Raw genomic sequence first — 236,671 nt, 5'->3', positions numbered from 1 at the left:
GCTGAACCTGGAATCAGTTCGCACACAAAAGAGAATTTAGATCATCAACTGATCTCATCTGATGAGCAGAAATAAATGCCGAGTGACTTGTCATCTCACTCATGATTTACTTATGCTAATTGTCCTTTCAAGTATGCCAGAAAACATTAGCAATGTAATTAAATTACCACTGTTCCAAATGATGAAATATCAAATTCTCCTCTGGGAAATTATTTGTGCTCGGCACAGTAAGTCTGATAGTCAAATGTGAACTTCTCATGTTTATCTCTTTGGGTAGGTCTATGGAAGTTAGTCAGAGGTAATTACTGTGATGTGTCAATTTGCAGCCTTTAGCATGAAAATAAACTAGGGGAGAGGGAAATTTATTTTTTTAGGCTTTTAAAATGTTTGAGCCTTTTCAGATATGTAGGCAGCATGAACAACAACAACCTATCTCGTTCTATTCTAATCATATTTTTAAAGAAGAAGAAATGTGCTGATATATGCCAGGCATGTTGCATACAAAGGCAGTTGTTGTTGTGCCAAGTTGCAGCATAATTGTTCATCCTGAAACTTTAATGAAGACAAAAGTTTGCTTCAGCAGTGTGATCCTGTAATTCTAGTAATGATGGTGAGCAGTCCCTCTGCACATTGTCTTTAAGGATAGACAAAGTTAATCCAAACCAGCAAACCAAGAGTCTCCCCAGGATCAGATAGTGCAGGAAGAGGCTTTCACGGATCGCAGAGAATGCTTGTCTCCTAGGGCTGCTGGAGTTCAATTTTGGATAATACCAAATAATACCAGGCAGTGGTGAGATGATTGCCACAGAAGACTGCTGCAGCAGTTTAAGGTGATGTCCTCCCGGGGCTGGCTGCCGTGCCTGTCCTCCCCAGGGCAGAGCATGCAGACGGGGGTTCTTCAGTCCCCTCCAGTGAGTCAGACAGCTCAGTGGAAGCAACTGTCTGTTTTTTTTGGTTTAAGCTCAGCCAGGTGAGAGCATGCTGAAGCCCACGAGGCGCCTTCCCAAGGCCTGTCCCACGCTGCACGATGGAGGTGGGATGCAGGAATGTTCAGCCGAAAGTTAGCAACTTCGTTACGTGTCGCAGCCATTCCTGCAGTGACTATATGACCGTGGCCTTAGTGATTTAGCAAATGAATTTGGCAGGCAGATTAATGGCAACACAAGTCATTGTGGTTTAATCTTCCTATCCAGAGGAACAGTAGGGTCTTAGAGGAAGCAACCCAGTCTGATTTGGACTATTTGGTATAATTTATAATGATGATGTAGCTGGGAGAAATGAAAGGGGGTGGGGGTCAAAATTGGCTGCTCATTTTATGTGAAAAATCCCTGGAATTAAATGGAAAGACGATTCAAAATCTGTAACATAATAACTGGGTTTGTGTTGAAAGTGCTGCATTCAGTATGTTCTAGCTCGAGTGGGTATTCTCCAATTTTACATAAAAGAACAGGTACTGAAGCAAGATTAACTACACTGAAACAAGCAAGCTGTGACTAGCTCTCATTGAAACAGTTTTCTTTATTTCACTGAAAAGTTTTCTTTAACTTTAGGTAATCACGAAGTGCATTTAGCCTGCTGGAACCATTAGTGGGTATTCCGTTAATAGTGCCTGGAAGAGACTTCACATTTTCAGTGGATTCCCACTGTACTATTTAATTTGCCAAGTGAAGTGTTAGTGGAACCTTCATTGTAGACGCACAGAAATATGTCCAGATGTAGCAAATTGGAGAATTTTTAACAAACTGCCTTTGGTTGCAAAAGTGTCCAAGGTATGCAGAAGTTAAAGGCAGGTAGGTGAAATGTGAAGAGGTACCCTCAGAAATATTGTATGGAATTTATGAACAAAATGTAATGATTCCTTTGTCTGATTATGTTTTTATAACTGTTGCATTCCTACTTTAAGATGTTGCCACATTTAATCTATGAAGTTTTACACGGCTATTTATTAGCCTATTATGCACATACTGTTCATATACATAAAGAACAGAATTTATGGGCTGAGATACTTTGCACTTCTCATTGCTCAGAACGAGAGAGAACATTTTCTGCTTCTTGTAATTTGCACTTTGTGTGTTGAATATATTACTGCCAAAAATTATATTGCAACTAATTGATAAACCAGTGACCATGCGGAGAAGCGTGTGCTGTATGTACAGGACCAACTAAGATAATTAAATTTGCATTACGCTTGTCTGGGTCGAGGTGTTCTGGTTTGTTTAAAACTTTATTTCTGTGCAAGGGAAAAAGCAATTAAACCTCCTGATTGTATGTTTACGTATATCAGTAAAATGAGACATTTTATGGCTTCAAAGATTCTAAATAAAGCTCAGTTACATAAGTAGAGGTGCTTTTTTCTTTTTTTTTTTTTTTAAGTCACTGTTAAAATCTATTGCATGAGATGTTTGTTATTCCAAGTGAGGCTCACGATTGCCCTTTTCGGGGAGCGGGAGTGGCGGTCACTGTAGGAGTGATGGAAGGCTGTGGTGACAGCCAGCCAAGGCTCTGCGCCCAGGTAGCAGGATTACTCCCGAGTGAGACAGTCAGAGGGAATCATCCCATGCACATCTGCCCTCCGTCAGCAAGCTATAGCTGCCCGTCTAGGCGGCTCTAGCCTGGTAAGTAGATTTCAATCAGGGGAACACCAACAAAAGCAGCTCAGTTGAGAAACCAAGCGTCTGGTGCACAGGCAGCAAAACCGGGGGAGAGAAAAAAGGGGATGAAGACGAAGGCACCAAGCGACCGGTATTGTACCAGGGGTAATCAAAGTCAGCACAAAGCTTGCTTGCAGGAGGAGCATCTAGGCCATAGGCATCTCACAACCCTCCAGAGGTGCCACTCACCATGGTTTCAACTTGTATGTACTGATGGGAAGGATTCTCCTGCCACGGTTTGAGGACTCAGCTGTCAGAGATGTTTCTTTTTGAAGGGCCATGTGCTGTTCTCAGTCCCTCCATCAGCTTCGTCACCTGGAGAGACCTGGAATAACCTGCAATTTGCAGTGACACTGTCAAGGATACCCTTGACATCACCCGGAGCCATCTTTGGGCTGTTTGCATTTCTTGGCTAACTCTGCAAAGAAAAGGACCAGTTGCGCCAATGTTTACACTTCTTCCAAAGGCTGGGATTGAGGTGCTGTAAGTCGTTGTGTCGTCCCCGCCATGTGAGCTTGCCAGGGTACAAAGTCTGTCCAGGCATGATCCCCGCTGCCAAGCACTGAGCTTCAGAAGCGCCTGCCGGCTGCAGCCTGAGACGGTGCTCGGGCAGCGACGTGAGCCATGGTGGTGGAGAGTGGGCCGGTGCGGACAGCAGGTCAGCCTGGAGGGATGAGGGGACTCTGTCACATTGCACTGCTGCATCAGGGATCGCTGTAATGCCTCTAAACTCCATGTAATTAATCAAATGGCAATTACCACCCTGGAAGTATGACATATATAGAACCTGTTGAGGTAATACGATTATGCCGAGATGGAGCAGTTAATGTACCTTTGCCTGAAAGAACTGGAATGAATTAATTTAACGTTACACATGTATAAAACATTAGTTTTTACAGTTGTGCTGAGCATTGATATATAATTCCATTATCACCTTTCTCCATGGTTTCACGCTTCTACATCCATAATTTAGCTGTATTTACATTCTGGTTAAACACTGTCATGGTCATTGTTTTTCCTCTTAGCAGCAATGGACATTTTGTTCTCTAACACGCACAATCCTGTGAGAGCTGGACCCTTTAGGATGGCAACAAATCAGAGATCCGTGTTCTGCAGCATCCCAAACGGAAAAGGAACAAGGATCACCTTGCCTTTGCCTCCCGCCTTGTCCAGGCAGGCTCCGAGGTCTCTGCTGCTTTCGCAAGTCTGGTGGGGATGAAGCAGGGTTTATTCCCCACTCCTGCACAAAAAGGAAAATATGCAGTGGCAGCATAAAAACTCTTCATTCCAGATACCACAGCCTCTGCTGTAGGTGCTGTGCCTCTGTAACTGCTCAGTTAAAATTTAAAATCACATCCTAATCAAAGTAATTGTACCAATTAAAACCGCGTTGACATGGGGTTATTCTGCTGTGCTTCCCATCTGGGATGCCCTGGGCAGGATGCAGACCTGCTGAGCTCCGCTTTTCCTTTCCATCACGTCCTAGGAAACAGGTTTTCTCTCCAGAAATGACATGATGCTGCAGACGCTTTTACAAACTCACCCGCAAGCTGCCACAAGGAGGAGGTAAACCAAAACAGAAGAGGTCCTCAAAGGTCTCATTTTTCCTGAAGAAAATGTACCCTCTAAGGTCTCATTTTTCCTGAAGAAAATATACTTTTTGGGAGGGTTACTTGTTTGCATTTCGAATGGGAACAGTCTCTTCTGTCTCATAAAGCCCTTTCTTGGCTTTTTTTTTCTCTTTTAACACTGTGATGTGCAGGCATGACAGGACATCTGTTGAAAATAAACGTAAGTGTTGAAGATGGGTTTCTCCTGGCGCTCCAGGAGCTTGTTTGCTGCAGGTTCTGGTTTATTCGTGTGCAGCAGAAAAGAAGCTGCAAATAAATTCCCCTAAAAAGCAATATGCTATCCTTCCCTCCTTTCCCCTTCCCACCAGGTGAGCTTTTTTACAGACATGTTTCCATTCAAGGAAAAAGAAGACTCTGGACGCTTGTGTGCAATGGTACTCCTAAAATGCAAACTCAGCACAAATCTCACTGCGGGCGGGAGACAGAGTGAGTGTGACGCCACACCTGGGAACTCCCAGGAGAGAACTGTGAGGACCAAGAGCCTGGTGGGCTTGCTGAAAGCTGTGTGCAGACCACGGGGGGCTGAGCTGGGCCCCAGCGGTACCCCCCTGTCCTCCCATCGCAGCTCACGGGGCTAAACCCTGCGCAAGAGCCTGATGCCTCCTTGCACGCCCTGCTGCAGGGTTTGGGGGGCTCATGCATCCCCCAGCAGCAATGCTGCTCAGCAAAGGCCTTCATTAATGCTCACCTTATGAGACGGGGAGGATTTGTGCGCTAGAGATGGTGTTTTGCAGCATGGTCATGCCAAAAATCACTTCTCAACAGGGACATTGTTTGCTCCAAGCTGCATTTGGGCTTGGAGAAGCTCCTGTTACAGGTAACCCCCTTGCTGGCGTTGCCAGCGATCCCTGCCCCAGTTCCTCTGCAGGATTTCTACTTGAGGATATACTGGCCTGATGTCTGCAGCTGCTTGCTGGAAAGCGACTTGTAGCCACTGAAAAGTGCATGTGGGATCGTGCCCATCAGAGACAGGTTTATTTCTTAGCTGCGTATTTTACTGCTCCTGCCAGAGAAGCAGAAATCTGTGTGCAACTCCTGATGCTCACAAAAACCTGTTAACTTGCTGCATTGGGGGGAGCAGATAAAACTGGCCAAATTACTATTATGTGGACAAACATTTTAAAATATTGCTGTTCTTTAAATAGGGGAGTGGGGTAGCACATGGGGACGGTTGCTGTCTGTGTTGGCGTTACCCTGTGCAGGGGAAAGCATGAGCTGTTGCTGGCCGCGTGTTGTTTAATCCCCACCATGCCAGATTTTCCCCTTGCAGATCGCACGTGCTGGGGGTACGTGGTCCCTGGTCTTTGCGTGATGCCTGGATCTCAGCAGCGTGTCGGCGTCTGGTCCTCGATGGCTTGAGCCCACCCTGCCAGAGTTTTGAAATCCACTCTTACCTTGCAGACCCAGTGCTAAGAGCCTTTGCTTCATTTATCATATTTCTCTCATCTTTCTCAAAATGGGACTAGAAGTTCTTGCAGGGAAATATCTGCCCTTGAAAATACAATATTCCCTACAAGCATTTTCAAATATTAAGCAATCACTTAGTACTTTTGTTACCCTTCTTTTCACCCTACCTAGCAGCATATGCGGGAGGCAGCGTGTTCCTGAGCCCCTTGTGCACGGCTGCCATCGGCTGATGGCTGGCACCAGTGCTGGACCAGGGCATGGCACCAGCACTGGACCAGGGCGGGGACCCGGCGCATCCTCACCGAAGGGCTACAGCCAGCAGCTGGGGAAAGCTGCGCAGGCCCCCGCCGCCGCGGCTGCTCCGGCTCCTGGTGTTGCACTCCCGCGGCTTTTTCTGCAGAAATAGCACTAGATGGAGCAATTGACAAAATATTGTATTTCTGCTGCCTTCAGTCCAGGCCTGGTGGCCCTGCCAGAGGGGCTGCCCTGAGGGATGCTCCGAGGATGCTCTGTCCTCTCAGTCCAGACTGGGAAAGACAAACTCCCAAATCTCTGAGCTGGCATTTTCCCCTGCGACTAGGTACATGCTGCAAAAACGAGGAGACATCTAGGTACCGCAATCAGAGATTTCTAGGAAATGAAATCATGGCCCATCTCACCCCTGCTGATAACTGCTCTCCTCCCTGGTGAAAGTGGGGCCAAGTGGCCCCTCCACACCAAGCAGTGGGCACGGGGTGCTGGGGGGCAGCTTGGCCCCACAGACCCCAAAGCGGAGGTGCTGTCAATATGCCCGACACACTGCCCCTGTGGCAGCTCATTCCCCTGCAGCAAATAAATCTGCCTTTGCCGCCGAGATGTTCATCTCTTCTAAGAATACTAAATTCTGTTGATAGCCACTGAGCTGACACCCTCTAAGCTGCTGAAGGGGCAGTTTCTGGATGATAAATCAAGGTGCTGATTTTCTCTGCCACATGCGTGGGCAAGACAGGGGAGGAAAGAGAAAGCAGAATTTATTGTGTTTCATACCCTGTGCTTCGACTTGGACCCAAGAAAACTGCCGGTCATCGGTTTTGCCTCTCCCCTAGCATTAAGCCTCAAGAGGCTTGTCCCACCACCCGGTCGTCACCCCACGTGGGGAGGCAGCAGGCAGGAGCTGCCCACAGATGTCCAAGGAGCTGAGCCAAGGCACGTCCCCACCGCCTGGGAACAGCCTGCTAATTTAATTAACCGTGGAGCTTGTGTTCATCAGTTGCACGGGGCTCTGTGTGCACATCGGGCTTGAGGTGGTCTTCTCTCTCCTTGCATTCTGAACGCAGCCACAGCCCCGTTTTGGAGGCCGATGGAGATTTCTGGCCCTGCTCTCCCGGTGCCCGCATGCCCCCGGGATCCCAGCCCTGCTCCTGCCCTGCCAGAGGTAGCAGGGTCCTGCCTGGAGCCACGGGCTGAGCATACCTGATAGTTACAGCACAAGAAATGAGTTAACCTTTAACAAAAGCAAACTGCAACATTTAAAGTAGCCTGGAGAACGTTTGCAAATTACTGCAATTATTTCATCCCCTTTAGCAAATTACTGCAATTATTTCATCCCCTTTTCTGTGCTATATGGTCTCAAGCCGATGCCGAGGAACCGTCTGCATCCCTGCAGCAGGGACAGAGCCCACTTTGCGGATCCATTTTCCAGCCGGAGGCCTGCCACCCCTCACATGAGACCCGTGATGTTTTTACCACCCCACAGATGCAGGCGCTGAGCACAAGGCAGCCTTTTGTCCAGGCCTGCCAGATCACAGGGACCACACATTTCACTAGGGACCCGGCGTTTTCATTCCTCACATATCTTGCAGCTGATGTCAGGGTGGCATGGGGGTGGCTGCAGGGGCCTTCCTGCTCCGGGGGGGGGCACAGTGGAGCCGTGTCTCCATGTGCACCCCCCCCAGATTTCTGGATATTGCCTTCCAACCCTGGTGCCCCCAGGGAAGCATCGCTCCCATGCCTTGGCAGCTCACAAGCAGCGAGAGGAACAATTTGGGATCATCCGGTTTTTAGCAAGGAGAGGGGAAGCCGCTGGCTGTTTCTTTTGTGTGTTGTATCCGGCACGGGTATTGACACCAAACCATGTGCAGAAGGTGGCTGGCTTGGGGTGAGAGGGTCTCGCATGGCTCTGCCCGGGTCCAGTGCCAGTGAGGTCGGCCGGGGCACAGAGGAGAGCTGGGGGCAAAGCGGGGACAGACCCGGCCCCAGGGGGGCCAGGGGCTCTGCTGCCCCAGGGGTCCATGCCGCAGCACAGCCCCGGCACGGTCGTGCGCTGTGTGGTCGTACAGTTGCTTCAAAACCAGCTGGAGCCTGCCGGCTGTGGAGGAGGTCTCCAGGCATGGGGCATAGAATGAGAATGGTTTGGGTTGGAAGGGACCTTTAAAGGTCATCCAGTCCAACCCCCCCCCGCAATGAGCAGGGACATCTTCAAGTAGATCAGGTTGCTCAGAGCCCCGTCCGACCTGATCTTCAGTGTTTCCAGGTATCCAGGGTCCCCTTCTCCCCAGGATGGACCTTGGGTGGAGCTGGCTGTCGTTCCTCTGGCTCCTCCCCTTTGGCACCACCAGTCCACCTTCCCATCCCCATTCTGCCACCAAAGCACTCCCCAACCAGCATCGTGCTCAGGCAATCCTGGCATCCCTGGGGACACCTGACGGGCTCACATGCATGTGGATTGGGGGACGACGTCTGGGTGGCAGAGAGCTTTCTCTAAAGGTTATCAGCGAACTAGAGGGAAAAACAGAGAATCACTGGAAGTCATCCTGTTTTCAGTGCCAGTATGCATGCTGATGTCTATGCAGAGTGACATGACCATGGAAGTGCTTCAGATTAGGCTGTCAAGTCCCTGCTCCCCTCCTTGCAGCAAAAGAAAGGGACACACTAGAAATGGCCATAAGGAGAGTGGAAAAATCACATTCAGCCGAGTTTCTCGTCATTCTTTCCCTTCATAGCTAATCAGCCCCTAGATGCTGAGCCCATAACAACCATTAGATTAATTTCTTTCCTTGCTGTGACTTAATTGTCTCCATTTGTATTGTACAGCGCTCGCACTGGGGGATGTATTTTTGTTTGCCTATATTTAGTTTGAGCTCTACCATGATATTGAAATACATAAATTAAGGCTGGCTCTTGGGTGCTTTGTGGCACTGAGATGCTGCAGATGATTTTTCTATCGGTTTTGTGCCATCCGGTATTTTCACAGTGTGATACTGGGCGCTGGGAGATGCCAAGGGCAGCATCAAACGGTCCATGGTCCCTCGGGGTCTGTGTGAGCAAAGGAGCTGCTCCGGGGGGTGACCCTGGGGGAGCTGCTCCTCCTGGGGAGACGGTTTGGGGGGAAAAGAGGAAATATGAGGCAAAGAAAAGAAAATAAACATTCTGGGGGTGTACACATTAACCAGCCTGGGCTGCAGGGATGGGAATGTGAAGGAAAGGGGGACGCGGAGGGAGGCAGGGGGAAAGGCAGGAAAGTCCAGGCTTCCTCACTGCAGAGCTGCAGCATGCCCCCCCAAAATAATGTGCCCTGTCCCTGAATTGCACTATGGTGAGCTTGATATCCCAAGGGATCCCACAGGCAGGAGGAGGCAGGCGCTTCCCAAAGCCACCCTGATCCTTAGCAGAAAATCTCCCACATTTATTATGTTGAAGCCAGAAAGTTCCCTTCCCTCTGGGAATCAGCAAGAGTCAGAGTGAAATTCCTCTCTGCAAGCATGGCTCCAGAGCTGGTGGGAAAAAAAACTCAGCAAAAATTGTCACAAAATGGTATTATGGCTCTTTTTGTTTGCAGCTGGGGCCTGGCAGCGATGCAATGAGTGCTCACGCTGGCACTGGGTGCTCAGAACGCAGCACCCAGGAATGCAAACTGGGGCGATTCCCGGAAAATTAAAAAAACCACCCTGCCATGTCTGTGCAGCAAGCTGGGGCCTGGGACCTCCTGGGGGGGTGGGGTAGGGGGTGTCACTGATCTGAAGAAATACCTCAGAAATGACTGATTTAATGATGTGCACAAATGTGCAGTCACCACGGGCTGAGGGCTTTTCTTCCCCACCCCTTTGCTTTTAGGGGTGGGTCTGTCTGTCACAGCATCCCTGCTGCTTCGCGCCAGGAGAGCACTGTGGCCATGGGGACAGGCATGGGAGCAAACACAGCTAAAGGTGTAACTCGAGTTTATTTATACATAAAGGAGGTAACTGAATTTTGAGTTAAAAAAAAGGCAGATAAACGTTTGAGATGATGAATGCTTCTGACTGAAAACATGAAGAAAGGAAAGAAACGGAGCAGACAGCAAATTTCAGCGGAAAACAGAGGGCAGGGTCTGTGCTCCCCTCCCTGCAAGGCAGCAGGAGCGTTACCTGCAGGAGGACGGGGACTTGGCAATGGCTTTGCCGTGTATTGCAAATACAAGGGAAGAGAAAAAGGCAGCTCAAAAGAGACTTCATCATGACATGAATTGACTTACAAGCAACCAAAGTAGTCCAGGATTAACTTTTGCTTAGTAACAAAAGAAGAAAAGTACTTAGCTAACTAGGGAGATTTGGACTTACGGTGGTGTACTACGCACCAGCTCAAACGGTGATAGCGTCCAGGTCCACCAAAGCCTACGGAGATGCAGCACAGCCTCATGAATTGGCACTTCCCGGTACGTAGCAACTTAATGACAGTGTAAAGATGTTTGGAAAAGTAGAGCCTGAGCCCTCCCTCTCTCTTTGTCAGCAGCAGAGGGATTTAAGAAAAAAAAAACCCTGCCCTTTGTACGATTTGAGGTGATGATGCTGGACCGACCCTGCGGGTGCCCTGTGGCCCGAGAGGCCCTGGCACCGGCTGACTCCAGCAGCTAAATCACAGATGGCATGGCTTTACACGGGAGTAGTTTAGACATCTGAACACAAGGGAAAGTGGAGAGCAGACTTTTGCCCAAAAGACATCTGTCAGCAGTCCCTCCACAAAACCCTTGGACAACATTAACACGTCCTGGGATGAGAATCTGTTGTGATCTTCCCGTGCTGGGCTCAGGATAACCTGATCCGCCCTGCCGTGCCTGAGCATCGCATGCGCTGATGCACAGTGCGTGTCAATGGCCTACACTTCCCCATTAGCTCAAACATAATTAGAAAAAATAAGAGCCATATGGTAATTCTGAATACAGGCAAAACAATGTCTGTGTGTTTGGGTCTGGTATACTCAAATATTTTGCTAGAGCATTAATTTTTAATTCTTACATCAGACCCACATAAGCAAACATAAATAGGATTTTATACTTTACATAATCCATCCAGCTTGTGTTTGTTGTTACATATACTGAATAATCACTGCCTGCCACTACATACAGAAGAACTAATAATAAATATTAGGACACAAACTTACAAGTTAAATGAGATACAGTTAAGTAGTCAATTAAAAGGACAACCATAATGTAAGGTTACAAAAGGCTAAGTATTGCTTTTCTAATGTGCTTTTCTCCTTTGTTTCAGTCACTCACCTGCCAAATCTATACCAGGAGGAGTGTATAGGAGAGCTTGGAGTCATTTGTGGCAATGTGCATAGATCAGGGGGGTGTAAGCAGGCTTAATGAGGAGAATTAGACAGGGGGAAGGTATGCAGATAACTGATGGGGTTCATCCCCCTGTATGTATGGAAATCCACGGTACTGGCCCCAGCCACCAAGGCAAGCAGTGGAGCCCTTACAAGAAGGAGCTGTTTGTTCCCCGCTCCCCGTCCCGGTTTCTCCTTCCCACTCGGTCATGCAGAGAGGGACGGGCTCTGCTCAGCGTGGGCTTGCAGGAGCGCTGCGATGTCCTCACGGGCAGCGCGCTGGGCCAGCGACAGGGCCGAATTACCGCCCTGTGGGGAGGGAGGAGGTGAAGACATTACCGCCCAAATCCCTGCACCTTGCCCCGGCCACCCCCGTAATCCACCCATCTCCATCCTCAACCACCTCCACTTCTTGGCCCCATCACTACTAAGAGGCTGTTTGCAATCTGCCCGCTGATGAGTTTTCCTCAGCTCTCCAGCGAGCGGTTGGCCAGGGCAGCTTTGCACACAGCTATTTACCCCCAAAACCTCCTTCCCTGCAGTTCCTCCCTCATTTAAAATGAGTCACCATCCTGCAAACCTCCCCATGGTGGAGGTGCAAACCTCAACCGCATAGAACACATCCCAGCTGTGCCTTCTCCTGGTCCCGGTGCTGTCCCGCAAGTCTTAGACAAAATTGTAGCTTAATCAGAAAATAGTTGCATAACTATAAACACAGCCATGTGGCCCATCACTCATGGGTTCACAGCCTGTGCAGGAGGAGAATTTCCACTGGCCAGCCATGCTGCTCCCAGCCCAGCCCCATCCCACGCATCCCCCCTGGAGGGGCATCCGTTCCTGGGGGAGACTTAATTGCTCCTAATTTCCTGCAGCTGAAGCTCTGCTGATACCACATGTTGAGGATTTCATCTTTTTTTTTAGGTTTACACCAGGTTGGGCTCTTTCCCCCAGTGCTCCTGCCCAGGCTACAGCCACCCCAGCCACCGCACAACAAGCATCAAAACCGGGGGTACTCTCCTAAAAGCGGTCCCCCGATTAGAAAGTGGACTGAAGTTGTACTTCTTCACTTAAAAAACACCACTCAGGGATTGTTGCCTGTAAAGCATGATCCTGTGTGAGCTTTCTCTGCCTGGTGGATGTGAAGTTGTGTATGGGATCGAGCGCGGCGCCAGAGCCTCACCTTGTCCGTCAGTGCGACCTGGCAGCCGGGCTGGGCCAAGAGGAGCCTGACGATGTCGGCGTTGCCTTGCCGGCAGGCCACCATCAGGGCCGTCGTCCCCTCCTCGTCCTGCAGGTTGACATCAGCCTGGCAGGAGAGGAGGGCTCGCACCATGTCGTCCCGCTCGTGGCTGACCCCCAGCATCAGGGCGGTCTGGCCTCCCTGCAACCGCACAGGGAAAGGCTGAACACCCCTTACCCACCGGCCTCCTACAGTCCTGCTCATTCAGACTGTTACAGATAATAATAATAATGAATGTTATTATTGCATATATATCATAAGATTGCATATTATTATTGCATAGTACCTACATCACAATAATTCATATTATTGCATATTGCATATTATTGCATATTACTGCATATTGTTATTAAATAACACTGGGGCTCTTCAGCAGGTGTTGCAAGAAACATCTGCTCACTTGTACCACGGCCACATGGAGGGTCTTTGCAGCAGCATGGCCAAACCACTTGGCTCCTGGCTGCCCCCAAAGGCAGCTGTCCCCTAACCCTCCTGGGCAGTTTAATTTAGGTCCAGACTAACTTTTACAGCTGTTTGGAAGAAGAGCTGGGTGAAGGGCATTGCCATCTCTTAAGACTGAAATTTGTGACTCTCTGGTGAAATGACTGCTCGCCAGCAAACCTGAGGATCCTGTACCCCAGGGTCCACCCTGCACTGCTTCTCCCTGGCGTCATTTCTAATTTTTTAGCTCAGAAAAATTGTTTTGCAAAATTTTCAGCCTTCCTTTTGCCTCTTCATTTTACCCAGCTCTTGTGCGATGCGTCCCATCACAGGGAGCTGTCGGGTGGCCATGCTGTAATTTAGCTGAGGTTGCTTTTGTTAACTTTTGGGAAACAGCAACTCCAACCTGACATCTACTGCTGAGTCTCAGCCTGGCACTGTACGTGCAGCGTAAGGAACTCAAATTATATCTGGCACCCACCCCCACCCCGAGACCTCTACAGGGGCATGATGATGCCACAGCCTGAATTGGCATTGCACAGTGATGGCCGTAAATAGGAGGCTACGAGCTCAGCAGGAGTCACTTTGCAGATGCCTTTGCCAAATAAATAGGCTGGCCGCCCATGGCCATGGTATAATCCCACACGGGGCCACACGCGGTTTTCAAAGAAACAGCAGAACTACCGGGACGCACCTGGGCAGCTTGCAGGTTAACGTCCCCCTCCTTCAGCAGCTTCATCACCACGTCCATGTCCTCACCCGTCTCGGCAGCCGCCAGCGGGGTGAGCATCACCGCCGTGTAGCCAGCGCGGTTCTGCAGGTCCAGGCGACACACGCCTGGCGGGCGATGCACCGGGCAGGGGAAGGATTCAGCCCCGTGATTAATCAGATGGAGAGAGATGAGCAAACGGGAAGTGAAGAGGGAATTATAAAACACGCAGCATCCTATATTCCCAGAAACAGGAGTTTCCACAACTATACAGGATTGAGATTTATCTGTGTTAGATATCTAGTCTTGTGAGCACAGAATTAAAGGATATTTGGTGCTATGCATTGCTACAGTTAATTACAATTGCTGAGGTCAACTCAATTAACTCCGAAGACCATAACTGACCATAACCAAAAAAAAAAAAAAAGAGGGGGATAATTAATGCCTTGGGCACATGCCAGGTGTGGAGCTGTGGCCTGGTTGCTTCAAATCCTGCAGCAAGGAAGGAGCAGAAAGACGACCGCCACCCAACGAGCGGTGTAAATCTGTCCTGGCCCCATTTCACCTCAAATAGCCTCTTTCCAACTCCACCATGAGGAATTAGCCATATCTGATGGGCTGGGGCTCAGATCCAGCCTTGCTGCAGGGACCCGGCCGCCTTGGGCACTCAGCAGCAGGAGGGGACAAACCACCACGGCTCCCTGTGCGTCTGCGGCAACAATCGGGTTATAGACGTGTATGATAATCTGCCATTTCCCTAACATTTAGCAGATTGTCTGGCCCATGAGAAAAGGCCAAAGTGCTTTTATTCTTGCTGAGCGCGCGTGCATTTTTCTCCCGTACAAGCTCAGCTGAGATTTTTCTTTCTTTGCAACATGAGCTGAAAGTTCAATAGTTTAAAATGGAGTTTTTCTGCAGTGCTGTGGGGTTTGTTACACTCTCAGAGGTCTGATCCTCCAGCTCCAAGCCATGATGTGGCATTTGCTGCTACAAGAAGCTGGGGGCACCACCCCATCCCACCTGAACTGGGGCCATAAGAGACAACCCTTGGCCACCGGGACCCTGAGCCCTCTCCAAAGTCATATTGCAAAGCCCTCAAGATGTGTTAGGGCTCTGAGGGCACTAATGACCCTTAATGTCCCTGAGGACCCTCAGCTGGGGCCCCTGCCCACACCCATGGGACCAGGGCCAAACTATGAGGGACGATGCTGGACATTAGATCAACTACGTCTCCTGGGTGGACCTTGGCTCCATGCTTGTATCTTGGATGGACCTTGGCCCTACACTTGTCTCCTGGATGGACTTTGGCCCCGTGCTTGTCTACTGCATGGCTCCCTTGCATGTAGGTTGCAGTCGGTCCCCAGCCCCACCTCTGTCCCATCTCCTTTTGCTCCTGACTGAATTCCCTGGGAGGACCCTGGACCTCATTCACTGTTTGCCACTGTTGATAGATCCCTGTTATCTGGCTCTCACGGCCACAGTCATTCCCTATGGGACCACACCCCATTGGCAAGAGTGACATAAAGTAACTTCCACACCCATGCCCAACAAAAAAGCCACGGCTGAGCAGAGTGGCTGTTGCTACCTGTGTCTAGCAGGAGCTTTGCAATCGGGAAGTTGGAGTGGGAAATGCTGTAGTGAAGAGCCGTGTTGCCATTCCTGTCGGCCAGGTTCACCACCATCGCCAGGAGCTGGGGCTGGATGGCCCCCAGTGCCTTGAGATGTGCTGCGACCGCCTCCGGGCTGGAAGACTTGCGGCTCGACACCCAGAACCACTCCTGGCAGACAGTGCTCATGGCGTGCCGCTGAAAACACCAAGGTCTCACTGTTACTCCTGGGGTAGTCATCCTGCAAACCGGTCGCTGCCCCAGCTCCTCACCCCGTGCCACTTTGTCCTGTGCTCTGGCATCGCCCAGCCGGTATTTAGCTTGTGGATTTGGGATTACTGCTATAACTTAAGGGGGAAAGGAATTTCCTGTGGTAACTTGAATGAGTAAGCAGCGAAAGCCTTCATCATCTTTTTTTTTCCCCCTTTTCCTTTCTTTTTGGCTATTCTAAAACTGACTCAGAGGTCATCTCATTCCCCCTCTCCTCACAAAGCTGTCCATGGCATGGTAGGGCAAAGCCTGCAACACGCCATCAGGATAACCTTATCCACTAAACGTAGCAGAAAGCAGGAACCACATCTTAAATAGGACTGAAAATTATCTGTACCAGATGCTTGTCGCTTGTGGTCCTGATTTCTGAGAAGTGCTTGCTGAGTAGCTGGCAGTTGGCAAGGAAATCTTCAGACGGTTTGCATCTAAAGGGAAAATAATTTTGTAAATCCATCATGAGACAGAACTTGCAGCAGGTATTGAAGCATGCAGTTTAGGTCAGAGTATGTTCAACACTTATTCAAGTGCTTAACTTTATGGACACAAGTTGTCCCATTGATTTGACACAGATTTTAGGTACAAAGTTAAGCACTTAAATAGGTGTTTAAGTCCAGAGTCCCAGATCTGTATGGTCAACTTCATCTGTTACAAGAAGCCTTAAAGTCGGGGGGGAAAAAAAATCTTATTCCTGAATCTGCAAAGAACTTTTACTTGGAAACTTTACTTGAGAGGGGAGAAATGAGACAATTCTAACCAAATATGACTCGCCCCACCTTTTCCACAGTCAAGTGTAGGGCCTGAATCAATCCCCATTGCATTCCGTAATCACTCAAAAAATATTTAGCCCTTTGAAGCCTTTTCCCATGGCTACAGAGGTCAGTGGCTGCGTTTCCACCGAGCAGATGAAGTACTGACCCCAGCCCTGTAGGAATGACTGAATGCAGTGCCGTGCATCCTGTGGCTGCAGAAACGTGATGGAACGCATGATCACTGTCTGGTTTTCTGGTTACCTGTCAGCCTTGTGCTGAGTGCAAGGCGTTGCTTCTGCCAATGGCTCCTGCACGTCATCGTCCTCACGTCTCTCCGGCGAGGAGGTCCCTGACGAAGGCCCCTCGCTTTCACCTCTAGCTTTCGCTTGCGTGGGCTCCAAATCATCAGCTCTTCTCCCTGTCTCACTCTCCGCATCCCCATCCGATGGGCTGTCTTCGCAACTTGTGTCTTCGCTTGAAGTTGTTTCGTAGCTATTTGAGGACACCACATGTTATTCACTCCTTCCCCATCTGCAACCACAGGGCCTGACCAAGACTCATTGAAGACACACACTGACTCCAATGGGCCTTGGATGAAGCCCGGAGTGATACACAAGTTAAAAGGTTAAAGCCACAGCCAAATTTGGGGTTAGTCTTTTGTTTTTGGCTTCTTAAGCCAGCAGGAGCGTGATACAAGCAGTTAATTAGCAGCAGGCAAGGTTACTTCAGGGACTACTCGGTTGGTTTGGAGGAATGTCCATCGCACAAGCCCCAGCGTGGCCACGCAAGGGCTGCGTGCCGCCTCCCTGCTGGGAGCTGCTGGCACGCTGATGGGGAGCCGTGAGAAACACAGACCCTGTGGCAAGGTGGGACAGGCAGCATGTTGGCAACCTGGAGGACCGCTGGACAAAAAACTGTGTTTGCAGCTCCAGCATGGACCCGAGTCCACCATTCGAGCAGCCCTGCTAGAAAGACCTCTCTTCTGGTTGTCCAAAAGTATTAATAACAATAACATCTTCCATGAGACAGAACATTTCACTCTAAGGGATCCCAAAACTTTTCTCAAACTAATCAAAATTCCTCTACTCGCTACAAGTTGTACCCATTTCAGCGACTGTTGGTAGAAGAAGCTCTACGCAACACGAGTGAGTAACACCTGATGAACCCAACAGCAGCAGCCATTGAACTGGAAAGTCAGAGAAGCATATGTCAGCAGAAACCAGCATCCAAACTTGCACACATAGCTGTTTGCACAGTGAAGGGACAGTGAAATGCGTCCCGCCCTCTTCATGCCAGCACACATACTCCTCAGTAGAAGATGTGCCAGTGCTGCTCTTAGAGATGCATCTACAGCACACGTTGTTGTATCTAGTTAGTTCAAAGGCCAAAGAGTGTTAGATATTGGATACACAGGGAACTGGGTGTTGGAGCACAACCTAAAATACAGGTCTCCTACACCCTGATGTAATTCCTTATTTACTGAAATAGTCTTTTCTCAGTCCCTGAACCAACTTCTGTTGGCTGTCACTGGAGCATGGAGGCAGGTTAGTGGCAGCGTGCCCACCCAGGCAATGCTGACCTCCTCCAAAACCCACCAAAGTTAGTGGGAATCTTCCTGTGGACCCAGCTGGGTTTTGGATGAAGCCCCAAAAGATGGGTGTGCAGAAAGTGTCAGTCCCCAGGGTGTCCCTTGCTGTGCTGTAAACGCCAACATCTTTTCTACAGGGTTACTTACAGGTTATCAGTGCTGGATTAAAGAAGGGAGAAAAGAGGCTCCATTTCAAATGGCCTTTTAATCAAGAGGTTTGGAGGGGAAAAGAGGGGAAAAAAAGAATGACTTCTTCAGCGATACAGAGGACGTCACATGTTAAAAGGCAGTTTTATCTTCTGAACGGATGCTTACCCACCATTTACCCCAACAAACTGAAGATTCTTTTTGGTCCCATTGCCTCCTGCATGGAAACCATAACCTTTCTTTTTCATGATAGATTTAAGACTTGTGGTTGGAGAGATTTCTAGCAAAATACAAAATAATAGATTAATTAAGCAGATGTGCCATAATTATCAAGGATTATTCCCAACCTCTAGCAACAAAATACAAATCATAACCGTAAGCATCTTAGTTCATCTTAGGAGATGCTTTTTATGTCTTGCAAAACTACTGATGCACCTGGCCACAATCTGAACCTGCCCTGCCACCTTTAAAATACGGGTCTCAAACATCTCCAAGTGACTCGGAATATAAAGGAAGTGACTGGGCATTATATATGTGTCCTATGAATACAAGTAGGTTTTACTTTTGTAATAATGGGGGTTTTTTTTATTTTTTCAATACTAACGTATTAGAAATCTCCTATACAAATCTTCTATAATGCTACATGGATGAGTCTTTGCATTGGAGTTTGAATAGTTTCACACGTATTGCTTATAAGTAATAGGTCACTTATCTATTCGCAAGCACCCTCTTACAGTGAACAGGCAGCCTTCAGTTTTGCATTCATATCTTCATATAAGCTAAAATTATTTTAGATGAATGGCTGTGAGTGGGGACAGGTCTTTTCCCAGCCTAGTTGCTCAGTTAGCTTGAATTGGTTTTGGTTCTGGTGAACTTCATGCTGATTTGCGCCAGATGAGCATGAGTCCCATATCCTTGCAAATTGAGATGTCCAATCTAATTAAGAAAAATGGTTATTTGATTGAATAGCCACAAATCTGGCCACTTTTGGAAGCTGATCTTGCATATAACTGAGGCACAGCTTTATCAGCTCCTACATGGTTTTCTTTGCTTCTTTTATTTAAGATCACATAGCTTATGATGTAAAGAGATTTGCCTTTCTCATACATGTTTAGGAGGGGCTATTTCTGATCTGACTGATACCAGTTATACCACTGAGCTCCACTGCATCACCCCTGCTCAACACTTGAATAAATGGGAATAGATTTGGCCCGGACATGTTGAAATCTATGCCAATATTATTTACCCAACTGTTGATAGTGTGTATTCGAATTCTTCTTATCTGCGGGCCCTTGCGTAGAGTAAGCAGACAGCAACGAGTTTAAGGAATTAACCAATTGGTTCTGAATGGAGCTGAGCTTGGAGGCCGGCTGTTTAATAGCGCTCGCTAACTCGGGGTAGCCATGCTCCAAACACAGCCACTGCTCCTGCAAAAGCTCCTGGATTTTTTTTACGTATTGGCTGATGGGGTCAACAGCAGGGAGATCCTCGTGGACAGGGGCACCTTCCTCTTCCAGCCCATCTTGAGGTTTATCTTCGCCAAAGCCTGCCTTGTTTTCTCCTGTGTTTGAGCCAATTCTTGTTCCTTGATAGCTTCCTGCAGTCACCTTGTGAGCAGCAAGACTCTGGGTATCGTAGTTATTCCTGTGATTTTGATTGTCATCGCTGAGGTGCTCATCGATCTTCAATTGGGTGAAGCACAGTGCATGAAGGCCAGCCTCGATGTTGGCTTCACCAAAATTTCTGGGTCCCTCTCCACTGACACCAGTGCAAGTATCTGCCAGTCCCTGATCACTCCAAGCACCCCACTCCATCGCCTGCACGTTCATGTTGTCTGCTCTGTGGACACTGCATCCTATGGATTTGGTGGAGACTGGGATATTTACGTTGATGCCTTTATCATGGGCTTTCTTGGCCCCAGTTACCTGCGAGAGGTCGGTGTTCACTGCAGCATCGTAGCACTGCAAAGCCCCACTGCTCTGCCTGGACAGTGGCTTGGCCTCTTTGGTGTTTTCCCGGCACAGCTTCTCTTCCAGCTGAGCTTTGGAGCTGGCCAGTAACTTAATGCTTTTCTCCTTCTCCTTGATCTCATGATCCTGCTGCTCCAGCACTGCTCTGATCTGCTCGAGCTCTTCTTTCTTCTTGCTCAGCTGCTCCTCCAGAGCAGCAATCTGCTGCTTCAGCGCAGCGACCCCGCCGGGCTCTCCTGCATCACCAGGCTGAGGACCACAGCTCTCCTGGTTCTCTCCAGCCCGGACGTCCCCCTCCTCAGCTTTCTTCAGCCCATTTGGAGCAATTGCACTTACGCTTAACTCCCTTTCCCCAGGGTTCGTGTTCTCCTCTGTGAGCTGGAGGGCACCTGGTGAAGTTGGTTCACCCCTGGCCAAGGTGGAACGACTGCTGGCGTCGGCAGCATCACCCTCCTCACCTCCACTCTCCATCACCACCTGCAGCTGCGGTGCCGTGGGATGCTGGCTCTGCCACAGGGGCTGCATCTGCACCAGCCCCGGGCTGCCTCCACCCGGATGCTCCTTCTGCCCCAAGGAGACATCTTGCTCCAAGCTCATCTCCCGGGGGAGATTTAACATGATGCCGTCGGAGCCAGGCGAACGCGGCACGGTGTGAAACGTGCTTTCAGAGCCACTCGCGTCGTGGCAGGGCTGGGGAGGTGGCCAGAGGGGCGAGGGCACCCTCCCATCTGCCGGTGGGGGCTGGCCGGGCAGCAGCGCGGCGGGCATGCTGGAGGCTCGCAGTAGCTGCGGCCGCCCACGGAGCTTGTCCTCCTGCCGCCCCAGCTCCGCCTGCCGCCATGTCTCCGCCAAAAGGGCTTTCCTCCGGTAACTCGGCTCATCGGCCACGGGAAGGGTCAGCTCATTGGGCAGGAGGGGACGGGGGGTCTCCTCCGCCCCCAGGGATGCCTTTCGCTGGGGGAAGGAGCAGGTTGCCGTCCAGCTCTTGCTGGGAGCAGACGTGCACCCACGGGAGCCGTTCTCAGGCAGGCTGAAGTTTCGGGGCAGGGTGCTGAATTTCGGCTGCTTGGCTTTCCGATGGATGTGAACCCTTCTGATGGTGTTTCCTTTCTCGATGTCGTCCACGTACTTCAGGAAGTCCAGGTCCAAGTGAAAGCCATACGGTGTCTCCACGGAGTAGGGGAGGCTGCGGGGCTGCTCCCTCTCCCCACCAGGTTCGGGTGGCTGGCCGTTTGCTGAAACAGCCCAAAAAAAAAGAGATGATTGATTGACTTTTGAAGACAACAAAAAAAATTAACAAAAAATATGTTTACAGCAGGGGAAAAATGTTACTGCCTTTTTTTCGGTTTAGTTTCAGGCAGGTGGGGGCTGCAGTTCGTCATCGTGGTAGCTCGTGGTGAAGCCGCGCAGAGATGCAGCAACACGTGCAAAGGTCCGATCCATTTTTCCGGGAGTGAATCAGGTAATTGTTGCACTGAGGAAGCCGAAAATTTGCTGAAATCACGGCTCTAATTGGCAATTAAGCAAACAGCAGGGTTTGCAGGCAGAGCTACGTGTCTGTGTAAGTATGAAAAGCTGCCTGATGTATAATAAATCCAGCTCAAAAAACAAAGGTGGAACCAATCTGTGACAATTACATTTTTCAAGGCTTTTGGTTTGTTTTTAACTTTTCAGTGGTGTAAGTAGTGCCGTGCAGGCCAAGCAGGAAAATCGTTGCATCGTTTCATCAGCAAGCACCAGGTCACAAATTATGCCTTGAAAATGATGAATACAGCACCGGGCAGAGGCCAGACCCAGACAGCGCCAGCCAGGGCTGCTTTACACAGCCGCATCCATGAGAAACATGTGCCTCCCAAGGTGCCCGGCTGCACGGCACCAAGTACGGCTTTTAATTGAGGAAAATTGCCATGAAATACATGACAGTGTTTGCACACCCAGCCATCGCAGGCAAACGGCACAGCTCCAGCAGCACAGCCCAAGGCTCCTGGTTTAATACAACTTAATACAGTCAAATCCAGCCTGCAAAAATTCACAGCCCCCAAATTTCGGCCTTGAGGGTCTAAATAGTTAAACCTCTGCATTACTGCTCATTTTTCTTTATGCGGCAAGTCCCTGAAATCACCGTGGTTTGGGCTGCTTTGCACCTCTGAGCAAACAAGCCGTGCTCTATGAGGACAAGGAGGAGCAGCTCGGCCAGAAGAAACCAGGTTTCATGGCTGCTCCCCATCTCCATCCTGGTGCAGCAGCTGTGCAGGGACCAGCAGAATTTGGCATGGCTTTTGGTGCCACTCATCACAGAGCATCACCAAGATGCAGCCACCTTTCTGATGGAAAGCAGCACGTGAAAGTCAGAGGAATGATAGAGGGAAAATGTCACACAGGGTAAAATGACACAAGAGCAAAGCCCAGCCGGTGGGAGCAGAGGAGATCTGTCCTGCCTGCAAAGGACAGGAGGACAAATATGCGCTGAACTGAGAGCTGTGACCACGTTTTTGCTGCGGTTTAGGAAGCCTGCATAATACATGAACGATGTATTTTTCACCTCCTGGCCCGAGTGCATTATCTATAGAAAACAGGTTATTTACAGTATTTCTGGTAAGGAAATTACGTCAGGGCTTGGTTGGGGTTTTTTTTCAAGAAACAAATGAGCAAACAAACATCCCGTAGCATCCATACCATCTGTCTTCTCCATGGTGTGGTCTAATCAGGCTGTCAGTTAAACATCCTCTGACAAGCTAGGGCAGATGAGTCAGTCGCTTCACCCTTGAAAGAAAAAGAAATAGATACTTTTAATTTAAAAAAAAGCTCAATCATCTGACCTTAATCTCTCCTTAAAGCCTTACACCTCTTCACAGGCCACACCCCCGCTTTTTTCCCATATTCTGCAGCCCGACTGTGTCTGCTAAGCACTTTCAAGCTGCTTAAATCAATAGCTCCTTTTCCAGTGGCCACAACTCGTGCTTCATAGACACATTGCAGGTAGTTGGTTCTTATAAAACATCCCCTGCATTACAGATGGTTTTGACTGCAAACGAGGAAAGACAGACATTTAGGATGATTTCTACTGGGCTTGAGATAGATGGCACAAGGACTCTTCATTGACTCCTGCAAGCTGGATATATGCAACGTAATATAACATGTCTGAAAACAGCAAGGGATATAAACTATAAACAGAAATGACTGGTTTGGCACTTTTTTTTTAATGCATAACAACCAAAGATTCAAAATTTATGTTAAATCTTGTTCAAATGAAACCCATCATTTCAGAGCGTGTCTGTACTGTTATAAAAAGCCTCCACCAAATTGCACTAAAATACAGGCAAATGGCTTTCATATCAGGGAAGATCTTCAGGCGGAGATCTACCACAGCCTACATCGTGAACTTCACATCCAGCCTGGTCTCTATTGCCCTCCAGCTCTTTCCCATCATGTGGACACAGGTAAGACCCTCCTGGAGTGTGAGAGGCGATTAAGGCTGGGAACAACCAAGAAAAGTCCTGGGTGAAGCTTCTCTCCTCCATGCCTTTTAGAAAGACACAGGGAGGAGGCTGACAAGGGCAAAGGAGGTTGAGGCAGTTGGACATCACTGTAGGAGGCCTCCTGACTTGCATGACAAGGGCAACCTTGCTCAGAGTGAGAAGGTCTGTCTTTTAATTCCTGCTACGGGGGAAAAAGTGGGGGTTTCCTGGAGACTAGGTTGCTTGTTTAGCATTTGCCTTCGAGTATCTAATTTGGTTCCTCGGCAGAGACGGTCCCACAGGACCTGATCCGGCAAGATAACTGGATATGCAGTGCAGATTAGGATATATAGAGTCTAGAGGTGTTGCTGTTATTCCCTTATAGAAGCACTGACACGACATGGTTTAACTACAACAAAGACCAGCAGGAAAACGAAGCCAAATCCTGCTGTATTGTTGTCATAGGAAGGATACTTTGAAAGTTCCAAACCATTTAAAGAAACAATTAGCTCTGTCATTCAAGTAGACATGTTTATTGTCAACGTATAGCCCTGACGGAAAGTTGGGAGGGTCCCAACCCAAGGAGAACATCAAAACTCTCAAAAGCTCCTCCAGGGTTGGTACCTCCTTGATGCTCATGTGGCCAGATGGCAACGCTGATGCCTGCCCAATGCCATTTCAGCTTCTGAAACCCCTTGACCAACGGCCTCCTGACGAGCTCTCCAATTAACTGCACTTCTATAAAAGGCAATTTCTTCTGCCTCCTCCTGCCAACAAACAGCACATGCCAAAATGAATGCTAACCTCTTTCTCACATTTTTTTTTTTAAATTTTCTGATTACAGTCAAGTACGGAGCACTTACAGATCCCAGCTACAGTCTGACCAGCTACACTGCACTCTTCTAGGTCATTTATTTAGAGGGGTGGGGAGAAAAGCCAGTGAATAGGATGCTTTTTAATATCTAGATAATTACATCTAATCGGTTCATTTATGAGCTGAGTCCCAACGCTGCACGCCAAATTGATACTATGACTTTTCTCTTTTGACCGATCTACTCCAAAATCACCTCGTAAAAGGATGCTGAATGTTCCCTGCCAGCTTGCTGATGTTCTCCTGTGTGTCCCCCTGCCTGCCCAGGGCAGCTCAGGCATGGGGTGGGTGGCTTTGAGCCAAAACCATGGCTCCTTGGACCCCACAAGTGCTCTCCGATGCCTGTCCCTAATACAAATGAGACAAAAGAATGAAGTGGTCTGCTGGAAGAAGCATACCCATATGCCCAGGGTCTGGTCCACAGTTCGGGGCAGGGCAGTGCTTTTAGGTGGGTCTCCATCCTGCTAATAACTGTTACGCTGACCCTCTGTTGGGCTTTCTATTTGTTGAGTTTTCCCCTATTGCATAAAATTGAAGAATACTTATTTTCCTCTCTAGGCAGGTGACATCGCCACACGCGCAGCATTGCTGATTTCTACCTTGAATGAAATTACATTACTCTTCTCAAGGCAGGAATAAATATGTACAGAAATGGAAATCGAGAAGGCAGATACATGAGAAGGCAACAGCAGAGTGAAGTAGTTTCATTCCCCGGGGCAGCCCATTTGCAGGGACAATGTACTGTCTTTTTAAATAGCTCTGTCTCAGACACTGGCTCTTTACAGTCACATTTAACCCTTCTTTTACTCTGTCCCACTTGCCAGGCAATATAAGCGCCCGCCTGCTCCCCATCCACCCCAGCCAGCAGAAAGGAGAGCAGCATTACACCCCAGAAGATTTAAAGAACAAATTAACTGATCCACAAAGACAAATATATATGAATTTCATTCTGAGAGCATCTTGCTAGCAATTTTAAATTGGAAACATTTAACCCTGTGCCTATAAATAAGAAGATAATTCATCCCTGCTGAGCAGCACGTTAGCACAGTCTCATTAGCTATAACACAACATTTTTTTGAGCTCTGCCTGTTGTGTTCTCCTGCACTGCAGCAATGGCTTTAGCACTTTTTGGTGAAAGGAAAAACTATTGTTAGAAAAGCATCTTGTTGTGTTACCTTCTCATGCTCCCCCTTACAAACCCATTGGGGAGCAGAAGCGCTTGCCTCCCTCCGAGGCATCTTTTCCCGTGCCGAGAGCCGGCAGTGAAGGGTTCGGAGCAGCAAACATGCCTTTTCCAGTTGTTAAAAAGTTGGTCAGCTGAGCAGTGACCTTGCTCAGAAAGCAAATATATATAAGTTTAAAACAAGCAGCATAAAAGAAGGATTCATTTTCTAATAAAGCAGCCCATCGCTCTCATATGACCTTTCTGAGGACAGTTCAAGCCCGCTGTATAAAATGAGTTACTTTCCATAGCATAGATAACTTTTCCATAAAACACAAAATGCTAAGCGCTGCTTGGGCTGTCACCGGGCTGCCTCCCTTATCAGGAAAGATTATTGAAAAGACAGTCAATTATTAACGATACAGTTCTTATTATACCTGATGCTGCAGGCTGCAGCCAGAGCTCGCCCTCCGCATGCTGCACCCTCCCAGGCTGAACGCATTAGTTATTCTGCTGAGCACCTCTCCCAAGGAAACGCAAGCGGCTGCCGCGATTAAAAGGCGGCATCTTTAGTAGAAGCTGCAGAAGGTCTCAATGTCCGTAATTAATCCTGCCGAAGCCCTGTTCCCACAGGCGGAGCAGGAACAGCCCCTCGGCCCTTTACCCTTCTCCCTGCAGCTCCGGCCCCTCACGTCGCTGCCATCCATCCGGCGCTCCCATCCATCCGGCGCTCCCATCCATCCACTGTCCCCAGGAGATGCTGAACAGGACCGGGTGACGACAAGAACGTGGCTGCGTAACCGTGGCAAAGGCAGAGGATGCCTGACCCACCCTGCTGTGCCGTGCTCCGGCCGCTGTGAGGAGGGACGGGCAGCCCCCAGGCTCCCGTGGGTGCTGGTGGGACACTCCAAATAAAATGCTCCAGCCTTTTGCAGCGGGGTTATCAATGCAAACTTCACACTGCAGACAGGCGAGGCAGGGGGCAGCTCGCAGAGCAGACGTGGTGTGATTTTGGGCAGGGTATTCATGGCATGCGGCTCGGTGATGGGCAGAGCGCCTGTCCCAAGCCCCTGCGCTAGCGTTCCTGTTGGGCATCTTGGATTGCTGCACCCCCAGGCTGGCAACAAGGGAAAAAACCCTCAGCCTCTCCACTGAACTTGCAACAACTTCACACTTGCAAAGGCAGAGGGGTTCAGACTCTGCCCAGCTCCCCTCAGCCGGGCTGTGAACATCTTCCAGGGCTGGGAAAGAAAATCCTGAAAAGCAGAGGCATCCCACCGGGACCTGGAGGCTCTGTCGGGGGCTTTCGCTAGGGACTCACATCACAGAACGGCACCAGCACCTTTCCCATCACTTAACAAGCAGCACACCCAAATTGCTCATGTTAGCAGGAAAAAAACCCATTTCATTACTCCCTGCCTGCAGAACGGAGCTGCTGGCACTCTCGCAGGCTCGCTGCGCTCGTGCAACTGCTAAATGTAACTTTAACAGATTAAGTTTGAAGAAAAGCAGAAAAGTTTTGCCTTTGCAGGAAGCAAAATAGCCTGGACACGTACAGAAACGGCAGCAGTTTGTCCTTGCTAGTGCTCCCCAAGGCACAGATGGGTTAACTTCTTCCCCGAGGAATGAAAAATAATCCCCCCATTTCAGCAGCCGGTTAAATGCCGCCTTTCCCACGCAGCTCCAGCATCCCACACCACGCAGGGCCGTGACTCCACGTTGACAGCTTTCTGCTTTCACAGGCAATTACTGTGCTCGGGGCTCAAAATGAACTTAAGAGCACATTGGCTTATTTTCTGTCAAATTCTTCTGGTTTAGTTACGCTTGTGCATCTTTTCTGAGCGTATTCTGTTGCTTATGGTCTCTAGACAAAGCAGCACGATGGAAAAATACACATATTTCTATATGGCACTAATTTTAAAGTAAGCCTAAAAGAATTGTTTCGTTTTCCCACTGGAAAGACCTAGCAGGAAGCTTTTATTTGGAGCATTTCCTTATTGCCATTATACACATAAGACCTACAGTTTTTCCCAGATGTAATCCCCATGGGCCTGAAGAAAGTCTTCAAGTCTGTGTCACTCTAAATAAGCTTTTAATCAGGAACTATGAACGGATGGAGTCAAAACATGCAAATTAATTAAATATGGGCTGGTGCTTGATGGAGCTACGACTGGCTTCTGATAGCTTCACCCAACGGGGCCGGCGCAGGGTAGGAAATGGGGAAGGGTTTCACCTGGGCACGGCCCGAGCTCCTCCCGCAAGCATGAGGACTGAGGTCATGGCCTAAAATTGCTGCTGCTTTACGTTACACACTGCAGCTGTCAGGGGGGATTTTGCTTTGCGGGCTGCTCCCATGGATGATAGGAAACAGACGGCCACAAAACAGCTCAAAAGCCATCCCGTCGGTCCCTGCCCGTCCCCGCCACAGCCACCGCTGCCGCCTTGGGTGCTCACAGGGCCGATGGGCAACGCGGTGCCTGCCTTCCTCTCCCCAAGCAGAAGCACTGCAGGAGGGCAGGTTTGGGCTTCAGCTGTCACCCCCGGCTCCCCTCCGCCACACAAACCCACAGACGGAGCTCACCCTCGGTAGCCAAAGGGTTACACCCAAACCTGCTCCATCCAGGCGGTCTGCTCGATTGCACAACAACCAGCCCAGCTATTACTGCAAGTAGACATACCAGGAATAAATACAGCCTCTCGGGGAATATTTGTTGTATGGATTTTTCAATTCTGTTTTCACTGCAAAGGAAGAAAAATAACCCCTTTCCAGCCTGCTGGGGACATCCGCATGGGTGGGATCTCTGTTGTGCGGTGGTGGGCTGTGATCGGCTGCCGGCTGGCACAGGCACGGGAAGGAGTTTCCTTCCAAGGAGGAAAAAAGAAGTTTGAAAACTTTATGGGATTAAATAAATAAATAAATGAATGAAAGCGGTTTAAAGTCCCTGTTTGCATTGCAAGAAGTTAGCATGAGGTTTTCCAAAGTGAGAGCAAACAGGGTTTCTGTTGTAAGACAGCTGCATCTCAGGAACCCATCAGCCATCTTCCTTGGGTGCATTCGGCATCGTGCAACCACCGCTGCCGGCAGCCCCATGCCCCACGGCATCCCTTGGAAATGGCAGCTGGGACTGGAGTGGGTGTGAGCACACGCTGGGCTGGGCTGGGCTGGGCTGGGCTGGGCTGCCTGTCGGAGGGCAGAAGACAGCTGAGCAGACCCAAAATTAAAGTGGGGAGACCAGATGATGCCTGAGCCCCAGCAAGCCTGCTGCTATAAACACATCAGCATCCAGAAAGGCGAGCTGGCAAGCTGGATCCGTCCCAGCCCGGCGTGCACCCTGCAGCCACACACGGCTCGGCACTGGGCTTGCTGGGCAGGCTTCCTTCTGTGCTGGGTTACCCGACTGCACGTGCCGAAGTGGAGCAGGACTAGATTTGGGGATGCAAAACCAGTCGCTGTACGGGAAGAGCAGAGGTGGCGGAGGCAGCAGGTAAAACGGTTTGACAAGGAAAGGGACATAAATCTTTAAATCCCTCTGAAAGTGCCATGCCTCATAGTCCATACGTCTGCTTAAAACTCACTCTTCGTCCCAGGGCCAGCAGACAGCTTCGGCATGTGGCTTATGGCAACAGGTACCCTGCGGCACCGGCCCCAGCATTTTATTGCACCCCAGGCTGAAGCTCCCTCGGCTGCTGCCTGCCTGGGGCTTCTCGAGAGGGGAGCTGGGAGCTGGAAGCACTTTGTGAGTGCTTGAAAGGGACGAGCTCCCTCTGCAACCCATCAGTTCGTGGCTGGACCGATGGAGAGGTTCAGGCTGGCCTCCCACCCTCTGCCAGCCATCACCCTCTCTGCAAAATTGTGTACGCAAAGCAGCGGAGGGGGCTGGAGCCAGGGGCTGCTCACATGGAAAATATCCTGGAGGCGTGTGGAGCCTCACTGGTGTGTGAGAGAGCGGCGGCCTCACGAGAAAGCTGAATAATTAACCCAGCACCACTTATAGAGACGACGACTGCTTTCAGCGTAAGTGTGCAACCCTCAGCAGCCAGTGGTACTTAAACAGCCATTTCAGGCATGTTTTCAAGTGGCAGTAATAAAGTTGTGCGGATACTGATTTTTATTAAAGCTGCTTATTGCTGTTTAATAAATGTCGCGAGCTTCCCGCCAGCATTGCCATTAGCGATGGGTCAGGACGAGACCTGGAGGTATCAGATATCCAAACTCTCGCCCTTTTGATGGCTCACCGGGAGGGGAAAACGATCATGTTCATCCCCTCCTCTGATAACCTCTTTTCCAACTGACCTTCAGCTCATTCCAGCCACGGTTTTATAAAAGCTTTGGTCGACTCTCATGATTTTATCCCATGCCTTGAAAACTGTGGCGTTTTCCCTAAAGTCTCCTTTCCCAGAGCCAGGCAATCAGAAAAACCACCTGAAGCCATAAATCGAAAGCGCTCCACAGTCAGAAGGGAGACAAAAATCTGCAGTGCCTCATTCTAATGCTTACTCTGTTTGCCTCAATCCCGCCAGTTTGGGGTGGGGGGAAACCAACGAAGCCCTCCTTTGGCTTCTGGTCTCTCCCAAGCTGCTGTTTTCCATCCCCTTGACCTTGCGACAGCTCAAGCTTTGCTGCCACGATACTGAATAACTGGAACTAGAGAAACCCACCCCGACACACAAACAGGGCTTCCTAAACCCACCAGCCTGAGAAATCTCCAAAAAGTGCATTTGTGGTTGTGAAAGCCGACTGGTGATCCGGTGTCTGTCGTGTCTCACCCCGGTAAAGGTCCCGTCACCAACACAGGTCCTCTCCCACTGAAAGCAGGACTTTCAGGTGTTTTTAGGAAAGCCCTATTCTCTGCATGCCCGTTTTTCTACTTTTCCCTGGGCAACCACTGCAGTCCCCCATGGAGACATGGGGCCATTTTATATAGATTTCTGGCCTGAGCCAACAAGACTCAAATTGATTACACTCATGACAGGTTTAAAAACCGCTTCAAACAGGAGTATTTATTTTTCAGGCCACCTGAAACCACCCTCCACATTGATCGGGACCACAGAGGGGATGGACGCGCCGCCTTCCTCCTCTGCCGGTGATTTCCATGTGGATGCTGGGAGCACTGCAGCCAGCAGCCGCATTTCCCACCCGTGCACCTGGGTTATGGGGAGGGTTTAGGAAATGGGGGCTTTCCTCCAGTTTTTTGCCCAAGCTCAGGCTGCACGTTGCTGGTGTGGTTTTGGCTTTCTCACTTGCGCCAAGACTCACATTCATCCCTGACGGGCAGAGGAACTGGCTGCAATAGAAGATAATCACATTCGGAAGACAGGAGCCACTGCATGCGGGTGGGTTCTTCACCATACTTCACATTTCTCACTCCACCAAATTGTCCACTTTTGCAGTATATTATCGTAATAATGACAATAACTGCTTTTTCATGTGCTATTTAAACCCTGGGATGTGCAGGACTCGAGGCTTCCCGAGGCACAGTGCCGGAAATGTGAATTCCACCGAGGGCTAAAATAAATACGGCTGAAGAAGGAGCTCTCTGCAGCTGGTTCCTCCCCACCGCTCTCCCGAAGCGCTGGCAGCATGCAAATGTACGCGGTCGGGGATTTCTGCCCTGAGCCATGGGCTCCTTCGTGCCTCTGAGCCGCGGTCAGGGCTTTACTGACTGAAATCGGCATCTCGCTGCTCTTGAGCACGGCAAAGTCGTGTAACCCCATCGTACGGGGCACCGAATGGAAAATACAATAACTTACTGTATTTATTTTTTTCTCTAACAAGTGGGGCCACATTCATCCCTGGTGCTACTCTGAAAGCTTCCTTGAAAAGACCCAAGATTCGATGCATAACACTCGGTGATAAAAATGCAACTTTCAGAATATTTGGTGGCTGTAAAATCGCAGGGGGGAAGGACCCGAATCAGCGACAAGCTTGTGAATGAGCTTGTGTTCCTCGAACACCGGACATCTCACAGAATCTCAAAACTCCTGATGCGAAGGATGTTTTGAGACCAAACCTCTCCCTCCCGAAACGCGCCCACGCCGAGGGACGCAGAAGCTGTTTGGCAGGAAGTAACGTCGCACTCCTGCTCGGCGGCAAATAAATATGGGGGGGGTTATTTCGGTTAGCTGAGGATGAAGGGAGACTGTGACACCAAATTCAATGGCTCCCGCGGGAACAGGACAGCCCCAGCACTGCACAGGGGGGATTTCTGCACCTGGGAGACAAACCTTCTCCATAACCCGACTTTCCGGAAAGGAGCCGAACGTGGCCCTGGTTTTCCTATTCACAAGTGGTTTGGAAACTGCACCAATAGACTGATAGTGCCCACAGCAGCAACTGGCTCCCCCCCATCTTCTCTTTCAGTTTCAGGATTATTTTAACAAATCCATTAGCTGATCCCTCCTCAACCACAGACTCCCCGGCCAGGTCGCTGTTCATCAGGCTGGCTGTCATTTTGGCAGATATATTTTATTTTTTAAATATTACAGTTGAAGTGACAAATAATCAGTCATAAACCCAAGGTTATGGGCTCCCTCCTCTCATTTACCGTATTGGGAATCATTTAAGAGATCGGCTTTTTCCCTTAAGTCCATCCCAAATCAAACACAAAACACTGGGAAGACTGCAAAACAGGTATGAAGGCAAATGCTGATTATTTTTTACCCTTCTCTGTGCCCTTTGCTGTGGTAGCTGTCTTCACCCTGCATGTGCAATGTTTTCGGGTGCTCACTGCTTTCATTTGGGTCACGCAGCTAAAATATTTAATTTCTGGTTTAGCTTCTGGACAAAGGAAACCCTTCCCGGCGGTGCTGCATCCCATAGCTGCAAGGAAAATGAGACAACCCTGTACAGCACAGTCCCACTTCCATCTCTGGAAGGTGAACATCATACCCAGAGCATCCAGACCATGACTTCCTCCATCCTGAATTTACTTGGACTTGCAGTTGAGATTGTTGAACCCACTTTCTGCCATCACCTGATGCACCCTCTAGACACATCAGGGATCTTCTCATGGACTATCCAGCCTCTTCTACAGAGATCTCGGGTGACGGTCTATCCCAGTGTGGCAGCTCCCCGTTCACACTCACTCTGATTTCTCTGAGGACGGAGTCAGAGCCCAGCATGTGTTTGCCTCAGGCCTGTGAGAAATCACAAGCCAAAAAGTGGGAGCTGACGAAAGCGCTTGCATGGGGCACGCCTGGTCCCGGCAGAGTTGGGCTGCTCAGAAATGCCCTGGCAGCGGCCACTGCCGAGGAAAGGCGATGCTGCCTGCGAGGGAGAGGCACTGCCCGTCCCTCCGTTCGCTGCCAAACACGCTGCTGGAGAGGCCCCTCTCTCGGCCCCTCCGAGGATGCAGAAACCCGGAGCTCAGCCTGGCCCCGCTCTGCAGACGGAGCAGACCTGCGGCCGAGCCCCACGGGACATGCGGCTCAGGGAGCCTGAGCGTGAACCGCGCTAGAGACAGAAATGAGTTACGGCGCCAAGAGTTTCTGTGTCCGGATGGCTGGAAAGCCGGCGAGGGAACAGGGAGAAGCTGAAGGCAGGCGCCGGCGGCTGTGCTCGGCTGCGGAGGCTGGGCTGGGGCTTGTCCGAACCACATCTTCACGGCTGGGGAGGGTTTTATGGTTGAGCTTTGAGCCTAACGCAACTCCGGCTGCTCTGGGATCCTGGTGACTTCCACCACATTGCCCGGGGCCTGGGGGCCCTTCCCAGCCCTCACACGGTGACATCCGGGGGTGCTGTCAGGGCTCGGAGCCTTCCTGCCCTCTCCCCGCTGCCCAGCCACGCTCCGCGCCCCCGTCCCGCACCCCTGGTGCGCGGGAAACGCTCCCGTCCCGGTGAGCCAGGGCTGCTGAGCACCCTCAGCGCCCCCAGAGCACACTGCGGAGCACCCCCGGAGCACCCGTCAGCGTGCTCCCGGGTATCCCCGGAGCACACTCTGGAGCATCCCGGGGCACTTTTGGAGCATCCCCCTGAGCATCCTCCAGCACAACCCCGGAGCGCCCTTTGAGGCACCCCCACGGCACCCTCCAGCGCACCCCCGGAGCACCCGCAAGCACCTCCGAGCACTTCCGAAGCACCCCCAAGCATCCACTGGCGCACCCCCGAGGATCCCCGCAGCATCCCGCGAGCTGGACCGCCCCTCCGGAGCAACCCCGGAGGCGGAGGCGACGGTCCCCCGGCCCCCCCCGCCGCCCCGGTTGCTGGGACCCGCTGCCCCCGCCGCGGGCCGACCCCTGCCGGGCTCCCCCCGGTGCCCCCGCGGCGCGGCCCTACCTGCGAGCGGCGGGCGCAGCGCGGCGCTGCCGGCGGCCCCGCGGCCTCCTGCGGGCGGTGCCCGGGGCCGCGGCGCGGCGGGGCCGGGGCGGGGCCGGGGCGGGGCCGGGGCGGGGCCGGGGCGGGGCCGGGGCGGGGCCGGGGCGGGGCCCGGCGCCCTCCCCGGGCAGCGGGGCCGGGGCGGGGGCCCGGGGCAGCGGGGATGGGCTGCGGGAGGGTCAGCGGGAGCCAAAAGGAGCGGCTGCCGTGGGAGGCCAGAAATCCACTTTTTTTTTTTTTTTGGTGGTGTTTTTTTTTTATTTTTTTCGTATGACTGCGGTATTGTGCCCGGGTCCTTCTTCTTAATGCTTTATTTATACTTTTCTAGCTCATCCTGTTTGCACAGATGCAGATCAAGAGTGGCGGGAAGGGGAAATCTGCGGGGACGGGCCGTGGCTGCAGAGCTTGTACTGTATTTGCACCAGCTGTTCTCCGGCTCAGCTGTTCAGCGCTGTCCGGTTTACATCGGTCCCTTGTACCTTCGTGTGATCGCATGGAAAGCATAAAGAAAGTGCAATCTGAGTTTTCGGTCTTCAGCCTCCTCGTGTGCCTTGCCCCATGTGATTTACATGCTTGTCACCTACCCAGCTGCAGCAAGTCCCTGTAATAACAGTTCTTTTCTAGGCTCTGGGGACAGGCAGAAGTCAGTAGTTTATTGACTTGCAATAATACCTTCAACTTGAGGTGAAGCTTTTGACTTCGCTTGTCTTGAGACATAGAGGCAAACCCCAGCCCTGCTCCCAGCTGTTCCGGAGCGTGGGAGAGCAGCGGCTCCAGCAATGCTGGGGGCAGCTGCGTGGCCTCCATCTGGGCTATGAACTCAGCATCCACCGGGGACGAAGGAGGCCCGCTGTGCTTCCCCCCTCCTTCGAGAGGAGTCCAAATACCTTTCAACTCTGAGTGGGAAATGCTGTATATCCGAGCAGAGTCTTCAGGCTCCTGCGCTCCCACCGACGCTGCAATTTGCACCTCTTGGTTTTTCATCTCCGGGCTGTGAGCAGAGCAGCGTGGCTGCCAGCGCCCTGCTCCGATGGGTCTGTGGGTGGCTGAGGCGAGGGGGCTCTGACCATGCGAGTGTGGGGGCCTGGAGCAGGCACCCCGAGGCACAGCTCGGTGCAGGGTCGTGCCTAGGCTCAGCATCTGGCATCGGAGGGTACCTGAGGGTTGGGGTCCGGCCACTGCCTGACCGCCAGGCAAGACCCAGAGCCCTCTTTGCAGTGCCCAGGCTCCTGGTAAAACAAAATCTCCCGTTACCCAGCTTGGGAGTGGCTGGGGCTCTGCACAGACAAGGTCGGCGCCCAGCTCGGTCTCCCCTCACTCCCATGTGAGGGGCTCGGGTGCTGAACGAGAGGAAGAAGGTTCCTGATGATTTTAATAGCGCATCAAAGAGTCAAGGGAGAAGCGTGTCTCAGGGGAGCTTTTGAGCTTCGTACCATGAGGACAACCCCTGCCCCTGCTGCTCAGGTTATTTTGGCAGGGCCCAAAAGAGAGGGACCGTGATATTGGAAAGATTTTTTTTCTGGCATCGCTGGCTGTTGGAGGTGGGAGATGACTCCTACGTTACTTTCTTCTCCCGTTCCTGAACAACAAATGTACTTTGATGAGCAGTCGTGGCCTTCGAGACACAGCACCTCTCCTGCTGCTCCTGGGACAGTGCAGCTTAACCAGTACCTGTCCCCTAGGCTCATCCCCAAAGCCATGATGATCCCTGAGTGCTAATGACAACCATGAGGCTTTTGCAACAGAAACTTCGGGCACCTGCAGGAAGCTCTTGTGGTCACAGACATTCAGCTGAACTTATGTTTTGTTCTGTTTTCCCTGGGGTTAGATTAAAGCGCTAAGAAGCGTGCGTGGGGGGGTAAGAAGTAAAGCGGTGGCAGTTCGCAGCACACACTTCTGCAAGCGTGCCCCAGAAAAGCAAGCAGCAACTACCAAAAAACCCACTTTTGAGCAAACAGAATCAAAATCAGTTCCCCTTTTCAGTCACTGAGGTTATACTTGCTCGATAACTTGAAGACAAAGAATCTCTCTTGTATGAAATGTTAGGTGCTCAGAAGCATAACATGTATATGCATAAAACTTCTGTGATCTCTTTTTAATCCAAGAGAATAACAGGGCTTTCAAACATACAGGATAAACGAAGAGCTTTGCTGTGTGTATAAATGAAACATGATAAATTGTTTAAAAGCAGATTAGGTGAATTTGTGGAGGAGAGCTTTGAGGTGGCTATTGCACACAATGGTTGAAGAAGCCTCCAAGATGCGGCTTGCCAGGAGCTGGGAGGGGACGGCAGGAATGCAGCCACGGTGCAGCCACAGCCTCTCCCTCCCCTTCTCCCACCGTGTCCTTCAGCTCCACACTCAGGCAGTGTCAGAGGCTGTATTCTCCACTATGTATTTCGGTCTTGCAAAGTTCAGCTATTCTTAGGCGAGGTTGTGAGTCATTAAGTGCTTTCAGAATGTTTATTTGTCAAGCCACAGGCAGTTAAATTTACTTCTGAAGCCAGACAATCCGCTCGGAGGATTTCTTTCTGCCGCAGAAATTACTAAGTGAAATTCCACGGCAAGAGGTCAGCCCCTGCCGCCTGAAACGCTGCGAGTCGGATCCCACCCAAGGGCTGCCACCGGTTCAGGTTTAAAGTGGTCTCATTTTCAAAGGTCAATATAAAAGGGGAAAAGAACAACAAGAAGAATGTGGTCTTCTACAGTCTTTCACCATCTGATTTAGCTTTTCTTATTTTAAGACAGGGACCAGACCTTCCTAGTTGGCTGTAATCCTTCTGAGGGTGGATGACGGCTTGGATGGTGAAGGGACTCCCTGGGGAAGTAGGTTTCCTTCCGGTGGTGGGATTAATTCCTCCAGGAGACACTGCCCTCACCTGCTCTGCAGGTTTCTCCCTGCAGCTCCAGACAGCAGACAGACAGGAGCGGGGTGAGGCTCCTGCCCCGTGCTGGAAGACAAAATTGATGTAGTGTTCAGAGCCTGTACCAACGGGGCCAGGGGCTGATGTGATCAAGTCCTTTTGGAAATGCAGTACAAAAATCACTGTTGTTCTATATAATGTTACACTTACGCCAACATCCATTTTTGTAGACTCTCTGCAAACAGCTCCCCCTTTGCTGTGCTCACAGGAGCTGCCTTGTAATGTCTATGAATGCTAAAATCCTGCCCCATCTGCCCACACGTGGCTGGCAGGGCTATGGCCTTCCATGGTCACTTTTTGGTCGGTAGCGTGAATGGGGCAAAATGCTTCTGCAACTATCTGGGTGCTACAGGAATACAAATATCAAACTAATGGAGTAGCTCAATTTAGGAATATTTTATGGGCCATGCCATGATGATCATAATACTTAAAAACACCTGAGATGTTTCCCTAACTGTGCACCCCCTTTCACATGCTAAACTAAGCATTTGTGCTTCCCTATGCACCCCAGCCAGCTGGATGCGGGCAGGAAAAAATGTGCAGGGTAGATAGATGTGACCTCTGTGTCCAGGAGGAGAAGATACAGCCTCCAGGAACCAACCTCGTGCTCATCCAAAAGCCACCAGCACCGTGCTGTTCTGGGCTGCGCGCATCCAGTGATCCCCAAATAGGTATGGAAAATGCTTCATTTGCTTACGATACACGGATCGCTCTTGCAATGTTCACATCAAACCATGTGAGCTTGCGTGTCAAATCAATTTGCGACAGTTTTCTTGCCTAAAAGAAATTGCTGTCTCTGCAAGCATAAACAAGAAATGCTATTGCTTATAGTGCAGTTGGCACTGGTGTAGCCATAGCTGGGATTCAGACATCTGTTTACAGACACCAAATCTAGTTAAAGAAAGGGAAATTCTTATTTCAGGTAAACATGTATCTTGTAAAGTACAATTAGCATTCTTCCATGAATCTACATTCATTGCTGTATTTTCTGTTCCTGTTTTCTATCAGTCATCCCAGTCTCTGACTACTGCTTATCTATTAGGTTGTGACTGCATTTCCTATGTTTCTGTGCTAAAAAGAGGGTAGAAGAAATATACTACACAGAACATAGATTTAAGTAGCATGGGGCTTGGGCAGGAACTGTGTCACGACAAAGGGTATGCCTGCAGGGCAACTTGGAGAGAGACAGACTTAACTGGCCCGCACAGAGCTCCATGCCCATGTACCAACAGGTCGCCCAAACAACAGGGTTACTCGGAGAGGATGAGAGCTCTGTTCAGCACTGCTCTGCGACACACACGGGGCATTTATCCCTATGTGCTGTACGTATCGCCAACTGGCTGCTCTTTACGTGTTGTCGTGGTTTAACCCCAGTCGGCAACTAAGCACCACACAGCCGCTCACTCACCCTTCCCCTGCCCCGGTGGGATGGGGAAAAGAATCGGAAAAAAAAAAAGTAAAACCTGTGGGTTGAGATAAAGGCAGTTTAATAGGACAGCAGAGGAAGAGAAAGTAATAATAATGATAAAGGAATATACAAAACAGGTGATGCGTAATGCAATTGTTCACCACCTGCTGACTGACGCCCAGCCAGTCCCTGAGCAGCGATTGCTGCCCCCCCGAACCACTCTGCCCAGTTTATAAGCACACCGAGCATGACGTCATATGGTATGGAATAGCCCTTTGGCCAGTTTGGGTCAGCTGTCCTGACTGTGCCCCCTCCCAGCTTCTTGTGCACCTGGCAGGGCACAGGAAGCTAAAAAGTCCTTGACTAGTATTGTCCTGGTTTCGGCTGGGATAGAGTTAATTTTCTTCCTAGTGGCAGGCTAAGTACTGCTAAGTACTGCTTATGCTAGTCAAGGACTTTTCAGCTTCCCATGCTCTGCCAGGTGCACAAGAAACTGGGAGGGGGCACAGCCAGAATAGCTGATCCAAACTGACCAAAGGGCTATTCCATACCATATGACATCATGCTCAGTATATAAACTGGGGGGGGGGGTTGGCCGGGGAGCAGCGATCGCTGCTCGGGAACTGTCTGGGTATCGGTCGGCAGGTGGTGAGCAATTGCATTGTGCATCACTCACTTTGTATATTATTATTGTTATTATTATATTATTATTATCATTGCTATTTTACTTTATTTCAATTATTAAACTGTTCTTATCTCAACCCAGGAGTGTTTCTCACTCTTACTCCTCCAATTCTCTCCCCCATCCCATCGGGGTAGGGGGAGGGAGTGAGCAGCTGCGTGGTGCTTAGTTGCTGGCTGGGGCTAAACCACGGCGAGTATAAACACTACTTAGCAACGACTAAAACATCAGTGTGTTATCAACATTATTCTCATACTAAATCCAAAACACAGCACTGTACCAGCTACTAGGAAGAAAATTAACTCTATTCTAGCTGAAACCAGGACACGTGTCTCTTAAAGAGCAGCTGTTTTCTTGCCATACTTACTGCAAGCAACCCAAGGTCACAATAAAGACGAGTGCCTTTGTTCAGCACCTCGGCCCTGTGTTCAGGGTGCTGGCTTTTACGACGTGCCAGGAACACAGAATATTTTGATTTTAGAGGAAAGCAATAAAGGACTGAAGGGTGATGAGCTGCAGCTCTGATTTCCGGGCAAAGGAGGCGGTGGCATTTGGCGCGGTGGCATTTGGCACTGCGGCGCAGGCTGGACCTGCTCTGTCCGCACATCCTCACCCAGCCTGGTGGCAGCGCAGGCTGGTCTGTCTGCCTGTGTCCGTGACGGCAGCTGAGCGTGACAGCTACCCAGGGAGTGGGCATGCGTGTGTTCATGACCCTGGGCTTACATGAAGCTCTTCATAGGAGAGGGAACACATACACATGTAACAGAGAGATGCTCAGCTGTTCTCTGCCTTAGCTTTGGTTTTCTGGATTTTTAGTCATACGGAATTTGTCACTCTGGTCCACGCAATGGTCTGACTAATTCACACTGACCCACCATGCTGGGAGTTTCTCTGCTTTAATAGTGGTTTAGTGCCTGACAGCTCGGGGGACAAGTTATCTGTAATACTCCCGATGAGCTGCACCTAGAGAAGACCATTTCCCCAGACTCCTGCGGTTCCATCCTCCAGGCTGAAGGATGAAATGTGACCCCGCGGCTTCGCAGGGCTCCCGCGGACAAAGATGTTACTTGTTATAAAACTGCCAACCCTCTTTAAAAACCAAGCAAGGCATTTAATGGTGCATCTTCCCGGAGCCGTGAACTCAGCACTGACTACAGCCTGCGTGAGGAGGCATTCATTTTCTTTGACACGACCCTCCTGTGACCCACTTACAGCACCTTCTCTTACTAAGGGATGGGGCAGAAAGATGGAACTGATCTATTCCTACACACCTTAACATCATAAACGCTTCAATAAAGTTTTGCTTTTACTGGAGTGATTCATTCACTTCACTCACATTATGATGTCTTTGACAGTAACAAAGCGCTGTGTTTAATTTTAATATATATTAAGTCTCTGGGATGGGCAAGGAACCTGACAGGCATCACTGGATCCCATTCTTCAGCTGAGAATTTCCAGCAGGGAGTTCAGCAGTTTCGGAGGGAACGGCTCAGTGATGGGGACAAGACCCGGCACAGCGCTGCTACGGGGCCAGCATAGACCCGTCCGCACCAAAGGCTTTGCCCAGAGGGCGATGAGACACTTGACCACAACCATGTGCAGGCAGCAGGTTATGGGGCTGGAGAAGGTAGACCTCTTCTTTGGGTGCTCTGGCTCCTGCTGACTGCAACAGCAGCTGGTGGAGGCTGGTCTGTCCTGCCCTGCAGGGACACAAAAGGCTCTGCAGTTCCCTTCTTGATGTGGCTACGCTGGGGGTCATAGAAGCCTTGCCATGTAATTCCTGAAAAACCTTGCAGAAATGGCTCAGCTACGGAGAACCGACTGTGGTTTGAATTTTTTAAAAAACCAAATCCTCACCTGAATCTTGAATCTTTATAACGGTGGTCTCATGTCTCTAAATGTGGACGTACCCATCCAGGTTTGAGAGGAATTACACAATCTGTTCTAGATGTGTCTGTCGATGGAGATGCTACCAGCAGATGGTGCAAGAATGCGCAGGTTGCGTTTCCTCCTGTCTCTGCTTCCAGAAGTGAGTTACAGCTCTGTGAGATGTTATTCCGACCTAAGAACAGAGATGGGGAGAGATTTTATTTTTATTTTAATTGTGGCTTGCAAGACAGCACCTGGCTTCTCATTTGAATTCCAGCCCATAATGCAAAACTGCACTGCCTCTGCTACTGGCGAAGCTGTGGATCCATATGTTATATTAAACTGAGCAGCAGGCTGTGAGTTGTGAAAGAAAATATGCATAAACAGACAAAATATGGGCAAAACACCCTTAATGTTGCAATGAGACCACTTACGCAACGTCACTTTTTTCTGTACTACAGAATTTAGCTTTCAAAGAGATTTGAGGAGAAAGGTTCTGTTTCAGACCTGGTGACAGAACCATCTTGCCTTTGGCAGAATTTCAGCATACAGAACCCCACGTTTATATTGTTATGAACTAATCTGCTTTATGTCTACATTATGGGTGTAATTATTGTTATTGTCTTAGGTATAATAGATGCATGTGTAGCTCTAGAAGTTCATAGATCACAGCCAACTCTGTTTTCTCCTGAGCTACGAGACAGATAAATGAGAGCTAAGGCTGCATACTGCCTGCAGTATCAGGAGCTATACATCTCGATCTCAAAAACGATAAACTCTCCAGCACAGAGGAGCACATCATGGTTTGTGCGTTGACAAGCTTATGGTTTGTGGCTCAGATCGCCAAGCTGACGTTTGCCTTTTGGAAGCTGAAACGAAAAGGAGCTCATTGCAGGCTTCACCAGAGAGTTTACAGAACTGTAGCAATTTCTAATTTATTATTTCCTGCTTTTCCTAAAGTCTGCATCTTTCAGGATGCCTAATCTAAAGCTTTTTAGACAAAAACTGGCCACACAGGTCAAGCTTTTGGGCTAGGTTTCGCATATGAGAGACTGGAGCTGGAGCAACTCCTTGAATCCCTCCTGGGTGCCCTTCTCTGGGTTGTTCCATGAAGTTGCTCTGCAATCCATGTCAGCATGATCTGGTGAAGAAGACCCCACCCCTTATATGAGCCAGTAGCTCTGCTGCTGCCTCACCCCCTCAGTCCAATGTCAAATGGCACAAACTTGTCCTCTCGAGTTGCTAGAAACCAGGCAAAGCCCTGGAGAGGTACCTCTCTCAAAGGGACTGTGTTTCTACAGAGGTCAAGCTGTTCCCATGTGCACCAACATAACAGTATTGAAGTTAAATAATGGGTTATGAAATTATTTGAGATCCTCTGAAAGCAGATGTAGTTCATCAAGTAGGAATCATTTAGGGTTTGTGAAGATCCCAGGCTGTTCGCTGTGGGAAGAGTCAGATCCCCTTTCCAGTGTAGTAAAGTGAGTCGGACCATTTGTTCCTGTGTTTCTGGTTGTGAAAGGGGGCAGAGCTTGCATGAACTGTGGATCACCAAACAATAAGAATCCTAAACATTAATTTCTATTTCTTCTACCTGAAGCCAGTCCTGTCTTGACATTTTGTAGTCAGTATTCTCATTTTTGTGAATGGTTTCTTACCTTTCCTGCCATAGGGCGTTTGAACGAGACTCATATTCCTCAAGAACGAAATAAATTTTGCTAACGTGAACCACTGAGAGCCCAGCATAGGGTACAGACCTTCCCCGGGTAATCCCTGCGACTGAGTTGGGAAGGCTGCTGAAAGAGCACATTGTCTGCATATAGTTTGCACAATGTTCACAAAATTCACAGAATAATTCTGACAATACGGGAACCCTGACATATTTAGAGGCCTATCGCTGATATGGCTGCAGGGTTTGGAAGTTGCTATAATTTATGTAATTCAGCAACAGCTAGAGGTTGTGGAGGTTTTTTCCTGCAGGGGATAATGCTGTGTACTGGAGACTTCCTCCAAGAGTCCCGAAATCCCACCTCTAGGGAATGTGCTCTTTGCAGGCATTTCATATGGTTATTTTTGGCTATATCAGTGGAGATTTCTAGTTTCCCAGTGCAGCTGTTTTTATAATATATGGCTGTGAAGTCTATAGTATTAGACATAATTTAATCTTGCATGTTTGAGTGTCTCAGGACCGTATGCATGCAATTACTGCCTCCTGCACCTGCTCCCTCCTTGGCCTGTATTTGAAACACTCCTTTAACTGTAAGAAGCCGAAGCTTTGGAGTTTTCTAGACAACAGTTCCTTTATTGGGTGTGCTAAGCTGCCATAAATATTTAATTAGGTGTTGCTCTGTTTTTGGAGAGATACAGGAAAAAAAAAATCCCCATTTCCTTACATTTAAATAGAACATTTTCCTGCTGGAAAAATTTCCCTGCATTAACTAGTGACAGGGAGCTGTATTTTAAGAGGGTGCATAAAAATTTGAGAGGGTGAAAGGCTGGTAAAGAGGAGATTTCACTAAGCTAAGGGTTCTCTCTTCCCACCTAGTTCTCTAGGTGGGAAGGGAGGCTGTCGGATGACCAATTTTGAGATGGAACTATGCGGGTGCCTTTTAGACAGCATGGCACCATGTCGGGCTGGCGGGTGCAGCTGCTTCCCAGTGAGGCGAGCTTCTGCTTCTCCTATACTTGCTGTCTGAAAATAAATCATGGCTTCACTGGTAGTTTTTAATGCTGAGTCATGAATCAGCTAACCAAACTGTCCTGGGTATGCCAAGTGGTGGAATCGCCCAGAGAGCTTTGTGTGTTGTAAACCTTTGGATACAATGATTACCTGGACTGTAATTACAGTTGATGCAGGCATGTCTATCTATGTAAGAAAGCAAAGGCAGGGGTGTGATTGTACTGCCACATTTAAAAAAACAATCAGTTGATAGAATTGCAGCTAAGAGTTCACCCCACCCATTAACAAAACAGGTCTCCTAGGAAGGTTTGTTAAAATTAGCTAATTATAAGGCCTCATTTCATGTTCCAAACATTACCTTGTGTCATTTGACTTGAAATCGCCTCCAGGGATGCACAGTAAATACCGAGAATGAATCCTGACTTCTACAGTAGCTCTTACACTTCAAAGGCAGTTCAAGTCTTGCTGCCACCTGTGTTAGAAAATCAGTCTGATTACTTGGTGTGGGCAGCCCATCTCTGCCATGTCCTCGATTTCTTGTCCTGTGGCTTCCCACCCAAACAACCTCATGTCCTTGACTTCACCTCTCTTCATCTTGCTGATCTCTACTCAAGAACCATCTGAAAATTCCCCTGTCCTTTCCAATAAAAAAATATTAGGACAAGATTATACGACCAAATTCTAAACCGCTGTAACTGCATTGACCTCAAAATCAACATTTGATGGCACAGAATTAAAATTAAGTACACTAAAATCAACAGCAACTAATGCTTTAGTGAATATAAAATTCAGTGTAAAAAAATACCATGTTCTGTATATTGCAAACAGTTTTCCATACAGATGACAGAGGGCAAACTTAAAGATCATTCAACCAGAATGTCTCTTCTAATTTATTGTCTTTAGAAGCCAGAGAGAACTAACTTACAAGTAAAGATAAAAAATGATGTATGGTTTGATCAAAATAATGATGATGATGGGGAATTAGGAATTTGTGAGCATGTTAAGGGAGAGAAATTATTTAGAGCAGGATAAGGGTTATACATAATCAGATGAAATTACCAGTAGAAAAAGCAAAACATATCCCAGAAGAAGACCTGACACTGAGATCTACTGGGCTGCACAACAGACTCATCACAGGATAACACAGAAGCCTCTTTGAAGGGGAGCATTTGGAAACAGACCCCGCGCTGTGGAAAAAAGGGCAGGTAATGTTTGTTCCAAACGTCTGCTGACTAAGTATTCTGAGACGTAATTTACTGTCTTATACTTACTTGATATGTTAGTTGTGTGGCAGATACATTTGTTGATTAAAATAATCATTATACCTATTAAAACTGAGTTGACTACTTCATTAACCAAATAAAATGTAATACACAGGACAAAGCCCCATAACTACCACGTGAAAAGCTGTGTATGCTCCCAGTCTCTGCAAAAATACTCTCTGCTAACGTCTCCCTTCCCTCTTTCACTCAGTTACTGCACCTGAAAGTTAAACCACGGGCCTGTAAATGTTCACAAGCCTAACTTTAAACCCAAAGCGGGGCCTTCCAAAGTCACTGATGGTGTTCCTAGGCACAGGTATACCTGAAGCTTACCTAACAGTTGTACATGTAGAAATAGATTCTCAGATTGTAAAATCCTTGGCCATAAATAGTCTTTTATCATGTTTGTTAAAGCAGATTGCAAACCACGCACTTGATGGGGTAGACTTTTATTGAAGTGCAATATCAATAAGTAATAAACAGCCTTAGTCATGCCATTTGACTTGAGATCTGTCAGGATGCGCTGCCATATCAAACACAAGCCCACCTGGAGCAACTGGACTCCTGCCCTTGGAGTTTATTCCAGTCTGTTATTGATTCAAGGTCCAAACACTTAGAGATTTCATCCTCCTCATTACTCTGTTGCTATGATGGTCTTGATTGCCCAGCACCTTCCAGCTCTTGGTGAAGCAACTCCTCAGCTGGCCACTTAAACTGGCAGCATAAAGCAGATTTAATGAAACACATTATTAAGCAACCAAGCAGTTACATGACTTCTGAGCACCACCCACCTGGATAAGATTTCCTTATACATGCCTGTTGTCTCACACAAAAGAACCTCTGTAGTCCTGAGTGTCTCTTAACTACAGTGATCTTAAGGCAATGTTTGCAAAGTGGAGCTGAATGTCATACTGCAGAACTCAGGTCAGGAAATGCAGCCACTTCCAATGGGAGCTCACTACCTCACCAACTTCGGAGCTTTGTAAATCCCACTAGCCAAGTAAACAAATCTTTGGGTCAAAATATACCTTGAGAATCTGAATGCTGGCTGCGGGGGTGATGGGCGTGTCTGTGTGCAGGCATACAAGGATATTTTACCCTGTAAGAGAAAGCAAAATATGTGTAGTAAGCATGTATTATGACTGCCAGGGTATATCTAACTTCTGGACTGCCAGGGTATATATAATTTCTGCCATAATTCACATGTATATTTGGGTATATTGATGTACAGTAATAATTAATTCATGTTGCAATGTAAAAAACATCCAAAAAGATTGCAAATAACTTTTCAAAAGAAAAATTGCTTTAAAAACGCTATTTAGACTAAGTGCCAGGCTTCCGATTTTGTTCTAGCACTAACATATTTTACTCAGCAAATTGCAAAGTTATACATTGCTGTACAAGAAATACGGGAAAAAAGCATACATGAGTCATGAGGGAACTGCCTGCAGGGAGGTTAGTGAAATACCCACAAACATGGATAGGACACTATCAGTGCTAATAACTTTTGAAAAATCGGTGTGGATCTGTGGCAACCAAGCGTGATTTGGTGGCCATCTCGTTCGCTTTAGTATTTCGCAGACAGCACAGTGGCACACTCGGGGAAGGCAGCGGGAGTTTGTCCTCAGGTCCTCCAGCTCTGTACTAAGAGTGCTTAAGTTTGGGGTAACTGCCCAAGGAGAAGGGATGCTAAGGCCTAGGTCTGGGTATGGCTTGGAGTCGGTTATGAAACTAATCCTATAAAATATCTTACTGAATAACTTAGAAAACTTTTACAAAAGTTTTCCAGTGGAGTCACGGGTGTAAATCCAGTAAACGACTGTGTTTTGGCTTAACAGGCTTTTCTTTTAATCTGTTAACATCGGTGCCTAAAAATTGTGACTGCCACATAGAGTTCCCTAGTTCTCAAGATAAAAGATGCATCTTTAAAATAGATTTCTGACATTTGGGGGCAATATTAAATTCTATAGCATCACAGGATATAGACTTAATGTATCTGTATGTTTTGTAAGAAATGTTTACTACAGCAATGCCTCCATTGTGTTTCTCCCATCTCACAGTGTCTGAGTCCTGCCAGAGGAGAGCTGTGAAAAATGTAAGACCTTATATGGAGTAAATGAAGAGCAGTTTTCAGAGCCAGATGAATTTGTGAAATATGGAACCTATTGTATATGTAAAGACAAGACCTTGTGATTCACAGCAAGTGAAGCCACAAACAAATTATTGAGGCCCTTCATCATAAACAGAACGAGTCTGTGTTCCGCAGATGTTTGCTTTGTTGCAAGACTGACACTAGATTTAAAACATTTCATTCTTTTTATTAAAAAAATGAAAGTACACTTCTCTTTAGATTAAATGGAACTGTTCCTGTTCACAGAGAGCATCTACTGATGGAGTCACAGCGGGCAAAAATTGACTTTGCTACATTTCCAGAGGTAACAAGACGTATTTTACAATCTCTCATCAGTTTGATTGTCAAAGATTTTTCTTTAAAACAAAAACATATCATTAGCCTGAGGGAAAAGAAGTCTTAGCTTTTCTGTCAAAAGGGGCCTTTTGTAAACAGTGTGATCAATCTATAGCTGCCACATACATGCCAGGTATTTACTCCCAACCACTGCCAGACTTAAGTCACTTAGATATTGTTTATACATAAAGGTTTCCACAGATCTCCTGGTACAGCTATGCCAGCAAACCTTCTCTGTAGGGGCCAGTTTAAAGAACAGAATGGAGTAACCTGTTTTCCCAAATATTGTCTTTTGTGAGTATACTGATGACCATACCAGGATTTTTTGCAGCCTTGACAACCTCAGTGAAAGCTATGATTTATTGCATTCTTCGTAGCTGTGCTGGTAAAGCTTTTTAGCACATCTCATAGGAGTTACTGAGTGCAAAAAAACCCCCCAAAAGCAGAAAGCTTGTGATACAGCAACGTTATGCATTTAGAGACTGGGGCTGAATCCTGAAGCGTATCATCCCCAGCGCATCTTGATGTAACACCGTGTCGGCTGGGCAAGCTCTGGCCGGCGCCGCAGCCGCCCGCCCGCCCGTGGACTCTGCGCACACCCGGAGGCGGAGGGAAGCCCCGAAGGCCGCAATGGCAGACCTTCTCCCCTTCCCCTCCCAGCCGGGGCGAGCGATGTCCCTGCCGCAGCGGGCTCACGACCGCCGAAACCAAGCGGGCTTTAGAAGGGCAGCCAGAAACACGCTCGCACGCCCCGCCCGCGGGCCGCGGTCGCGAACAGGCGGCGCCGAGACCGGCGAGGGCGGCGGGGCGGGAAGAGGGGCTGCGGCCTGAGGGCTCTGCCTCCGGCCTCGCAGCGCGCGCCAGCCGCGTTTGCCGCTCGCTTTTCGCCGTCAGGCGCCCGGCTGTGGCTGGCCGTGTCGGCCCGGCGATGCCGCCGGCTCGGGGCGGCGCTGGGGAGCGGGCCGACCGGGTGCCGCCGGCGGCGGGGGGGGCGGGGGGCCGAGCCCCCGCCCCGGCCGTTACCTCAGGCCCGCTCGCACCGCGCCGCCATGCGCCGCGCGCCTCTCGCTGCGATTGGCGGAGGCGGGGAGGGGCGGGGCTAGAGCGGGACCAATCCACCGCCGTCGGGGGGGCGTCTCGGCGGAATGGTTCGGCCCAGCCGCCTCCCCTCCCCCCTCGCGAGCCCGAGCCCTTTGGCCGGGCCGTTACGAGCGCCCGCGCGCGCCCAGGCAGGACCCCGCGGGCTGCCTGCCACGCTGCCTGACGGCGGCGGCGCAACAGGCGCGGCGCCGGCGCTGCCGGCGGGCCCGTGGGGAGGTGTCGCTCGGTCGCCACAAGCTGGTGGGAGACGGCCCGCCGGCGGTCACCATGGCCCTTCGGTCCGGGCAGGCGCCGGCGGCGGCTTCCGCTCCGGCGTTTGAGCGGGGCGGCCGCGAGCGCCTGGGCGCGAGGAGGGGTGAGGGCGCGGGTCCTGGCGGCGCGGAAAACGCGCCAAGTTTCCCGTGGTGGGGAGAGCGGCGCCGGGGCGCCCCGTGGTCTCCATGGCAACCGGCGGGCGGCGGCGGCGGCCCGCGCCGTGCCAGCATGTAGCGGTGAGGAGAGGCGGCTCCGCCGCGGCCGCGATCCGCTCCCGCGGGCCCCGGGCCCGCTCCCGGGGGCCGGGCCGGGCCCGCCGCGCCGTCTCCGCCGGCGGGCGAGCGGCCTCCCGGGCGGGCGGGACCCTGAGGGCGGGCGGCGCGGGGCAGTGTCCCGCGGGCCGGGCGGGAGGCGGGAGGCGCGGGCGGTGCCGCCGGGGCGGGGAGGCGGCTGTCAGAGCCCGGGGCGGGGGGCTCCGGGGCCGCGCTCCGCTCCAGCGCCCGGTGCTGCTTCCCGCAGTAAAAGTAAATGGCGACGCGTGTGTGTGTGCGTGTGCGTGTGTGTGTGCGCCAGGTGTGAGCGGCGAGCGCAGCTTCCCGGCCGGGCTGGCCGCCTACCCCGCTCACCTGCCCGCCAGGAAAGATGCCCGGGGTCTTGCCGAGTGACAGCACCGGGCCTGCGAGAGGGAGCCCCTCGAAGAAGAACAGGCTTTCGCTGAAGCTCTTCCAAAAAAAGGAAGCGAAAAGAGCGCTGGATTTTACAGAGTCCCAGGAAAATGAACAAAAGAGTTCAGAATTCAGAGGCTCTGAGATGTATGTAAGAGTTTCGATCTGAATAAGCGTTTCTGGTTGTATTGTGAAAGTAGTCCGGTAGCTGAACAAGAGTTATGTTTGATGTAATGGATAAACAAGGCTGCTCCATCCAGTCATTTCAGTTGTATGTTCTTGCATAAGTATGCGCTTCAACGTGTACTAAATAAAGCCTTAAGCCAAGTTAATCAAACCGAACGAACTATTCGCTACCACGAATTTCTAGAACTATTTACTTTTAAGAAGACACGTTTGCCATACTATGGATGTTCAGCTGGCTGGCATAAAACTTTTTAATAACTTGAAGAAGTTAGTTTATTTGAAGTTAATACAAGTTAGTTATTCTGATGCTGAATTATTTAAGGTGTATTAAAATGTAGGTTTTTGCAAAGTGAGCTTTAATAAAAAATTTAAAGGTTATTTCTGCTGCAAGTAAAAGAATCGATTGCACTGCTTACTGTCGTTCATTAGGGTGTTTCAAGCCTTGAGCAAATCTGTCAGCTTGTTTTGTTGCAGCTAGTGAGGCAATTTAAATCGAAAAATTGCTTAATCATGGTCAATTACAAATGTGTTTAAAATTTGGTTCTGTTGTGTCAGTATGGTGCTTTATCACTGCATATAATGTGTCAGGTTCATTGGTTTGGGTTTTGTGGGGTTTCCCCCTCGCCATTTTTATCCTTTTGGTTTGCGTCCAGAAATGAAGTGATGTGAATCTGGAGCAGGGAATAGTAATAGAAAATATGCGCTAGACACGTTTTTCTTAGCACTGCCTTAGGAATGAACGAAGAACATACAAAAGTATTTTAAAGAAAACTTTTTTGGTTCCTTGAATCGGTCTCCTGATATTTTTTTTGAAAAATACATACTGGAACTAATGGCAGATTTGCCTGCTTCTTGTAAACCTGTCTGGTTTTGTGTAGGTTGCTGTAAAGAAGGGTTATAGTTGAGGAGTCTGTGTTTGAGTGCCCAGAGTAGCCATATGGAGTCTCTCAGAAACACTGACTAATATGTACAGATCAAAATCATGTCATTAATTCTGTAAGCTAGCTCTGAGATGGTGGATGGCCAGGAGAGAGATGTGCATGCATATCAGAAGGTGTAACTTTCAAAAATTGTCTCTTACACGCTGTTTTCTCTATTTAATAGTGATCAGGTTGTTCCTGCAGCACAGCCTCCCTCACTTGTTAGCTGTGAGAAAAAGGACAGCATGTTGCCTTTTGTGGGCTTGAACAATCTGGGTAACACTTGTTACCTTAACAGCGTACTTCAGGTAAGATCGTGTTCAGGGGCCTCAGAAAGCTAATTTTATTTTGGTTAAGCATAAGTGGATGTGATTTGCAGTTTGATATTACATAGAAGGTGTCTGGATGTAGTATGAAGGGAATCTGATTACAGTGGGGGAAAAAAAAAAGATACTACAGGAAATGTGTGCACTGTAAGTTGCCTTGATTGGGTAATTTTTCAGTTTACGTACTCTGGCCACCTCCCTGCTATGAATAATCCTGTATCTTTGCATGCTGTGGAGAAGTCTTGGGAGATGCAAAGCTAGTTTGATCATAAATGTGGGTATGTCCATTCAGTAAATTCTTATTTTACTAATTATTCTCTTGCTTTAAACTGTTGCTTTCAGGTATTATATTTTTGTCCTGGTTTTAAAACTGGAGTAAAGCATTTATATAATATCATTTCAAAGAAGAAAGAATCTTTGAAGGATGAAGGAGAGCAAAAAGCAGAAAAGGTAACGTATCATGTTCCTTTACTTGTCATTTTGCAAGTGAGGCTGCACGCCAGGAGTATAATGAAAATTTAAATGCGATTTCTTCTGTTTGTCAGAAGTTTTGCAGTATTGTTTTCTACAGTGCTATTTCAGGTAAAGATAGATTTGAGTTGTTTTGAACTTGTGTTCAAACTTGAGTGTTCAGAGTGTCTGTAAACTTGTAAGCACGAGTCTTTAACAGAAGAAATTGGAGACTATCTCACCATGTTTCTAACATTAAGATAATTAAGATACAGTACTTTGAGTGGATGGAAATTGGAGTTTGGGCAAAGATGGTTTGTGTTTTTAAAATCATGGATAGCCTGGCTTTACATTTGTTTTCTACTGGCAAAAGAGCAATATATTGTCTGAAACTCACTTGTTGCCCATAGCAGACAAATAATCTGTCAAATGTCTGTTGGAATACTAAGTGAGGGCAGGAGAGAAAAAGTTTAACTTGTTGTTACAGACAAAACTGCAAGTGTTTTTATTCTTTTTATATTGTTATTGCAGGGAAATTGTAAAGAAGATCCACTGGCAAGTTACGAACTAATCTGCAGTTTGCATTCATTGATTCTTTCAGTTGAGCAGCTTCAAGCCAGCTTTCTCTTAAATCCGGAAAAATACACAGATGAACTTGCTACTCAGCCACGAAGGCTATTAAATACCCTTAGGTACAAATTGTCTTGTCTTAAACACATTGTCAGAATTTTCACCTGAAGTTTTGAGGTCATTGTACAGTACAGCATTAGAGACTTACGGGAGGTAGATGGTCTTGAATTTGGGGCATCATTATAGGAAGTTTTGCATGTTTATTGTTACCCCTATGATATCTTAAATTTGAAAGTAAATTTTCATCTTGTAAGAATATAATTTAAATCCAGCAGCGGATTTAAAACAGTACTTAGCCTTAAGTATTCTCATTGACCTGAGAAGGACCACTACCAGGTCACAATTGAATGCGTGTTTAAATGCATAAGGCTGTAGCTACCTTCTCACAGCTGTGTGTGACTGAGAGGACTTCTCTCTAGGCCTGAAGAGGATTGTCCCCTGCTTTTATATCTAAACTCCCTAATTTAAATCTCAAATCATGTTAGCTAGTCAGTAAAGAATAACTAGTCTTCATTGCCTTGCTCATTTACTTTTACTTTTAATAGAGAGCTCAACCCTATGTATGAAGGCTACTTGCAGCATGATGCCCAGGAAGTTCTGCAGTGTATCCTGGGTAACATTCAAGAAACATGTCAGCTACTGAAGAAGGAAGAATTGAACAAACTGCCCATGGAAGAGCCTGCAGCTAAACTGGAGGAAAAACTTAATCGAAATACTGAGAGCAATGGAACTGGCAACCCTGCTGAGGAGGAGGATAATGTACCAAGTAACCATGTTGGAGAGATGGCTGAAGACAAGCTACTCAAAGGAAATGGGAAAAGAAAAAGTGATGCTGAGGGTGGCAATGCAAAGAAAAAATCCAAAGTATCAAAAGAGCAAATTGCAGCAGAAGAAAATCAAAGACAAACCAGGTCAAAGAGGAAAGCAACAGGAGAAAAGCTAGAAAATCAAACCGATGCCATTGCCAAGTGTTCCAGTGAAAATGAGAGTGCAAAGCCAACGCAGAAGAAGTCACGGCTTAGATTAAACTGGTTAAAATCTTCATGCAAACAGCCTAGTATTCTGTCTAAATTTTATAGTCTAGGAAAGTTAACTACAAACTTGGGATCGAAAGACCCAGGGAAAGAATATGATGACTCTGAGCTTGAAGAGTCGTCTGTAAAGTCCGAAAATGGTAACAATATTAAAGAAGAATATCATGAACCAGCATCTCCTGTGGAAAGCAGTAATGAAAAAGGAACTGAAAAAGAACCAAAAAAGGAAGGTTGGTGAACAAATGTATGGGCTTAAAATTAGTATGATATGCATGGGAAGTCAGCCTTCAGACTGTGTAGCCAGTAGAGCTCTCCATAGAGCTCTCCGAATACAAAACTACATTTTCAGGAGTTGAAAAAGATTTTTATGAAAGAGAATTTATTTTTACACGTTTGTGATTTTTTTTTTTTTAAAAAAAAACAAAACTTGACCGGTTTAGCTGAGAGCTCAAGAGGTATTTCTCTAACATTATGTAATCATTGTACAATAGAAAAAAAAGTCTGAATAGTACCAGGTTTATATATTATCACTAATTTTTGTCATCTATAGAAATAGCAAGTGGATTCAAGATGTAAAGGAAGATTAGTCAGGAACAAACACAATCAAACCCCATTGGCTATGAATTTGTGTCTCAAGTCTTTACGTATAATATCCTCTCCTTCCCTCCCTATTCTTCAGTCCTTCCATATTTTCAACCTTCCCAGGAACTAGGAAAGACACCGGATGTATTATATACGCTAATTGTCTGGCAGGTATGGATTTTGTTTGTGTCAATGAAACAAGATACTTCTGAGGGAAGGCCATGATATGAATTCAGTAGTTAGTATGGAACTTACTTTCTGATCCAACCACCAATTTTAATAAAAATCCGAAGGAATGCAGAATCTTTTGAGATCTCCATTTCTTCAGCAGATTTGACTAAAATTTGCCAAGTTCAGAAAGCATTGGAGGAGAGGACTGAGAATAAATAGAGACCAGGCAAAAATACAAGTGTGATCTTCCCCGAGAAGACTAAAAGTCCATACTATGAAGGCAGTGTGTTGATGACAAACACAAATTTTCCAGAATGTGACACCGTTACACTTAACGTATAAAACAAGAACCTAATCTTAAGACAGAAATTAAGGTTTGAGGGCCAAGAGAAAGGGGCTCCCTATTCAGTAACAAATAGATGATATTGTGAAAATTGCATGCGATAAGCAGCTTTGTTTGTTTGTTTGTTTGTTTTTTTTAAATTCCTATCTGGAATCCCTAAAAGGCCATGTCTGTCTGTAACACAGTGATTTTTCCAAGAAGGAGCCAGGTTCTGAAGTGTCTTTTGAATAAAATGCATCTTGGTAAGTGATCTGGCATATATTTTCTCTAGGTACAGAGCTGGCTGTTTTTGAGCTAGTGGAGAAACTGTTCCAGGGCCAGTTAGTACTGAGAACAAGATGCTTGGAGTGCGAGTGCTTTACTGAAAGAAGAGAAGATTTTCAGGACATCAGTGTTCCTGTGCAAGAAGATGAACTTTCTAAAACTGAAGAGAGTTCTGAAAGTAAGTAATTATCGACGAGGTTGTGATACATTTCTGTTTCAGCCAGCCATTGAGGAAGGACAGTACCATATTTATTGAGGAACACTGCTCCTGTTTGTGCTGTTCTGTTATCTCTTGTCCTGATTAACTTTAGACTTTGGAAACACAGCGCTGATAATGTAGACAGGTCCAGACAGTATTAAAATTGTTTCAGGTCTTAACATGTAACACAGACTGGTTACAGTCCTTCACTCATGTACATGTTTTCCTGCTTATAAATAGGTATTTTGTTTGATTTGGGTTACCCTTTCTTCCTAGACAAGAAATTATTCTGCTTTTTCTTCATTTTATAAGAACTATCTGCATTTTTTCTCAAAAATAAAAGAAATGAGAAACCAGCTTGTTTTTTGTTAGTGTAAAAAAAATATTTTTTCAGTATTTTAGACTGTCATTACCTTAATAGCGTTTGGTTTATGTTTGTAAATGTTAGTCCTCTGGTATCTTTCACAACTTTTAGTGATCTATACTTAGTTTTAGCTATTTTCAAAAGCAAGCATGGCAACAATATATTTCGAAATTCTGAATTTTAAAAAGATTTTTTTTTAGTTCTCATGGACTGGAGCAACTTTTACTATTTTTGCCCTCCCTGTTTTGTTGAAGGACTTCAGAATAAAATGTGTGTGGTGGTGTTCATACAAAAACGCTACTGACATCGTAGGCGATCTTGTCATTACCAGTGTGAAGGTGTCAGGGGAGGCAAAATGTAAAAAGTGAAAGGGAACTTCCTGGTTACTTTGGAAGTTTACCTTAATGAGCAAAAACCTGGTCTCAAATACATGCACCCAATTTCCAGACATGGCAACAGCATTGGTATGTGCAATCTGAAGACAAGCTTTGGGAAAACCGTAAATTTTGAGTAATAATGGCCATTAAGTGACATTTTCATCACTTCCTGAAATGATTCAAAGATTTGAATACATATTCTATTTCATACATATTGAGTGTTCTTTATAGTGTTGATAGTAGTTTTTGAACATGTCTTAACTTGACATACTTTGTTTTGTTGTTATTCTGGTGGGATGCCTTGGAAATGTAAATAATAGCATATCTGTGAATGTAATGATTCTCTTTTATAGTTTCTCCAGAGCCAAAAACAGAAATGAAGACTCTTAAATGGGCAATTTCACAGTTTGCGTCAGTGGAAAGGATTGTGGGAGAGGATAAATACTTCTGCGAAAACTGCCATCATTACACAGAAGCAGAACGCAGCCTTTTATTCGATAAAATGCCTGAAGTTATAACAATTCATTTGAAGTGCTTTGCTGCTAGTGGCTTAGAGTGAGTATGCAGATTGACTATATTATGAAACTCTGTGCTGTTGGAAGGGAAAACTTATCAGAAGAGATGAAAATGTTTTGTAACTTTTCCAAAAGCAAAAGCAGATTTCTGTATTGAAATTAATTTCAACCAGTGGGACACAGCCCCTAGTTGCATAAAGGCTTTCTATGATTACAAGTAGTGGCAGAAATTACCTCTAGGAAAATATACTTGAGGAGACTTCTTAAAAAAATTGTGTTATCTGTATTCTTAGAATAGCCTGATATCCTGATGTTTCTTAAAATGTTGTTTACTTTTAGTATCACCTGTGTGAGTTTAGAGGCAGATTTAAGTACTTTAGCAGAACAAGTAATGAGAACAGATCTGAATTTTATGGTCGCAGCTAGTAATCCTTTGGTCTCTAACTGAATGTGAGTACTAAAATTCAGAAAAAAAAAATCAGGAGATAAACATTTTAAAGAGCTAACACACGTTGCAGAAAAATTGATCAATTCCTTTAAAAATACAGTAATATTAATGTCATTGATATTCAACTGCTGAGCAATCAGTTTGATGCATATACGGTAGAAATCCTTATTTTTTGAAAGAGATTATTCTTATGAGAGCGTTTTTACCTTTTTTTTTTTCATACTTAGAAATTTAGGGATTTTCTTTGGGAGGGGAGGAAAAAAAAAAAAAGAAGAAAAACCTGTCCCTACAGTACCATACACAAATGAAACAATGCCATGACACTTTATGCATGGCATTTTGCAGTAAACTATTTCTCCACTGAGATTCAAATAATGACAAATTACAGAAGGCTTCATCAGAAGAAACTTCTTAAAATTATAAAATATTCCCCAGATCCTTTAGAAAATTGTTACACCCTTAATTGCATTTTTGAGAGTGACTATGCAATCTTAGTAACATTTGCAGACTTGGCCTGTATTTTCAACTTCTCCTGTTATTCACTAAAACATAACTTGCTACCTGCATTAACTTTGCTGGATGCAGCAAGAGAGGATAAACTTGTGTTGGTTTCAGCATCCCCCTAGCTGGCATCTGTTCAGAGCGCCAAGCACACTTCTTTGCTGCAGCCTGTGTTTTATAGCCTGATGGCTAGGCGTAGTTCTGAGGCTTAACACTGAGCTGCTTTGTGATGTGCAGTAAGTTATTTAGGCACAAATTAGTTTGGCCTGTTACCCACCCAGTTCCTTGTGCTTTGCATTTCCCTGTTGGTTGGCTTTAGACCTTCAGAGCCACTTTGCCAGCAGGAAGTCTAATGCATGAAGTCTTCCATGGCATTTAGTTTATAATATTTGTGTCACCGATATAATCTAGAAGTTGAAGTGTGTAGGATCTTTGGCACTATACAGGTACAAAATGTAAGTTGACAGATGATTTGTCAGAGGATGCTCTATGAACAAGTGCTGATAACTGTGGTCAGTATAAATCAGATTTGTAAAATAACTATTGTCAAGGATTATGTTAAGATACGTTTACAGGTAGTTTGCTGAGATTATTAAAACTAGAATTCTCACTCTGCCTGTTTTTAGGAGTATCTAGGTTTCTGACAAACTAGAAAGGAAACGTCCTCTGTCTCTGTAATGTCTGCTAACTTCTCTTCATACAAGTCTAGGATCATAACATACAAAATTGTCTTTTCATTGTTCTACAAAATATTTGACTGTCACAAGAAGGCAGAGAAAAAGTTACACATCTTTTAAAAATCGTAGTGCTTATTGTTGATTAGCCCTTGATGCGAGATGGTATCTTGGTAGCGTTATAGGCTATTTAAAAAAAATACAACCTGAGATGTCCACCTGAAAGGAAACCTGAATATTATCCTCAGTTTGCTCCTACATTTGCTACTTTCTTGTTTCTGTGAGGAAGTACTTGCAGCTTGCAGGTTAACCAGCCATCTCCTGAATCACTTACCTCTTCTTCTGTCCTGGCAGTCTTCAGGTCCTTGCTCCAAAATACTCAGACCTATATCTGGGTCACACTGAATCCAATCTCTTGTGGTGTTCCTCATGTGTCCTCTGCATCATGCCATACATTTTCTGCCAAGTGCTAGCAGCCAGAGATTAAGGAAGTAAGAGTGGAAAAATCAGATGTAGAACTGAAGTCAGTGATGAAGCTGAAACTACTTCGGAGACTGTTTCCCAATTTTTGGCTTGGGTGTTTTATCTTGGACAAAACCATGTCATTTCTAAACATCTTGATTTGGAGTAATAAAGCACAGCTGCAAATCAAATGGGGAAGAGCCAAGGCTAGTAAATGAAAGCACTGGCTTACTCCATAGTATCCAGAGTCACTCTTACAGTGATTTTTGAACAATGAGCTTTGATGGAGCTTCTCCCAATTGACTTACGTAAACTTGTAATCTACTCTCTTTATATATGAGATGGCAATGGTTTGCCCTAAAAGTAGTAACGGACTGTTTTGCTGGCCTTAAACTAAGATTTTTAAACTAGGAATCTTCATACAACTTCTCTTCGCTCCCACAAAAATTTAGAAATCTTGTCTGCTTCTCAGTTGTGCTCTACTGAGTTTTCTGATGACTGAGTTTTAAATAAATTAAGAGAAATGAAGCAGAAAGGAATGGTAATGTAAATATTTGCAGTTAGTAGGGATTTGCTTCCTCTTTTCTAGATGCTGGCTCGCAAAGCATTTGGTTTTTGTAAATAAAGCAGCCAGTGTGAAAAATCTACTTGCCTGGGGATGAGTAATTCTCTTTGGCAAGTGTGTGTGTGGGGAAAAAAATGCTAGGCCATGTGTGCTCAGACTGGGAAGCTATTAAGAAATGTGTAACTGGTAACATCTAATCAAGCATTTCCACTATATAAATTTAACAATTGGTGAGAAAATTAGATTTTTGTCTTGTGAAATGGTATCAGGTAAGAGAAGTTATTTTTTTCTTTTTCTTTTTTTTTTCTTTTTTTTTTCTTTTTTTAAAGGCTTACTTTAAGTTTTGTTACAGTCACATTTGCTAATTAGTGACAGCAGTGCTTATGCCACTGGAAATCTTTATTTGGAGTATTCCACATCCTTATGTGTTAAAAGCGTTGCTGTAAAATAGCTTAAGTCTTTAAGGGTCTAAAATAATTTGAGGTATTAATTCAGTACAGTGGGGAAAGTTCCACTAATTTGTGGCCTCAAAAGATGTAGTTGCAGAAATAAAGTTTGTTGTGTATGAACTACTGTGCATCAGTCAGAGGAGGCAGCGTACTTGGCATGCAATTTTTCTGTCTTCAGATTCTTATTAAGAAGAACAAAAAGCTAATAGGAAAAGATTTCCTCTCTTATTTCCTCCTCTCCAAATCTTTCTGATGCTGGATCTCATTCTGAAGAAAGGTAGAGCCTGTTTTTTAATGTTTTATGTTAATATGATTGTCATAGTGTGCTTGAGTGGAACTGGATTTCTGATCTAGAGTATCAGCAAGCAGTTTCTCTGTTTTTTGACTCTCTTCTGAGTATCTCTATTTCTGGCTACTAATAATAGGGATTTTCAGAAGATTTAAGTTTTATTATTTCTGATTATATGCTCTTTTATGTTTCTTTCAGTGTAGTGAAATGTTCATAGTAAGCCTAGGTCTAAAATGATATTTCAATTAATTAGACTTGAGTGACTGAGGACATCTGTGTGTGTGTAAATGTATTTATGTTTATAAGGGTTTATGGCTGTGAACATTAGTGAAATGTTCAGAACCACAGCAGAATCAAAACTAAACCCATTAAAACAAAAGTAATATTCTGTTACTGCAATTATGCTTATACTGTTACGCCGTATCTACAATTTCCTTGGATTAAAGATAGTTATTTTTTCTTATGATAAAATGCAAGTTGATTCATAGTAGTTGCTATAGTTCTTTGGAACCTAAGTTTTACAGCGTTTGTCTATATTCCCCTATATTTTTCCCTACAACACCCTAACAGTTGAGCAAGACTGAATCATCACTGAGATCTATTAGGACATCATAACATATCGTTAAATAAAGGGGTTAATTAAATTGGGCTGATGCAATATGTAAATCATGTAAGATCAGAATCATTCAAGGACGCTAATACACAATAATGTAAAAGTCCCAACACTTATTTTCTTTTCAAGCTCTTTAGAAGATCATTATTATAATGAAGGGACTTAAACTTTTCTTACTGTAAATTTTTGCACTATCAACAAAATGCTAAATATTTATGGACTACTAGCTGCTTTTTCAAAGTAAATCAGCTAGATAATTGTTCAAAACAATGAATAACATAGGACAGTTAACGAAGAATAATCCCTAGTAATAAGAAAGTGTTAGTAATTTATTCATCCTTAGATAACCATTGCATTACCATTGGCAGTGTATTACAGTGCACTAAGATGATCTGAGAAAAATTACTTACCCAGTTTTTCTGAGTGATATTAAAGCTACTTAAGTGAAACAGATTTGTATTCCTTTATTTAGTAAATGACTCTTTCAAAGGTTTTGGGAAAAAAAAAATCCACCCCTGCTTACTTCAACCTTGGATGTTGAAGGGGTTTTTTTGTTTGTTTGTTTTTAATCTGGAAAGCAGGATAGTGTCTGGGAAGAAGTGCAAGTATTTGTGCATAGAAGCACAAGTGATAACTGAACAATTAGGTTAACTCCTTTTATCGTCACTATTTAAACATTAACTTTAGTCGATACTTCAGAAAAAGGGAATCTCTTAAATAGTTAAAATACATAGTTACTAGGCTGTAAGATTTAACATTATACATACTCGTAAAAAAGGTCTTTACTAAACAGGGATGGCTGGGACAGATGCTCATGATAAGCAGTTTGAAAAGTGAGCAGCTTCTTCCATTCAGATCGCCCATGTCTTTTTAACAGAAGGAAATTAATATAGATACAATACGTGGGCCGCTTAAAGCAGTATTTATTGTGAGCTGTTGTCGCAAGAGGTTTTAACTTTGTGTTTCTTCTGAAGGTTTGATTGCTATGGTGGACTATCCAAGATAAACACTCCCTTACTGACGCCTCTCAAACTGTCACTAGAAGAATGGAGCACAAAGCCGACCAATGACACCTATGGATTATTTGCAGTGGTAATGCACAGCGGCATTACAATTAGCAGTGGACACTATACAGCTTCTGTCAAAATTACAGATCTTAATAGCCTAGAGTTAGATAAGGGAAACTTCATCACTGACCAAATGTACGAAATGATTAAACCAGAACCACTGAATGAGGAGGAGGCAAGAACTGTTGCTGAAGACTACGACGATGGTGAAGTCTCTTTTAGAGTCAATGGAAATGCACAGCCGGGTAAAGTTCTGAACAAAAAGAATGTGGAAGCTGTCGGACTTCTTGGGGGGCAGAAGAGCAAGTCTGACTGTGACCTGTACAACAACAAACCAGCTAACCCTGAGAAGTTTCTTAACGTAGTTACTGAAAACAGAAATCCCGAGTCTAGCAGTAGTAACGGAAGCGCAGAGTGCAGCACAGAACGCAGCGAGCAAAATGGTGTTGCTTCCAGTGGACTAGAAAACAAAGCTCTGTATGTACTGCAGAGCCTGAAAGAGTATGAAGGGAAGTGGCTGCTTTTTGATGATTCTGAAGTGAAGGTTACAGAAGAAAAGGACTTTCTGAATTCTCTTTCTCCAACATCATCATCTACATCAACTCCTTACCTACTGTTTTATAAGAAAATTGTAGAGTGATACTGTATTTTGACTGTAAATATTAGGGATTTGCATACACCTATTGGTCTGACTTGCATCAAAACTACCTGGAAGAAACAGCTGTTTGTTTTTGAAGCTACTGGATCATAATATTTCTGGTCTTTTTGTTCGGTGTAAGTGGCTCAACTTGAATTAACAAACCATGACCTAGAACTTAACTCACATAATAACTTTTATGCTGGAGAATAGTGATATTACCTTTTAGAAATACCAATTTGTATAGTTCCTAAATGATGCCTACAGTACACAGTAGTGGTTTTAACACAACTCTAGGTCTCAGACATGCCTATTGTATTATTAGCTTTTTTTTTAAATAAAAGTTATTTGTATTCATATTCTGGAGTAAATGTATATTAACTAGCAAATTTCATCAGAAGTTGTGTATTTTTGTAACTTTGGAAGTAATACTTCATATTTAGTCTTTGGGTAATCAATGTGGTTTATTCTCCTTATCCAGTTCTATACTGCTCAGTGCAACCTGAAGCACAAGAAAAGGGTTTTGTAACCTTGTTTAGTGTATTGGAAGGAACTGAATTTAATAGAAATGTTTGAATGGTCTAACTTGCATCTTGTTGCATAGGTGTTAAATGGGCAAAGTGTAAAATAGGTGTGATTAATACTTCCAAACAGGGGGAGCGTGTAGTGTAATTAAAATAATTTTGTACTTCTAAGAGTAAAGCCCTCTAATATGCATATCTGTTTGGGTGGATTTGGAACTTAGTGGTGATCTTTTAACAGTTAATTTGTACTTGGAGCTCACTGAAATGTGGGGAAAACGAAAGCATTTAGCTTTGATGCTTTGTTAAGAATGTATATATGAAATAAAAAAATTATTATATGCATCCGAGATGGCTAGATCAGACTTCTGTGTTTGGAGAGGGAAAAGCAGAAAGTGAAAGTGGCTGGGCACTGTTACAAAAAGGTTGGGCAACTATCTATCTTGGAGAAACAGAAGATTTAAAGTGCTTTAAAAAATAACATTTTCTCTTTTTTTAACTGATTCTTGTACAACATATCCTAATTTGAAGGCACTTGATGACTAGAGGTAAGGTTCAGAGGCAAGGGGAAAGGGAAACAGATTATTGTAAAAACAAGTGAAATGTTTGGCACTAAATACTAGAGATTAAAATCCCAAATCATATATTAGATGCTGAAATGTTAACGTGAATCCTATAAACTGCAGACAATTAAAATCTTAAAAATATGACACACAACAGGATGAGTGTTGTCACAGGATGGATGGAATGACATGAAGTGCTGCTGCAGAGAGAGACAAGGGAAGATACACAGGATGTGAGTATGCCCTAGTTTTCTGGATATATTTAAACTTTTTCAAATACAAATTAATTTATTTACAGGAAAAGCCCTAGAAACCTCTACCTAGTTTATTCTGCAATACTTAGTTTTTTACAGTCTTCTATTACAATGTAGTATAAACACTGAGGTAACTCATGAAAAATATCTTCAGTGTATTTTCCATGTTACGGTGGACCTCTGATTTTTGTACAGACCTTGATTTTGCAGTATATCCTAAATGATGATGTATTACTAAAATATGTTTCAGTCTAGAAAGCTTATACTGTCAATAGAAAACAGTGTAAGAAAGGCTGGACTAAGTTTAGAGTTGTTTATAAACTCATGCTGAGTAGATGTCTGCAGCAATTATCTTCTGCAGAAGAGAAAAATCTGGAATTACAAATACACTAACACCTTTCCCTTTTCCAAAGCATTATCACCATAATAAATAATTTCATAGTCTAAACCAAGAAATAGCTACATTTAAAAAAACTATAATCTTACCTTGCAAGGGTAGCCAAATCACAATACAGAATGCTATTTTTTACTGCCTGCAGTATGGGGTTTGCTGAATTTCAGCCTGCAAATGAAAGTTTATTTTTCCACACTTGACCCAAGACTTATCTTTTTCATTCAACTGCAGGAAGAGGAAATGTTCCAAGGAAATAAAATACCATTATATTCAAGAAAACATTGGCCAGTGTAATTGAAAGAAGACCCAGCTGTCTTCCATCATACTACAAACATACTAAAAACATTCTTTGTAGGCAGCTGAACAGAAAACACAATCAGCTGGAATATGTGGAATGAAAAAACACTCCTCTGGCATATGGATAGATGGGTTTTTTGGAGACTTACTCAAGTAAAGCACTTGCCACCCTTCCTGAACTAGCTGCTTGCCATAGTAACTAATGTCCTGTATTGCACATGGCCTGTGGTTTCCTGCAATGGAAAACAAAACATGGCTGCCCAATCCTAACTTTCCATGACACTACACTTGAGTTCTACACAATTGTTGAGCTATATGTACTGATAAGACAGTCAGATTTATGTTGATAGGGGGCCATCCAGTAAAATCAAAGGATATTTATACAAGATTTGGATTACAGTAGCTGCTTTCCTAGCTGAAGAAACAATATACAAGGACTACTGTAAATTAAGGTTTCATTCTTTCATGGCTATTGGGATTTGTTTCCCCTTTTTCACTTTGTAAATACTTTGCATGCCTCTTCATATAAATCTCTTGCAAAGCTATGCCCTCCTTCCTTAGTATTTTCCATTATAAGAGTCCCTGACTCCCATACAGCTTCCAAAGCCTTGTCAACATCCCTGGGCTTTGCAATAGGCCTTTCAAATGTTTCGGCAGGGGGCAGGAAGGCTTACGTCGGAGTAGTTTTTCTTCATGCAAGAAACTCCATGCAGGCTTTCCTGCGTTATAACCTGTAACAGAACTAGTTCAGGATTACTTCTGTTCAAGGGCAATGGTCAGAGACTGGCACACTGAGAAGAGCACCACACTTATGCTACCAAAAGCACCATCGTTATGAAGCTGTTGGAACAAAAGAGCATGGGAGAAGGAGTGAAAATTGGCAGTACTGCTCTCCCTTTCCCAACACGCCCCTCGGCCAGAGCTAGCATCTTGCCCTGCACCATCCTGCCGGGGCGGGCCATGCACCTACAGCCCAGGGCGGCTCTGAGACTGCCCTGCTCAGCAGTAAGAGTACAATCATCCCACTAGGAGCACACTGACAGGCAGCCACTAAGAACTTGGAATAAGTATCAAGAATAAAAAAGACCCTCACCACCCTAAACCCTCCCTGCTGATGCAGAAGGGTGAGCACTTGCTGCAGCTACAAGTGCTAAAACAGAAGGGGTGAACCCCAAAGAAACACCCCCCAGCACCTTCTAACATACAGCAACGTGGATGTTAGAAATGAAGGTAAAAACTATTTAGGTTTCAAAAGTCAAATGCTCACAAATGGAAGTGATGATGTATAGTTGTTTGCTATCTTAAAAAGCTCATGTATAAAACCTGTTTTTTTCTTGTATTTTTATATATGTAAAAAGTATGTTTATCAAATTTGGCTTTTTTTATATATAATGTATATATGTATATGTATGCTTATTTAGGTATTTATATAGAGAGAATAAGCTTGTGTTTAATCACATACCACCTCTTCCAAGGGACCTTGTTCAATACAGAGAGGAAAAATGTAAACGACTAGATTTAGGAGTTGTGTACTCAGCTCCAATTCTGATGTTTCCTTGAAGTGCTGTGCTAGCCACCAAAACAACTGCTGTAAAACAGATGTTTTTCTTTACATAAATAACAATGCAAAGAATGCTTTCTATGTAAGCTTTTATCTTAAACTGTGATATCATTTTTTGTTCTTCTTCCCCATGAAATTAGTTTTTGACTTGAAAAAGGGACACAAAAAAGCAGTCTAGCTGCATGTACACTGCTAAGCTGAATTATACATTTAAAGTCATGATGAAATTACTGTGCTGTTTGGACTTCCAACTGGTGGAAATGACCACGTACACACAGCGGTCAGGCAGAAACTCCCCTCCACTGGTACGGAAGGAGGTAAAGTGGTAACAAGATGTGCCTTGATTCTTCTGATGGCTACAGATGGAATTATCTTTCTTTGCAGCAATTCATACTCAGAGTTACAAAGGAAAAATGATAGATATAGTAAAAAAATCACCACTTGGTTAAGAAGTGTTACTGTAAGACTTACCTTACTCTGAACCTTTTTCCCAAGGATGGCAAGCTCTGAAGTCCAATGCACGGGGAATTAAAGTGTAAACATTCACATATTTAATAGTACCATCAAAATAACCATCATCACTACATTAAAAACTTCAAAAATGCATATGGTCCTAATATAAATTAAATATATGAACTAAAAGTAAATAAATTTAACATTAGGTAATGCTATAAATAGACGTAAATGCGTTTAGTGTACCTTTGAGTCATAAAAATGCCTTAAAAAACAGGTAAGTTTACAGCTTATCACCAATACTCTGGATACCACTGTCATGATTTTTTTCAAACATTGATAAGTCTACATTTGACAATTCAGAATGATTTTTGGCCACTGAACACTTTGATGGAGGAAGAGGTGTGTGGGATGTCCAGGATGAAGTCCAAGTTTTATTTCACAATAAAACTTCTTTGATTCCCAGCGCTGATAACAAGGCTCTTTCTTTTCAAAACCTTACTTTTAAGTGCTTTTTTATTTTGGTTTTTAACTTGTTTAGATATCCATTTTGCGAAGGCTCATCCTGCTGAAGGAGTCTCTGAGGGAGAGAAAATACAATGATGAGCTCATATTTTCCATGATGAAATAAGAAGCCTTGTCAGATGAATGATTCTGTACTTGATTTCCAGTATTTTCTACAGCTGGCTACTACAAAGGTTAAGTCCACTGACATTAACTCATTGCTTTTCAAATTAATTGGTTTTGGGTCTGTATCTGGGATCATTTAACTGCCTACGGTTTACTGGCACGAAAGCTGACAGAAAATTTAATTCATGTGTATGTAGAGAAGCAGTACAAACCACCTGCACTGCTGAAATTTTATTGGAGTCTTTCAAATAAACCTCTAAGCGGAATTTGCCTGGAACACCTGTATTAGACTCCCTGCACAGGCTGAATTTCACAAGATTAGAAAATAATTACCATGACAAAAGTGCTTGTGAGGCTCCCACCTGGGTGGGGAGGGAAGCACTGTTCCTCCCACCCATCCCCAGGTAGTGAAAACTGACTCCAGCAGAGAACAGCTAGGACATGGTATGTGATCCAGGGAGAGCTTATAAAGTCAAGAACTGGGTAATGAGGAAAGGCCACCTTTCTGCAGTATTCAGCAGACAGAAAAATACATCAAATTCAGCTACAGAAACATCCTAAGCACTGCTGTGTGAGCTAGGAACACTCATTTCCTTCTTCAACCAGCACTAAGTCTTGCTCTTTTTATAATGTAATTTTGCCAAGTTTATCTTTTCACATTTTTTATGTTCCCCATTGCTCTTTACCGCTCAGTAACACTTACATGAGGAGAGGTTCAAAACCAGGGCTGTATTCTCCTAAACCAACAGCGTGGACACGAGCTGAAGTCCACATTCACCCAAATCTCCTACAGGCATTGTCCTGCTCAGTGCTAACAGTGCTCCTTCCAAAAAATAACGCCCACCCCACTCACTGGTGTGAGACCACGATGCCAGGGCAGTCTTGCTGGACTGCGTTAGCCTACCTTGCTGACAGGGGGACACAACAGGGGTTGTCAAGCCAAAGATTACATGGAGAGTACCTGCTGGGAAACACTTCTGCCCCCATCTTGGGAGCCAGAGCTTTTTTAGAAACTTTATGCACCCAAAGTCCCCCTGCTCAGCCGCAGCTGGTGCCAGTGGATTACAGTGCTATATGCTCTGACCTGCTTCATACATTCCCAGTGGGGCTTTTATGTTCAGTCTCATTGCAGACAAACAAAATGCCCAGACTCTAGCTGACCAGTCTTCCAGGATGGAAGACACCAACTGTTTTGCCACCTTGCCTGCCTGTGGAACTCCTCATTCCAGTTCTACTGAGAACAAACAAGTGTCAAAATCCTGCCACACTGAGGGTGGTTTTGAATCTAAAAAGAATGGGATGCAGGTGAAAAAAAATTCTCATTGATGAGGAACAAAAGGAACCATTGCAAACACTACCTACCATAACTGCTGGGAAAGGGGATGTGCTCTGAGGTCAGGACAGAAGGGAAAAGGGATGGACTCAGCCAAAAGAGCCATAATTGAAAACAAATAAATGTCACAGGTTCACCAGGAAGATCAGACACCCCAGTTTTACACCCTCCTTATCTCTGCTGAAAGAGTAAAATCAAATATCCACCTGTGGCAAGTGACTGGCAGCACTGCCTTATACAACTGTGGGATCTTTCTATTTATCAAAGGTTGGAGAGCTTCCTTTAACCGGTGATAATTCCTTTCAAGTTCTCGCTGATACTCCTTTTGGTCTGGACCGATCAGGCTCTTGTTCTTGCGCAGAGCATCTTCGCATCTAGAAAAGAAAAGCCTGTGAAACTTGGGCACGTAAAAAAAGACCTGCTTGCTAGAGACTTGTTAATCTAATAGCACACAAAAGTCTGTTCCTCTGGGATGACACATAATATCCTTCTCTATCTTGTCTTTTGGGCAATAAAGACTCAGCTAAACCACATGATGTCCATGGGGAAAAGAGAGGATATGTCATATTTCCAATTTCCATTTCACTTCCAGAGTGGCAACTCCTTTTAATTTCAATTTACTCTCCAGTTACATTTATCCTCCCTGAAGAGAAATGAAAAGCTGATCTCCACATAGCCACTTCAGTCCAAGAGGATTTAAAGATGGATAGATCTACTGCTCTCCCCAGGAAAGATTAATAAATAGCAGACTATGAGATGTTCATCAGGAACTCTTCTTCTTGGAAAGGTGTAATTTTAACAAAGGGTATGAAAAGAACCGTATCATCAATGCCACTTATTACATACGGGAAAATTACATTGCCACTGGATCTATTTGCACTGAACATTTTTACATCAATTTTTTTTTTTTAATTCCTTGGTGCTTGCAAACAATGCTGGACTGAGACTGCAGTTTGCATTACTCAAGAGGAAAGCAGAGCAGCGAGCACATTTCTTGAGAGAATTCTCCCAGCATGCTTCCGCTCCATTTGGAGAAATTCACTTCAGAAGGAAATTAAATCTCCTGGCAAATTCAGCGTTTCTCCTGACCCTTCCAAGCTGTGAGTTCATTTGTGCCAGTGTGGCTAGTTGTGTTTTCCGAAACAGGAACACTTGTTCACAACTGAGCCATGATCACTAAGGCATTCCTGATAAAGAGCAAAGCCAAACAACTTCAGCCACTTGATCTAACTTAAGTCATGGAGCTGCAGCACCAGAGAAACAGGGAACCAACCAGACAGCTGAGGAATACAGCTGCATATGGAAACTGGACAGATGGAGTTAGAATATGAATACTCCTCTCTCCCGATAGCCCCTGTGTTACTGTACATGTTCCTGCCTGGTAACTGCATCTGTCAGGCAGCTTGAAGACAATACTCCATACCTTTTTGTGAAGTCTTTGAAACAGAGCCGTAGTTTGTTATGATGTCTGAAGAGCTTTGGATCATTGGGTATTTCAGACAAGAAAACTTGTGCAACTTCTAATGGTCCCTTTAGGAGCAGAAGAGAAAAAGTAAGTTTCTGGGAACCATCTGTCATATCCAATTACTGGAGAAACTTCTTGCACACAGAAACATTTGTAAAATGCAACACTTCCTTACAGAATGCATCTTGAAGAATTGCAGCTGGTAAATCTGACATAAATCACCAAACATCATGACAACTGAATCCCTTTTAGTTGTTTGTGGTTTTTTTTTTTTTATAAATAAAACTCTGCTTTTGGAAAACTGTGAGAAAATGCACAGATTCTACATTTGTTTTCTCTTATTAAAGACTCTTGACAAAGTTTGCTCAACTCACAACTAAGACAAAGTTTAAACAGTGCAGATGGAACCAAGGAAGCGTTTGCCAGCACTGCAAACTCAACCCAGAACTTGAAACTCCAGCTCATTTTTTCCCAGCTTGTGCATTAGTAGAGCTTTACTCACACTCCCTCAGTTTTTCCTCAATTTTTCTCCATTCACTAGTTTTGCTTTCCATTTTGTTCAAAACCCACTGCAGGACACAATCCTACTTCCACCCACCAGAGTCTGGCTAACCAAAGGGAAAGTAATAAAACTTTTTTTTTTTTTTTAGAGGGGGAGAAGCAGGCAGACGAATGCCAGGAAGGAGCAGGTAATTGGGGGAGCAGGGCTATCTCTTCTCAGTGACTTTCCAGATCTAACTGCATTTTCAGGGCTCTTACTCAAATGGCAAAGTCACTGAGAGCAGCTGGTCTAGACCCATCAGTGACCGTAAATACATCCTACGGACTGAATGGGGAAAAAATCCAAGGTAGTTTAGAAATAAGGCCCAATGCTGAGCATCCGCTGCACTGAGTGATAGGCACTACCCCAGCATCTCCAACTTGGACAGCGATCCTCACCTGATTTACTGTGGTACCTACTGATCCTTGTAGCACCATCTGCAGCATCTTTGGGTCCGCAGGGTCTTGATGGGTTGCAAAAGCTAATTCCTGTGTTTTCTTCTGCATGTCCTCTATGGCAACTTCAATGGGCGTCAAAATGATCTGAGCAAGTAGCCAGAATAGAGGACGCTTGTTATGGTTGAGACTGTCAACCAGACACATACTTTCAGAAACACCAAGGTCGCTTTGGGGTGGCATACTGAAGTGGTGGAGGACACCAATAGGACTGACAGTCTGGGCAGAAGCACTTTAGAAATGCATCCTCTTAGTCTTGGTTTAGGAACGTCAAGAAAAAGTTTGATTTTTAAATGTGTTTCTGCATCTGAGTACTCAAGGGCTTTCTGAGATTGCTTCTGAGGAGGCAGACTCATGTCCCTTTGTGGTCACTGCAATCAGCTACCCATAGTTACAGCACTATGTCAGTGCCTAAACACCCACAGGTTCCCTGCCTTGCATGAAAATGCATTTTTCATTGTGACCCAGGCATCACATCAGTTCCTATCTACCCCTGAAAAATTAACATAGCTTTGGGATAAACCTCTCCATAAGTCCTCAGGACCCTGCTGGCCCGGGTCCATTGAGGCCATGCAAGTAAGCTGTAACACAGAGCAACAGGACACGTTGTTCAAGCAGAACGGAAGGGAGCAATCTGCACTACTATGAAGCTCACCAAGGGCCCTTGAGCATACCAGCTGCTGCGAGCTGGATACACTGGTGAAAGAGGTGGCAGGACATACCGTCTTTCTAAATTGGTCTGGTTTTAGTTTAGGTTGAATAGGAACAGGGAAAAGTTCAATAGAAACAATGTGTTCTTAAAATCAAAATAAAGGAATCTCATGCACAGTCCCTGCAGTGAACAGCCAGAGCAGCTCCCGACGGCGCTGTCTGCTCTCACTCTCTGCTGAATTTCTGTCTGCTCTCGCTCTCTGCTAATTTTCTGCATCTTTAGCAGAGAGGGGAAAGGTAGACTCGTGATGGCCAGGAGGGTGCATCTGTGTTAATGTGATGGTGTGAAGGGACGTGGCCATGCTATTAAACTACACATACAACAGTACATTATGTTTCAGCAACATCCACTTCTCTTAGTCTTGTATAATACTTCCCTGCAAACACAGGAAGCCCCTGAGAGTGCAGGCCTCACCTCCTCTTTGTGGATGACATTTATCCTGGTTTTAATGTAAGGGAAAGCGTGGGATGTTGTCAGAATTGTTTTGCGCTTGAACTGCTCATGCAGCTCCCCATGAGCTCGGCCATCCAGCGTGAAGGGCGTGCAGTACATGAAACGCCGCAAGTTGTAGTTTTTGTCAAAGTAAGTTATCCTGTCCTTCATCTCATACGTGTCAAAGTATGGCTCCACGTAGGTTATCTGAATGTAGGCCTGCAGGAAAGAACCCAGGTGAGCACGGTGAGGTACAGTGCCAGAGGAGAAGAGCTGACTCCTATGCCCTGCTTTTTAGCAGTGCAATAACCCAGCTTGCTTTCTTTCCTCTTGAAGCCACCTCTGGAAGAACTAGGACTGTTTTTTGCCTTTACTCAGAAAAATCACACTCACATTGACAGGGACTAGGGGTGCTGGTAGTTGCTCAGCAGTTTCTGGGCTGGAAAAAATACAGCTCACTGCCCCTCTCCTCTCATGCTATTTACGTGAAGTGTTTCCATCCTTTCCTTGCAGATGATGCCCTGCCCTAAGCGGCAGTCTTGTCTCCTTGGCATGCTCCTGTTATTTCTGCTATGGTTAAAGGTCATGGCACAAGAATGACAAAATGCTGCAGCTGCAAAAAAGCCAGAGGCCAGTGAATGGCAAACTCCCTTCCTTGAACTCGGCAGAGACTACAGAGAAAGGCAAATGCAGCCTGGGCCTCTGCTGCCTTTTCGTCTCCTCCCTTCCCACCAACCACTACAAGGGCAGGGCCTGGGGCAGGGAACAAAATGGCTAACTGTGCATTCCTTTGCTGGCATGATTTTCCCCAACTGTCATCCCAAGCAGTCACAAGACACTATATACATTGATTTCATTGTCTACTTGGTGAAATTCAGGGCAGGATTTGTTCCACTGAGTTTGCATACATTCAGGACCAGTTCTACTTCTGAACCTGTACTTGTGTTCTTACCTTGTTAGGATCTAGTTTACATTTGTCCACAGGGTTTGAGTCCTTAATCACTTCAAGCACATCTTCACCAAACCGTTCTCCGTAAAATCCCTACAATCAAGAGCAAATGCATTGAAAGAAACCATCAAATGTAGCCATATAAGAGATGGGGTTTGGAGAGACAAAGGCATGTTCAGGGGAGGTGAAGCTCCACATGCCTTCAACAGTAGCTGTGCCAGGGCTGAATGTGATCCGCTGAACCTAGGAGAATTAAATCAGTTGCATTCCAGGGGCAACAGAAAAAAACAAGCCTAATGCCCTGGAAGGCAGGAGAACTTGGGAGCCTTCCAACTGCACGCACACATGCTGTGTGGTTCTGAACAAGCCGTTTGAGCTTGCTGTGTGTCTGTGAGCTCAACTAAAAACTGGGGTCAATATGGGATCTGCCTGGAAATCAGGTGCCACATCAGAGCGCGGCTTTGCTGGGCTGGGTGAATGGGTGAACCCAGTTTCATGCGCTTAAACCTCAAACAATGTGACAGCAGCTGAATTGCTGTGAGCAACAACATGACATCAGATCTATTCTAGCAAATAAAATAGGGCCAGGTCTGCCCTCTGGCCCGACGAACAAGTAGCAGGGCACTGCCCAGAGCCATGCTGCTAAAATGCTCTTCCTCTTCCACTGCGAATGGCCTCATCTGCGCTTACTGGGAACAGTCTCTGACCCATGCTGTCCCCCAAACTATGCTAAGACATTATCTAGACACAGGTTAGTTGGCAAAAAACCAGGCCAGCCTAACCATTACACAGTACAGACGATCAGTGGGGTGGTACCTGGAGCTGCACCCAAGCCCCAGTTAGATTAATCAGAGCTGCCTTTGTTTGTTCATGGCTGAAACAAACTTCAGACCTGTGATGTCCCACTTCAGGGGCTCTGAAATTCAGCCACCTTAAGAGGGTTCCATCTCTAGGAGAGAGGAACATGATGTGAAGGCAACAAAATGACAGCAAAACCCAATACTTTCTGAAAGTCAGATCCCGAAAGGCATCTCAACCTTTTTTCATGCCCAGGTCATCCCATTTACACCACGCGGCTGAAGAGAAATGCAAACACAGTATGATATGCCACAAACTCTCGAATGATCATAGCAGGTCTGCAGCTCTTGCTGCAAGATCAGGGAAAACCTGTGGGACTCCTCTCCCTGCATTCCTCCCACCTCCTGCAGAGGTGGCACTGGCAAGAGGACAGAGGACATCAGGCCCAGCTCTGGGTCACTGCATGGGCCTCTGCAAACTGTTTGCCAAGTGACTGTTTCTCTAAGCTCAGCCTTGCGTCAGGCTCCAAGGGGCACAGCGCTGGTTTTGCCCAACGATTTTCATTTCCGCCACTTCCTGTAATGTGGCAATGCAGCTCTTAAATAACTGATGCAAAATAGTTAAACTGCAACTCACAGACAGAATTTGAGGTCAGCCACAATCATCTCACCTCAAGCCTATGGGAAATTTCAGCTAACTTTGTTATCGCAGGCTCCTTGTAAACAAACTCTTGCTCATCCAGGTCTCCAAATTTAGTTCCATAAAAACCAACCCGGAAGTAGGTGCCAAACATCCTCTTTCCATCCTAGGTTTGGAGAAACAAAAGGTTATTTCAGTGTGGAGACATGCATACCCCCAAGCATGGCTGCAGGCAGGCTCCTGAATTTATGCAAAATAAAAAAGAAATTAAAAAACAAGGAAAAACATAGAAAGAAGGAAAAGAAAAACAAACCTGTAACTCAGCATGAATGCATTTAGCAGCAAACACCGCAATGAAATGATAAACTAACATGAAATTATATGGATCAGTTACGACCATTAGCCCAACTCTGCAATGACTTTTTCGACTCCAGGAGTAGTCTGGAGGTGTGGGATGTCTCTGAGGAACAGTCAAAGGCACATCCCTTTGTTTGGGTAATTATTTCAGGCTCTCCAAATCCTATGCCAACACCCCTTAGCTTGGTCTGTAGCCGGCAGACACAGGCATGGGGAAGTCCCGTTGCAGACAGCCTGCAGCAGACAGGGAGGATATTGCACAAAGGCACCCCTGAAAACTACCCACACCAGAGCCCCCGTAATCCACCCTCAAGTAACTGCAGGATTGGGCCGAAGTCAATGTCCAGTTCACTCACACACACACACAAGTGATTTTTAAATAGCATGTTGACCAGAAAGTGTTAACGTTCTCTTCTAGTAACTAATGTCTAGTACAGAGGGCCAAAGTCACTCCTGGTGAAAGCAGATGCAACCCACTGTATCATGTACCTGCTTCCATTTCAGCCAGTGGTGAATTTGGCCCAGAAATGCAACAAAAGTAGAGAAACAAGAAAGATTTTTGCTGGAAGAGTAACAAAGAAAATCTGATTGAGAGAGAGAGAAGAAAAACGCTTTAAAAATAAATCACACCTTTGATTTTGTTAAAAAAACCTCACGCTGCATGCACAAACCAGAAATGCCTTTCAGCAAGAAACTCTAAAATGTTCACCTTTACTCTCGTGAGAAAGTGTGATGTAGTATACAGCACTCAGCGTTTCTGAATCTGGGTTAGTGTTTGGTTTCAAGCAGCACTTACAGATGTCCTGGCTGCTGTGTATGATTTTTTTTTTTTTTTTTTTTTAAGTATTTTGCTATGGCAAAACTGATCTCTTGTGGTGATGGTGAACATGATCTATGGAAGGCAAAGAGGATAAATAAGCCAAACCAAAATAAAAAAAACCCTCTGGCAAACTCCAGAGACTGGAAAAAGCACTGTCACAGCAAGCCACCGCCTTCTCCTGGCCTGGAGGAAACTCTGGGGCGTCATGCTGGAGCTGCCCAGGCACAGCTCGGCTCCTCTGGCCTGAGGCACAGGCAGGAGAACACATCGTTGCCTTTTTGGGGCAAGGGCTGCTGCCCGTCCCAAGCACCTTCAGGAGGGCAAAGCTCACTGATGCCCAGCTCTGAGGTGGAAGTGAAGCCTGAAGAGACCAGCACCAGCAGCATCTTTGCTTAATACATGCAGGCCACATCTTGGCTTTACTATGGGACATCGACAGATACAAATTCATCAGCTTTGCTCTGGCAAAAGCGCAGACACATGCTCCAATTTAAGAAAACGAGGAGTCGCGCCAAGAGTTGCTCATATGCTTAATGTGGCGCGGGCGGCTCCTTGGACCCCTGCTCTAGCCTGTCCCTCTGAGCACCACGCCGCCGGAGAGGGGCTTTTATCCAGCTCCACCTGCCAGCACAGACTACAGGGTTTTGTCACACCGCAGCCATCCCCAGAAGCACCTCCCAGGGTGCGACCCCCAGCTGCAAAGCTATTACCGTTTTATTGGAAGTACCATCTGGCAACATCTGGGAGCTATTTCCCTGGACTCCCTGTCTTTCTCCAGTGCCCGTCCCTCTGGACCTATATAGGAATGAGCAGCCTACTGAGCCCTTAATTTACTCATCACTACTTTATCAAAGCCACAGTTTTGGACAATACTACCCATGCTAAAATCCCTCAACACCCAGCATTTCCAGCTTCCTGTGCTATTTTTTTCAATTCGATCTCAATGTTATAGGCAGAAGACTGTGATTCCAGGGCTCCTTTCTCAAAGCACTTCCCAAGGTAGCACCATGTCTGCCCAAGGGGAACTGCCATACAAAATATCTCCCCAAACCTCACGCAGGACCCCCAGGTCCTTCCATGCTCCACGTGGAAGTTGGCGGGATCCTGCCCCAACCCATGGGCAAAGGGCAGGCCTTCATGATGGAGGACACACTGCTGCTCTTCTAACTCATGTGTTTTTTCCTACCTACTTGGTGAGTGACTTTCAGGCTATGAAGTGTTTGCAGAACCTGGTCCCCACAAGGTTATCTACCACGTGGACATCTGCCCAGACAGCTATTTGTTACAGGCAGTGTACATTTATGTTGCTGTAAAAATAACAGCAAGTGAGGAAGAAAATGCTGTCTGTTGATCAGCACTCATTAATAAGGAGTTCTGGTGGCATTTAATAAATGCATAAAATAAGAGTAATGGGGCACTGGGAATTCCCAGGAGTGGTAGCAGCAGGGAAGCCCCGTGAGAATCAGTGCCCCCCTGTGAAGGCAGCTCCCAACTTATGTGCTTGTTTCATCATCATGAAGCCCAGCTGCACTGGCTTTTCCTGATAAATCCAGTTGCTGAAACTCAGTTGTCATAAGGATCCCAGGGAGAAAAGCTGGCAGTGAGGAGCACTGGTTAGCCCCTAATGCTACAGAAACATCTCCCCGACAAAGCCCTGGCTCCAACAGCCACGAAACGTACGTGACTCCTGTTGGGGGATCTGTACCTGGAAGCAAGGGGCTGGAAGCACACTCCTCCGGGAGAGTGAACACCTACAGGCTACTTCTTACTTCACATAGACATTCAGTAGCTACCAGCCTCCTCAGATTAGGAGAGCTCAATTTCTTGCCTGGCGTTATGAATATGGGATGGCTCTGTACTAGGATCTTTTAATTGAAATTTAGGCAATACCAAAGTCTATCTAATCACAGTACTGAAAACAAAACACTTAAAAATACTCCATGGTCTTGTTTCTGAAAAGAGCTAAAAATGCAGATATGAGGGAGAAATTATTAAAAGCATTTTATCTCCTATTATTTTATGAAAAATAATAGGTCTTTGGGAGGAGAAGAGAATGAAGGTGAACACTGAATAGCCATTACAGAACTGGCAGAGCAGATAACAGCCATCATGATTTATGAAGGTTCATGACTTGTTATTATGCATGGTAAATACCTTTCAAAATTGCTGGGAATAAAGTTCTAGAGTTATCTCTTGCACACACACAAAAAGCTTTGCCAACAATATTTGAAAAATCAGACGCAAGAGCAATCATTGCTTTCTTCACCGAGACCAACGCAGCAGCAGCTGCCTGAAGGCAGAGTCAGCCTGAAGTATGTAGGAATAAAAGTAACTCCTTCATACACACTGTGGAAAATGCAAAATCCAACCATCTTTACCAAACTTGAGCATTGTTATTTTCTTGCTCAATTTTAAGCCAAGGTCCTTTGCAGTGTTGCCAACTATTACAAGTCTTCCAATATTGGTATTTTGGAAGTACCAGCTCCTGGAGGCCTGCTATTCGATGGCAACCTCACCCTGCATACTTTAAATAGCATTTTTGAATTCTCATGGCACAGCATGAAAAGATTTTTCCTAACAACTTTCCTAACTGGAAAGTAAACAAAAAAAGTTAATTCAACATTTATTCAATGAACAAACACACAAACAGAAAAACCCACCACTCAGTATGTTTAAGCAGGTCTCAGAAATGCATTGGTGCCAGACTCAGGATACTTCAGTGCTTGTAGTTGGCAATACTACTTTCCTTGTGACATGAGGGGGGGTCCTGCTGTTGGCATAGCTCTTTGGTAGAATGAAATTGGGGTTTCCACAGTGGAAAACAAAAAACAAAAAGGGAAAAAAAAAAAAAAAAAAAAAAGAGAAAGGGGGGGAAACAAAATTCCACAAGTAGGAACTTACCACAACAGACAATAGTAAGAGTGGGGAGGAGGGTCAGCAACCAGGGCGATAGAGGAGAAAACAGAAAGTATTTAATTAGGGAAATTCCAAAAAACAAACAAGCAGCAAATTGGCAGCAAATAAACTTTAAAATAAAAAAAAGGGTGAGCATCAATTAAAGTATTTAAAATAAGGAAAAAGGGCAAAACATGCAACAAATCTGAAAGCTACAAAGCACAAAGATCAGAAAAAGTGTGGCAATGAAGGAGCATGATGACAGACGAGAACAGAAACCATGGGTGTCTTTTACCATGCAGTAAAACATGACTGAGTGATGTTAGAATCATAACCAATGACAGGATTTTCTTCAGGGGTCGATTTAGGGGCAGACTAATCAAAATAGATGCTCACAGGCCTTCACGTTTGTTGGCTATTGAACACAGCTCATTTACACTCCTATGACATGTACTCTGGATTGCTGTGCTGCCTCATCTGCTGGGACTTTTCAGAGGAACAAGCAAAGGATTTACAGGTCCAGCCCTTAAGTGTCAGGGGTTACTTTTAAGCTACTGAATTTCATTTCTTGCTAGGCCAGAATTAAAACTGGCATTCAGACATCATCAGCCCAAATTATTTGTGTCACACAATGCAAAAGAACTTCATTCTTGGCCCCAGTTCGGGAAGCGTGGGCTTAAATGCTCTCCTGTGGTGGAAACATGGAGTGAGATGGCCCATACTGAGTTGCCTCATTCACAGAAAAGCAGAGATTAACTGCTGAAGACAGCTGAAGTCTAAGCAAATAATGTAACATCATATTCACAAAACATTTAAAATGTCTTCTGAGACTTCTCGACGCTCATGTACCCACTGTGTTGACTGGACTAGGGCCTGAGTTGTCAAACTCGCTGTGCTGTGTGTGACTGTGGATGAAGCCGACTGCTTTGTCTATTTTTAATCCAAATGTGTGGTTCTCATGGTGTATGTTGTAGAAATGTGAGCAAACAGCCTGTACAAAAATGAAAGCAGCAAAACTGACTCCAATTAACACAACCGAGCTATTTCACTGCCAGATAAACAGCTACACGACAAATTGATTGTTCTTAAATGAACAGAATGAAGCAGCCTATTCTCTGAGATATGGTCTGCACATGCAGTAAACCAGTTTTGTGTTTCAGTACCTCTGAGCATTATTGCTTAAATCGACCCCTGTGGGTGGGGTGAAAATATGGTATGAAGGGATGATATTCTGTGTCAATGCTGATGGAAAGAAATATAAACAAATTATAAAAACAAACTAGTGATGATACAGTGGCTCATTCACCAAAGAACCTCATTAGTGGAACACATCAGCATCCATGCACTACCTACAGCTTCTTATGAAGAATTTCCTACTACAACCACAATTGGTTTATTGGTATTTCTTTGGTTAATGAATTGTTTTAACAGCAGACAGCAACAGAAATACCCACAACTAGCACATGTGGGCAAGCGTTGGCGTGAGTTATCTGAAAAATCTATTAGTGTTCTTTACTAACTAAAATGTAGTTACCTACCTCCCAGCCAGTACTCTGTGTAATAAAAAGTAAAAAGCGCATGTCACAGAAACAAAAAAAAAAAGTTTCAAAGGCCAAAACATGACCATCAATGTAAGGTATCATAAACCTGAAATGGTTTCAATGATTATAAGTCATCATGCATCCAAAACAGCCTTCTCCGGCCTAGAAGGACACTCAATGATTGTCCTCTATCAGTACACTTTACCTCAGGAATCTGGCAACACCAGAACACAGAGAAAACCACCAGACTGTCAGCTGGATCCTACGAAATCGATGCACTAATCAACATTTACTGAGCATCTGATGGCAATATAAGGGTAACTACACCAACAGACAAACCATGTACCCAGCGACCCATGACCAGAAAGCTGGTTGGGGTGGGGGGCTCAGAGTAGCACTGGCATGTACTGGAGGAGGGTCTGCCGAGTGCTTGCCTGCCCTGACAGAAAGGCATGCACCCAATGGGCCTCTTCGAGAAGATAACATGTGCTTCTTAAGAGTTGCCAAGTGCTCTCATCTCCTGCTTAGCTGAGGTCGGTTGAGCTTTGTGAGGGTTGGTAACTTCTGATGTCTCTCATCAAACGCTCAGCACCTGAACTGGTGGGTTTTGCACCAAGTTTAGAAAGGTTCCTTCAATTATTTATCCACCATATGAATAGACAAATAAAACCCCAACATTTCTGAATGTTAACTACCAGGCTAAAGGCAAGATACAGTGCTTTTCCCAGAAACACAGCATGCAAAACACAGGTTAAAATAACATCTGAAAGGATAAACTGACAGATGATTGGAATTTTAACTATTGAGAATTTCTAAAGTTACAACGAAGCTCAGTATGTGATGTCTCTCATGTTTCTCATGTTAAATGTCCAGAGAGAAGAAAAATCCTGTCAGCAATCCTTGCATTCACTGTGGATCACCATTTGACAATTCTCATGTAATCTGATTAAAATGTTTTTTCCTTAACAGGTAGTTTTATTTGCACTGAGCATTTGAAGTTTCTTCACAATTCACATTGCAGCTGAAAATTCAAATCATTACCTGGTGAACAATCTTGCTGAAGGCTTCTTGGAGTTTACCATGAATAGTAGATAGCTTCTTGGCATCTCTATTAGCTTCATGAATAGGAATAAGGACTTTGTAAACCTCATTAACTGCTTCATACATGCCAGCCTACAAAAATAAGGTCCATCAGATCGCTTCATCAATTCAACAGCAAGAATGATACATACTACCAGCATTTAAATCACAAAACTGCAAAATGAAAAGGTGGCACTGTGACATAATCAGCACCTTTTCTTAAAATACACCCATACATGAATGAAATAAAATCCCCAGTCACCTTTGGAATCAAGAGCCTACTGCATTACACATTGCTACTAATAAATGAGATTATTAACAGAATCAAAACTGAGATATTTTGCATGGATATGCACAAGAGCACAACAAGCTAAACAGGATCCTAACCAAATCTACGAGAATGAAATACGGAAGCTTAAGGACACAGTACAGCTTGTTCTATTTAGTGCATCTTCAACCTAAGTGACTTCTACATTCAACTTTTGGCACTCCATGAAATTTGTGAAGTTTCCTTAGGATGTCTCTAATGGAGGGGATCCAGACCATTGTGGGCAGGGACACTGCACTGCATGACTTAGCCAGTCCACAGCAGGGGTTCTAGGTCTTTGCTCTGGAGTTATTGCTGTTTGTACTTAAACCCACTGAATGACGTTTCATATTGTGTTGTGGGAAGTAATTCACTTGCTTTCCTTGGCTTCTGATGGATACACTACCAGCTCATTAACACTGTTCACATAAAGCTCTTGGTCCACTCTTTTTGAAGAGGAGGAAAAACATTACAGCCTTTCTTTACTGTTGTGAACTCCCAAATGTGCAGTGTTGAAGTGAAAGACACTGGAAACACACAAAGGCCTCTTGGTCCCAGATCCCATTCTTTGCACAGTTTACTCCAGAGGGCAAGCCATGCTGTCCTGAACAATTAAAGCTCCCAAAGCTCCATGCAAATTAAATGGTTACAATAGAGTTACACATAGAGAAAACATTTTCCCTCATATTGCCCAGCAGTATAAGATTGCTGAAGAAGATAGGTAAAGAAATTAAAGTCTACCATGGAGAAAGATGCTGCAGCCTGTTCCAGCAATCCCACCAGACCAGCTTCTGTAAAATACTTTCCAGAACAGATACCTTCTTCATCTGGTGATACAACATCATCAGAAACTGCTGACTCTTCCAAAACATTAGAAGATATGTTCTAAGGAGATACAATGTAGATAAAATATTTTTGTTCAATTTAAACAATATTCAAACCTCTCAGTACTTTAAAAGCCAGCTGATTTTCAATCAAATCCTAAAGTTTTTAAAGAGGCAGATTTCACATGCATTTCGTTTAATCTCCTTCTGAACCAGCACGGTACTTCAGCACATGCTTAAACTAACTGGACTGGACCACCTACACACTCAAAGCTAAGTACGTGCTTGTTTTCTCTACTCAGTATTGCCCTGCTTAACATTACTAGTCACAGGAATCACTTTCAACAACTGCACCCACTACAAAATGGTTAGATCAAAGAGGGTAAAAACCCATGACTTAAATGGAGAAATAAAAAGAACTGGATTCACTCAGTACTATGGATGTAAAGACTTAGGGGAACCAAGACAGTCTTCAAGCACAATAAAGATTTTCAGAAGTTGCTGTCGTGCATTATCCCCAAAACAAACAGTGTGTCGTGGTTTAGCCCCAGCCAGCAACTAAGCACCACGCAGCCGCTCGCTCACTCCCCCTATCCCGATGGGATGGGGGAGAGAATTGGAGGAGTAAGAGTGAGAAACACTCCTGGGTTGAGATAAGAACAGTTTAATAATTGAAATAAAAGAGTAATGATGATAATAACAATATAATAATGATAATAATAATAATAATATACAAAGCAAGTGATGCACAACGCAATTGCTCACCACCTGCCGACCGATACCCAGACCGTTCCCGAGCAGCAATCGCTGCTCCCCGGCCAACCCCCCCCAGTTTATATACTGAGCATGATGTCATATGGTATGGAATAGCCCTTTGGTCAGTTTGGCTGAACTATTCTGGCTGTGCCCCCTCCCGGTTTCTTGTGCACCTGGCAGAGCATGGGAAGCTGAAAAGTCCTTCACTAGCATAAGCAGTACTTAGCAACAACTAAAACATCAGCGTGTTATCAGCATTCTTCTCATACTAAATCCAAAACCAACACAGCACTGTGCCTGCCACTAGGAATTAACTCTATCCCAGCCAAAACCAGGACACAGAGTAAGCGTAGTATGAGTATGTAGGCACAGTAATACCTGGGACATGGAGATACTCAGTATCTCAGCAGCAGATGACAAAAAACAGAAATACATTACGGAGGACAACTCCTACCTGAAATGTAACACACCCTACAGGGAGGTATTTTCGGTCTTCCAGCATGCTTAGATATTCAGCCACCAAGGCTGCAGAGTGGACCAGGCACTGGGCTGATTCGGCGTGATTGCTCCTCTCAGAGTGCTTTCCAGCCATGTTCTGCAGCCACGTCAGGCGCAGGTCAGGGGAATTCTGATAGCCCTTTGCAATCCTAATTGGAAAGAAAACCTCTGTAATTAGTATTGAGTTACTTCTGCTTAAATAACAACCACCCTCAGTGCTAGGCTATCTAGAAATACATGAGATAAGAAGCTATATAGATGGAAAGTTACCTTAAATTACTTCATAGGTTTATGAGCCAGTTAGTGGCAGGCAAGCAACTGCAGCTACACCCTGATGGCAGAATGCTTTTATGGGTGGCTGCTGAAGCTCTTGACCAAAGCTCGTATTTCACTTGGAGACTGGTAGTAAGCCAAAGATGTGGGACAATCAGAGCACACCTGCCTGGTTGCTTATGACAAAATCTCTGCTGCCTTCTAAGAAGCCTTCAGGACCATATGTGCAGACAACACCACGCAATTTGGTAGCTGGGATCTTAACACAGCTCTGGAATATCTTTTGCATATGGAGACCATCATATGTACAACCACCACCACCTTTTGTGCCAGCAGGTCCTGGAAGATCCTTAGGTTTTCCCTTATGCAGGCAGGGAGAGTTGTCTTTACTCAGGTGGAGGATGAGATTGTCAGAGACTGCTGGGGAATGGAAACTACTTTTATCCAAGACAAGCTCCATAAATGCCAAACAAAACCTATCAACACCACATTCAAACACAACAGACAAGTACATATTGGTCCATGAGCACTAAGACCTGGAACTGCTCCAAAACCAAGCTCTGTAAGGGCTGAAATGTGCAAAATCTGAGTCCAAAACCAAACAGCAAGTACCTGTGCTGGTTTCAGGTGAAATACAAATCATGGAAAGCAGTGTAAAACAGGTTTAAGTTTAAAGTAAAGTAATTGCTAAAAAAAACAAGTAATCAAAGTTCACAGCAATACAATACCTCACGCTCTAAATGCAGGAAGTGCAGTAGGTACAAAGCTTTGCTCAAACACCACGTGGAGCACTGACATCTACTGTCCTTACAGTGCAATGGTTATAAACTCTACCTGTACATCAGGTCTATCAGCATTTCTGGATCTTCCTGGTGCTCCTTCATTTTAACTGTGTCAGAGAGGATCATATGGAGGTTGAACACTAGATCCTGGACCTGTGAAAAATATACTGCTATAATGAACTGGCAATGGGATTTGAGCTACATACTGCTATGTTTGGACCACAGTCGCTCTGAACCTTTATGTGTTTGCACCTTGGTGTCAGCATTAATCAAGAACCTGAGTTTTATGTATTTAGGTGATAAAAAAAATATGTACCTCCTTCAGGGAATATATGCAAATTCCAGATATAGATGGAGGTTTAAGAACAGCCTGTTAATGAACTACACATTACTTCTCTTGTGGTATTTCTTTTACCTGATCAGGAAATGTTGTCTCCCTAAGTTCCAGATCTTCTTCAGCATATGTCAAAATAGTCTTCAGGGAACGTCGCAAAAATTCCTCATTGAAGTTCTGGGATGTCCCCACCAGGGATGATAGAGACATGGTCACCTGCATTTTCACTCTGGCAAAGTTCTGCAACACAGAAATTGTTATCGTATTTCAACAACCTGGAGATCCTGTAACAATCTGCTGCAACATCAGTACTCTGGTCATTGCATCCTCCTCCTGACAGACACGTGATGCAAAAAAAGAAAACACAAGTTTTGTGGAAAGGACTGTCACAGAGCGGTGGTTACAATAAACCTCTGGTGCTGCTGACTTCATAATGTGATGACAGCATTATTTAGTTCCAGGTCAAGGTTATCCTGCAAAAGTTTTAGTTTTCTCTCCTTCTCCCTGCTTTCTTCTCAAGCACCCCGAACAGGATGGTGCTCAACTCCCTCTCGTGAACACAGCCTTAATTCTAGACACTTGCTTTTGGTTTGGTCTAGCCTAAAGACTGGAGTCACTGTTAACTTGCTGCTATCAATCCACTAACCCTGGGCCCAGAACCAGTCGGTCCCTCCAGTTCTGTTACTCACCATGGGGGACTGTAACCAAAGCACTGTAAACAAAGATGTCTGGGGGAGCGCTTTGTGATACATAGCTACATGGGTGCTTGCAAAATATCAACTGGAAGAGTTAAGGCTGGAAATTTTCTTGACAATTTAAAGCACACATGGGGTGTCAAGCTAAGACGTAATTAGAGGTAAGTAAGATCTGAATGGAAGCAAAATCCCAGCATTGCTAACTCACTTGCACTAACATAGCCCCTTCAGAAAGGAAATGCATACTAGCTCTGCCACAGAAAGGGCTGTGTGGCTGTTCCTGCTCTCACCTAGAGGTGCGTGAAGGCAAGGCGGAGGGGAGTTCCTCCAAACAGCCCCTTGAGTGCCAACTGCCCAATCTGAAGAGTATGCAAACCTTCCAAACTGACAGGTTTGGAAACTCTTGCAGTGGATGTTCCAGGCAGGGCTCTGCAACAGTCCCCCACAACGTCCTTCTCTCTAAATTGGGGAGATATAGATTTGATGGGTGGACTGTTCAGTGGGTAAGGAATTGGCTGGATGGTCACATCCAGAGGGTAGTGGTCAACGGCTTGATGTCCAAATGGAGATCAGTGACAAGTAGAGTCCTGCAGGGGTCCGTACTGGGACCAGTGCTGTTTAATATCTTCATCAATGACATAGTGGGATTGAGTGCACCCTCAGCAAGTTTGCAGATGACACCAGGCTGAGTGGTGCGGTTGACACACCAGGAGGATGAGATGTCATCCAAAGGGACGTGGACAAGATGGAGAGGTGGGCCTGTGTAAACCTCATACGGTTCAACAAGGCCAAGTGCAAGGTCCCCTACCTGGGAGGGGGCAACCCCCAATATCAATACAGGCTGGGGGATGAAGGGATTGAGAGCAGTCCTGTGGAGAAGGACTTGGGGGTACTGGTAGATGAAAAGCTGGACATAAGCCAACAATGTGTGCTTGCAGCCCAGAAAGCCAACTGTATCCTGGGCTGCATCAAAAGAAGCGTGGCCAGCAGGTCAAGGGAGGTAATTCTGCCCCTCTGCTCTGGTGAGACCTCATCTGGAGCCCTGCATCCAGCTCTGGAGCCCTCAGCACAAGAAGGACATGGACCTGTTGGAGCAGGTCCAGAGGAGGGCCACAAAAATGATCTGAGGGCTGGAGCACCTCTCCTACGAGGACAGGCTGAGACAGTTGGGGTTGTTCAGCCTGGAGAAGAGAAGGCTGCTGGGAGACCTTATTGTGGCCTTTCAGTACTTAAAGGGTGCCTATAGGAAGGATGAGAACAATATTTTTAGCAAGGCCTGTTGTGATTTTAACTAAAGAAGTTTAAACTAAAGAAGAATAGATTTAGACTGGATATAAGGAAGAAACTTTTTATAATGAGGGTGGTCAAGCACTGCAACAGGTTGCCCAGAGAGGTAGTGGAGGCTCCATCCCTAGAAAGTTCAAGGTCAGGTTGGATGGGGCTCTGAGCAATGTGATCTAGTTAAAGATGTCCTGCTCACTGCAGGATGGTTGGGCTAGATGATCTCTAAAGGTCCCTTCCAACCCAAAGCATTCTATGATTCTATGATAAACCGACACGAGAGGCAGCTTGCCTGCAAAGAGATTCTGGGCATACAGCTCGGACCCTGACACTGGAGACTGGACACCTCTGCTATGCACTGACCAGCAGCGTGAGATACTGCAAGATCAGGAGCTAGGCAAAGTCATGTCACTCCTGCACACCTCTCTTCCCTTTGCATGTCATGCTTGTTTTGATGGTAAGCCCTCTGACAGCCTTTCTTTCACAGGAATACACAGAGCTCCATCCATCAGTTCCCACCAGTTTACATGTAATAACCTAATGAAGTGCAGCAGGATACTCACGTTCCCAATCTCGAAGTTTTGCCTCATCAGAAGGTACAGAGAGGCACTTGCATGCGACCGTATTGTGCTGATACTGCTGCTACAGTGTCTCAGGAGCCTCAGGCACAGATCTGCACACTGCTCAGTCTCTTCTTCAAACAGCAGCTCAGGGAACTGGAAAAACAGCACATGAGAAAGTTAGTGCTTGGACAGACAGGAACAAGCACTCAGACAAAAAAGACAGGGCAATCCTCAGCAATGAGCATACAGTGGCATAAGAGGAAGTCCAATCCCCTCTGTTTTGAAGGGAATGATGCTAATTTTAATCACTGCACTTTTACAATAAGGCAAAAGCAGACTCACTGGTAGTACTGGAAGGCAACTCATTTTACCTACCCCCACAACTTGTTCTTACATCTACACCCTTAGACTGATTTACATCAGTTCCAAAAACTCAGGCTTAAAATTTTGAGCTATTCCCAGTATACCTACAGAAACTGGGAAATTGTTTAAATTATGAGCCCAGTAAAACAAATCCACTTTAAGTGAGATTCATATAGCTTAAATTCCACCTGTGCTTTGTGCTCCCTACTGTCTAGGTGCCTCTGCCTGCTTACCGCCGGCCAGCAGGAACCCACACCAGACTCGGGCTGTGCAAACTGTACCTTTGCGTACAGCCATCAAACCCAAAATGCATAAATACAGGTACCGATTATAAAAACCAGTCAGGATTTATCAACCCCCAGACCACACTTCCTGAAAATCAATATTGCATAAAATAATAAATGCTTGGTGAAGTGACCCCAATGCAAAGGAAGAAAACAGGCCCATCCTCCATCAGTGCTGCTCAGGATATATTATAGCATCTGCAGAGAATTCACCTTTGAAACCAAAGCCCTCTGTGTGGCGAAGCAGTGTTGGAGATAAAGTGCACTTTGGTTGCAGGCCATGCTGTGCAGAAGCACTTTCAGCACCCCACCGAGGATACTCTCTTTGGACTCCGTCACAGAAACAGTCTGCAGTCAAAAGTAAAACAAGAGTTGCATGAGCAAAAGTGAACCTCCTGTGCGTGTGTGTGGCAGGGAGAATAACTGCGCCGAAAAACACCTTGGCATGGAGAAATTACCCACTTAGCTGGGCCTGCGTAACGATCACACTTCTGAATCAACCCCCAGGTAATGAAAACCTGACCCATGTGCTAAAGCCAGTGGAATGATGGGGCTTTCCACCCAATGAAGCTCTGACCTTTTGCAACCTTGTTCTACTAGAGGGTAAGTTTGTAGCTGGCCTCTAGGTGGATTATTCAGGTGCAAGGTGTAACCCTTGAGATTCCTGGGTCTCCCTGCAGCTCAGAGGCGGATCTGGTAAGCCTGCTACTGCCTGCTTCCAGACTGTGCCCAGGTTTCATTTGTACAGAAAGCAGGGGACAAAATTGCCATGTGTCCATGCTCACCTGCAGGGAGTGAGAAAATAGCTGGGCTGTGCACACAGACTAAGGCGCCTGAAAGCTTTCCTGCACCGTGCAAATTAAGTATGGATACAGGAGGCTGACCTGGAACCCAATGACTTGAGGCAGATTTGGGAAGGAACTAGAGGAATTGGTTAGAATAGAGCAGAATTTGAAAATTTTTACAGTTCATTATTGAGTTTTATGAACAACTACTTCTTGTGCTACAATAGTGAACAACTTTCAAAAAGACTGGAGGAAGGTATTGATGTTTTAAACCAGATTGTTATGGGCTGAGGATTAAGAGAAGCACTACCACCCATCCCACTGCAGCAGGGGAGTTGAACAGTTTCAACAGCATTCAGGCAGTTAAGAGCACCAGGACGATTTTGTTTAACAAACTGCTACCTGGCCCGGTGATCATAACGCTATTACATCTCTATTTTCTTACATCCTTACCTGTACAACGATCTCTAGTGTATCCAAAATAATCAGATTCGCCTCCGTTGCAAGATTTCCATCGATAAGGGCCTCATGTTCTATTTCTGCCCTTGATCTAATCAGAGAAAAGAAAGCCATAAAATTACTTTCTGTTTAAGAAGCAGACCTACATTTTTCCAGTCAAAAATATTTTCACATTAGCAGAAAACCCCCGGTCACAATGCATATATTTATTACTGCACAACACTACAAGGGTATGTCAATGCATCCATTAAAAGGACAGGAAGAAAGACTTGATTTTTTTACGTATACAAACTTACACAGGATTTATGTTCATCATGCTCGGGAGAGATCACACTACTTTTTGACACTTCGTTACTCTCCCAGGAACACAACAACAGTTTAGAATCAAAGTCCAGCTCAAAACTGGTTTAGTAGCATTGTTAGGCATGCAACAGCACAACCAGGAACAGAACATATGGTTTTATGTTATAGGCTATGGACACAAGGTGGTGCTACACAAGCTAGTATATCTGCACTGTTGATCCTGGCAGCTAGACTGGTTGTAGCACAGAGCGCATACTGTGAGGGTGCAATCTTTGTCCGTTTAAGCTACATTATATTACAGTTCTTGAAGAATATCTTCCTCTCCAAGAAAAAACTACACAATTTTGTTGTTATATGCCAGGCACTCACTCTCCTGGAAAGGCTTACAAAATTCATACACCCACTCAAACTGGTGGCCCCAGGAATTCAGCAGCAACCACCTAGTTTCAGTGGCGCAAGCTGCATTTGGCAAAGATCCAGTAGTATATTTAAAGAGCCCAACTATGGCCTGCCCTACCACAGGTGCCACCTCTGACAGACTCAGGTCAGGCCAAACCACAGTGTGACCCACGGGAGTGTGACCCATGGGAACTGAAAAAATCCAAGCAAAATACATACCAAAGGGGACAACAACTGACTTAGCTCTGGGACCTGTATTACAGCAACCCTCCCCTGCCACATCCCGCTTCCCCTGGGAGCTGGGTCATACACTTACTACCTACTCTTCAGGCACCAGAATATGAAGGCTTGGGGCCTGGCCCTATATAAAATAATACCATCTGCATAAAATAATACCACGTGCAATTAGCTGTGCGCAATTCTTGGTGTGAAAAAAGTCTTGCTTATTAGGTTTCAAAGGGCCAGGCTACCTACGCATGCAGGACACACTTATGGGAGTGGAGTGCAATGGACCCAGGTCACAGTGAGCAAGTATGGGTTAAAAAGCATGTTTGTAGAGTTATCTAAGCAGATTATTTTGTGGGGTGAGATACCATCATTTGACCATCAAGGTATTCCACAGCTGTTTAACATGTACTTGAGGTCCTCCTGAGAAGAGGAGAGAGCTCAGACCCAGTGCCGGCAGTGAACTGATGAGTTCTTCAGGCCAAATTTTAACCTGGTGTAACTTTGTCCACAGCTCTGGAGTTGTGCCAAGGTGAAATTTATACCTACATCACTTTATTAGCAGGTTGAAACTCAATGGTTATTTGGCTTTCCCAATGCCTCAACAGGACTGGAGTCTTGGATAAAAAGCCACTACTTGACATAACGAGAGATGACATTCTTGTGTTGGACAAAGCAATTAGAAGCTGTGAAGATGTACTTTCAACTCCAGGAATCGTCAATGTCTTCAAGGGAAAAATTTGGCCTGCCCTCCATCCAGGCTCTGAGGACCCCATTTCCCCAGTTTCTTCAGAGCTTCACTTGGGCTGAGATTGCTTTCCTAGGATTAGGAACAATTCTTTTGCTGGGAGGATGAAGACTGCAGGTTGCAATTTGAGGAAACTGAAAACGTGCACAGCGAAGCTCAAACACAACTCTTGAGTCCTCCGGATTAAACCACACCAAGAGAGGGGATTTTAAAGGAAATGGTTGTAATAAGCAAAAAGAGCTCATTCCAATCAGTTGCACACACACACTGAAAACTTTTGCCAAGCATCACAAACAATACTGTGATGATTGAGTCTGCAGATGTACAAAATGGCAATTTATAAGAACTGCACACCAATGCTACAGTACCTGGCTGGTTTGTGGCTTCTAAAAGCACAGCACATGTGGAAAAACAATCAAAGTGATGGATTAGGACAGGAAAGGAAAGCGAGCTTTGACAACTCCAGAATGCTCTTATGGAATAAAGGAAATATGACATGAGATATATATGCTATCTGTGAATACTGTTAATGGAACTTCTCTCTAAATTACAGCTTACTTCAGGGTTTTAAGAAGGTAACGGATTGTGTCAGTCTCTTTAAATCTCATTTTAAAATCTAAGAAAGCAAGGGACAGTGGAAAAGCAAAGAGTTAGATAGGGCAGCATTGGACTAAAAGCTATTTGAACATTGCCAGCCCTGTTCCAACTGAGGGCCCAAACCTGCTCACACGAGCGCTAAGCAGACTGCTGCCATTGACCTACAGGGAGAGAGACCCTGCATTCTCACAGGCACTGTCACATTGTTAATGTAGAAGGATAAGGCAGAGTTACTTGTCAAGCTTTTCTGTGTTTTGACGCCAGTGAGTCATATCCTTTCTCCATCTCAAATTCTCTTGACTTCCAAATGCGCTCCCAGAAGGACTTCTCTCTGCAGCATAATATTAAAACAGTATCAGTCACCTAATGCTAGTTCTTTTGCACAGGTAGCAACTCTAGATTTGTTCACAAGTGACAGGTGAAATAAAACTATGACTTCTTAGAGCCCAAGGCTGTGGTGCTCACCCAAGATCATAGAATCATAGAATCATAGAATCATCTAGGTTGGAAAAGACCTTTAAGATCATCCAGTCCAACCATTAACCTACACTACCAAGCCCACTCTAGACTAATCAAGGGTAGACCAGACTAAACCATATCCCGAAGTGCCACATCTACCCGTTTTTTAAACGCCTCCAGGGATGGTGACTCCACCACCTCTCTGGGCAGCCTGTTCCAATGCCTGACCACCCTTTCCGTAAAGAAATTTTTCCTAATTTCCAGTCTAAACCTCCCCTGGCGCAGCTTAAGCCCATTTCCTCTTGTCCTATCGCTAGCTACTTGGGAGAAGAGACCAACACCCACCTCACTACAACCTCCTTTCAGGTAGTTGTAGAGAGCGATAAGGTCTCCCCTCAGCCTCCTCTTTTCCAGGCTAAACAACCCCAGTTCCCTCAGCCGCTCCTCATAAGACTTGTTCTCCAGACCCTTCACCAGCTTCGTTGCCCGCCTCTGAACACGCTCCAGCACCTCAATGTCTTTCTTGTAGTGAGGGGCCCAAAACTGGACACAGTATTCCAGGTGCGGCCTCACCAGCGCCGAGTACAGGGGGACAATCACCTCCCTGCTCCTGCTGGCCACAGCATTCCTGATACAAGCCAGGATGCTGTTGGCCTTCTTGGCCACCTGGGCACACTGCTGGCTCATGTTCAGCCGGCTATCTACTAACACCCCCAGGTCCTTTTCGGCCAGGTAGCTTTCCAGCCACTCCTCCCCAAGCCTGTAGCGTTGCATGGGGTTGTTGTGACCGAAGTGCAGGACCCGGCAAAGATGTTTATGTGGCCCCTAATTCTGTCACTGCTGAGTGGCATGAGAGGCAAATTCACCTGCAGCAGTTTTGTATGCAAGAGAGTATTGAGCAACGCAGACCACTTTGTGTGCTGCCACACACCAGTTCACTATAGAGCTAATGGAGAGAGGCAGCTGAGATACTCAAATCAGGGAGGTAGCTATCAGGGCTGCTATGAGAAGCATCTTCCTTGGACTACATCAGGAGCCTGCGTGTGGCAATCCTCAGCAGTGTGATAATGCTGTCCTCAACTGGCACACAGTAATGTTCTCAGGAGAGATGCTGAGACCCCCTTTCCCACCTTACAGTCTTTTATGTCTTTATTCTCACCGATGGGAGGGCAGGGGAATTATCTCTCTGAAAAAATTGATCAATTATGCCTCTAAAATATTTATTCAACTCAGCTCACAATAACTGGCTTACATGTACCAGGATGCCTGTGGCAGAAGACAAAACCACAGTTCTCATTCTTGTCCTAACCCCTGGGCCATCCTTCCTCCCAAACAACATAAACAGCAAAAATCATCAGAAGATGCTTGTTACCCAAACTACTAGCTATTTCAAGCCTCATTAAGTTAGCAGAAATATCCAGGCATTTTCAGAGCTATCAACACAAGATCAGGCAGTTTGTTTTCCACTCTGATCCTTGCACAGGACATACTAGAGGGTGGCTCTGGAAGATGCTACACTGGAAGAAGTTTGGGCAAGAACATCCCATAAATGAGACATGATCACATGTACACAAATGCAATCCAGTAACAGATAAACTGCCTGTAGATGGAACTACATCTACAGTGTAGAGATTTTGCAGAGCCAGCGAAGCATGCTGCAAACTGCAAACAGCTTTTTCTAGGGGTCTCTTTGCCTGAAGATCCTGATGGGTAGTATCCCACATCACAGATGGGTGCAAGTAATCACTGGGGATGGGAGTAGCAGGTTTTGGAAAAAGGGGACAGCACAGAAAATACATTTACTTACCTAGCTGTCCTCTGCTTCTTCGGACCATTTCCTGCCTTGCCCCTATGCTTCCCAAAATAGCTTCTTCAAGTTTGGCTCTCATGTCTTTCGACTTCTTGAATGTCAGACTGTTCATTCTTTCAAATACTTTTTTGCCCTGCAAGTTTCAAATGAGACCATGAGGGAAGATTCTTGCAGTCTGGGATATTTTCTAAGCATTAACACCTCAAAATATCTTTCCTGCCTAAAGACATGCAGCAAGAAAGGAATACAGGTTTAGTTGCTAGCTAGCTAATCTACCCAGACTCCAGCACCGCGACAGAAAACTCTCTTCTTGTTGGTAGTAAGCAAAATGGCTAAGAGCTACCCCTTTTCCCTGCAGCAGTTCCCAGATGAGTGGCAAGCAGCACAAACTGCATGAGAAGTGAAGCAAGGCACAGACACTTGCATGGCTGAAAAGTAAACATGGAAAAAGGCTAGAGGTTGTACAGAGAATTGCTTAGCCTTGGGATTTTGAATACAGGAAATACTTAGGAGAGAGCAGGAAATGCCTTTCTGGAGTCGTGTAAAGGATGGGAGTGTAAAGTTCCTCAGCAAGCCCTAGAAGGAACTTCAGGAGGTTTAAACAATGTAGCACTACCTTGTATTCAAAGCAGGATACGCAAAGATAAAGCAAATCCAGCAGGCGATTGAGCTGCAACACTGACAGGTCCGTGAACCATTTCTGCAAGACGCTTTCATCTGCGTTTTTGAGCACCCACAAGAGACAGATCAGAAGGCTGCGGCTGGACTCTGTTGAGAAGGTGGAGTGCTGCCTGCCACTCTAAAATAGACAGGTCAAGACATTTGCCACACTGTATTTCATGTCCAAACATTTCAGTCATCACTAGGACCTGCACCAGCTACCAGCCCAGCCTAAATAATTACCAAGCAGCAACAGAAGGTGAATAGACATTTTTTTACTAACAACCAGGAGATACACATTTCTCTCTCAACCCAACAGCTCAGTGGAGCCCACAGATAGTCAAGCCACAAAAGTGAAGCAGCAGTTTGAACCAAAATAATCACATCACATGAATGAGTTTCTGTTCCCTCAAGATGCCTTTAGTAACCTCCAGCAGGTTAACAGTTAAGCAGAGGGGCTCCATTCATTATCTCATGTATGTATCAGTGTCTCACTTTGAGTGCAGGTAAAATCCAGCAAAATGGGGTCCTGATGGAGGAGTAAAGGGAAGAGGAGGGAGAAATGGAAGAGCCTGCCTGCTACTAGAATCAGGAGGATTCCCTTCCTGTGCAGAGAACAGGGGAAACGGCCCATTAATGGCTTCAGCTAGGTGGGATTTAGATCTGGTAGAAATTTTTACTTAGGGCTTAGAGCTCATAATGACCATTGCACTTCACAGTTTTTATCAGATTGTTTCAGAAAAAGAGAATCTTTATCCGAAAAGAGAATTCTTCCATTTTCTGAGGTTTCTTGATTTTTATCCCTGCTTGGCATTTTATTATACCCTGAGACAGGCACAACAACATGCAAACGTTATTTGTTCCCCCTTGTCTTTCACTCTCTGCCTCCCTGTGTAACACCCAGCTGCAAACTGATATGAGTCCCTACCACTCACTGATCAGCCCCACAGGACCTGCATGCATAAATATTTGCTTGTCGACACAGATTGAGGGTCAAGGAATAGGGAGAGATGGCTTTGTACCGATGAGGTGAGTAGAAAACTGCTGGGCCGGGTGAGCTGAGGGACCGATGTTCCTGCAATGGCCATGGCAACTGTCTGGCTTATCATGCTTCCACCCTCGCTTTCATAATCATCAACAGCAACGCAGCTTGGCCTCCCTCGCTGATTGTGACTCTCTGCCGAGAAACATTTGCATCTCGTTAATCCTCAAATTCAAAGTTTCTTTCCCCAGCCTCCCTCTGCAGTGCTAGTTTCATCGAACTGTCTGGGAATGCAAACTGAAAATCAGCATGCTAATGGGGTCCTGCAAGTATATAGGACTATTATTTGAGGTCATGCAAAGCAAAGCAAACAAGAATTTTCAAATGCAACCTACACAACCTCAGTATCTAGAACCCTTCTGAAAACATACCAGGTCCCTTTGAATATTTTACTCCAAATCCTTACTTGCAGCTTTATTGTGTCATTAAACTCAAAGGATGTAGAAGACGACTCCAAATTCCAAACTATTCCAGATCAGACTCCTTGCCCTAATCTGAAATAACCCACCTCTGCTGCTCTTCAAAACACTGTGCAAAGCACACCTGAAATGAACTGACAGAGCACATACTAAAAGGAAGAGGAACTCTGCTTATACTTTGGAACTGTTATGAGAATTGTACAGTGCATGGGATCACTTTTTAAGCAGGTCAGAGACACAGAGGGAGGCTGGCTATGCATATACAGTTGACAGCCAGACGTAAACCAAAATGCATTGCTAGTTTTTCACTTCATGCAAACAAGTAGGCAAATGCAGCTTTTGAGTGTTACCAGTCATTGAGGATATATTTTGCAAGTGCAGCTTAGGAAATGGATGTGAAAACATGTCAAAGTTATAATTCAGAAATAGAAACAATCTCATCCAACAGTAAAGGGTTTTGTTGTTCAATTTTAGAACAAAACACTCAGATCTTGTGAGCAGATGAACATATACTCAAAGCACAAAATATAAAATACCTGTAAAGTCATAAAGCTGAGGCACGGTTTCCATGATAACGCCAATCAGAGGTAGATACAGCATTGCCACCCGGGCCTTTACCTGTGGGTCAGCGTACCGTGGATCCGAGTCGTGACTGGACAGTAAATTGTGTACCATATTGATGACCTTCTTATGCAATCCAAATAAACTGTTAAAAGAGAGTTGGGTCATGCAGATTAGTTAATATCTTCAAAGCAAACTATACTTTGTAACTAAGTGGCTTTAAAAAAAAAAATACTGGTTTTTATTTTTAACTTCACATAAACTGCCATTACACATATTTTTTGATCTCCCATAGATTTTACAAATTACTGGCTTTTCATTATGCCATATAAAATGTACAAAAATATCTCGTGGAGGTGTACACCCAATATAATGTGAACACTCTCATATTTTCCATACAAAAACAAAGCCCCAGCTACTGCTATGCTTAAGTATCAAGTCTACTAAAGACCATTAGGAGAATTTGGGGAACATGGAAAACAGGGAGAGAAACTTGAGACGACAGTGGGTTTAGTGAAACTATTTGTTGTGTTCTTTTTTGTTTCCATTTAACACCATTTACAGACAGAAAAGCCCTCCTAAGACAGAACATTGCTTTTATCAAATGATCAGGAAGTTTCTGCTTCAGTTCCCTGACCCCCCATGCAATTATTCAACCAAAACAGTAGGCTACAGATCCATAATTCTGAATAAAAAGTGTCAAAGAAATGGAGGGGTAGAAGGAAAAACAGCAAAAAACAGCCTTCCTCATTATTAAGATGCAGGGCCCAAGCACCATCCTCTTTTGCAGGGCACCCTGCGTGAGCCTACTCAGTGCTTGTGCCTTGAAAACACAAACTCCCCTGAATCTCTCAAGAACTCGCTCTGCTCCTTTCAATTCCCTCAGCCACCACACAGAGGCAAAACTCTCTCAGAGCAAATAGCAGGTATCTCTGTAGCTATTTGCTTCTGTAGGCAAACCAGGCCAAGAAGACAAATTTACCCCATGCATGAAGCAGCCAAGGAAGCTCATACATTATGCATTAGCAAAACATAAGCTTCAGTGTTCAGACCTGAGGTATTAAAACAAGTGCTGAATTTCAGGCAGTATCCACTTTACCTGAAAAGTAGAGTTGAGTTCTGGTTAAAAAAGATGAGAGGCTTTGACTGGATTGTTGGGGGGTTAAAATGATTTAAAAGACACCAGTACAAGTTAGGAGGACATTAGTGTAGTTGTAGCTACACTTCTTTCCTGTGTTTTTTAATCAAGCTGTAATGAGATCCTACAATTGATTGATTGTGTAATTAGTGAGACCCTTAACAACTAGGAAGGAAATGCTTATTTAAGTGACTGGCTCCTTCAGATTAAGATTACAGAAAAGTCTTTGTATTATTTTGAAGGAGTGGCACCTAAGTTGTGTTTCTAACAGTTCAAGGGAAACTATTCTGCAGGCCACACAACTGCATATAAGGAAAACACATCCAAACAAAGCAGTGTAATTCAAACCTAGGGCTACATGGATTTCTTTTTCACTCTTCCAGAACAGAGCAGATACCGCGATGGATCAATTCATAATGAAGAGGAGGAAATACGGCCCACTAATCTTTCTAGCTGATAATGCAATGAATTGATCTTGCCGCCCTCCAACCATCCCCTCTGTTGTCTCAGCCCTGGTCTGAATTTGTGTCAACACAGCACACTTTTGGAAAACTGACTTTTGTTGCTGAATATTGAGGGCCAAATTCCAATTTTCTCACTTCTGTGCTGTATCATCAGTCAATATGGGCAACATGGACACTATGAAATGAGCAACGATAATTATTCTGAGTTAACCAAAGCACCACAGCATTGTTTGCAGAGACAATCTATTCAGGGTCTAGCTGCTTGGACTCACTCTCTGTTCTCCACTTCTGCAACCGTCACATTCAGCTGGCTTGTTTCATCTGCATGTTGTCTTATCTTTTAGACTGCAGGTGCTCTGGAGGAGGACTGTAATGTACCATGCTACCTAGCACAGCGGCATCCATCCAACACACCACCTTCAGGCACCAGGGTACTGCAGTCTTTTCTGTCCAGCTCAATCCAAAGAGCTCTTACAAAATGGGTGAGCTAAAATTCAACGTATTTTGCTAATGGAGCAAAAAGAGCCAGGACAGAACACATTGAAGGCTCTGTATCTCCTATCAAGACCTACGGCAAAGCTCTAACACAATAATGGCCTGCCATTAAAATGTTTTGGCCACCACCGGAGAAAGCTCAGAATTGTTCCCAGTTGCATTATCCTGCAGCAGGGGTGGAGAGGGATGTCCATCTACTTGCTTGTTGTGTTCAAACCCTCTACTAATAACCTGCTGAGGACACTCTATGACTGTTAAAAGTCTTCACAGGCAAGAGAAGAGCAGATCTGAACAGACTGGTTTACTTTACATGGTGGATCTACCAGGGCAAATGCAGAAGGTTGAAACCTGAGAACAGTTAATAAGCTGCAAACTACAAGTCATTCTGGAAAACAATAAAACACAAATGCATTACTGGTATATATCTCCACAAAAAATTCAGGAGCTTTGATCAAAATGCATCTCCAGAGCTGAACTGGTATCAGGGGGCTTTTTCTGCCTAGACAAGGTTTGAGAGAGGAACCGACTCCCCAGTGGACACCAGCAACATCATGCTGCTCCTTTGTGCAGCTGGGCAGAGATTACCATCCTGGTCCAAGCTTAAGTGCTGAGAATAGCAACGTGAGAGAGCTCAAGAGGGAGGGAGGTGAGAACACAAAGTTTGTGAAGAACAAGGGCTAGTATGGTCAGAGACAGGACCTGATTGCTAACCAGTGAGCACAGTGTTCCTATGCTACAAAATGAATTTCTGCAGATAGTGTATATGGGGTAAAGATTTGCTGCTTTTTCCATTTCAGGCCAAACAAATGGGACTGCAGCGTGTTATGTACATATACAAGAAAATATTCTAATTTATGGCATCACTTTCTTGTCCAACAGGAAATGGAATGAACGTTTAACTCCTGAGACCTCTTGGTAAAGGGGCAGAATTAACCATGAATCATCAGCATTTGTCGACTCGGCTGATATTTCTGAGTCCACCTTGAGAAAAATGCCTGCAAGAGAACTTAGGACTGTGGAAGCAATCAATAATTTCCATTGAAACCTGTTTTAAAGAGGCAAGGCAGAATACAGCCCTAAATAACACAAGTAACATACTGGATGTCAGGACTACAGGCTACACGCCTGCTTCAGAAAATTATTTGCTGCACAAGCCAGGCAAGTCACCGACAAACTCTGCATGCTTGACTCTATTTGTCTATTTATGTAACCCGCAGGGGCCTCATCAATGCATAATTTATGTTTAAAAAGAGCTGGGAGGACCACAGGTGAAATACACTGTAATATTTAAAACCACAAGCAACAAAGACTTCCTAAATGCTGAAAATTATTTTCTTGTTACAATTGAGAAAAGCTATTTTCCTCTTAAAACTCCAGCAGGAACTTCTTTCCCTTCTTCTCAGCTGGAAAAATGTGACTGAAATCATGTTTAGAGTCAGGGCCAAGGAAGTAAGAAATATGAGGGGCAAGGATAAAGAAGAGGATTCTTAAAGAACTGGTTTCTTATCTTCTCAGCTCACAAATTTAAATCAGTTCTGGCCATGCCAGAACTTGCTTTGCATCCACCATTTACTTAGACCTACAGAAAACTCTTGGGAAAAAAATTGTAAAGATTTACCCTTCTGCATCAGGATCTAAAATGACAGCCAACTCTGTTAACACAAGCCCGGCCAAGTAATGCTGTTGGCGGAAAGGCACAGACAATTCAAACATATTTGCAATCTTCTGGTCTTGGACATTTGTGGAGAACCCAGAACTCTGTGAAAAAATCAAGTTTCAGAAGTTGCATAACAAGGCCCCTTGGAACACAGGGTCAAAGCTTATGAAATACATTAGAAGAAGTTTTCAGAATTAAAGACAATCTTACATAAACTACCTTTTCCCTTTTTTGTTTGCATCTGGGCACATCTACTTACATTACATGCAAGCTCACTAACTCTTCTGTTAATTCTGCTTGTTGTTATTGCCTTCCCCCCTACAGGGCAGGCCTCAGGGAAGTTAAGCCAAGTAACCTTTAAAAGTGGATTAGTTAAACTTTTAACTCATGTATGGATACTCTTATTCAAGCTTAAGACGGCTTTAATTTAATTTAGTTTATGTAATTTTGCAACTAATTAATCCACTTGAATGACACACTTGCTAATTCAAATTACTTTTTCTGAGGAGGCTAGGATTAAGCTACAGTGTGCTAGAAAGACCCTTGTTTTGTAAGAAAAGGGTAACATTGGACAAGCATTTTCTTTAATGGTTCATTTATGTTCATGTGTTTGTCCAATATAGGAGGAGACTAGGTCCCTAAGGACAGAAATATGTGTGGTCACTATGAGGACAGGGATATGGGCATTCTTTTTTCAATAATATAAGATCAAAAGAAGTCAAAACCTATGTGGCAGGAAAAACTAATTTCTAAATAAACACTTCCAAAACATATTAGCAAGCAGAGACTGAAAATATAGGCAATACAACTGCCTCACATGATTTAAGCCTCAGAACAAAGCTCAGCTTGCATTTCCACAAAGGATCCTTGTCACAGGGTACCTGAGAAGTTGCTGAAGACACAGATGGTGATGGAGATGCAGGCGGTGTGAGCAAGCTGCAGGGTAAATTCAAGGTGACATAATGTTCATGGCTGCAAATGATGCGAAGGAAGTCCAGCCTCAAAGATGCCAGGTTACTTGGATTTGTTAAGGAATACAGCTTTGAAGACACCTGGCAAGTTTAGCCCATAAGATTGCAGTTAGTACCAAAAGAGAGTATAAATGCAGCACCAGCCCCCCTGTCCCACCACCGCTCCCCAAAACCATTTCCAAAGCAAGAACTGAAGAGCTTGATAACATTAAATGCTCATATTCACATCACTTCTTTGTACTACAGATTAAACTGATGTGCAGAAGCCATACACATCCCAGCCAATGGTACATATATCAATACAAGATGTATGTAACAGCCATATTTATATAAGCAAATGAAGAACTACCTGCTTCACATATGATAGCCACATTCTATTGATTTCAGTAGGGAGTTGTGAGAAGCAGGACCACACAGTGTGATGCATTAACAGGTCAAAGATGCAGGCTGGCTAATATACAATAGGCAACAAAGCTCAAATGCTATTGCTGTTCTTGCCCCTTATATAAAATGTTTTAGATTCTGCAGCAAAAATGAGTCTAAGCCTAAGTTCCTGATACCTTATCATCTCCTTTGTACACAGTGTCAGCATGGATGTTTGTAGTTAAACAAAACTTTGTGGTTCGAGGTGATTTCCCTGCCACAACATTGCCAATAAGCTTCCCAATGCATAACATAGGAACCCTCTTTATGGGGGAGGAAACCTTGCATCCTCAGAAGGATGGAAGGGGAGCTTGGTGATCAATATGATCATACAGGGTCAATGTATCCTTGAGAGACCCGCTGACAAACCATGATAGTCTGAGCTCCCTCACAAAACCTCCTACTAATTTTTGCTTCAATTACTCTGAACATGATGAGCAGAGGGAATAATTCTTCCTTCCTGCTGCATGTCCATTCACTCAAGGGAATTACTCCCAATTCACCTTTAAGAGTGTAAGCAGGAGGGTGTAAACTCTAAATCAACCCTGAGAATGGCTTGCTTGCTCTAAAAAGACCCGAACAGCAGAATTCTGTGTCCATACTTTACTGTCTGTCTAAAGAAAATTAGAGTAATGGGCTATGCTATGGTTCACAGTTAAGTCATAATATTTATCTGCGTTCACCTGTTTGTAGCAGGTCTTAATAAGAGCAAAAACAAATCCTCTGTCCATGATAGACAACAGGTCATTGAGGAAAAATGCAAGACTGGTGTTGAGCCTTTCAACCATTTCTGTATCCTAGAGAGAAGGAAGAGAAAAACGGGAAAGAAAATGAAGAAGAGCACACTGTGTGTTTTCAAACAATTATTCCTGGTCTAGGCACCAGCAAACATGCAGGAGGGTTGGTGCCTGAGCTCTGACCAGGGTTCAGTTTAATTGTTTGCCATTACCTTCTGAAACCGAGAGACTATATCACCAGCAATTGTGCTGACCAAAGCAGTTACATCATCCATGAAACGCTCAGGAAAACGATTCTTTCTTGGCGCATCCAGTTTGTCAGCAAAATACAAATGATGCACCATGCTCTTCACCTATAGGAATATAAATTACAACAAAGTCACTTGCAGTTGTTGCCATCTGTGTTTTAAACTATGAACTGTAAGACAATAAGCAAGGTGTTTCCAGTTTGCTCACCATCAGCTCAAAGAAGAACCAGGCCTGCTGTAGGGCTGCCTCCCGCACACTCCCACTGCACACGACCCACTGTAAGGCCAGCTCTTCATGAAAAAGCTACACAGATTCAAATCCAGAGTTAGTCCAAGCCTCAACATCAGCTGACAAAACAGTCCACATGAGAAATGGTAGCACGGTCCACGGAAAGTATGGCAAACAATGAGGTTAAGCAAAATAAATAACTGGGAACATGACAGCAGTGGGGGCATCCCTTAAAGAAAACCCCAACTAACAATGACGGATGATGTTATGATATGTGATGTGAGAAACGTTTCACAGCATCTTGCTCCAAAATTGAATTTCAAGTGTCAAAAGAATTTTCCACCCACCCAAAAAAAAAAAAAAAAGTTTGGTGCTCAAATTAGTTTAGTTTAAAAGTCTACCTTTCTGCCTGGTCTGATTTTTGCAGGAAAAAGGAGTAAAAAGTGGATATATAAAGCAATTTGTACAAAGATGTATATTTACTGTGAGAAAGGACTTAAAACAGTAAGAAAGAAACATGGGGCTAAGAAACAGCTTTTTTCTTTCTTTTCTCAGGAGGACCAACCCACAGACTGGACATTGTCAGTGATCACATTTTCATTACACACAAAGTCAGGTATTTTGCCTTTCTGAGATTGTTTAGTAGGGTCTCATCTCTTCTAAGGGAGTCCACTTTCAAAGTAACTTCCATTCACTTTCTGGAGTCACTTTGGATTAACACCTATATAACTGAGTTCAGCACACATCTGTAATGCTAGCCATCTAGCACATTATAATTGTGCACACAAGCATGTATCATTTACATGTCTAGACAGTGCTATTCATATTTTTTGGATGCCAGTAATAAACTGGGTCCAAACAGTATGGACATTAAATCAGATAAGCTACTCCTGATCATTTTATTCTTCCCAATTCAACTCTGTCGGAATACTTCATATTCACTACAGCCTGGATATTCAGAGGTGCTAAGCAACAGAAGTTCCTAATGACCTCAGAAAAAAATCAGGCTATAAATAAAGGAATAAATTGCATCATGTTTTCAGAATAACTTGACCTCCCTGCCCCACAATATGAATTGTCTTCACTGAAATCTACCTTTTTAGTTGGTAACCGTCCTGTTAATGTTTGTAAGAAACTTGACGTCTCAGTGTGCGAAGACATACGATTACAACTTCGATCCGTAGCCTACGGAGTGGAGATGAATGAATGATGACAGGACATTAAAGTTTGCTGTGGATGGGTTTTGCAGCTCAAGGACAATGTACGTTTACAAAAATACTGTTCCAACTGTAGGCTTTTACTGTCTTTACACCTTTTTATGCATTCTCAAACTCTTATTCATTTACAGATTTGGTTTAAACAAGATGACAGTACTTTTTATTGTTTTAAGACTTACAGGCTATTTAAATAACTGCATGTTCTTACGCACAAACACTTAATGCTGCAAAGCATGAAAATTTTTCATCATTGTATTTTATCAACATGCATATGTCAAGGAGGTAATACTTGTAATTTCAGCCCATACCTCTCAATCTACCAGAGACCAAGCACGTGGGGATGTACCCCACAGCGATGCTGCTACTAGCACAGGGAATAAGAAAATTACTGAAGTGCTGTTTCTGAAGGAAATAATTTGCCATGAGTGCAAGTGAACTCAGACTAAATATTTCTGGAAGACCAATAAACTTGAAAGGAGGTACAGTTGAGAGGTACGTTCAAGGCAACCATGCAGTGGAAAGCAGCAGGCAATAGGGGCTAAATAAGTTAAGTCTTTCTGACTGAAGCTGCTATAAAGTTTTCATACTTTGCAACACAGAACGGATATAATTGGCCCTAGCAAGTGACTGGCTCCAGCACGCAAATTTACGTGTTTTAAGAGAGAATTTTACATGTGTACCAATTTTGGTTTAACAATATTCCACTCAAACAGTCATCAAGGATTACTTCACGATGAATACTGAATGCTTGATGAAAATGGCAAAATGGTTCACAACATCAAAAGAAATGGAAAACATGGACAAAACTATGAAGCTGTGATTAATGTTCCCACTTAGAAATATGCTCCACTTGAAGCTGAAACTAGTGTTAGAGAGAAAGAAGAAAAGAAAAGCAGTCACAGCATTTACATTTCACAGACCAGCAACCACTGAAATGAAAGAAGGGGACACGTTCACGCATTTTGAGGTTTTTCATGCAGTGTAGTGAGGTGGTAGGGAAGAAGATGCTAATTTATAAAATAAAACTCACAAAGCTTTCAAGGAATAAGTAAATAAAAAAAAAAAACCCCAAACCACCCAAATCGGAATATACACTGAAAAGAAGATATTCTACAGGAAAACATCAGGGAAAACAAAGCCAGAAAAACCTCTACCGAAGACACCACCTGTGTTGACTCTGCACTTGGGCTGGGGTTGGATCCCCATGGGGCTGCTTTTGGACCACCAGTGTTTACCCAGGAATTGGAGCGGTCTAAACCCTGGGCATGTAATAGAAAGCAGTTGGGAAAGGAAAGAAATATTACATGTTGCATGCCATACAGTAGTCAAAGTTTAGTCCTTAAAAGCAATCAAACCGGGTACACTGCAAACACATCACCAGTTAGCACTGTTTAGGCAGTCTGAATTCTCAGGTGTCTGTTGAGACATTTTAGTCCAGAGCTTTATTTTATATCTCATCACACACATACACCACACTAATACTGTTGACAGCTCTGGTCCAACCTGTCGTATCTGTAATGCTTGACATTCAAAAACTATCCTCCTCCTGAAAAATCCCACTCTTACTTTGATCAGTTTGAACCATTCACTTCACTAGATGGAGCCAGCCCAGATTTACAGTGTGACAGAGGAAAATTGGTGCACAGATGTGAAAACCACAAAGGATGCTCTCTGAGGTTTCCAGCACTTTTAGGGTAGACTGCTTGTTAGCCCACAGTTTATAAGCTCTACAGCTCTTACAGAAATGCTGAGAAACTTTGAAAAGACTGACTGTCAGCTCTCACAGAGTTTCCTACTCATGAAATAAAAATCCAGCACTGCTGGATTTCACATGGACATTTGGGTATTTTCTCTGGGCAGTGTGGCAAAGAGAGGAAGGAGCACATACCTTTTCTGCAGCCAACCTGCTTTGCCAGGCAAAATATTTGAAAAATCATCCTGCTTTTTAAAAGCTCAATCTAGTTTGTACTCCAAATTCTACTCCTGCAATAGGGCAGGAGTATTTTGCATATGGGCAAAATTACTGTGGATACCTCCTCTCTCTCTGCTCCCTTCCCCTCTCAAGGCACTCAAAAAGAAGAAAAGGAAAATTTTAAACTTGTGTTTGTCATCCAGGCTGCTCCCAAGTCAGGAACATTCAGTGGGATGCAGTGGGCTTTCCTGGGTCCCAGGAACCAGCTCTAATAGAGGCAGTTTTGCAATGCCACAACTAAATAGCAGTTCCTTATAAATTCTACACATCTGTTTCAATCCTCACCAGAGCGAGAGCTTTCGTCCTAGTTTCTGTGGCAACTTAGGGCTTTTTCCCAATATGTGAAGCAAAGGTGCAGCCCATTTCATCACAGAGATTATCACCAGCTGCAAAGTCCACCAAGCCTAACAATCTATTTCTCTCAGCAAAGAAAAATCCACCTCAAAGTTGAACCCAGTGTGAGAGCTGTGAGGTGGGATTTGAACCATTAATCCACTGAGCTATCCTCTATGCAGAGTACAGCAATGTTGTAATTTTGCTTAAGATGTCCAATAAAAAAAATACTGAACACACATAAAGAGTGTTTTAATATCAATTACTTTTTTGAAGAAATAAATCAAAGCTCTCTGCCCTGCTCAGAGCTGTAAACATGCTTTATTTTGCTCACAGTGAATTTAAGTTGAAAGGACTTTGCAGAATGCTGAACTAAGCTCATGGTTTGTAAAATCAGGTCTAATTTTGAAAATTACTTTATCACACATTTCTTCTCACAAGCTTTCTAATCGTGTCACTGTTTCTGAGGGTAAAGTTAAACGTATACTGTGTTTACAGAAGCAGAAGTCATTTAGTAAAAATCTGAAAAGAAAAAGATTCTTTCCTCTTTGGAAAATAAAAGAGTACAAGAGCTTCTTATTGCTTGACAGAGTCACTCAAAAGTTCACAAAACTGCTACTAAATTCTTTTCTGTCTCTGGGGTTCAACCTGCAGCTGTATCTGTGCAGGAACATAACACACTTTTGTGAAAATCCACTGTCAGGGCAATGACACTCCACAACCTTTTCTGTTTTTTCCCAGCACATCTCCAACATTTCAGGAACACTTAAAGCATAAAATCTCATCTTAAGTCTTTTTAGACACTTAATAAATTTGTTTTAGTAGGGAATAAAATTTACATGGCCTCAATTCACAAATGAAGGCAAAATAAGTGACAGACCTAAAACCTCCTCTGCTATGAAAATAAACAGAAATCTTCCAAATCTGGTAAAGGGGATGACTATGTGAATTTTCAAAATTAAGTAAGAAGCTGATAAAGGGGAGACTTAAAGCATATTTACCAAACCTATAAATATCTCACATTACAATAAAAAACAATACAGGACTGGACTCCAAAGATTTCCATCAAACAACAAAACACTATTTGGTGTTTTTTAAAGCAGAAAGCCTCCCACAATAGATTCTAATTTGAAGCGTGGGTTCCCTAATGTGCTTAAGCCATTACTTGGAGAAACAGAATAGTAATTTTTGCACCCTTTTACTCGCTTCAGCATCTCAAGAAGCATCCTAATTTTGTCTATTGATATTAACAAGCAGAAGTAATTATATTCAACCAAAAGTCTGTACAGTCAGACTGAGCTTAATTTCTGATGTTCAGACTACCCTAAAGGAAACTTTTCCCTCAACAATTATTCACAGAATAGGCTTTTCTTTAAAGCCTGAAGTACATCTCTAGAAGAAAACCTCTCTTCATTTTGTATTGTGACATTATTCACTAAGCCAGCACATGTTAAACTTCTGATAGCCTGTGTAAATTCCACATGCACATTAGTGCCTATGGCATTTCACAAAAGGTCACGGTTGTTTAATTAGCAAGATACTGAAGTGGTCTATTATAGTCTTAATATTTTAAGGCTTCTAGGTGCAAACTTTGATGTAAAAAATAATGATTTGCCTGCCCACACTTCTCCAGCCTCTTATTTGGTCGGCAAATCATGTTGTTACTCATTTTAAATTGGTAACCTCTTTCTGAATCTATGTTTTTCTTGCTCTTATAAAACCCAGGACCAACCAGTGTCAAGCCTGTCTGGTCAGGCTGATGGCTTTATTAAAAAACTTGCTCACTGATCTTCCAAAGGATTGAACATAATAGCTCTCTGAAAGGGCTCAGGAATTCAGCTGTGCTGGAAGAGTGAAGGGTCACAGGTGGGAAAGCATCTCATCTTGGTGTAAGTTATCACAGTTTGAAGATTAAAAAAGACAACCCCAAACAAGCTAAGGCATGCCTCTCAGGGAAGGGAATTACCAATACAGCAGATTTGCCCTGGCTCCTCCCACCTATTTTAGGCACAAAAACTGAAGTGCTCAAATTGGGACTGTAGCAGTCCTATGTACTTAGAAGTCACCAGAGAGGGACAGGCCCTTCTGCAGGAGTTGCATATACTGAGCCCTTAGGAGCCAAAGTAAGACCATGCCAGATGCTCTGCACTAATGTGCCCACAATGGAAAGACACTTTTAGGTGTTGGGGGGTCAGCATGGGTGCAGAGTTAGCACACCATAAATTCACACTGCAGCTCAGCTGGCTGGACTATGGTCACTCATTAACCATCTGAAACCCTCTCTGGCCTGTGCAGGGACTAGGAATATTCCTGCTGTGTGCAAGATACCTGCTCTGGACATAGGTAGTAGGGAAAGCATCTGAGCAGCCATTAGTGCTGAATGCAGAGGAGAAGAGAGAGTTTTGGTTTGGGAGGTAAGAGTGGGATCACAGGGTGGCAAGGTAGGGGATGCAAGGTTTGGGGAGACATAACAGAGCTGGTCAGAGGATACGGCTGCTGGCCATGTGAAAAGTGAGGTTGTAAAACCATTTGTGTCCTACTAGTCCTGGGGAGACAAGTTCAGAAGGAATCTTGCCCCTAGCCACCATACTTGTAGAAGTAACACTGCCAGGATGGTCTCCAACAAGTCAGAGAGATCAGCAACTATTTTCAAGGAGTGGAGTTTCAGTAGTGTTACAAGCAACTGCCAGAAAAAGTCTGAGAAGGGGCCATTAGTAAGGACATCTTTTCATAGGAAAAAAGTCACAAAAATTTCCATGTTATTTCTTTAAAGATTAAATAAAAGATGCTGAAGGTCCTGTAAGACCCTCAGCAGTGCATGCGTACCTTACTGCCAATGATCGAGCGAACTTCATCGTCTGGTGAGGTGGGGGTCCCAGATATATCTGGGTTGCTGTTGCTGAGGCTCCGTGAGCGATTCAAGTTAAGGCTTGCTGGTCGGACAGCAGATCGAGCCATGGTGGCATAATGCACTGATCCCCCTAAGCCACCAGGACCTACGGTGGTGTATGAAAAAACACTCTGTTAGATCATCAGTCAGAGCCCTGATCTCATGCTGCTTTACACCACCCTGATGCAGCAAACCCTCCATATAAACAGTAGGTCTAGCCTGTAATGAAATCTTCCCTGTGCCTGCCTCTGCCTGGTTTTCCAAGGCAAGCAGCAGGGAGAAAGGGACGGGATTAAAAAGCTGTTTTGTCCACTGATCTGTGGGAAGCAGGAATCTCCCTGTGCATTTAGGCAGCAAGTGTGAGGTATGCCTTTAGCTAAAGAGATACTTTCCAGACCTCAGACTCAAAAACCACTGAAGAACTGGGCACAGTTTTAAGTACGCAACCTTCCCAACCCTCTCAGAGGTTTTCCACTCCATGCAAGAAGCAAGTGCTGGGCACAACAGTCCTTCCAAAGCCTAGTTTTCTGTGGCTGTCATTCACACCAACCCTTCCCCCATGCAGATATATCCCCTGTTCTCAAGAGGGGTGGAATTAATCTGTTTTCCTCCTGTATCCAGACATGTGTTTTCAAGTATTTCATAGAATGATAGAATCATTTAGGTTGGAAAAGACCTTTAAGATCATCCAGTCCAACCATTAACCTAACATTACCAAGTCCACCACTAAACCAGTTAAGGGTAGAGTAGCAATTTCGTGTTTCCTGGCTTGGTGACTGGGTTATTTTTAATGAAAGTAAAAACTAGGAATCATTAAGATTGGAAAGGATCTCTAAGATCATCAGTCCAATCATCAACCCAACACCACCGTGCCTACTAAACCATATCCCAGAGTGCCACGTCTACCTGTTTTTTGAACGCTTCCAGGGATGGTGACTCCACCATCTCTCTGGGCAGCCTGTTCCAATGCTTGACTACCCTTTCCATGAAGAAATTTTTCCTAATACCCAATCTAAATCTTCCCTGGCACAGCTTGAGGCCATTTCCTCTCGTCCTATCGCTAACTACTTGGGAGAAGAGACCAACACCCACCTCACTACAACCTCCTTTCAGGTAGTTGTAGAGAGCGATAAGGTCTCCCCTCAGCCTCCTCTTCTCTAGGCTAAACAACCCCAGTTCCCTCAACTGCTCCTCATAAGACCTCACACTCCTTTGCCAGTGTTTCAACTTTTGCTGGAACCAGAGAAAAGTACAAAAGTACTAGTGAAGGAGACTGGGAAACATGACAGGCCAAGAGTGTACCGCATCTGTCTAACTTGCTACAGAAAACAAAACTAAAAAAAACAGTATTTTGCCATAATTTAGCCTCATGGTCTTTCAGTGGTGACACTGTTATTTAAGATCATCAAATAGTTAAATCTCTGACATGGCTAACTGTAATTAAACTCATCTTGTAAATGGCTACACTGGATCATAGAGAAAGTTAATAACAGGGCTTGGCAGGGAACCAGCATGCAGTTGGAGCTCAAGAGCACCTGCCAGCAAGCAATTTCTGCTTGCTTTTAGCAAACTGTGACTTGAAATAAAATGAAAAAAGAGCTACCTGGTGACGGTGAGTTGGGATAGGTATTTGGTAGGCGAAAAACATAATAAATATAGGAAGCAAGAAGGCTGTTCCTGCCATGCTGATCCTGGTTTCCGTCCAAGTTCTTGTGAAGTCTGTTTATGATTGATGCCATTGCTTCAAAAGATGCTTGTCCCAGGTTAACTGAAAGTAATGTGAGGAGTTTGTTTTAGACTGCAGAAGTACCCATAAGCAAATCCTAAATGTGCATTTTGTCCACCTTCTAAAGGATAAATGGTGAAGCTTGCTAAGAGTATAGCAAGCATTTCTCATGAAAAACTGAAGCTGGTATTTGAACTAGGTCTAATGAACAGCTTGACAGGAAGACAGGTGTTGCAGTGATAAGCTTCCACTTTTATTAATAACTAATTTAATGAATTTAGGCCTGATTTCTGGAATCAGACCAACTTTGGTCACCAACTGCAATGGTAACAAGATTAAGTCCTTGTTTAATTGATGGATAATATCCTTTGGATATTTATCATAATTTTCTCACTTAATTATTTCCTCCATTTAAGCCTCAGCCAAAATACAAACTGTATCAAAAAAGAACAATTCCATTCTGTTTTGGAAAAAAAATCCGTTCTAAAAATGAGCACAGAAATCTACATGCAGACAGAGGCAGATATTCTAAACAAATTAGGGATGAAGCAGAGAGCAGCTGGAGACTGTAAGTCTTATTTTTTTTTAAAACTAGACACTAATGTCCTCAATGCTCCATACAGACAAACTAAACCAATACAGAAGACTAAAAAAGTGAAAGAGCTTTAAAATACAAAATAAAAATTCAAGCAAAATTCTTCCCCAGAAAGATAATGTTTCTAACATAAATGATTGCTATTTTTAAAGCAGTCTTAGATACCTGTATTCCATCATGTCCAAACTCAAGTTTCCTACAAAAAATCCCAACTGCTATTTTAAATACTAAGGAGCTAATCCTGACTTGCACTTGAGATTTTTTTGTACTGCCAGAGCATAGCATGTAACAGGGAGCAAAACGAAGGATTATTCATGCTGACAGTATCAGATCCACAACAGCTAGAGGAATATACAGCATCTGGATCTTCTTATCTTACCTACTTCAAGATTTTCCAAGGTGACTAGTAAGGCTGAAATTCTTAGTTTCTCAATGTCAGTATGGAGATGCCTTGACAGGCTCCAGTGCTAAGAAAATGCTGAGCAGCCAACTCATGGAAGTCAGGCCCCTTTCTGGTGTCTCAACTTGGACACCAAATTACTAGTCATTCTTGGAAACCTTTGCATTAAATATTGCTCCTGTGTATATCACCACTGATCTGGATGCTAGCATGTTTTATTTTGAAGATACATGGTGTATTAGTGGCACTAAAATAAAGCATAAAAATTGACTTTTTTATTTCTACATAAATATGATAAAATTGGAAGTGTCAAACTTTCAGCTATGTAATTCTCTATAAAACTTAAATAGAATACCTATTTGGCCTGCAATGACAGGAGGTCTTACTACCAGAAGAATCAGTTTGTCAAGCAGGAGATGAAGAAATCGCACTACCGGCTCCAGCTGAGAGGAATTTAAAGCTGAAATGCTGCTCTTCAGTTCATTTTCCAAGTTGTTTTCCATAATTCTCATGTCTCCTATTCGCACAGGGAACATGTGCTCATCCAGAGCATGGACAAGTGCAAAGAACTTGTCAAGATAAGGGTCCTACACACAAGCAAAAAAACCCAATAATCAGCAAGAAGCTCCAAAAGTAACTTCACTTCCTATGGATTTGTACCTCATGGAAGGATTCTCTCCCTCATTCTTCTATCTGACCATTTAATCTCACAAAATTAGCAGAAACTCAACATCTTTGAGAGCTCTGCCCATATGTCTAATTCAACTGAAACCAACCAATGTTCAGAAGTTGTCAGAGCGAAACTAGAGGACACACAGACTGTGCATTCTTAGAAAAACAGACAAAGATGTACTAAAACAATGTTACTATCTACAGCAGAAATAAAATACACAAAAAAAAAATCAAATTACATACTGGGAATTAATAAAACAAAAGTTGAAATGATTAGTCAAAATTATTGTCTTTCTTTTCAGATCAAAGAAAGAAAGATGAAAAATACATGGAGAAACAAAAGAGGCAGAGGGGAAAAGGAAAAACAAGAAAACATCATTTGCCTGGACTGTATGTCAGACCCGTTGTATTAAACACAACAGTCTGAGGTCTGAAAACACTGTTGGCCATTCACCCCCTGTGAATAAAGGCCAAACTGCTCATATTTTTAAGCAGAACTTTCAAATATACTCACAGCAGAAGGTGGAATAACAGGTCTGCTGGCTCAGAACCGGAAATGACATTGCAATTTCACTACAAGTAATTATTATACTCTTCACGGTATCAACTTTGACAGCATTTCAACTGTCAAAAGACTATCAAACTCTTTTTATTACAATGACTGCTCTTAACATTTACCTGAGTGTGGAGGGATGATACAGCAACAACTTCTACATTGAAAACCCCTTTGTGGTTATCCACCCACTTCATTCCAGGGAGTGGAACCTGCAAGTTAACGGAGAGATGAGTAAGGACGTGACAGAAAGCAGAGCACTTCTAATTACAATTGCCATTTCTTTTCATTTCATTGTCACATCACACACATGTACCCACACACGCACCTGTCTAAACTTCACACTATTTAAGAAATAAATAACCTGAGAGTTAAAAATACATATGCATACACACACATATATGTGCACATACACTCTTTCACTTTTTAACAGAAGTATTCTCCTGCTCATTTTCAGCATCAAGAACAACTCACCTCTGGAGAAAGCACTGAATAAGCCTGTGGCGGTTTTTCCAATGAAACAGGTAGGCAGAACTGACCAGTCTTCAACCGTCCATTTTGAAGCATCGGTATCCACTTGAAGGAGGAAGAATTAACAAAAGAAAAAACAAAACCACACACTTCTTAAGGCTTTCTTGAACTTTGCAGGCTTGACTGTCAAATTCTCAAATTCTACAATGGTGTATGAGTTGACAGTGATGCTAAACAAATTGCAAACAAACGCATTATGAATATATCCTGTGCTGAAAAACATAAAGACTGAAAGACACTCACAGTGTATCCGACTGGAGTCTCCAGGGGAGTGTTTTGTTTTTGTTGGCAACTGACATGGTAGAAAGTAAAAAGCAGGTGGTGGTGATCGGTTAAAGTGGCTGGAAGCTTAATCTTGATTTCTTCGTGAAAATCAGGCGATCTGTGCAGAGACCAGACCCTCAGCTGAGTCATCAATACCAACACTGTGGTTTACTACCTTATGCTCAAGACCAAATCCTTTGAGTTAAGGTATCTGGAGGGCAGGAAGTATATGGACTATCCCAAGGGATTAAAGCTTCACTTTCTGATCACCAAGGACTGGAAAAACTTTGTGTATGCATTTACAGTCCACAAAAAATGAAAGTGGCAGCCCCCTCCTCACACAGGCATTCTGAACTGCGCTGCTCCCCATGAGCGATAAACTCGTCTCAAGGCGGAGACTGCCACAACCCCCAACCTGCAGGACAGCATTCTCTCCCCAGTACATCTCTCCCTGGTACAGCTACAAAGACTATCAACATGTTAAGGCCAGATTCAGCACTCCTTACCCCAGCTGCAATGAAATTATTTTCAAGACCAAGTACTTTCAATTTGTAACTAAAGTCTAAAAGGCTCCAGCAAAACCACAAAGCACATGAGTTTATAACGTAAATCTTTGTGCCTACCAACTTGAAGCTTGTACTTAAAGCATCTGCTGAGTTGGGCTACGTACTCAGGATCACAGCCCCTGACACAATGCTCTTGATTTGTACCAGAGCAAACAAAGACTCCAGCTCCCAGTCATCACAAAACTCTAACGACAGTATCAACTGACACGGCAGTTGTTGTGAGTGCTATGCAGATAGTCACTGTTAAGTAATTAACACTGAGACAGAGTCACTGGTGAGTTACTCCACTTTCACACTGGTAAAACTTCCTTTGGGTGGAATCACACTACCCATACGGGGCCGTGTCCTTTCACACGGGGCCATGTCCTTTCACAAGCTGTCATGTGTTTTACCTGTTGTGATATACTACAGCTGTGTATGCTTCTTTGGAAAATTCAGGACAGCTAGATTTGCCAAAGATGACCTGCAAAAAAGAAAAAAAAACCACAGAAATCCCCCTATAAAACTGTGCCAAGAATTTGTTCCATAATCCCACAGAGACATTTACAGCTCTATTCACGAGTCTGTGCAACCATGTATAGCTGCATCTGCTTGTTTCATGCCCCTTCACTTATATGCAATGTTGTACTTAGTTGCTGAAAAGTTCACAATTTTAATAATCCCAGTGACACACGCACATAGATATGGCTGAAGAACTGATGAATGTAACCACCCCTATGCAGATCTTCACCAAGTGCTGATCACTTCTGGCCCCGAACACAAATATAACGACCACCTTTAATTTTTTTGGCATGGAAGCAAAGATGCTATTCCAAACACAAGGGTGTCCACTGCAAACATCTCAGGTTAAAATACTAGCTACTACATTGTTACTTTGCAAACTCTATACAAATGTACTCTTTGTTCTGAAATATTGTAATTTTATATTGCCCTGGACTTGTTATTTTGAAATGTATTTCAGCAAGGTTTTCTTTAACACAGGGATTTTATGCCTGCAACAGGTACTCTGCCTTATTGGCATGCAGCATTGACATGGAGCACAAAGTACTTCCCTCACCGGCATAGCATTGCTTGGGTCCTCTCCATACATGAACTGGACTTTTACAGTGATATTCCTGGCAGATCCTTGGCGGTTGGCAAAGTTAAGGCTCTGAGGATACACATAAAGAAGATTTCTGCGAGAGACAAAGGCATGAAGTGAGCATCTCCGTGTGAGAATGAGAGGTTCACACTTCTATTAATGTTACTATTTAAACCTTTATGGAAACACTCAGAGAGCCAAAGTGAAGGGTTTGACATTTTCCATTAGCCACATGGTCTTCTCTTCAACATAAGTGCACACGCCTACAAGCAATTCCTTATTTTAGACATCAAAAGTCACAATTTTTTAAACTGCCATCATACTTCAAAATAGTTCCTATTTATAAGGGTGCTTGCAAAATATATCTAAAAATTTACCAATGATTCTACAATCTAAGAAGTTCAAGTGGAAAGAAAACATATGAATAGAAAAGCACAGAGAAGCATTTATTTGTTCATCACAGAGCAGCTAGTTCCTGTTAAATACCTTTCTTGTTGTGACCTGTCCTTTTTTTTTTGTCCTTTTTTTTTAATAAAAAAATCTCCTTACATCATGATGACTTCAGGTTACACCTCTCCTCTGAAAACTGATTAAACTAAATGGATATCTGTAGCTTCAGCAGATACGCAATCTTTGCAATGACTCAGATGGAATGGTGTCTCCAATTCCATGCCTGAATACGACACTTTGGGAAGGATGGGGATCAACTAAAACAGCTGAGAAGCAAGAATAGTTAGGAGCTCTGGAAAACAGTGGGGATGGCCAGACTGAACCAGGAATGTTTAGTTTTGAGGGAATGGCTTGGGCCATGGTAATGACAACACTCCCAGGTACGTGAAGAACTCCGCAAAGACTGAAGCAATAAAGTGATCATCACATCCACTGGGAAAATGACAGGACATAACGGGCTGAAATTGCAGCACAGGAGATTTAGGTTAGATGCAAGGGAAAATGTTCTGACTGTAAGTCTAGTTAAGCAGTAGAACAAATTGCCTGGGGAGGGTGTGAAATCTCCGTTTTCCTAGCTTTTGAGGACAGGTGAGGCAGTCACCTGTCCAGATCGGTTTATAGACAACCTCAACCTTCACTCAGGGCAAGGGGGGGGCCCACATTTTGGAAGCCTCTTCCTGGTCCATTTCTCCAAGCCTATGATTACTTGAAACACAAGAGTGATGAGATGCAAATTTCTGCAATATTTTCCATCCTCTTAGCCCTGCTGAGTCCCTGCCAACAAAATGCAAATTGGATTCACGTTAGCAAAAATGTCCACTACAAGCCCCCTACCTGCCCTACGAGCAAGTAATTTATGCCACAGAAAGTTCCTTGCATGTTCCTATGAAGACAAAAAAGACAACAGCCCCTGAACCATTCCACTCAACATACTCAATTATTCAAAGGAAATATACCTTCTTTTGCCCCCAAACAAGCAGAAGTGTATGAATTATTATATGTCTTTAAAAAGTCAGCCTGGAAATCCCCTATCCATACCCCCACAGCCCTGCCCACCAGCCCAGCATATCATTCCCTCTCAGACACCCTTGTTCCTAATGGCTCCAACAAGAGGGACCAAGAGGGATGCTCACTACAGGCTACTCAGCAACCCTGTCGTTACGCGAGAGGTTCATGTTGCTGCCTTGCTCCTGCTAGGGATAAAAGACTGGCGTGCTGCATTTTGCCCAAACACTGAAGCAACCAATTCTGTAACAAGCCCTGGCTTGTAAGGCAGGAGGTAAAAGAGGTTCTCTCCCCTTCTGTCCCCCTCTGGGAACTATTCAGTGAATCTGAACACAATTTGTAAGTAGTTTCCAACTGTTCCTTGTCCCAGAGAGACAAGAGACAACAGATGGGCATAGAAAACTGCAGTGAGGAGCACAGCAGGACAGCATTTTAAGCATAATAAAGCAGGCGCTACAGAGTGCTGGAAAGAGTAGATTGAAAACAAAAAGACCCTTTTTTTGATTGTCAGGAGGGCAGTGATTTGGTTGCTCAGTGAAGGCACCTGGTGCCTTTTTAGATGCCATGAAGCATTAGCCTAAACACTAGGGTTTAGGCTACCCACTGGGCTGGCAGTGGGTCACTCTCCTGGAGGAGCGGCTGGAAAGGTGAGCTGCCCTAGGCTGTCTGAAATTGCACTAGATGTCAATGTTTCAGCAAATGAATCCCACCCAAGGACTTGGTTCTGATGGCAACTCTATTTGCTCCCCAATAGCCATGGGTACTCCCATCCGTACAGACATGGGCTAATGCTAGTCCTGAAGAATTCTCTAAGAGCCTCCGAAGAAGAAGATACCTCCTCCAGGTCAGCACTTATATAGAGCAGTCCAGCTGTATAGCTCCAGAAGGCTATACAGGGCAGCATTATGAAGCCAGGCTTTTTTTCACCCCTCCAGGCAGAGGAATATGCTTAGCTGGCATGTGGGAATTTCTTCCCTTTCAAGTCCTTCATGGCGAATTAAGTTTTTTAATCCCATCCCCATTGGTCGCTTTGCCTAATCAACACTCTCTTACTATTTCAGAGGGGGCCTGTGCCATTTTTGTGACTCTACTAAATTGCTTTGTTCTGGCATGAATACATTTGCTCCTTGATGTTCTTTTTAAAATGAAAATGGGTATGAAAATTTACTCTAAAATGTACATTGCTCATAAAACTTTTATTAAGTATTATTAGTGCTTAAGAGAAGGATTTAATGTATTTGTGAAGCCAGGCTACAAGATCCCTATATTAAAGGCAGTCTTATGCTTAGGACTGATTTATGCTGAATAGCAGAGATGAGCCTAAACCAAGCTTGCAGTTCTCCTACCACCTCTTCTGCTCGGGCTTGGCCTCCTGGGAGCAAAGGAGACATTTCACCAATTTGATGCCACTCTAGAAAGAGGGTGCTAGAGACCTGCAAGCAGGCGTTACAGCTGATGTTACATGGCAGGCCAGGCTTTAGCTGCATTCGTAACAACAAGCACTGTAGGAAATGTACCGCTCTTTGTTCCCTTTCAAGCCCTTGTCATGTGAAAGTCTCAGGGGGCAATTATCCTGCATTTCATTGGGAAGAAGCTCATGTTGCTTAGGGGAGTTCAGATGCACAGATCCCACTGTCAGACGGGGAGAGCTGGATGCTTGCTCCTGTTCAGGCAGCTTCCCTCCAGAGGGTTTCCTATTACAGGCATCATCCTTTTGTTGAGAATTTACATATAGAGAGGGGAAAAAATTCCCCTGCTTGCACTTCAGAATGTGACCTCAAATGAAAAATCCTATTTTACCTTACCCTACATAGGTAAAAGCTGCAGATCTTCCTGTCTGCAACAAGCACGCTTACAGGAGCCATGGAAAGAGACTCACAGCTGAAAAACCGACAGGAATATTATAAATCTCTTGAAGGAACCGATGCCCCTGTCTAACAGCCACCCTGGGAGGCTGACTTCTCGGTTTCTCCTCTGTTACCCTCTTCCCTTTGATTCATTACATCTCAAGTTCTCATCTTATTATTGTGCACAAATACCTGGGCTCAGTAGACATTGTAGGACACCAGAAGTGTAGCTACTATCCTCTGAAAAAAGTGAGACAAGACTTCTGTGCAAAGTGATGGTAGAAGCTGCCTCACTGCACAGGTGAGATGACAGGCATCAAAGCTGCTGGGCTTTTAAAGGCAAAGTAAGTGGCATGGCACTGCATGTAGTCTTCAGAAATCAAGAGAGGACAGCCCCAGCCCTGTATTTTACACAAGCAGTAGGAAGCAAGAGGAGAGAGCAACTTTCTCGTGGGCCAGACATTGTGGGGAGGTCTCATATCACAGTGTTCAATTCTCTATAGAAGGGATAAAGGGAGGAGAAGGGATTGACCATGAAAATAACACTGCAACACTAACAGCCATGTTAAGCATGCACTGATTAACAGAAGGACCGCTAGTCCTTATGCTTACAGATAACAGCGACTTCTTAATGATACTAGTTGCAGATTTCTATCAACAAAAGTTTCAGCCAGAAGCTTTAAACGCAAGGACTTGTGTCTCAAGCTTATATTAAAATGCTATGCAAAATGTATGCAAAGCTTATACTATTACCTCAAACAGATCTCAAAAGTACTTTTACCTCCATAAAATGAACTGCTAAAGTGCAAAGGCTTCCCAAGCCATGGAAATAATGGCACCAGGCACTCCTCTAAATATTTATATAGTGTGATTGCAGCCATTTTGCAAAATCCTTCATAAAGGTTTTAAAACATTAAGAGCTGATCCTAACTCTTAGAGGGAATGTCTAACTATTATGAAAATTTCCCTTTCCAGTAAAACCCAGAGACCTTTTTCTTTGCCTTATTCCTACTATAAAAATCATCTGAAGCCCATTTAATAAGGGTCACCCAGGTGCACAGGAGACCTTCAGGATCATGTTTGTTATATACACCTTTTCTTGACTGGGCTAACAGCTCTCAGAGGCAGGATTCCCCCTTAGGGTTTCTACAGCCCCTGAATCTTACAGATTAATCATACCAGGTTTTCACCCCTCTGCTTTCCTGTGTCCTGCTCTTCTTATGGGCTCTGCGACTGCTGTAACGTCTAAGGGTGGTATGTCGTAGTGAGCTTATCACTGCTTGACTTTATTGGCACTGGCATTAACACAGAAACGTGCTTGGCAGCCACTTGTGCTTTTTCAATATTTGACATCAGAGCATTTTGACCACCTCTCCCATTTACAAAACAAACTTTTCTAAAGGGTAGCGTCATGTCTGAGCAGCGCCCCGGCACAAGCAAGCTGCCGTAGCTTGCTGAGTTACCGTGCATCAGCTAAGCTGCAACAACTGCGGCACAGGAACGGGCAGTGCACAGCGACATGCAGGAACTTCTCAAGCTGCAGAAACCTGGTAAAATGTCTGATCTCCAGTTGCTTGGTTATTGCTATTTCTTGAATAACTTCCTATGTTTTTCTGAAGACTAAGCCAAGAATAAAGATTTTGGGGGCTGACGGCGTTAGGAAGAATTCAAAACTATTTAAAACAAAACTGAGAAAGACTTCTTGTAAGAAATAGCTAAAAGAACAGAAAACAAGTAATTTGAAACCCTGTAAAACCAAAGCCACTCAAGTACTTTGAAGTGGATTGCACAAAGTCTATACTTTTTTTTTTTTAATTTTGCAACCAGTTCTTCAAGTTTTGCAGCCCAAAATCCCTGTGTCAGATGCCAGAGGCTGGACTTTGTTCCCTATTACAGAGCAGTGTCAGGCCCAGATAAAAACCATACCTAAACTTCACCTACACAAGTGAAACGCCAATGAGTTTCCCTACAGAAAATACAAAAGCACATGCTTATCTCACTTTTTTAAACATTGGGAGTGTTATCAGGTATGATGTATCTTGGTCTACCATTCAAAGCAAAAAATATCAAACCTTCCAGAGTTAAAGTGTTAAGAACCCTAATAACTTCCCACAAAGGTACAATATAAGTGCCGTCCAGATCCTGTACATGCCTTTTTTTTTTTCCACTCATTTGAACAGCTCTTCATACATTTCCATTGACATTAACAAATGAGAAAATGCTGCAGGAATGATGACTCAATGAAAAACTCTCCCGGCTGATCACTGTCCCATGAATAACCCTAATTGTTCTAACACTTTTTCTAACAGATTTTCATTAGGGTTGAGTAAATACTGGTTTGATGTGTTTCTTTAGAAACTAATCTGAAAAAAATGCAGATTTTAATAGGGCATGATAGCCTTCCATTGAACAGCTTCTCATAGACTAGAACCTCATGGACATCACTTGGTCTCTGGAATAAAGCCCTATGCCATGCAGATCAGAGAATTAATCATGATAAACACTAATTATCACAATAAAATTAAGAATTAATATAATGATTACCATTTGAGTCCTACTTACTAGACTTTTACATGTGGAGTTAAAGTGTCAATAAAAAGGCAGAAGCAGAAAGATTAAACAGTGTTTCATTTTAGCAAAAGTCCCTGTTCAATTCTGTGTCTCTATGTAGACTGAGCTTCCCAACCACATCACTAGAATATTTTTACTTTGCTCTGCCTGATGACAAACCTACCCAGCCCAAGTGTAATACTGCTGAGAAGCACCTGATTTAGGAATACAGCAGACTCCCCACTGGCCAAAGCCAATGTAATACTTATCCATTGAATAAGCAGCACCAACCGTAACAAACCTGACTCTAAACTCCCAACACAGAATAACACATAGGTGTATAACTTTCAACCTGTGAGATGCTCCATGGCAGTCACTGGTGGTCTTGGGTTGTGGACTGCTGTATTTCTAAGCATCAGAGAAGAAACGAACGCACAGTCCTAACTCCCTCTCATTTCCCTACACAAAACAACTTTGCACACACTGCTCACCTGGAGATCTTACATTGGCATGAGCTCTGTGACCCAGCAAGAAGTCTTAACACTTTGCTCACCTCTTGGCTGCTTGTTTACATCCTGATTGTGTTCAACCAATCAGTCTCCAATGAGTGACTTGTGTTACTTTAGAAATAAAGGGGGCATCATGTTTTCATTAATGCACCAAATATTCAGTGCAAAATAAATGATTAGCAAGTGAATGGATGTACAGGAGCAATAATGAACAGCCCATAACCAAGTCCCTCGCTTGCCTATAGCCTTCCAGGCTCAAATGAGTAATTAAGCACATAACTCAACTCTACCACGTGTTACATCTGCCAACAGTGAGCAGATACAGCCCAGTGTCAGCTGGCCAGGATCAGCTAAGCGTGGCTTTACAAGAGTCATCAACAGAGAACCAGACAGGCATTTAGTTGATAAAAGCCATTCTATCTGCATCTTACAGGTGTGCATTTCTGCCCTGATTTAATGCAAGCTGCAGAGAATTGAACAGAACTAGGTAAGCATTGTGGTATCTGCATGGGTCTGCACATATCTCAGGCCTCTTCATAGCTCCTCAGTCTGTCCTGAAAGGCAAAAGACTGTCCAGCTAAAGTATCTGAAGAGCTGGTTAACAACAACCTGCAATTCAATGAAGCAAAGGCTGCTCTGATCCTTGGCAGCACTACACGCCAGGGCACAGAGCTGTCCTCGCCCTCCCTTTCCCCAACTCTTTGCATGGTGCAGCCAGAGCTGAGACCTTCAGGCCAGAATCCTCAAAACTCTCAGTGTCCAGGGATTTTTAAAATCATTACTTTGCTGCTTTGCTCAAGTGTTTTAAAATTATGCTTGAGACACAATTCCTGATTGGTCACAGCCTTTTTGATGCTGTGAATTCACAAATATCTGAAGTAGAGCAGAAAAAGGGAAGTCTTACTTATCCCTTTGCCTTCACAGGTTTATTCCCTATGAGACAATCCTCGGTACTTGGTCTCAGCAGTGTACAAGGATGAGGACCTTCAAGACTGTGTGCTGCAGTGGGACACCTTAAGAGACAAGAAATTACTGGACTGTTTTTTTATGGGACAGTGGGTTGTGCAAATGCAGTGCTGCTTCCTGGTATAGAATAGTGATTATTATTTGTATTTAAGGATAATTCCTATATTTGCTTCCACTCTAGGCCAGCAGATTCTCTTTGAAATTATCCCCATTCTTCCCAGTGCCAGGCCTGATGATCTACATGCTCCTGCTGTTTTTCTATACTTCGTGCAGATACTCCAGTAAGTCTGATCCAAATCATACTGGTACAAAATACTCTCAACCAATTAACTGGAGATCTAAAATACTTTCATGTTATTTAATTATGGGTGGTAAGGTTACCTGCATATTATCAACCCTTTATCACACAGGAAGTTCAATGTATGAGATAACAACTTCATTTTTAAAATATTTTTTCTATTGATGGTTCATATCATGCATGCATATGTACATCAACAACAACAACAAAAAGTCCAGTGGAAGAATTACTAAACGTACAAGAATCTAGCAAAAATCTGAAAACTCTCCAAAGTACAGACTATATTATGCATGGATTGATTTTGATTTCTTGGATTGCTATGAGTGATTCCAGAAAGAAAAATACCTTTCATTCATACTGCAATACTACTCAAAAAACATACATGCTTCCATGCAGAGACCCACTGCAGAACAGGACATTTATTTCAGAGTACTTGTAGACTTGCTTTATGGAGTGTGAATTTTAAACAGTAAGAAGAATGGTAAGGTGAGAAATATAAGTGAGGTATTATTTATCTCAACCGACCTCTGGAAAGCAGTTCTTAAAAAATAAGTTTTATATGGTGTAAATTACTGCACAAACCTTAACATAGTAGAATCACATCCAGGCAATCTCTGGACCTAATTCCCTCTTTCTCACTTAATCTGAGCTAGATGACAAGTAAATCCACTGCAGCACAATGAGTTACATCAGAAAATGGTACGAGAATCAAGTTGTGTGAATCATCTGGGAATATTTTGCCCTTCCATAGCTTATCAAGGAGCTGCACAACCTGAAATACAGCTTCCAGTGCTCTTAAGTATGGTAAACCTTTTTATACTCCTGAGGCAATAAAAGGAATCATACAACACAAACAAGAAGTAATTTAGGCCCTTATCAAGATTATGACCCAAAATGAATCTATTAAAAAGCATTGTGTGAAAACCACTGTGTCATCAATAGCATTTTATAACAGAAGGGCTGGCAGATGGAAAAGTTCAGAACCAGTTTAATCAGCAATGTGCCCATCTCTTAGTTTTATCTTCCCAGATATCAACCTACATTCAAGAGGGGTTACATTCGTTCAAATACACACAGTTTAATGATCAACTCGTTGGTCTGCCTCTTCCAAAATGAAGAGGAGTATAAATAGATCAAATTCTTCAATCCAGAACAGTCACACAGCAAAAACTATTAGTAGGAAAAGTCTCTGCATCCTGAACAACCAAAGAGTATCAGGAGTAGAAAACATGAAAATCATTCTAGTCTTTCTATTCATTGCCCCACTTGCTCTTTCAGCTAGAGGTGAGAAGGATTATTCCTCCCTTGATTCTGCTACATCTCCTGAGACGAAGTCAAGATTTGCCATGTTAGATGACGTACGAATCTTAGCCAATGGACTCCTTCAGCTTGGGCACGGTCTTAAAGACTTTGTCCATAAGACAAAGGGGCAGATGAATGACATCTTTCAAAAACTTTACATTTTTGATAGGTCTTTTTATGAGCTCTCACTGCAAACTAGTGAAATCAAAGAAGAAGAAGAACAGCTCAGACAAACTACGGCCAGACTGCAAATCAACAATGAAGAGATAAAGAATCTCTCACAGGAGATGAATTCGAAGATTGAAGACCTCATACAAAACAAAATCCAGCTGCAAGAGAAAGTATGGGGACTGGAAGACAAAGTCACTAAACTAGCCATTATTCAGCCTTCAATACAAGAGACAAAAGACATTTCTTCACTCAAAGTAAGTAGACTTGTGAAAGCTCCTGACACACAAAGCCAAAGTAAAGTGTAATGCTATTACTGCTAGTTAAGCAATAGAAGCTCATGTTTTCCCTTCCTCTTCACTGTAGTACTACTGTGTATTTTGAGAAATAAATCACTGTGTTAATCTGACCTATTATTTTGCAGTAAAATTCCCCAGTGAAATCAGTGAGAAAATTGTGAAACTATAAGGCTCTGTATCTTTTTCAGTATTTTTTTGCAAATCAGTTTTAAGAAATTCTGTAATCAGGAAAATGATGTTATGACCAAGCCCATAGGCTTGTATGTCATCATCTCATTACAAATCAATGCACTAGGAACTGCCTGCAAAAAACCCAGGAAATTTAAACCTTTAAAGAGGGACATCTATAGTATCTATATGACCTCCAGGACCAAAGAACCTTGCACGTGTTAACAGACTTAATGTCAATACATGCAAGTATTTAGGTGGGTATACGGTTTCCTATGGAAAAGGAAGTATTAACTGTATTTTGCAGAAGCATAAAAAGGCTAAGCAACTTGTGTGAGAAAATACTGGATGTTTGTGTCAAAGCAGTAAGGTGAATCCAGATCTCCCAAATCCCAAGCTAATACCCTAAATGCTGGGAATTGTTCCCTTTTTTGATCAATGACATACATCTAGTTTGAATGAAGAGCCAACAGGACATAACTGTTCTGGACATGAAAATGGAAAGAAAATAGCAACAACAAAAAAGGTCTACTGCCAGTAGTTTGTCTCAAAAAAAAAAAAAGATGTTCACTTCAGAGGCAAAGAAATTCACCCCTTCAGAGGCAAAGCAGGCAACCCTTTGGAAAAGGAAAGGCCATGTTAAATGGTTTGTGCCTCTCAAAACTGGCCTCATGACTGCCCTCAGTTACGGAGGCAGTGCCACTGTGAAGGTCTGCTGCTGCTTCTAACCACAACCCTCCTCCCTCCCTCCCTTCCTGTCCTCAGGCTTTCGTAGAGCAGCAGGACAACCACATCAAGCAACTTCTCAAAATTGTAGAGGACCAGCATGTGCAACTCAACAGACAGCACAACCAAATAATGGAGCTGGAGGACAAGGTACAGGAACTATCTCTATTTCTCTTTTCAGAACTTGTCCTCTCTCCTAACACTGAAGGAGTCAATGGCCCAACCATTCATTTGGGTCAGCCATCCCTCTTGTTCACAGTTTGGGGCTGTAGAGGAGGGTATAAACAATTTTGACCGCAAACAGGTACCTTTTTGGGTGAGAGACTGCTGTGCTGCCAGGCAGGGGGCTATGGCCAGGCACATGATGACCGAGAACAGAGCTTTGAAATACTGTCTATCGATACCAGGCTGCTGTATTTTCTGACTGCTAATTGTCTTTTATTTTTCCCCCTTATTATCTATCATATATTGTTCTTCCATTGGTCTTCTATGTATCGTTACTTTCTATCTCTTTCTTCTTTTCCAATATCCAGTCCAACAGGGAGCCTTGTTCTGCAGTTCAACACGTGTCACCATAACACTGGGTATAACTGACATGCTCATATTTAATTTATTCCTAAGAGGAGGCTATAAAAGGAAAATGCATTTCAGCCTAAGGAATTGCAGGTTCTGTGCTCTTTAGATGTTGGTGTTATTTGTCTAAGTGATGTCACCTGAGGAAATAAGTTAAATGTGTTTGCCTATTAAGGTGCACCTCACGAGAATGGGTCCTTTACTGGCCTCATGAATCCTACCTTGTTTGAGCAGTGGTACAGCTGACATTCATGCAACTGAAATCCACCAGTGCAGTTCTCTTATGTTACTCTTATGTTGTAAATTGGGTATTCTAAAGGATTACATTCACAAGAAAAATTATTCTCTGCATGACATTGTTCGGCTTGATATATGAATCTCATCATTTCAGAGCCTTGGGAAATTAACAGTCTGTAATTATGGTTCTTTTAGCTAAACCACATAGAGCTCCAGGAACTTGCGGAGAACTCCTTCACGGGGGAGCAAACAGAACCAGAGGCCATCCCCTTTCCTGTGCGCAATGCCACAGCTGTAACATACAAATCTGATGGTGAGACCTTATCTCTTAGACATGACTACACAATACACTGAATTCACAGTATTCTCTGTGAAAGTTTTGCATTTGTTTTTAACAGTCAAAGACTAAAACCAAAAGACTCTTATGTTATATACAGCGCTGTGCGAAGCAGCTAAATTTCGTGCTTTCGAAAAAATGTCATCATCTACTTAGCCCCACTATACATCTACTTGTCTCTGGGGTGACATACAGGAACAACATCCAATAATGCAGCAATGCTGTCCTGAACCTTCAGCCTCCATTCACCCCTTGTAAGCACATGCTGTGACCATCCTTTTACTGACACTTCTGATGTTGCCAGTGCCTGTCTTGGAGAGTATGAACAGAGAACTAATTTACTTCATGCTGGCTAATTCTAAGATTTGGAAGAGTTTTCTTTAAAGTTGAGAGGCATTTTCAAACTGCAGCAATGGGAATGGTATTTATTGGGAACTTTACAAGGGGTAGGAAAATCCATTTGCCAGAGTCTAGTCTTAGGCCTTACAAACTTTCCAGAATCATCTAAACTGAAACCTTGCCTAACTTAAAAAAACATAGGCAGTCCAACCTACATACAACTTGGCAGCTGTACTACCAAGCCCAAAGCAGTTTGCCCATTTCATAACATTTACTGTAAAATAAAATTACTAGAAAGATTGTTCTAGTTTTTGTTTTGGCTCTATCCCATATAGAAATTCAAGTTACAAAGCTGGATTAAAACTTACCACATCCAAAACAGGATTTGTAATTGTGTGCTGTTTGCTTTCCTAGGTGCTGCTCCTGACTGCACTGCTCTTTATAACAGTGGCATGAGGTCCAGTGGTGTTTACACTATTAAGCCCAACAGCTCAGAAGCTTTCGATGTCTACTGTGAAATGAAATTTGGTAAGACAGCTGTGCTAGCAACAGTCTAATTTCACATAAGTAGTTTCTTATAAGCCAAAAAACTGTGTCTCATCCCAAAGTACACAAAAACTTATGTATCTTATGTAACTTTATGTATCCTCTTGACTTCTCTTACTACTAGCCTGTCTGTGCTCTGAATTCCGGTTTTGCATATCCTGAAGTCTCCTTAACACTGCTTTCATTGTTTACTCACCTCTTACTTATACCGAGGAAACTATTTTCAATCACGTGACATAAATTAAGTATATTTAAAAAACCAAGCCCCTTTAGCTCTAGATAATGAAAACGAAAATTATGAATGCTATTATACTGCAACCATGAACAGCTTTTCCAAATAAAAGCAAACAGTAAATAGTAAATACCTTAGTAAAATTTTGTTTCATTACCAAGGCTTACTGCTTGAGACTTAGATATACCAAACTAACCCAAAGAGGTGAGTCCTGGAGACAGGATTCCTGTATCATGTTTGGGCGAGTCAGTAGCTATGTATCATATAGGTCCAGAATTGTCATGGACCAGAATGAACAGCACCTACCCAAGCTTTATCTTTATAAGAAACCTATTTGTCTGTTCCTTTTGCCACTACCCACAGGTCACACATTGTTTGGCCAGTTCACTGTTCCCTTTTTTTTCACCCCGCAATGCATCATCCTGCAGTGCTGCTCCATGTGTGTCCTGCCCCGCTTCCCCGCACGGTCCCTTTGCCACGGCTACCCGGAGAGCCCGGGAACACACTGATGCAAGTGTGGCAGGGCCATGTGATTTGTTTGGGTGTGTAAACAGAGCAGCATGGGGTCGCCCTGTGCAAAAAGCTCCTTTGGTCACATTTGTTGAAACTGGTGAAACGAGGGTGTCATGACCTGGTCAGGAGAAAGACCCCTGGCACAGACACGGCCTTCAACACTTCATACCTTCTGTGGAGTTGCGTTCCCAGCAGTCAAGCACTATCAGTAGAGGGAGTCTGACAATCTAATCAAATGTCTGGAACATTTCATATCTCTTTTTATCATTTTCTCTATGTTTGTGTTTCTCAGCCCTCATAAAGAAATGAAATCCAGTTAAGGCAGCTTAACAAAGTAGGTCCAGTGAGCTGAGTCACCGGAAGTGTGGCAGAGGACACTCGAACGGCCCTGTGTTCTGTTAAGCTGTGCACACTTGAATTTCTTTCATGAATATTTAGGCTAGCTAATTCTACCTCAGAATTGGAGCACCCAAGAGCACACTCATGGACAATTAATAAAGCTGAGGCCAAGATGAGTCGAGCATCGGCTCTCCGTACAGCTGAGAGGCTTTATAGCTCAGTACATGTGCACTCAGGTCTGTTGCAAAATTAAGAGTAAGTGGGATTCATATGGAGCCACCTTCAATGCAATCCTATTTTCTTCTTCACTGCAGCAGAGAGTGAGCTCGCATAAGGGCAGCCACTGCAGTGCAGTCTGTATGTCAGCGGCTGACAGTCTCAGTTACTTTCCATCTTCTCTCTAGTGCTTTAAACACTTAAGCCAGGTTTGTGACTTATTTCCCCTTCACATTCACAGGCAGTGCCTGGACCGTAATCCAGAACAGAGTGGATGGATCACTAGATTTCAACCAAACCTGGGATGCCTATACAGATGGTTTTGGTGAACTCAATGGTAAAAATGCTTTTTTTGTGTCTTTTCTTTGCATCAGTTGATTTGAGAAGTTGAATCTTCTTAATTAAAGGTGTTCACATGAGAGCAGACAAAACCTGCAATCAAATCTGAGCAGCTTACCTAATTAGCAGAACACCAGAAAGTGCTTACCAGAAAATGTAACTCAGTAAAATTCTCAAAGGCACACCTTCAAATGTGTGTTTAGAAACTTTTGCTGAATCAAGGCCAGAATGCTTTAAATGTTATTTTAATTATTGAGATTTTACTATTCATAAAAGCACTCCCCAAAAGCCTTTTAAGTATACATATAAATATAAAACCTCACCAGGTTGCTGTCACTACTTTTCTCTCAAACTTTCTGCAATGATGCTTCCCTTAAAACCGCCACACAAATTTTTCCAACCTCAAGAGGAGGTTGCGTATGCTCCCCTGCACAAACACCTCCAGCTTTCCCATGTGGTGGCCAATCCCCTCCATGGCTGGATAGGGTGAGGAAACACCCACGTTCCCCTGTTAATCATCAACTCCAAAGAATTTGTAGCACTAAGTGCTGCCCAACCACCTCCCCATCCAGAAGATTTTCCCTGTTTTTCTCATACAATGAGATGACTCTACTTTTGTTTAGAAAATATTTTTACTTTCTAGGCACAGCACAGTTCAAAACCTCACCAATGTGGGCAGCAATACTGACTTACTTCCACCTCTTCTACAAGAAAGAGCTGCTGTATCTCAACCTTTCCCGCATTTTGGGGCAGTAGCTCACAACTGAGATAGACTGTTATCTGTATAGTTTGGCTGATCGTACTGAATGCTACAGTTGCTCCTTGATTAGTCTCCAATTCCCATATACTAAACCAACACGAAGCCACATCTTTTCAGTGTCAGAAAGATTTTGCAGAGGATCACACTCTCAGCTATGCCCTACTCAGTTCTGTGCTGCATATTCTAAGGTGATAAAATATAACAGACTACTGCTCCTTACCTGTAAATTGTGGGAGTATTTTGCTCAACCATCTTGTCTTCTATTGCTTAAAATGCCACCTGTATGTATGGCACTCGCATTCAGCTACAGTATTTCTACATGTGGCAATTACCTATTGTGCACTGATACCAGTGGCACTGATAATAAGCTACTTAATGAATATAATTTATGAAACTAATTAAACTAATTATCAAGAATTCTAGCAAAAGAAAAATGCTCAAGCTAAATTCACTTTGTACACAAGGGTATTGAAACCTCAGTTTAGTTCTGCAGCTCTTTCCTTAAAAAATACAACAACTGCAATCAGGTTTTATGTATGTCATTTGCTTCATTTGTCACACAGTTCCAATTATGCATGTTTTAAATGCCTTGAGCTCCCTCTCAGAGTTTCACAAGAGGTGGGAAAGTTAAGAGAGAAGCTCCAGTTCATTTATATCTCTTGCTTTTATTGATCACCAGTGTGCAATTAAGAAGAGGTAAACAAAAAGAAGGTAGCAGGAGACCTCTGAAAAGAGCAACAGTCCCCAAGACTCATATTATTGATTTAATTAAAGCAATGAATAAATCCTTTTAAATACTATATTTTCACACATACTACCCTCAGGTTATCTGTAAAAACAAATTCAATAGCAGTGTGAGCAATATGGGGTTTTATGGAAAGTTTATCACATAGCCCCTTCCCCACCAACTCTCTGCCTGGTGGCTTCTGTCCCCTAATCCTCACCTCTGACACCTCTTGATTCTGACATTGCACAGCTTATTTGAACACATATTTTCAAGTACTGATATTTTAAAGGTGAATGAGCTATCTGAGGTATGGCTTAGAGATCTGAAAAACATGGTAACTGTTTTCATGCCTAGTTCCATATTAACAGCATCTATTTACTACGACTTTGCAGAGGAATTCTGGCTAGGCCTGAATAAGACCTATTCCATTACTAAACAAGGGGACTACATCTTACGGATTGAGCTGCAGGACTGGAAAGATAATAAACGTTACATCGAGTACGCATTCAGCTTGGGAGGCCCCGAAACAGACTACACTCTCCAGCTTTCACGGATCTCCGGGAGCATCCCCAATGCACTGCCGGAGCAGACAGAACTGCGGTTCTCAACTGCAGACCGTGATGTGGACATAATAAATGACTTCAACTGTCCAGAAAACTACCTAGGTATCAGTATGCTGGGTATATTACCATGGCAGTTTCTTTGTTACATGAAGGACGGAGTATGCTTTGGTGGGTGGTTACTGATATTAGCCTGGCTTTACCTACAGAAAAGAGAGGGTAGCAGCATCTTTCCACTTGCAGGAAAGGGCAGAAGATGTTTCTTGTTGACAGATTGCAGGGGCCTATAACGAGGCATCACCACATCACCTTTCTATTTTACAGACAGGTAAAACTAAAGCATAGTGAGGCTGTGCAAACGACCAACATCAGAAACAGAACTAGCAGCACAGGTTGAAATAAAATCCCAGGATGGTATTTTGAGCTATGAAGTAAAGGGCAGTTCTTCCTCAGATGCCTGCTCTGGTGTGGCAGCCCTAGGTCGGATTGTTTAATCCCTCCTTGCAAAAAAAGAGAAGACAAACTGACTCTTAACTCCATTTTGACTATAAACCAAAAGTTAAGAATGACAGCGTGTTTCCATTCAAAGGCAGATTTTAGCTGTTTGTCAAGTATACATGCTATGATCATTCTCAAAAGAGCAAGAGGGATGTGAGGCTGAAGACATATTTCTCCTCAAAGATAATTTGGTTAAAGGATTCTTAATGCTTTGATTTTATGAAGCTTTTCTATTTTGCCAGTTTATAGCAAGCAAACAATTGAAAAGACAATTAATGATTAAACCACAGGATACAGAACTGCCCTCCAGACACCTGCTTCATGCAACAAACATTTTGTACGTCATTCTAGGCTTGAAAATTGTTAATGTCTGAAACAATGCTGAAAGTGTTACTCAGCTCTAGTGACCATAAAGCAGATGGCCAATTACTTCCAAAGTACTAAACTTTCATTTTTAGCACAGAGTCACTGCCAGTCCTTTGCCAGCAGAACCGGGCTTACAATTTAAGCTCATGGTTAAGGACACCAACCAATAAAAAAAGAGAATTTGTTTACTGAAGGCTCTTCAGCCTCCTGTAGATGCAGAGATTTAACTATTTGTACCTGAGAAAAACATCAGCAAATCAGAAAGTCAGTTGTAGAGGGTCATGCGAAACATGAAAGTGTGGAGCTAACTTCGTAAGCATCCCAATGCAGTGGCAGCATTTGTGTGTGCAGTTTTCCATGCATCACTTCTTTTCTGTGAAGCAGACAATAACAGGGAGCACAACTTCTGAATTGTATTGGCGCTCAACTTGCAAGTGTAAGTGGGTATACACACAAGCACCATTTCATTTGGGTATACTGGGTAATTGTCACTTTTGCTGGAACTGGCCTAAAGATTTACGTTGCAAATGGGAGCTGTCTACTTGGAAACTGAGCACAGTGTGTTAGGGTACAACGGACAGTAACTGACATTACAATATTTTTCCTTAGGAGGCTGGTGGCACAGTGAATGTGAGGAAACCAATCTTAATGGGAAATACGTTGCACCAAGGTCAAGAGGAAGACTAGACAGAAGAAAAGGCTTATATTGGAAGCCTAAGAAAGGAAGATACTACTTGCTCAAGTCAACCAAAATAATGATACACCCAACAGATTTAAAAAGTTTTGACTGAATGCTCAACCTGATGCATTTTAATTCAGAACATATACACCGAACATTACTACATCAAAGAAGCTCATATTATGTTTAATAACAAATGCATGTCTAAATCCATACACTGTATGGTGTATTCTCCAATACATAAACCCTGAGGCATTTGCGATGGTCTTACAGTACGTTTGGTGAGTATTCTCATTCGCCCCAGCCCCAATGTCAGTGAGCTGTAACTTATGTGGAGCTTTTACCTCTCCAGGGTGAAACTCTAATGCCTAGGAATCAGCTGCCTATTCATGTGTTAGATAGTGTTGCCTGGGGGAATGGGTTTTCAGGCTGTTGCATTCCTTTCTGGGTTGTGTAGTACGGAACATGGAAAGTGTTTCGGTATACAAACGGCTGGCAAAATGCTGTGGAAGACATTTAGGTATTAATCTATAAGGAAAAAAAAAAAGAAATTTTGTTTCATAAAGTAACTAATTCGATATTTGATTCATGTTATTGTTGCGGAATGTTTCCATGAGCAAATGAAAGATGTGTAATTCCCCATTTTAGGGTTCTGTGCATTTCCAGACAAATTTTCAGCAGTGTAGCTCAGGCCAGTCTTCATGGAAGCACTGTACTTATGCAGCTATAGACGTGTACACACACATCAAGTAAGCCACAGCACAGACCTAATCTTTTAGATACCACACTTTGAAGAATATCTTAAGAACTACACTTTCCTACTGAAAGTTAAGAGCTAAGCTTCAAAGCTTACTGAAATAAATAAGAGATCTTTTCTTCTCGTTTGAAATGGATTCAGAGCCATCCCTTTGCAACCTCTTAGTACACCTAAGAAATTAAATGAAAGGCCAAGTGAGCATATGACAAAACACCTTTCAAATAGAGAACAGTTGCCTGTAGGGGGCAACTCCAATGGAGTCAATGGTACCAACCAACAAACACTGTAGGCACAACCTACGTGACAGTGTTGGTCCTGCTCCTGAGAACACATTCACGTGTTTAACTTTGGCTGCAGAATACTATAAGGCAGAAGGACTACTGACACGCTTGTGGATGGCCAGCTGTGGAAGTGTTGACTGATAAGGACCCCAATTCTGCAGTTATATTGAGTCATATTGACTTGTATATGTTACCTAACCCTTGTACAGTATGGATTTTTTATCTCAACATTTGCAACCATACAGAAAATGGTTTTAAATTGTAATTTGTCAGAGTGAAGCAACTGTGAACAGAACGCGTTAATTACAGAGAAACTATAAAAACACTTTTACTCCTCGTGGATTTATTGCAAAGAAGGGATCACACAGTGCTGCTTATTTGTACTGGTGTATTGTAATGTTTAATTACGTGTCCAACCTATAAGAATAAATAAGTATGTAAGTAGGTATGTAAATAAATAAATAAATATTTTGAAAAGACATGCGATATGGAACTTGACTGAGTTCTTTCTTGTAAGCTTTGGTTTACAAAAACCTGGTTTGAATTCATCTCATTTTTACAACAAGAAGTAACTGATTTGGTGAGTAAGTTGGTGAAATTACTCAACAGAAGAAGACAATTCCACTCAGAGGGGTAATGTCTTCAAAGGTACTGTGAAAAAAAACTTTAAATGAATAGTGGTACATAATGAAAAGAAATCTGCTTCCTGCCTGGGCTTAGTTATAGCAAGGTTATTGTTTTCCAAGGTACTTTAGAAAAATTTCTTATCTTCCAGATCTTCAGAAGAATTTTTCTCCAAGCATTGTAAACAAAGGAATTGCTTTTAAATCAAAATGGAAATATGAATGAAGGGATTATGCATTTTCTTAATTTTTATCCCCTACTTTAAAGAAAAAAAGTAAGTCACTGAAAGTGTCAGAAAGTAACAGAAACAGTAAGAGAATGATGACTTTAGCACACAGTCAAAGAAAAAAACCTACATAAAACTGAAAAGAATTCAACTAAATTTCACTGTGAATTCTGGGAAATGGAGAAGTTTCTCTCGTGTTCCTGTTCACAGCCAAGATTTACGCAAATATGTTTGTCCCTTCACATCTGTGTATTTTCTGCTGTGTCAGTCTGGACCCTTTTTGTGCCTCTGGCACAGCAGATCTACTGATACAGCAAGTTTTGCAATGAACCAGATGATAAGGTAGGAATTTCTAGATTTGCCAGTCCCAGGTCTTGAAATGTGAAATGTATTTCAAAACTCTAACCTGTATGTGGTATTTGGAACGTAGACATCCCTGGCAGGAAACTCCAGGATTTCTCTTGTAGGTCTAACTCTGCTGTCTGGGTAAAGTTTGACTTGCAGCAACTCTGGAGTTAGACAGTAATGGGGATTCTCTGGAGCTGGAGATATGTCTATCTTTAATTGAGCTGTAAGAATAAAATGTTTTTATTACAATAAATAGTAGTTAAATATAAACAAAAAAGCATGTTAATGCTTTGTTTCTTCAGGTTAATATCCTATGTATTATTCTAATAAATAAAGAAATTATAAATTACAGCAAATGTGGAATTGTTAAAAACAAAAAACAGTGAATCAAACTGGTGTCTAGGGCAACTGGAGTACCAGACAATAAGAACCAACAGAAAAGAGATATCTTAACAAGTCCAAATGCTGTTCTCATAGGCAAGTTGGGGAAATACCATAATAATGCTACTGTGAGGCCCAACTAATAAACAAACAATATCCAAAGTCTCATCCAGAGTCTTGCCTATCAAACCAGAAGGATACATAAAGAGAATTGCTGAAACCTAATCTGCACCAAGATTATGAATATTTTCCTTAGCAAGTCAGCTGACAGTACTGACAGCACACATCTTGCTGGTGGATGGCACTGAAGCTGGAATGATTGTAAAAATTTGCAAGAGAGGAGAGTTGGAGAGATGGCATCAAATGACTAAGGTGAAACTTAAGAAAGAGCAAAGGACTTGCCCTAAGCAGCAGCTAAACACACAAACATTAAAAAAAAAAAATTGTCATGGATCAATTCTGTAGAAAAGGGCTGGGCAACAGCAGTGACAATAAGCCAACATCCAGAAGAAAGCTACAACCATTTTAAGATGTGCAGTGCATGTGTAAGACACTGGAGACAAATTCATCTGCTTTGCTTGGCATGAGGTCTTAGCAGGAGCAGCATACCCAGTTCAGAGCACTGTGCTTGAAGAAAAGCATGGACAGATTAAAGAAACTCTAGCAAAGAGTAACAGGCAATTTTAAAATCACAGCCTTTGAAGAAGGGTTGAAAAAAAACCTGAGACTGGTTAGGCTACAAAATGGAGGCAAGTAAGAGTGAACTAGTAACAGTATTCAAGTATTTGAAAGGTTGTGATAACTGCCTTGAGGGCATGACAGACCATAATCAGATTAATTTGCAGCAAGATAATTTTGCAAAGTTTTCTTAATACCTAACCTCACTACAAGAACAGCTGAGTGCTGGGAGAGATGATCTAAGGAAGCAGTAAGATTGCTGTTGCTGGAGATTTTTAAGAACAGGTTAAGTAAATATTGTCAGGAATAGCACAGGTCAGGGACCAGTGATGTTTCACTGCTGGTGTGCCAGCATTTTTATTTCCCTTTCTCAAACAGAGGTGGAGTCTGTTCCTGTTAACCAAGTGGGAACCAGGAGAGAGATCTCCTCTTAGCTGGAGAGAGGTATTTTACTCAGGAAAACAGATGTTCCTAAGCCCCTGCTGGGTTTAGGGCTTTGGGGTTTGCATCCTCTTCTCACAGATGCTACTCTCAGTGTGATAGGAGCTGCATATGCACATGTGCCAGTGAAAAACATGCCAAAATGCCATCTTTAGTGCTCATGGTCTACCAGGGAATGCTGTCAATGAATTCTTAGGGGTTTTTCATCTGCTTACTTATAAGAACTAGGTGGCAATTGGGAAGGACTAACCAAATACCTTAACAGATGGGAGCCAAAAAGATCTCATTCAATACCTGTGATAGGTCTCAATCTCCGTAACACTGATGATGGCCGTCTCATATCAGCAAGGAACTTGTACAAATCTTCATCGCTCAGGCGATCACCCTCCTGTTGGATGTTGGGAAGAAAATGGTTATCTACACAACCCTTCAGGATTGCAAGAGAATGAGTAAACCATCTAATACTATAGTCTCTTTCCTCTGATATCAAAATGTACCTTCCCAGAACAAGGTGTTAAGATTAACATGCTAAATTACAGTTCATTTCTCCATCCTTTTTCCTTCCTTTTTTTCCTTATTAATCATCATGACAGCTGCAGGAACTTCTCACTGAAAACGTTTTCTCTCCCCATCAATATTATCTTTTTCAAAACTGAGAATGGCTGTTAAAAGATTTCCCCAAAATATCCATTTTTTAGCAAGTGTAATAGTTTGAAAAAGTATCTGTCTGGTAGTGATCTTCATTCCTCATTCCTTCTCCTCTACCTTTTCTTTGGTATGAGTCTAAGAGTCTTACTTTTCAGAAGTGTTAAGAAATGGTGGGAAGTGGAAGGAGTATGTTGTCAGTCTTCCTTGTGCCACATTCTAGTAGCTCAGAATTTCATCAATTTTGGAAACATTATAGAAAATGTAACTCTGCCACCCTCTAACTATCCAAAAGCAGAAGATATCTGATAGTAAAGGTAATAAATCACAATATGAAAAAAAAAAGCAAATGGAAGGAGAAAAACACTGGGTAGTATTCAATTAATTGTACTCAACAGGAGAAAAAGAAGGGGAGATAACAAATAAAAGACACAGAAGAATAAGAAACTTAAAATCTTAAATCAATGTCTGGCAATTTTTAAAAAATAAATTAATAAAACAAGCTGTTTCAAAGTTGTCAAGTGAAAACAACCTTGACAAAGTAGATAAATATATGCTTTTGTAAATCATTACTAACTTAGTGAACTGGTGTATATTACAAAGAGGGCTGCAGAACACGGTCGGTGGAATGGCTGCATTAACATTGCTGTAATACATTCTTTTTCTTACTTTCTACGTCTTGGGTGAATACGTTACAGAATTGGATTTTATTAACATCCCAAGTAAAATGACCTTCCTGTGCTGCTCTGTGTCACTGAGACCCCAGAGATACCATTCCCAGAGCCCAATTACAGTCACACTGTTTCATGAACGCATAGCGCACCAGAGGCATGAATCATCCTCCACTTACATGGTTTGCACCATGGTAACTTCATGCCCTTGATGACATTTCTCCTTATTTACCCTACTGGATTTAAAAGCAGACTTTGGATGCCTACCCACACTGAAAGTGGCACGCAACCAAAACAATCAGGAAAAAAAAAGAGCTTAACCAACTTCCAATAGATAGTATCTAAATCTCTGTATTCCCAATAATCGAGAAATCAGTCCAAAAAATATCTGATTGCTTACTATTAAATCCCTTTTTATACACAAAGGTGACATTCAAATAACTATTTTCCCGAACCAGATGTGGCATTAAGCAAATCTTAGCAAAAATTAATGAACTGAAACCATTTTCTAAGCTTAACTAAAAATTTTGTTGTGTTTAATCATGTTTTCTACTGATTCTCAGGAAAATCCCAAGCTCTGGCTAAAAAGAGCTGCCATTCTGTAAAGCAGCAACCAAAGTGAAATGCTTTGTTTTCTCAGGCAGCCCTGGATGTGTCCAGGGAACTGAAGCCAACCTCAAATCACACTGATGAACCTCATTCTGAGCCTGCTGATGTTTCAGTGAGATTCTCTGTCACCCAATGAAACCAAAGGAGTCAACTGACCATCATGATAAAGGCTATGCAACTCCTACACTAGGACAAATATCTGGAATACTTTTTGGCACATACTAACCCAAAGAGGTTATCCTCAGTTTTTGTGAACTTGCTTCTATGAGCATTTTTCTAAATATGTTGACCAGTGATTTTTCCAATGCATGTTAGAAAAATCTGGAGGAAAATAAACTGATATTCTCCTGGGGAGACCCAATTCTATTAGTTGAGTCACTATGCCATAGTGACACTTCATCATTCAAGTCAAAGCCAGCTAATAATTTGAAATTCCATTAACACAACTATTCACAGTAAACTTACTGAAAAAAACCACCAATTGACTGTGGACCCACTGCTGGCAGAATTAAGCTCATGATATAATAAAGCCACTGCATGCTGTTCAAAGACATCCTGTGATCAGGGAACAGACATTACATGCATTGAAAGCACCACAAATTAATCACTTGGGTCTAAACCAACTTCACATGATCAAATCACTCTGTTCAAGGAGCAACTCCTTAATTAGATAGCTTCATACAATACCTGCTTAAAGAAGTTTGTCACTGTCAGAGTAGCTGGTCTAAAACTGGTCAAATTGCAAGCCTCATCCCCACTTGTGGTTCTCTCTAATGAACGCCTCCCGACAATACTGGAATTCCGCCTCTCCGACCATGATCCTTTACGTTCTTAAAAAAATAAAAAATAAAAAAGAGGATTAATTAAAAAAAAGAAGAAAAACAATTGTCCAAGAGCCTACTTTTGTTCCAAACAGGATTTTCTACACAAGAAGATAGCTGCTGGGTTTGGAAATTATGCAATAAGTGTGATAGAAGAGGTGGTTATGCTAAGACAATCACACTCTTGAGGCATCAGGAGGCTATGAAGCACAGCTGACTACTTCTGCTCCTCTCACAGCAACCTCACCCCAGTGCCTTACTGCTATTATAAAAGTCTTTATCGTGTGGAGATTTATGTGTTTCTCCTGCTCTGAAAGATGATGAAGTTGGCAGTTTTGGGGATGCTGAAGAGCAGTTTCAGATGAGCTGTGTGGTTCACAAAGATTAATCCACTCCTTTGGAAAATGTTCATCAGCCTGTAACGCTCTCTCAGTCTTAGAAGCCTGGTTTTAAATAATATAACAGATGGTTTGCTTGTAAAATCCTTGAAAGATAAATCCATTTGTTATCATAGACTTTTCTGTTTTATTTCAACCATGACCCAAGACCCTGCCTAGGGCAGAGGGAGAACAGTGATAAAAGGAGCAATGGCAGATACAGGACATGAATCAAGACTTCAGTAAACTCTGGATTTGTCCACATTCCCTCATGCAGATGTCAGATACTGTACCTCCTGTGCCAACTTCTACTTCTGTGGAATCTCTTTCCAAACTTCCAGCGCTGCTCACAATGTTCATTAAATGAATGGCTGTCCAGGCAAAAGGCATTCGATACTTGCCTAGTCTTTGGCAAAACTGTTCTGCCTGGCATTTCAGTTTTTCCAACTTTTCTTTATTCTGTGAAGAAAATGTTCAATCCAAGAGATTAAAAGGAGAGGAATAGGAACAAAGGTTCATTTAGCAAAATCAGTAAGTAACAATGGTACCTTTTCTAACTTGCAATGACTTTGTGCTTCAACAGCACCTTCTAGAGGAGGATCACGAAGTGCTAGGCAATCAGACTTCTGCTTCACAAAAATGCCATCAGGCCAACGGTAGCAGACGCAGGAGAGCCAGATAGTCAGAGCACCTGGCTTCATGCTCTTAAGCCTCCTGAATAGCCTGTCAAATCCCAGTGAGCTCATTTGCCCACTGCCCTTTCAAGAAAAGTTGAATTTTACTCTATGAAGTCTGAAATGGCCTTTCTAACTGTGATTTTATGCAGCAGGTGCTCAGAACATCTGGAGTTGCATGGGAAACTGAAAACACTCCTCAAATAAGTAGTATCACACTCATTTTATTGAGGGAAAAAAGGAATAAGAGAGGACTTTTCCATAATTCTGCATATTAAAGAGCAATTTTTGCTTTAGAAAGGCTGCTACCTACAGGCCTTCAAGAATTCCCCAGACAGGGGGCTGGATAACAAGAGAGAGAGCTGTGTTGCTCACATTCTTCTAGTTCAGGACATGTTTATACACCTTGCTGGGAAGGAGACCTTGAAAAATCACTTTTTCACCTACATTCCCAAGCATCCTGCAAATCCAATTCCAAAATTTCACTTAGGCACATGTCAACTTATTGATCACAGGAAATGTAGTTTTTTACTTTTGTTATCTATGTATACCTGAGGTGAAAGAGATCCATTTTTCATATTGTAGTGCAGTGAAATAAAGACAGAGATAGACAAAAACCATGAACTTTTTCAGCTAAAAATATATTAGAACTTTAGGAAGGCAAAACTTTGTTAGAGTTTGATCAAGACTAACAGATTAACATCCCAGCTCCTTTGAAAAAAGCATAATGGGAAGCCTCTTAATCGCAGGAAGGACTGGCATCTCTTTTTTTTTTTTTTCCCCTTCATTCAGTCCTCACTATTACCTTTTAATGTTTGCTTGGCTCAACCCAATTGTACATTTAAATTAGGAACCATTTCTGAGGCTCAAAAGCACTGTTTCACATTCTACGTACACAAGGTTTCCTTTTCAAGCTCTCCTGTACATAGAATCATAGAATCATAGAATCATAGAATCATCTAGGTTGGAAAAGACCTTTAAGATCATCCAGTCCAACCATTAACCTACACTACCAAGCCCACTCTAGACTAATCAAGGGTAGACCAGACTAAACCATATCCCGAAGTGCCACATCTACCCGTTTGTTAAACGCCTCCAGGGATGGTGACTCCACCACCTCTCTGGGCAGCCTGTTCCAATGCCTGACCACCCTTTCCGTAAAGAAATTTTTCCTAATTTCCAGTCTAAACCTCCCCTGGCGCAGCTTAAGCCCATTTCCTCTTGTCCTATCGCTAGCTACTTGGGAGAAGAGACCAACACCCACCTCACTACAACCTCCTTTCAGGTAGTTGTAGAGAGCGATAAGGTCTCCCCTCAGCCTCCTCTTTTCCAGGCTAAACAACCCCAGTTCCCTCAGCCGCTCAAACTGGAGTTGTAAAATAACATACTTAGCTCAACTGACAATAAAATCAGTGATTTGCTATTCTATAGCCACGTTGTTTTGGAGAAAAACATATAGCAGCCTGTGGGGGAAAAGAGTGAGGAAAGGTCACAGTCCAGGTGCCACTGAATTCTGCAGGTGTTACCAGCATTCCTGTTTGTTCCTTAACCTACCAAACCTGCAATTCCCACCCAGACTCTGATACACTTCAATGAGCAACCAGCTGCCGACTGCAGGGAATAAGATGGCATTCTTCTCTGTGGGGAAACCTCTGCTTTTAGTCCTGTGCAACGGGCTTCTACAGGAAGGAGACAGGCGGTGGCATTTAAACATGTGTGGGAACAAAGAATCAGTCAAAGTGGGGCAGGTCCATGCCATCCACTGCACTTTAGAGGACAATGCTCAAACTGCTGGCAGGAATTAAAGGGACATTGTCAGTGGAAAAACCAAACAGTAAAGTATAAAATTTTAAATCTATCCTTACTATATGTAAAAAGGGCAGCTTTATCCTGCTGTTGAGCATGGCCCTTCTTTACAATATTAGGAAAAAGAAAAATCAGCAGAAAATAGCAGAAAAAAAGAACCACAAATGCACTGTGATGGAGATGCCTGATGGAGAATCTCCTGTTAACATATTTCATCCACTTTATAACCCTTCTAGAGGACGGCAGAGGTACTATGATGGGGTAAGCTGCAGAAGCAATAGAAAAGTTTAAATTTTACTGCAAATTCACATCAAAGGCTGCCTTCACTTGACCCAGCTATAAGCACACAGCTGATCCTTTGGGAGAGGGAATCACAGATGACTGAGCTTGATGGTAACCACACATCTCCCCTGTCAGCTACAAAAACTGATGACCTTTAACTACTCTACCCCAATAAGACACCAGGATTCAAGGGTCTTTGCCTCTTCTTTGGCCTTTAGAATTTGACTAGATTCTTAATTAAAAATGGATCCTTTTAACAACAGGAACAGTATCAATGGTTGTTAAGTGCAAGGTAAAAGAAAACAATGTATGTTTGATTTGTTAATAACAAAATGCCTTAAAGTGCTTGTAGCCCAACTGAATCAAAACATCAAAAAATTCTTACCTTTGCTGCATCAGATTCTTTAAAAATCATATAAGGCTCTGCACACTCTCCAATATCTCCCTGCTGTAATACTTTTTCCAGCTGAGAAGGGAAAATGAACCATTATAAGGACATGTATCCAGCAAGGATTGTTAAATTAAACAAACAACAGGAAGGAAAAACATTCTTTCAGAAGAGTTAAAGGTTGATTTCCCTTTGTGAGTCAGGGAACAAGCACTGCACTCAAGTTGTTAGAGCCATTAAGTTCCCAGATCTCCAGCTGTAACGGAATCACACATGTAAAATATAGGTTCAAAGGGAACATACACCACTTTGTTTTGCTTTGATCTGTTCTAGAGCCACTTTTAGCTCATTTTAAGGTCTAAGACAGCTTACACTAACTGTCTTCAGCATCACCATTTTCAGAATTCTGTTCTTATTTCTATTCTCCATATTAAGGACCTATTGCAGCAGCCCAAACAGGTGACTCAGATGCACTCAGCTAAAACAAGCACTATTTTGAATCAGTGTGTTTTCAAATCAAATAATGAAATAATCACATAATTAAAATTAGCCAAAGAGTTGATGTTTACTTCTCAAGTCTCCAAGTCAGTCAATGTCTCTTGAACACAAAACTGTTTAACACTCAGTTTCTAATAGAAATATCTTCTCTAGCACGTGCATGAAGACTGTTTCTTTCAGAAGCATCCTGGCCCTCCATCGCATGCCTGCTACTGTGCACATGCTGTTACTAGATTAGAATACCTTTAAACTTCTCCCATGCTTATACATTGCCATTCATACTTGTCTATAGTAGAACCCCAAGAGGCTACCACAATATAAAGAACAAAACTACCTTCCATCAAATCTTGCACTCCCTGGTGAGTTTATGCTAGCAATACCAGCTGTCTGAAAAGTGGTTTCCCAGTGAGTAAGACCCATGTGAAAATTCAACTGGTAAGGCACGCTATGCATCTGTCTTATTTATCCCTGACTATATCCTTTTCATCATCAAATCAAAAAATCACCTAAGCCTCCAGCTCCTCTTGGATCACTGGTTTTACAAGCACTAATGTGCAATCACAAGCTCTTTCGAACAGATACCCATCTCATAAATATGGGGTTCTCTCCTCCTCATATCTTGTAAAAATCAGAAGATTGAATATGTCTGCACAGGCAGAACATGATTTTTTTCAGAGAATCATACCAAAAATTGGAGATCAGAATACGCTCTGACACTACTGAAAGCCTTATTCTCACCTGGGACTGTTTTGTCATGCCACAAAGCCGTAATTAATTTTCAAAAGCTTATTCCTTATGTAAGAAGCAGTTCATGAAGAACTTGCACAAACCTCAGTCAACACAGTTCTCAAAACACAGCACTTAGCTAGTAGGCAATGTAGACACTGCCTGTGAACTGAAAGCATGTATTGAACTCCCCTTTTTACAATAGGATGATTTTTATGCAGAGACCAGCCAAAAAAAACTGATTCAAATGCCAATCAGAACTAGTAATATTTGTGTGCTCATTGAATCAAATGAAAGAAGAGAAAATAACTTTTATCTTTGTATACTTTATTCAAGGAGTGACCAATGTGGCATTTTATTTCAGTTACAGATCTCACTCTCTTACCAATTTCAATTCTTAAAGACATTTGAAAATCTGGCTTAAGGGCATATATCATTTTTGAAATGAGATTCAGATCAATAGAGATTTTAAACTCACTCACTTATCTATCATCTTAAGGAGTCAGCACATTGTTTCATATGAAAACCAAGGTCAAGCCCCAGAAAGCTGCTCTATATCAAGCAAACCCTTGTACTCTTCACAGTTTTTCAATAATACCACAATGTATATCTCCACTGAACTGTTTCTGTTACAAAGGAACTTAACGTACTACATGAGAATATCTGAAATGAAACAGAATTCTGTGGTGCTGGTGTTTATGCTTTTAAGAATAGAATTCTGCTCTCCAAATGTAAATAAGAAGTCAACTAGTCAGCCAGATTTGTTTATATTTTATTTCAAATAGAAAACAAGAGACAATTAATAATTTAAATTTCTCTGGCATTTCTTACCTTTATTACCAGAAAGACATCTTGAGAGGGATAAGTGATAGAAAAGATGGCAGATCTGGCCAGAGTGGATATAGCAGCAGGGGGGACATGTGGACGAAGCATTCCCTTCATTTGTTCAGAGTTTAAATCAAAGTAGAAATTTTCTGAAATCTAAGGAAAAAGTTGGGTAGCTTCAAGCATTAGTTATACTTTTTATTTTTGGTAAACTCTTCATAAACACAACAGACAATTTCAAAATACAAGTAAAAAACCTACCAACAGTGCCTCCTTTCAAACCATGTATAAAAAGAAAAACAAAAAGGCCTTTTCTTTAAGAAATCAAGGCAGGACAGTGAGAAAGGAGAAAGGAAATGGAGCAAACAATACACAATACCTATAAAATTTCCTCTAGCTCCTGTAAGGTATGTAATTCCACCACAGGACTAGAAATTGCAATTGCTATCTGAATTGAAAATATCAAAGTATCAAAATAGAAAATGATCTTTGAGATCATTCACAGAAAAAAACAACACATCTTGAAAGACAGACAGTGAGTTTTCTATGCTGAAACACCAAATCCTCAACTGTATCAAGGCTTCAAAGCCAAAATGAATGTGAGCTGGTTATCAACACCAGAGGTCACTAAAGAACTTACTACGTTAGAGAAAAAAAAATGGAGTAAGGAGATGATAAAATTGGCTTATGAAATGTGATTTAAATATTAAACAAAGTTCACATAATATTCCACATACTCTCATCTACATAACTTAAAACTCAATGCATTAAATTCAAGTCTTAAAGAGATAAATGTCAAAATACATATTTTTAACATTTTTCTCTCTACTACTGCTAATATCTTGAATTAGAAAAACTAAGAGACTCTTCAAATATTAAATACAGAACATAAATAGGGGAATAAATGTGTTTTACATTTCCTATAACTTAGATCTTGAAAACACTCCTCCATTTTGTTTTGATTTTAGCAATTTTAGCATGTATGACTTTCTTGTGCATTATTAAAATGTTACTTGGACACATACCATGCTGAATCACGAAAAAGAGATTAAGAAGGTCATAAAAACTTAATCTAAATAAAAGGTTTCAGTTACTTAAGTTCTCTCTGGGGAAGAGACTTTTGAAAGCCAAGATTGGACAATATATATATATTCTGATTTCAGGCACTCACATATTAGATAATATTTTTAGAAAAGTGGTTATACTTCAACTGCTTTACTAAGCAGAAGAAGAACACAAAAGATGGTTCATGAAATGCCTTCATCATTCTTTCAACCACTAGTATGTCAATGTCTTCATAAAGGTTTGTTTCCAGAATTAATTCCTCCCTTTTTTTTTTAAATACAGGTTTGTAATGCTTCGGTGGAAATGTCATCACTCAAGTAATTAAAAACATACCTTTTTCTTTTCTTTAACATCATACAAAGCCAAACTTGCAAAAATGGGCTCAATTTCTATTTCAAATCTTGAAAGAAAGAAACACATAAAATCAGTTGACTTTATTTTGTAAGAAAGACTAACCTACCCCCTCCCCAAATTCTTCCTGGTAAGGTGAAGGCTGACAACTATTAAGCTGAGATGTCAGGAACAGCTGAGCCGACCTGTGGGCTTGCGCCTGCTGAAAAGGGAGGTCTCGCTCCCCAGTCTTCCCCCAACTCTTCTCCTGTCCTGCTTCTTCTGCATTGCCCCTGCTCCCTTCCATCAGGACACACACCGGTGGCTCCTTGGACCTTCTAAAAGCCATTTCAACTCATTGACCCAACAGAAAGGTTGGGATTAGAGTCACAAAACATAAAGCATACTTCTATAAATGCTTTTATCTTCTTCAAGTGTTGTTTGAAGGCTAAGCAAAGCAACCTAATAGCTTCCTTAAAGGGGGAGGAATTATTAACTGGGATAGCTGGACCACTCAGCTCCTCTGATTACCTTGAGAAGCTGTCCTATCTGCTAATTTACTATGCTGAGCTGTGGATATGGCTAAATGGCCAAGAGCTCCTCTCAGCATTACTGACCAGAAAGCTCCTTCCTCTGGAGTTGGGGACAGCTATTTTGGCAATTTTCAACATTTAACTTTTGTCAGACAATACCAGTATCTCAAAAACTCTTTCAGAAAGGTGTCAGTTTTTCAGAGTAACTGTTATCAAGTATTTATGCTAACTGAAACACTTCCAGCGAAAACACTAACCTACCAAATAGAGCTAAACTTATTGTTAAATCACCTGGGAAGTTAAAGAAATTAAAAAATATTCAAAACCTGTCTCTACACCAAAGTGAGCAGGGGCTGAAATGCCACTCTCCTGTCTGCACAGCCCTCCCAATGCAATTAATGCCCAGTCCACGGTGGGATACACCCATGCACCTGGTCCTTGTACAGAGCTCTCAGGTTTTCAGCCTGGAACTCTTTCTGCCAACAGAGAGAACAACATACAGGACTGCATCATCAAACAGGTATTTTCTCTAGTTTTGCAACAAAGGTAAGATTAACCTGAAAATGACCCTGCTTAGGTCATCTTAGCTTTCTCCCTGGGGAAGAGACTACATACTTCTTTTTGCACCACTAAGATAGCACAATCTTGGATGCTTGCTATTACAACTGTTAAGCACAGTTTCAGAGATTACTTTGGTATACAAATAAGCATGTACTTGGGCAGATTTGCTATAAATTTACAGTCAGTAAGAGATGCTTAAATAGCAGAAGTTGTTAATTTCCAGCATCTAACTTATTTATGCTAAAGACACCATCCTTTGGAGGGGAAGCTCCACTGCTACAGCATATTATGTTGTTCCAGTTCATAAAAAGCTGCAAAATCAGTTCATCTCTATGGCTGTATTAGGTCCTGCAGTACTCTATGAGCAGGAGATATGTCCCACACATATATCTCAGTTATGAGCTGCAATGTAGTCTAACTAGAGCTCTCTAATAAGAAGGGTTGACCTAACTGAGGACACAGAAGATGAATACAGCAGTGTGGAAAATCAGTTTTGTACTTTATTTCTCCAAGGGAATAACAGTAAAATTTTACCTTGTGTTATTAGAGAAGAGTTATAGGCAATGAACCAGCTGCAGGTAACCCTATATTCAGGAGCTCCACTTCATTAAACTTGTTTAACAGGTTTCTATTCCTCCAGTTAATGCTTGCTAAGTATATAAAGTCTTCACTCTTAAAGGGACACAGTCAAGGTTGTTGAGCCTAAACTTCAGCAAATCTCTGGTTGTCTTATGTTTTAAGGCTTAAGAATTTTTAATCTTTTTTTTTTCCCCCACTTAAACATCCTTGTTACAGAGCCAAACACCAGTGACTGGCCAGCTTCAGAGCCCTGAATGAGTGCAGTGAAGCATGTGTGCTAGTAACATGGAACAGGTATAGCTACAGACTGGCTGCAAAGCAACGCAGAGAAAATCCAAGGAAGGTGAATACTTTCTATATCACACCACTAAAGAAAGTCTTGAAGATAAAACTGTCTGATGCACAGTACTGTGTAACTTATCCTTTATAGAACTAACCTTTAAGCCTATGACAAACCAAACAACATTACATCTCTTCAAGGTAATAAACAAGGCAGCAGAGTTAATCCAGATGCACGGGGATAAACAGCAGATTTAAATTCTCAGTTTCTGTAATGCAGCTGTCTGTTGGAATGATACTTACTTAAGGGACAAACACTTCACCAGGAGTCTTTGGCCAAAGTGTTCTTTGGGTACTTCAGGGACACTAAGTCGTTCTATAGGCTCCTCCTGAAATTTGTCACAGGAACAGCAATTTAGAGACACGACACTTGTACAAACCACTAATATAATTATGAATCAAGCATATGTATCACTCTTTTTTATTAAGACACTAGCACTAATTTAATCCAAGGCTTACCGGCATGTTGCACTCATCAGCAGCTATAAATATGCTAAATTAAATCCCTTTAATGTTTCTACGTTATAGGGGATTGCGTAACCATAAAGGAAAACTAACCTTCAGAAAGTAGTATCTATGGCAAGACAATACGCTAAGAAACACGCAACCCACAAAATAGCTAAGGTTCTCATAGATATTAAACATAGGTGATCTTAACTCCTTTAAATCTGACCGACAATTTTCACATTCCCTATATCCTTCACTTTTTTAGTCTCACCCACATGTATATAAAGATACCTCATCTGGTGCTGGATGTAGTGCAAAAAGCTCCTTATGCCTACTGGACTTCCTCTGATCTTCATTGTGGTGGTCAATCTCTTCATTTGGGGTTCTGTCCAGTAGGTTTGGGAGAAGGGCATCTGGAAGGGAGTTCTTCAGATCAAAAATACTGCATGCCCAGCTGCCCCGGGGAGTATCGTCAATTGACATTGAACGTCGTTTAAGGTCATCCTGAGATTCAACAAATTAAAAGCAACTTATAATGGGAAAGCGACTGCACTTCTAAAATGTGACTATAAATCAGGTTTTATGTAGCAAGGTTTTAAAGGTACGTTACTTGTTCATCCTGGTAACTGTTGCCATCTGGAGCTTCATCAGACTCAAAGATCTGTTTGGGGAGCCCCTTTTGCCTCTCCTTCTGTTTGTCTAAGGTGTTGGGATTAAATCCAGTTCCCAGCTTGTGATATCTGGAAACAAAGTATTTCAAATGCATCCTTAGCATCCTTTTTGACGCCAAACCCAGAAGCAGAATTACAAAACAAACCCAGTATTATCAGTGTGGGTCCTCTCAAAGCATAAATTGCTCTCTGCAAACAGTATTTCCAGTCACCCTCCACTGTAGCTGGGCAATAATCCAACAACCAGTATTCCAGTACTACAATGTGACTCTGTTCAACTATAAAGCAATGCTGGGTGATGTCAAAAGAAGTATTATCAATGGCCAATTAAGGTCATCATAAAATGTGCAATTGTGATGCCAAGCTTAAAACAGGCCAAGAACATGGGGATGGGAAGCCAGTGGTTCTGCTAGAACAACTGACTTGGGGCAGACAATATTAATACCTTTAAAACCAAAACACCAACTTCAGGTAGAAATGCATGAAGCACAGAAGTCCTGAGCACCTCTGGAAAACATATGATTTTCCAACCCCAACTAAAATGAGCATCTTCCCATAGCATCTTTATGAGCAGAATTGGGTCCTTCAGAGCTTTCCAGGGTGTAAGAGCGCTTGCTAGTAAACAGTCTGTCTACTGTGGCTGACAAGATCAGATCGCTTTGACTAACGAATTTTTGGATACCAAATGGCACTATGTCTATATTTACACACACATATGGCCAGAGCCACAGTCTCCTTACAGTACGCACTCTAAGTCAGTTCCTGAAGTATTGCTGGGGTCACGTGTAGAATTAACTGGTCTTATCCTGCCCTGTTACTAAAGTTACCACAGAAGGATGTACAGACATGTGGAAACCATGGATGTGCTAGCAGTGAATAATGAAAGGGAGGAGAAAAAGAAGGAAAGCACTTTCCTCACTAGGCTGTAATTCCTGAGAGCTGAACTATCTGTATAGTCCTCACCTGCATGTCTGCATTTCAATCACAGCCCCACCAAGCATAAATTCATTCTAAATCAGACCGGACTTCAGAGATGTCTGTGATCATTGCCACCATCAGTCTAGCATACAGAAATTATGCCATAAGGTTGAAATAAGAATATGCTATTGTTTTGTTCAGGCCAGTGAAGAAAACTTATTTAACTTTTGCAATACCATTAAAGTAATCACTGAATGGATGGAGCTGTCTGCCCCCAAAAACATTTTGGTTACAAAGAACTGTAGACAGAGATTGAAATAAAGATTATTCCCCCTGGGATGGGGGATAGAGAAGGATGGCACATCAGAAGTCATGTTCTTCTAAATCTAGAAGAGCTGGATTTTGTGCCCCCAGAGCTAGCCAAAGCATTGGTAACCATCCAATAGGATGGATTAAGAGAAACTTATTACCATCCTTACTTGAAAAACAATTCAATCCTTCCCAGCCAGGCTTTCAGGCTCCTCCCCTGCTCCAGCAGTAAACCTTCTGTTTCTACCCACTCCACTGCCACAATTTTATCCAAGTAAAAACTGCTATGAATGTTTATGGTAGTGTCTCTCCTCCTCTGAAGGAGCAAGAAAACCTTTGACTGTAGTTCAACAATCAGCCAGCACACCTTCAACCCACTCAGGCAACTTTGATGTCTTCGGCTTCATGCCTTCCCCAACACAGAGCGCAACCTGCAGCTGATCTGCACAGGACAGAAAGCTCTACTGTCTCCAACTAAACCTCCTCAGTGCAGGAATCACAGCCAGGTATTCCAGATACCAGAGAAAGTCACTGAGAAACCAAGAGGTGTGCTGGCTGGGTGGGTCACACTGTGCCTTCTCGACTCTGCCCACAAAGGCTGGGAGTTAATAAACACGTCTCTCTCTCTCTCTCGGGTTTCTTTCTGGGGTTTTTTTTGGTATGAGATTACAAACCAGATTTTTATTAGGTCATCTAAGCACTGCAAAGCATATCTTCAGCATCCCCTGAAGTGGTTCTCAGGACAACATTAAACCAGTGAATTGTAGCAACTGCCACAAGGGCAGAGCTGTAGCTGTAGTCAAGTCATTTGTAGGTGATGCACATCACATGGATCACTTACTCCTTGACAGTAGCACTTGAAGTCATCAGACTTCCAATCATCCGAGAGTGTATGTTCCAAGTAAAGCTACTCAGAAACCTTCCTGCTAATGTGCATAAATTAATCAATGCATGCACATTCTCTAAACTGCTAACTCATTAGATAAATGTTGTGATAGTTCAAATATTAACAATTATTTGTCTAAATTACATACTTTCTCAAAGTCTCTTGGTGAACGAATGAATGCTGCAGAGGGCATATTATTATCTATTAGGTGGTTGTGCCTGCACATAAATCTTACGCTGTTACAAAATTCATGCAACTTCTCTTTAAAAAGAGCTAAAAACATATGGAACAAAGACAGAAACAAATGCTGAAGTAATTTTACTTGTTTACAATTCCCTAATTTCTCTACCATTCTAAAGGAGCAACTATTGACTAAAATGACCTAGATTTTCAAAAATGCCCCAAGGGGTTTTGATGTCCGAGATCTAATTTTCAAAACACCAAGAATCATTTCAGCTAAACACAAAGCATCAGTTCAGCTGAGCTGGGCAGCTAAAAGCCAGGGCACATGGAATCAGTAGCCAGGACAACAATTTTTGAGCCTCCTCATACCAGCTAGCCATCCTGCAAATATTTAAATATGAAATCAAGCTGACAAATAGCACAGGGGAACTCACTTTCTGTTTACAATCGCCCAGTCTTCCGTGTAACTTCTTACACAGTCCCTCACATGAGGGTCCATTTCACTGTTAAAAGAATAAAAACAAACACCTTCAAAATCACAGACATGATAATGACTTCTTAAACATACATACTTTCACTTAGGTTTGTATTTACTCTTTCAGGCATTTACAGACAAAAATTCCAGGCTTCAGCCTTGCAGATAGTCAAATCCAGAACAATTAATTACCTCAACTGAGGTGTCACCCTGTCACCTCCTACCTCTCTTCAGGCACTGCTGACACAAGCGTTCGACATTCTCGGGGGGTGTACACAACCTCGATGTCATCGGGAGGAAACTCAAGCAAGTCTCTCAGGGGTCCGGACTCCACTGTAATCGGGTGTGTAATAAGGTAGTCCTCCAGCTCAACCGGGTCCACTGCTTCTGTAAGTGGTACCTGGGAAAACACAAGTGATGGAAAGGTCTTAAAACAGAGAGAAAGAAAAAAACCATCCCATGCACATATTCTACTTTGGTTTTTAAACCAGCTCTTCTGCCTTGTTGAGCAAACTTGATCTAACATCAGATGATAATTAACCCTAGTGGTGTTAGCCTTAGCTAACACACATCATAAAGCAATTTTTCATGCCTTACCTTTTATTCGGTATTTCTCTGGATATTTCTATGATGCATACCAAGATCATCTCAAAAAAAGGAAAAAAAAAAAAAAAAAGGCATTTTCATGTGTGTGACTTTGGATTTCTTTTTACCGTGCTGCTGCTCTGGTCACAAAGGGCACCTTCACCCTGATGCAAGATGCAAAGAACCCTTTCACCCTCAGGCACGGCCCCCAGACAGGAATCCAGAGCACAGGCTGATTTACCAGGAACTCACAAAGCCACAGAACTCTAAACACTAACATTATTTTGAATTAAATCACTTCTCTGGCAAACACAAACCACAATGTTTATCCACTACAGATACAAGTTTAACAACCTCTTCTCCCTGATATTAGAACCTTCAGTGCCACGATGACTCTGCCCATGCCAGGAAGGGACACTGCCCTAAATAAAATGGATGCTCAAAAAGCATCTTTACTGGACACAAAGCTTGCACCCAAAGCACAAGGAATGACTGAACAAACACACATGCAGGAAGACAGTAGATTTCACTGGCAGTACTGATCTCACCATACTGAAAGAAGTGAGCTTTTTTTAGATACGTGAAAAAAAAATTTGCACAAACTGGATACATACTCACATTGCATAACTGTGTATTTTTACATATGTGTATTATAGAAATACATATATATATTCTGATATGATATCATCATCCTATAAGGCTGCACATAAACATAGACAAGGAAGTGAAACACTAAAACCAAGTTTTGAGGAACCCATTTCTACAGCAATTGACAGTTTTCCTAGAATTCCCTGGCACATCCCAGAGAGGCTGAGTGGTGTAATGAGTCACAAAAACACATCAAAATTCAGCAATTTTTCTCTACTACTTCCTCTTTCCTGTCATCCAGACAATTCCTGTGGAACAGGGAACTACCCTGTAGCTTATCTTCTGTTGGAGATGACTTTAAAAAGAACACTTAGAACTTAAGTTTTAAATGCGCTTCTCAAAAAAATTGTTATACCAATCTCAAATTCCAGTTTTTAAACTTCTATTGCCAAGAAGTTCTGAAAAGAATCAACTTTTTATTCAAGGAAAAAGACTTGGCTAACACAGAGGGTATTGAAAGAATCTCTCCTACTGCAGCAAACTTCAATGAATACTGCAATTTTCTTAAAATACGGAAGGCAAATCATTCAGAAGAAAAATGGCATGAATCCAGTGAAATCAGGTGAGTTGGACCAGATGACTTTATGCCAGATAAGAATCTGGTCCACAAAAATATATGATGTCTAGAAACTCAGTATTAAGTTCTGCAATTTAGGTAAAAGACACAAATTAATTCTGTGTAAAGACATGCACCATCATCATCATCTATTTATAGAATCATAGAATCATAGAATCGTTTAGGTTGGAAAAGACCTTTAAGATCATCCAGTCCAACCATTAACCTAACATTAATCTCTGACCCCACAACTTTTTTCCCCTTCTAACCCTGAACTCTGAAATGAACTTCAAGTATGTGATTTGGAGAACTTTTGAAAATACAAAGCAGATACTTTTAACTGTTTTCCTCACTGCAAAACTCACTATGAGCAGAACTTGTCATTGTTCTTTCCCACATTACAGTTAACATGTCACCACCTCACACTGTCTCTTTCTTACATACAGATAGACCAGCTCCATTTGGCACTAGATAACTGACAAAACATACAGTAGTGAAGTGTGACAGTTTATTATTGAGGAATTGCTAGAAGTGCATGTTTTTTTCAGAAGAGCTGCTGCATAATACTACTGCTACTTTGCATGCATATAATCCTTTCCACCGATAAACCTCAAACCCAAAGAAGAGTAGGAACCCAGAAATGGAGACTCCTTGCAAATGAAGATAAAAATAACAAAATCACCGGGGAAAAGCCACAGAAGCGTTGGGTAGCAGAGGTGCTGGGAAAAGGCCCTCCCTCAGGTCCCCTCATTGCCAGTCCAGAGCCCCATCCACGCAGCAATGCAGCTCTGTGCTGGACACTGAAAGGACCCTCACTAGAAGAAGGCCAGAGGATTAAGGTAGCCTCAGAGGGTGACTTAAAGCTGCTTAACTGACCCTATTTTTAAGCCCTAAAATTTTAAGACTTACTTTTACTCCTCCTGCTGACCTCCCTTCCACACTGGCAGCTTCAAAGCTAAGGCACCTTCCAGTGCACTTGCTCAGCAAAACTGAGCTGACCACGCAAGTGTTGTCTTTCAATCTGCACAAACTCATTTACCTGTGCATCTCCCCAGGCTAACAAAGAGGAACCTCTTCCTCATTCCCTCCGATCTTTCTAATCCGCTCATCCCAATAAACAGAAGAAAATTACAAACAGACGAGGAAAAAGCTCTGTATTAATGCAGAGTTGATGGGGACGTGCAGGACCGAGCAGACACTGCCCTAAATGCACCATGTTTCCCCATTCCTGGCATTTTACCCCTCAAATTTCACTTCTCCAACAAGAGCATTTTAATGTATTGGACAAAAGATGAATGAACTGGCTACGCTAGTTAAAAAACACCTAATCCGGAAAGACGGGCAGTGCTTAGGGGGCCATCCAACACTAGGTCCCAGGTCTGTGCTTCAGGGGTTTCCAAGCCCTTCATACATCTCAGTATGAAGCCCAAGGTTGCACTTCACAATTTTCCAGTTTGTCTCTTCGAATAACTATTGTACCATGAAGATGTAAACAAACATAAAAGTCAAACCCAGAAGCCTGTATTAGACTCACCATCTGTGCAGCCAGAAATACCGTCTAGCACCTGAGTAAACAGGCCAAACATAAATTCATGGCTATGAAGAGGAACTACTTCGTGTCAGACTATTGGCAGATAAAAGGCAAGCACATTATTTTAAGCTTTAGATATTTGTGGGGGAAGAAGTGATGAAAGAGGAGGAGGAAATAAGGATGAACAAATGCACCAAAAGGAAAATGAACCCAAATGGTGTCCCAGTGTCTGAACTGAACCACAACAGCTCCTCTCACAGCTTTCACTGCTGATGCCTTAACATTTCCTCTGTCCTGTATCCCTCTGAAGTTGTGGATGAGACCAAGAACAGACACAGTATACAAGGGGCTATTCCCGTGTTATCTGCAATCTGGCCAAAGTCACCTGAAATAGTCATACCAACCCATCAGACCAAACGTGCACTCTGAAAGAGCCGGACGAGTTCAGATAAAGACCAGGTTATCCAGCCCCATCATCCCAGCCTCACCGCTGACTGAGGAGCAGAACCTGCTCTATCACCTCACCTCCGAGTCTCCAGGCCCCGCTTACCTCCTCATGGCACCAGGAAAAATAACGAGGCACCCAAGAGCTGACTCCCCTGGCCTATTAGGATTGTGATACCTTCTTAGACTACAAAAGTTTCACCCTTATCCTTGGGCACCACTCTGACCTACAGCTCTCCAGATCATCACAAGAATAGCAAGTCCCGCTTTCAGCTGCATATTAAAAGGTTTTGAAATCTGCTGCAGCAGAAATGGGGCAACAGCTGAGGAGCTATAAAGCTGTCCTCTCCCACAGCCCTACTTGCTGGCAGGCTGCAGACAGCAATCTTCAATGCAATCTTCATCCCACTTCCACGAAAAGCCTTTTTGATTCCTCCTGACAGCTCCTAGGAAGCAACAGTAGGCGCCCGCCTCCACGAAATACAACCAGTTTTTCCTTCATCAGACTTCCAAAGGCAGCGGGACAATTTCAGTCAAGTATTTGCAAACATGCAGTCCACCTATCAACCCGCTAATAAACTGAATGGAGGAATACTGGAGCATTACTGTAAGAAATCATTGACACGGTGTCCGTTTCTTCCAAGAAGGGTTTATTAAGGACCCCCAGAAACCGAAGCTGTACCGGAGCTCTGACCATCTTCCCAACCAGGACTATGGAATAGTCTAAATTAATAGCAAATACACGCTAAAAATATGCTAAGGAAAGCCTGCTCCCAGAATCACGATTGCTGCTCTTCTAAAAAATACTCTTGGATTTTGTGCGAGCTGTAATTGCAGATCAAATTTTGGACAACCTTTCAGACAATTCCTCAACACAATTTTCACTCAGTCTTTATCCCAGGATCAGACACTGCCACCTCACTCAGGGCAAGTGCTATTCCGGTGCTATTAAAATGAACAGGACTACGCAGGGAGAAAGCGGCCGCCCAGTATGAGTAAGAGGGGCATAACCTGCTCCCTGCCAACGTAAACACCAAGTACAAGGTACTGATAAACTGAAAGTACAGAAGAAATCAAATGGGACTCTTTTTGAGACTTACACAGCCCAGTTACCCCAAATCAAACACATCACTTGCAAATAATGATTCTGCATATATACATCCTTAAGCTGACCATAGACACATACTCTGTCAGCTTAACTAAGACACCAGCCTGATTGATTTGGCTTATACAAACTATTTAACACACACGTTCCATAGATGTATCTGTGTTGTTGCAGTTATGGCTCTCAGCAGTTGCATTACAAAACCCTATTTCAAAGGTTTATAACTCTCCTGCAACAGGGACAGTGAAGCTTTCTTCTTTAAGGCTGTGTTATTCTTCACTGTTATATCCCCTTAAAAGCTTGAAAATAAAATTTCGTTTCCTATCGACTTTGTCCTTCTTGAGACAGCAAACATTGTATTTTGCTGCAGTTTTAGTGCACCACTAGCCGAAACATGTCTCTCTCCTATTTATTTCCTTCTTTTGAGCACCTACCTGTATCATCATCATCGGTTACAAAAGAAGCATCTGCACAAACCTGGCAACAGGGGCAGAAGCCTCTGCTAGGGGACATGGCGTAACTCCATGGAGGGTAACACAAACCCCCATTTACTTTAGCCGAGCATCTCACACAAGGACTACAGGAGCAAAGGGCTAACACAGCGGGAAAGCTACACCCAGGGCACCACACTGCAAAGCTCATGGCTTATTCCACCCCACTAAGGAAGCAAAAAAAAAAAAAAAAAAATGCAAAGGGCAGATCTGTGTTAGACCTGCTCTGTTGTGGCATTCCTGAAAACGGACGACTGCAACCAGCTCCCTCCTGCACAGAGCAGACCCCTCTGACAAGCAGGGCTGGCTGTGTACACCTGACAGGGAAAGCAGCAGCAGCCGTGCTCAGAGGGAGCTCAGCCAGCAGAAGCATGCAGAGCAAGGTGATTCAAAAGGCAGCAGGGATGCCTAACTAACAAAGGCAATGGGGATGCTTGCCATAGATGCACTTTTACATCATGCTCAAGAAGTGACCAAAGGATAAGTATTTAATTAGCACGCCATTTAATTAGCCATCATTACATGCCCTTGCCTGAACAGCTTCCCCCTCCAGTTTGCTGTCTTACTGAACCAATTACACCTACACTAGTACTTAAAGACTGAAGGTCTGCTCTCCTGGGCACTGTGCAGAAGGTCAGTAAGGGATCACAGTAGCAACTAGGGCAGAAAAAGGGACAATTATTATCTCCATCTCACAGATACTGATTGAAGCACAGAAGTAGTCCTGTGTAGATCACTGCTGTGTGGTCTGATGTCCACAGGCATTCAGATTTTTGCCTGAAGGACTTTAACCTATCCTTTCCCTACACACACAGCTGGGTAGAGGGGCTATTTCTAGATCCTATTCCAGAATCTTGTTGCCTAACTCACACGTGTTGTACTGAGCATCACGTTTAGTCTTGTGGGACACACTCTAAGCAACACACTGATCCCAGCTATGATTTTGCAGACTCTTCCAGCTAGCGTATGTCAGCATAACCATGAACAGCACCGTGTCCATCGCATTTCCTTCTCCCTCCCTCACCTCTGCCCTCCCAAGGTTCTTACTCTCATGGGGGGCGGGGGGGGACACACAACAGCATTTTAAATGGTTATGACATGATGGTTTGGCAGGATGCATCTGGTAGAACAGAGATTTGAACCCAAGTTGCTTGTGGCCCAACCCAAGACCAATTTGCCTTTTATCTAAAATGAGATGCATAATTCCCAAGGGCAGCGACCTAGCCTCTGTGAGGATTACAGTACAATTTGGGCCCCTGTAAAAATGACAATGGCAAGGACTGGAAGGTTATACCTCCTGTGTGGGAGTAAAATTCCCTGTAAGGATATGATAAGGGACCTTGAAAGATTAACCTTGCAGAGCTCCTCATCACAGGGAGGATCCTGACTACTATTTTTACATGGCAGCTAGGCAATTCTTCAAAATCAGGGTGGTATTTCTTGCCAATTTTGAAAGTAGGACAAAGTTCCATCTTAACTTCAATACCTCCTTAAATATTAAACAACTTATAATGTTCTAAAACTGTAACAGATTGCACCAAAGCTTCAAATTCTAAATTAATACCAACTTCCCACCCACTGCCTCCCTGGGCAAAATCTTGGAAGGACAGAAGAAGCAGATTAACATTTCAAAGCTGAGCCCCAGCCTTCTCTTAGCTATTGCTAGGTCTCCAGGGCAAACAGTCACTTCCCTTGTTGAGCATTCAGGAATGCAGATGGCCTGTTCTTGTTGTGGCAAAATCCCGTCACCCTTAAAGGGATACTGGTATCTCAAGGAACCGCAACAGGAACCAAATCCAATGTACAGTAGGAAGTACTCAGCATAAATCTGAGAATCCAGGAAACGGAACACACTAAATAATAAAAAAAAAATTTGCAGGCAAGTTAAAGAAGGTAATGGTTTAAAGAAATATATTTGCTAAACAGAGGCATCGGATTTATTTTTAAGTGTGAACTACAGGCCATAGTCACTCAAAGAGGTTTTGAAACACGAGCAGTGCAATATTAACCACTGACAATGCTCAAGTATTAAAAGATATGTTTTACTTGCATAAATTACATTTTCTTTCACTTAAACACTTACTCCAAAAATGGTCATCACTGGATCCAAATTCTAAGAATCACATATTCGTCTACTACCATCACTGCATTTCAGAAAACCCCTACCCCTAATTTCATATGCCTAATGACTGGTGAGCACAGAGAACTCTTGCATTTAATTTTCTGGCTGCATTTATAATACACGGAAATATTCAAATGAACCAAGGAGATTCCTAGGCAATCTCTGCTTTTCATCAACCACAGACAGCTACCAACCCTCAACAAGGATGACGCCTCCCCAGCCATAAAGTGCAGTCATAATCTCCACATACACGCGTACTGCCTCTGGAATGTAGTTCCCTATCTCCTGCTCTGCTCTAGCTCTTATTATTTCTTTTGTGGGGAGTTTTGAAAGATGTAATTACTATAGAGAAAAGCTGATAAAAGTCCTTCATTTCAAATCGTAAATGTGCCTCGAAAATTTCTGGAAGTATTCTCTGTTAAGACAAAAAATGTTTCAGAAACAGTCTGAAGCCTCCATTTTTAAGATCCGAGAATATTTGGTATTAAGTTCTGGATTCTTTTTACAGACAAGCCTAATGATCTGTAATGTGTGTCAAATTCATGTAATATCACAATGCTTGAAATGGAAAAAGTCGCTAATGAAAGGAATATTTGTAAATATACTTACCTAGAGAGGGATCCTACATAGAACAAGTAACAGCGACTCACAAAACCAGTGAGATGTTTTATGTACAAATATTGCTAGGTTATTTGCTATTATAACTGGATGCTAATGTAAGAAGCCATTTGGGTATGGAAATATTAATAATAATCAGAGATTAATTAGTTATCTGGGAATACTAAAGCAATTTCTTACCAAATCCAGAAAGACATGATTTATGCCTCCAAGCCTGGGTAAGAAGAATGACAGTATCTTCTTTGATGACTAAGAATCATGTAATTTCACCAAGAGAGTATTTCAAGAACACAAAGACTTTGATACAGAAAACGCAAGTGCTGAGACTGATCTGAAAGAGCCACCCTCTGATAAACTGCGCCAAAACTGAGTGCACAGAGACTTGAGACAAAGAAAACATCAAAGCTCCATTATTAAAGAAATGAAAAAGCTAAACAGTTTGACCAGAGACTCTAAAAAAATCACAGACTTCCCACTTTTGGCAGAAACACTACATCAGATCAGTGGAGATGGATCCCTCCAGACCCTTAGGGTTCACACAGGCAAACCATGGTGGCTCTGAACTGTGCAAGCTGAATCGTCGTAACCACAAATACGCATGCTCTTCTGAGTGGAAAATACTTGGCACAGTCACATCTCAATTATCAGTGGGCAATTTATCCAGGGTATGGATTAACCAGGAGACGCATGAAGATGCCAGAGCTGGCGTGACGTGGAGCTGCCTATGTTATTGGCTCAGGAGCAGCACCAGAGGACAGCTGAAGTGGTTTATGTACCTGCCCAGGTGAAAAAATTACTGTGTCTGCCACATTCACAGGGAGCAAAGCTTCACCTAACAAACCACAGAAGTCCGAGCCAGCTTCGGGCGCAGACAGTCCCACTGTCTCAGCTCTGTGCACCTGAGCAGCCCTGCCTGGAGATGCCAGCACCCAGCCAACCCCTGCAGTGGCACAGCCGTCGTGGAGTAAGGTTCAGCCCGTAGACCAAAGCTCTGGGGACCACAGTGGACCTCCAGCCTCAAGTCTCCTTGCCTGCTGTTCAGAGCTGGCTCTGCAGAGCCACCCAAGTGCCTCTGCACAATGACAGCATTGGCCAGGCCAGTGCAAAACCTGGGTGCATCCACCCAACCCTGCTAGCCCAGATGACAGGGACATGGGTCTTATTCAAATTAGCTTACCACTAAAAAGGCTAACAATGTATTTAAGCTGCCTTATGACTGCAAAACGCTGCAAGTGCATATATACAAAGGAACTGTTGCAGCAGCACATCTACACCTTACATGCTCACGTGTCCTCTGACATAGACTTACTCCTTCATGCACTCTCACAGCCAGTACTAAAGCACACTCCGCCTGCTCTCCTGAGCCTTCACAGGCGAGCGGCAGCGAGACAGCCAAGAAGGAGAAAGCAGCTGCAATTTAGCATCGTGAAGCAGTGGTCTTCCAATCCACTGCTGCTTGCTGGGACCATGGCAGCTTTAGCGTGAAAGACTGCAAGCAGACCAACAGGGACTTAGACTGAATATTTTTACATTGCGATTTGAATCCAGTATTAAGAACTTCTTGCAGTTTAGGGTATTAGCAGCATTTCCACTAAACATCAGTTTGTTTATGCATTTTATTCCTGAAAAAATGTGTCGCAACTAACTTTAATAAACAATGAGTAGGATTTAATGGCATTTTTAGATTCTGAGTATTTATTAACAGCCCTGTCATGAATGCTTCATTTAAGTAACTGGATTTACTTGGTATAATAACATTTAGTTAAGATTAGTTATCTCTGCTAACATATAAACTGTTTAAGTTATTGCAGATAAATGAGACTCAGCAACCTTTCAATGGATACCAGACTCACCAACTTAACATAAAAAATGCTTGTGACCTCTGCAACAGCACTCACTACTGATTTTAGAAATAGAATGTAGCAGTTTTAATTTACTAAAGAAAGCGCCTGCACCAGAGCAGAGTTAAGTGTGAGTAATCCCTAATGGGAGGAGGCAGGGAAGAGGATGTGGATGCCTCTCCTATCCTCCCCTGTCTGATGAGGATAGACCATTCAGTAACGCAGGGCAAAACCTCCAGGAAATACATATAATGGGAGTCACTATTAAGCCTTAATCAGCTTTGAGAGAGCATTAAGACTTGGCTCGTTTTCCTTTTAATTTTAGTGATTTTGGTGATAAAATTACTTGGCTCTGAACATTTCAAAACACCCTTTACTATACCACATAGGATACTGTCATGTTTTCCCTTGCAGTGTTTTCCATTCATTTGCACAAATTATTTTTTCTTCTTCTTTTAAATGATGCTAAAATAAACAATGAAAATAAATAAAATAAACAATGAAAAAGGAACCTATATTCTCTTAGTGAATAATTAGATACTATCTTTGAATACACAACCAAAGTCTGACATCCAATAAATCCAAGACAAAGCTTCAATTAGCCCAGATAATGCCCATAAACCCGGCAGTGCTTTACAAAGATATGTAAATGTCAGCACCTTTATTTTACATGGAGAAAATAGAGCACTGAGAGCAGACATAGTCAGATCACATCATGTCCAAGAATCCAGACCCCTTTATTCCCAGACTAATTAGCATCTCTTATAACAGTGTTCCTCCTCCTATGAACATTCAACTGTGCTGTAACATACACCAACAGACAGGAGATATTACCCCTAATCCTTTGGAAACAGCTGTGATTTTTCTGTAAAACAACTGCATATGCAGTCATTCTGCTTATTTGCAAGTTCAGTGAAATGCTGCTCTTCTAATTAAAATATACCTCTAAAGATTAAAAATAAAATTAAGAAAATTATCTTTTCTTAGGGAAAAAAAAATCAAGTTTTGGACAACAACCAAAAACATTTCAATGAGACTATCTTTGGCACTCAAAAGTGAAGTATTCAGAAATCCAAGCTTTTATAAGTCTTTATCTAATTTGAAAAATATAAATATTGTTAAGCAACAAACGTTGCTGAATGTAGAACAAGACACAGAAACAGCTGGGCTACAATCAAAGAGAGGTCCAGATACCTCATGATTATCTTCTGTCCTTTGATAACATCATCTGCCCTCATAAAAGGACAGCACATACAGGGGAAGAAGAACAGACTATGAGTCCATTTGCACATACAAACCTAAACTCTGCTCCTCCTACACCAAAGCAGCATAACAAGCACCCATTAAACAGCAAACCGAGGCATGCACACCAAGATTCAGAGAAAGCTTTGGGTCGCTTCAAACAGTGACTCACGCTAATCTCTGACAAACCACAATCCAGCTTCACCCAGGTAAAACTACTGCAGAAATCCAGAGAGAGGATTCAGGCCTCTGCCACGCCGCAGCATGCAGCAATAAGCAGAAATGACCGGCGCAACAGAGGGTGAGCACACAGTTAACAAGCACCATAGCACAAGGAGTTGTTCAACAGAAAAAAACAAACTTGGAAAGAGAAGAAGTGGTTAGTCAGGAGTGATTATAATAGCCCATAGTAAACAGTCCGGTTCACCAATAAACAAAGCAAATACCCCCTCCTGCAAGATGCTGGGGAATACTGAAAGGAAGTGCAAGCTCTCTGCTTTCAGTACATTCAATCAGTGATTTTGGTGGTGAGACGCCCCAGCTCACATGAGGGAATATTGAACCTCTCGATGCACTGAAGATGAGCACAGCACGTGGCTTACAACCCAGAACACAAACAGCAAGGTGCAAACACACACTCACTTTACCAGTGGATTTAGAGAGACTTGCAAAAGTAAGTGCAAAAAATGAAATCTCCATCTAACTCTAAGACCTTACCAACTCCTGTTTCTCAGTAACAAACTGTCAGTGCCTTCTGTTCTGGATTTCAGAAATAAAAGCTCAGTGCTGCAAGGACTGCATCCTGTGTGGAGTCCCAATTCAGCACATTAGGTTATACAGGAAAAGCCTCTGAAGGCTTTGGACCTGTATCTGTGGTTTGACGAATGTGCAATTAAAATCAGCTGCTCCTAAAGTGGCAGAAGGGTGGAGGCTGACAATAATAAACCACAAGCTCCTCTACAGTCATTTGAAAGCAGTGTCTTCTCCCCAGCTCTACCAGATACTAAATTAGAAACAGTTCTGGCAGCATTATGTCTGCTGCTCATGAAGCAAAAGGGAAGAGACTTGCTAAAATTCAGCTGACAGGTTTTTGCATTTATCCTAGATTCAACCACATGCAAGTCTGTTGAGTGTGTAAAGTCCCTGCACTGGCTTCAGTCAACAAGAAACAAAAGGCCCAACTAAGCACAGTTCTGAGGGCCCTTCATTCACAAAAGCACACGTTTCTCCATAAAAACATCTCCATTGGACTGCATGTGGTAAGACTCTCAGATGAATTACCATAAGCAGCTACTGTTGGCAACTGTCAACAAAGAATCAGAGCTGACCTTATCTGGATCATAACTATCTATGGAAGTGCTCAACACGATGAGCAAGATGCACTGCATAGGAGAGACCACATCTGCATTATCATTAAAAGTCCTCCAGTTCCATGCTGCACATTCAACAGTGCAACTTGTTGCCATTGCGGAGATACTCACATGAAACTCAATCACACAGCATTATTAAAATATCCATACATTTTAGCATAAATTTCCTATTTAAACCCACACTATGCACCCTACTCTAGGCTTTCAAACCAGTATGACTACAAAAAACTGCCATGCAGATTCAGAACCTTCTATTTCTTGTCTGTAAAACTGTAATGACACACAAACTTCTGAACTTTTCCAGAGCAAATAGCTATTTCAGCTTCACAGCAGTAATGCTTTCTCTCTGCATAATGTTTGTTATCAAACCAGGACAGGCAGGCACAGCAGATTTTGACGGATGCCTAAGGGAGAGAAATTAACGCAAAATTCAGTACAAGTGAACCTCTGTCTTATTATGCAGCCTCAGGATACAGACTCATGACTTCACTAAATATACTTTTCCTACAAACTATCACTCCATGTTAATCATGCTTCTGAAGAGCACCTCTGCTCAGCACAGAATTTACTATGACAAACTAGAAGCTTATCACATCAACTATCACGCAATCCAGTTTGATAGGAAAGGCTCAGAGCCTGCTTCCAGTTACCACAACCTTTTCCAGTATTTTTATGGATTCTTGCATATATTTACTAGAAAACACAACAGCAACAGCATAATGAGAGATATCAGAACTGAAGACAGGGCTGACAATACTGTGACCAACAAATCTGATCCTGCGTTAAGAATTATATGTGAAGATCAACAGGCCTGAAGCTTTGAGCATGCACACTTTGATGATGGTAGAATAGAAAAACCTCAGAAAAAGGAAGAAAAAGCAGAAGAGACAATTCAGAGCAAAAGGAAGTGATACAAGGAAAAACAGTTATCAAAAATATGGCCGGCTGAGGAGCAGCCTGAAGAGGTACGTAGAAGAGATCTTGCTTTATGACAGCAATGGGGAGCAGAAAGGCAATTCAGCCAACTTGTTCCAAGATGAAACCACATGTTAGACAAGTGAGGCACAGAATGCTGTGGGATGGATGTCCAATGGGACCTTCAAAACTAGGTGTCTATTCCTCATCTATCCATTGCTGCAGGGAAGTGGATTCAATGACCAGTGTACACCGCTAATAGCAGGGGTCCCTCCCTGTTGCCTAATACTGGATTATGCAAAAGACCATACAGAACTGCCAAGTCAGGGCTTTGCATTATCATTCCACACCCCTACAGAGATTGCTGAGATAAAGCATTAGCCCTGGACACACCGCTCTCATTAACTCCTCCTCCTTCGTGCTCACTCACCATTAAAGCTGGGCACACAGCTGACAAAGCCAGCCTTCTGGTCTCCTTGTACTCACACAGCTGATGCAGAGAGAAATGACAGGAATTCCAGCCCTCTTCAATCCCCAGTGACTCTGGCACAGCCAGCTCTCCTGAAAGATGAACTTTCAGCCTGCAGCAAAGTCATTCTTCTAAGCTAGGGGTCAGCTTAGTCTTGGACATCCCTTTTGAGATGATACTAGCTGCAGGGACGCATTTGTGCTCTGTATGGGAAAGCTTTAACACATTATGTTGGACACACACCAGTACACGAACTGAGGAAATTCTACAGGACGCTACTCCAAAACAAGAGAAGAATTCTTGCAAACTCAGAACACTTGCACAGACTATCAAATTCAGGGCACATTTCCAGTACTGCCTGACCTAATCAACCCTCTTTGAAGAAAACAAGATGCTGTAACATTTGTTTTCTAAGTTGACTGCTGCAAAAGAAACTGCTATGACCCGAAGCAACAATCTGAATCAAAGGAACACTTCCAAAAATACAGTTCCAGCCTGAAAAAGTTTGCTGAACTCTTGAAATTTTTATCACCACACTGAAAAAATTTTGAAGGTTGCTGGTAGGCCATGCAAGAAAATCTGACTTCAGAAAGGGTGATTCTGACAACATGGCCTGCATTTCAGCTGCTCCTGAAAGTGGACTGTAAACTTGTAAGTAAATACACATTCCTGAGGAATAACCACATTCAATTTTCACAATAACATTTAAAATACCTCTGAAGAGTAGACAAGCCACTGTGGCCCCACTCTCAAGAGTGACAAGAAACACAAGAAAGGCTACCTGAAGTGCATGAGCTTGCAAAGAACTCTTCATGGGGAGAACCACACATGCACGTGGAATTTAATGCCCAGTCCAGGCTGTTCTAGGATAAAACAACTAACATCTGGTCAAGGAAGCCCCTTGTCCTACAAAGATTCTACAGAAATACAAACTTCCAGTCACACCAACTGCTTTGCAAGATAGAGACCTCCAACATTAGCGGGTTTTGCATGGAATTATTTTCCTTGGTGTTATCAGGGCTGCTTAGGTCAACAACCTGTCAGCACTGCAATTTCTTTCCAAATGGTAATCAAAATAACTATGCACACCTTCTTCAGTCTTCCACGTTCCAAGCGTTACTTACACTTGTATGATGAGAGACGCTGCCTCCAATATTGAGGTTTTTGAGAAGCTGGGGAGACCCTCCATACTGCCCTGAGATCTGCTTCCTGACTTCAGCAGCTACAGTTCTGAAACGAGACAGGGACAACATTATCTCTGTAAAAGAATTACAATGAAGATGATATATCAAATACGCTTTACACTGCTGTTGGAATGAAACCAAATACTTAGTGTGCTGGTTGGAATAACAGTGTCATTGGCTAGTGAGAACAGACCTTGTATACTAAATTCCCAGAGAATCACAAAGTTCTCACAAGGCTGCATACACACATCCTTAACAGCAATTACATTTTTTTTCCTTTTGTGAACTGCTCTTTTGTGCACATCTGTGGCAATAAAATGCATGTGACACCAAGCACAAATAACTTGTTCCCAGCAGGCTCTTTCCAGTTCCTACCCAGGAAAGCTCTCCTCCAGTCCTCTCCGCACCCCTCAGCAGTTCCAAGCCTGGTCACACATCTGCTCCTGTGCTCTGCTCTCTCATTTTCATCCCTTGCCTATTTTTGTTTTTTGCAGCCACAGAGATGAGGACCAGCAGCCACTTTCCACCCAACAGCCAACCCCTTCAACACCCAGCTCAGGGACAGAAAAGCAGTCCCACGCAGGGTGGGTTGAAATGTCTAGGGAACAACACACAGGAAACAACCAACCGGGTCAGAACAAAAAACTGTTTCCCCGTTCACGTAGGAAAGGTAACAGTGGGACTATGGTGACTAGCAGAGGGGACGTGCAACGCGCTGGCTAGCAGGACACGATGCCTTATGGTCTCTGCCAGAGAGAAATCCCACCACTGGGCAACTTCTCTCACCAGGAAGGAAAAACATAGATCAATCCTTCCATGCCTTGAGGGTAAAATCCACACTGTGCCCCTCTGGGGTTTTCTACTTTCCCCAATAAGCCAACATTGTCACTGGTAAGCCTGAAAACACTAGAGTTAAGTAAACCCACCAAGGGAACATGACAGCAAAGGAACAGCACGTCAGAGACGGAAATGCCGATAGTCAAAGACTGTCTTAACGAACAGCCACGGGTCAAGCCCTAACACAACCATCCACAGCGCTCCATCTTGTAACCCAGCAGTACACTGCCGCTCACCTCGGCAGTAGAACTGGGATAGCCAAGTTTTTGAGTATGGTGGAAATGGTTTTGTTTCAAAAGCAAACCAGAAGCCGAGATTCTTTCCACAAAAAAACGTTTTGCTGAAAAGCTGCTGACTACCCCAGTCTACATGGCCTTACCAACACAAGAGTGCTCTTCTCCAGGAGTCAATGACCAATTTATTAGTGACAAACCCACTCCCAACTGTCATTCACCACATCGCAGCACTGCAGTCCACTCTGTTTCCCAGAACAAAGCCCCAGCTCCAAAGGAATGCTAACTGGTGCATAAGACAGATGAAGAGGCTGCAAGGACACCGGTGATTTTTTTTTCTGCTGTATCAGCGATCTTTGTGGAAACAGCGTCATTGCCAGCAGACTCGCTCCTGATCTCACTCAAGGGAACATGCTGTGTATCATCAGCATGGTGCACGAGCTGCTAAAATCCTGTCAAGCAAAGATGGTTAAACCTCCCCTGAGCAAAACCTGGACATCAGGGTGGGCTCCTAGCTTCAGGACTGCTGTGGCAGTGAACGCTGGTAGGCAGGAATGGGGGCAGGTGGAAGCAACTGATGTCAATGGAAGACAAGGGAACTCTAAAAGGGAACTAGCTGGGACAACCGAGCCCACCATGGAGAGCAGATGTTTCCTCAGGCCAGAGGATGGGAGTAAGATTAGCTAGAGGAAGCATTATTTTGTCTTTTAAAAAAGTGGACTGCAGAAGGGAAAAAAAAAAAATTGTGTATTCTGGCTGCAAGAAGTCATTTGCTTCATGTTTGCCTTTATCCACAGGAGACTATGTTTTCACTTCTGGAGGGTGGCTTCTGAAAGCAGACCAAACAGCTCCTGCTGGGGACGGACAACATTCAGGCTGTCTAATCGCCCTCAGAAGAATCATCTTCCTTGCTCCCACCATGTGCATGCATACACTCACAGATACGCACACATGAGAACAAACCATGCATGCTGCTAGCATTTATAGGAAAATTTGGAATGTATTAAAATGGCTGCTTGGCATGGAAAACACCACGCATCTGTGGCTGACGAGATTTAAAAGCTTGCCCCCGGGTTGCAGACGATCTCTGCTTTAAACCCGATCTCTTACTCGGTGTGTGTACTGTGTAATTCCTGACGATATGCAGAAGAGAGCCCTTCACCGCATGGCTGGCAGGAAAAATCAGAACCCACATTTCACCATGCAGCACAACACAGGAAAAACTAAGAATCTTTCCCCATTTTCAAGGGACATACATTGTTTCCAGATGGAAAGTATAGCCAGAGGAGGAAACCCATCCTCAGCTGTGAAACCACAGCCCATGCCTAGCCACGTTACTCAGCGCTGCTCCTCTCGCATGCGGTGGCTCCTTATGAACCTGAGACATGCTTTGTGATAGACTCCAGAGGGGTTCTCAGTCCCTTCTCCTTCTGCGTGTTGGCCTCAGCTGGGCAGCTCTGCAGGGGCTGGGAGCTGTGCTGTATTTGGAGCACAGCCTGTCAATACACCCTTAACTTTAGCTACAATTGTGCTTTACCCCAATCTGAAGTAGAAACAAGCTCGGCTGCAATTAGAGCATTGCTTAGGGGCACTGTAAGTTTGCATGGATACTATCACACTGCCCGACATCATTCCCGCTGAAAAGGTCATCTGATGCAACAGGGGAAGAAACACGGTAAAACAAAAGGGTGACACTGATCAGCATAGCTTCTGACCATGTGCTGACCATCAATGGCTGCTCCATGCTCCTGCCCCATTAATAACCTCACTGGGTATTAAAAATTCCCCTAAAGCATGATCACAGAAAGTCAGAACTGAACAACATCCAATTGGTTTGACCAAGACACCATCGTTACTTTAAAGTCTTAAGTGGTCCTACCTCTCTAGCTTTCACAATTTCCAATCAAACCTCTCCCCACATGAAGTAGCTGGCTACCATCTAGACCTCAAAATTCCTGAGTGGAGTCTGCAAGACTTACTACTACTTACTCCAAGCCTGCAGTCTAATCCACAGCTGTTGTTGGCTACCTTTCTGTATCACTGCATTCACAAATGGATCAAACGCCATTTCCCCTACTGGAAAGCATCATGCTTTGGACATTTAGAAACCGTCTTCTAATGTAATCTGATCACCAAGTGTATTTATGGGTAATCTATACCCATTTGGTTTGGTGCCAACATCATCAGTTAGGCTCAATAGCCCTCCTCTCACTCCTTCCTACTTGCAAGGTATTCACAAAAATTAGTCCTACGCCTCCCAGACTTCCTTCTGCAAGGCTAAGCAAGGTCATATCCTGCAACTGGCTTTCTGCTCCCTTGATCACCCTGATGGCTTCAGATAAGGCCTGACCAGGGCTTTGTAGAACCAAACGAGTATTTTCCTATTTAGAAAACACCTCAGCTGACTACTTTTAGGTCTGCTTTCTCACTGCTTCATCACAGAGGTTCACAGTTTCCCTAAAACTGATAATACACTTGCCTTCTCCTCCCCCATTTCCAAAAGCTGTTTGCCCATGACAAATGCCATCTATTCAAGACTAGTATGTTCATGTTATATTATAACCCTGAACACTATTTCTAAGGAGAAGCTATGCTTCCTAAACCAACTTAGGTTAAAAAGTGTATTACACCAAACCCAACCAGAAAAGAGAAATAAATCTCAAAACAGTCTCCAAATGGAAAAAAAAAAAAAAAAATTTTGGCAGAAAAGCCATTAAAGCTCTTGATAATTAAAAGGACAAATAAAAAACTGCCTCTTTAATAACTATCTTATATTGAACATGTAACCTGGGATCGTTAGACAAACATTCCAGTTAATTACAGCCCACGGCCTCATGAATGTATGTTTAAAGTACCTCTTCCCTAGTCACTTCCTTTCTGACCTTTCTTCACTCGTTAATTATTGTGTGTGCATGTGGTTCACACAGAAAAAAAAAAAAAAGACAAAGGAGAAGAAAAAAAATCCCCTTGGAACTGGCTTCTAAAGCAAAACAAGACCAGTCATTCTCAAAATACTCTGAGCTGCAAATAACAAAATGAAACCATTTGTTTGCACTTCCATGTTTCTTTACTACACACAAAAATAATTGGTTGCTATGCGGCCCACTGGGTCAAACCCAAAAATTGTTCCTTTTTTTTTTTTGGCTTAAGAAGCATACTGGAAACATCAGTTCTTCTTTTTGCCTTCCCAACAAAAGGCTCACCAAGACCTGTCCAGTTACGCCAAGCAAGGTTATGGACTCTTCCATTTCACAGAAAAGGTGGGTGAGGATACAGTCATCCAGATCATCTGCTGCAGTCATTTGAGGAAGTCTCTCTTTTCCATAGCCCTCCCGATTTTGAAAGAGCAATGCAAATTGTTTCTCCCCATCCCGCTAATTAGAAAACAGTTACTCCTGCCTGTTCTTCATCTTGTGTGTCATGTGCAGTGACTCTACATTCAGTAAGCCTTTGCCTCTTGAGAAAGTCAGCCTGGCACAGCGAGGCATCTGTGCCAATCCACAGCAACGCTGCTTGTTCTCTCTCTGCAGCAGAGAAAATTGTGTTTACATAGTTTACTTTTTAAAGTGAAAGCATCCTTCTTTGTTGAGCTGGCTCACTTGCATACAACTCTGCACATGGCTGGAGGCATCTATCCTACTTTAAGTCAGTATGCCTGGGTTTGAATTCCCAAAGCCAAATGGCACTGGCCAGTTGCATCTGTCTCGCCACTGCAGTTGAGATGACCTGTCCCTCTGTCTCTACGTGCTCTGCCTGGGCTCTCCTGCCTGCGGAACAGACGGCTCCATCCAGGCTTGAACCACGGTGTGAGTCACCAGGTATGCATCGCGGTGGATGAGGGAACCTTCTGGAGGGGGAGCTCTGGCCTTGAGCTACCCCGCCAGTTCAGCAGTACCCTGGATGCAGCCCTCCTCCTGAACCCGAGGTCCTGTTTCCTTCAGAGTGAACTCTTTCCCCTTTGAGTGAAATGGGTTTGATTTACAACCCGAAGCTGAGGAAATACCCAGCCTGATCCTGACTGCCGCGGGGTAAGTGTGGGTTCTTAAATTAACACGGAAGATGAGCAACAACATGTTCCCTTTTTCCTTACCATTGATTAAAACAGAAAACACCATACAACCTACCTGTGGTGCTCTTCTGATAATATTTGATTATTAAGGCTGAAAGCGTCACCCCTAGGCTACAGCAAAGGGAATGAGCTCCCAAGATACCTTACTGTGAAAATCACCACAGGACTGGGTTCTTCAGGAGAGATCAAAGTCACATCTCACGTTAAAAAAACCCAACCAAACAAGGAAGCCTTGTACAGAGAAGCAGCTTTGTAGTGGAGCCCTGGAGATGAACTGTTCTCCCTGCCCTCTCGCTTGCTTTAAGCAGTCAGAGATTTTCTCAGGCTTCCCAGAGCACTGCCAACTCCCGCATGAGACATCCACAACAGCTGAGCAGGGGCAGACAACATGACTTTTGGAGAAGAGAAAAAAGCTCCTCTGAAGCTTCTGTTAAAATACTTTCAATTATCCATGATAGTGTTTTGACAATGCAAATGGCATCTGGATGTGGGAAGAGAATAAACTGCGATGAATACCCTGCTGCGACCACTACATTTCTGGCCTGATTCGGTGCTTGTGGAAGCCAGTGACAGCTTTGCTATCCACTTCAGTGGGTGCAGGTTTCACACCATCCCTGTTTACCCTGAGGCAGGGCAAAGGCGGCTGTCAGTCTCCCTGACACATCGTTCAGGCAATGTAAAAGGGCTCTAAATGAACACAAATGTAAATTTAGTCTTCCCAAGTCACCTTTTACAGTACCCCATCAGTGTAAAGGGAGCTTCAGCAGAAATAAGATGCTAGCTCTAAATGTAGTGAACAGAAGTGTTTTTTCCTCGATTCAAAACCATAAAGACAACAAGCTGTGATTACTCCAGAAAGCTGTCCATATACAATGTAAGAGCCCTGGATGATGGGGAATTTCCAAATCACTGAATGTCTGAGAGCAGGGTCACCCCCTTTCAGCCAGGGCTCTGCTAAAGATACCCCCAGCCCCAGACAGCAGTGCTTCACGGCACCATGAGGTTCCCGTTCATATAGAAGCACCTCAGAAGAAAGGGCTGGACCCATGAGGGTGAAAACAATTTTCCCCAGACTCCATCAAGAGCTGGGGACAAGAAAACTGAAAATTCTCAGCACGAGAGTAAAGACCAGTGGTAAAGAATCACACTCTGGGCTTTCTGTGACACTGAAATGCACAGCAAAACGGAGGGTAAGGCAGGTATGTTATTCCAAATCAGAAGGATCCTCTTTAATTGTGGGAGCAGTAAAGGAAGAGCAAAACTCTTTCCAAGGAAAGACACTTTCAAAATGATGATGGTCTGACCAAAGAAGCAGTTCTGGATTCCCTAGATAACCCAATCTCAGGATGGTCCAAGAGCAATGACAAGGCACCAAGACAGGGGCTCACATGAAAGGCTACATGAGTTTGCCTGAACTGTGTATGTTGCGTGATGTTTAAAGGGTGATTTTTTTCTTTTTCTGTATTTGAACTGTAAAAAACTTGCATACTTTTTCTTCTGCCTGCCCCTGGAAAGCCTGGAGTGCTGCGATACAAGACGTTTCAATTACTGCAACATTCAGGAACTCAGAACTGACCTTTCTGGTGGTGGGACTTCCACATCCTATTTCTGTCAAGCAGCCCCATACCCACAAAACGTACTGGGATAATGCAAGCAGGAATCAAGCGCAGCCAGGCGAAGGGGTCAGTGCTCAGTGGGGACAGCGCAGCACAACCCCAGAGAGGCCAGACGCGGCACTCAGCTTGGTCAGTACTGAACACCCAGCCCTGCTGAGAGTGAACAGGCAGCTTAGCTGGTTCCTCCAGAATAACGTATTGACTGGTTTTTATTGTATATTATTATTTATTTTTTATTTTATTTTTTATCTCTGCCGGTGTGGATCCTGCCTTCCACTAACTCTTCTCTAGTCCCCCAAACACCATATGAGCTGAACAGGGGTACTAAACAGAAGTACATCTGTTCCTACACTGGGATGGAAACAATAGCGTACAAGCAGCTACAGAAGTATTATGATGCTGCAGAAGGACATGTTCCAATACAGTTTAACAAAAAATTGATTACCAATATATTTACAATTAAAAATTAAAAATTTCAGGCCAGATTTCAGGTATTATTAACCCACTATAGTAAGTTTAATTCAGGAGTTTCTTTTGATGGAGTCAAGAAGACTTAGTAAGTACATGTGATGACCAAAGTTCAGGCTAAAAATCTGTTCTAGTTTGAAGCCTTCCAACAAAAATGCAGCATGACCTAGTCAGAAAGATACCTTGTAACAGACAGTCTTGAAAAAATATTTTGAAACTGCTGTAGCAGTCACTGATAGCTGCTACCCCTAATATTTAAAGATTCCAGCAGTAATAAACAGACACCACATGGCAGTGGAGTTCTATATGTACCCTTGAGGTGCACCGCACTGGTTGAAGAAAGCACAGGCAGTAAATCAGGGCCGTGAAGACCACATCTGTGGTCTTTCTAAGAAACAGAACTGCTCATCTCACATTTCTTTTTCTACCACTACTGTAATAAGCAGCTTAGAAGCTTGCATCTGTTTGGTAGGTAGGCCTTAAAGTAATTTACCTTCATGGATCTGAATTACATCCCATTTGCATCACACGCTATCAGGCAAACCAAGAGCAGCATGGCTATTTCCTGTGAATAGGACAAATGCTATGTCTACCTCGATGAGTAAGCCAAACCGGAGGGCAGAGTGTGAAAATGTGATGGATCTATTCTTCTTTAAACAATGGAACCAGGGAGGGCTTCCAGCAACCACCAACACAGCTCTTGGGACTTCCGTATCCTCTGAAAGAGTAACATTCAGAGCAGCATACTCTGTGTCAGCATGAGAAGGGCTACAGCTCAGTCTGGGCACCTCTGGGTACATCAGCTTCTTCTGCCCACAAGTTTTTGCCTTCACATGCACTGGATGTGCAGCCCAGGAACCAGGAACTTTAGATTTCTCAGAAGACAACACTACAATATGGGAAATCCCAGAGAGAAATACAGAAGTCTTATAAATAACTGTAAAAGAAAGAGTTGGAGATGCAACAGCCCTGCTCCAGGAGGAGCTGACCTCATTGCAGACCACCTGGGTCCTTCTGCAGGCACAGCCTACACGAACAGTAAACTCCTCAAGTGACCCTGACGTGTCGAAGAGACCACTTCTGCCTGCACGCACACACACACGCGCGCCGCTGCCATTTGGCTGGTTTGAAAACACATCGACCGGATTAGATGAAAAGGTACACAAGGGCGGCACATCTGTGCTAGTGCCTGATGAACTTACTGCACTGAGCTAGTGCCTGATGCAGGCAGAAACATGAGCACCCACAGTGGTCACCCCAGGGCCATTTTATTTAACTTCCTGCCAGGGGTGCAGAACTCTTACGCTCCTACTTCTAGTACTTGTCTCGCATGTGACTATTTCTATGACTACAATCAAGAACCAGGAAAAACGGTCTGGCAGCAAACCCAGCTCTCTCCGTTCCCGGAACCTCGATGTGTCACATTAACCTTTGGCTGGTGCACATCAAAGTTTGCAGAGAACCATGAGAGTTTTCACTCCGTCTTCAGATCCTGAGTGGGGTGGGATTGATGCCACCCCTCTACTTCCTACCTAGGCTTTTCCTTTGACCTCCTTTTTGTGTCCATGACCGTTCTCAATCACAGCCTCCATAACAGGAACTAATTGTACCTACATTTTTCTCATTCAATGGCATGAAAATGACAGTACTTTCCACAGCCTCCTGAATAGCACCAGCAAAACTGATGGTTCCCACTCTCACTCTGCTGCTAGTTACAGCTAGGAGGGGTACCACGGCCACCAAAGGCTATCTGGTCAGACCTGCAAACAAGCAAACTCCGGTTCCCACCTGGAACTGCATGCCTAGCCTGGAATATAAATCTGCAGAAACTTGGTATTAGCAGATAATTTCCTATAAATATTCCTCTTTAAAACAAAACAAAACAAAAACTTTGTAAAATACAGGGACGTTTAACACTTGAAGAATCAAATAGCTTTGCACGTCCAAGGAGCTGTGCTAACATTAACCAGCTGCTTATCACGCACAAAAGGAATGGAACTATTTTCTCCATTTTGCAGGCAGCAACGAAGCGAGCAGGCAGGTTTGCTGCTCCCAGGTACGGGGTGCAGCGCCCGGACAGGGCTCTGGCCGCCCGTCCCCGGCGCTCCCCGCCGCAGGCAGCGGAGGGAAGGCGACCTCGGCGCACAGCGGCCGGGGGCAGCCTCGGGGGCAGCCTCGGGGGCAGCCTCGGGGCAGGCTCCGGGGCAGGTTCGGGGGCAGGTTCGGGGGCAGGCTCGGGGGCAGGCTCGGGGGCAGGCTCGGGGGCAGGCTCCGGGGCAGGTTCGGGGGTAGGCTCCGGGGCAGGTTCGGGGCAGGCTCCGGGGCAGGCTCCGGCAGGAAAACACTGGCCGCGCTGCCGGGAGCGCCGGGCCGCCCATTGTGCGGCGAGAAGGGACTGCACAATGTGCCCGGCCGGCCTTTGTTCACAGGCAGCCCAACCGAACGGCTCTTTTCCTCCTTTTTTTTTTTCCTCCCCCCCTTCCCGAGGGAAGCGGCACCGCGCGAGGCGGGCACGGCGCACACGCACGGCCGCGTCCCCCACCCCTTTGTTGCAGAGGGGGGGGAACCGCAGCCCCGCGGCGCCGGCCTGGGCGGACCCTGCCCGGCGGCCCGGCCGGGGGCTGCTCACGGCAGGCCCAGCGCGACGGCTCGGACCCGGCGCGGCCCGGCCCGCCGCCGCGCGGGCGCCCTGTCAGCAGCCCGAAGGCCGGGAGGGCGGCGGGCGCCCGCGGGCCGCGCCGGGCCCGTTCGCCCCCCCAGGGCGCGGCGGCGGGCCCACCCCTCCGCGCCGGCCGGGCCCGGCAGCCCGCCCCTCCCCACGTCCGGCGCCGGGGGCCGGGACCGGGCGCGCCCCCCCCCCGCCGCTGCGCTCCGCGGCCGCGCTACCTGCTGATCTTCTGGGCGAAGGCGCGGCGCTCGGCCATGGCCGCGCTGCGGGGCTCCGCGCGGCCGCTCCTCAGCGCTGGCGGAGCCGGGGAGCCGGGAGCGGGCGCCGTAATGCTCCGCGGAGGCGCGCACCCGCGCGGCGCGGCCGGCCCAGCTCCCACCCTCGGCGCTCGCCGCGCCCGCCCGCCTCCTCCCCCTTCCCGGGCAGGGGCCGCTCCTCGCAGACATACGGCAGGGCGGGCGGCCGCGGCGAGGAGTGGCCGTCGCCGTTCCCCTGCCCAGCCCCGGTGCCGGGCCCTCGGCCCTTGGGGCGGGCTGGGGCAGCCGCTCCGGGACCCGCACCAGCAGCGACCCGGCCTCCATCCCGCGGGGCTCGGACAGGCTTCACCGAGCGCGTCCTGTCATTGCCGGGGTGCAGCCTGAACGCGCCTTCGGTTCAGCTCGCCTTCACTGCCGCGGTGCCGCTTTATTCCCATTTAAAAACGGAGTGCGTTGGGGTTATGACTTGCAATAATGAAGATCCACTCGTGGTTAGGGAAAATGGCTCTTCACCCGGCTCGCACCAGCCAGCATCTCACCCCGGTGTCGGGCGAGACCTGCAGAGTTCGACCGGAGGGTGTGGGCAGCGGGGGCCTCGGCTCAGAACCGCGGCCCGGGTCTCGTACGTGCTAGCCCTTGGAAGAACCTCGCTGGGGCTGCTCCACAGCTCCAGGCTGCCGCAGGTCTGCATGGCATGGCCGGGTCCCTTGGCCACCCATACCCCTACCCAGCATGGCACCGAGGGACGCCCGTGACTACCATGCTCCCGGACGCTCTATGTGCCTGCAGGGACGAGACTGGGCTCTCGGTCTATCATACCTTGTAGGGTACCAACTTTTCCTTCAGAAAGGCTAAATATCCTCCCGAATGGTGATTTAGAAGATGGCTGGAATAGTGTAACAACCATCTTTCCATCCCAACAGGTCATTGCTACCAGTCCCTCCATAAATGTGTGGTATTTGAGGTGGTCATCCTAATGGGAAGAGGAGGTAGAGGGTGGGGAGGTAAAAAAAAAACTATTCTGGGACTTCAAAAAAAGATTGAGCCTAGAACACATTCTAACAGATAATTCAAAGTCAGTGTTACATGACATATGCTGTGCATTAATCTAAACCAGAGAGCTATTAATAGTAATCCAGGAAGCGTCCAAAAGTAGCGAGTGTTAATTCATCCGATTCCATCTGTTTGCATTGTGTGAATGTTTCTAGCACATCGCGACTGCAATCTGAGTATACCAATTTTTCCACTAGCAGAAGCCACTGATTTCCAGCTGCATATAATTATGCTGCTTTTCTGTTTGCATGTGTTTACACAGGGAATGTCAGGCCCCGAAATCTGCAAATATATACATATGTGAGTAATCCCACTGGAGTTAATCAGACTCTGTGCATATATAAAGTGAATCCCATGTGGATAAGATTGTGGCCCGCTACAGAAATGTGCTGTCATGCGTTACACAGATGCACGCACACACATGCACACAGATGGAGATAGTGCAAAGCAAAGACCTATTGTATGCCACTGAGAAAGGGCACTGAGAAAGAGGAGGAGAGAAAATATCCCACAAACATCTGCCAAGACAAAGACTTTTGCTCTTGAATTACCGCCTGCGTGTGGAATTGCACACAGGATAAGTCCATCACACGGAGTGGACAAGACAAGCCAATGAGCTATTTACCTTCTTACACCCTCATGAGTCGTCTCTTCCAGCCCAAACCATTCTACAATTCTATGATCTGAATAAATTCTCGTACATCGTCTCTGTGCTTACGACAACAGACCTAAGCATGAGGGACCACCAGAAATGTTTCCTCCTTCCCATCCCCCATCTCGTATGGAATTTCCTTTCCAAAACGGCATCAGTTTGAGAGGCAGGAGGGCTAATTTAGTCCTGCCTTAAGGGAAAATGTCACTGCCTAACTCTTTTATACCGAAACTGGGAATCCCGCATTTCTGAAAAGGGAAATTCTTACTGCTGCCAGAAGGTACAAAGAACAGTCTGGCCCCAAAGCCCTGATATACAGAGCACAGAGTATCCAAGGTCAATCAAGAGACCTCTTGGATTTCAGATTTCGTTTTCCCCTCCTGTCAGTTACTATAACCGACAGAAGAACTTGATTAATTTGCGGGACACGTAAAGTTGGCTCAGTATAATCCCCAAAAGCTTATTTAAAAGCCTTCTACAACTGGTTTGTTATCATGGGCTGTTTAAAGACGAAGGGTACACTTTAAAAGGCAGTAATGACACAGGCAACTTTATGTCTCTCCCTGATGAGCAGGAATGGCTTACCTTGAAACAGCCACCCAGCACCCATACTGCCTGCCTCACTCCACACCGGCATCCGAGCTGTATGTCAGCTGCTTCCTACACCTCCAAAGTCTATAGCACAAGGGCTTCAGGTAACTAGTTGCTGAGTTTTGATGTCACCTTTGCTCATCTGTCAGTGCCCTGCTCTTCACTGACTTTTTCTGCGGCACAGAGCCTGGTCAGATGAGCTCTGGCAGGCTTGATTCCAGCTGTCCACCCACCTCTGCACTGGAGGCAACTGACGGAAGGGCAGTCGGATGAGATGTGCCTGACAGATGTGCTCTGACATCTGAAACTGCGAGGAAGGAAAGTCTGTGCATGGATACCAGCATTTGAAACTGCTAGCTGGGGTGGGGACACACATCCTGCTCTGCCACCCTTGCCAGAGAGGCCACAGCCTCACTGGAAGAGCAGGACAATAACTGAGAGCAATCAAGCTCTAAGCTAATGCAATAGTCTCTCCTTGACAGTGAAGGGCCTTTGCACTAATTGCAGATCATCACTGCAGTACGCTACAAAGCTAAAACGGAGCAGGGGACAGGAGCCCACCTCTTTATGAATGGTTTGTTATTCATGTTGTTGAAGCATATAAATGTACAGAAGTATCAACAGAGATGAAAAAAACCCCTAACTCCACCCTATCTAATGTGGAACATCTATGTACAAAAATAAAAAAATAGACATATTTTCAGTTCAAAGATACAAAATGGATATAAAATAGATCATTATCAAATACAGTATATGTTATGTGGTCTGAATGGGAGGGTATTGCTTTGCAGATAAACAAGCTTTCTTCATATAGTTGGTCTAAATATGAACAAAATCCCTCAATTCATTTAAGAGTCAACATCAACAAGTGAATTTCAGAAAAATAACAGAAAGATTCCTCATTACTTTTCAGGTAGTAACAGCCCAGCAAAAGTCTACAAAGTTGGTGCCAATGACTTGAACTAGTAAGAGATCACTGAGGGTGGTAGAAATGTACACACGACCTTGTAAAGAAAAGCAAGAGCTTCTGTAGATTGACTAAATTTTGCAGTGCGTGGAGCATTAACCAAATGAAGTCAAGCAAAAAGTGAAGAAATGTGAGGAAAAAAAATGCAGTCTTTTACCATTATAAATCTAATAACACCAAACACTAAAATTCATGGTATCAACAAATCCTGCCTCCATATCGCTGGCAAGTCAGTATGATTGATACTGTGGTGTCGCTGTATTATTTCGAGTACTAAGGTGAGTGCTGCCACTGACAGGCACTGTGAGTCACATAACCTTTCTGCCTCTTGTTTTCTTATCTTAAAAGTCAAGAGAATTAATTGAAGGAAATGTTTTGTCTGAAGAAACAAACTCATGCTTTGCAAAGAGGAGAGTGTGACCAATTGGATACAAGAGACCTGTTACATAGAATTTCAGTCTGCAAAAAAAAATCTCTCCAGGCATCTTTTTAGGACCTAGCAGCTTCCTCTAATTCAAAAACAACTGTCGTGTGGCAAATTTTACCTGCAGTAGAAAACTGAACTATTTTCTTTTAAATTAGGGTGAAATTGTATGCAATTGATGATATATTTGGAGTGTTAGGCTGCTTATTTTTCATAAAGTTGTTTGTGCATAGGTATTGTCCTCAAGGGTAACTGGTATGTCAGAATGAGGGTGAAGACACATCCAGACTAACTTCAGTGGAGGGACTGTTTACACTGCAATTAATACCTCCATATACAGCCCAACTTAATTTAAATTAATGTTTGGGTAGAGGTTACATAGTTCTAGCAGGCAATTTGAAACCTGGAACTTTACCAGCATTATGAGGATACTGAATAGTTACTCTGCCTCAACACATTGTAATTCTTCAGCAAATAAGGAACCTATGTTGTTGTGCACCAGATTCCAACGGTAGAATGCCTCAGCCTTTGAAAGACATCACTACCTCCAAAAACCAGTTAGCCCATGTATGCAGCCATCAGCAATAAGCAGCTGCTGCTTCAGGTAAGTGGTCTCTGAGAAGCTGAGGGGTGATCCTCACTTGTCCTGGGTGCATTAGTACTCCACCAGGACAAAGACTGAGCATATGCTAAACTGGGCGTTGAGGGGCACTGTGAAAGGTGATGGGTCTCCACCACAGCTGTTGTGTTTCCCTTCTAGTTACCTTGCTGATTTGAGGGCTGACGGAAAAGCCCAGCAATTTATCAAAACGTGGACTGTCATGTTGAAAGTCACCTTTTATTCTTCTCTGATAAACCATGTAACAAAAAGGTGAGGAATGAAGAGCTGAGTCTACATCTGCAAGCTGTACTTGGGCTAAGCACCTATCTAAAGTTCATGGCGTAGACATAGTGCTCTATTAACACACATGGATCCATGAAACAACATCTCTCACACTGAAGGGGTGTGAATGAAGAAGCATTTCAATCAATTCACTAGGGTACCTGTCCATAAACCACATGCATCCTTTAAAATACATGACTAAAATGCTTTTTTATTAAGAATTAATTTTACTTGGTTATAATCACATTTAGTAAATGCAACCGGCAAACACAGATGTAACTCATTGAGCCTGATTAATTGTACGATTAGGCCCTGCACAAGAAAAATCCTTTGGACTGTAGTCATAAAACATTTTGCAAAAAGTGAACCGATCCTGTGTCTTGTTTGTTAGCTGTCTGTTTACTCAGTCCATTGCTTCCTTGTTCTTCTTACGTAAACTTCCTCAAAGCAAACACACTACAAACATTTTCCACTGAAAATGTGTCCAACATAATTCAATAAACAATGTAGTAAATAAGGGACTGCAAATTCAGAGAGCCATCTGCTGGCAGCTAAGTGAAACGAATTGAATTCAGTAAGGGCCAAATTTTCTCTGCCTCTTTGCAAATAATTTCTTTAAAGGTAAGGACACTACACATGGGTAATGTAAACTGTACAAGCACAATTATCTTCTCAAGACATGTATGGCAAGAGTGAAGATCCTGGTGTTCTCAGAGTAAGAAGGAGCAGCCTCGTTTGCCCAGTGCCCAGATTCTGCAGGGCGAATGAGAAACTAGGAGAGTAAAGAAGGAGCTAGGACTCTCTGAGTGCCTGCAGCCTTCACTGTATCCCTCACATCCATGTTATTTCTTTTATAGATGACTCAAGCCGGGCATAGCAAAAGCTAATGACAGCTGAGCTGGAAGTAGAGCCAAGGTGCCCTGAGTACAGCATTTCAAAGACCATTTTTATAGGGAATGGCATTCTTCATCCCAGGCATCAGAAGATCACAAGGGATCCTCACAGCAAGGAAGGGAGGTATTTTGTAGCTCTGGATACCAAATCAAATCATATCAACTACCACATGAAGCAAAACGGCTGTGTAAAACATTCTGCCTAGAGCAAAATTTCCCAGCCTGTGAGCCTGACCCACAGGAGGATCATGCTTTCTCTCCAAGGGAGAAGCACAGCAGTTCCAGGCACCAGTGCTATTTGAAGACGGGGGAAGCAGCAGTGGTGTCCTCCCTTTCTCTTGGACTTACCTCCACTATTTTAGGTGGAGCAGCTGGGTAGACCAGCAGACACTGTGGCAGGAATGGGAGCCAGACTCATACTTCTACAGCAGGAAAAGTTCCTCTTGAGGGAGAAATGGAAATTTGAATTCTCAACTGCACTAGCCTTTCTGCAGCCTTCTTCATATGGCAGTATTTGATGTCTTCTTCATTTTTGCCTTTATTCTTTGTCTCCTGGCACTATTACTTTGAGATTTCTTAATTTTAGTAGATGGGTTCATGAACTTAAATCTCCTCAGATAAGGACTTGCAGTCTTCCCAACTGAGCTTCCATTAATTTCTGCTTAGTTTATGTTTCTATCCTGAACATAGCTTTCAATCTCTCCCAGTTTAATACTCTGTAAATGCCACTGATGTGCTCTTTATTTCCTCTTCCAGATATTTAACTAAGATCTTAAATTAAGGGTAGCCCTGGCACAGATTCTTACAGGTATCTTACTGGAGCCTCCTCTTCCCTAATCCTGGGATAGAGTAAGAAAATCTGGGTTTGGATGGGGTGAGTGGTATGAGCAGAAGCATACTGACTCAATCAATGGAAATAAACACCTCAAAAGCCATCAGCAATCTAGTGAGGGGGTATGCTCACACTGTCCCTTTCATCCTGCATTACTGCTTGAAAGGATGGTGCACAAATTGCTGCCACAATGGCTTCCCCAGGCAGATTGACATACCAGGTACATGACAGCAGATTCACACTTGGGTAGATAGGTGAGTCTAGTCTAGAGAAGGACCTCGGGGCCACCCTCAGCAGACAGCATAGTGAGAGCCTGTGCATGCAGGTGGGAACAAGAAGCGACCTGGGAGATTCCTTTGTTCCCTGAAAGGATCCCTCAAGCATATGTGCTTCTTTGTTGCTTTACAGCGCGCATGCATTGACTATTAACCTTGAAGATCCCAACTGCTTTGCGAAACCCATGATGTCCTGGAGTAATGGGTTTGCTTCAGAGACAAAATAGTTGCCATAGCTTTTAGTTTTTAATCAATAATGCTTCTCATCTTTAGAAAGCTCTGTATCATTTATCTAACCATTCTATTTCCAGCAGTGTTGCTAAGCACAAGCAACCCTTCCACAAGCACATCTGAGGTTTTCTGTTCTTAAATGGGTGGGAGCAACCTTGTTGTAATCTATTTTAACAAGTAGTTCTGTGAGCAGCAGAATTAACATAGCCTGGATTCCAGTGTTCTCCTATTCCAGGGTCTCTCTTTACCTGACCAGCTATTTCCACAAAAACTGGAGGTATTTAGTAGCTCTGAGGCTCTGCAAACTTGATTAAATTGCAGAGCAGTTTCAAAATTTCCAGAGGGAAACAGATCACAGATGGCTTACTTCCCTAGGAAATGAAACTAAAAATAAATGAGGAAAAACTCCCTTCTCTATAGCTCCTTGACCCAAGGTCTGCTCTGTTTAGACAACAGACAAACGGGTGTTTTGGAAAGCACATACTATTGGCCAAATGTTTAATGGGGTTTTCCAAATATATTGCAGATTATTGATGAATGCTTAGATGACTTCCCAGAGGCAATCTAGTAGGCTAGTGGCAGATACGGGAGTAGAAGCTTTATTCCCCTGACTGTCCAGGGTTATCCTACCATTCTGCAGTACTTGGTGGGTAAATGTTGTGTAATCATGGTATCTCTAAGATCTGTAAAGCAGAGAGAATATTCTCTAATGTTTAGTCTTCTTGATGCTGCCTCTTGGTGTTACCCACTTGGTTTACCTATTAAAAAAAGCAAAGACAAATTATATGTTCCATGAACACAGATTTTAAATATTTCCTTACTAGTACCATATCCATTTAGCACAAATAGAGCTCAAAGATGGTTTGCATGGCCTTTATGCCATTAAAATGTTGGAAGTGTAAACTCTGTGACATTTGTTAGAAGTTTGTTAAATGCGGTATGTTCTCTCCCACTCCCTCTGCAAATCTTTCCTACAGAAATAGGAATTAGTGAATGTGAAGAAAACTCTCTCTTTACAGATAGTTATTTATGGTTGCCTGAGTAATTATTTTGCAATCAAAGCTTTGTTTTGCATGATCCGACTGATGCAAAAAGCAGAAAATAAATATCTTCATTCTCATAACCTGATTGCCTGAGGGATTTACAATGTATATCCAGATGGCATATTGTGTGGCCTATCAAATCAGGGCATGGTTATTAAATTTCAGAGCAAGAAGGTGCAGGCAACTAATTTCAGGCAAGGGAATAGCCATTTCATTTGATCAGCTGAATAATTCTTTGTTCAACATTTAGCCAAATCCAAGCCACGTTAGCTACTCAGCTCTCAATATTCGAGACTATATGCAAACAGGCAAGTACATTCATCTTTGTCTTTGAGAATGAAAGCAAAGATGAAACTTTAAAGAACTATTATTCCTAAAACAGGTCATAAAATTCTGAAGGCAGGAGGCCTGTTTCCTTCTGCACTGACAGATTACCCTTTATTGTGGGGCCACAGTCTTTCGTGAGTTTAGTTCAAAGAGCAACATGGTTTTTATTTTTACATCTTTATTTTTGCTTGGAATATAAAGATGTATATGGTGTGTGTGCCACTTTCTGCATATTTCCAGCTTTGAAAAGGAACAGTGACTACCTGTGACAATTCTTCACGATTTTTAAAAGTTTATCATGGTAGTGTTATTACTATAACTCTGCTATACAGAGATGCTTGCTGCTAGAGTCTGAAGGATTCCTAAAAGACATGAGGGTTGTGATCACTAATTTATAGGAACACAGAAATGAAGTGCTGTTAGCAAGGGCCAGCAGTGAGCTGAAAGGCAGGGGAAGGATTAGAAAGGTCATCTCCTACATCCCCGCTTCAAGTCAATAGCTAGACCTTTGAAACAAGACGTTGTCTGCTTTGCATATAAATACCTAAGATCCTCTTTACTGATCGACCCTGCTACGTGAAATATATTATATCCAAGAGATTACGTAACACAACCCAACATGAAATACATGAAACATCTATTGTTGGTATTTGTACTGAAGCTTAATTTTAGATCATGTGCTATGGTATCTGCTGATTATGTAAAATTAAACTCAGTCTGATCATCTTTGACCAGCAGAAGGCAGTAAAATCACAAAATGGAAAAAACCACCTAACTTTCTTCATGAACCAAACTTGCGCTGTTGAGTCCCAAGTACATGGAGAATGCAGTGACAACCTCTATCAGACGTTGAGCAGTAATGCCAGTTCCAGTCAGTCAACAAATTTAAGTCACATCCTTCCCAAATTCGGCACTTTTTTTTTTTAACCCTTGGCTCCTGATATAGCTAATGATTTAAGACAAACAGATTAACAAAGAACCTACTTTACAAAAGACTAAAAAAAACCCAAAAAAGCCCCTCAGCATGTCCAGCCTAGGAGAGTGAGAGGAGATGCAGTTTGTCGGATGTACTTTTAGAAAAGAAATAAAGCAGCAAGTTGAACTGGAAAACACTGCTGGCATGTGAACAAACACGTATGTTTGTTTAGGCTGGGGATTTAGTATTACCCGTCTCCAGAGAATTTGGAGATTTTGGAACCATTTTGCTGTAATGGAGTCAAAAGTCACAAATTTAAAAAAAAACAAAACCCAAACCAAACCAACAAAAACCCAAAACACCTTGAAACGACAGCTGGAGACCCCGTGAGGGGCAGCGCGCTGCGGCCGCCGCTGATGGCGGGGCCGAGGCCTAACGGCGCGGCCGGCCTTCCCGCGCGAGGCCTCCGGCCTCCCGCCCCCCGCCCTGCGCCCGCCCTTCCGCGGGCTCGTCTCCAGCCGCAGCCCGGCCCGCCCGGGGAAACCTGCCCGCCTCGGCCCGGCCCGGCCCCCGCCTTCCTCCTCAGCCCGCCCCACCGCCTCCCGCTGCGCCCCCTCCTCCCGCCTCCGCAGGCGGCGGCGAGAAGCCGCTGTCCCGCCGGACTACAGCTCCCAGCATGAACCGCGCGGGGTCGCCGCCGGGCCCGGCTCCCTCCCGCAGCCGCGCCCGCCGGGAGCCGTAGTCCCGCGCAGTTCCCCCACGGCTGAAGCCCCGGGAGGCCGCTCCCCGGCCGGCTGCGCCACGGAGCTCACCGGGCGGGTAAGCGGCGGCCCCGCGGCCTCCCGGCTGCGAGCGGTGGGCTCGCAGCGGCTCGCCGTGCGAACGGCTCCTCCGCCCCCTTTACGGCGGCCGCGGAGGGCCGCGGCGCTGGCGCGAGCGGGGAAGCGTTAACCGCCCGCCGCCCCGTGCTGGCGGCGGCTCCGTGAGGGGTGAGCGGCTCGCGCCGGTCGCGGCCGGCGCAGGGACGCGGGGCGGGGGAAGCGGCGCCCGGGAGCGCGGCCACGGCGCCGGGCGAGTGGCCGGGCGGGGTGAAACGCCTCAGTGGTGGCGGTGAGGAGGCGGCCGCTGCCGGGAGTACCCGCAGGCGGCGTCCCGGGCCCGGGGCTGCGCTCCCGGCCAGCCCGTTTGTGTGTGTCTTGTCGGGTCCGAGGCGTGCTCGGGGCTCTCCCGCTTCCCGCAGGCCCCTTGCCGGGGTGTGTGTGAGGGCGGGCGGGCGTCTGCCCGCCGTGCTCGTACCGCCGGCGGGCGGCTGTGGTAACCGCGCTGCGGCCGACGGCTCGGCGGCGGGTTAGGAAATAACCGGGGCCGCCAGGCAGCTGGTGCCGCTTTCCCTTCCCGCCGGGAGGCGGTTCGGGTTCCCCCCCGCCGGCCGTCTGCTGACAATGCCCGCAGGAGTCATTGTGAGGATACAAAGACCTGCCTCCCCCGGCTGTGGAGAGCCGGAGTAGTAACGGGCGAGCAGGGAGGCGGCCTCTCTCCGAACAGCTCTTGCTTGGCTTTAAATCCTGGATGGGTAAAAGGTTCGGTCTTTGCTACAGGATTTAAAAAAAAAAAAAAAATGTAAGAAGGTGTTCTTCTTCACCTGCCCTTTACAAAGTAGTATTTCTGTCTGTGTTTACAGTTGGAAAGAGGTTAACGCCTTAAAAATGACCTCTTGGTATTATTCTTTGTCAGGGACTTCTGTGTGGGTTTTGCTGTCATCGCTGCTAGTTCAGTTTCTTTCCAGGTAGAAAAAAGTGAAGGGGGTCTTCATTCTTAGATTAATTAATAAAGACAGTCACGTTTAGACTTCATTCTTTTCGCTGCGGTTGCGTCAGCAGGTTAGGCTGCTTTTCTGTTAATGAAAACAAGCATTCTGTTGTTAGGGATCTTTTGGCTTTTTTCGTCACTTTTAACAAATAGCCACCTTGCTGCAATCACCCCCTCAACCCCTTCCCCAAAGACTGGGTAATGGGGCTCTGAGAGGACAAGACTTCATTTTTCATTTAGAGGTGTGTCCTGCCGCTCTGTGAAGTAACATTGTTCTAGTTACCTTCTTAAATGAGACAACTTCAGTATAAAACCATTAGCTTTGGATTTCATAATGGGGGTTGCACTGTGCCTGTTGGGCTTGAATCTGTATTCCCTGTGACCTTCTCCTGATGCTGCTGTTCCATTAATTTCAGTACAACTACTACTGATGCCTCCCTACATTGATGGGAAGAGCCTGCATTTTTCCAGTGGAATAAATGTGCATGGTTTGTGTTAGCGTTCTTCTTAGAAGTCCTTTTCACATCTTTAGCATAATGCTAGGGAAGAAATGTAACTGGATGTGCTGCAATGATCATTGCCTTTTAAAGGAAAATGAGCTGCTTTCACATTTCAGTAATTTTTCCTTCAGGCCCTTTCAGAACAGTAGAGTTTGTTTCATTTCTAATTTTAGCCAGAGGGAGCTTTTATAGGTATTGGCTTTTAAGGCAATCAGTGGCCTCTGCATAAATGACTGTTGCTGATTGATCATGTGAGGACAGGCTGGACCAAATACACCAGCTTTGCCAGCTAGAGTCAGTGATACGTGTCTATGCGAAGTCTTTCCTGTTTTTCTCCTAAAGAAAAAAAAAGGAGGAAAAGGGCAAGAAATTAAAACCCAACTTTAAATTGTCTTTCTCTCCCCTACAAAAAGCCAGCTTAACACAAGGCTACTCAAAGTAGGGTTGTAGCCACTTGTTATTTTCACTAGCAAAAAAATGTCAGTCTTCCCCCATGTTTGTGAGCTTGCATTGCCTCTTATTCTGTCAGAAACATGTTGTCAGACTTCTATGAAATAATACAGTGGAATAGCAGAAAAATATGCTAAAGATGGCTTGGGCAGTAGACTGCTGTTTTCCTGGTCCTACCTACAGATCCCAGAAACAGTGCATCTGTGTGAGTACCGTCAGGGTCTGAAGACATTGGCACCCGGACGTCTTCATGCTCTCTTCAATTACACTATCAGTGGTTAGGTTTTACTTACTTAAAATGCACTCCCAGTGGAGAGAAGTAACATGGTTTAGTCTTTCTCCTGCTTTTGATCCCAATTCAATGGAGAATAACATGGAAAGGTAAATACAGTTCTAGATTCTCCTTTTAAAGTAAGGAGACTATGTTATGGCATCAGCGGTGGTGTATATTCCTGGTCCAAGTTTATTAATAAATGAGATAGTTCACTTTGTTCACATCATCACCTGATGTGATGCTATGAAGATGCTATCTGATGCTATCAGATTAGCTAAAAATTCAGTGAAGGTTGCAGTGATGTACCAGTACTGATCAACTTTTGATGTCCCACGAGAGCTCCTGTTGAAGCAGGAGCTCTTAGTTTTTCAGTTATCTGTGCAAGGGTTTGGGCTACCAAATATCATCAAGAAAACCTCCTGTATCAACTATTTTAAAGTGAACCGTTGACAGAATACATGCAGTGAAGGAAGCTCTATTAATCAATAGCAAACTTCCTGTTAGAAGTGGTGCAAGTGGACTACAAAGGGAGTTCTGTCCCATTTTCTCGCATTTCTTAGAAACAGGAATAAAGGTAGTATATATTCCTTGTGTATTATTACCAGTTTAGGTTGCTTTTAAGGTGAAGTCCATCTTGTCTTACAGTTCAGAAAGAGTCAGTAAAAGTGCATTCCTTGCCATCCCCTTTGGAAAATTTATAAGCAGTTTTTATAAAATGAATCTGCACTTCAGTGGTTTTAACCACTGTTTTACCACTCTCATTCTTGTAATACAGCTGGACTACTGTAGACAACATGACCAAATCAGAAGAGAGCCTTTTTTGCATTGCAGGTGATAATTAGAAGAGATGTAAAGTAAACACGGATTTTTATGACAGTATTCTAATCATCTTTTAGTGTTACCTCTCTAGCAAGTTAATTCTGTACAAAATTATGTCACTGTTACTACACACATTTTCAGTACTAGACATTTTCTGCCTAGTACATGCACAGCAAAACATCTTGCATTTTTGTCTTTCAGTTCCTTCAATGCATGTAAACTTTGGCTTAGAAAATTCTTGATTAGAAATCCGAAACTAATGCTCGTTTTAAACCCACGATTTGTTTATTGGTGCTCAGAATCCCTGATGTGGGGGAAAAAAGAAGTGCTTATTGTATTCCATTCAGCAGGAAAGAATAGCATCTATTCTATTTAGTGAAATGCATTGTAGCTCTTCATTTCACCGCCAATTAGAATGAGTGTATTTGTATGCCAGCACAGGTTATATGCTCTAGATCAGTTTGTTGTGCAATAGAGAGCTGTTGAAGAACATAATATTTTATTTAGCTTTGTGTAGTGATTTTATTGGTGTATATTTGGAATTAAATGTTTTTATTACTTATTCATGGAACACGGGATTGCTTCTCAGTCCCAGGATTCTGCAAGTTTATTACCATTTCTGGTCATGTTAGGCTTAAGTACCTAGGTGGGCTGGTGGTGATACTATACCTACCCTGTGTTCTCAGTGCCCATGGATATGTTTATATTTTTGTTTTTACAGTAGCAGAATTGAATGTCTTACAAGACAGCGATGGCTTTTTCTCTAGAATTTGAATATGGAAGCCACAGGGACAGATGAAGTAGAAAAGATAAAATCAAAGTTTATGTCTGCATGGCACAACATGAAATACAGTAAGTGAAACAGTACATAGTAAAATCCTGTCACTATTGAAATGAATGGAATGTTTCTTGTTGACATGAATGGGACCATGATTCAGAAACTTAACTAATATTAATAATGCAGTATGACCCTTGAAACCATTTTTACTTTGATAGTATAAACAGCTCAAGTAAACAAACTTGTTTAGCTTTTAATTTTTCAAATAAACTTGCACAATTTCTTTTTAAATGACTTCTTTACCGTTTTCAAAATACATTATGTACATGGCACTAAATTTGCGTAGACTTTTAAACAGGGATAATATGGAATCATCTGTGCAAAGATTTTTTTATTTTTATATGTACTTTTCTGGAAAAAATGGGATGGTGTGTGAAATACAAACTCCACTGAAGGATCTACTTCACACTCGTGAGTAACATACTTTCCACAGTTGAAAATCAGTAATTTGTTTATGAGCCACCAAATTTTCAAGTGTGCCCTTTACTAATCTGTCCTTAACCTTAATTTTTCTACTTTTCCCCTAGGACTGAGGTTGCACAGATTTACCACCAGGTTTCTGATAATTTTTGTTAATTCTTATAACTGAGCCTTGGAGATGTCTGGCAAGATGAAAAGATACTGTTCTACTTTCTTTAAGGCTACCACATGGCTGAAGGGGAATAGTAGTCATTACACCCTATATGTGATAGGAAAGGTTCAAGAAACTCTATGGGCTTAGGATGTAAAACACCATAGGATTTAGACTGAAGTGAAAAAGCTACGGTCCGGGAACATTGTCAAAACCTAAAAACTGAATTCTGGCCCTTTGAATTTGTACAGCATATACTACCCTTTTTGTGTCTGAAATCTGCAATTTAATTTCGTGATGAGGTATGCTTAATTAATCCTATGGGAAAAGCAGTACTCTTCATGCATTTTCACTGATCGTATGTGAAGCTTATTGTATGTTATTATAGGAGTTGGAAAACTCACAGAATGAAACTATGCAGTAATGAATTCACAATAGAGACAAAGCAACTTAAGCTCAGCTCCTAACAATTTCTGTGCAGTGGTACCATTGTATTAACATTCAAATATTCATATATGGGTAACATTATTACTTTTAAACCAGAACTCTAATCTGTGTTTTGTAGAACTATTAAACTTTTTGTTATTTATGAAAGCAAAACCCAATTCCAGTACATTTTCTCTACATGCCCCTTTCATGGGTTACCTTTGGCTTAACCAGATGCTACTAGAAATTCCTTGTTTGAATACGTCAGTCACAAATTTGTATTTTTTTTTTTTTTTTTCCGCCTTTTTTAGGTTGGGTGTTAAAAACAAAAACTTACTTCAGTAGAAACTCTCCAGTCTTTCTGCTGGGAAAATGTTACCACTTCAAAACTGATGGTATGTACATAGCACTTAACTCATTCCAGTCTTACTTGGCAGGAGCTGTGTGGATATATTTTTAACCTTCTGGAAAGACCCTCATTAACAATTACAGAATTCAAAATGTAAATATGAAAAGCTTAGAAAGTACTCATTTAAATGTCCAACACCACCACTAATGCAACCCATCCTAACCTACTTTATTCAGATTTTACACTGAAGTCTTGTTCTTGCTGTAAATATTAGTGCTGTAATTTGCACTTTGCTTCATTTACCTATCAATTTGAGATTTTCTTTCTAAAAACTCCTGAATGAAATAGTGACAATACAAAGACTCACTACACCACCACCTTTGTTATCATTTTCCAGTATGCAGTTTTCTAAGAATCTCTCTCTATTTGACCATTTACATTTGGGTGAATTAAGCAGTTGCTTACTGCAAGTCAACAGTTCCATTGGCACAGTAATGTTGGCTGCACTGCCCCCCCCCAGCTGGCACATTTCTGTTATGTTGCCTTCCAATTTTCCTTTCTTGTATTTGAAGCAATTGTTACTTTTTGCAAGTTTGCCCTGTCTTTTTACTAGAATAGTTGTTATCTTTTTACTTTCCTTCTAAGAACAGAAGTGCCATGCCAAGTTATAACTTAAATTTGTGCTTTGCCTTACAGAATCTGGTGAACTCTCTACAGATGGGTCCAATTTTGATAAAATCAACACAGAGATTTCAGGAAATGTTGAGGAGTTTCGTAAAGATTTTATTTCTAGAATATGGCTGACTTACAGAGAGGAGTTTCCTCAGATAAAGGGGTCTGCATTAACAACAGACTGTGGTTGGGGTTGTACACTGAGAACTGGTCAAATGCTGCTGGCTCAAGGTCTTGTGCTTCATTTTCTCGGTAGAGGTAAGTTACAAGAGAAGATCTCTATATTTGGTGTGATAAGCATGGGTGTTCTGTAGGGAGTGTGATGATCTTTATGTAGACAGAATTGAAAGTGCGTGCTGGTTTTGGTTCTGGACTTCCTCTCATTCATGTTGGAATTGTTACATGGCATCAGAGTAGTGATCTAGCTGACCTACTTTCTATTCCTGAAAAAGGGAATGCCAGGGTGCGCCAAAGGAAGATACTGGAAACTCCACAGAAGCTAACTGTGAAGTAAAATACCACAAAAATGTGTGATCCTATACCTGGGTATGGTTATTATCCATGTGAGTGTCTGTCCTGGTTTCAGCTAAACCATGACAGTGTCCAATTCTCTTCAATCTTGCTCATTTCTTGAACTCAAGGTGTGGAACTGAGTTCCACAGCCCACAGCTGTGGGCTATGGCAAAAGTGATGTTCTTTCACCAGTTTTAAAGTTGTACATTATTCAATTCTTCTAGTATTAATATATTGAGTTAATTGAAGTTAGATTAGAATCCTTCTATATATCATTCTTTGTGTTGAAATTTGCACTATTTCATTTCCTCCCTTCCCCCCCATGTACTTACAGAGGGATTTCCTTTTTTTTCTATATCATTGTCTGTTTCAAAATACTCCCTCAGTCACAGCTGTTTGAAAGAAGTCGCTTTAGGACACTCGGAACACTTTCCGCTTTCAAAGGCTAAGTATTTTTAGTTCTCATCATTAACCACCTTTCCTTTTCATCCTCTTCTCAATCCCTTTCACAGTCTACCACATTGCCCCTTCAAACAATTGGTCATTTCTTCTGTCACCATTGCTTGTTGTCAGAATGATCCAAGACATGGCCCTGAAGCCACCCAGGCATGTTAGTTAGGGAGAATAGAATACAGTGTATTGTTTACTCAGCCATTTGTTGGATCCCAGGAATACTTCAGTAGAAGATGGTTCTGAAAGCTTGTTTTGATAATGCTTTGTACTTTCTGTTCAAATACAATGTAAGCTGTGAGCATAGTCCCAAACAAGCTGCATCACAAAGTCGTCTTTCTTGGCAGTGTTATGGCTGAACTGGTAGATTGGCTTACTGAATGTTCCTTTTGCTGTAGATATTTTAGGTCATAAAACATTCATATCCCTTTCAACTGACTGCAAATATCAAAATGTATGAAAATACTTTTGCCGAGAACACAAATCCCTTAAATATAACTTTTGTTATACATACATTTGAAGAAATAAAAAAACAATCTGATCAGAAGACTACTTGTGAGTAGGAATGTGTAATGGCTCATTCTGAAGTAACCGAAAACAAAAAAGCCCCAGGTTTATATCTTTAAAATCCATGGTTACAAAGAATTCTTTGCACCGTCCCCCATGCATCCTAATTTGGAAAGTGATTTGGTGATTCCAGAGTACTAGTGTTTCTGCAGCAATCCAAATGCATAGAAAAATGGAGTATGTATGGTCTTTCTGGACTACTTTTCTCATCACCTAGTCTTTTGACAGCTGGTGAATTATCTTTTGAAAAGCTTTTTATGAGGCCTGGTAGCTTTTGAAACATATTTAAGTGTTTACTTGAAGTTTTTCATCGCTGTTTACTCTTTTCCCAGAGACGTTTTCATTATAGTTTAATGGTATTGTTTCTGTTACAAAGCAAAACTTGGCTGCAGTTACTAGCTGGAATACTTACACTTCTACTGCTATGTGGAATGTTCCAGATATCGCTGAATGATGTTGTAAATTAGTTTTTATTTTAAGTATGAAGGTACTGGTAAGTTTTACTTTGAAATACTTCTGCTTAAGCAAGTGACTTAAATTTGAAGGTGACAGTACAGGAATAGCAAGGCCTGCGATGTTGTTACATTGAGCTTGTGCATGCATCTGCCTGGGTCCACAGTGAAAAATTAACACGAGGTTTCACAGAGGGGTGCCACTTGTGGTAAGAGGTGTTGACACAGGATGGTTGTCACACTGTAGTAAGAGTGGGTGACATGGATTATGGCCATTACCAGCAATACTTGTGACATTACTGGAGCCCTAATTAAGATTTTAGAATTAAAATATAGTTGCCTCTGTACTTCCTCTTTGTTTCTCAAAGACTTTTACATGGATACTTCAGTAAGAATGACAAGGAGGGCTGCAGTTCTTGCTCTCTGTCAGTATTAGTTTGAAAAGGTTCCTTTTGCTGCTGCAATGGCAGCTTTCTGAACCTTCAGGAGCTTACCCAAATCTGGCTTATGGAGCAAAAGCACCCCATCTGTAGGGTTTGTAGGGTGTGTTGCTTACTTGCATGTGGCAGCCTTCCCTCTTGCCTTCTGGGATGTTCACTGTAGACCTTCAGGGTATCTTCTGATCTAACAGTATGTTCTCTGTGTTTCGGAGGTTTCCTCACATGCTCTGTGTTGCAAGTAGTTTGAACTTGCGGGAGAGACTTTCAGTCATCTGACAAGGGAAGCATTACTGTTCTCCAGATATGCTGAACCACCATTATGCTATAAGAGGAACACTCTGTAGGCTGCATTGTTAAAAGAGACCTTTGGCTAGAAATGCAGACTCTAGATACTGTGCTGAATAATATTTAAACAAGTTTGTCTTGTAATCTAGGTAAAGCATTCACAAATTTAGTGAATAAAGAAATATTGTCTAATTTTCTGCTGACCTTTGAGAGTTTGCCAGGAAGAAGTGTTTGTTTTTACATGAGTAATTCCTCAGGTTGGCCTATTTTTTTTAATAACTGACAAACCAGAAGAATTAAAAACAGCTTTTGAAAATTCTTGTTTGATATGGATAAAACTTTTACATGGTACTGAATAGCTAACTTTTATATTTTTAATGTGTAAGATAGTTCTAACCTGTGCCTTGTAATCAGGTATATCTTGTGTATCTTAACTGACTGGGATCATGGAGTCTGACCTACTATCTCAGATAGCATAAATTGCCAACAAATGTACAGTAGTATTTCGTTTCGCCTGTCATTCAGCAGAAAATAAAAGCCAATCATATTCCACTTTAATTCTTTGTTTACATTTTAAGACTGACATTTGCATCTCAGTATGTGAAGTACATATTGGTGGTCTGAGGAACATGGGGAAGAAAGGGATGTGCTTTGCTAGTTATACCAACAAGTTAATATTAAGCCTAATATGCATCTTAAAATTTCTTGCTTCAGCCTGGGTCTGGCCAGATGCGTTGGACATTGACAATTTGGATTCTGAATCCTGGACAGCCCATACAGTGAAAAAGCTGACAGCATCGTTCGAAGCATCCCTTACAGCAGAAAGAGAACCCAAGATCCTGTCAAATCATCATCAGGGAACATTAAAGAGAAACTGTGATGACAGTGAAATGAGAAATGAAGTTTATCATAGAAAAATCATTTCTTGGTTTGGTGACTCTCCTCTGGCAGCTTTTGGCTTACATCAACTAATAGAATATGGAAAGAAGTCTGGAAAAATTGCTGGAGATTGGTATGGGCCCGCAGTCGTTGCACATATTTTAAGGTAAAAATACCTTTATTCTTGTTTACCGTTGTAAAACGTTACCATGCCTTACAAATTACAGGAGAAGCATTTCAAAGTGTCATGAGATTACTTCAGCTTAATTGAGCATCTAACTGTTCATTATTGGCTTTGTAAAATGTCCATATTAGTAGCGATTCTAGAGATTTTTCAGAGGCAGGAAGGGAAATAGCAGTAGGTGCAGGAACTGAACTCTGAGCCTTTGTTCAATCTTATTTCAGGGAAAAAAACATCATTCCTGTTTTCCTGTACTTTGGGCAGTAGAAGTCCCAAGTATCTCTCCCAAACCTGCGCTTTTAAGTAGAGTTGCATTTAATGAAATGTTCTAAAAACTAACCACTCTTTCAACCTTGGAACATGCATAACATTATAGATTTTTTTTTTAATACTGTAACCTGGGGGCTGTAATGTACTGATAGTGTAATGAAATGTCAGAGCTAAAATTGATGTTTTCAGCATTTCTTTGCACACATCAAATTCTTGTGAAACTGTAAATGTATGGGACTATTAATATTATAATTATATCACAGTAAAAGTAAAGGGTCTGTGACATTCAGTGTGGTTAAAAAAAAAAGTCGAAAGTCAAATTTCTCCATACTATGTGCCTTTATATGCCATTTCTTTTGAATATTACTGATTTTGTTTTTTTTTTTTAATAGCCTTATATGCTTATGTTCTTAGTAGATTCCAGTTTACCTATAAACTGAATCACTAATAAGTAATTTAAGCAGCAGAAGCCAAAGTTCATAAGTTTATCTATAAATATATGAAAAATTTGATATTTAGTATAAAAGTATATTAATCTTAAATGAACCTGTACTGAAATAATCAGGTGTATGTATGTGCATATGTGCAAATGCATACAGTGATGTAAGAGATTAGTATTATTTATGTGTTTTCTTCTATTTTTTTCTGATGATGGAAACTTGGCAGAATTCTTTTTGCTTGCTTTAAATTGCAGCAGCCTGTTTACCTAATGGGAGTGGGGGTGGGGGGTGGGGATTTGGTCCAGAATTACATTCAACACAAACCCACCAGTGATTTCCAACACTGCAAAGGTTTCCTTTCCTAGATCTCCTTTCTCCCTTACAACAGTACTAAGAATGTATAGCTCTCTCATAACTTGAGAACAGCTGGATTAAACGATTCCTCAAAATATATTGTGAAATAAAGGGATAGTGATCATTTAATGCAAGTGTGTATTGAAGTCAAAGGCTAATCTTCTATTTTGAACAGTTTAATTTCTTTACAAATGTTGTCCTTGATTGATGATCATGCTTCAGACTATCGACATTTATTTTCTTTTTAGTTTTTAGGTCCATTACTCTTACTCTTTTGAGGATAGCCTAATATTGCAATTATATTTTTTGAAGTTTTAGTGAAACCTTACAGCTTTTTATGTGCTAGCCTTTATTTCCATAGACATGAGGTGCTAATCTGTGCCTAGTTATATGAACTGAGGTCAACTAAAGACATCTATCAGGTTGAAAATAATATTTTTGTCAGCAAATTTAGCATTCATTATCCCAATACATGCGACAGAAAATTGTTAGAAAGAAATTAGGTAGTGAATATGAAGTTCATTGTAAGTTAATGTGTTTCTTTGGCCTTTTTTTTTCCTGTGGTTTTCATTGTTTCTTTTAAATAGCCAGACATTGTCATCTTTGCTTGGGAAAAACGTGTTGCCATTTACACTGGATCTTGGTATCCAGTGGTTAAAACAAACAAACTAACCCCACCCCCCCACCCCCCATCTGTATTTATCAGAAATGGAAGGTGTCTCAAATTAAAAACAAACAAAAAAAACCCCAAAACAATTAAAAAAACCAAAACCCAAACCCAAACCAACAACAAACAATTAAAACCAACAACAATTAAAACCAACCTGTTTCTAAAAATCAAATAATTTGTGTTTATTTACTGTTCATTTCTTTAAAATCAGAGATGAGTTAAATAGTTTTGTGTTTGTACTTAGAAAAGCTGTTGAAGAAGCAAGAGACCCTGAGCTACAAGGAGTAACAGTCTATGTTGCTCAGGATTGTACAGGTAAATGTTGTGATTATGTAGATTTTTGCAAACATTTTAGATGCTTTTTATGCCTTTCAGTAAGCACTTAACAATAGAGCTCTAAAAGAAAAAAATAAACTCCTGAAATGGATCCACAAATTAAGACTATGTAGATGAAGGTGTTCTTGGTATATGCAGATGTTTGTTCTCTTTGAGAATCAGACATCACAACTTGAAAGCTTCGTACGTTGCTTGTTTGGTATCTCATAGTGGAAGATAGTGGGATTCCAAATCCAGCAAGATAACTTTTCCTTACTGTCTGCCTGTTGTAACTTTTTATTTTGGTTTTAAATCAGTTAATTATCTGTTTTATACTTGCTTCAATGTTGTTTTAGCAATAAGCTAGAAAGAACTTCCATATCTTACTAAAAATAACTCCAAAAAACCAAACAGCTGAAAAATACTTCAGTTAGATTTGTTAGTTCCATTTTATTTGTCTTTTGCATCACAGGATTCTCTTCTACCCATTTTTCTAGTGGAAGAAAGAGACTGCACCAGTCTCTTAGAATAGTAAGAAGTCATTTCTGCTTGGAGTTCAAAGATGCGAGCAGCATAGTGAACCCGAGTCACTGGTAACCTTGCTTCTGCTCCAATGTGGCTTTTTAAATAATCAATAACAGGCAGAGGAGCTCAGAGCTCTGGATGTTCTCGAGCAGAAAATGATGACAAGATAAACTGAATGTGCGGTGAAACTTTACACTAATGACTATAGTCTTTCAAATCTGAGAACAATGCGTTACTTCAGTAGCCATGTTTAGCTGCCAGAAATCTTAGTTATGTCATAACCGATACTGGGATAGGACAGATGAGACTGACATCCCTGGGTAATCAATCAGACTGGTTTCACAGGGATACTATTTAATTATATTCTACAAACCAATTTCACCTGACTTAAAATGACAGTGGACACTTTTAAAATTCTATTAATTTTTTGCTTCTTTGTTCTGGTGATGATTTTTTGCATCTCTCAGTTTGGAGGGAATAAGCAAAAATACTACATTAAGTTTTTTCACTCATTTTCAGTGACTGTGTTGTGTTAAATTTAGACAGCGAACTTGAGTATTTATTAAAATCAATTACTGTCTTTTTTTCCTTTAAAATGTAGATGTTTCTGTTAGTTGTACACTTTCAAGTTTTAAATTACTCCTTTTAGAATAAGGTTATATCAAGTGAACAAATACTTACCGGTTTTCTCCTAACCTACCCCTTCTGCATTTTCCTGACAATGTGTCTTACCTCAGCAGCAGCACATTACCACTCTGTAAAATACTGCTGAAAATAAGGAGGCATAACACTGTTTTTCATCAGTCACTCAAGGGTTATATTTCAGGAGGACAGCAGTATTTTGAAGGACTGTCGTTCTAGTTTGACAAACTAAGTGATGACATGTTGTAGGTGTGTCTTTGTAAAAGCTAGCGGTTATATTTTAAATATGAATATTTCCGTGTGTCTCCTTTCAGTCTACAGTTCTGATGTTATTGACAGACAGTGTTCTTTTATGGATTCTGGAAAAGCAGACACAAAAGCTGTAATTATATTAGTCCCTGTGAGACTCGGTGGAGAGAGAACAAACATGGACTACTTAGAGTTTGTAAAGGTATGAAATGAGAGTTCAATCATTTTTCAAATAGTAGCACTAGGTGATATGAAAAGCGACTTCATGATGGTAATCTTCTACCTATTAAATGTGTGGTGGTGATTTTACAGTTGAAAAGGTTGTAAAGTTTGACTTTACAGATTTTAAATTTCCCTATTACAAGATCAGACATAATTGCAGAGCACATGATGTCCCTTGGTAAAGCAGTGATAACTGTCCTACTCCTAAAGTAGCTACCTGAAAAGACATTGATGCAGTAGCTCAAATTACAAATGGTAATTTAGTTACATATGCTATTAGTTGTGCTATATTAAGTATCAGTCAGCATTTAAAAATGTAAATATACCAGATTCCTTATTCTGTTTATTTTCTTAAATGTCAAATGGTTTAAGGTTGTTGCTTGTCTGTTCTTCCCATTTTCTTTTGTCTTTTTCTTCCCCTTGAGAGAGGGGTTAGAATTTTTTGATCTCTTCAGTCACTACTTCAAGTGTTTTTTCACTATCTGGACATTAGGATGAATGTTTCTAAGGACAGTGATGCATGAGTAGGAAGCAGTTACTACAAATAAAAACAAACTGGAAAAAAGTAAAAACTCGAGAAAGCAGAGGGGAGGAAAATCTGTGCTGTCCTCTTTCTTTCAGCAGAGGTTCTGCTTATGGTGCTAACACCTGAAGATGTAATCCTACCTCTTGAGCACAAGAATACTTCTCTTAGAGAAGAGATTGTTCTCTAGCCCTGCTGCTTTATTGTTTTCCATGCTGCTGTTTATCTGTCTTCTTGTTTTAATTTTTAAAATATTGCAATTTAGTAGCATGTGTGAAATCTGAGTCTGTTGCATCTTTTTTTTTTTTTTTGTGACTGCGTCGTCTTTAAAATTTTAGGAAACATGTTTGGTTTTTAATGGCATGGGGAGACAAGAGTGTTGAAGCCTTTTATTTGAGTGATGAACTAAAAATTTGTTTTTCTTTACTGATTGTTTTCCTTGTATTTTCAGACAGTTGGTTTTGGAAAGTTTTAGTTCTTTTCTGATTAATTCTGACACAGCTAAGATAAGCCTGTGGTCACAGACATGATCTACAGGAACCTTACTTTACTTTCAATGTTAACTGCAAAGCCTTTGAATCAGTCATGTCCAGCAAAACACACAGTGCCTTCATTTTTAAGCTAACAACAGTTGCTTCTGCAACTTTCATAAGGCTTTCCCAGTGAAGGAAAAGTGACTCCTGTTCTTTAATACTGGCTTTTATTATTGACGGGTATCTATGGCTAGTTTTACCCTGCAGAGGCTTTCTCAGTTTGGCTCTCAAAACCACTCTTTTGCCAGAGTAAAATATGTTTGCCTGGCACTGGGTTTCATAGCACAGTCACGTTATCTAAGCTTGCCTTGTACTGGAGTGGCTTTACTGGGGTGATTTCTGCTGCTCATTTACCAAGCCTCATACTGCCTTTTGCAGCCTGTTATAACGGAGACTGTGATAAGAGGGCTTTCAATTGCATATATTAGTCACTCCAATCTCTATCTTGACTGTTCACAAGAAGCAACTAAATTTCTTGGGGTCTGGATTTAAGTTAAAAATGCAGATTTTAGAATGTAGTACAAGAGGTAATTTTTACAAAGGATTTTATATTTATGGATGAAAATTGATAAATTTTTTATAATTCACTTTTACAAGAAAATTCCCATAGATTAAACAGTTATTCATTACTCTAAGTAGCTTTGCTCCCTTTCTGTTTCACTGGCAGAGGATGTGTCATCCTTAGCTGTTTCAGCCTTTGCCTCCCATCTGCCTAAATGTTCTGTAATGCTCAGCCATCCAGGAGCATTTTCTAAAAAAGCCTTCTCATTCATATATTAAATAAGCAGCACTTTCTCTTAGCCTGTATAAACCATGCTGAAGTTGACTTGGTTAGCATCTCCGGTGAGAAGTACAACAGTTTTTTGTTATGTTACATTACTTTATCATTGTCTAAGGAGAGAAAAATTTATCTCGAGAAGGTTTGGTCTTATTAGTACATGAAATATTAATCATTTTGTTGAGAGAAATTTTCCCTACTTGCACAATGATAATGTAATGGTTATACTTTTACTGGTTGATCTCTTAGAGGAGAAGATATAGATATGACTGCCAGTTAATGGAGATTTCACTTCAGCTCAACCGATAGTCTTATGGATTGCTGTCCCAGTTTGGGCCAGCATCCAAGTTTTTGGACCCAACAGTTGTCTAGTGTCACAAGAAAATGACTGTGATTTATGGACATTTAAAGGCTGTTCAGGTTTCAGAGTATTTAATGGTCTTGGGCTTCAGCTGCATTAGAGCAGTTGGGCTCAGCTTTCCAAAGTGCTCAGTGTTGGCAAAATTCAGCTCCCACTGGAGTTGGTGGGATAACTAATGGAGAACTGTGTTAAGCCAGGACTGAATATTCACAAAAATCCTAATGAGCTCCGGTAAGACACAGAATCTCATGAAAGTGAGAAGAGTAGGAATATGTTGAAGGAAGAGGGAGGAAAGTCCTCCATGCCTTCTTTCGTTCCTTTGCTAGGCACTTCTTTTAATTGAGAGATGATCAAGGGTGATTTCTTTGGTGTCCATTGTCTGTCACTGCATCCAGAGCTTGTGGGTGATAGAGGAATTTCAGTCAATTACACTACTGACATGTTCTTACCTTGACCAAATTGCATGTATACAGGTAAATCCTTCTCCCCAGCACTAGAAGGTATATCCATAAAATCAACACTTTATTATGTAATGATGAGCCTGCTAGGTTTGTGTGTGAGCACAGACACATGGATTACAGAACCCAACTCTTTTCAACCTGAATGAACAGAAATATGCTGGCAGCGCTGGTGTTGACTGTAGTCCACAAGCTGATATCCCAACTCTTTCTGTCCTTGGTGGCTCCTAACTTGCCATGGGTGGACGAGTATCTTTCTTTCTTTCCACCTCCAGACTGAAATGATTCATGTATTTCACCCCATGTCCCTCTTTAAATCCCATTAGGTGTATTTGTAATGTCTCTTTCTCAAAGTTGCTATCTGCTGATGGTTCTGGTTCCTCTACCCCCCCAGTCAACATCCAGTAGGATTTATGGGGCTTGTCTGTTGTGTGTCTGTCTCTCCTCCCATATTTTGGGCTGCTGATTTTAGAGCTGTCTCTTGTAATTACTCTTGTTTCAACTGGCATTTCTCCCTATGATGTAGAAGTTCATAATTTAGACAGACTTCTGCATTTGAATGCAAAGAGAAGAGAGCCCCCAGGGCCACAGAATGTAAATGTATATGAACTCTGTAAATCTGAATACTTCGATACCTTTTGATGAAGCAACCTGTGCTCAACTTGTATGACATTAGGTTTTGTCTCCTCCCCAAAATTGATACTGGCAGTTCTCTCAGTGTATCGGCATCTCATGAAAAGGGAGGACTTTCTCTGGAATATCTGGTGGTATGTTTTCACTTTGGTCAGTTGTAAGCTTCTAAAAATTGAGTCAAGCCCCAGAAAATCATCAAGTCAGTCTTTAAAAAAAAAAAGGAAAAAAGTTATTTGCCTAAAATCAATAAAGAAAGAGCAAAGATTTTAATTCAGTTTAATGCTTACTCTGTTTAACACTGTCCTAATTATTTAATGTTCTGCTTCCAGGGAATTTTAAGCCTTGAGTATTGTGTTGGTATTATTGGTGGCAAACCCAAGCAGTCATATTACTTTGCTGGATTTCAAGGTTAGTGTTTTAATATGTTATGTCTCTTCAATATTTTTCTTTAAGAGTTAGGAAGTTAATACCGAACCAGTGGGAAATAGCATGATTAAAACAGCAAAATGAGTACCTTATTAATTCATCATATCTACCCAAGTCCAGTCATTTGTCATTTACCCCATATAGTAATTGGATTCTGTAAAATGTACGTTTAATTTCCATTGTTGCATAAACAAGGCATAATTTATCTGTTTCACCAAACTTCATGAGCGTTTGCTGTTACTATCTGGCAGTTCTTATTTACATATTTACGTTGTACTAGTTTAAGTGGTGTTAGTTGATGCTTAAATGACAAGCAATATATTCTTCCTGTCAGGATGAAGTAGCACAATACATTTTTCATATGCAAACTCCAGAATATAATTGTGTGTTTGTAAAAGTAATTTTATCACCAAAAATTAAATGACAGTCTCATCACTTTATAAAAATTCTGCTTATACAAGCATATTTGATTATGCAAAAGTTAATCTGTCCTGCAAAAACCTATGCTTCAGTCAATGAATATCAGCCTGGCAAGCAGTTACTTGCTGGCTTTTTTTTCAGCTGTTCTGCATAGAAATTGGATTGTAAGCAGTGTAATAATAAGGTGTTTTTTGAATTACTTGTCTTCTGTTTTGTCCTTGTAGATGACAGTTTGATTTACATGGATCCTCATTACTGCCAATCTTTTGTAGATGTCAGCATAAAGGATTTCCCTCTTGAGGTAGTGTGGATATAGACCTGGCACTGTTTTCTTCCCATATGAATCAAACACTAATTATGTAGAGATGTTCTAGCTAGCTGCATCTTTATGGGTTTACAGTTACATGTTATTTATCAAAGTTCTGCCCTTCTTTATAGGCCTATAATCAACAAAAATGACCAGAGGTTAAAAACTCAATATGGGGTTTTAATTTTTACTTCATTAATCTTCATCTGTTTCTTTTAATGATCAGAAAACCTCAAAAATAGATGATCACTTCATTCAAGTAATTTTCCATCAAAGAAAATAGACAATATTTGGAGTACTTAAACCTGAATTATTTGGATTTGGTTTTGTTAGTTTGTCTTTTTGGTCAATTTTATTTTATATTACTTTGAATTCAAGTTGCAGTCAACATCATGGAGAGAATTACTGTAGTATTCAGTAGTAGGAGCCTGTTGTCAGATTGGAACCAGAGTTCCTATAGGTTTACCTCCTGCTGCTTTATCCAGCAATTCGTAGTGTTTCTATACTGGAATAGGTGGTTATCATTTTAAATGTAACTTTTGCTCCTAACAGCTTTGCAGGTGACTTTTTTTTAGCTTCATACAAGGTGGAAATTTTTGAGGCTTATCAGTGAGGTTTGTGGCTGACTAGATGAATTTTACTTCAGTCTTCCAAACTGTTTCTTTTAACAAATTTCATTATTATTTTTAATCAAGCTATTTTTATGGAATAGTAGTTTCCAAGAAACTGACAGGTCTGAAAGTGTAGGTGCTGCGTTTGTTCTTTCTTTTCCCCTAACCCCCTTCTAGGCCATGACTTTCTGGGTGCATCTAGATGTAGTGAATGCATCCTTTCATGCTATGCCTGGGTCTTAAAAATCATGCTTGTTTTTGTTTTTTTTTTTTACAATAGTGTTTTCCCTTTTCTTTAACCTCTTGCCAAATAACTTGCATTGAAAATAGAGCTAAAGGAGGTTATTAAAGAACTCAATTTACAAGTACCATGGGAAAACATTATCAGTTGCAGAAGTAAGCATTCAATAGCCACAGTACTCACAGTAGCAGTACTAGGTGCCATCCATACAAACTCTCCTTCTTGATCTTGTGTCCAACTTCCACATGAACTTCCAGCCTCCTCGGAGCAACTGTTCATTCAGTGTAGAAACACTCTCAGGGTGCATCTACTGCTTGGGACAGCATCAGCTGCTCTAGAACAGAGTTGGTTATTAGTAGTGGTTCCTCATGCCACTGTGTTCTGTGAAGTTAAGTACTCCTAAATGTGTAAACACAGCTTCAGAAACAACATATTGCATTTAAGTAAGGAAGAGGAATGTGTATTTATCTCCACCACCTCTAAAATACTAGCAACTTAATGTAGAATTCTTAAAGGTTTGCAGTGAAGTCCTGTAAACAATGGAAGTGAGTCATATGTGACTCTTAAACTCACACCTGAGGAATTGAGTAGGTGATCTTAAATTGACTGTTTACACTTAGAATGTAAGTCAGATGGTGTGTAATGAAGTTGTATCTTCATGGCTTATGGTTTGTATAGCAGCTAGGAGTTAACTTAAACTGAGAATGGTGGAATGAACTGCAATGGTCCTGTCTATTTTTAGCATGAAAAGGAAGATCTGTTAACATATGTTGAAGTTGATCACAATACCTTAATCGGAATACCATCAAATAGTATGTAGGAAAAGTACTTATATATATCTCAAAGGACTTACACAGGGCTAATGTCAAAGCCTAGGGCTGACTTAAAGCAAACACTCCATATTTTTCAGTATTTATGCTTAACAAGATGCTTTAATTAGCATGACATATAATATAGAAGTACAAGATCCTCTAGAAAAGGAGAAGGTTCTGAATTTAAAAAACGAACATAGCAGCAAAATGTATCAGAACATATCCTAGACACAAGCTTTCATTATTTTTAGAGATGCCTTTAGATTTACCCCATCGAGACATTCAGAAGAAGAGTTGGTGAGTCACAGCGCTACCTATTTGTATTGTGGCAGCACCCAGAGATTTTAACCAAGATCCTTGCCCCTATATGCTAATAAGTGTAGCAAAATACAGTGCCTTCTCTGAAGATTTTACAGTTTAATTGGGTAAGCCAGACAAAAGATGGGAAGAGCACAAAGAAGCAGAGCTGAAGTGACTTCCTTAAGGTCACACTGTAGCTCAGTGGCCAAGGTACAAAAAATACGCATCTTTTTGGTTTCTGTTTCTATGATTAATCCTCCAGATTGCACTGCAGACTGGCATTAATACGAATTTCCAAATAATAATAAGGTTTTAAAATGTATTTTGAAGGTATGCGAGCTGCCAGCTTGGCTTGATCGCATCCTAATGCTTTTCTGCAGACGGAAAACATACTGCAATTTAATGCTTAGTGCATTTAATAGTATTATATCTTTGTCCAGAAATGTCAAAAGTAAACAGAAATTGCTTTCTTAGTGTGGATAGTTGCTTGTTAGATTTATCTGTAGGGAGTATTTTCAAAATTGACAAATTGTCCAGAATAAGTTGGAAATCAATCCACTCTGTATTGGCTTCCAGAATCCATTTGTTTGGAGGAGGGGGGGAGAGGAGGGAAGCCTATCCACTTCTTTTTGTTGTACAGTGATTTGTGTAGCATTAAGACTACTGCCTTGAAGAGTACAGCACAACTGTAGTTACAATGTTGTTGCTGAAATGTGATATGTAAGGCAGGGTTTGATTTATGTATTTGATGACTCAAATTAATATTCAAAATACAATTTCTGCATATAAAATTTGAACAGAATTAGAAAAAACAGTGACTAAAATCAATCTTGTAGAAATCATACTGCTCATCTTTGCTTATATTTTTTAGCAGAGGTTTAATAGGAATACCTCTCTTAGGTTTGTAATCACAAGTAAAGAACAGTACACTTCAATACGAAAACTATTACACTGACAGATACACTCAGATTAGGTAACTAGTGCTGTCATCTTCTGTAGATTGACTTTTCTGAGTGGCAAAAAAAAAAGATTAAAAAAAAGATAAAATGGGTTTCTAGTACACAGACTGCTTGATTTTAGCTGTCAGGGGTTGCTGTTGCTATAGTCAAATTAGATTGTAACAGTTGTTAGTTATGCTTTACAGAGGAAACACAGCGGTGTTAGTAAGAAATCTCCTGCATTGCTCTGTCCTGGTGTTCCTGTTGCATTAGTAAGCTGTCCTGGTCCTGTGCTGAACCAGCGCTGGTGCCAGAAGAGCTGCGAGCTGTGCACAGCTTACATGTAAATGTGAAAGGAAACGGCACAGACTGTTCACTGGAGAATATCGGATCACTGGGGGAAGTTCATGAAAAACAAAATGTGCATTTTAGTACAGTGGTATCTCTGTTGCAGTGTGGTGCAGACATGGTGTGTTAGTATTTGTTACTGAGCAGCTGTAGCAGGATTGCTAGTGATTTAATAGAGGTAGGATGATGTGGTAGTCCTGCATGTTAGAAGCAGAATAAAGATGCCTTTGAGTCACTGGTGACCAAATAATTTCAGTTATTAGGCAATGAGCTTCATCAAAACTACAGTTCTGGTAACACACACACACACATAATCAGGGTAGATAGCATATGCTTATCTTTTCTCTCATAAACTTGTGAATGAGGAGTGTGGGGAAGGGTTTGGTGTATTTGTTTGTCTTTTCTTACAGCATGGCTGCTGATAGTATCAGTTCACAGCACTGTCAGAGCATCATCTGTCATGAAAAGAGATTTCACATTAGGAAAAAAAACCACTTATAAAGCAGGGCATGTTGTTTGGGTTTTTCCGACTTGCGGATTATTGTAATATGGTTTTGCTTTTGTGGTTTTTGTGGTTTTTTTAACCAATTTCATTTACTAAAGGAGAATGCATGAGGTTGGTTTATTCCATTATGTCTCTTTTATAGAGGTTGGAGGAGGGAAAGGGGCAATGGGTGGTGGTAGTAAAGCAGTAATTGTAAGATAGTGCAAAAGCTGTTACAAATTCAATTTGCTAAAGAGCATTCACCTCCTCTGCCTTGGGAATATTCATAAAGTACTGCTCGGAGTGGCAGACCTCTGACGGATTTCAAACTAACACGGTGGTACCTGCAAGTTTGGTGAATAGTGTGAACAGCAGGAGGTTTTATACGCGTGGAGGAGAGCGGAATTACTCGAATGTTTGGCGGGGGGGGTTGGAAGAAATTCCTTAAAAAGTGTGTGCTGGCTTCTAATTCAAGTGATACAGGGGATTGTATGTTAAAGCTCTCGGTGAAAAAAGTAAATGCATTTGTCTGTGCCATTCTCAACCTCAACTGTGCATTTCATGGTTTTTCATCTTGAAACTTGCAGTCATTCCACTGTCCTTCTCCCAAAAAGATGTCATTCAAAAAAATGGATCCGAGCTGCACAATAGGATTTTACTGTAGAAGTGTGCAGGACTTTGAGAAGGCTTCTGAAGAAATCACGAAGGTAGGTGTCCAAGTTACCGAACCCCTTCCTCAGCCAGAGCGGTGCGTGCGTGCTGCCTGGGGGCAAGGGGACAGAACCAGCTTCGCGCCTCTGAAGAGCCGTCGGTCTTTCCTTGATGTTTATTGCTGCTTTTCTAATCACCAGAAGCCGAGGTGGCTTTTCATTCCATCCGAGGGGGCCGGGGCCGGGGCCGGGGCCGGAGCCGGCGCCGGCTGCGCCGCGCGCGCGGCTCTGCCGGGGGCCGCCCGCTGCAATGGCGGCGGGGCGGGCGGCGGCGGCCGCGCTGGCACGGGCGGGCCCACCAGGTGGCGCTCTTGCAGCGGGAATGGCGGCGGCGCCGGCGGCCCCGCCGCGCCGCAGGGCCTGGCCCCGGGGGCGGCCCCTCGGCAGCGTTCCGGCGAGCCCGAGCTGCGTCCTGCTGGTAGCGTAGTGCTCTTCCTGGCCGCATGTACGTGCGAAGCAGCGTGTTTACGATTGGGTAGCAAGGTTTTGAAGTCTGCAGAGCAGGTGTCAGCCGGCAGATCTGTCTGACCGTGCCCTTGCACTTGAAAAACGCCGGTATGGGTTCCTTTAGGTCCCAATGTAACTGACTGTTTCCTTCATTATTACAGTATGTGAGTGCATGAAGTACAGCATTAGTAATATGTTGTATTAGCTGTGGTAGCAAATAACTGCGTTTTGTGACTTTAAAAAATAGTCTATGAAAGGATGCAGTGGCAGCAGATGGTCACAGTTGTTAATATTCTAACCACAGAGGTTATCACAGCAGCGCAAGGAATTAATGTTTGTACAGCATTTTGAATGTCCTGTTAAGTAGTATTAGTATTATAGCCAAAAAAGCATTTTTAAACTTCATACTGTATATAATCTTTAGTAGGTATTGATGCTGAAGTTGCTGCTTTGATACTTACACAGGTAGAAAATAGATTTAAAGAAGTAGAAGTTCGTAAGCAACGGCTATATGGAAAGTTTAAATAGCGAAGTTTATATTCATCCATGTTTTCCTGTTCTGCTGTGTATAAGAAAGAATGTAATAACATGGTAAAAAATACCCAAAACTAATTACAAAATTGGTTGCATTGGAAGTTCTCTTTTCTTTTTCCCTTTTTTCTTTTCTTTCGAGTTTGGGATTAAGTACATTTCTTTTTCTGAATGTACATTGTGAAAATACTCGTGGCTGGTCTAAGTCTTGGAGCTGTTATCCTGGTATTTTAGTTAGAAGGTCTTTAATATTAGTGACATTATTTTATAGAAATATATTTCAGGCACAGCAAGTTTGAAATTAGAGGAAAGTTTGGATACAAATACAACATGAGAAACAGTCTATGATTTTTTAATCCTTCCTTCACATCCTTTTTTTTTTTTTTCCCCCTGCTCTTGCGTTATTTTTCCCTTTGTTTGCAATTTGAGTGCCATAACTCTTGAACTATAAAGCACAGTATACTCCCAGTCTGCCCTATGTTGGCTAGACTAAAAAATGGAGGTTCTCGCTGCTTTTGTGGGCAATAAGAGGTGGGAGAAAAGACTTAGCTTTTATTACTTGAGGATAAACCTTATGAGCCATATATTCAGTGATAGAGAAATTAGGGCATTGAAATCAAGGGCCCAATTGGAGTGATTGGTGAAACTCCATCCAAATCACATTCAAGTTACCCTTTGTTTCTGTACTTGCTAGTTAGGCAGCTATTGTTAAGGAGTTTAATAATACCTGGAATTAAATAGCTAACAGATTAAGGAGGCCTGGGAACACGTCCAGACTTGAGAAGGATGGATTTACCGAGTAGCTGTAGTCTTACTTCTGTCTTGCACTTCCAGCACAAATACTGAGCAGGCACAGCGGTTTCTGTCTGGCTTCCCAACACTGTGTGGCACATCCAAGAGCTCAGCAAGAAGCTCTGGCCTCTGCACAGCACCTGGGATGGCTCTGCCTCTTCCTGGCCGCAGCCTCTGCTGCTACTTTACATTATTACTTAACTGGTACCGAGCTTGTCTTTCTGCTAATGCAGTGAATTGTTGCCTTATCAAAACCCATGACAGCAAATAAATAATCTACTTGGGTTACAACTCATTCGCCTGTTTGTAGCCCAGGTTCTTAGCAGAAATGAAAAGTTCTTTGAAGAACTGGGCTGATTGAGTGTTGAACTTGGAATGCAGTTCAGGGCAAAGAATTAATTGTTGCAGTGACAACAGTGGCAGTCTGAGTCTAACACTGAAGTACTAAAAAAGTATTGATGTTTGTCAATAAACTTCTCTGTAGAAATCATCACAGTGGTATCTAAAGAACTTGTAAGTTCTTTAGAGTTTCAAATTGTCTGTGATCACTGGGAGATGTAGCTTGATAATACTTGCAGTAATCTTAACAAAGTTCCACTTGACTCTTGTTTAGGCATTTGTCTGTCTGTCCAGTTAATGTTCTGTATTTAGTATTTCATCACCTCCTTTAGTATGTAGAGAGAGGCGTTACACGTACCTGTAGAGAAGGAAGTTTCAGGGGAAGTTGAACAGAGACAGTGGCAGTGGAACGGCAGGTGTATTTCTGTCCTGATTTGGAGGGACCATCTTTAAAGGTGCGATGGTTGGTTGGTCACCGTGCATTCCCTGAGATGCAGTATTCAGATGAGTTTTCTTTGCACACTTGCAATTAGGAGCTGGCCTAAGTCCACCCATCCACTTCACAGACCAGCAGACAGCCTTCACGTGGCTATCAATTTCTGTTCCTACTAAGCCAGCTTGTATTCAGCCCCTAGAGATGAAAGGTTTACATCCAATTATCTCCTCAAGAAACAAAGCATTTGTACGTCTTACAAACTTTCTAAGGCTCATTTGTTACTCTTCTTTTGCTTATTACTGTGTGCATGTGTCTCCTATATCTCCTTGTTCTTTTACTGTGGTTTGACATTACAATAGCCAAATGCAATTAAAATAGACAAGAATAAAGTGGAAAATTTCAGACCACAGTAAAAATCAAGGATTTTACTGTGAGTGTGTTTGGTGGTTTGGTTTGTTTGGTTTTTGTTTTGTTTTGTTTTTTTTAAAAAAAAAAAACATCCCCCTCAGCCCCTCACTGCCATTTTTAAATATTTCTTACTGTTTAAAGATCTATTTAGTTTTTTTTACTAGTTTAGATTAATTGTTCTCATGAAATTATGTTTAGTGATTTTAGTTCCACACAGTGTATACCTCTAAGCTGGAGTAGTTCTGCAATTCAGTGCATCACTGTGCTGTTTTTCAAAGCAGGTAAGAAATTTAAAAAAAAAAAAAAAATCAGTGAACAATTAAGTGTTCAAAACAGCCTGAAAGGCTGAAATGTCTTTCAGTATCTGGTGGATTTTTATCTGCTACTGAAGGTATTTTGCTGATCTGTTTTAGTATTTGTCATTCCCCACCACCCACTTTCTACATGCTCGGTTTTCTTATTTATAAATGTAGATTTTTTTGGCACCCTAGTTATCACAGCCTGTTACTGTTGTCAGTCTGGTTTTAGCCATGTGCTCTTGATTGGCTTATTTACATAGGTGTATGTGTTTAAAGCTTTAATAAAAGCATTGATTATTGTACATGCTGATTCCACAATAAAAATACCTCCCCGAGACGCTTGGTTGCTGCAGAATTCATACCTGTGCTTGAGGAGAGCGTTATGGCCGTTAACTATTTTGTAGAGTTTTTTTTATCTTCCTACAAGAGCTCCAGCTGCACTGAAACAAGCAGCACACAGAGGCGATCTGTATTGAACAAGATGCAGGGTTAGGCATAAAATTAGCAGCTACCTGAAGAAGAAATGGAAGTAAATGTTTGTTTAACCGGAGGAGGGGATGTTTAGGTTGCGCAATGCTTTTGTTTTAATATGATAATAAAAATGTAAAAAAATGCATTTTTTTACTTTGCAGTCATCATCAGATAAATATCACTACTTAGTGTATTTCTTCATTTCAATTAATGTTTTATCTGGTATGTGTTTTACGTTGTAGATGCTGAAATCTTCATCTAAGGAGAAATATCCCTTGTTTACTTTTGTAAAGGGTCATTCTAGAGACTATGACTTTGCTTCCAGTCCACTCCATGAAGAAAATGACCTTTTCTCTGAGGATGAAAAGAAAAGATTAAAAAGATTTAGTACAGAGGAGTTTGTCTTGCTTTAAGGACATTTTACACAAGATTATTGGCAGCTGTCCAGGAGAACACTTGCCTTTTAAAAAACCAAAAAAGTATGTGTCCTCCTCCCCCCTGAAGGCAAGCTTGTGCTGAAATTGGTCTATTTTCATAAAGATGATAATGTTTTATATGTTAATAGTCTTCAAAATGTCATTTATAAATGTACTTAACTAATTATTTTTGTTCACTACTAGTTGGATGAGTTTAATGCGTCGTTGTGCTAGTGAAGATAGAAGGCGTTGTTTAGAGCCAGGTATGCAGAAATGTGCCTATGTCCTGGTCTTGCCCTCTTAAAAAGCTCAGCCACCCCCCAAAGCCTGACTTGTGACCCTAATGTCGTGTCAGTCCTGGGCAGAGGCTGCCAGATACGTGTGGGTTTTATGTCATGGACACATAGCCATAGGTTTTGAGACCATGTTATTTCTGTTTGTAAGCAAAATTTGAGTTCTGTATTCATGTGGTAAGGGTAGAACTCTAATCTGTCTTGCTACGTAAGCCCAAATAATAGTTAATGCTGTGATCGTGACGCACATCCTGAGCAGCGCAGCGTGAGAAAGGTGAGTTTGATGCATCAGTAGTAGTTGCCAGTTGCAATACTGATACAATTATATAGGCCGAATTGTGAGTTAAGATACTATTTAGCAGTATGATTTTATAATGGTTTCTCATTAAGCTTGCTTTGGAGCCTTAATATGAGTGAAGATGAAGTATTACCTTTCCCCACAATTTTTAAAGGTTATACTATTAATATTAACTACAACCAATCAAAGCAGCTAAAGACAATTATTAGAAGAGAGCGGTGTTTGTTTCCTGTTTCAACTACTATAATGTTGAGGCTTCTCTCCTATTAGTGCAGCTTTTAAATCAAAGCAAGTCGGGGAGTGGATGTTAAAAATAAAATTCTGGGCTGTGATTTTTTTTTTTTTTTTTTTTTTTTTTGGATACATGTTATTACTGTACAAATGATTACTTGATGGTGTGTGTTCTCAGATTGCAAACAAATGTACATAGTTTCATGTTTTAACAAAGTAAATGCAATATTTAAAATACGTATTAACACTGCTTGAAAAATAAAAAAGGTGTGAAAACATTAAATGCATGTGCCTTTTATATTAATATTAGATCCTCTAAGAGTGACTATAATCCTGCATCTAAAACAATATTGTAAGGTGTGAATGCTCTGTTTATTTGCAATAAAGACAAATTTTATTGTTGTGTTGTAAACCAAATGTTAACCTATTCTAAGTGCTGTTCAGGCACAGAAGGCACAAATGTTGTCGATCCAAATAATAAGCATCATGTGTATTCATTAAAGCACCTTTTTTCCTTTTATGAGAAAGAAGTGACTAATAGATAGATTTCAGGCAGAACTAGATTAAGTATGTATATGTGTCAGGGCTGGACTGTGCGTTTGCACGTGTTAATTGAGTTAATACTCCAAAAAGCCGAAATGAGATCGTGTTCACTTGTTTTCAGGGAAAAAAAACCCACACATCGTTTGTCTAAATTAGTAACCTCTGCACTGTTGAATCCTACTAATAACTGGCATAATACTACTTTTAGATGCTGCATGTTTGTGAGGATGTTTGGCTTGATCTTAATATTTTTCATTAATAGCCCAGAAGAGGGAGTAAACAACATATTTATGGAATTTAGATGTCAAAACGAGGAGAAATGTGAATGTCAGTGAGAGCTGGAAAACAGAAGATTCCTGTTTAGTGAAGCACAAGTTAATGTAGCTTTAGCAAAAATAATGCAAAACCGCTGAGTGGTTCCTTTGGGTGACAGTGGCCAGGAAATTAGACATGAAGTTGTACTTTGCTTTCACATTTAAAAAAAATGCAATCCTATGCTGCATCTTTAAAAGCTTCTGTCACAGAGCAGAGGGATATAATCGGTATAATCTGGTTTCACTGATGCTCTCCTTTCTGCTTACCTTTCCACAAGGAAGGCATTAACTAATTAAAGTGCACAGAAGAACAGGAAAAATTATCAGGAGCCTGCAGGGATGGATTTAAGGAAGATTAACTTGTAGCTCTGTGGCTTTGTTACTCCATAGCTGAAGAGTGAGGTTAGGGAGAGAGGGAAGTGCTACATTTTCCGTAGTGTACGTGCACTGGTGAGGGAGAGAGGAGTTGGAAGGAATGGTAAAAGGACAGATGTCTTTGGGAAAGGGGAAGATGCTCGAGGAAGAGGTTCCGGCAAGGGAATACAAGGCTGTGTAATATTCTCACCCAGAAGTGTTGAAAATCTTACCATGTAAGCCTGTTAAAAACCAGACTGGCCCGAAGGGTAACAAATGCACGGTAGAGAACAACCTGCATCCAGCGGATTAGTCGAATCAATAACGTACTCTCCATTTACAGCTTCTGTTGTTGTAGTAATAATAATCAAATGTAATCAGCTTCAGGGGCTTTCATGCACAGGAGCCTGCAATATTTGTAATGAAGTTGAAAGTGGTGCTGAGTTATGTGAAACTAACAAAAATGCATAGCGGTATAGTGGACTTTTTTCCAATTATGTGGTATTTTTATTTTTTTAAATGAAGGTTACTGTACAACATTGATATGTCTCAAGTCATACAGACAACGAGCCACAACTCTTTTGAAAGACTTTATCCATCCTACCCCACTGCAGACTTCAGCCTTCATAACGTTGCTGGGAACAAGCCTGGCAATCAGGGTGATGTCAAAGGAACGACTCTTCCCATATTGCTCACCCAGTGCACTTACATTTTGAAACAGGCAGGGTGAAAACAGATGGATGTTTCTGGACATGCATGTGATAAAAACAGTAATGACACTACTTGGTGATTGTATTTTGTCATGGGACTAAAACAAAACTGCTCAGGCCTGATAATTCTGCAGGTTTCCCGTGTCCAGGCCTGCGTACCTCTTGGTCTGCTGCACACTTAGAAGTACATCATGGGCCACTTGGTCCCGCTGCGGTGCAGGTGGCTTTATCTGAGGCAGGAACTAAAGGATGGATTTTCCTTCTTTCTGAACTCCACTGGCTGAAGTTCAGGTAGCTTAGAAAATCCCATGTGCGCATACCCACCTACGCTAGTTGTGTCTCCAGAAATGAGCTGCTATTCAAAAGACCTTTGGCTTGGTATTCTTGTAATAGAAATGGTCTAATGGAAACGTAAGAACTGTAGGACTTAAGTGTTAAAAAGAAAAATGTAGTTCTGCCATCCCAACAGCAAACTTCTCTGGAAAGGCGAAATAGTTTCATTTGTCTCATTCTTTTTGCAACTTGTTCATAAACGTAATGGGTGAAACATGTTTGCTGAGTTTATTTAAATAGTGGAATTTTTTTTCCCTTTTTGACTAAGGGCAAAAGACTTCAGTGCTAGAACAGCAGCTGGGTTTGGGTCCTTTAATCGGTTAGTAAATCCTTTAGTTTACCACAGTGGTGTTTTATTTGAAGCCCGCTGCAAATAGTTGTTAAAAACTGATGGCTATTTTCAGATTTTTTTTTTCATGTTTCCTATACAAGGCTTAAGCATAGACAAGCCCATACGTTGCCCTGGTGCACTTGTGTACAGTGGTGACACAAGTTAAATTACCAAGTTACTAGAAATTAATGTTTTTTGGTAACTACAGGGGACTTTAATTGGAAACTATGTTAATCGCATAGTAATTCTCTTTACCTTGTCTGCATTATCTCCTGAAAACCGTGCAATTAATTTGTGTCATCACTGTTGCTGCTGCTGCCTTCAAACACAAACCAAATGAGCATTAGTTACTCACACACCCAGCAGTGGCCTATTTTCTTAAAGGACTTCCACAAATCACTGGCTGATTACTCGCTTGCCTGACGGAACCAGACTGCACGTTCCACAGAAGGTGGCAAATAGTAGCTCTTTTCAGAGTCTGAGCTTCTAATCACCTAATAACCTTTTCTTTTTTTCTTATCTGCCATTTCCTTTTTCCTTAGAAGGAACATTTCTTTGTGTGTTTATAATATCTAACAAGCTTGACACAACCTCGGGACTCTAAACGATTAGCTGGGACTCTACCTTCCCCTTCTAGCAAAGATATCGGCTTCATTTTTCAAACTAATGAGAGACCTCAGGGTCCTCTTTGACTTGCCACTACCAGACCAGCGCCCAAACCCCATCGCACTCAGAGCTGATGGCCAAGGTGTTGGTGTTTGTCCTTCCCCAAGCAGCGCTGTAGCTGGGGCTGGGAGCTCGGGTAGCCCATGTGGTGTAGCGCAAAGGACCTCTCCGTGTGACCTGGCTGTGCCGCTCCTCCATGGCAAAAACCCGCTGGCCGCCACATCCTTTTCCCATTTGGCTCTGTGGCCAATGGCATCTCAAGCCAAACTCAACGACCTTTAAAAACGCCTTTGGCCAGCACCCACCTTCCCTGCAGGCAATCACGAAAGGCAGCGGCTGTTTTCTGACAACTTTTCAACCCAAAGTCTGAGACTGGGGGAGAAACCCAGTGCACTGGTTTAACTCCACGGGGAACAAGCCAGCAGATCCTCACAAATAGCTCTCGGAACGGATGAGGCTGGAAGGCTCGTTTTGCCCCATAATGGCTCATGAAATGGTAATTTCTAAAGCAGCCGTTTAGGTGAGGGAATTATTTATTAATGTTGGTAGAGACAACTGACCTCAGAGAGAAACAGGGTCTGGAGAACTGTGGACCAACTTCCAGAAGGCCTAGAAACAGAAAGATACTCAAGACCGTTACCAAGTTAGTGCCCATCTGTGGCTACCAACAGGATTGCTTGTTTGTGCTGCCTTTCTTTAAAGACTGGTTTTCCGCCTCGTCAGCCCGCCGTGCTTCAGCAGAGCTGCGAAACTGAGGCCACCCTAATTTGTAACTGAAGGTCTCCAAGCAGCTCTGCCCCTGTGAGAACAGTGAGTCCCCCAAGCATGTCTCCCTTGGCAGTTACATTTTTCCCACAGTATTAATGAGATGCCCCTCAATGACAAGCACATGAGTAGGTAAGAACTACGTAAAGGCAGCTGCTGTATTTCCTTACAGGTGCAGTGGCAACTGGTGTTGAGGGGATGCCACGCATCCCCTCGCCTGATTTTCAAAGCCAGCACTGGCTTCATGTTCTGAACAAAACCTGCTCTTCCCTGATTCCTGTACAAGGCAAGACGGTGTGAGTCTGGATCTGTTCGTGGTGAGTTGACTGGCTCCCAGAGGAGTCGACACGACCTTGCACTTTTAAAATTATATGGTAAATACACCTGATTGACATTTAGCATGGTGAACATGCCCCTTAGTTAAAGTACTAACAGCAAACAAGTGGTTGTTCTATGTACATTAACTGGTACTTAAACATCAGGTTCATTTATCTGCAATTGGCATGAAAACGCAGTTGGAAAACAGGGAGTGTGGATGTGAAGGAAGGAATCCCCCTCCTCCCCTGAGCGCTGCCCGGCTGTGCCGTGGCCATGGGCAGTCTGCTGCTGCCCAGCTCTGCGAGAGAAGCAATAACAGGCCCTGGTCTTAGTTTTTGCCCTTGTCCTTGGCTTACAAATTTTTTACTGTAAGGAAAGTCTTCTGTGTTTTTTTTTTTTCCTTTAACTTACCCCTCCAAACCCAAAAGCATTGGTAATGAGAAGCAGGCAAGCAGTTCAGTTAGGCACAGCACAGCCAGAAGGACACAACAGGGTATTTGGGGAGGCAGGGAAGGGATGTCCTGTTTGCCATTAATTACAGTAAGAAAATGGACTCACTCTGGAGACCTGATTTATTTCCAGAGTTATTGACAATCTCTTAACTGAAATGATGGAATGAAAAGCAACCGTCAGTGAGTTATGAAAGGTCAATAATGCCACAAATGAATACAAACAGCATATTTGAAATCCAGCCCGCCCCATGTTCTGTTTATGCAACAATTTCATCCAAGGTGATAGGGCTTTTTGGGGAGGCTGGAGCACCAGCTCTTCTTGTGCTACCAGGAGCCTCCAAGGGGACAGAATATGCCAGATTACTTTATGGTCCTTTACCACCCTGCCGCTGATTACTCACAGCCAGGTGTAACACACAGCAGTATTCCAGCCCAACACTCCTTATGCGAACCCTACAGCTGGAGCCTCTGTTAGCCTACAGCTGCTTTCTGGCAGCACAAAGGTGATACAGCCTCCCACCATCTTGGTGAGGCCATGCCGACGTTACGGAAAGGGGTGTTAAAATGCTGGTAACTTATTTGCACTGCCAAAAAGATGTAAAAAGGAGTTCGAGAGAGTCAGGATTGAGCCCTGAGTAATCATCATTTGACCCTATGATTCGCTATCTTCATGAGACGGTTTCTGTTGCCTAATTGGATGAACTGAGCTTTATAAACAGTTCCCTTCCCTGTTTGTAAGCAGTTCACGGGCAGCTGTAATTGTTTGAATCCACAGTGTGAATAGTAAAAAGAGCTTTACTTAATGACTGCAGAAGCCCTTCTCGTGTGAGAGCTCTCTGGTATTTATTCACACCAGAATTCACGATGCTTTTGTTTTCTATGAACGCTCCTGCAAATAAAAACTTGCTCACTCTAATGTTTATGAATAAATGTGGTCGTAAATGCCATCAAAGCAAATCAGCAGGGTTTTATTTATGCAAGAAGATGCGCAAATAAATGTTTGCTGTTTTCACCTAGCTCTGGTGGGTGTGTAGGCATGTGTTAAAACCAAGGCTTTGTGGGCTCTCTGCTCAGCATTCACACGTTATTCTTATTTTCCATCTCCTCCTTTCCTACACTGATCCTGCCAGTGAATCCCCGTGCCCCAAGGGAACATTACTAAAGTCAATGTTTTAGGTATTTATCAACATCCAGCAGTTTGCTGGATCAGTGAATAAGGTCATGCAAGGTAGTGGGATCACTTGTAGGATGTCCAGGACTGGGGCCTGGTACTTAGGTGGACAAGAGGCAAGGGGGATTGTAGTTGCAGCCTCGTGCTGTTTTCTGCGTGGCACACAGCAGATACCCACAACTGCTTTACTGGCATGTGCTGACTCGTGGAGCAAGGTGGTGTGGATTTTGTCTTACACAGAAGTGCGTGAGGTTATTGCTATCCTGTCTCAGTCAGTGCCCTAATTAAATATAGGAGAGGATTTTCTTTTTTAAGTGTAAATGTCAAGCCTTGTTAAAGAAAATCAAAATGCACTGAAATTAATGTGGTAGGAATTCTGGAGGTGCTTAAGCTAGAGCATCTGTATTTATTAGAAAGGGAACTAAAAAAGGAAGTCTTTTCCAATCAGAGTTCAATCCTTAAACTGGGCCATTTACAAGTTACTTACAGAATATAAGCATGTTATGCAAGTTTACAAATTTCCCTTCAAAATCTGCAGTTAGGAACTGGTTCCAGGGGTGAATTCTATGTCCCAGCCTCTAAAAACTACATAGGAATATAATCTGAGACTCACCTCTTTCCAGGATTTAGCTGTAAATCCCCCCTCTCTTACCAAGATCATTTGGGATTTTGTGCTGGCTACACTTTCAGAGGGTTGGACTTGAAGACTCAGGTCATTCCCTTCCATTCCTTGTTCCCTTGAGTTCAGCAGAGCACAATAGTACAGAATTTTAAAACTCCACATTCAGCAATACGATAATCCCCATTTACAATAACACTCTATACAGGCATCTGACTACTTCAACCCACCGAGAGCCTTAATCAGAAGTATAAATCAGAACTTGCAACAGCCAAAACCAAAGGCCTAGATATGAATACATTAGGATGGGGAGTTCAAATGGAATACTGTACTTTTTCAAAGGCTTATACAGGAGAGCTTCAGCTGATCACTGAGAGATACTTCAGCTCTGAACTGTGATCTCAACCTGCCCAAGGTCAAAACTTCAGTTCAGACATGTTTGTGCCTCCCCTGGAGCAGGTGAGAAGACATGCCATTCTATGGCACTGTGGAAACACAAAATACAGTATTTGTTAAATACAACAAGCTCATGTCTTTGCAAATATATGAAGTTCTTTGGCCATCACAGTTCAACCAGTGGTTTGTTGTTTTCATGCTAATACAAATTCTTGTATTAATAGGAGCATGGCCTTGGGTTTCTCCATCCGTATGGGAAAAAGTTACTTGTCTGATGGTAAACAAAGAACAGAAGAATTGATTCACTGTCTTCACTTTTAAAAAGATGGTATGAAGCAATAGTGAAGCAATTTTAATTGTGACTGTGTAACACTTGCAATCAGTAAGATCATTTGTGTTCTGTTTTTAGGAATTGGGGTACTACAGAGTACATACAGCATTAGAAATGCAAAACATGACCGCATGTTCTCAGGATTTTGTCAGTGTTACATGAAAGAGCACTTGTGCTGGGATGCTTAACTCTGAGGGTATTCTCTGTTCAGTGTGTATTTACAGAGATGTATGAATATTTGATTAATGAGTCATGGTCTCTGGAGAAATTTAATAACTGTACTGCTGTACAAAGCCAGCTCCTTAACTGTTAACACAGCTGCCAATAGTGTCACTGACACTGAAGCCCTTTCTGCATCTAATATATTCTGTGGAGTAAATTCCTTCGTTACCAGAGAATCCATGGGACACATTATTCAGTTATCTGTTTTGAACTGTTGCAGGCTCAATTTACAGACCCTGATTTGTAAAGATTTTTCCAATGGAAACAAGCAGTGACACACGAGTCATAAAGCAGCCGTTTCATGAGGCTATGTTGTTACAGAAGTTAGTTGGAAGGTCAGTTCTAAAGAAGAGTTGCTTTAAAAATTCTTGCGTGATTGATAACAAAGTAGGTGCTACTATTGTCCAAATATTTTTATAATAGACTGTAACAGCATATTCAACATGCAGGTGAAATAAAAACCATCAAAGCTATTGGTTGTGCAGGTTCCTTATATTTGTATAATCCAGTTTATAAAATGTAAAATGAACAATGGATGAAAATATTGATATATAGCAGACTGATCTGGCAAATTCTTACTGCCTTAAAAGCTGTATTCAGTGGGACTACTCAAGCGAGGAAAGGTTGTTCAGGGGTATATGATTTGCAGGATGGGGCAGAAGTTTTCTCCCCCCTCTGTGACACCAGACCAGAAGTGTTCATTTTTGCTGAGCAGTTTCCCAAGAATAATTCACGGCTAATTTTAGCATTTCTCCATTTTTATTCCTAATACCTGTGAAGAGATCAATTTTCACTTATGAAGTTAGGTGTATATTTTAGTGGTGTTACTCCAGTTCAACTGCTTTAAATAATAGGGGGAAAAATGTCAAAAAAGATAAATTTAGTGCAGAGGCTTTCACTAGAAGCTTTAACTGCAGGTTAGAATTATACATGCTATGCAGAATTTCCTGCAACACTTCTCCTTTGGGCCACAATGCATTACAGCAGACGTATAATGAAGCTGCTATAAAATCCGTGGTAATTAAGGGGGATTTGACAGTAATTGCAACAGTGAATCAACTTAATTATTACCTGCTTCAAAGAGAGCTAACCTGATGTTATAATCTAACCTTTCCTACTTCTAAAATGAGAGATTAAACAAGTATATGTAGCATTTAAGAATTAAATCTGTTGAGATAGAATTATATTAATATACTTTTCATAGACATTTTATATATGTATGTGTGTATAGGTACAAAGCAGCTAAACGAACAGCACCATAAGCTGACAAACTGCAGATACGCTGACTGTATGCATTCATAAAATAAACAGAACCTAGTCTGCCTCTGAGGCGAGCCAGCTTCTCTGTTATTTGCTGAAAGCATGGGGACCTATAGAAAGACCATTGCTATAAAACGCTACGACACACACAAGCCTAGTTCCTTGAACAGCCTTGTAAAGGGGATGTGATGAATGTATTGTCTTTCTGTGCTTAATTTTAAGCAAACTATTCTGAAATACATTTAAGATAGGCTGTAAAGCTGCAAAAGTGAGAAGTTGCTTGAGGACTTCACAGCCCTGCTGCACATTGCCCTGGTGTGGCTACCATTGTGATCCCTTAACAATGCATATGCAGTATTGGAGGTTCCAGTGTTACACAGCATAGAGAAGGTCCTCCTTTGTCCAAAACTGGTTTGCTGTTTTTCAGTGGCACGTGACTTGCCCTTGAACTAAAAAGAAGCTTCTTACAATGTCTTCCAAATGCTTTGAAACTGGGACCTGGGCTAGAGAGCTCCATGGATTACAGAGCACCGATGTCCAAACCTCCAGGTACTTTCTTACCCTGCTTTCAGACAGTCATCATAAACACTAGGGAGAAAGTAGCCTAACAGAACGTTGGTCTATCAATTCCAGCACAACCAATGCAGCTCTTTCACCTACTGTATCAGGTATACTGAACCCCATGCCACTCACTCGGCGTCTATTGGCTGAGCCATAAATACAAGCATAATTTTTGCCTATGTTTTCAGAGCTTTTGCGATGTGTTACCTGAGAGCAGGGGGCTGCCAGAGGGTCACTGATCCAAACCCTTCTCAAAACTCTTCCCCAGTGCTGTACCTGGCTGGTACGTGCAGCACCCTGTCTATAGCAGGTGCATTTCAGCAGTAGTATTCTGGAAGATAAGAGGTGCAATAATAAAGCACTAGCTCTGAGAAAAGAGAGAAGTGTGCATTATCATCATCACTATCATGAAACCTTGCCACAGCAACTTTCACGTTAAGTTCATCTGCAAAACTGACAAAATTAGCTTCAACTCTCCTCTGAGGAGGGGTTTGACCATCCAAGAGAGGCACTGAGGGACTGACTCATGCATGCCCTTAAAATAAATTTGCCAATGTTTACTACTTCTTGTTATGTTGTGAAACAACAAATTAGAAAGACTTCTTGTTTGTTTTTTCATGTTATGGCCCACAACAGGCCACTACTAATAACTAAATTTTTTACCATAAGCCTCAGTTTTCAGGGAGTTATCAAGTTGACAATGTTGAATAGACAAATAGGTTAAAGATGTTACCTGCCATGGATATGTAATTTAGCTGTATGGCAAGAACAAAGTCTGAAATTGCATTAAGACAAAAGCATCTCGTCTTTAGGACACACAGTCTTAGAAGATTACAGCTGTTGAATATGCCTTAAAGTAAACTTGAAAGTCCACCAGGCTTTGAATAGTGTTGTACAGTAAAGATGGTAGAAAAAGTCAATTCAGCTTGGCAGTAACAACAACAAAAAAAAAAATCTCATTCTGTTGCTGGCCTTGTGATTGTAAATTAAGAATAAACATCTAACTTGCAGGGGAAAGCAGGCTGTGATTTCTCTTTAAGTATAGACAACATAATCTCTCCATCAGTAATTACACCAGTAAACTGTGGAAACCTCAAGGTACCTGGCAACTCATCCCAGGACATGTGCCCTAAGTGCATCACACCTGTATCTGGTACTGAGGCTTTTACTTAAGATGCCCCTTCCTGAAGCCATAGAGAGATCCTCTTCTACACCTATTATTCAGCAAAGGATAAGACACTTCAGGCTCAGCTTCTTTCATAAGATACACAAGCCAAACACTTCTGACTTGCCCTCCATCATATGTGCATTTCTCTTATTCTTAGTGAGTTGGCCCTTTGCGAAGTCAGGAACAATCTACTTCGGGGAGGAGAATGCCCATGAATCTGCTGCTTATGATCATCAACTGCCTTCAGCTGCCATAGACAAATGGCATTTAAATATCCAGCTAAAGAATTGGACCTTCCCTTCAGAGCAATCCCTGAACAAGGGGATCCTGCTGAGAACAGCCTGCTGTGGGGACCCAAGAAGCTTTCTCCTGAGAATTGACACCAGCCTTGCTCCAGTCTCTGTTAAGTGGCTGTGGAGAAAACCATGATCCCTCCTGCAGTGAAGTCCCACATTGAGAAAAGACTGAGATACCTGACAGCTCTCAACAAACACCTCCTCTCTGGACAGTGGCAGCCTGAAGCTCTGTAACTCTCACAACACTCACTCCCATTTGGTATGTCTCTAATGTGGGGGAGACTACAGTAAATCCAGGGCTGTGCATGCACCCAGGGTGGTGTGATGTGCTCGCAGCCCTGTGCATGTGCATCCCCCTTCCTGGAAGCTGCTTGAGCACAATGTGAGCAAAGCACATGTTATGAGGTACCAGGGGCTGTCTTTCTGGTGGCAGCAGTGGCTCTCTGCTCATATATAAGTAGAGGAAATGGCAGACTTTAAATAACAAATTTTCATTGATGCCTTTTCCTATTTTTACAACACATTTTAAAATAAATGAGAGATTAACACAGAAAAAAGTACTTAAGGTGCATGCTCAGTAACTATTTTTTCCTAACGTTTTAATGGATTCAGGGTTGAGCTCCACTAAAATCTGGATTTATTGGAAACGCTCCATGCATTTCAATGGAGTTTTTCTCATGAATCTAGATATTTTACATTATTTCAATAGAGCTGACCCTCTGATTCATTAGAAATGCTCCAATATAACCAATGGAGCATTTCTAATGATTCTGGTTTTACAGCAAATCCAAGGGTCAGCTGTACTGAAAACAATAGTGCTAACCTCTAGGTTTATTAGAAAAATGCTTTGTGTCTCAATGGAGCATTTCTAATAAATCAGATAAATAGGGATCTCCCACAAAAATGCTCTACTGGTGAAACAGACAAATGGATTTGTTGTTATTGAGATATTTTAAAAACAAAGATTGTTTAATAGACTTCTTTGTTGCTCATTCTAGTATAATCCCCTCCTATCTAGAGTTTAGGTCTTCACCACTAAAAACTTAGTAAATATTCCTCATAATGCCATCAGGCTGAGAAACAAGCACTGCCGTCTCAAACTGTCAGGCATTTTTCACTTCACGGAAGAAGACGCTACAGTATGGCCAACTTGCACGATATAGTAGCCGTAGTTGCCAGGTCAGGCTTCAGGGGCTTGGTGCTGTGCCACTGGTTGGGATGGGTCCTTTCACACACTGCTCACTGCCTCTGCTTCTGCTACAGAAATGGGGAGGAAGGGTGAGTGTTAAAACAGCTCAGCAGTGGGTCCACCATTGATCCACTGTGGGTGCACAAGAAATTTAACTGCAGCAGATGACACTGAGTTTTTTTAGACCTTTAAGCTAGCTTTTTTTTCAAACTTCTAATTTCACCAGAAAAAATTGTCATGAAATGCATGGGCCATTGTGCCAGGCCACAAAAAAGATAAAAAAGTAACTCACACATACCATCTCGACAGGCCTTCTTCACTCACTAGAGTGTCATGTCATGCAGAAGTTACAATTTCTGGGCTGAAGCTGCAGAGACCCATCACTGTCTCTCTTTAGATCATCCTTCACTGAAACCGCTCTCCTCCTTATGTGTGTGCCTGTGTACAAGTGAGTGTTTGTATGTACATATGCACAGGCTCTTTGGAGGGTGTTGGGAGCGTAGCCACGTCAGGAGAGCCTGTCTGCACGCAGGTAGACTGGGTGGCACATTGCAGGAGCCGCAGTGAGAGCCTGGCGGCAAGACCTCCTCTGTAGCAGCACTCCTTCTCAGCAGGAAGAGATTCTGCATCGCAGTGCTGGCAGGAACAGGAATCACAGGCATGCACTGATGAACTCATGTGTTGATCCAGTCCAGGAAGAGTAAATGCCTATGCTGTGAAATGCAAAAAAAAAGCCTTGGTAAGCTGAGACAAAGCTTTCTGTTTAAGAGGAAAGGCCAATGAGATAATTTCCATGACTCAAGATTCGGTTAGAATGTTCCATATTTATTGAGTATATTCTGTACTGTCCAGATATTTCTCTGTTGTTCAAATACCATACATAAACCACAGTTACTGCATTTGGATTCCCTCTTCTCTCTGTGTGAATTGCAAATCCTCAACTAAAAGCCAGTTAGTCTCAGTTTGAACAGTATTCCAGTCCTCTTCCCTGCACTCCCCAGCAACTTCAAGAAATCTGCTGACCAGTTTCTCTGAAAATTTGAAAATAAAACATGCTGCAGTGGTGACAAATCCACAAAACCAGAAACCCCACTTTAAAAATGATTGATGTGTCTAAGTGGGTCTCTTTTTTTTTTCTTTTTTTCTCTTTTTTTCTTTTTTTTCTCTTTTTTTCTCTCTCTTTTTTCTCTCTCTTTCTCTCTTTTTTTCTTTTTTTTTCTTTTTTTTTCCCCTTATCAATTTAGATTATTTTACCTAGCAGTGAAAACTGAGAAATTCACAATGGAGTCAAACAAAAGGAATTTTACCTACAGGATGCTGGATGTCTACCCACCTGCCTAGTGCTTGAATATAGGATTGTTTTGTTGCCTGAGTGTGGGAAGATGCTGAACCTGTCTGCTCAAGTTACTGAGAGTCCTTCATAAGGATTAGGTGTGTGTGACCACCACTGATGTGCCTGTTCCGTGGTTTCTCCCATACACAAGTTCATGCTGCCAGCACAGTTGTCCTCTAAATGATAAGCAAGTTCTTTAGCAAAAATTGCAGGTCAGGGTGGGAGCCTGCTTGGTCAGGGGGATTATAGCAAAACCAGCAATGGGATTTCAAGGCTTTTCCTACCCCAGAGGCACTGGCAATATCACCACCAGGCAACCTCCTCCCCCTACCCACTCAAATGAGATACGGCAGTTTATCATGTCGAGCCTTGCTGCTGAGTGCTGTGTCTAGGGCCTCTGGCTGTCAGAGGCAGGATTTCATCTTGGGGTCCCTAAGGCCATATAGAAAGCCTAAAATGTTCATTTATGTTTCTTATTGTCTGGCCAAATCTGTGTGTGCTTAAAAAAATATCCGGAAGTTTAAAGGCTAATCCCTGATTATTGTGGTTTAGAAATTTACTCAGTATTTTAAAAAGTTAAATAAATTTATTATTATAAACAGCAATGCCTTTTTCAACCCTCAGTTATTCTACATAAACATTTATATATGAAATGTTTCCTTCTGTGATGTTACTTCCTGAGATCAATCTCTCTCATTACATTAAAGATAAATATCAGTAACAGGTCTAATTCACAGAGATATCTGTAAAGAGGTATGTGTAGTGCATGAGTACTTATGCATATGGGAATTTGTACCTCAGTTTATCAGAATTTACATATGTTTGGGCGCATATATGCTGTAGACAGTATTCCTATAACAATCAATGTGGGCATAGGTGTTTATAACGTGTAGATTTATGTGCTTTATATATGCTGTGTATCTGTGTGGCCATAACTTAATCTGCTGTTCAGAATTCATTTCAGTTTTCCACATGAGCTCTTTTAAACAATGTTAATTGTTTCAGAACCAAAATCATTGATGATAACTCTTTTTTGAATTGTCATGTTGTCTATAAATATTTAGCGACTGGATTGTATTTGCCAATGTATTCCTGTATTACAGATGAAAAGGTAGCATCTGCTGAAATTAAAAGTGGCCACATTTTCACTGTAGCTTAATTAAATGCCAAAATTTATCTACATTAACAACAAAGTGGTGAAATTTATTGATCAATTCACATGATATAAGTTGACAAATGGCCTGAGCAATTTCCATAATTTTCTACACGTGTTAAAATTTGTAATGAAAAAAGAATACTATATTAACATTAAATGTGAAATGAAAGGGGGATTTTGTAATGGGAGCGGGTGCCCTGGGGCAGTAAGCTGTGTTTTCCATGCCCTGTCCAGGCGGAGGCTGTTTGAGCTGTGTACAGATGGGCCTTTGACAGTCCTACAGCTGTTCTCCTAATTGTCCATTAAGTGTTCTATTGATTCTCTGATTCAAAGTACATGTCTTTCAGCTCAAGCTATCGTGTGAAGTGGCAGACACATTCCTCCTAGAATGACAGAGCTGCTTGAAACCTAAAAATGTGGGCTGCCAGTTTCAATTGAGGATCCCGCTTTCAAAGGAGAAGGCTTGGTTAAAGGAGCTTTGTAATAGCTGGTTAGATTTTAGATTCTAAACTTTTAGCATCAATCAATTAAAGCAGCAGCAGCATGAAAAGTTTTAATTCCTTGTTAAGCATCACAGATTACACCTGGCTGAGTGCTGACTGAGGATACCGGGTCGCGATAATAAGGATTAGATCTTGTTTAGCTGTATGCAGATTCTTTTCTCAGACCCCTCTGACATATGTAATGATATTCTCATTTGACTTGCAAGTTCACTTTTAGCATTTTTTTAAAGGAAGATCATCTGCAATTCCAGATTATGCCAGTCAGAAGCCTGTTTAAAATCATCTTCCTTTAATCTGAAGAGTGAAAGATAAGATGCATATCTGTTGCAAGGACCATAAATCTTCAAAGAAACAAATAGCCATAGATAAAACTGTAAAAGTTATTTAGTTCTCTTCTGAAAGAGGTTTATTAATCTAAAATTTCCAGTCCATTGTGTCATGATTTGGTTATCACACTGTATCTCATTTCTTGCACTTGTATAAGCCTTGTGTATCAAGCAAAGAGATGAGAGCCTCATAGCTTAAACTTGATCAGTTGTATTCAGATACATCACTAGAGCTAGGAATAAAAAAAAAAAAATTGAAACATAAAAAATAGCCAGCTGAACAGAGATTTGTACTGTGCATGAATTTTTATTCAGAATGTTTCCTCTTATTTTACTGAGATATGTATGAAGTGATTTTATTATTAAATTTAAACTGAATTTTAAATTCTTGTTTGTCTTTTAAAGCAGAATTCCTGGTAGAAAGAACACAAACAAACTGTTTATAGACTTACTACCTGGGAACCATCCACAGTAGTTGTGCACAAAATGAGCTTTTCCCATATACCATCAGTTCTATCTGCCTTTATATTTTTCTTTTTAAAAATCCCCATCATTTAAATGAGACATGAAACTGTTTCCGATAAAGCTTAAAATAAGGAGAATTATTTCTCTTCAAGAAGATTTTTATCCTTTATAGTTAATGAAAAACCACTCTCCTGTGAACGTTTAAGATCTGCTTATTCTCTAATCATCTCTCCTTATATCATTGCCCATGTTAGTTTTTGCACCACAGCTACCTTTGTGTGGTTGTATTTCTGATAACCTCTACCTCTGGGTCCCTATTGGTGGTGATTCAGTAGTCAGATTCACCAACACGGAGGCTAACAGATGACTTGGACCCATCAATCAAATTAGTTACAGCCTTTTAATTTAAACAAGAAGCTTGCTGATTTGAACAGTATTAGATTTTTTTTTAGCCTTAACCTATTTGTCTTTGGGACATCAAATTTACAAGCATCAGCAATGTTTAACCCTAAGAAGTAAGTGCACTAACTAGATGGGGATTCCAAGAATACAAACAAAATTTCTACTCATGCATCAAAGGCAAACAAAGACAAGAAGAAAAAAAAGGAAAGAAAAGAAAAAAAAAAAGAAAAGAAACAGTATGTAGGGGAAGGCATTTGACATTTTATAACCAGAGTTTCTCTCCCTATCCCATAAAAAGGAATGTGTGTCAAATTAAAGAAGTAGTGTAGGAAGCTGTAGACTACATTACAAGGCACCTTTTCTCATTTTAGGAATGTAAGTTTTAGTTTCGAGGCATGGGGCCAAACACTAAAAGCCCCTTGCATCAAGGGGACAGTAAACCACCCGTTTGTTTTCACCATCAAAAGAGGGAACTGAAGAGTCGCTTCAATATAATAAACCATATATTGATACCTGCAAAACATTTTGTGAATCTACTTTGATTCCAGTGCTTTCAATTACACCGTTAGCCAGTTTTTTAAAAAGATTTTTAGAAGCTTTCAACTGTAGACTTTTGTCTTGTTGAATGAACTTCAGCTACACTAAATTTTAAGTAAATTTGTGATGACTGAGCAATATACATTGGCTGAGCTAGAATCCAATAACCCACAGGACAAATTAATTTTCAACAAAAAGGGCAGAAACCTCAAGTGCCATGAGTATATGGAATCTCAGTCTATCTCTCTGGAGCCATTTTTGCAAATCACTACAGCTATTCATAATCTAAATCAGTCTCCTTTAGCAGCAGAAAGATCTTTTTTCATGACAAAACAGAAGATGACATTCATTAGTGCCTAACTTGCATAAGCTACCTTAAATTTATTGGTGCTCTTATACTTATCCGGGTAAGAATTCCTTTGTCTACAGCTATAGGAAAATTCCGGATGTACTACTTAAAAATATAAATTGTCACTTTTATCAGAACTTTTGGCAGTTTACTTTATTTTAGAAGTAAAACTGGTGGTTAAGGTTTTAAGACTTCCAATGGGCGTTGTTTCAATCATGGTTAATATGCACCCAGGATAGCAATAATAAGTGTGCAGTTGTATAAAAATCTAGAGAACTGTCACTGACTAGAGCACTGGATGCTAACTTTTCCCTGTACTTAAGTACAACTTAGGGCATTACAGAAGAATCCTATGAGCTATGTGTGGATTCAGGATGGAAAGCCAAACGCTTGGCTGGTGCAGTTGGTGGATCGCTACAGAATTGTCTGGACAGTGTCTCCCTCTTCTCGTCTGATGGACCATTTCTTACATGGGAAGTCTACCAGACCATACCAATCCACCTGCAAATACCACATATCCTGCAGAAACTGTGGAGTCTGATTATTGTAAAAATGCACATTCAAGTCAGTATATAGGAAATAAAATATAAATGGATTTGCTTTAATGTGATGCAAGTGAATACTGGTCTTCATCCACCTGTTTTATAAACTCCATTTCCTGTCTTGGGTACAGGCTGTTAATTCTAAAATGCCTTCAGTTTGATGTCTCCTACTTGGGATACAACTGCAGGAAGTATTGTGACCTAAAGATTGACATACATGTCATTTGTACAAGTGCTCTTCATTTCTTCATGCAGAAAAAAGTGGAATAAGCATCTGTAGCAGTATTTGTTAAAGCCTGGATAAAGCTAAATGATCACAGAGTCACTCTAGCCTCAAAGCATATGAACAGATGCTTGCTTTCAATTACAATTTCTTTTATAGGGTGAAAGTGGACAGGGATGTTTGAATGACAAACGAGAGATGTAAAATAATGAGAATATTAGTGGCTATGCCTGCCCTTTCTTTCTGGGTGGAATGACTTCTTGTGGTAGGTCTCACACCGTCAACAGAAGATGGTAAATCTACCTGAATGCAAGCAGCAGGTATCTAGGCTTCTTGCAACATAATACATTTCAAAAGTCCTTCTTTTCATTTATCCTCAGTTGTAGTCATAACCCTTTGTGATTGACTTCTTTCTCTTTAACTAGGAAACTCCTAGGAATATTGTAGATTCATAATTTTGGATATATTGCAGGCTGTTGTAATAGATAAATGAAACTAATACTTAGCTACAGAAAACGTAACAGAATCAACATTATCTTCATGTATCCATACGTTTAGGAAATCAGGCTAAAAGAAAAAAAATATAATTTCTCATCAAAGACTTCTACCAGGAGTATAGTATCTGCTGTATTCATTCATCAAGCACAGACCCTGTCGCATATGGAGTGTGAGTGTTCAGATTTAGGGCTGGAAAATGTAACAGAGATTTCGTGGTGTAGATGGGAAAATTCTTATTAATTGTTTTGAACATTTTTCCCCAAAATTCGAGTAAAAGTTCAGGTGAGCTCTTTTTTGGGGCCATCTTTCTTTGGAGAAAAGGCAGCTGTGTAATTCTTGTTTTATCGCCTACACGCTATTCCTGGCTCTGCCTCAGTGGATGACCTTGGCTAGTCATTTCCTTTCTATAAAGTGGCAATTGGGCTATTTACTCTCTTCCCATAGGTGCTAGGAAGCTTAATTAATATCTGCTTTGAGATCCTCAAAAGGTGCTAAAGTGTTACTGTATACTAAAAACAATCTTTGTAGCTCTAAACATAGAAGAGAAAAGGGACTATTAACTAGCTGTCAGTTTGGAAGGTGCTGTATGAAGCGTATAGGGTGAGTGTATAATGTACTGCCTCTGTTCCTGAAAGCAGAGACCTTTCTGCAATGACCCTTCTGTATGACTCTCATCTCTGTAAAACAATTTTCCTATCCAAGCTCCAAACACTACCAAATGACTCTCCTCCAGCCTATTTTCTTCAGGAAACAGGGGAGCACACTTGCAATGGAAGACGAACATCACTTTATGGGAAGGAACACAACTTGCCTCATGAGATCTGAACATGGAACAGAAATCCTGTTGCAGGAGCTTCCCTGGTGCTCCTGCACATCTTGAATGTGCAATCTGCAGCATTTATCAAACCATATGATTTATGAAATATGGATGGCTACACACTGATGCCTCAGTGCAGCTTGGCTATGCTCTGTGGTTCTCTCACCTGAAGAATGTGGATGACACTCATGGTTAGTCAAGAGAAGCTGCCAAGCAACCTCTGATATATAGTACAGAGATTGCAGCACACAGAACTTGTAAGAACAAAATCAAGTTCTTGGCCTCCAGGCATTACCATGTATCTCAAACCAACCTTCAAAGGCAGTTATTACACTGGAGTGAGAACAGATCAAATCAGACTGTAATGTTTGCTTATTATTGTCAGTTTTCAAACTGCAACCTATGCTATCTCTGAGCAATTTGTCCTTTGATTTGAAGCTGATTGAGAGCAGAACAAAATGGCTCAATTATAAAGTTACCATAGCTGGATCTCTTTAAAAGTAAGCCTAACAATTTCAGCTCTGCCTCGTTCTGAGGAAATCTCTGCTGTAATTTGGCAATCTTCTCAGGATGGTCCTGAGGGGGTAGCATAAAATAAGAAGGCAATTCACTTCCATCAGGCTTCTGGGTTTGCAGCTTAAGCTGATGGTATTGAAATGAAGGTGAGATTTGTTTAAACCTCTTCTGGAGTGAAACAGCCATTTCCAGCTGCTGCCATATCACAGCGTGGAGTGGTAGTAGGGAGGGGGGGATGGAGTTTAGGTGCAAGCGGAATGAGATGATCCAAACAAAAATTCAGCATGTTCTTCCTGGAGAATGGTGAGGTTCTTGAAAACTGAAATTAGAGTGATTCAAACTGTTGTCTTCGGAGCATATAAAAATCTTATGCTATAAAAAAAAAAAAGAGAAAAAAAAGCTCTAAGAATGGCGGTGAGATTCTGCAAACTCTGTTGTGCCCACAGAGCCACTGAGACTGCTAAGCACAGCCCCAGCGAGACGGTTCAGGATCATTGCCCCTTTCCTGAGGGTAATAGGAAGGAAGCTGCCACTGACTACTGGTCCTTTGGGCGTTCAGCAGTGTTGCTTCTAGTAGCCAAGATGCCCAGCAAGATTCCTGATAGGAAAGCTAACAGACATACTGCTTACAGAGGTGCAAGTAGGAAGCATGTAATTGTTAGAAAGCAACTACTGCAATGAATGCCTAAGAAGCCTGGCTTTTAGCCACTACACGTATTTGCCGTACAATTGTTACAGCTTTTAGACAACTGAAGTAGCCTACACTGGCCACTCACTCTCTTTTTCCAAAAGATTTGGGGAAGTGACTCAAAACATTAGTTAAAAATTTAATAAAAGCATTAATAAAAAAATTAAAAATTAATCAAAGCATTAATAAAAGAAAGTTGTTTCATCTCCAACATTTATGTTAACCTGCAACAGAGCTCAAGTATTTCCCAAACATGAAATACTTCAAATACTGCAGTAGGAAAAGAAGGATTTAGCTTAGGAGGGTGCTTGGTAGATAGACATAGTCTAGGAAAGCACTGAGGTAACTCTGTGCTGGGTGTTAGCAACTCAAGACTACTGAGCTTGGAGACTGAGTGGCTCTTTTGATGACCAAAGTAGTCCCTTTTGGTTAAAGATGAGGCTTGTGAGGTGCAAAAGCTCGTGCTGGGCTGCCTAGCTAATATAATGACATGCTGCAGGCTGCAAGTGCTGCTGCAGGAGTGGGGATACAGATTTTGGGGGCTGTGGTGCCAGTCAACCTTTCCAAGGGAAGCAATTCTTTCCCTTTGACTCATCATGTTTTTAGGGGTTACCTTGCTTCCACCACACTTTGAAGTGGTTATTCTGTTGTCTTCTGGCACAATGACAGTATCAGAGTGAGATTACCACTCTGCCACGCTGCTCTGTTGTCTGCAGGCAGTATGCTGCTGAGTGGTCTACAGGAGTGTTGCTGGGCTTCTGTCATCTCTGTGCTGTTAGGGCCTTTCCCTACCAAAGGTTTCTCTCTCTCTCTCTCTGCTACAGCTGCTCATTTTCTCTCCTACTGTTTCCTAAGACTTTTCAAAGCCTTCAGAATCAAGGGACTGAGTATTATGGATTAATTAAAAAAAAACAAACCCAAAACAAAACCAAAAAACCACCACACACCCCAAAATCAAGCCATGAAAATTCAGTGCCTAGGTTCCTTTGTGCTGCATCTCACCAGAATTATACACGAGCAACTGCAGCTTAGTTCTGGGCTTGGCTGAATCTTGCCAGCTTAAAATAAAAATAAAGCTATTATAATGACAAATTTCCACTGGGTCATCTTCCTAAGTAACATGGAGAGAAAAATACAAAACCTGGCATAAACACCAAAAAAAAATCAGACAATACCCACCTACACATACAGAGAAAGATTTTGGCAAGAATTATTATGTGTGACCCAGTCTGTGTGTTACCTATGCATACATTTATTTTTTTTTACACTGGCATGTCAGAGCATCTAGAACTTGACATTAGCCGTAAAACAAACCTTTGCAGAGAGGTGAGTTTTTACAAAAAGAAAAATAATCCTTTTAACTTGTGACCATGGTTAACGTGCACATTTCCTTACACTTTGCAAGTGGTGAATGAGAGGTCTGATTAAACATGATACAAAAAGAGCTTGCAAGTAGCACTGTTTACTAACATTTCAATTTCTATGCCTCATTTATTAGACTTAGAATAAAAAGGTTAGAGGGGTGTTTGGGATTGTCTTTAACCTTGATGATATTTCCACTGAAGCAGCATAATGGCTCTTAATTGCTTAAGTGAAGAGAACATGTTGACATGTCCTTCTTTGTGCTTAAAGCTCTGTGCCTAAACCATTATGCTAATTCAAGCATTATATACACCAAAGTATTTATGGGACTGACACAAGTGATGTTGCAGGTAAAGGGCTGTGAAATGGTCTGTAAACAGAGAGAATTGATTCCAGGCCCAAAGCAATGCTGTTAAAGTCACAGACATTGAACAGCCAGCCCTACAATTTCTATCCAGATTGTCAAACTGGGTCAGACAGTGTCAGCAGGGCTGCCATTATAGATCAGATGGGTGGCTTTAATAATATGTAAACCAACCACATAAACGCAAATTAACATGGAAGCAATACGGACTTGACTGTGCCTTTTTTTTCCTGTGTGCAGCAGTTTTGGTCATAGAATACTCAGTTGTAACATTTGCTAAAACATTTAGGTGTTAAAAAAGAAAAGAGAGAGAAGAATATCAGCAGTACAATTTGTTACTGCATTTTTCCTAGTCAAGAGAGCAGCACTGTAATTTGAAGGGATCACAAAGAATGTGTACATTATGTGAATCTCTGTACAAAAATAAATAGTCCAGTTAGGGGGTTTCATTTGCTTATCCCACATATGAAGTTTGGCAGATCATTTGTATTTTCCTCCTTGTGTCTAAGGCTAACAATGTGGTTTTATGTTATGCTGAAATAATGTATTATCTTGCTTGTTTTATTACTAATAACCCATAGGTTTTGGCACTGAATATAATTTTGAAAATACAGTTTCCTTTAAACCCTGCATTTAATTTATTGTTTGCATTTCACTAATTTTAGACAGCTAAATGAGACCGATCAGCTCTGCCTTTATTTCTGCTTATTTTTATTTTGGGCTGTGGAGTATTAGGACTGACACTTTTCTGTTTAGTTTTAAAACAATGCAGAGTAATGTCTTAGTCTCTGTATCTTTCTTATACACTCAGAGCAGACATTTCACTGATTTTTATTTTTTTAAATGTCATGAGAACAGTATCATTCATCCTAGACCTCATGTGTAAAATATA

The 236,671-nt window shown here is 42.8% G+C and overlaps 5 protein-coding genes across 7 annotated transcripts; 3 read left to right on the top strand and 2 right to left on the bottom strand.

The window, feature by feature from the left end:
- Positions 1-11,458: 11,458 nt before the first annotated feature.
- On the bottom strand, positions 11,459-22,664 carry KANK4 (KN motif and ankyrin repeat domains 4). Its single transcript, XM_075711348.1, has 9 exons — positions 22,649-22,664; positions 19,249-21,207; positions 18,171-18,282; positions 16,529-16,759; positions 15,856-15,943; positions 15,227-15,446; positions 13,627-13,769; positions 12,432-12,632; positions 11,459-11,560 (listed from the first exon to the last, which is right to left on the bottom strand). Exons 1-9 carry the CDS (start codon positions 22,662-22,664, stop codon positions 11,459-11,461), a joined length of 3,072 nt encoding a protein of 1,023 aa, XP_075567463.1.
- Positions 22,665-49,049: 26,385 nt separating this feature from the next.
- On the top strand, positions 49,050-61,872 carry USP1 (ubiquitin specific peptidase 1). The gene is made up of 8 exons (XM_009478764.2): positions 49,050-49,236; positions 50,380-50,503; positions 50,864-50,971; positions 51,503-51,663; positions 52,147-52,865; positions 54,003-54,173; positions 55,289-55,490; positions 60,426-61,872. Exons 1-8 carry the CDS (start codon positions 49,067-49,069, stop codon positions 61,156-61,158), a joined length of 2,388 nt encoding a protein of 795 aa, XP_009477039.1. The 5' UTR covers positions 49,050-49,066; the 3' UTR covers positions 61,159-61,872.
- Positions 61,873-65,735: 3,863 nt separating this feature from the next.
- On the bottom strand, positions 65,736-176,605 carry DOCK7 (dedicator of cytokinesis 7). The gene is made up of 51 exons (XM_075711218.1): positions 176,568-176,605; positions 166,399-166,504; positions 151,562-151,737; positions 151,297-151,365; positions 148,506-148,635; positions 148,187-148,399; positions 147,692-147,777; positions 145,440-145,506; positions 144,048-144,197; positions 141,990-142,070; positions 139,136-139,301; positions 138,332-138,474; positions 136,014-136,107; positions 134,278-134,440; positions 114,411-114,528; positions 113,746-113,816; positions 112,767-112,905; positions 112,467-112,568; positions 112,118-112,204; positions 111,123-111,354; positions 109,650-109,814; positions 107,983-108,152; positions 104,018-104,110; positions 102,730-102,819; positions 101,614-101,709; positions 101,370-101,510; positions 101,104-101,217; positions 99,908-100,078; positions 98,988-99,127; positions 95,248-95,417; positions 94,273-94,427; positions 93,207-93,389; positions 92,588-92,723; positions 90,556-90,652; positions 90,093-90,110; positions 88,044-88,140; positions 87,019-87,153; positions 86,159-86,311; positions 83,701-83,859; positions 83,338-83,438; positions 82,187-82,379; positions 80,894-81,037; positions 79,807-79,938; positions 78,763-78,777; positions 73,184-73,318; positions 71,719-71,808; positions 70,749-70,985; positions 69,566-69,709; positions 68,585-68,691; positions 67,368-67,535; positions 65,736-65,778 (listed from the first exon to the last, which is right to left on the bottom strand). Exons 1-51 carry the CDS (start codon positions 176,603-176,605, stop codon positions 65,736-65,738), a joined length of 6,423 nt encoding a protein of 2,140 aa, XP_075567333.1.
- ANGPTL3 (angiopoietin like 3) lies at positions 123,289-132,095 on the top strand. The gene is made up of 7 exons (XM_009491266.2): positions 123,289-123,786; positions 124,762-124,872; positions 125,728-125,845; positions 126,623-126,736; positions 128,296-128,391; positions 130,273-130,545; positions 131,914-132,095. The coding sequence occupies exons 1-7, from the start codon at positions 123,289-123,291 to the stop codon at positions 132,093-132,095; spliced, it is 1,392 nt and encodes a 463-aa protein (XP_009489541.1).
- A 9,845-nt stretch (positions 176,606-186,450) lies between the features above and the next one.
- ATG4C (autophagy related 4C cysteine peptidase) lies at positions 186,451-213,984 on the top strand. Of its 3 annotated transcripts, XM_075710483.1 has the most exons (12): positions 186,451-186,512; positions 187,919-187,983; positions 190,267-190,397; positions 191,692-191,775; positions 192,426-192,659; positions 195,823-196,153; positions 198,147-198,217; positions 199,699-199,835; positions 203,471-203,549; positions 204,212-204,288; positions 208,616-208,735; positions 212,704-213,984. In XM_075710483.1, exons 3-12 carry the CDS (start codon positions 190,322-190,324, stop codon positions 212,872-212,874), a joined length of 1,380 nt encoding a protein of 459 aa, XP_075566598.1. In that variant the 5' UTR covers positions 186,451-186,512; positions 187,919-187,983; positions 190,267-190,321; the 3' UTR covers positions 212,875-213,984. The 3 variants fall into 3 exon arrangements, with proteins under 3 accessions (XP_075566598.1, XP_075566599.1, XP_075566600.1); XM_075710484.1 differs by lacking the exon at positions 187,919-187,983; XM_075710485.1 differs by lacking the exons at positions 186,451-186,512; positions 187,919-187,983 and adding an exon at positions 189,543-189,557.
- Positions 213,985-236,671: the final 22,687 nt, after the last annotated feature.

The sequence above is a fragment of the Pelecanus crispus genome, chromosome 5, assembly GCF_030463565.1.
Source record: "Pelecanus crispus isolate bPelCri1 chromosome 5, bPelCri1.pri, whole genome shotgun sequence".
NCBI lineage: Eukaryota > Metazoa > Chordata > Aves > Pelecaniformes > Pelecanidae > Pelecanus > Pelecanus crispus.
The sequence above is the reverse complement of the archived record's forward strand: the minus strand, read 5'-3'. Positions and strand labels throughout refer to the sequence as shown.

What these genes read in the sequence shown, in the direction of transcription:
- DOCK7 (XM_075711218.1), bottom strand. Translation starts at nt 176,605, where the DNA reads ATGGCCGAGCGCCGCGCCTTCGCCCAGAAGATCAGCAG. An exon ending in GCTGTAGTATATCACAACAG is followed by an intron (nt 112,906 to 113,745) that starts GTAAAACACATG and finishes GTCTCTGCACAG; the next exon opens with ATCGCCTGATTTTCACGAAG. An exon ending in GCTCGATCATTGGCAGTAAG is followed by an intron (nt 104,111 to 107,982) that starts GTACGCATGCAC and finishes TTACATGCCCAG; the next exon opens with GGTTTAGACCGCTCCAATTC.
- ATG4C (XM_075710484.1), top strand. Translation starts at nt 190,322, where the DNA reads ATGGAAGCCACAGGGACAGATGAAGTAGAAAAGATAAAATCAAAGTTT. An exon ending in TTACTTTGCTGGATTTCAAG is followed by an intron (nt 203,550 to 204,211) that starts GTTAGTGTTTTA and finishes TTGTCCTTGTAG; the next exon opens with ATGACAGTTTGATTTACATG. An exon ending in CTTCTGAAGAAATCACGAAG is followed by an intron (nt 208,736 to 212,703) that starts GTAGGTGTCCAA and finishes TTTACGTTGTAG; the next exon opens with ATGCTGAAATCTTCATCTAA.
- KANK4 (XM_075711348.1), bottom strand. An exon ending in CCACAAGCGACAAGCATCTG is followed by an intron (nt 15,447 to 15,855) that starts GTACAGATAATT and finishes TGGTGTTTTCAG; the next exon opens with CGGCACGCCATGAGCACTGT. An exon ending in AAAGCTCCTGCTAGACACAG is followed by an intron (nt 13,770 to 15,226) that starts GTAGCAACAGCC and finishes ATCGCCCGCCAG; the next exon opens with GCGTGTGTCGCCTGGACCTG.
- ANGPTL3 (XM_009491266.2), top strand. Translation starts at nt 123,289, where the DNA reads ATGAAAATCATTCTAGTCTTTCTATTCATTGCCCCACTTGCTCTTTCA. An exon ending in TGGTTTTGGTGAACTCAATG is followed by an intron (nt 128,392 to 130,272) that starts GTAAAAATGCTT and finishes ACGACTTTGCAG; the next exon opens with AGGAATTCTGGCTAGGCCTG. An exon ending in CTGTCCAGAAAACTACCTAG is followed by an intron (nt 130,546 to 131,913) that starts GTATCAGTATGC and finishes ATTTTTCCTTAG; the next exon opens with GAGGCTGGTGGCACAGTGAA.
- USP1 (XM_009478764.2), top strand. Translation starts at nt 49,067, where the DNA reads ATGCCCGGGGTCTTGCCGAGTGACAGCACCGGGCCTGCGAGAGGGAGC. An exon ending in ACCTTAACAGCGTACTTCAG is followed by an intron (nt 50,504 to 50,863) that starts GTAAGATCGTGT and finishes TGTTGCTTTCAG; the next exon opens with GTATTATATTTTTGTCCTGG. An exon ending in TTTGCTGCTAGTGGCTTAGA is followed by an intron (nt 55,491 to 60,425) that starts GTGAGTATGCAG and finishes TTTCTTCTGAAG; the next exon opens with GTTTGATTGCTATGGTGGAC.